The sequence below is a fragment of the Pristis pectinata genome, chromosome 8, assembly GCF_009764475.1.
Source record: "Pristis pectinata isolate sPriPec2 chromosome 8, sPriPec2.1.pri, whole genome shotgun sequence".
NCBI classification, from domain to species: domain Eukaryota; kingdom Metazoa; phylum Chordata; class Chondrichthyes; order Rhinopristiformes; family Pristidae; genus Pristis; species Pristis pectinata.
Window position 1 is genome coordinate 51,628,085 of NC_067412.1, and position 286,860 is coordinate 51,914,944.

Genomic DNA, 286,860 nt, shown 5'->3' on the forward strand with positions numbered 1-286,860 from the left:
TTTTCTGTAACCATATCAGACTATCTCATCTTGGGTGCATCCCTAGATATTAATGAGGAGAAGCTTGCTGGAATTTTTTTTTAAATGTTCTATATTCTAATAGACCATTCATAAAATTATATACAGGAAATACAGTATAAAAGGAACATTTGCCTTCTTTACATTTATTGTAACATCAAACCAATATTTTCTGTGTACAAAGCCCCAATCCCACTCGTGGCCTCTTTAAACAGTTCACCCTTCTGGTGCTTATGGGGCTGTTACACAGAATCCAGTCCCTCAGTGCCCAGTGGCAACAGGACCTTAGACTGCAGTCCTATCCCACAAAGCCTTTGTGTTGACTGTACCAAGCTTCAGTGAATCCCTCAGCATGTACTCCTGCAGCACAGCCCGGAATGTGCTGGTTGGCAGCATTCATTTATGGACATCTTGTTGTACTGGAAGACCAACAAGTTTTGGGCAGACTAATGAGCATCTTTCACTGAGTAGATGATCTTCCAGCAGTATTTGTTTGTCGTTTCTTGCTGGATGGTGCAGGAGGTTTCATTTCAATTGTACGTTGCCATACCTATTTAGTACAATTGGGGCATTAATGAGTCACATTGAGGTCAGACTGGATGAAGGTGATAGGTTTCTTTCTCTGAAATAAAATTAGTAAAGCAGGTGAGGTTTTATGACAGTCCTGCACTTCACGGTCACCATGGAGGAACACAGCGGGTCAGGCAGCATCTGCAGAGGGAGATAGACAGTCAATGTTTTGAGTCGAGACCCTTCATTATGTACAGATGCTGCCAGACCTGCTGAGTTCCTCCAGCTTCTTGTTCGTTGCTCCAGATTCCAGTATCTGCAGTCTCTTTTGTCTGGATTGATCCCCTGGTTTGATAATAATGACTGAGCAAGGAATGTCTCCAAATCGTTCATCCAGGCTTCTGAAATACCAGCCTAGTGGCAGAGCCGCTACGCTGAGTCTGTTACCTTAAGGATGGAAAAGATAGGCACAGCACGAGGAGGTGATGATATATTCATAAATGTTAACCTGATAGGTGGTGTAACAGAAGAGGCTGGGCAAATTAGTAATGAACTTCCAGAGAATATTCAGAGAAAGGAAAAAGAAGTGAAAGAGAAGTTGAAGAAGCAAAAAATAAAACTAGGAAAAATGAATAAGAAAAACAGTGGAGTGATGGTAGTGTGGAATGGGCTTGAATAGAAAAGCCAACAGAATGGATATAAAAAGAGGTGCACCATTCACATTCCTTCACTGTCCCAAGACCAATTTTACCAGTTAGTTGCCACTGAATCACATGAGCCGTGTGTTTTTCCTTCAAACTGTGAAAATTAGTTTGAAATCTAGTTACCATTGAATCAAAAACCTCCCATTTCCCTCAGTGCACGTTATGAACTCTTATTCTGCACTACCTATAATATCCACTGTGTGTCAGAAGAGACTGTTCTATTTTACGCAGGGTGCTAAAGACTCTGGAACCTTTACATGCAAACTTCAGGGAAGATACAAACATGGATATTAGTGTGGCTGTACCTGAAAACTGTAGTACTTTGCTGACTAAAGGCTAACTCAGTGGAGACTCAGGGTCAAGTTTGGAGTGTTCCCAATTGGAGTTGAGTCTGGACAGTGACAATGGTTCAGATATGCAGTCAGTGGGTATTACCAATATAAATGGGCACTGTGGTGGGGCATTGGTTAAATCACCACTAACATTCAAGAGAAATGAATTCAAATCCCACTGTGGTAGTTGTGTAATTTAAATTCAGATTAATTGTCAGGAACTAAAAGCGTAACAAATTAGTGATTAGTAAAATCACCAGATTGTCTCAGGAGATAGAGTAGCCACTAGCATCTTTTACAAACTCAGACTCCCACATCTGCTTTGACTATATATCCTCTACCTGCCTCCTGTAAGAACACCATGCCTTTTTACCCTAGGTTCTTCATTTCCATCACATTCGTTCCAATGATGAGCCCTTCTGCCCTCGTGCCTCTAAAATGACCTCCCACTTCCCGAAACGTGGCTTCCCCTCTGCCTCTATTGCCCTCACGTCTGCTCTCACGCCCTCTCCCCCAGGACAGAACAAGGATAGAGTTCCCTTGGTTCTTGCCTTCCACCCCACCAGCCTTTGCATTCAACTTATTATCCTTTGCAATTTCCACCAGCTCCAACATGATCCCACCAACCGACACATCTTCCCCTTTCTGCATTTCACAGGGGCCACTCATTTTTTCCTCACCAACCTCTCCCTGTCCCTTATTCATTCCCTCCACTACCGGTGCACAGTGGTTACAGTGTATGCCATTTACAAAATGCGCTGCAGGTTATTGTTGTGGGAAGAGGTTCTTTTGGGTCTCAAAGGCAGAGGAATCCAGACACAGTCTTTGGATTTTAAAAAGAATTTATTTACAAAGACAAACGCGGGAACAGAATGAACAGGAGTGGATGCACACTCACACACACGCACTCGGGTAATCGCGGAACGTGAGGGGAGTCGCAATGGGGGTGAAGCATACACACACACACACACACACACACACACACACACACACACACACACACAAAGTGAATTGGTTACAAATGATCAGGGAAAAACACAATATGGTGCCTGAACCCCCTGCCTCTGGACAAGCAACGGCTCTATGCTACTGGGAATCTACTTAGAAACGCCCCTAAACTCCTGTGGACGCGCACACTCTTACCAGTGGCCCCTCAACGTGGTTTCGACCCTGGAAGCAATCAAAAGAGGAAGAGCCACGCACATGTGGCATGCCTTATAGTGCTGGAGAGCTGGGGGAGCTAGCTCAGGTAATTCAACAAGTCCAATGGGTCATGGCCAGGTATGAGAGGTGCGCAGAGGTACCAATGGCCAGGAGTGTGCTGCTAATGGCTGGGTGGAGCTAGGCCCTGATTGACAGTGGTCTCACTTTCGACCAGTACTCGCTGGTGTCATGTAACAGCCATGACCTTTCACATTACAGTTATTCACCTACATTACTCCAACAGGACCTCCAGCACCAAGAAGGACAAGGGCAGTAGGTTCATGGGGACATCAGCATCTGCATGTTCCCCCAAGTATCACTGCTCCTTCAATGTTACCGGGCCTAACTCCTGGAAATCTCCACCCAATTGTACTGTGGGAGCACCTTCACCAGAAAGACTGCAAGTGATTCAAGAAGGCAGCTCATCACCACCTTCTTCAGGGCAACTGGAGAAAGCCTGGCCTGCAATGTCCAGATTCTGAAAAATGATTACCAAAAACCTAATGACTTCTATTTCCTTATGACGTAGAAGGAGGCCATTCTGTCCATCAATCTATGCCAGCTCTCAGAGCATTTGCATCAAACCTGTTTGTCCAGTTATTCCCTGTAAACTAGGATGTCATTAAACTGGAAAGAGTGCAGAAAAGATTCATGAGGATGTTGCCAGGACTGGAGGGCTGGAGTTATGAGGAGAGACTGGATAGGTTGGGGCTGTTTACCCTAGAGCAAAGGAAGCTGAGGGGTGACCTTATAGAATCATGAGGCATATAGATAAGGTAGATGCTCACAGTCTTTTTCCTAGGGTAGGGGAGTTTAAAATCAAAGGGCTTCAGGTGAGAGGGGAAAGATTTAAAGGGGAAATGAAGGGCAAGTTTTTCAAAGGCGGTGGGTATATAGAACGAGCTGCCAGGAGAAGACGCAGAGGCAGGTACAATTACGTTTAGAAGACGTTTGGACAGATACATGGATAGGAAATGTTTAAAGGGATATGGGGCAAATGCAGGCAAATGGGAATAGCTTAGATGGGCAACTTGGTCGGTATGGACGAGTTGGGCCGAGGGACCTGTTTCCATGCTGTGCACCTCTATGACTCTATGACCCTATTCTCTCACGCATTCTCTCTCCACTCACTGACACTAGGGGTAATTTATAGTTGCCAACAACCTGCTCACCTTTTGCAATATAGAAGGAAAACCTGACAGAAGTATAAAAATTATGAGGGGCATAGATAGAGTAGATAGAGTGCCAGAGGAGGTGGTGGAATCAGATGCAATCATTACATTTAAGAGGCATTTAGACAGGCAAGGCATAGAATGATACGGTCCTACTGAGGACAAATGGGATTGGTGTAGCTGAGCACTAAAAGGTCAGCACGGATGTGATGGGGCCGAAGGGCCTGTTTCTGTGCCATACCACTCGATGATTCTATAACTCCTGCAATGCTTCCCGCGTGTTGTCCAGCTGAGTGAGTACATCCTTCCTTGATTCTGTCCTACTGCCCAGGCTTAACCAGAGAATCCCTTTAAATGGTTTTCATTGCTGTGACCCATACCATTGTCTATAAGCCTCTGAGCATCAAACATTGCCTACTACCTTCTTCTAACAGGTGCCCATCAGGAATATCATATCAAGCACACTGACCAAGCAATCTCACCATAATTACATAGGATCCCTTCTGGCTCTATCTGCAAGTGTTATGAAGTAGGCATTATTGGACTCCGCAAGGAGGCACGCAGGGTGTGAGGTTGAAAGGAATTCTTGTAGAAAATAAAGTTATAATAAAAAAAGGTGTAGAAAGATAATGTTAGTAGATTTTAATGATGCCACATGTGCATAATGAAACTCCACATAAATTTAAAGCCATTGTTGTCCCTAATGGTGATACAATAGTGTGTGGAGACACAAGAGACTGCAGGTACTTCAATCTGGAGCAAAAAGCGAGCTGCTGGAAGAACTCAGCAGGTCAGACAGCGTCTGTGGAGGGAAATGGACAGTTGACGCTTCAGGTCAAGACCCTGCATCTGGTCTGAAGGGTCTCGACCTGATAGGTCGGCTGTCCATTTCCCTCCACAGATGCTGTCTGACCCGCTGAGTTCCTCCAGCGTCTCGTTTTCTTGCTGTACAATAGTGTGTGATTCATAATCAAACAGGCCATGGGAACAAGTGAACAAACACTTGGTCAAAGAGTTCAAGGAACTTGCTTATGGAAGAGAAAGAAGCAGAAAGGTTGAGGGAGGGAATTGCAGAGCTCTGGAGCCAGAGGGCTGCAGGGAAAACAACCAATGGTGGGGCAAAGGACATACAGGATGCATCAGAGGCTGGAACTGAGAGAATACAGAGGTTTTGGAGAGTGTCACAGCTGAATGAAGTAACAGGAAAAACAGAGTCAAAATTATGGTGGCATTTAACCATCAAGGTGAGAATTTTTAAATCCAGGTGTCTGAGGACTTGGGAAACCAAGCTCATTGAGCACAGGAGTGCGTGGTGAGTGGGACTTGGGGTAAGGGCAGCAATGTACTGTGTGGTGGACTTGATGTACTCCATTTTGTTTCTTAGTTTTTATCCTTGCAGCATGTGTTCTCAGAAGGTTGGTAATGAGAGCGACAGTGGGTTACAAGGTCTACTGAGTCAGCTCTCTGTCAATTATGAGACCCTTCCTTTGTGACTCACAGTTCTTGCCTCCAAAGATTGGAAACCCTGGAACTTCAGGGTCATCCAAGCAATTTGAAGGTTACAACTCCAAACCTGAATGTATGCTTTACCTATTATCAGACTTCAAAACATATTCATCACAAGGAAAGGGCCAGTCATGACTGTGGTAGATATCTCTCTTGGCCAAATGCATGACCTTTGATCAGGATGTCAAATGAATGAGACTGTGCTGCTGGCCTTTCTGTCAGCCTCCATGAGACTGTGAGTTTGTTATCACTGTATGATTGCGGTGCATTATCTTAATGCTTTTGTGCTCTGTGTACTCAGTTTAATAGGTTTCTCTACTTCCATTGTGACTTTGAAGTCATCAATGGAAGGAATGTGACATTGGCATTCTGTTTGTGGCAACGTATTTTCCGTTACATTTCCTTGAAGCCACTTGACGTGCTGAAATAGTTTGCTCTTGTTTGCTGCAAGCTGTTGCTCATGGTAACTGCTGTGAAGGTGGTGCAAGAAAGATTTGCATTTACTCAACACCTTTCACTACCTTGACATCCCAAAGTGAGTTGCAGAGAATACGCTTTTTGAACTGCAGTTATTGCTATGACAATAGAAGTGTAGCAACCAATTTGTGGATAACAGGCTTCCAATAAAATAAGTGTCAAGATAGTAGTCTTAGTAATGTTGGTTAAGGTTTCAATATTGGCCAGGGCAGGAGGAAAATATTGGTCCTGCAACCTGGACTAGCAGTCCAGATGAAGGGTCTCAACCTGAAACATCGACTGCCCATTTCCCTCCATAGATGCTGCCTGACGTGCTGAATTCCTCCAGCAGTTTGTGCTTTAAGACCAAGTATTGCTTCACACAAAAATCTGCAGATGCTGGGATCTGAAACAAAATGGAGCAAAATGATTCTTAACTGATGTAGGGCAGGGCTGTCTAACTTGACCAGCTCCTGAATGAATCACAAATCTTCACTGATTGGGAAATTCCACAGACTTTCCCAGAAGTGATTCTGCAAACACACCAAGACAATGCAAATGGTCACTGAGTCATAGAGAGATACTATACAGAAACAAGCCCTGGAGTCTGAGATCTGGAGTCCTGATGCAGGGTCTCAACCCAAAAATTCCACTATTCCTCGGCCTTCACAGATGCTGCCTGACCTGCTGAATTCCTTCCTAAGTTTGTTTTTTGCTCCAGAGATTGGTTTTCTGATCAGATCTACTGGCTGAGAGAGGAGAACAATAACATTCTGTTCTGATTGCTATCTATCTGACATGTTTGAAGGTTTAATTTTGAGCAGGTACTTGCGGAAAAGGGATGCCATAATATGGCGAGGAAGAAACTTCAGAGATTGCAACAACTTTATCTTTGGCATGATTTTATTTTTGAATGTTTAAGAGGTGATTTTGTGCCTCAAAATGCTCCATGGTCAATAAATTGCTTTTCAAGTCCAGTTTGTAGGCACACATGACAACAGAGTCCCAAAAGCACTGTGACATAAATGCGAAGATAATTATTTTGGTTGTATGACTTGAAGGAAGCGCACCAGGTACAACAACCTTGCCCTTCCATCAGTGGTACTTGGGATCTTTTAGAGAACAGAAAGGCTGCCATCTGATGTACCCAATGAATAGGCCTCTGACAATGCAGTACCTCTGCTGTACATTACCACTCTAGGTTCGGTGCACAAGTCTCCAGAATGGGGATTAAACCAATAGCCTTCAAACTCAGACACATAAGCAAACACAGGGCCACAGCTAGCCAGGGGCTCTTATCTTTGCTAAGTAGGAAAGTATTTGTAGTTGATTAGGTTTAATGGATTTTAATATCTTAACAACTCATGATCTGTTAACTGCCGACTGGGTGATAGTTAAACAATAATCCGGTATGCTTGGGGTTTTGGTGCCAGATTAGCAGATTTTCCAGACTATTGGATATTATTCCCCATTAAGAGCCAATGCATTATTAAATCACTTTCATTAGATGTTAAACGTTACAGGCAACCCCCAGGTTAGGAGAGAGGGGTTCTGTCAACCAGCCAATTTGTCTCACTCCTGTACACCTCCTCATTGCCATCTGAGATCCTACCAACAACAGTGGTGTCATCGGTGACGACAGGCTCATTTAGTATGATTATTCTCTTCCCTAAGAGACATAACCAAAGTCAAGGAATTTTTATACGATTGTGTGGTTTCATGATCATTGTCACTGATGCTGGATTTTGACTTGCAGAATGTAAGTTTTCCATTTTCCAGGTAAGTTTTCCAGGGGGATTCGTATTCAGATCCCTAGATCAATAGGCCTGGGCTCTGTGTATTAGTCCAGTAACATAACCACAGTGTTACCACACCCCTAGAGGACCCCAGAGTTTCCACGGATACAGGATAAACTTCCCCTGGTTTTGCATTTTCAGTGTAGCTCTTGAGAACTGAGTTGGTTATCACACTGATACTTTTGATTCAGGAGATGGAAGTAATGTGCTGAGGTCACTTGAGATCATTCAGTGTTCTGCTAACCCAACTCATGTTGAGCTCCAAGATGAAAGTTTGAGTCCAGATGAGGGGTCTCAACCCAAACATCAGCTGTTCATTTCCCTCCGTAGATGCTGCCTGACCTGCTGAGTTCCTGCAGCTTTTAGTGTGTTGCTCCTGTTGAGCTCTGTCCACCCATCACTGGGCTGGATACTACTAGCCCAGTAACATAACCACAATGCTACAATCATAGCTCTCACTGAGCCACAATAATCAGGGTTGAGCTGAGCAGAGCTGGGAGCGCTGGGCATCTTCTGCCAGGTGGGAAAGAGACGCTTCTGCATGCTTTCTCTCCCTTCCTCCCCCAACACCTCCCTCCCTCCCCCCCTTACCCCGAGCCAAACAAAGCTGGGAGTGCTGAGCAGACTCTGTTAATTCCTGGATAAGCAACGACTTGACTTTGAAGCAAAAAACTGCAGATGTGAGAAATTGAAATTCATTCCTAATAAAGGATTATTAACCTGAAATGCTGATGGGTTTCTCTCTCCACAGATGCTACCTGGCTTGCTGAGTTTCCAGGAATTTCTGTTTTTGTTTTAATTTTAACATTTTTACCCTTGCTTTCAAATCCTGCCATGAATTTTCTCCTCATTTCTGTAATCTCCTTTGTTTTCCCCTCAGGTCTTGAGTGGAATCTTCTTGATTTCTCTGGAGCAGTGATCTCTGGGACGAACATAGATTTCTCTGATTGTTTTCTCTGGAATGACAGAGGCTGAGGGGAAATCTGATAGATTATGAGAGGCATAGATAGAGAAGACAGCTGATATCTTTCTCTCAGGGTTGAAATGTCAAATACCACAGGGCATTCACTTAAGGTGAGGGGGGAAAGTACAAAGGAGATGTGTGGGGCAAGTTTTTTACACAAAGAGTGGTGGGTGCCTGGAATGCACTGCCTGGGGTGGTGGTGGAGGCAAGTATGATAGAGGTGTTCAAGAGAGTCTTAGGTAAGCACATGAATGTGCGGGGAATGGAGGGATATGGACATTATGTAGGCAGAAGGGATTAGTTTAGTTGGGCATTTGATTACTGATGTAATTAGTTCAGCACAACATCGTGGGCCGAAGGGCCTGTTCCTGTGCTGTACTGTTCTATGTTCCGAGAATCATAATGTGATTTTCCATAATGTGAATCTGCGTCATCTGCGCATGCATCAAGAAAAACAAAATTTTGGACCATAAGACATAGGAGCAGAATTAGGCTATTCGGCCCATCGATTCTGGAGAGCCACCCTGGCTCTGGTCAGTCCTTCTGCTCTTTTTGAGATGTTCTGTTATTGCAGCCTTCATTACAGACTCTGGCATTTTCCCCATTACTGATCAAGAACCAGGAGGTGTAGGTTTCAGGTGAGAGGAGGGAGTTTTAAAGGTGATCTGAGGGGTAAGTTTTTCACACAGAGTGTGGTTGATATCTGGAACTTACTGCCAGAGGAGGTAGTGGAATCAGATACAATCACTGTGTTTAAGAGTCATGTAGACAGACACTTAGACTCTTAAAGCCCCCTCTGTCAACACTCTGGGGTTTAGGTCATCAGGGCTTTGGATTTATTCAGAGTCAGTGCCATCAGTCCGTCCAAGAATGCCCCTAGTCCTTCCACTGCAAGCAGGACATCAGCTGCATGTTTTACACCTGAAGTTCACCCCCACTGTCCCCACTCCCCCTCTGTCCTCTCTCCCCCTCCGTTCCCACCCCCCTCTCCCTCTGATGCTCTCCGATCCCCTTCTCCCTCTCCCTCCATCCCCCAACCCCCACTGGCTCCCCCACCCACCGCCCCTCCTCCCCCTTGTTCCTCATCCCCTGCCTTCCCCCCCATCCCCACCGTCCCACTCCTCCATCCCTGTCCCCTACCACCTACTCCCAATCCTCCCCCTCCCCCTCCATTGCTCCTCCTCCCCTATTGTTCCCCCTCCCTGGTCCCTCCCACTCCCTCACTCCTCCCTTCCCCCCCCCCACTGTTCCTCTACTCTCACCATGGCCTAAATCTAATCCTGAGTGGCCAGTAGCTTGGAGCCTTTCTTTCAAACATGCGTAAAAACATGTGTTGCACGTGGGTCTCTAGTTACTGCTGGCAGCACGTCAGTTTGTTCATCTCCACGTGACCGCAGAACCAGCAGAGGTTCCTGGTGTGGCTGGGATACCAATTGTGTCAGGACGGTTGTTGTTATGGGCAAATCTTTGGTGCCCGCATATTTATATTGCAGATTTATTGTAGTAAAACATCCCATGGTTCTTCACGGGTGGATGTAATCAGAGCAAAATCGGACACTAAAACACAAAGTGAATAGCAGAACGTTTGGTCAAAATGATAGGTTTTAAGAAGTGACTGGAAGGAAGAAGGAGGGGTTGTTGGGGGGAGATTTCTTGGAAACTGAATGCACAGCTACAGCTGAACCTGGGAATGCTCAAGGGGCAAGAAACTCGAGGAGCCTGGATATCTCACAGGGGCCCTGGGGCTGGAGGAGCTGATAGAGGGAGGGGTGAGTCATTTGAAAACAAGGATTGGATTGTTACCTGGGAGCTAGCTTAGACCAGCAAATACAGTTATACCAGGGATGTTATATGCACTAGGGTACAGGAAGCAGTGTTTTCAACAAGCTTAATTTATAGACACTGCAAAATGAATGCAAGTGGGAGTGCATTTCCTTTTTAAATAGATTCCGCATCAACGTGTACAAGGGCTACCTTAAATAAAACAGGAATTTGATGTTCTCTTTTGGTATTTTGCATACTCCTCCTCACTGAGAGTGGTGTCTATTCAAGCGAGAATGTGCGAGTCAGCTCTTGCTGAGTATATCAATGACATTGTGCCGTGGCATTTTATCAGTGAGCACACAATATCTGCAGTCACCTTGCTGGGAGGATCAACTGCTGCAAAGTTAAAGCATAAGCACCTGGAGACAGACAGCCTCCCCTTCCATACTCCACATACCTGTGAGAGGTTCACAAACATACATTTGGTGGAGATATATCTTTAATATTTACAGAGATCATGCAGAAACAGGCGTTATATATATTCATTCAAAGGAAATGGGTTTCACAGGCTGAGCCAGCATTTAATTGTCCATCCCTAATTGCCCTTGAGAAGATGGTAGTGAGCTACCTTCTTGAACCGTTGCAGTCCTTGAGGTGTGGGTATACCCACAATGCTGTTAGGGAGGGAGTTCCAGGATTTTGAGCCAATTATTACAATAGAGGTAATCTTTAAATTGATTTTAATGAAAAAAATGGATACTGATCATCAGAAACTAGAACTGAAGCTACTAAAAAAAGTTACAACTTGTATTTTTAATGGTGTTTAATCATTTTTAAATTATGAAGAAGTTGAGCAAATGCTTATATTTGCAGAGGTGTAAGAACAGAAGATAATAGATCAAAAGACAGTTAAGTTGATGCACCAACCATTACAGAATGACTTATATTTGTAGAGTGCCCAAAATAATGAAATACTTCAAGGTGTTTCACTGGGCGTCAGCAGAATGAAGACACAAGAGACTTCAGATGCTGGAATCTGGAGTAACAAACAATCTGCTGGAAGAACTCAGTGGGTCAAACAGCATCTGTGGGAGGAAAGAATTTGTCAAAGTACCCAGGTTATTCTCTCTTCTCCCTTCTCACATCAGGCAGAAGATACAGGAGCCTGAGGGCACATACCACCAGGCTCAAGGACAGCTTCTATTCCAGTGTGATAGGACTATTGAACACTTCCCTTATACAATGAGTTGGACTCTTGACCTCACAATCTACCTTGTTATGACCTTGCACCTTATTGTCTACCAGCAATGCACTTTCCTGCAGCTGTGACACTTTACTCTGTAGTCTGTTGTTGTTTTTACCCTGTACTACCTCAATGCACTGTGTAATGAATTGAGCTGTATGAACAGTGTGCAAGACAAGTTTTTACTGTACTTCAGTACAAGTGACAATAATAAACCAATACCAATACCAATACTAAATCCATCTGCAGATGCTGCTCGACCCACTGAGTTCATCCAGCAGATTGTTTGTTGCTCATCAGGATGGACACTGGAACAGTGATGGTAATATTAGGAAGAATGACCAAAGGCTTGGCAAAAGAGGTTGCTTTCAAGAAAGGTCTTCAAAGAGAAGATGAAAAACTTATAGTAACTTCCAGAGTGTGAGGACAAAGGAGGGAATTGTCACAGAAGGCCCGGGTCAGGGTAATGCAGGCCATGGAGGACTGTGGGCAGAAGCAGGGGTTGTGAGGTCAAGGTCCTCAAGGTGTTTAACAACCAATGAGGTTTTAAAGTGTTGGTTGTCAGAAAGGCTGGATTGACTATGAATATGTGTTGAAGGCACCTTGAGTGGGGCAGGATATGGGAGGCAGTGGCTGGTTTACAGGTGGTGTAATGTGGCTGCTCAGAGCCATTGCTGAACCTCTTTGCAGCTAATACCCTCAACTTTGGCATGGAGCCATCCTCTACAATGAACATGGGTGAGCTTGGGTGCTCAGTCTGCAGGAGTGAACCTGAGCTTACAGTTTCTTGTCCCTTTAATTCCCCATCTTACTCCCACTGATGGCTCTGTCTGTGACCTTCTGCACTGTTACAGAAAGGCTCAACGCGAGCTCGAGGAAGAACACCTCATCTTCCATGTTGCAGCCTTCTGGACTCGATATCACATTCTCCAACTTTAGGTAACATGCTCTTTCTTCCTGTGTAAATTAGAACCATTTCTGCTGGCCACCTTTGTCTCTGCTGGTCATGTTCCCATACGTCAGAGCCACATCTACAACAAATTACGAGTCATTGCAGCTTAATCAGACCCCACCTACCACACATCTTTGCTCTATCAAAGACATTCTCTTTGTTCCAACCATCACTCTGTCCACCTTCACTGTTACCTGAGCTAACTTTGCTCTCTCTCTCTCTCTCTCCCTCTCTCCCTCTCTCATCTGAAATATTAACTGTCTCTTTTTCCACTGATGCTGCCTGACCTGCTGAGTGTTTCTAACATTTTCTATTTTCATTTTTTATATCATGTTGGCTCCCACAGTCTTACCACTAACAACATATTGCACACACCGAGAAGTGCTGGTAAATGCTGCCAGTGAGACATTTTGACTCATCCTATCACAAACATTCCCATTGTTCTACAGATCCTTCCCCCAGCTTCTCTCCCACTGAAAACTAACTTGCATCTCTCTTTCCCAATTCTGGTGAAGAGTTGCAGACCTGAACTATTGACTGTTTCTCTTTCCACAGATGCTGCCTGACCTTCTGGGCTTTTCCAGCATTTTCTGTTTTTGTCTGAGTTCAACTGGGCTTTTGATGAGACTTCCGAATGTTCCCCCTTGGCTTCAGTGTGGCAAATATCAAAGGTAGAGGTCACGATTGATTAGTTTGCACTTAACATCTTAATGATGCTGCAGAATGTTAATTCTGATTTCAAGCAATCTTTATATCTTTCACCTCTTGACCTTTCACAAGTTCCTGGATGTCAGACTTTCTGACAATGATGTAGTCCTTGAGGTGTCAGTGTAAGCTGAGAATCATTTTGTTGGTAGCAAGATCCCAATCTGTACAGTTTCTCATTAGAAATGGACTGCTGATATTATATTGACAAACACCAGATACCTGGCAAGGTCGGCTGATCTGCCCTGAAGGAAATTACTCAGGAGGGCTAGTTTGTCTTCCATTTGTACACAAGAACACAAGTAAATAGGAGCAGGAGTAGGCCACTCAGCCCATTAAGCCTGTCCCACCATTCAATATGGTCATGACAGATCTGCCCCAGGCCTCATCTCCTCTTCTGCGCCAGTTCCCCACAGCCCTCAAATAGCAACATAGAAAACCTACAGCACAATTCAGGTCCTTCGGCGCACAAAGCTGTGCTGAACATGTCCCTACCTTAGAGACCCATAGCCCTCTATTTTTCTCAGCTCCATGTACCTATTCAAAAGTCTCTTAAAAGACCCTATCGTATCCGCCTCCACCACCATTGCCAGCAGCCCACTCCACACACTCACCACTCTCTGAGTAAAAAACTTACAGCTGACATCTCCCCTATACCTACTCCTCAGCATCTTAAACCTACGTCCTCTTGTGGCAACCATGTCAGCCCTAGGAAAAAGCCTCTGACTATCTACCCGATCAAAGCCTTTCATCATCTTATATACCTTTATCAGGTCCCCCCTCATCCTCTGTCGCTCCAAGGAGAAAAGGCCGAGTTCCCTCAACCTGCTTTCATAAGGCATGCTCTGCAATCCAGGCAGCATCCTTGTAAATCTCCTCTGCACCCTTTCTATGGCTTCCACATCCTTCCTGTAGTGAGGTGACCCCACGGTATTCCAAGTGGGGTCTGACCAGGGTCCTATATAGCTGCAGCATTACCTCTTGGCTCCTAAATTCAATTCCATGGTTGATGAAGGACAATACAGCATATGCCTTCTTAACCACAGAGTCAACCTGTGCTGCTGCTTTGAGTATCCCATGGACTCGGACCCCAAGATCTCTCTGATCCTCCTAGAGTCCTACCATTAATACTATACTCTGCCATCATATTTGACCTACCGAGATGAACCACTTCACACTTATCTGGGTTGAACTGCATCTGGTACTTCTCAGCCCAGCTTTGCATCCTATCTATGTCCCGCTGTAACCTCTGACAGATGTTCTTCGATATTTCGAACATTTGGAGCCATAGATTAATTGAGAATCAGAGAGCAATACAGCACAGATACAGGCTCTTTGGCCCAACCAGTCCATGCCAACCATGTTGTCCACCCAGCTAGTCTTAATTTCCTGTGTTCAGCCCATATCCCTCTAAGCCCCACCCCTCCATGTACCTATCCAAGTGCTTCTTTAGTGATACTATTGTACCTGCCTCAACCACTTCCTCTGGCAGCTCATTCCATATACTCACCACCCTCTGCGTGAAAAAGTTGCCCCTCAAGTCACCTTTAAATCTTTCACCTCTCACCTTAAATCTACGACCCCTAGTTCTGGACTCCCCTACCCTGGGGAAAAGCCTGTTACCATCCACCTTATCCATACCTCTCATAAGTTTAAACTTTTCTATAAAGTCACTCCTCATTCTCCTACGTTCTAAGGAATAAAGACCCAGCCTGGCCAACCTCTCCCTATAACACAGGGTCTCTAGTCCTGACAGCATCCTCATAAATCTTTTCTGCACACGTTCTGGTTTAACCACACCTTTTCTATAACAGGGTGACTAGAACTATACACAGTACTCTAAGTTTAGCCTCACCAACGACTTATACAACTGCAACATAATGTCCCAACTCCTATACTCATTGCCCTGACTGATGAAGGTCAGCATGCGAAACGCATTTTTCACCATCCTGTCTACCTGTGACACCGCTTTCAATGAACTATGCACTTGTACTCCTCGGTCCCTCTGTTCCATTACGCTCCCTAGTGCCCTACTATTCATAGTATAAGTCCTACGCTTGTTTGATGTTCCAAAATGCATCACCTCACACTGTATCATCTGTATTGAAATCCATCTGCCACTCCTCGGCCAACTTCCCTTACTGATCAAGATCCCGTCTGTAATCTATGATAACCTTCTTCACTATCAATAACTCCTCCTAATTTGGTGTCATCCACAAACTTGCTGATCAAGCCTGTGCATTCGCATCCAAATCATTTATATAAATAATGAATAACAAGGGTCCCAACACCGAGCCCTGTGGCACACCACTAGTCACCAGCCTCCATTCCGAGAAACAACCTTCAATCACCACCATCTGCTTCCCACCTCTCCAAGCCAATTTTGAGTCCACATAACTAGCTCTCCCTGGATTCCATTCGACCTAACCTTCCAGACCAGCCTACCATGCAGGATGTTGTCAAAGACCTTGCTAAAGTCCAAATAAACAACATCTACTACCCTACCCTCAGCTACCTTTTTGGTTACCTCTTCAAAAAACTCTGATAGGTTTGATAAGCATGACTTTCCAAACACATAGCATGCTGACTCCTCCTAATCAGACTCTGTCTATCCAAATGCTGGTAGATCCTGATCCTCAGAATTCCCTCCAGTAACTTCCCAACTACTGATGTCAGGCTGACTGGCCTTTAGTTCTCTGGCTTGTCCTTGCTACCCTTCTTAAACAACAGAACGACATTAGCCACCTTCCGGTCCACTTCTTATACTGGCCCCCACCCTCTACCCCCTTTGATCTTGCCTCCACAACTCTCCTCTGCACCCTCTCCACTATCCCTACATCCTTTTTATGGATTGGAGAATAGCCTTTCCATTTGTTTAAGAAGGACAAAAGGGATAATCCAGCAAAGCATAGGCAAGTGAACCTTACATCAGCAGTAGGGAAGTTACTGGAGAAGATTCTTAAGGATTGGAATTACTGACATCTGGTAAAAGATGGACTTATTATGGATAGTCAGCATGCCTTTGTGCACAAGAAGTCATGTCTTACAAACTTGGATGGTATTCTCTGGAGTGTTGGAGGCTGAGGGGCAACCTGATAGAATTATGTAAAATTATGAGAGGCATAGAAAGGGTAGAGAGTCAGAGTCCTTTCTCCCAAGGCGGAAATGTCAAATACTAGAGAACATAACTTTAAGGTGAAAAGTTTCGAGGAGATTTGCGTGGCAAGTTTTTTGTGCAGGGAGTGGTAGGTGCCTGGAACATGCTGTCAGGAGAGGTGTTGGAAGCAGATACAATGGCAATGTTTAAGAGGCATTTAGGTGGGCACATGAACAGGCAGGGAATGGAGGAATATAGACCATGTGCAGGCAGATGGGATTAGTTTAAATTGGTATCTTCGCTGGCACACACATGGTGAGCTGAAAAGCTGTACTGTTCCATATTGTATAAAATCTAAGTGTGATCTAACCAAGGCTCCACACAGGCATAACTTTCTGAGTTTTCAATTCTCTCTTGAGAAATAAACCCTTGTGCTTGTTTTCCTTTTCTCCCCCACCTTGAAAACCTGCAGTTCAACTTGTAACGATTAGTGTGGCTGTAATCTGAGAGCCTCTACCCCAGCAAGGGCTAGACCCTCTTCCAAATAATGTGATCTGCCTGCACCCCCACCCCCCAATTCTTCCTCTTAAAATGTACTGTCTCACATTTAATTTTGTTGAAATTCATTTGCTAATTCCACAAATTTATTCATGTCCTCCCCTCATGTGTTCCTGTGCTCCCCCGTATTGACCACACCTCACCTATCCTCTAATTTGGTACCATTTGCAAGTGTAGAAATTGCTTTCTTGATCCCAGACATTAACAGTGAACAGTAGTGGCCTCGGCACCAAGCCCTGTGGAACACACTGACCCACCTTCTTCCACTGCCAGCACCTACACTTCAGATCCACTCTCTGCTTCCCTTCTTAAAGTGTCTAGTTTGCAGCCAGTTCAGAGGGCAGTAAAGAGCCAACCACCTTTCAGTGTGCCTCAGCTAAGCATAGTAGAGGACATTAGTGAACCAGTTAAATTTAGGAATTTCATGATACTATCCTTTTACCTTTCCAGGGATTTGGCACAGAAAGAGGACTCGAGTCACTCACACCAGGCGCTCCTATCCCTATTGCCCCTGCAGTGGCTTCCACTCATACAGTAGCTCCCTGCAATGCTCTCACTTGATGTAATCTCATCTCAGAGCAGCCAAAATTACGGCCACAGCTAATTGTCATAGTTCCTCCTTGTGCTTTGTGTTGTCAAAGACACCATTAAAGGTCGCAAATACTGTCTTGTTGCCTCGTGCCTGTCTGCTCCGTCGCGGAATGCCCAGAGGATTGTTTCCTCTGGTTGCTTCTCCTACAAAAGGAATTCTTTTGGTTTTGCTTTCAGTTTCCCAACAGATCTTTTGTTCCTTTTCAAAGGTGACTTTGCACAAATAACATTGGCTGCACAGATTTATATGAACACGCACACACACACACATTGCATATATAAAAACCAGAATAAATAAATAAACAGAACAGGTCTGTGTTCAGGAAAGCCTGTGCTGGGAGGAGAGAGACAGAACATGACAGAAAGCTGGCACACCAATAGCCAAGCCCCACATCTGATTTGCTTGTGTCTGGTCAAGTGACTAGCTGACTGGCAGTAACAACAGGCATGGGAGCATTCGGTAATGTGTGTATGTATAGATAATATAAATTTCATGTAATTATACCAGTTTTAAAATTACATTACCAGTTGATACTATTTTGAGAGCAATGCATCAGCTCTTTAATATGAATGAACATTCTGAACTAATGTAACGGGGGGGGGGGGGGGGGGGAGAAAATGGATCACATCAAGCGAGACTTACTGATTTAATGCCAAGTTTTTCCATGCATCATGTTGTCACAGATATCTATATAATGAGAGCAAAGTCCTTCACTATGTGTAGTATATATGTTGAAAGGCCAGTTACGATTACAGTTTGTTTTTTTAGGTTGTATCTGACTGAATACAGCCTCTGGTGTTAGCTGTATATAGCTTGCTCTGTTGACTGAACACAAGAGGGTGAGAGTGTGCCATCTTTGCCGATCGTCTCTGGATCATTGCCTGCAGATTGCATCTTTCTGCTCAGCAGCATTGTTGAAAGATTTTTTTTTAATTCCTTGTGACTGCAGGAAACTTACCACAGGTAAGACTTAACAAATTGCAGTTCTTGATGGCTGTTCCTGAGATAATGCAAATGGTATTCTTGGTGTGATCTGGAGGCGAATGAAATAACGAGCATGGCTCTGATATCCATGAATCTGAGTGCATTACATCCAGGGTTATCTCAGCAGCAGCTGTGTCTGATTTGATGCAAGAGACACTCTCCAATTATAAGTAATCACTTACCTGAGGTAAAACATTCTAATGAAGTTACCACTGTCACCCTGCTGAAGGGGCAGGAAAACATATTGCACTAAAAATACTGTGATCTGATGTATCTGTGGGAGAATTATACACTCGCTGAATAAATAATGATACCTCTGACTCTGTGTGCAATATGTATGAATATGGGCAAGAAATGCAAGGAATAAAGTTATTATATAGAGACACAAGAGATTGCAGATGCTGGAATATGGAGCAAGAAACAAACTGCTGGAAGAACTGAACGGGTCAGGCAGCATCTCTGCAGGGAAATGGACAGTTGATGTTTCGGGTCAAGACCCTTCATCTGGACTGAAAGATAGAGGGGAGATGGCCAGTTTAAAGAGGTGAGGGGGAGGGGGTGGAGCAAGAGCTGGCAGGTGGTAGGTGGATCCAGGTGAGGAGGGGTGATAGGCAGATGGAGGAGGGAAGGGTGGAAATAGCGACAGAGGCTGGGAGGTGACAGGTGGAGGTGACACAGGGCTGCAGACGATGGAACCTGATCGGGGAGGAAGGTGGAGCCTCGAACCAAAGGAAGATGGGGTGGGTAGATGGGAACAGTAGGGGGACGGGACTCAGTGATGGAGTGTGTGGGTGATGGGCAGACGGAGTGGGTGGAGGAGGGGAAAGAAACAGGGTGACGGGGCGGTGGGGTGGGTGTAGGAGGAACTGGGTGGATCAGGAGGAGAGAGAAAGTTATTATATAATATTGGCAGCTAGTCTTGTGATTTCAGATGCCTGTTTTTAACTCTTGATGCTATTTCCAGCGTGCATTTACTTAAATAGTTATAGAGTCACTGTGCCCATAGGCCAGACCAGTTAGCAATGACACATTAGTGAACCAGTGGGACGTTTGCAACAGTCCGGTTATAAAATGCTGATTGTGACCTCAAGGTGTCCCACCGTGCTGCACAGGGAACAATGGAGAGTAGGCGATTAAGGGATTATATAAATTACTCCAGTAATATTCACATTAAAAGCCAGGGTTTCTCAGCATTTGATTATCTAGCACAGAAGGCTTTGTTCTTAAAATTAGAACTTAGTCATTCAAAAGTGATGTCAGGAGGCATATTCAGACACATCGGCTGATTGAAAACTGGGAGCCCCTCGTTAGAAGTTTGAGTCTGAGCATCACTTCAGCACTGAGCTGGATAGAATTTGATAAGCAAGGGTGTTACAGGGTGTGATGGACGGATAGAGGTGAGATGCAGATCAACAGTAACACCTGGACAGTAGCAACAACCAGGGCAGTGGAGTGGGTGTCAAGGGAAGGGTCATGCTGTTATCCTGCACAAAGACAGCAGGCGCCTCTCCTGAAGAACTAATGCCACTAATGCAACTAATGCCAATGCACTGAGTTCAAGGGTCAGGAAGTTACGCTGCAGATTTATAAAACTCTGGTAAGGCCACATCTAGAATATTGCATTCAGTTCTGGTCGCCCTATTATAGGAAGGATGTGGAAGCTTGGAGAGGGTGCAGAAGAGGTTTACCAGCCTGGATTAGAGAGCATGTGCTATGAGGAGAGACTGGACAAACTTGGGTTGTTTTCCCTGGAGCGGTGGAGGCTGAGGGGAGACCCAGCAGAAGTTTATAAGGTTATGAGGGGCATAGATAGAGTACACAGCTGGTAACTTTTTCCCAGGGGCAAAATGTCTAATACTAGAGGGCATGCATTTAAGGTGAGAGGGGGAAAGTTCAAAGGAGATGTGCATGAAAAGTTTTTTACACAGAGAATGGTGGGTGCCTGGAATGCACTGCTAGTGGTGGTGGTGGAGGCAAATACGATAGAGGTGTTTAAGAGGTCCTTAGATAGGCACATGAGTATGCAGAGAATGGATGAATATGGACTTGTGTAGGCAGGAGGAATTAGTTTAGTTAGGATTTCAATTACTAGTTTAATTAGTTCGGCATAACATTGTGGGCTGAAGGGTCTGTTCCTGTGCTGCGCTCTTCTATGTTCTATGCCACGTTCTTGGTACAGTGCCATCTCTTCTTCTTCATTTTATACTTGTACTGTTGTGCCCTTCCTACCTCTTCTCCTCCTTAGAACACAGAATTGTACAGCACAGCAACAGGCCCTTTGACCTCCGACTCACCATCTTCAGCTAATATGCGACCTGCCCCTCTCCCCACATCTTCCCCACCCAGGTGCGAGCTCTTCCACAGTCTTGTTGACATTTAAAGCTGGTGGGAACCACCTTAACAACACGATTACTCTGAATCGGCTGAAAGTCTGCAACCCTGACACTCGTACTTGAGTCCTCTGGGACTCTTGAATGCCTTTGAGCTGTGGCTTTCCCACAGGCCTGTGCTGACGTGTGATTCTCAGGTTGGTTGATCTCCATCCACAGTATTTATATCACAAAATAATTATTGCCCGTGGGACTTGCTTTTTTATCATTAGACATTGGATCGGGGCACCTGGAGAACACCTGATCCAGGAGGTAGCGAAGAGGCTTGATCATCCGTGAGAGGTTCTCACATCCTGCAGTGCTTGAAGTTGCATCCAATTTAAGGAGCTGACTTTTACTCCATCTTCTTCTACAGTGGTGATAAAGAGAGAGAAAACAAATTAAATTTAAATTGCACCTTTAAAACCTCATCATGTTCCAGATCGCTTCATACAATGAAGTATTGTTGAGGCACAGTCACTATTTGAATGAAATCTGTTGATTGACTCTGTATTGGAATAATAAACCAAGTAAGGTCATCCACCCAATCTACCAGCCTATGACGAGAGCATTGCTGAAGTTGTCATGAAATGAATCAAGCGAGCAAGGCAGAATTTATTCCATCTGATATGATGTTGTATATCACAAGAAGGTTTTGGCCCTTTAAATAGTCAAAATCTTTTTCCCATAGTAGGGATGTCAAAAACAAGTGGGCATGGGTTTAAGGTGGGAGGAAGGAGTTTTAAAGAGGATCGGAGGGGTAAGTTTTTTCACACAGAGAAGTGGTTGATATCACTGAACGCACTGCCAGAGGAGCCGGTAGAATCAGACACAATCACTACATTTGAGAGAAATTTAGACAGATGCTTAAATAGGTAAGGAATAGAAGGATATGGTCCTAATGTGGGCAATTGGGATTAGTGAAGATGGAAAAAAGGTCGGCATGAACATGGTGGGCCAAAGGGCCTGTTTCATGTGCTGTGTGACTCTGTGACTCTTGCATCCAACAACATCAGTCTGAAGTGTCTTCACTCAAAAGCAAGGGAGAGAAGTCCAAAGTTAAAGTCACAGTCAAGTTGATTGTCATATGCACAAGTACGTGCATGCAAACACTTTGCAGCAGCATCACAGGCACATAGCATCAGATACACATTATTCACAAGCATAAATTACACAAACTTATACAAGAAAGAACATAATTAGAACAAAAAAGGTCCACTGTTTTGCAAAATGGTCATACTATTGTTATACTGAGTAGTGATTAGGGTTGCTGCAGGTTTGTTCAAGAACTGAATAGTTGAAGGGAAGTAGCTGTTCTGGAACCTGCTGGTGTGGGACTTCAGGCTTCTGTACCTCTTGCCCAATGGTAGCTGCGGAAAGATGGCATGGCCCAGATGGTGGGGATCTTTGATGATAGATGTTTCCTATTTGAGGCAGTGGCTCATGTAGGTACTGCCGATGATGGGGAGAGATAAGCCTGTGATATATTGGGCTGAGTCCACTGCTATCTGCATCTTCTAGCAAGGTTGGACATTAAATGGTTGCGCTCCTAAAGTGCGAAGAATTCCATGTATGGGGAGGGAAGCAGCTTTGACCCTGCTGACATTCTCTAGCCATTAACAAAGGATGAAGCTGCCACAAATAACTCTCAAGCAACTGAAAAGCTCACATGGAACATTTTCATTGGCCTTATTCCCTGATAATGCATCGTTATCCTGTGGAGTGCTTTGGGATAATTTGCTGCATTGAACTCTGTTTGCATGCAAATTATTAGAATCACTGATTAACTGACTGCAAAGCTTCATGTTACATTACAGTCGTAAACATGTCATAATTCTATAAATTGTCCGCTTGCAGTTACTGGTCTGGATCAAGAGCCTGCTCATCTGCTAATGAGCTAAAGGTGAGAAGACACAATGAAGTAATTAAAATGACCAGTAATAAATATCCCATGCATGGCCAGGCTTTCCTTCCCACAAGTCATGCTACCTATTGTCTCAATCATTGCTGAATTTTCTCAGTATAAATTGACCTTTTGGCCTTTGCCATTATGATTTGATGATATCTGCAGTTATCTCTGAATTTGGACTACATGGTGCGTCTGTGGTGCAAATTCCAGGAGGTTGTAGAGTTTTTCTCCCAACTCTACCTGAGCAGCTCAATGCTCTTGTCACTGTGACACTGCTGTCTACTTCACTGTGCTCTCATTGATCAGCCACTGATCTGCCAGTTTGGTGTCCACACTCTTTCACTCCTACAAGAAAACTCATTTCTCCTTTGCCCACTTGGTAATTAGTTTATTGTTGTCACATGTACCGAGATGCAGCGAAAAACTTTGTTTTGCATGCCATCCATACAGATAGTTTCAAAATGTCAGTACATTGAGTTAGTGCAAGGGAAAAACAATAACATGATGCAGAATACAGTGTTACAGTTATAGCTACAAAGAAAGTGCAGTGCAAGCAGACAACAAGGTGCAAGGGCCATGATGAAGTAGACTGTGAGGTCATTGGTTCATCTTTATCATACAAGAGGTCATTTCCATAGGCTTATAACAGTAGGATAGAAGCTTGTCTTTGAGCCTGGTAGTGTGTGTTTTCAAGCTTTTGTATCTTCTGCCCTATGGAAGGGGGGAGAACAGACAACCTTGAGGGTAGTATGGGTCTTTGATTATGCTGGCTGCTTTCCCGAGGCAGCAAGAAGTGTAGACAGAGTCCATGGAGGGAGTGGGGGGGGGAGCTGGTTTTCGTGATGGACTGGGCTGTGTCCACAACTCTCTGTAGTTTCTTGCAGTCTTAGGCAGAGCAGTTGCCGTACCAAGCTGTGATCCTGGGGTGGAAGTCGGTACATGACTGTCCATTTCAGGTGCAAAGTTGGCATCAATGTGTTCAGTTTTCCTGCACACTCAATCCCCTGCAAAATTCATTGGGCTTATTTTTCAGGTATCCTGAAGTAACAGCCTGAAGTAAGAGAAAGCCCCATTACTTATGCAAACACCCACAGTTATTCCCCCTGGTTGAGTCTGGTTGGCTAGGGTCAGGAGCTGAGCCACTCCAGTCAGGGTTTTCTCATTGACAAAAGGGAACTTGATTGAAAAATATTTAGTACTTATTGTATTCAGACTGGAGCAGAAGGTAGCTGTCACCTAGGCTACTGTAGTCAAATGAGGAGCAATGTCAGCAAAAGAAAATCCTCAGTAAAACAAGTTTTACCAGTGTGCTAGTTTCTGACCATTGTGATTAATTTTTGTCAAAAGATGGCTTTGTTACCTGTTGGGCAACCATTATTTGGAGGGACAGCTTTCCTGTGGACTAATTGTAACGTTCCTACCAACAAGACTGCAGGTTGGCTATTCTCCAATGATACTGAGTGGAAGCAAAATTGCATGTCGTACAGTCATACAGCACAGAAGCAGGCCCTTCGGCCCAACTCATCCATGCTAATTGTGTTGCCCAGCGGGATTGTCCCATCTGCCCACATTTGGTCTTCTAAACCTCTCCTATCCATGTACTTATCTAGATGGCTTTTAAATATTGCTAATGTGCTATTTTGGGAGCTCCTTCCAAATATGCACCACCTTTGCGTAGAAGAAGCTACCCTGATGCTCCTTTTAAATCTCTTGCCTCTGATTTTAAACCTATGCCCTCTTGTTTTTAGCACCCGCTCCCTGGGAAAAAGACTATGTGCTTTCACTGTCTATGTCCCTCATGACCTTGTATACCTCTATCAGGTCTCCCCTCAATCTCCTACTTTCCAGGGAATGGAGTCCTAATCAACGCAACCTCTCCATGTAACTCAGATCCCCAAGACCAGGCAACATCCTGGTAACTCTTTTCTGCACTCTTTCTAGTTTCCTATATCAGTGTGACCAAAACTGTACACAATACTCCAAGTGTGGCTTCACTGACGTCTTATATAACTGCAACATAACTTCCCAACTCCTATACTCAATGCCCTGACTGATGAAGGGCACCATGCCAAACGCCTTCTTCACCCCCACCACCCCATCTATCTGTGATGCCACTTTCAGTGAACTATGCACTTGCACTCCCAGGTCCCCCTGTTCCATAACACTCCCCAGGATCCTACCATTCACTGTATAAGTCTTACCCTGGTTTGATCTCCCAAAATGCAATACCTCACATTTATCTTGATTGAAAGCCATTTGCCAATCCTCAGCTCACATACTTAGTTGATCAAGATCCCCCTGTAATTTTTCACACCTTCTACGCTATCTACAACACCACCTATTTTAGTATCATTGGCAAACTTACTAATTATGCCTTTTACATTCACATCCAAATCATTTATATAAATTACAAGCAACAAAGGTCCCAGATTTATCCACTTCAATGCACTTTAAGGCCTATAATACATCCTCCCTGCTAATTTATTTGTGGTCCAGGACAACACCACTCATTTACCCCATTTCCATTGTTTTCTACATAGTAAAAACTGGGAGTTCATTAAAAATCTCACCCAGTTTCTTTGGTTCCACACACAGACAGCGGTGCTGATCTTTAAGGGGATCTATTCTCACCCTAGCCACCCTTTTACTCTTAATATACCTGTTGAATCTCTTGGGATTTTGCCTGCCAGATCCCTCCTATATCTTCTTTATGCCCTCCCAACCTCTCTTAAGTGCACTCCTGGGCTTCTTATAGTAATTAAGAGATTCACTAGTTCCCAGTTGCTTATGAGAAGTGTATGTCTCTGTCTTTTTCTTAACCGGAGCTTCAATACCTCTCATCAACCAGGGTTCCCTAAACTTGCCAGCCTTGCCCTTCACCCTAACATGAACATGCAGACCCTGAACTCTTGACACCACACCTTTAAAGGCCTCCCACTTGGCAGACGCTCCTTTCCCTGCAAACAATCTCACCTAATCAACCTCTACAAGATCCCGCCTAATGGTTCCAAAATTTTCTCTGCCTAAGTTCAGGATTGTAACCTGTGAACTGGTCGTATCCTTCTCCATAACAATTTTAAAACTAAGAGAATAATGGTCACTGGATCCAAAGTGCTCACTGCCAGACACTTCTGCCACTTGCCCTACCTCATTTCCCAGGAGAAGGTCCTGTGTTGCACCCTCTCTAATAGTTCCCTCTATATATTGATTCCCTCGATATATTGGCCTCCAAACTCCAGAGTTCATTCAAGACGTTAAGCACAACTCTAAATGGGTTCAATATATCCCAAAGCTCATGAAGAACAAGGCTTCTGAGCATTGGGTTCTGTGAATTCTGACATTGGACTCCTTTGAGTGCATAGCTGCCAATATTTACTCTCTCACTTTGGAATTATTAATGTCAACTGAAGGTCATTGCTGTAACTTGAACAACCACTAGTCTACTAATTATAGTCTGGTCAATATTTATTTTATTACATGCTTCAGTTAAACATTTTTAGAACAGAGCATGTCATTGCTTCAGTGTAAGAAGTTTTGTGCTTGTGGTTTGAGAAGATGCCTGTTCTGAATTGGTGAGCATTGAAAGTGCAAGGAAGGGAGCTTCATGCAGATGTCAGTTGACACATTAAGAATTTTTTTTAAATTTTATTTACAGCGTGGTAACAAGCCCTACCAGCCCAATGAGTCTACGCCGCCCATTTTAAACCCATATTAACCTACCTGTACATCGTTGGAATGTGAGAGGAAACCGGAGCACCCGGAGGAAACCCACGCAGACACGGGAGAACATACAAGCTCCTTACAGACAGCAACGGGAATCGAAACCCGATTGCTGGTGCTGTAATAGCATCGCACTAACAGCTACCATGCCTCCCAAAAGAAAGGCTTGCCTGAAGTCTGTACATCTGGTACATTTATTGACAGGCAACATTTCTACTTCCCAAATCTTGTTAGACTCTACAGATGAATGCATGTTGAAGTAAAGTAGGACATTCAACTCCATGAGAAAATAAGTTCTGTTTTGGCTGATTTTTACCTCACACCTTATCTTTATCTGCCTCCATCCCATAATAGTCTTATCCAACAAAAAAATGTAGTTGTCTTAGTCATGGATTCAGGTAGCACAAAAACAGTCCACTAAGTCCACAGCAACATCAAACACCCATTTACTCTAAGTTGACACTAATCCCATTTTATTCTTCCCACATTCTCTTCAACTCTGCCTAGATTCTACCACTGACCTACAGACCAGAGGCAATTTATTAACCAGTTAACTTACCAACCTACATGTTTTTGGGTTGTGGGAAGAAACTGGAGCACCCAGGAGAAGCCTAAGCAAATTGCAATGGGTCCAGGTCTTCGCTCAGGCAGGAGTTAATTCTAGCCACGACCAACCTCTCAACGCACTTCATCACAGTAGATGTGAGTGATACTGGGCAATAGTTATTGAGGCAGCTCACCCTACTCTTCCGGTATGATTGATGCCCTTTTGAAGCAGGTGGGAACCTCTGACTGCAGCAGTGAGAGATTTTTTCACGCCCAATAATTGGAAGGATTATATCATTCCTTATTACTTTTCCTTATTACTATATATAGGGAGAACAACACTAGACCTGTGCGAATCCCCGCAGCATCTGGCGACTCTGTGATCTCTGTCTTGGAGGCAGTTGGTCGGCACAGATTTTCAGTACCCTGCCAGGTACACCATTGGGACATGACGCCTTGCGAGGGTTCACCCTCTTGAAGAATTTTCTGATGTCAGCCTCCAAGACAGAGATCACAGGGTCACCGGATGCTGTGGGGTCCAGCATTATTCTCCCTATATATAATGATGAGGGGATAATAAGGAATAATAATAAGGAATGATACAATCCTTCCAATTATTGGGAGTGAAAAAATAAGTAATGCAGTAGTTTCAATATGCTTAATTAAGACTAATTTGATTCAGCCCACTGTCTAAGTTATGTACAAAGTCCTGCACTGCTTGGTTAACATTTGTGGAGAATCACTTGTTTTGCTCCAGAATATTGTTACGAAGCAATTTTAGATTAAAGTAAGAGATATTTCATTTGTATTCAGCAACTCGCTGGTGGCCAATATCTGCACCCTCATATTATGGCTTTCTATTATTGGAAGTTGCTGGGGATAACATTGGATGTTCCCTAAAAACAGACAGTTTTTGCTGATGTCTTTGGGATTCCCTGAGTAGTGTGAATGGGTGAACACTAAGAATGCCCTGTCACTAAGGGAAAAAAATCTCTATTAGGCATCTTAAACAAACCCACAGCAGATCAATTAAAACACAAACCTCCTGCATGGATTAACAAAAAACTTGAAAATTAAAATGCATTTAAACTTTTGAGATTATTTTATTTAGATCATTCATAAAGACCTATAGAAAAGCTGATATTTATACACTGGTAAAACATATCTCAATAGGGTTTATACACAGAAGACATAGTTTTGTATCTTCTGCTCCTGAATTAATGTTATTGAGTCATTGAGTTATACAGCACGGAAGCAGGCCCTTCGGTCCAACTCATCCATGCTGACCAAATAGTCTGCTTGAGCTAGTACCACTCCCTGTGTTTGGCCCATATCTCTCTAAACCTTTCCTATCCATGCACCTAAGTGTCTTTTAAATATTGTAATTCTACCCACCTCCACCACCTTCTCTGGTAGCTCGTTCCACATACCCACCACCCTCTGTGTGAAAAAGCTGTGCGTCAGATCCCTCTTAAATCTTTCCCCTCTCGGAGAGTCACAGCACAGAGAAAGGATCTTTGGCTTATACATGTCCATGCCAACCAAAATGTATATTTTCACCTTAAATCTATGCCCTCTTGTTTACGACTCACCTACCCTGGGAAAAAGACTGCAAACAGTCAACTTATCTATGCCCCTCATGATTTTATTTACCTCTAGATTGTCACACCTCATCCTCCTACACTCCAAGGAAAACAGTCCCAGTTCTATCCAGTCTCTCTTTGTAGCTCAAGTCTTCCAGTCCTGGTAACATCCTCGTGAATCATTTCTGCACCCTTTCTAACATGTTATCCAGGGACATTTCCTGGTTGATTTTCTGGTTTTTTTTCCATTAATTTGTAAATGTTATAGGCTAGGTTTTCAGACCGGTGTCATTTTATCATCTGGGCTCCACAGTCCTACTTTCACTCTGGGTCAGGTGATTGTGTGTTTGAGCCCCATTGGTGGGATTTGAGCACAAAGTCCAGACTTGGAGTATTGTCTTCAGTTTTGGTCACCTTGCTATAGGAAAGATGTTATTGAACTGGAAAGAGTGCAGAAAAGATTTACAAGGATGTTGCTAGGACTTAATGGACTGAGTTATAGGGAGAGGTTGAACAGGCTAGGACTATTTTCCTTAGAGCATAGGAGACTGAGAGGTGGTCTTATAGAGGTGTATAAAATCATGAGGGTGAAGATAAGGTGAATGCACTCAAGTCTTTTTCACAGGTTTGGTGAATCAAGAACTAGAGGGCATAGCTTTAAGGTGAGAGGGGAAAAATTTGACAGATACTTGAAGGGTAACTTTCTTACACAAAGGGTGGTACGTATGTGGAATAAGCTTCCAGAGAAAGTGGTTGAAGCAGGTACAACAACAACTTTTAAAAGACAGTTGACAGGTACATGGATTGGAAAAGTTTAGAAGGTTATTGGCCCAATGTGGGCAAATGGGACTAGCTTGGTTGGGGCATCTTGGTCGGCATGGACCAGTTGGGCTGAAGGGCCTGTTTCCATGCTATATGACCCTATGACCCTCTCACTGTCTCTTCCTATGGATAAGACCTTACACTGAGACCTACACGCCTCACTCATGTGCATGTACCTAAACCTTTGTGATCACTTTACAACTAAGAGCAGGGAGCATTTCCAAGGTCCCGCTGATGTTATTTTGTCTTCCTTTGACACAGAGAGAGACTGGTTAGCCTATGGAGTGCATACTGGCTTCCAACGAAGCAATCCCATCCATCTCGTTCCGGCTCTCCTTATTTCCCTGTACTCCATCTGCCTAGTCTCTCTCACATGTGCCCATCAACTGCCCTTTAAATCTTTTGCCAATCATCTATGCTAAGAGTTAATTCACAACAGTCAATTAACCAACCCTGCACGTCTTTGGGGTGTGGGAGGAAACTAAAACACCTGAGATCACAGAGAGAACAAGCAAACTCCACACAGTGCCCAAGGTCAGAGATGCAGATGGGAAACTAGACAGGGAAGTGAACTGGAAAGAGCAACTTGAAGGTAAAAACCAATTAGAAGGCATTTAATCAGGAGATTCAAGGGGGTTCAGGGTAAACATGGTCAGAATGCTTGGTGCTGTCTGATCTGCTGAGTTCCTCCAGCTTTTTGTGTGTTGCTCTAGATTCCAGCAGCTGCAGTCTCTCTTGTGTCTCCATGGTCCAACAAAAAATGGCCACACATAGAGAGTAGAGACCCTGAATAACGTGGGGCAGGGTAAGGCATACAAAAGTTTAGATCAGTTACCCAGCCCTAATACAATAGAAACAGGAAAACTTATGAAGTACTGGAGTAGCATTTAAAGGGAATTAGGAAAGTAAAGAGAAGGTATGAAAATATATTGGCAAAGAAATTGCAAAGGTGTTTTTAAAGTGAATAACAAGTAAGAGGATAGCGAAGTACCTGTTTAAGGAACTGAGAGGAGAACCTGTGCGGAGGATGTGAGTAAGGTTCTTATACAAGAACAGGATGATGACAATTTTGCCATTGACTGAGCAAAATGTGACATAGTAAATTTGAGTAAACATGGCGAAAGAGAAAGTATTAATAGGTTCAGCATCTTTTAAAATACATAAAGTGCCAAGCCTGCAGGAGATATATCCCAGTCCACAAAAATAAGCGGAAATTATGAAGGCTCTAAGAACAATTCTTCCCGGTTACAGCAGTGTTGCCTGAGGATTGGAGGATTGCTGACATTGTACCAGTGTTTGAAAAGGGAGGAAGAGATAGAACGATACAGGCCAGTTCATTTCACTTCACTGGTGGGCAAATTACTGGAATCCTTGGTAAAGGACAGTGTAAACCATTTAGAAAGGCACAGACTAATCAAGGAGGTTGACGTGGATTTGTTAAAGGAAGGTCATGTCTGACCAATGATTGCATTTGTTGAGGGAGGGTTGATGAGAGAGATGCATTTGATGTCATCAACATAGATTTTAGAAAGGTATTTGACAAGGTCCCACTTGACAGGCTGATCAAACAAGTAAATGCCTGTGGGATCCAAGGGAGAATGTTGGATGGGATCTAAACTGGCTTAGTGGCAGGTAGCAAACGATAATAGTTGGCAGATGTGTTTGTGACTGGAGGGAGCAGCGGTGTTGCAGAACAAGTGGTTTACAGTCTATAAATTAATGGGACTATGGGGCTGTGCAACAAGAGTGAACAGTTCTAGAAACTGATCAAAAGTATAACATCCCAATGTGCTTTGGGAGAGCCAAGGTACTGTGAATGTACAAACTGTGTGTGTGTGTGTGTGTGTGTGTGTGTGTGTGTGTGTGTGTGTGTGTGTGTGTGTGTGTGTGTGTGTGTGTGTGTGTGTGTGTGAGAGAGAGAGAGAGAGAGAGAGAGAGAGAGAGAGAGAGAGAGAGAGAGAGAGAGAGAGAGACAGAAAAGAGAACAGGGTGAATGAGTCTAATCCCCTGAGTATTTGTAGAGCTGTAATATTCACAAGCTGTCATAAAATAAAGGCCCATTATATCTGAGTTTTGTCCAAAGAAGCTTTTAGAAATGCCACCACATGGTGTGAGTTGAGCTTGTTGCAACAGCAGAAAGCAAGTGCTGGGAAGCTAAAATATATCCTGTTGTGAGTGTGTAATTCCCCTGACCTGTCATCACATTAAAAACTTTATTGAAATAAAATTGGCGCTGTTGTAACTACTGAAATAATATATGATCACCTGGAACGTAATTGAAAATTACATCTTTCCTATCTTTAAAAATTGTATGAAACAGCTCATGCAGATATCAGATGGGAGAGGGGAAGAGGGAATTTAAGTCCTGTTGACTCAGGTCTGTCTGCAGACAAGGGAAAGTGCAAAACAATGTTAAATCAAAGCAGAAGCTGCAGTTTCTATTGTTGATGGCAGTGAAGTTTTTCCTTGACAGTCGGTCCTCTTGGTCACAACCGGCTCTAGTCCTGGATCAGGGACTTGGTCAGTCATGGAAGTCGTGCTGCATTTGGATCTTCAGTGGAGTGGACCCCAGAACTGTCGTGAATATCCACAGGGCTCAACTTGTAGCAGTGAGGGTACAGAGAAGGGAAGGGTATCTGGGTGTCGGCTGTTACATTCTCACAATAATCTCACAAATATTTCTCCACAGGTTAAGGATTTCTGATTTGTTATTTATTTAAAATTCCCTGTCAGGAATTCTGGACAGCCAGCAATAATTCAATTACTGGCCCATTATAGATGTGGAGAGTAGGGGGAGAAACCACAAAAGGGGTTCTATATGGCTCCATGCTCAGTCCATTGCTTAATGCTTTGGACCTAAATATAGTGGCACGATCAAAATGTTTATGGATGGTACAAGAAATGGCCATATGGTTAACATAAAGGAAGAAAGTTTCACACTGCAGGAGGATATATGTGGCCTGGTTAATTGAGCAAAGAAGGAATATAATGCAAAGCAGTGTGTGGTCATGGATTTGGGGAGGTGCAGCAAAGCAAGGGAATATACAATGAATGGGATGTATTGAGAAACATATGGACCTTGCAGTGTATGTCCGCAGATAGAGTCATGGAGTCATACAGCATGGGTATGGGTGCTCTGCTCCACAGAGTCCACACCAACTCTTAAACACCCATTGACACTAATCCAGTTTTATTCACCCCACATTCTCATCAACTACCCCCAGATTATGCATAATTTATGTTAATTTAAGTTTATGTGAATTTATGTTTATCTCGTCTCGCAACGTACTATGCTGCTGCTGCAAAAAGGTTAATTTCCATGGTATTTATACCCTGTGTATGTGTGCCGACGACAACAATAAACTTGAATTTAACATGTTCCACCACTTACTGACTCACAGAGGGCAATTTACAGAGGTGGTTTAACGTTCTAACCTGCGTGTCTTTGGGATGTGGGAGGAAACCAGAGAACCCAGGGGAAACTCACGCAGTCATTGGGAGAATGTGCAAACACTATGCAGACGACACCCCAGGTCAGGATCGAACCCAGGTCACTGGAACTGTGAGACAGCGGCTCTACTAGCTGCACCATAGTGCCGTCCTTTCTTTAGAGGAAGTAGACAGGTCAATAAGGTGGTTGATAAGGCATGTGTGTGCTTTCCTTTATTAGCTGAGGCATAAAATATAAAACAAGGAGATTATACTGGAACTATATACAATGTTAGATAGGCAACAGTGTGATTGTTTTGTTCAGTTATAGAATCATAGAGTCATACAGCACGGAAACAGGCCCTTCAGCCCAACTTGGCCATGCTGACTAGGATGCCCATCTAAGCTAGTCCTGTTTGCCTAGTTTTGACCCATATCTCTCTAAACCTTTCCTATCCATGTACACGTCCAAATGTCTTTTAAATGTTGTGATTGTACCTACTTCAACTACTTCCTCTGACAGCTTGTTCAATATATGTACCACCCTCTATGTGGAAAAAGTTGCCCCTCAGGTTCCTATAAATCTTTCCCCTCTCACAGTTGTCCTAACCCCTCTAGTTCTTGATTCCCCATCCCTGGGTAAGGACTGTGTGTATTCACAGTATCTATGCCCCTCATGATTTTATACACCTTGATGAGATCATCCCTCAGTCACCTATGCTCCAAGGAAAAAAATTCTAGCCTGGCCAACCTCTCCCTATAACCCAGTCCCTTGAGTCCTGGCAACATCCTTTTAAATCTTTTCTGCACTCCTTCTAGCTTAATGGCATATTTCCTATAGCAGTTCTGGTCACCAGATCCTCAGAAAGATGTGATTGCTCTGGAGAGGATGCAGTGGAGATTCACCAGGACTGGAAAATTTTGCTGAAGAGACTGGATAAGCTTAGGCTTGTTCTCTTTGAGACAGAGAAAGATGCAGGAAGACAATTGAGGTACATAAAATTATTAGGGGCCATGATGGAGTAACTGGAAAGGAACTGTTTCTCTTAGCAAAGGGATCAAAATAGAGGATGCATAGACTGGAGAGGAGATGAAGCCAAATGTTTTCACCTAGAGGGGTGGTGGGGGTCTGGTGGGGGTCTGGTGGGGGCAGAAACTCCCCCCCCCCCACTTCAATAGCACAGGATGGGAACTTGAAGAGCTATGATTTGTAGATCAATGGATGGTGCTGGAAGATAGCTCTTTCAACCAGCACACATAGGACAGGCCAAATGACCTCCTCTTGCATCATAAGTGTTCAGTGATTCCCTCCAATGGTAGGCAAGAGAGCACAAATTAAATACAGGCACAAAACAAATTAAAGGGCACAAGTTAAAGGACAATGAACATTAAATATGTGATCCTTCTTCACAGTTCTGTGTGTCAGTTGGCCGTAAGCTTGTGTGGAATCCTTTGCTGGAAACCTTCTAGAAACCAGCTTGGGCCAGGTGTTCAATCATTGGGCCTCTGGATGCTTCTCTGCAGAAAGAAGATATAAACTTATCAAATAAAAATGCCTAATACCAGAGGGGAGGGAGTTGGTTATCATGACCCATGCCCGTAATATTAAGGAAAAGCAGCATAAGAAAAAATAAATTATTTTGCATGAGACTTCGAAAACAAGATGATACTTGTTAGATTGATTGAATGTTATCTTCCTTTGCAGACTGTCTAGGGTGCATTAGTGTAGCATGCACAAAGTGGATTATTACTTTATATAAATCACATTGGTCTTTTTCTGAATTAAATTCCCTGTTGTGTTGTCAAAAACAAGGCTGCAAATTTGTGCTAGGTTCCACAAAGAGCATTGAAATAAATGCCCTGGTAATTGTTTTAGTGATGCTGTACTTAGAATAAAGGATTGCAAGGATATTTTCCTATTCAGTGCTCTGACTTTGCTTACATTACATGAGGGGCAAGGAGGGGCCCTAATTTAATTAACATGTTGGTTTATTCAAGAAAGTAGATTAGAATGTATAGATAAACTTCTAATTTAGAGATGCGATTGCAACCACTGAGCAAAGAATTTATGACCCACTGACATTGTATTACGTCATATCAATGTCGTAGGCAAAAGCGGGGTGAAACCCATGCAGTCTTCCATGAGATGCCTTGTTCCAAACTGTGAAGGGAACGTAGACAGCACAAGAATCTTCCATTGTTATTGTTAGTCACAAGTAAAGGAGTGGTTAAAGCTTATTTGTTTAATGTGTAATTAGAGATAAGTAACTTGTATTCAGCAAACAGCTACACATGCTCTAGACCTTATTTAAAAGGAAGGAAAGAAAGGAAACATAAGAGACTGCAGATGCTGGGATCTGCAGCAAAATAACAAGCAGCTGGAGGAACTCAGTGGGTCAGGCAGCATCTGTGGCGGCAAAGGAACAGTCGATGTTTTGCATCGAGACCCTGCATCAGGATTGAGTGTAGAGGGTAGAGAGCCAGTATAGAGAAGTGAGAGGGAGGGGTGAGGCAGGGGCTGGCAGGTGACAGGTGGATCCAGGTGAGGAGGGGTTGATGGGCAGACGGAACCGGGTGGGGGAAGGAAGGGGAGAAATAGCAACTGGGAGGTGATAGGAGAAGGCAAGAAAGGGCTGCAGATGATGGAATCTGATGAGAAAAGAAAGTGGTGAGTGGAACCAAATAAGGGAGGGATGGTGAGCTGATGGGAACAAGGGGGAGGGGGTTGGATAGGGGACTGAGTGGGTAGAATGTGTGGGTGATAGGCAGATGGAACCAGGTGGTGGAGGTATAATAAACTGAGGAACAGGGGGATGGGTGGGGGTTGGCAAGAAGTGTGTGTGTGTGTGTGTGTGTGTGTGTGTGTGTGTGTGTGTGTGTGTGTGTGTGTGTGTGTGTGTGTGTGTGTTTGTGAGAGAGAGAGGGAGGGAGAGAGAGAGAGGGGGGACCTCAGTGGATCAGGAGGACAGAGGAAGGAACAGAGGGGTGTGGATTAATGGAAATTGGAGAATTCAATCATTTCATGCTGACCTAAAAGCAGAATTTTTATAATCAAAACAAAGTATTCTAACCAACAGCTATTACAAGTGGGTAGTGGCAAACAGGAAGAGACCCTGTGGTCTGTTCATCTGGTCCCACAGAACTGCCATGTCATGGATAGACTCCACAGTTTGACTGCAAACCATACAGAGTGATTGAGTTATACAGCACGGAAACAGGAGTACTTCACCTGATGTTCCACTCATTGTAAAACAGCAGGACACTGCTCATCACTCTGAGCCATGCCACAGGTGATGATCGAGGCTTTTTTTAGTATCAATAGTCCCAGACCACACTTGTGAGGCAGTTGTGAGTTTCTCTGGTGGGTTGCGTGCTTTCCATATTAAACTATCAGTGTAAAACTTGTGTACAACCTCATTGGAAAATGTTGTGTGCATTCCCCAGCTGTGGACCAAGCAGCCAGCTTAGCATTCAGAGGTCACTGCTTAAACTTCCCACATCATCTACTAAAGGTTTCCTCAATATTTTATTGGGAATGGACCGGGATGTACAGAAATGAACCATGATGATAATTTGCATTCTTCTGTCATATGTCTGCCGGTTCCTACAGCATTGCTTCTGGCATGAGACTGTGAAAACAAATAATATTACATAACCCCATTGCATGGAAAATCCAGCAATTCTTAGATTTGCATTTGAAAGGATGGGTGTGGGAGGGTAGCTATCAGTTATCCTGTTCTATTTTAACTGCTCACAGTTTTGCAAGATAGGAGAAATTAACGTTTCTCCCTATCCCCACATATTTGAATGCAATGAAAACACAGCGACACTACCATGATTTGATTGCACTGATGTACTGTGGTTAGGTTAAATTCCATTTAATTATATTGGATTTCTCTTGATGTTTACCGGATCGAACTGCACCATTTACTGGCAGTGTCTGGGTCCTATTTTGTTACACAAAATTAAAAGGTAATTCTAGGGGCTTTGCTGACATTTTGGGTTGTGCTTTTTCCAAAGGGTTTGTTGACAGAGAGATCTGATAGTGGCCGAACAGTTTGCAATGACTGTTACAGCACCTGCAGCCTTTGGTTTTATAAACCTATTGTGGCATGCAAAAGGTTCTAGTGTCTTGTAGATTTCTGGATGTTACTTCATTTTCCTATTAATAGCTCATAACTACAGGTCTCACTGTGCTCCAGTCCATAACACCAATTAATAAATAGCATCACTGATATTACCTGGACCCCACTCCCCCAATATTATATTACTGGGCGTGTGGGGTCCAGGCTAGGTTGATGTTTGATTGGAATTTGTGAGTGTGTGTGTTGGAGAGAGAGAAGAGAGAGAGAGAGAGACAGAGTGAGAGAGAGCGAGAGAGAGAGAGAGACTGGAGGTTTAGTTGTCCCTGAAACCTGCCTCCTGTTTTGCAGATGTTCCTTATGTTACGGGCCCAGCTCACATCCCGCCCTGCAGTGCCGGACTGTTTATTTGTGAGGTTGTACAGCTGGGCACCATGTCAACCCGATATATTTCATGGTCAAAGAGCTGAAACTGATCAGAGAACACTTTCATGCTTTATCTATTCATTACTTTACAATGTCTCTGGCAATTGCCCCTTGAGAAGGTGGTGGTGAGCTGTCACCTGGAACCGCTGCAGCCTTTCAAGTCAGGATGCTCCCATAGTGCTGTTGGGGAGGAAGTTCCAAGATCTAGACTCAGCAATGAGGAAGAAGCTGCGATATATTTCCCAGTCAGGATGGCGTGAGACATGGGGGAGATTCTGCAGTTGATGATGCACTCATGATGATGCGGTCCTTGTGCTTCTTGATGGTACAGGTTTGGGAAGTGCTGTTAGTGTATTCTGTGGATGGTGCACATTGCAACCACAGTGGTGGGAGGAATTAACACTCAGGGAGATGGATGTGGTGCCAACCAAGCCAGCAAATTTGTCCAGGGTAGTGCCAGGCTTCTTGAATGGTGTCGTGGCTGCATTCATCCAGGCAAATGAAGATTATTCCATCCCAGCCCTTGTAGAAAGGCCTTGGGGTGTCAGGACATGAGTTACTCACCACAGAATACCCAACCTCTGATTTACTCTTCAGGCTGCAGTACCAACAGGGTTCCGTTCCTGAGAACTTTTCGTAACCTGAACAGTTTGTAAGTCAGAAATGAACAACAGCGTGTGGGAGAGGGTCACAGAAACAGCAGTGACGGGAGAGCGATCAGGTGGCTGCCAGTTGGCCTCACTGACTTGGAGAGTGAGCGAGTGAGTCTGCTCAGTGCTCCCAGCTCTGCTCGGCTCAACCCAGTCCCCGATTGTTGCAGCTCAGGGCGGGTGGGAGAGAAGGCATGTGGAAATGTCCCGTTACAATATAGAAGATGCCCATTGTCTATGCCGACTCATACAGCAATCCTATCAATGCCATTCGCACAGAAGTGTTAGGAGCACCTGGGGAGGTGGTGGAGGCAGAGACTCTCAACACTTACGAAGCATCCAGACAAGCATTTGAATTACCAAGGCATAGAAGGCTTCGGACCAAGTGCCACTAAATGGGTTGAGTAAAGATACGTAAAATAGTTGGTATGGACATGGTGGGCTGAAGGGCTGTTTTTACACTGCATTATGACTCTATAAAAATGATTTTAGGAAAATGATTTTAACCGTCAGAGACTGGCATCCCATTTTCCTTTTCCTTTTTTACTTCAATGGAAAATTTTGGAGGGGCTATAAAACAGGCAGATGATCATTCAGAACTGAAAGTCAAAGTCAAGTTTATTGTCATGTACACAAGTACATGTATGCACAGAAGCAATGGAAAACTTACTTGCAGCAGCATCACAGGCACATAGCATCAGAGACACAACATTCACAAGAAAAACAAATTATATTTTTACAAGAAAGAACAAAATTAGAACAGAAGTCCATTGAAGTGCAAAGTGGTCAAAGTGGTCATAGCCTGAGGTAGTGATTAGAGTTGTGCAGGTTGGTTCAAGAACCAAATGGTTAAAGGTAAGTAGTTGTTCTTGAACCTGGTGGTGTGGGACTTCAGGCTTCTGTACCTACTGCCTGTACATAGCTGCGAGAAGATGACATGGCCCAGATGGTGGGGGGTCTTCAATGATAGATGCTGCCTTCTTGAAGCAGTGCCTCAAGATTAAATGTTAAAGTGATGCCATAAATGAGAATTCTCAAGAATGTTAACGTTCCATGGCTGGTATTGTATGATATAGCAATCATAGAATAGAATTCTGTACTAGAATAGTTACGTAATCTGTAATAACTTGTTTCTGTTCAATCCTTTTGCAAAATATTGAGCAGCTAGAATCCACTATCAGGCTTCAGATCCTTGCTGTGCCTTGACATTTATATTTGAGAATTAGTACTCGGCAGGTTGCTCTTGCAATAATCTGCAGCTAATTACTGGGCATGCTTGGTGGCTGAGTAAGGATTCTGTACTGCTTGTTCTTCATGCAGTATTTATTGATAAAAGCTCAGAGACATATAAACGAGAAACTGGGAAAACTTTACATGTGGTAGGTTGTAAAAGTAGGAAATTATTTGGGTGGGTCTCAACAGTAGCTTCTGTTTGAACCTTCTTTATGTCAGACTGCACATATATTCCTTTGACCTAATTATATCTGACAAGATGCGGACAGTGTCTTGCTGTGACCTCAGTAAGATCCTTGAAGCTGCGAGATGCATGGCATAGATTCTGCTGATACCAGGAGATCGCTGTGAGGTTATTGCAAAACTTTCTGATCCAGTGCTTTTAAATAATTTAAAAACTATAAACACACTCGTAATTAATGTAGGTAACGTTCCTTGATTCAGGTATTTTGCTTTGCTATTTTGAGGAGATTTCAGGATGTTTTGATGCAGTGTTGGCAACAGGAAGGATTTTTAGTTTACCTCGTCAGAGTTATATGTGAATACAAATGCCAACATAATCCTATTGTCTGTGTCAGGAAGGTGCGGATGTAGACTGTGCCCCCGGACTAGTGTGATACGGAGGATATGGCTTGAAAATGAGAGTTCTATATCCTTTAATGGGATCAGAATATAAGCAGGAAAAAATATAACAATTGCTGTACACTCAGTCGGAAATGAAAACAGAAGATGCTGGAAGATCATAGTGGATAAAGAAGGAAAATGGGAATAAAAGGAGTGAGGTGGGGGTTCACAGAGTCCTGTGACTGTTTGTCATGGTCTGCTGGAGAGTGGTTTTCCCGCTGCACTGTGTAAAAGCTTATGCAGTATTACTGTGCATTAAGCATTTGTTATTTAGCAGATACCGTGCACCTGTGAAATTGAACTGGAGTTCATTGACATCAGGGCACCAGCTCCAAAAGGCCAGTTGATGACTGAAGCTCACTGCTGCTGGACGTTACTCTGAAGCTTTGCCACTGCTTGGCTGCAGCTGATCTTCAGCTGGGCAGGGGATGGAGCCCACAATGCCGTAGCAGCCTGAATATACCATTTCTGAGGTCAAGGACATACAGAGTGGTTTAGAAAGCTTAGAAAGTTTAGAAAGCGACCAGAACAAGAAGTTGGGAGTGAGTTCCTTGGACCAGGCACATCGTTGGGGAAAAATCCATCAGATAACTTATCAGGCCATGATTGGCACCATGAATCTCATCAGAAGACAACACTAGCACTAACACTCACCACTGCTGCAACATTCATATATCTAACCATGGTTACACACACTCTCCCACACTCACACACATGGATGGAAACACACACACACACACACACACACATACACACACACACACACACACACACACACACACACACACACACACACACACACACACACACACACACACACACACACACACTTATGTTGCTTGCAAGCATTCCATGGTGGAATGAATCATCAAAGAATCAGCACCTGATAACAACCAAGCTTCCTTTTGCTTACAAAGTCTGAGGAGGCTGGAGGAATGAGTGCTGTCAATGATGGGTTCTGTTTCCATGGAGACAGTAACCCATAGAGGGTTTATTGCACTGCCTCTTTCCCCTTTGCAATGAACATTCTGCCTCTCTCTATTTGTTTACCTCATGTATGTCCCTCTTATTTGTAAAATTCCCTCGGTATCACCATGTCTTCTTGCATTCACCATTTTAAAATTGCAGGAATCCCACCCTCTTCTCCATACTTCTACCGAGGAAGGCTGTGGCAAGGAAGGGGTGGAGGACATGGTGCTTGACACATGTATGGCCTTGCTCAGGTAGTGCAAAAATGATGCATTCCATGGGGTGAGTCAGCTTACTCCAGCAGGTTGGGACCAGCACAAGGTGTTAGATTATCTTCTGTGGCTTCTCCAACAGTTCTACTCCAGAGGACTAGGATGACCGAGGACAATAATGGAGATATATTTAGCTATGCTTAGTGCCTGCACTATTTCTTCGGTGTGAGACTGCTGATCCATCCCCATCTGCACTTGCAGAAGGAAAGGGCGCATCAGCTGACAGTCATACAGCACAGAAACAGGCCCTTCGGCCCACCACATCCCTGTGAACCTTTTTGCCCAGCTACACTAATCCCATTTGCCTAGATTAGGATCATACCCTTCTATACTTTGCCTATTTGTCTGTCTAACTGCCTCTTAAATGTGTTTATTGTATCTGATTCCACCATCTCCTCTGACAGTACATTCTAGATATCAACCCCTTTCAGCATGAAAAAGCTTTCCCCTCAGATCCCCTTTAAAACTCCTTTCTCTCATCCTCTTGTTTTTGATACCCCTACCACAGGAAAAAGATGTTATTTTCTATCCTTCGATCAGCTTTGCAGGCTTCATCCAGGATGGGATGAATTATGATTGCCATGTGAATTGGAGCCCATGCTGCTGATAATCCAATGCCCAGGCAGTGTGTTGCACCTGCTTTAAATCTGCAACTTATTGAGGTATTCCTTTGTAATAATAGTGGGGATCTGCGGCATTGACACTCTGAAGCACAATGGCACTTGATGCAGTTGTGGAGTTAATCACAAGACAGATAACCTCATGGAACAGTTCATGAGCACATTTTCATGTTTTGAACAGCACTCATTCAGCCTGTGTATTGATGTCTGTCATATTCAGAGAGAGGTCAGTTCTCAGGCATTCCAATGTTTCTCTTACAATTCTTCTTTCTACTTGGGGTCTCCTTCATGAGATTAAATGCTCTTCCAACATTCTCTCATCAGCAGCATCAGTCTGTGAGTGTGATTTTTGCATGGGCTGTGTCTCTTTGAAGGAGAGACAGATTGGAACTCGGCATGTGAAGCCATCAGCGTTACACTAGTGATATTCCACATGCAGCTTCAGAAATCTTGAGTATGAGGCTGGTTGGTATTATTCCCTGTTGGTAACTCCCACACAGAATGCAAGCAAAAGTGGATCCTGGAACTGTTTTTTTAAGCATTTTCTACTTTTATGTGTAAATTAAAATCCTTTGTTTAAGTGACAAGGATCTGATGGCATAAGGAAGAAACCTCCTGAGAAAGGAAAATGAATACATTGTACATTGTTATCCCTCATTGTAACTTTATTCCTTCAACCTGTTGTTCAGTGTCAAGAAAGTCGTCGTCTTCTTTGGGAGTCCCTCAGGGTGAGGAAGACTTGCTTCCTCTCCAGTTCTGTAGGTTCTGGGGAGGGTGATGAGGCCAATGTGGGACTTGAAGGTGGGGCAGGTGCTCCTGCCGCTGTTTATGCTGGGATCTTCTGTGCTCCCGCTGCCTGGACTCGTGGACCTCAAACTCATCCCAAATGTTTCTTCTCTACTTGGAGTGATCAGGGGCCAGGGATTCCCGGAGGTCAGTGCGAAAACTGCATGTCTTCAATGGTAGACATCCTGGAGAGACTCAGAAATCATATTGAGACATGACTGCTCCTATTCCCTCTCATGATGGAGAAACCAGTGTCCCAGTTGGGAAGGAAGTAGTGGGGTTGTTATATCCTGAGTGTTCATTGACAAGAAGATGCAAAATGGCCTCACAGCTTTTGGTCATGTTAGCTTTCTATTACTCTGCATGTTGGTGGCATTCACCCTTACCATACAGGACATAGCAGCCCACTTGATAGGCACCCCATCCATAACCATTCACTCACTCCCCCACCGACACATAGTAGCAGCAGTTTTGTACCATCTACGGGATGCACTGCAGCAACTCACCAAGACTCCTTAGACAGCACCTTCCAAATCCACCGCCTCCACCAGCTAGAAGGACAAAGGCAGCAAAAGTATCGGGACACCACCAAATGGAAGTTGCCCTCCAAGCCACACACCATCCTGATCTGGAAATATATTGCCGTTCCTTCACCGTCGCTGGGTCAAGATCCTGGAACTCTCTCCTTAACACCATTGTGGGTATGCTCACACCTCAAGAACTGCAGTGATTCAAGAAGGTTGCTCACCACCATCTTCTTAAAGGCAACTAGGGGTGGGCAATTAAATGCTGGCTCCGCCTGCGAAGCCCTCATCCCTTGCATGAAAAAGAAATTGTTGCTGCATAATGAGCTAAAGTCAGAGGTGGCCAGTTACTGTTTGGATGTACTAGAGAAACAAAGGATTTCATATGCTGGAATCTAGATGAAAAACATGATGATGCTGGAGGAACTCAGCAGGCCAGGCAGCATCCGTGGAGAAAAGCAGGTGGTCAACGTTTCAGGTCAGGACCCTTCTTCAGGACTGAAGATAGGAAAAGAGAAAGCCTAACATATAGGAGGGAAAAGCAGAGCAGTGATAGGTGGACAAAAGAGGGGAGGTGGGGTGGGCACAAGGAGGTGATAGGTAGATGCAGGTAAGAGATAGTGATAGGCAAGTGTGGGGGAGGAGGGGAGAGCAGATCCACCGGGGGATGGGTAAAGGTAAGAAGAAAGAGGGAAAAGACAGGGGCTAGCTTTTCTCCACAGATGCTGCTTGGCTTGCCGAGTTCCTCCAGCATCATAGTGTTTTTCATATTGTTTGGATGTCTGCATTGCAGGTACATTGATCAAATTCAAGAGATTACTAGGTAAGCATATGGAGGAATTTAAAATAGAGGGATATGTGGGAGGAAGGGATTAGATAGTCTTAGGCGAGGTTTAAAGGTCAGCACAACATTGTGGGCCGAAGGGCCTGTGTTGTGCTGGAGTGTTCTATGTTCTAAGTACAGTTACAGCTGCTGCTGCACCCAATGCAGCCCAGAGCTTGGTCTGTAAGCGGTTCATCTTCTGGAAGTTAAGGCACTGTCACTCACCTTCCCTGGCCATCTGCAGAACCAATTCATTAGGTGGAAGTTCATAATGCTTAAGTCCTCTGGTTTTCCTTCCAGTGCTCTGTCTTCCTCCAGCTGCCTGTGATGTGCTGAGAGATTTCAATGCCAGTAACGTATCTGTGTTCCTTAGGCTGCCTGCAGAGTTGGATACGTTTTCCGCAGAGCTGTAATGAACATGTGGTATAGTCTGATGTGGAAACATGTGGCAGACTGAAAAGAGATACAAAAATACAGAAGTCACTTTACAAAAGCTGCTGAATGCTTCATCCTGTGGTTGTAAAAAATGGCAATCCTACTTTTGGGGCTGGTTTTGGATTGGAGGCACAGCAATACTGCGTCCATGAGTGGAAGCTCCTGCTGTTCATGTCCACCTTTGTGTGTTTTTCCTGAACACTCGGCTTTCAGTATCTTCTGCACGCAACCTCCATACTGCCCTCTCACTGCATCCCTTGCCAAATGATTAAGAAATGGTTATTGTTTTGTGTGCACCCCCCTAGTGCCACAATGGTGCGAGACTGTGCAGGGAACCCATGGAGCAAAGTGCTGGGGAAAACTAGTGGGCAATTAGGTTGTCCCTGATCGCACATCAGGATGGAGGTCCTTCCCATTCTGATGATCTACATTCTCTAGCACAGTGCTTAGTGTTGCTCTTCTTCCTCCTCTGGTCCAGCTCATCTTCTCTTGTTGTAGGTCCTATTGTCTAAGCTGTGTAGGATACAGTAGATGAGAACAAAATATAAAACCCAGTTCGGTGGGTACTGGAGGCAACCAAACTGGTGCAGACAGTGGAATGCAACTTGCAGAGGTCAGTGGAAATGTCCACTGGATACCTGGTGGGTCCATGGTATTCAGTGCAATGGCCCTCAGCTGTTAGTCCCTGAAATATGGGAAGGAGTGGTAAGTCAAGGAGGGAAGGGTCCTGACATATGGAATAGATCAACCACTGCCATCTGGAATGACCCTGAGGTTAGGAAGTTGAGGGTATAAAGCTTGTGGAGTAGTTCAGGCTTGGTGCATGGCTGGAAGAGGTTTCAGACCTCTTTCGTGACTCACTTGGAAAGCCTTAGCTTCCAGTCATTGCTTCTGAGAGAAGTCAAGGTGGGAAAGAGAATCCCTGTGTGTGAGGGTGGATGGAGTCTCTGGATGTGAGGTCTTCCAATCTCTTCCACTGGGGTTGTCAACCATGTCTACACTGCCTCCGACAGTCGGCCTGCAGTTCCAGCTCGCACAGAGCACCCAGTGGAATCACTGCGTCATCGTGGTGGTCAGTGCGGACTTGGTGGGCTGAAGGGCCTCTTTCTGTGATGTATCCTTAAATTCCGTGATAAGGAAGTTTCAAGTGTGCATCTGACAATGGAGCTACCCCTGGTCTCTGCAGTCAGTGGAGGAGGTTTCAAATCAGCTGTCCACCTACACAGCTTTCTGCAGTGACTGTCCTAATCTGAATCAATGTGACTTAATTTTTACTGGCAGTGCTCCAAGTAAACTTTCCACAGGATCGATTCCATTTCTTGTCCATCCTATGTGGAAAAATAGTTATGTCTGCAAAGGCAATTGCAACTAGGAGATGTTGGTCTGGTTTCCAGAGGGATGGGATTCAGACTGCAAGAATGCATGATTGCATTCCATGCAATTTACTGCAAGGTAGTGCTCTGTAGAAGCCAGCACAATACAAAGGAGTTTCTTGACAAGTGTATTTTTAACCTAGTCATTTCGATGAAACTGACTGGCTTATTAGCCCATATTAGAGGGCAGTTAAGAGACCGATTAGAGCCAGACTGAGCAGAATGTTAGGAGTCTTTTAACTTGAAGCTCAGATGGGAGTTTTAAACAATTCAGCACCTCATGTTAAATTCCCCAGGTGGCATTTGAACTCTTGATTCATGTTAGACTGTAGGTACAGAAATTTGACTGCTCCCATGTGCCTGGCAACTCACTGCAAGATGAAATGCTCCTTGAAGAGCTGGACGTGGAAGCTGGACTGATGGGGACGGGGTCCAGTGGCTTCCAGTAAACTTTTGGAGACAGGGACTGGGGTTCCTTGTAGACTGTTGGGCATAGGGACCAGAGGTTTCCCATAGACTTGGGGATGGGATCCAGTGGCTCCCCATAGACCTGAGGGATGAGATCCAAGTGGCTTCCCATAGACCTGGGGAATGGGATCCAGTGGCTTCCCATGGACCTGAGGATGGGATCCGGTGGCTTCCCATAGAACTAGGGGATGAGATCCAGTGGCTTCCTGTGGACTGGGGGGGGTGGGATCCAGTAGCCTCCCATAGACCTAGGGGGTGGGATCCAGTGGCTTCCAGCAGACCAGGGGAGAGGTTCCAGTGGTTTCCAGTAGACTATTGAGGATAGGGCCTCGTCCTCACTTGTGTCCTCTCTCTAGCTTCTTTTGACTTTGTGCTCTCTCCGTTTGCTCCTGGCTGCATAACAAATGTCATGGAGCCACAGCCGGATCATTGCAAAGAAATGCGAGGTGTTGAAAGTTGCTGTGTGCACCAGAATTCTGGACTTACCAGTCCTGTTCTAATCCTGTGCATCCTACAAACCTCCAAGATCTGCACCTGATTCTCCAGCATTCATTCCCCCTTTAGATAGTGGGAGCAAAATTGTTTCCAGATCAGTCCATGGTGAAACATTTTTTTATCAAACTGGTGTGCTGCAACACAATTTAAAGTGTTACTTACATGCTAGTGGCAGAGTCAAAATGACTGTACAATGTCTGATCCATCTGTTCGCTGTGTGTTGTGTGTTGTAACCCAGTATGTGTATGGAGATGGTAGTAAATTTTTTGAATGGTGATTTGCTAGGATTGTGTTATTGTATATTAACAGGAGTTTTGAAGAGCAAGCATTGTACAATAACTCTGCTTGGATGGGTTGTTTCTTTGTATTAGTAGTTTAATTGCGACTTCCAAGTGTAATACATTCCATCGGAATATTCTTGATCACACCTTGGTTCAATGGTGGTTCTGCATCAGAAGGTTGTTTTGACCTCTTCTGTCGGAAACCTGTTGAACCTGCAGTATATTATCAGCAGTTGCCAATTTTGGAATGGAAAAGTTTGTTAAAAGATCTTCATTGATAAGGCTTCAAAAGAATTGCGTGCAAATGGTGATAATATTTATAATGTATGGGTTTAATAGAAAGACGAAAGTCCAGTATTAGAGTTTGTTCAGCTAGAGCAAGATTAAAGTCATAAAGATGGCCCAGTGGTATTTATTGTTAGCTCATTTTTATAGCATATTTCAGTCAAAACGTGGGGAAATGTTAATGAACGTCAAGCGTTGCTGCATAGATTAGCTGACTATTTATCTAATTACTCTTCACGGTCTGAAAATTGGCTATTATGTTCTCAACAGTACAGCAGTGAGTACACTTCACAAGTACTTTGCAAAACATTTTGAGACTTCTGAAGTCATAAGATAAGATATCTTTATTAGTCACATGTACATTGAAACACACAGTGAAATGCATCTTTTTGCGTAGAGTGTTCTGGGGCAGCCCGCAAGTGTTGCCATGCTTCCGGCGCCAACATAGCATGCCCACAACTTCCTAACCTGTACGTCTTTGGAATGTGGGAGGAAACCGGAGCACCCAGAGGAAATGCACGCCGACACAGGGAGAACGTACAAACTCCTTACAGACAACGGTCGGAATTGAACCTGGGTCGCTGGTGCTGTAATAGCGTTGCGTTAACTGCTACACTACCGTGCCTGCCTATATTATCCAATGATCCAATGTTGTGTTTGACATTTATTTGCATTTTTTATAAATATGTTAGCAGAGATGGATTTTCATATCATTGTTTTGGTTATTAGCCATTCAGCCTTGCAGCATAATGTGTTAGATATTTAGTTTTACTTTGTAAAGATTAATATTACATCAATGTATAAAAAGCTTAATAATATACCAATGTACGTATTAAAAGTTCACCATAAATGCTATTCATTTAGAAGTGTAATTTCTGTAGCCAGAGAAGAAAATAAAAGCCTCAACAGAATATCTCTTATTTCTAAGCAGTAAGATTGACAGCTTAGGCTCAAGAACCTCGTCAAAAAATACCTAGGAACCCAGCCAGAAAGTAAATGCTGACAGTTTGTAGAAGGGCTAAAATTAACTCACAGTTTTATGTTGTTTGGCTGAGGGATAATTTGAGTTTTCCTTGATGATCACCAGTCTCGCTGACAGATGGGTCCAAATCATAGACCACTGGAAGTGTTTCGTGCAGACTCAGTATTAGCTTGGGAGTCTTGATTGGGACAGGATTTTTGCCTTTGATATTTTCAGAAAAAACAGTGGTCATTTTCAGAACTTTTGGAACAAGTTTAAAGGAAATTGGACTGTATTACACAAAGGGTAGGACAAAACTGTTGATAAAATATAAAAATATAGATTGAACATGTTAAAAAATGTGGTGACAGCTTTGGTAATATTCTATAATATTCTGTTTGTTAATATTCTAATAAATGTTTGACATGTATCAATAATACTAAGAATTGTAGATCTGGATACAAATGAGGGAAAGGCCTTAAACCTTTTGATCTCTAAAATATTTCATTAAAAGATCTTTGTCCGGGATCCCATTTTCCTCTGACATCCATTACAAAGGCTGAAGACATTGAAACCCTGGAGTTAAATTGTGGCACAAGAATAGATTCTGGCTGATAATATTTATTCATAAATAGGGTCATACAGCACAGAAACAGGCCCTTTGGCCCATCTTGTCCATGCTGCCCATTGCACATTGATACTAATCTAATTTACCCCACATTGGGCCCAGAGCCTTTTACGTGTTGGTGATTCAAGTACTTATCCAGATGCTTCTTAAATATTTTGAGAGTCTCTGCCTCCACTATCTCCTCTAACAGCAAGTTCCACACTTCAACCACCTTCCTTGTAAAAAAAACTTCCCCCTCAGATCCCCTTTAAACCTCCTACATCTTGTCTTGAACCATACCCCAAAGTCCTAGACAACCCACCATGGGATAAAGATTTTAACTGTCTATCCTATCTAACCCCCTCATAATTTTATATGTCTCTATCAGGTCATCTCTCAGCCTCCTTTCCAGGGACAACAAACCCAGCTTATCCTGTCTCTCCTTATAGTGGAAAATCTCTCTCTCTCTCTCTCTCTCTCTCTCTCTCTCTCTCTCTCTCCCCCTCTCCCTCTCCCTCTCCCTCTCCCTCTCCCTCTCTCTCTCTCTCTCTCTCTCTCTCTCTCTCTCTCTCTCTCTCTCTCTCTCTCTCTCTCTTCAAGTTGCCCAAAAGGACCCATTATTGTGTTCAATTCTAATCGTCAATCCTCTATTGCATCTTTACCATTCCACTTATCTATAATGCCAGGAATCTATCTCTTACCCTGCACATCTATGATCCCTGGTGCCCTGAGCACCCTCTACCCTCTAGCCATGCAACTTCAGCTGTCACACAGAAAATCCACAATAGGGTCGAGATACTTGATCTAGTGATTTAACAACTTCCAACTGCACGATTGATCCAGCCAGATTGCCCCATCAATGTGCTGTTCTTGTGGGGATATCTGTCCCATTGTTCGGAAATCCCAATGGTTTGGGACATCTAAGCCCTGTTCCAACGTTGACTTTAATCTCACTCAGGACCCAGTTCCCACACTCACTGTAAACACACTGGGACCCAGTTCCTACCCTCACTGTTAACACGCTGGGCCCTATTCCCATGTGACAACGAAGGGAGTGTGGAAAAAGATAGGAAATAGTAGGCTGGTTAGCCTGACCTCAGTGGTTGGTAAAACTTAAGAGTCCATTATTAAGGATGAAATTTCAGAATACTTGGAAGTACATGATAAAATATGGTGAAGTCAAGATGGTTTCATTAAGGGGAGATCTTGCCTGGCAAATCTGTTAGAATTCTTTGAGGAGGTAACAAGCAAGTTAGACAAAGCAGAGTCAGTGGACGTTATTTACTTGGACTTTCAGAAGCCCTTTGACAAGGTGCCACATGCGAGGTTGCTAAGCAAGAACCCACTGTGTTGGAGGCAAGGTACTAGCATGGACAGAAGATTGCCTGATTGACAGAAGTCAGAGAGTGGGGATAAAGAGGTCCTTTTCAGGATAGCTGGCAATGACCAGTGGAGCTCCACAACGATTAGTGTTGGGACCACAAGTTTTCACATAATATGTTAATGATGTGGAGGAAGGAACTGATGGCATTGTGGCCAAGTTTGCAGAAGATACAAAGACAGATGGAGGGACAGGAAGTGTTGCGGAGGAAGGGAGTCTGCAGAAGGACTTGGACAGGTTGGGAGAGTGGGCAAAGAAGTGGCAGATGGAACACAGTGTAAGGAAGTGTGGGGTTATGCACTTTGGTAGGAAAAATAAAGGTGTAGACTATTTTCTAAATGGGAGAGAAAGGGCAAAGGGATGTGCAAAGGGACTTGAGACTCTCAATTCAGGATTCCTTTAAGGTTAACTTTCAGGACAGGTTGAGTCAGTAGTAAAGGACACAAATGAAATGTTAGCATTCATTTCGAGAGCACTAGAATATAAAAGCAAGGATATACTGCTGAGACTTCATAAGGCTTTGGTCAGACAGCATTTGGAATGTTGAGAGCAATTTTGGGAAGGATGTGCTGGCCCTGGAGAGGGTTCAGAGGAGGTTCATAAGAATGATCACAGGAATTAAAAGCTTAACGTATGAGGACCTTTAGATGTCTCTGGGCCTGTACTTGATGGAGTTCAGAAGGATGAGGGGGGGATCTCATTGAAACCTACTGAATACTGAAAGACCTGGAACGAGTGGACATGGAGAGGATGTTTCCATTAGTAGGAAGGCACAGGCTCAGAATAAAGGGATGTTCCCTTAAAACTGAGATGAGGAGGAATTTCTTTAGCTAGAGGTTGGTGAATCTGTGGAATTCGTTGCCACAGTGGGCTGTGGAGGTCATGTCATTGGGTGTATTTAAGGCAGAAATTGATAGTTTCATGATTGGTAAAGGGATTAAGGGTTACGGGGAGAAGGCGGGAGAATGGAGTTGGAAAAATAACATCTATGATTGAATGACAGTCAAGACTTGATGGGCTAAATGGCCTAATTCTTCTCCTATATCTTATGGTCTTACGGCTTGCTTTAAACACAGAGTGAACCCATTCCCACACCCACTTTAAACTCATCAGGGCCCCTTTCTAAACTCACCTTGTTCACTGGAAAATTTATTATACTACTGTGTAGCATCTACAAAAAAGTTGAATTAAAAATATGTAGGTCTGTTAACGGGAATAACATTCAATAGTCCAGGAAATCCACCTGTCCGGCACCACCAAACTCCTGAGGGCGCTGGATCATCAGAATTTTACTGAATTAGTCCCCGATACCACTGAGGTGATGAATATCAACTGTTTGATGGATTAGTTCAATTTTGTCAAGTTATTGAAATGTCTATCATCTCTAAAACGTTCAATGTCCACATTCTGCAGGGAGACTTCAGACCAGTTATCGAACTCCTTTCACTGTCGTCAGTATTGGGCTTTACAGACCTGGCTATCTTCTGCTCTTGACTCAATGCTCCTACAAAGTTCATCTCTTTTAACATCATACAAGCAGTCCAAGTTCCTAAATTTAGATATCTGAACTCCACCAAACACAAAGGACCCCAAAACCAAAGAGTCACCTTACTTGAGCAAAACCAATTCTGATTAAACCAGATATTTAAATTTCAAATTTCAGCAACTCCAGTCCACTGTCATTTAAAATACCACTTGATATCCATTCTGGCAAGTAAAAAAAATTCTTGACTAAATGAATCAAAATGTTTTGTGAGACCCTCATTCAGAAAAGGGAGTAATTAAACCTCGGTATCATGTAAGCTTTATGAAGTTCCAGATTTTGTCTTGACTTTACTATATTGTTCTGAACATTCCAAATCCCCCATTTAATTGATTTTTCCAATTACCAAATGTGGATCCATCCAATGAACCAATGCATGGCCCCAGCCAGTTTTTCACAATTCTCATTCTCAGTAAAATCTAGCTTCTGCCTGCTGTTCAGCCAGTTCTCAACTATTTTTGGAGGGTATATAAACCCCCTACTCTGGACTTCATTTAGCTCCAAGCTTGTTGTGTTTAAAAAATATTTCTAAAATCTTTAAATTATCCACTATTCCTACCTATGAATCACTTATATGAGCCATGTAATTAATAAAAGCTGGCAATGTGCATTTAAAAGGCTTGTCCTTGGAACTAAGGCCTTTACCATCATTACAAAAGGTGCACAAGATTTTGTCCATTGCAATGTTAAATGAAACCAGTGATCACCCAGTTTAAGACCTTTTCTAATAGAGATTTGATTCATATATTCTCCATCCCCTTTAAGCATATTGTGTAAGAACTTAATACATTTCACCAACTAAGTCTACTAAATGTTTGAAAATTGTATTACAATGCAATGATTTTGCAATTAATTAGTGACTGACAGTTTTGGAGGTCTTAACCAATTCAATTAAACCACAGCTAGGTTGATCTAATACTTTTTAGTGCCCTTCATAATATTGTGGACGACAGCAATATTCTTCTGCCAACCACAGGCTGCTGCACTGAAACTTTGTTGCCTAGGTTTAGAGAAGTTGCCATGGATGATTGTTTACCCAATATTTTCAGGTATGTATGTAATAATATTGAACGTTGTGATGGGCATTCCAGTTGTAATGTCACTGAACCAACAGGAACTAGGGATCAAGACGGTGATTTTTATCAAGAATTATCCCCATTTGTTGCTATATTGGTAAAAGTATGACCAGAGCTTGAATGTCATAGATTCATAGAGCGGTACAGCACAGAAACAGGCCCTTCAGCCCACCATGTCCATGCTGATCTTTTTACCCATTTGCACAAATTCCATTTGCTTGCATTCAGACCATATCCTTCTCTGCTTTGTCTGCTTAAATGTCTAAATGCCTCTTAACCATAGTAATTGTATCTGATTCCACCACCTCCTCTGGCAACATGTTCCAGATATCGACCACGCTCTCTGGGGGTCATTTCATTGTGATTTATTTGTGTGATGCAAATAACTTTCTTTAATTGAATGGTGGTAGTTTTAAAGCTGAGTGTTGTAGTTTTGTTGGATTAGCGATTTAACAGTGCACTTCTCTCTCTGTATGAGCACAATAAATAGTAGTTTTCCCATAGTATGATTTTAGAGCTGTGGTCACAATCAGAACAATTGGCAATTGCTGCAGTTGAAAACATGAAGTAAAATCGCAACATGTTAATGGATTAATATTGGATCTAATCTCATTGAAATCAAGTCATGGGTAATATAGTTTCTCTGAGAGGTAAGGTCAAATGGTGGTACAATTTTGTCACAGCAGCAAAAATGGGAATGTAAACTTGGAAATAGATTGCAAATTGTAGTATACTTGAGTGTAAGTACTTCTAAGAATTACAGATAACCACATGTTTGTGACGTTTGATACATTATTATTTCAGCTACTGCAATTAGTTGAGTATTGACTTCTTTTGATAAATGTAGTTTGTTGGCATCTCTACTCCTTGTAACTTGTCAATAGTAAACAGCAAAGTTATCTCCCTGCGACGTGGGGGTTTCCCTTGGATGCTCAGGTTTCCTGTCACATCCCAAAGACATTACCTGTAAGTTACTCCTTCCTAGTGTAGGTAAGGGGCAAAATAAAAAAAAAGTCAAAGGGAGAGAGATTAAGTTCCAGGACTACGGTGGAATTAAGAAGAGGGGAAATAGAGTGGTGTGGATTGCTCTGCTTGGAGCTGGCATGAAACCAATGGACTGAATGGCCTTCTGTGTTGCAGTAAGTATATAATGCAAAGAGCTGAGTGACAATACACATAGACCAATCCAAAATTGGACAAGGGTGTGCATTACTGAATGGTAAATGTAGACAATTGTTTAAATGTGGCCACTGTCCAGAATAAGTTAAGAAACAATTGAATGCTGACTGGGGCTATTCCAAGGTGGTTCTGGATGGATGAAATAAGATGGAAATCCTGGAGCCACGAGAAGACTGCAAATGCTGCAATCTGGAGTCATAAACAAACTGCTGGAGGAACTCAGCGGGTTGAATGGTATTTGTGGGGGGGAATCAGAAACAGAATCAAGTTTATTATCATTGACATATGTCATGAAATTTGTTGTTTTGCGCAGCAGTACAGTGCAAGACATAAAAATTTACTACGTTACCAAAAATAAATAAATAAAATAATGCAAAAGAGGAATAACGAGGTAGTGTTCATGGATTTCTTGGACCATTCAGAAAACTGATGGCGAGGGGAAGAAGCTGTTCCTGAAACATTGAGTGTGGGTCTTCAGGCTCATGTACCTCCTCCCCAATGGGAGTAACAAGAAGAGGGCATGTCCCAGGTGGTGAGGGTCCTTAATGATGGATGTCTTCTTGAGGAACCGCCTCTTGTAAATGTCCTCGATGGTGAGAAGAGTTGTGCCCATGATGGAGCTGGCTGAGTCTACAACCCTCTGCAGCCCCTATCAATCCTGCACATTGGAGCCTCCATACCAGGCAGTGATGCAACCAGTCAGAATGCTCTACACCGTACATCCATAGAAATTTGCAACAGTCTTGGTGACATACCAAATCTCCTCAAACTCCTAATGAACTAGAGCCGCTGGTGTGGCTTCTTCGTGATTGCATCAACGTGTTGGGTCCAGGATAGATCCTCTGAGATGATTCGGAGAGGAATTGTCAACATTTTGGATTGAGATCTTAACATCAAAGTCGAAATCCAAACTTGTGCTCTATTAATCTTGATCTGAGTACCGACTCTGAAGTGAAACTTAAGATACCGTAGTTTGTTTTATTTTTGCATGCACCAATATTTCCATGTTACCTGTGGTAGGATTAGTGGGGAAAAAGATTGGAAACTCTTGACTTGAACCAAGCCCATAACCTTCTGTGGTGCATCATCTTTCTGGTGTTCAAGAAGTGGTGAAATGTAGGAGATTCAGCCACACTGCACCCACCTCGCTGTATACACCAGCTGCTCATTTACAATCTCCCACTAAGATGTAGTCTTTTCAAAGCTGTGTGCCTTCTGTGATAAATAGCCCAGATGTTTGCAGCATTTGGTAATCAAGTCAAGTATTATTTATTACAATCTTCAATCCTACAAAATGAATCCATCATGCACTGAGTCTCTTCAGAGCCTGCCTGTTATGAACACTATCTGATTTTTGTGCTGCTCATTGTTGTATTGATTTTTTTGTCCCCCACTTGATTGACAAAAATGAAACTGAGTCATTCATCTGGAAGGTTAGGTGTTGTGTAAGTAAGAAGTGAACTAGACTTGCTCTTACAGAGACCAGTGTGTGGGAAATTGTTGGGGTAATTTGGAACATTTAAAGACATACATAAAATACCAGGCTGTGAATTACAGATCTGATTAACATCAGAAACTAGTGTCATAGAGTTATACAGCAAGGAAACAGGCCCTTGGACCGACTCGTCCATGCCAACCAAGATGTCTATCTGAGCTAGTCCCATTTGGCTGTGTTTGGCCATATGCCTCTAAACCTCTTCTATCCAAATGTACCTGTCCAAATGTCTTTTAAACATTGTAATTGTACCCACCACCCTCTGTGTAAAAAAAAGTTTCACCTCAGATTCCTTTTAAATCTTTCCCCTCTCACCTTTTAGACTCCCCTACCCTGGGAAAAAGATTGTGACCATCCACCTTATTATGCCCCTCATGATTTTATAAACCTCAATAAGGTTCACCCCTCCACCTCCCATGCTCTCGGGAAAAAGTCCTAGCCTATCCAGACTCTCCTTATAACTCAAGCCCTCCAGTCCCGTAAAATCCTCATGAATGTTTACTGCACCCTTTCCAGCTTAATGACATTCTTTCTATAGCTGGGCAACTAGATCTACACACAATCCACCAAGTGTGGTCTCACCAACATCTTGTACAGCTGTAACGTAACGTCCCGACTCTTGTATTCAGTGCCGTGGCCGATGAAGGCAAGTGTGCCAACATCTTCTTCACCACCTTGTCTAACTGAGGCCACATTCAGAGAACCACGTACCTGTACTTCTCTTTTCTACAACACTCTCCAGGGCCCTACTGTGGAAGTCCTGCCCGGTTTAACTGCAACAAGTCGCACAATCCCTCCAAGAAAACCCCTGAACTCAACTGGGTGCCTCAGACTGAGGCAAGTGGGAGCTGAAATATCACTCCAAGGGCCATAGAGAGATACAGCACAGAAATGGGCCCTTTGGCCCATGTCCATGCCAACCATCAACCATCCATTTACACTAATCCTACAATAATCCTATTTTATTCTCCCCACATTCTCATCAACTCTCCCTAGATTCAACCACTCCATGGACAATTTACACTGACCAACTAATCCACAAAACCGCACATCTTTGGAATGTGGGAAGAAACTGGAGCACCCAGGGGAAATAGACGCAGTCACAAGGAGAACGTGAAAACTCCGCACGAACAACGCCAGAGATCAGGATCAAACATGGGTCTTAGACGTTTTGAGGCAGCGGCTCTCGCTGTGCAGAATAATTAATAACAGGTTATTATTAATAATCATTTGAGGTCGATAATCAGCCTTAAATGTATTGAAGGATGGAGCAAGTTGAATGGAGCAAATGGCTAGCCTAGCTCCTATTTAGTATGATTCTGTGTTACAATAAGATAACTGGAACTCATAACATCGAGGGCATTTTCATCAGTCAAAGGAAACTAATACTTTTCTGCTCAGTGCTCTTCTGAAGAATTTTGACCGTCTTTACACAGTGCACAAGGTGAAGCATCTTCTGAACATTCAGGCCTTTTAGTAAAGCATTCACTCTCTCAGTAAAGCACCTTATGATGACAGCTGCCACCTATTTTCTTTTCATCCTGCTGCTTGGCTTCTGCATCACCACAAGCAAGTTGTTTGTGCCTGAGGTAGGAAAGAAAGAAAAGGATAAGAGAGATTTGTATTTCTATAGTGAGCTCCATGACTTTCAGATGTTCCAAAATGCTTTACAGCCAATGAATTTCCTTTCAACTGCTATCATGATACCATATACACAAGTCCCATAGACAAATAATCTGACACAGTTATGTTGATTGTGGAATAGACTGAGACATGACCTATATTTAAAAGCAGCTGAGGTAGGGTGGTGAACTTTGGCACAGATAGAGAGGATATTAGTAAATTTTTTTCTTGTAATGGAGATGTCTAAAACCAGACAGCATAGTTTTATAGTGAGGAATGAGAGGGTTAGAGGGGACCTGTGGAAAAATGCTTTCACCCAGGGCGTTGGAATGTGGAACACACTGCCTGAGAAGATGATGGAGGCAGACACTCTCACAACATTTAAGAATGTATCTGGACAAGCAATTGAATCGCCAAGGGATAGAAGGCTATGGACCAAGTGCAGGAAAATGGGATTAATATAAGTAGGTATGATGGTCAGCATGGACATGGTGGGCTGAAGGGCCTGTTTTCGTGCTGTCTGAGGTGGACAGGGAGCTAAGAGAAAGGCAAAGGGATGGCTGGTGTTTTGAGTCAAGACGCTGCATCAGATGCTGCCTGATCTGCTGAGCTCCTCCAGCAGTTTGTTTTTTTTTGCTCTAGATTCCAGCATCTGCAGTCTCTTCTATCTCCATAAAAAGCTACTGATAATGTTTTACCCCTCTAATGCCACATGGCAAATAGTGGTTTTGTATCTGCTTCTAGATGTGCTAATGTGCAACATTTAAAATATCATATCAATTGACAATGGATTTCTTAAATCCAACAGCCCCTTGTGCCCACAAAATTACTCTATCCATCGCATTGATTTGTAGTGTATGCCTCCAGCTCTATGGTGGATCAAGAGGCTGTGGGGCCCACATTGGTCAGAACTGGAGGGAAAGGAGGTGACCCTCGAACCTGAAAGATAATTTTGGAAGAAGGGTTAGTTACAGTTCCAGCAGAGTTATAATGAGGACACCTCTCTCCTGATAATCTCTGTGGCCCTTGAGGAAAAGAGGTTAAAGTGTAGCAAGGGGTCAAGTTGTGCAATGTTAAGAAAATAAAATGTAGATGCTGGAAATCTGAAATAAAACAGAAAATGGTGGAAACACTTGGCAGGTCAGGCAGCATATGTGGAGAGAGAAACAGAGTTAAAGTTTCAGGTGAAAGAATCTTTGTCAGCCTCTTGAGGTAATTCTCCAACCACCATGACAGTAACCAGGTCCAATATCTGAAGCCTTCTCTGGCAATCTTCACTTAGATGGCCCAGATGATTGCCGGTATACCAAGCATGATCTTGCCCTTTTTTGTTCATTCACAAATAATGTGGCAGCAGCTGGTCTGATCTGCCTTTATTACATGGTTGTGGTTTTGAACTGGTTGTTTGACCTGCTCAGAGTATACAATCCTATGGGCTGCTGCAAAATTTCCAAAACTGACCAAGGAGGGCAAATCTCCTGCCCTACATGACATCAGCGAACTAGATGGATTGTTACAATCTGATACTTGCCTGGTCACTATCACTATTGCTTTTATTCCCGATTTACGTGATTAACTGGATATAAATTCCCTGGTCGTCATGGCCTTATGTTTGTGCATCATTATTCCAGGCCAATGGATTCCAAACATAACTATTATGACCACCACAATTTACTCCTGTAGCAGGAGCATGTAATTATACTCACTTGGGTGTGTGTCACAGAATGGTGATATCTAATTATCATGTATGTGATGCAAGTGGTAAATTAACTTGACCGGCATTGAACATGTAGCCATGAGACAGCAGAAACTGGAACCTCTTCCTTCTCCAACCACCCCCTTCTCTGGATGGCCACCTTACAGATACAGTACATCTGCCTCTCCTGAACAATCAGTATTCCTGTTCTTAATACTTTTATTGATAGAAACTATGGGTAGTCCCAGTCTCTGAATGTTAGGCCATTCAAGCAGGAACATGCATGCCATGGAAGTGGAGTGGTGACCGCTGGCCACTCACGCTGCCCTTCTTTCCACCAACACCTTCAGCCCAAACCAACTAACCATATCTATTTGACAGGCTCAAGGAGGTCGATACCATTCAGGACCCATTCTGGTGAAGGACCTTCGACCTGGAACATTAACTCTGTTTCTCTTTCCACAGATGCTGCCTGACCTGCTGAGTGTTTCCACCATTGTCTGTTTTTGTTTCACAATCCAGGACAGAGCAGCCCTCTTCTCTGGCACCCCAACCACCACCTGAACACATTTATTCCCTCCACCACCAACACACAATGTCTGCAGGGTATTCCATTTGCAGAATACACTGCAGTTACTAACCCAGGATCTCCCAAACCCACAACCACGACCACCAAGAAGATGAGGGCAGCAGGGATCTGGGAACACCACCCTCCAGTGGCTTTACTTCATAAGGAGTTTGAAGAGATTTGGTATGTCACCAAAGACTCTTGCAAATGTTTACAGGTGTACGGTGGAGAGCATTCTGACTGGTTGCATCACTGCCTGGTATGGAGGCTCCAATGTGCGGGATCGAAAGAGGCTGCAGAGGGTTGTAGACTCAGCCAGCTCCATCAGGGGCACAACCCTCCCCGCCATTGAGGACATCTTCAAGAGGTGGTGCCTCAAGAAGGTGGCATCCATCATTAAGGACCCTCACCACCCAGGACCTACCCTCTTCATGTTACTACCATTGGGGAGGGGGTACAGGAGCTTGAAGACCCACACTCAACATTTCAGAATAACTTCTTCCCCTCCACCATCAGAATTCTGAATGCTCCATGAATCCATGAACACTACCTCATTATTTCTCTTTGTACTATTTATTTTTGTAACTATAGTAATTTTTATGTCTTTATGTCTTGCACTGCACTGCTGTCACAAAACAACAAATTTCATGACATATGTCAGTGTTAATAAACCTGATTCTGATTCAGCAAGTTCCTCTCCAAGTGGTACACCATATTGCCAGTCTAAACCCTGGAATAACCCATCCTCCAACAGAACTGTGGGAGTATCTTCACTAGAGGTACAAGGAGTCTCACCACTCTCTCTCACTAAGGGCATTTAGGGATAGGCAATAAATGCTGGGCTTGCCAGCGATTGCAAAAAAAATGCTCGGAATAAAAGGCTCACCTTTGATTAAAGGGTGTTTGTTAATGAAAATGACCCAGCACACAATCTGCTGGATGCAAAGCAATGGGTGTGCTGTTGAGCAAGGAAGAGAAGATGATGTGGGTCAAATATTGAGTGGCTTATGCTGCATTTCAGGTATTGATCTTATGTCATGCACATATACACACTGTGAGGCCACTACTGAGTGAATTTAACTATTCACTTGTTATCTTATTGGCAGCTTTTACTACACCACTAAATTGGGATTGCTGTGAATATTAATGCAGATTTTTTATTTTGGTTTGGTTTTAAGAATAACTCTTCAGAGAAAAGAAAAGGGCAAGATAAAACTTCAGATTAGCTTTAAAAGCACTCCTGCCATGTTTTGGAGAGCTTAATTGCTGGCAGGTTGAACTGAGGTGTTGGTTACATCTGGAGGTAGTCTGTTGAGACCTGTTTGTGTTTAACTGGTCATGCCAGCAATAAAATCTACAGTTGTTCACATGAATGAGAGGACTCTGTCAGTGGAGTGTGGTTCCAGTTTGTGTCTGGGACAGCTCAAAGTGCAAAGATGGAACAGATCTAAACTAGAATGGTTTGCCCTTTGTTAACATCGTTCAGAACTTCAGAAGGCCCTGAAGTGTTTAACAGCTGGTGAAATACTTTTGAAATGCAGATATTTTAATGTGGGGAACACTGTTGCCAATTTGCATGCAGCATGCTCCCACAGATAGCAGGTGGTGATGACAGCATCATCTGTTTTGGAGAAAAACATTTGGAAGAAGAGCCAGGAGGACTCTGTTCTATTCTGAAACTGTGCTGTGGAACCTTTTATACCCAATAGATGGGGCCTTGGTTAAATTTCCCATCGGAAAGACAGCACTTCCAACGGTACAGCACTCTTTCAGTACTGCAGTGGAGTGTCAGCCTGGATAACCTGCTCTAGTCTCAGCAGTAGGATTTGGGCTTGTCTGGTCTGAGTTGTGTCTGGCCATCCCAGGAAGGCAGAGCAAACTTTGTTACCTGGATGGACAATAAGTCAAACCGGCTTTTACAACATCTACTAATTTTAGTTGCCTCACATTGCTATTTATTAACTGAATTTAAATTCCTCAGCTGCCTGAGCCCCTGGATTACTAGTCCAGTAACATTACCACCATGATTATTTACCATTAAGCCTGATTATACTTGAACTTGGTCTTCAAACCCAGGTCATGTGTTCTGCTCCTTCTCTTTCATCTTTACAGAGTGATAAGGTTTTCATTATGTGTTTCCTTTATAATCCTGCAAGGTGCAGACATATCAACTCCCAACTTTGCCTTCCGGTGAGAACTTGATCATTTAAAATACTTAAAGTGTATATCAGTTTCACGATTTGGTAGATTTTTTAACTTGACATAAAACTGACTTTGGCTTTGTCCATTTGAGTAGAGGGCACTGCTGCAATGATTTAACTATCTAATCTTGATGCGTTGCACTGAAGATAAGGAACATGAAAGTTTTCATGATCTGTGGAAGGTTTCTGTGTACTAAACTAAATGTTGCTCTGTCACAACCTCTGGCATGCACAGAACTAGCAGAAGTTGGGAACTGCAGACCCGCTACTTCAGACAATATTTGTGGGGGATTTGCGAGTTCAACTTACCCGTCATCATGGGGATCCAGCACAGATCAGCCATGTGAATGATTGCGATCACTTGAGGAACTGACCGGTCTACTCTAATCCAGGAAAACTCCAATAATCCAGCAGTCTCAGGACTTTGGTGGTGCCAAATTAGCAGATTTTCCAGACTATTGGATGTTAGTCACACCAGCACATTTGAAATTCACTCTATTTTTATATATTACACAGTATTATAATAAATTTCCCAGTGAATCCTGCTCAGTTTAAAGAGAACATTGGGAACCATGACCCAACCAAATTGGAAGGGATTGAGAGAACTGGGGCCCCAGTGAGTGGGAAGGGGTCAAGAGAACTGGGGGCCTAGTGAGTGGGAAGGGAGTGTGGGAACTGGGGTTCTGGTGACTGGGAGGGAGTGTGGGAACCTGATTCTGGTGAGCTGGAAGGAAGCATGGGAACTGGAACCCCTGTGAGTGGATGGAGAGGACAGGAACAGGGTTCTGGTGAGCTGGAAGAGAATGTGGCAAACATCACCTGGTGAATCTGGGATTTCAGAAACATGATGGCAGATAATCAGATACAGGATAAATCTCTTCCTCATTTTTCCAAATGACAGGTATCCTAGTTGATCAGTGACTGCATATGAGCAAACTGTGAACTTTGAGTAATTAGACAGAGACACAGTTAAGGAGATCCCTGGTGATTTCTACTTGTCACATTCTAATCCAGAACTTCAGTTATTCACAGATCTGGTGTCAGCCAAAGTTCCAAAACCCATCCTGCAGGGAAAGGAAAGACAAACTGATATTTTTGAAGTCTCTTTTGCAACCTCTGGATGTTCAAAGCACTGCACAAGCAATTAAAAGTTTTAGAAGTTCAGATGCTACTTGAGACGTGTGGCGAGATAATACATGGGATCCCACTAGTGAGAGTGTAGTAATGGGCAGAAATTAGCTTTAGTCAAAAACCTGTCCGTGCACCCCTTCTTTGAATATCACTGTGGGATCTGGAGAGGGCAGATGAGGCTCCAGTCTGATATGCAACATGAATGACAGCTCCTCCAGCATTACAGCACTCCCTTAGCACTGTGTTGTGTATCTGTGCTTCAGTATACAGGCTATGACTTGAGCTACGATTGCTGAAAGGTGAAATTGATAGCTACCACTGAGACATGGAAGACACTCTAGATTTATAATTGAATTGAATATCATCCTGTTCAATATTAACTTGATCTGCTTTTAAAAAGACTGAAAGTGTGCACTTGTGTAAGACAAGGAAATGCGGATTAGTTTGATTGGTAACCTGCTTCAGACTGTGACAGCTATGGCTATGTGGTAGTACAGAGACAGCTCATAAGAGGCGGGTACACACCCAGTCTTGCTGTCAGCAGGATGCTCAAGAGGCCAGAGGGAGTCAGCTTTCATAAGAAGCAGGTGACCAGCTCACTTAAGGGAGTTGCTGACATCAGTAAACTTGTGAGGTACCTGGGGCACTTGTAACAGCTGCAAAACAAGAAAGACCAGAGTCCTCCAAAGCCTGTCATTGCTTAATCTGAAGATCAATGCTTGCTGTAAATCAGGCTTTGATTTATTTATGATTTGCAACTGTCCTATTGCTTAGGGAGTGTTTCTGTCAAATTTAGCTGGTGAATGTAGCCTGGAAATATCATTCCTTTATCAGAACATTTTATCAGACCTCATTATTTTTCCAATGCATTCAATATTTTTACCCCAAATATTTACTCATTTCTGGTTCCTGCCAACTAAGAAATCAGAATATGTTCCCCTCAAGTGATTAACAGTCGCCTTTCTGGTTTAGGTGAAGATTATTCCTTCTGGACTCAGAAACAAACCCCATGGGAAAAGTGTTCCATATGCTGCTGCTCAAAGAGGTTGATATTATCAGGTGAATAAAACAGGCTGTTCAAGAAAGGAGGGTTGGTCAGCGAACAGTGAGATTTGGAAAGACATTAGAAATAGGCATAAATATCCAGAATCAAACAGAAAAGTGAGAAAATTGAATATAAGGGCAAACTAATAAGAAATAAGAAAAGGTTGTAATGTCTTGAAAGAAAGGAGAGCAAGTTAATGTGGGTGTCTTAGGAGAAATTATAATGGGGATTAAGGAAGTGGTTGAGACATTTAAGAAATATTTTATTCTTTGCAGTTGACTACAGAACAGACAGATTGTGGGAAACCAAGATTCCAATGAGCATGAAGAGAATAAAGTAATTAATATCATTAAAGGAAAAGTATTAGTGCTAAAACCTTTGGACGTCATGGTCCCCGTCCTGAAGTTCCAAATGAGGGAGATTATGCATTAGGTGTGATCATCCAGAATCTCCTAGATTAAGGGAAAGGTTCCAGTAGATAGGAAGCTGGAAAAAGTAACGTTGCTGTTCAGGAAAGAGGGGGAGGGAGAAAGTAGGAACAAACCAGGCTTTAGCCTGGTACCAATTCTCAGGAAAATGCTGGAATCTGTTATTAAGGAAGTGGTAACAAGAGACTTAGTAAGGCTTAGTGTAATTGAGCAGAGTTGACAAAGTGGTTTGAAGGAGAAACTGTGTTTGACAAATGTAAGGGTTTTTGAAGAAGTAACCAGGAGAGCAGGTTAGGAAGGACCAGTATATCTAGATTGACAAAAGGCATTCGATAAGGTACCAACACAAAATTAAGGCTCACAAGGTGGGTGAGTAGCCATTTGAGTTTAGAAGAAAGAGAAGTGATATCAGTGAAAGATTCTTTGGGGGAACTGGTTTGTTAGGCTTGTAGGCTGTTTTGTTAAGCTCCAAGAGTAAAGAGTATACATGGTAATAATAAATACAACAATAAATACAGTGACAAGCGCAAAGCAACAGAATGATGCAAAGTATAGTAGTGCAAACTAAGGTAGTGCAAACAGAAATGCTAAAGTGACAATAACAGAACAGGTAGAATTAATGATTTGAGAACCTGGCAGCACCACCGGGAAGGGGATGTGAAAAAGTGAATGGTTCAGGAGTCAGATAGCAGTGGGGAAGAAGCTGTTCTTGAATCTGGTTGTCTGGGCTTTCAAGTTCCTGTATCTTCTTCAGAAGGTAGAAGGGAGAAAAGGGAATGGCCAGGGTGGCAAGCGTCCTTGACTATATTGTTAATCCTCCTGGAGCAATGGACTGTGAAGGTGGACTGGATGGAAGGAAGTGACGAGCCCGTGATGGACTGGGCTGTGTTTACTGCTCTCTGCAGGTTCCAACGGTCAAGCGCAGAGCAATTGTCATACCAGACTGAGATGGCACCCATCAGGATACTTACACCAACACATCTGTAGAAGTTTGAGAGAATCCTCATGGACAAGCCGAATCTTCTCAGATGCCTAAGTAAGTACATGTGTGCTGATGTGCCTTCTTGATCACCGCATCAGTATGGAGGGACCAGGAAAGGTTGCTGGTGATATGGATGCCTAGGAACCTGAAGCTGTTGACCATCTCTACAACACCTCCATTGATGAGGTCAGTGTTGTGTTCACACCCCCGCTTCCATAAGTCAACAACCAGCTCTTTGGTCTTGCTGACATTATGGGTTTGGTTGTTGTTCTGACACCATGACACAGGGTTCACAATCTCTTTCCTGTGCTCCATCTCATCATTGTTGTTGATCTGGCCAATAACTGTGGTGTCATTGGTGAACTTGAAGATTGAGTCAGGGGTTTGCTGGACATGAGGAGGCATTTCTTCATAGAGGATTATGTACTTTTGGAATTTACTTTCTCAGGGAGCCTTGGGCTTCCAGTAGTTTGAATTAAAGGCTGAGATCAGTAGTTTTTTTGGGCTTAAAGTGGATTAAAAGGTTTGGGGGATCAGCTGTGAGGGTGACTGGAAGATCAGTAATGATCGTATGGAGCAAACTGGAAGGGCTCTTCCAATCCCCACTTCCTGCAATTGCATAAATTTTTATGTTACCCCATTTCCTAAGTTCTGTGACATTTTGTTTTGCAACCCTAAAAGAATATGCACCTGACCCCGCCTGACCTGACACTAACACCTTAGCTTGGCTCCCCGCCACCTTGGATCAGGTAGCCTGGCTCTACGCTGTGCTACCTGTTGCCTGTGGAATGCGCATTTAACGCCACTGTTATGTGTGACACTTTAGATTATGTTGGGCCCTGAAAGACCAATTGGTAGCTTGAACAATGGTTAAGTGATAAATATTACAAATAATAATTCAAATATAATCAAAGTTCATGGTGAAAAATGAAGTCAAAATGCATTCCTTGTGTTGATGCTTTTTATTTAGTCTAAGCATGAAATAAAAGGGGCAGCCCATTCATGCCTTCCCTTGACATTCAGTAAGATTGTGAGTGATCTTTAACATCAGCACCACTTTCCTGCACTAATCCCATGTCCCTCAATACCCTTAATATCCAAAAATTTGTTCACCTCTTCTTTAAATACATTCAGTGACTGAACCTCTGCAGCCCTCTTGGGCAGAAAATTCCATAGATCCACTGCCCTCTGGGTGAAGAAATTTCTTCCTATCTCTTCTTTAAATACATTCAGTGACTGAACCTCTGCAGCCCTCTTGGGCAGAAAATTCCATAGATCCACTGCCCTCTGGGTGAAGAAATTTCTTCCTATCTCAGTTGTAAGTGGTCATTATTTTGAGACTTTAATTCCTGCTTCTACACATACCAGCCAGGGGAGACGTCATCCCTGCCTCTACTCATCTGGCCACACAATAGTAGATCAATGAGATCACCTCTCGATCAATTTGAAGATTACAGGCCTAATCTATGTAATCTCTCTTCACATGACAAATCTTCCATCCCAATAAACTATCTGGTGAACATTTGCTGCATTCCTTCTGTTGTAAGGGAAAATTCAACTTCAAATCTACCCGATCGAGCCCCTTAAGGACATTATAATTCTCAGTGGGATCTCCTCTCATTCTTCTAACCTCGAAGGATTTTAGACCCAGACTCCACAACCTATCATCACATGACAAACCTGTCATTCCAGAAGCAATCCGATGAACCTTTGCTGCACCCCATCCATCACCAGTATGCCTTTGTGTAGGTAGGGAGACCAAAACTGTACTCAATATTCCAGATGTGGTCTCACCAGGGTGATTTATAATTGGAGCTAGACGTCTCTACTCTTGTACTCAATTTCATCTGAAATAATGGCTCCTGTATAATTTGCCTTCCTAAATGCATGCTACCTATTTAGAAAACTAATTGTAACCCTTATATGAAGAGAATGGTGGTGAGTCATCAAGCTGGCCTGTGGGCAGTTTTGACATCTATCTCCCTACAAAGTTCCTTTGGCTTGATTATCGGAGATTTAATTTGCATTGGAAAGTAAAAGTAAGGAAGACCTTGCATTTTTGTTCCAAATCCCTTTTCATTCACTACAGCACCTTTGGAAGGATTGCAGTAGGAAATTTGTGTCCAGTGAGTTCTGACAAAGAGCGCTCTGCCCAGATAATCTGTTTTGGTGATGTTGGTTGAGGGATAACTGTGGAAAAAGCAGAGGGAGAAACAAACACTCCTTTGAGTGTATACACTCAAAGGGGTGTTTGTTTCTCCCTCTGCTTGAATGACTTGGATGAAAAGGTAGATGGGTGGGTTAGTAAGTTTGCAGAGGACACAATGATTTGTGAAGTTGTGGACAGTGTAGAGGGCTGTCAAAGGATAAGGCAAAATATAGATCAGTTACAGATATGGACTGAGAAGTGGCAGATGCAGTTTAGTCCGAGCAAGTGTGAGGTGTTACACTTTGGGAGGTCTAATGCAAGAGGAAAGTACACAGTTAATGGCAGGACCCTTAACAGCATTGATATACAGAAGGATCTTGAGTTCCAAATCCATAGCTCATTGAAAATGGCCAAGCAAGTAGACAGAGTGGGAACGAAGGTGTATGGCATGCTTGCTTTCATTCATTGGTCTGGGCATTGAGTATAAGAGTCAGGAAGTCATGTTGCAGCTCTAAAGTGGAAGTATTGTGTGCATTTTTGGTGGCCCCATTACAGAAAGGATATGGAGGCTTTGGAAAGGATGCAGAAGAGGTTTACCAGGATGCTGCCTGGATTAGAGGGTATGAACTACAAGGAGAGGTTGGACAAACTCGGGTTGTTTTTCTGGAGTGTTGGAGGCTGAGGGAAGACCTGATAGAAGTTAATAAAATTATGAGAGGTATAGATAGGGTAGACAGTCTGAATCTTTTTCCCAAGGTAGAAATGTCAAGCACGAGAGGACATGCATTTAAGGTGAGAGGGGGAAAGTTTCAAGGAGATGTTCGGGGCAAGTGTTTTACACAGAGAATGGCAGGTGCCTGGAACGGGCTGCTAGAGGTAGTGGTGGAAGCAGATATGATAGTGACATTTAAGACGCTGTTAGATAGACACTTGAATATGCAGAGAATGGAGGGAAATGGATCATGTACAGGTAGAAGAGAATTAGTTTAATTTGGCATCATGTTCGGCACAGATATTGTGGGCCATAGGGCCTGTTCCTGTGCTGTTTTATGTTCCATGAGTAGTGCCCTGAGGTGTTTTGTGCCCACTTCAGGGGCTCAGCTGTAAAATGGCACACCTTCATGGCTGCTCTGATGTGTGTCTCTCACGTGTGTGCAGTCCAGTGTCTGAAACACAAGCAAGAGTGCAATCGCTGAAACAAAGCTGACATCCATTCATCTCCCAAAGAATAAATCTGAATCCTTTGTAGAGCATCTTCAACCCCCAATCATCATTTCTGGATTGAACATTTCTTTTTCTGTATCTTCACATTAGTTTGTGGCCTATTCAGCTAGGTGCAGTGTGTGAGACTGTACTTAAATTTTGCCTGGGTGCCTTTCTTAAAGGGAATGTGGAAAGTGGATTGTGCTGTTTTCAGTGTTGAGGATTCTTTTGCAAGTGAGGTACAAATGTGATTAAGTCACTGCCTGGTATTTTACAGATCGGCGGGTGTTTCCTTCAGTGTGTGCAATCGGCCACGTTTAAGCAAGAGTTAAATGAGCTCTCAGCTGCTGTTGCTATGACAGCAGTCAGGCTGCACCATTGCAGGAAAAGCAGTAGACCTGAAGGCCATTAAAGCACTGGCTGTCTGGAGTGTACCATCTGAGGCTTGCATAGAAGGGAAACGACAACAAGCTAATGCTGAATTATCAACCAGCAGGGAAGATTAGGTGCTCAAAATAAAGCCCGGGTGGGGCTGATAAATGGTGATATGACTTAATTACAGAATAAATGCAGTCAAAGGCTGGCAGAATTAAGCTTCTCCATTTTTGTCAGCTCACAGAAATACTTGACTACGATCGACTTCTTATATCCCAGAGCTGCTAAGTCCGAGCCCGGTTGCATGGCTCAGCTATGAAGTTATGAACATGAGACGTACGTTAATTTAGTTACATCTAATGATGTCAGATGTCTGCATTTAAAATGGCGGGGGTCATTATACACCCATACTGAATCCCCAACCCTTACCAGGGGTGTTTTCGCTGAGTGCAATCAGTGTCCTCCTTCTCCTCCTCCAGTTTCACTTTGAATGTCTGCTCGCAGCCGGCTCTGGCTTCTGGTAAGACTTGTTAACATTGTGTGGTGTACAGTGACTGGAACTCACGGCGCGTGGTTATTTATAGGACTGCTGGGAGCATCGAGGGGCTGGGAATTTGTAGTGAACGTATATGTGGCGTTTTATTGGCAGGATCTGCAGTGTGAATGGGTTTATTTTCAATGTAGTTTGAAGCCGGTCCTTATATGTGTACAAAAACGTGGAATATAAAGGGAAAGTTGAACCTATTCCTATGCTGTAAGGTTTAATAAGTCTCTCCTCACAATTCTTTGCACATCACTTTATTATATCTGAGCTGTGCATCAATATTTTGTACCTGAATCATGATCTATAGAACTGCATACACTATACTTAACCTGACAAAGAACCAAACATGGAAAAATACAATTTGTCAGTCTCCCGCGTTGAAGCAGTGCAGTGACTTGCAGTTAACCAGCTATAGCTAGTGACTCATGGTTAACGCAGCTCTATCTAGTGGTGACTCACGATTCAGAACAGTTAATGTGGCTCCATCTCCAGATTACAGGAGCTAAAGCAGATCTTTGTTCACTGCTGATTCGAGTGTTAAATTGGTTAATGCTTATCTTCTGTCTGCTGTCCAATGGGTGAGTCAAATTTGTATTAACTAACGCAGTTCTCTGTCTGCTAGTGAGTTACGTGTCAAGATAATTGGCACAACTATCCAGTGGCACGGTTAAGAAATTTTGTAGATGGCTTTTTATTCCTCTGGTTGCTAATTACAATAGGTGAAGTTTATTCAGATGTTAAATTACAAACATCATGACCTCATTCAATATGCAAAAGTATTGTATATATCTAAATATTCATTTCCGTGGGCAATTGGAATGAGTATTGCACATTTTTTGAACATTCTTATAAAAATAAAACAATGAGGGGATTATATATCATTGACCATGGAGCCCTTGGCAGAAGGCAGGCTGGTTACTTTGGCAAGCTGTCTGAAATGAAATGGTGGTCAGTTCAAAGTCTGCCCTGGTTGAGGATTGTTGGAGGGAGTTGGCAGCCCTTGGCAAGGTGCAGTAGCGACAGGTGCTTGAAGCTACCAAACAGAGTGTGCATGGGATGGAAACTCCCTAGCACAGCTGTGCTTAGCCCTCATTCAGCAACAACAAGGCAATCACTAAATTATTTAGATTGGGAAGGGAAGAAAATAAATTTATAACCAGAGCATTAACACGCTGCTAGAAAGGTGGGGGAGGGGAGAAATCTGCTTGATGCAGTGTTATCTGATTTTTTGAGCTGTGTTTGGAGTTGAAAATGCAGGATATAACTAACCGTGGTCGAGTGGCGGTAGGGTTAAAATACTTCAAGGTGAGCAGCATGAAGTGGGAGAGAGTAATGATCGAAGAAAGACTGACATCTCACTTCATGAGGCACAGTGGCGCAGGTAGTGGAGCCGCTGCCTCACAGCTACAGAGACCCAGGTTCGATCCTGACCTCTGGCACTGTCTGTGTGGAGTTTGCTCATTCTCCTTCCCTCTGGATGCTCAGGTTTCCTCCCACATCCCATAGACATGCAGATTGAGAGCTTAATTGGCCATTGTAGATTGCCCTTAGTGTAGGTGGGTGGTAGAATTGATGGGAATATGGGGAGACAGGTTACAGGGAAACATAGTTAGGAATGAGATAGCTCTGTGTGTCCTTCTCCAATGTCATAAGTGGAAAGGAAAATTACCTTCAACTGGTAAAAGAGTGTTGGTGTTGATGGGACTGTCACCTGGCTTTAGCCTCAAGGTAAATTACATTCCCATTCAATCAGATGATAAAATATAAAACATATTTACAGCTAAGCTTAATTATCTAAGTCAATAGTAAAAAGAAACTGAATTAACACAGTGGCTTTCAGTGCATCCAAAATGTTGCACTGGCAATGAGGTGCTCTTGAAGTGTTGCCTGTGCTCTATGTTGGAATGCAGCTGATTATTCCATCAAAGAGCACTGCAGTCAGCAGTGTGATATATGACCAAAGTACTGCAATATTGTTAATTGAGGGATAAATATTGGCCAGCAAATTGGGAGGAATACCTCCTTTTCTTCTTTAAGTAGTGCCACTGGATATCTACCAGATTTTAGATCTACCAGAGAAGGCAGACAAGGCTGTGGTTTATTAAACATCACCAATGCTGGAAGTCTGAAATAAAAACAGAAAACACTGGAAACACTCAGCAGGTCAGGCAGCATCTGTGGAGAAAGAAACAGAGTTAATGCTTCAGGTTGTACACCCTTCATCAGGTGCTCACCAACCTGCTGAGTGTTCCAAGCATTTTCTGCTGTGGTATAAAACCTCATCCATAAAATGGTACAGCATGCCCTTAGTATTGTCCTGAAGCATCAGACTGGATATTGTGTTGAAGACTGTGGAATGAGATCTAAACCTATGACTCTCGGACTGAGGTGCTAGACTTACCACCCAAGCCGTAGTGTATGCGCATTAAATAGGGATTTAAATTAAAGTGAAATTAAACTCAAAATGCAATGGCTTACTTTTAAGTGAGTTATGATCCTTGATTTGTATTTCTCATGGGAAATAATGCATCTTTAGCTGGATGAATAAGAAACTTTGGAGCAGCAGGCATAGTTCAGGAGTGATTACAATATAAGCTGAGATCTGATCCTGCAATTAGAGGAAGGCAGTGACCTAAGCTGTGTACCACTATTAAATATCACAGCCCAGATAGCGCTATATTGTGCTCCATCATCTCCTCCTTCTGAAGGTTCCACCTGTCATTGGCTATTTGTTACAGTAATCACTCTACAAATAGACAGTAAGCGGCAGTGTGCAGATGCAGTTGGGAAGCTCGTTAGGTTGATATTTGACTCCCAGGCCTCTCACTTGTTTTGAAAGGCGATCATTAATTACTCCAGCTATTCTTTTATTTTCTGTTTACCTCCTATAGTGGCCAGGTGAGATTACTCCAATGCCCTGTTAAGAATTAGTCCCAGGGATCTCTTATAATGGAACAATGGTTGTTCAGATATAGCCTGTATATAAAAATAAGACATTTACTCAGAAAACCTGTTGCTTTAGAATAGCCTAATATTGTGCCATGTGATTACAATGTGATGCCATCATTATACTGTAACTGTGCTTCTGTTAAACACACTGGGCATCTTGAGACATCCAGAGATTTAAGAGCATGAATACAAAATCTTGCTTTTCCATTGGCAACTGGTTACAGACTTGTAAATCGTTCTACATGGGGTATTCAAAGTACGTATATTTTGTAATTCTGTGGATTATGTTCATTTTGCGTTAGATCTTTCCTTTCTATGCACAAAGATTTAAATCTGTTGACCTGTGCTTGCCATCATAGTGTTCAAGCCTCAGCAATATTCCTGATTAAACAACATTTATTTTTCCCCAGTGTTTACAAGACCACAGGCAGTCAGGAAATTTTACCACAATGCAAAGAATGATAGGTGTTTTTTTGTTTCTGTCATCTACTGATAATGCTGATTGGAGCAGGGGATTATGGCTGGGTAACTCTGCGTTTACCTCCTGACCAGGTCATAGAGTCATAGACAGAGTCATAGAGTTATACAGTATGGAAGCAGGCCCTTTGGCCCAACTTGTCCATGCCAACCTGAGCTAGTCCTATTTGCCTGCATTTGGCCTGTATCCTTCTAAACCTTTTCTATCCATGAACCTATTTAAGTGTCCTTTAAACATTTGTACCCACCTCTACCAACTGTTCTAGCAGCTCATTCCATATACCCACCACACTTTGTGTGAAAAAGTTGGCCCTCAGGTGTCCTTTAAATTTTTCCCCTTTCAACTTAAATCTGTGCCTTCTAGTTTTAGACTCCTCTACTCTGGGAAGAAAGACTATGACCATCCACCCTATCTATGCCCCTCATGACTTTGTATACCTCTATAAGGTGACCCTTCAGCCTCCTACACTATAAGGAAAAAAGTCCCAGCCTATCCACTCCCTCCTTGTAACTCAAGCCATCCAGTCCTGGTAACATCCTGGTGAATCTTTTCTGCAACCTTTCCAGATTAGTGACATCACAAGACATTGCACAGGACTTGTTAGCAGCTGTACAATTTGAAACAATCTATAAAGCTGTCATGGTCCAAATTTGCCTGAAAGCAAAAGAAAAATCAGCACTCTTAAAAAATAAGATTAAAGAAGTCACTTAGAGTCATAGAGCTATATAGCATGGAAAACAGGCCCTTCAGCCCAACTCATCCGTGCTGGCCAAGTTGCCTAATTGATCTAGACCCATTTGCCTGTGTAGGGCATATCCCTCTAAATCCTTCCTTTCTCCGTACCTGTCCAAATGTCTTTTAAAAGACTTGAGAATTTAATATGCTTGCTATTACAAATAAAATTCTGATACTGTTAAGCATCAGCTAGTTAAAATACATCCATTTAAAATTCTAAAGAGTTCAATAATATTCAAGAAGCTACAGTCCTGTCTGATATAAGAAAGGGTCTGGGCAGTAATTCAGAAATATTTCACAGTTCAATAAATTGCTGCAACTAGTTTTCTGATTTTTGTGGCCCTATACACACAACAGCCAAGAAAACTTTGACACTTTTTTGAATTAAGTGAATTTAGCTCAATGTTTTCAAGTGTTCTTATATTTTAGTTTGCTTTTTTTAAAGGTTAATAATTTATTTTAAACTCTCATCAACTCATTGACTTTCAAAGTTTTTGAAAATTTCTGGAAATTTATTTAGAAACATTCAAAACTTCTGACAGCTGGCTATCGGAGATGTTGAGAACACTGAATGTTTCTGAAAGTCTCTGACATTCAGGAATATTCCAAAACTATTAAGTACTGATTAAATGATTAAACTTTTTAAAAAATTGTTCATTAAAAATCAAGCTTAGAAACTTAAGAACTCTTCAAAATATTGACCTAAATTCAATTATTAAAAAAAATATAAATTAACAAATACTTGCTTTGTCATCTCCAACCCTCTGCTTAAATGAATGGAGACATTGTTCCTATGCTAGGTCTAACCTGGTGCAGGTTTTAAGGTGAATTCCTTGCTTTAGGAATTGTTTGTTAAACTTCAGCTCTCGACCTGAGTTATTCATTGCGTCACTGAAGGTGGCTGTTCTATCAGCTTCAATCAAGCGAATCGTTAAACATAATGAATGTAAAAGTTATTTATTTGCTTTATGGGAATATGTGTTTACTATATGATTTCCACTTCCTGGGATCTTTTTCTTGACATACATTTCAAACACCTCCTGACCATATTATGTCACCATAGTTACAGGAGGAGAGTACGAGGCCCTGAAGCCTGTTCTACTGTTCCCTTAGATGATGGGTATCTCACACCACTTATCTGCCTTTGCTCTACATCCCTTGATATTCTTATCCAATAAAAACAAGTTATTAATTTCAAACAACAAATTAGAGAAGGATAAATATTAGCTTATGTCCTGAATCAACGGTTTAGTTCAATGTTTTAAGAGTTCTTGTTTTTTCAAAAAAAACTAAATTGTGTTACTTTTATTGTTTAAATTTTATTAATTTTTAAACTATTTAACTGATCTTGACATTCAGAAACATTCAAAAACCTTTAAAGGTCAATGAAGTGATTAAAAACTTTGAAAAGTCATTAATTTAAAAGAAACAGTCTAAGACACTTCAGAACTCTTGAAAATATTTGACTAAATTCAATTAATTCAATATATATAAATTACTAAATACTTGCCTTGGCAACTCTTCCTTTTTCAATGAATGGAGACATTGTTTTTTTGTCAGATCTAACCTGTGCAGGTTTTTAAAGTGGATTCCTCATTGTAAGTCTTGGGGAATTGGCACGATTTGCTTCTTACCACTGGACGCCGTGAAATGTCCAAAATCAGCACACAGCTAGGGAAAGGCTGGTGAACAATTGCCAGCACGTTTTGTCCTTGGATGCTCACACAGCCAAGTGCAAGATTTCTTGCTTGATGGCACTGACACTGGGAAATGCTAAAACTACCAGCATTTCTCTGTAAAGTCTGGGCCATATTCGAATGGGCATAAGAAAATAAGAAAGCGTATCAGCAGTAGGCTATTCATTGCCTTTTGCCTGCACCACAGTTCAAGAAGACAATAGCTGATCTTTTACCTTGGTCCCACTAACGCCAAACCTATGATTTTCTTAATATCACTAATTCCATCGATCTCTGTCTTGAGCCCCTACAGCCCTCTTGTGCAGAGAATTTCCAAAGATTCACTGCTCACTGGATGAAGAAGTTTCTTGCCATTGCATTCGTGAATGGCTGACCTTTTATTCTAAGCTCATGACCCCCTGGTTTTCGACACCCCAGTCAGGGTAACATCAACTGCACATCAAACAGAAAAGTCCTGTAAGAATTTTCTGTTTCAATGAGATCACCTCTCTTCCTAACTCGAGAGAGCGTCGTCCTAGCCTGTTCAATCTTTACTCATGGAACAAACCAAGAACCAGGAACTTTCCCTTCACTCCCCCCTTTGCTTGTACGTGCTTCCTCAGATCAGGAGCAATATTTTGGGTGCAGTCTCCCCAGGGGCTTATGTAATTGTAGTAAGAGTTGTTCTTGCAATAAAGGCCAACATACTATTTGCATTCTGAATTGCTTGCTTTAGCACATACTGTAGCAATTTTGAATGGTGAATCTTCAGAGAAGCACATGACCAAATTAATGGCCATGGGGACCAAGGTTGGTGCACATGTTGTTCATGGCTGGTCTGGGATTTTTTAATATGTAGGTGGCGAGTGTACATGTGGAACTTCGATTCTGGGGGGAGGTTAAAAATCTTGTGACTTGTCTGTGAAGATAAGGAAGGGCTCTTGCTTTTGCAAGGCTTATGGAGATACCTTGTGCAGAGATAATGTCTCAAGGCTGGCAGAGAGGGTAGATAAGTGGGAGGAGAGAGGAAAGCATGACCATCTGTGTATGTGTGAGTGGGAGAGAGAAGGGGAGGATGTGGAATTTACCAGGAGATAGTCTGGGGAGACAGGACTCTAGGTCAGGACACCATGAGAGGGGCTCACACTAAAACCTATGCCAAGCCTATGGGAAAGAGGGAGAGGTCAGGGCATGTTGCCAACAGGTAGTCCATGGACCTTGGCTAAAGGTGGAAATAAGGCATTTTTTTTATTTTCACTAACATTAAGATAAAGCTGATATCTGTAGGTCAGACTGATGACTGCTCTCTACCCTGTCCATTACTGTGCAGACTAATAAGGATTTACAACCAAGCATGTGGAAGAGAATACTGCTGACTCACCAGGAGAGATGACTTGTGCCTTCTGTGTAATGCCTTCCATTGAATGCAACACAGCAGCGGTTCTTTCTCCCAAAAGACCCATTGATTTTGTAGTATTAGAGCAGAACAAGTTTAATTTGGAACTTACCAAATTACCTTTCTATCTGAACTCAGCCCAATGAGTAAATAAGAAGTAGCTGGAATAAAGTGACAGGAATCCCACAGGTTACTTGGGATATTGAAAGCTGAAGTTGGTGCATTAAAGGAAAAAAGTAGAGGAAAGGGAACAACTTTTATGTGAAACTTCTTTGACCTCAGGACATCCCCGAGTTCTTTGTGACCACTTATGTAACTATCATATTTCCTTATTACATAGAATGAGGCTGTTCAGCCCATCAAGTCTACACCACCTCTCGGAGGATTGCCATCAATCCCATTTCCCCACTTACTTCCCTGCAAACTGTTCTCTCTCGTATGTGCATCAACTCTACATTGATTCTCCTGACATCCATCTACACACTAGGGCAATTCAAAGTGACCAGTTAATCTATCAGCACAGCTTTGCATAAACTGCTGCACCACTGTGTGGCCCTTATTATTGGAGTCACAGATTCATGCAGCATGGAAACAAGCCCTTTGGCCTCCCAAGTCCATGCTGACCATTAAAAACTCACTTACACATATCTTACCTCTCTGAAAGTGGCTTCACAGGTAGACAGGGTGGTGAAGAAGGCTTTTGGCACACCGGCCTTCATCAGTCAGGGCAATGAGTATAGAAGCTGGGATGTTATGCTGCAATTGTACAAGACATTAATGAGGTGGCATTTGGAATATTGTGTTCAGTTTTGGTCACCTTGCTATAGGAAAGATGCCATTAAGTTGGAAAGAGTGCAGAACAGATTTACAAGGATGTTGCCAGGATTTGAGGACCTTGAGTTATAGGGAGAGGCTGAGCAGGTTGGGAACTTTATTCATTGGAGAGTAGGAGAAGTGTATAAGATCATGTGGGGCATAGATATATTGAATGCAAACAGTCTTGGGGAATCAAGAATTAGAGGGCATTGGTTTATGGTGAGGGGGAGAGATTTAATAGGAGCTATAGGTATGCCTCTATGCCTCTACCATTTTGCAATTTTATTCTCCCCACATTCCCATTAACTCCTCCCAGAGTTTACCAGTCACCAACACACCCCGGCACAGAGTGACACTGGAGCGTAGTGATTCAGGGCATACAGTGAACTGTTTGTGCACAGCAAACTCCTCCAAGTAAAATGACATAATGGCCAGATGTCAGTGATGTTAGGTGAGGGATAAGTATCACCGAGGGCAGTGGAGACACCTCCCTACTCTTCTTAGAAGTAATGACAAGAATACCTAGATATTTACCCTGTGCACAGTATAGCAGCAGCTGCTCATTGTATTCTGCTTCTGAAACTCTGTTCCATTAACTTAAAAGGCATTTGGACAGGTACCTGGATAGGAAAGATTCAAAGGGATATAGGTCAAATGAGGACAAGTAGGACCAGCTTAATGGGCATCTTGGTCAGCATGGACAAGTAAGGCCGAAGGGCCTGTTTCCGTGTTCTATGATTCTGTAACTTAAGTGATCCATATATTGCATTCATTGCTACTGAGAAGGGATGGATCTGGGAAACACACAGTCTAATCTAAGCTTTGTGGAAAGAGATTACCAAGTGAAGAGAGGAAACGATACGAGGATGTTCTCAAAGCCTCCTTGAAAATAATGCAGTATCCTCACTGAGTCCTGGGAATCCCTGACCTAAGGCTGCTCACAGTAGAGAAGACACATTCTGAATGGCACTGAGAGCCTTAAGCCTAGCAGAAGGAGCTCCCAAACTGCCCACCCAACAGTACTGACAGGCATCTTGTTTCCCACTTGTGGCAGAGTCTGCGGGTCTGACATCAGCCTCAGCAGTCACTTCAGAATCCACAGAACTGGAGTAGAAACAAGTCGTCCTTGATCCCAAGGGACCGCCTAAGAAAGAAAAGTTGGGATACTTTAAAAATCTCATCCACTGATAGAGCAGCATTCCCACAGTATTGCACAGGAATGTTAGCCCAGCATACATGCTTCATTCTTTGGAATGGGACTTAAAGCTATGACCATCTGACTCAGAACCAATATGAACACATTGCATGTCTCTGCCTATTTGCACTGTCATCAGCATGTAGATCTCCATGGTCCTATTTTGGTCAACAGCAGTGTGCAGATGATGTTGCTTGTTTTAATAGACCTTGTCTCTGCACTGCACACTGTCCAACTTAGCAGCTGCCCTATTTACGATTGAGGTTGTTCTGTATGGGTTGCAAAAGCTATTAGTCCAATGCACATCATACTTGAGCTCTCAACCCCCATTATTCATTGTACCTTAGAAGTGGCAGCTCCTAAAAGAGTTCTCAAACAAAATGAAAGGAAGTTTATGTTTATGGCAACTATATAATTTCTGCATTTTTCCTTGATGTTTCACACACTTCCTAACCTTAGCATGTCACCATAGTAACAGGAGGAGAGTGCAGAGACCTGTGCCACTGTTCAATTAGATCATGGGTGTTCTTGATCCTATTTCCCCTTGTGTGCTTTCACTCAACCACTCTTGACATTCTTATCCAACAAAAACAAGCTATTGATTGCAACAACAGCTTGGATTAAAAAAAAAGCCCCTTTCATGCAGAGTTATCCCAAGGCATTTCATAGGAGTATATTCAGATAAAATTGGACATGGAGACACATTGAGCGAAGGGGCCCTTGCTAGGTAATTCTTTTTACATTTTTCTTACAACATTGAAGCAAGCTATGTCAGCTCATTGAAACTATGCTGGCTCACAGAGCAATCCCATTCCCCACTAATTTTTCCTGTAAGCTTTTCTTCCCACATTCCCATCAACTCGCCCCAGATAGAGTCAGGAAGTTATACAGCATGGAATCAAGCCCTTCGGCCCAACTTGCCCAAGTTGCCGAACTAAGCGTCCCAGTTGCCTACGTTTGGCCCATATCCCTCTGAACCTTTCTTATCCATGTACCTGTCCAAGTGTCCTTTAAACATTGTAATTGTGCCCCGCCTATACAGTTCCCTCCGGTAGCTCGTTGCATGTACTCACCACCCTCTGTGTGAAAAAATTGTCCCTTTTAAGTCTTTCTCCTCTCACTTTAAACCTATAGTTTTGTACTCCCCTACCCTGGGGAAAAGACTTTGTCTATTCACCTAATCTATGCCCCTCATCTATATAAAGTCACCCCTCAGCCTCCTACGCTCCAGGGAAAAAGGTCCGAGCCTATTCAACCTCTCATTATAACCCAAGCTGTTCAATCCTGGTAACATCCTTGTGTAAGTTTCTCTAAGTTGAGGAATCCCAAAAATTGGGAAACTTTCCTGCAGTTTGGCCTATCTATACCACCCAAAATTTTATATACCTCAATCATGTACCCTTTTAACCTCTTCTGTTCCATGGAGAACAAACCCAGCCTCTCCAGTCTCTCCTCATAACTAAAATGCTCCACCCCAGGAAACATTCTGGTGAATCTCCTCCACACCCTCAGCAGTGTTATCACGTCCTTCCTATAGTGAGGTGACCAGAACTGCACGCAATACTCCAGCTGAGGTCTGAGTTGGAGCATAACCTCCCTGCTCTTGTATTCAATGGCCTGATTAATGAAGGCCAGCATCCCATATATATTCTATGCTTCTTATTTCTGAATCTCAAGGACATACAGAAGTCTTCCAAGTCCTTGGCAGCTTTGACTGTTGTCCATTTCGTGGGTAAACATGGTCCTGCCCTGCCCATGTGGCTGCATTATACTTGCCACCATTGCCACACAGCTTTGGATAACACCAATATCAAGGGATTTGTACAGACTTTGGAGATGAGCATTGATCATGGGAGCTAACCAGTATCAGAACATCTTGGCCTATTCTATTAGGGTGAAGTTGTGGTTTTTAAGGAACAAGTTAAAATCTCAAATAGAGTTGCATTCAAATGGAGGATAAGTGAAGCCAGGATTGCCACTGGTTTGTTTCAGTCTTGAAGCTCTCAGGTGGCCCACAGCCCTTTGAGCTCCAGTTTTATACTGCCTTCTGTGCATTTTCTGATTTACCCAGATTGATTTGGTTTGAAGGGATTGTCTTAAGAGTCACAGAGTCATACAGCATGGAAACAGGTCCACCAAGTCTGTGCTGACCATCAACCACCATTTATACTCATCTGAGCGTTAATCCCATTATATTCTCCCCACATTCCCAACAGTTTGTCCCAGAGTCTACCACTCACCTACACACTAGGGGCAGTTTACACCGATCACTTGATGAGCTCTGACTTTAAGATCATGGCCCCTTTGTTCTGGCCTTCTACACACGGGGAAAGGGCTTATTTGTTGTTAATGATGGTTAAGAATAATTTTGAGAATAGTTTCATTCCCCCAAATTCAGAATTATAGCTCTGGAGGTGCCTGATGGCATTTTTTTCCCCATTGGCACAGTGTAGCTGAATTACTGAGGGAATGAACAGTGCCACACAGCACAGTGGATTGGTTAAATATAAACTGCAGTTTCCATGACAATTCAAGGCATGATGAATCTCTTGGGCAGGGAGATTTACAAGCTGTTTTATTGCCTTGGGACCTGTAACTTGCTTTGCACAAAGCACAGCAGTATAAACCAGAGTTACAGTGGCATTGTTATCACTGCCCTCTGCAATGTCTTCTGGCATGATGTGGGTCAGTCTCCATTAATACTGCAGACTGATCTGTACATTCTACTTGTCTGTGTGGACCACGTAATCTCTTTAGCACCGGGGACAAACACTGGCAAATTGCAACCATTATGCAATCTAATTCACGGTCAAGCTGCTACTTGAAATTTGAACCCATCCAGATTGTTCTGCTGAAGCTTGTAAAAGGAGGTTTTTAGTAGGGAGCATCTCTCTGCCTTTAGACCATTCAGACCATCAGATCCATGCTGGCTCCTAGCAGAGTCATAGAAATATACAGCACAAAAACAGGCCATTTGGCCTATTGAGTTTTCAATGATCCTCACCTCCTATTTATACTAATCCTATACTGATCCTACTTTTTTATTCTCCCTGCATTCCCATAAGCTCCATCAAGCTGCTACCACACAAAGGGTAATTTACAGCAGACAAGTAACCTACCACCCTGCACGTCTTTGGGTTGTGGGGGGAAACCAGAGCACCTGGGGCAAACCCACACAGCCACGGGAAGAATGTGCAAACTCCACACAGACACTACCAGAGGTCAGGATCGAACCAGGCGGACAATTAACCTTCCAACATGTCTTTGGGATGTGGGAGGAAACACATACTGTGTTGTTGTCCCCATGACTGTGTGGGTTTCCCCCATGTGCTTTGGTTTCCTCCCACATCCCAGTTATGTGCTGGTAGGTTAATTCACTACTGTAAATTGCCCCTTAATGTAAGTGGCAAACAAATCAAAAAGAGTTAGTGGGCATGAGTAAGAGAAAGTAAGTGGAAATAAGAAGGGCTTTCCCAGGGGAGTTGATCAGGGAGTTATTGCAATGTTTTTGCTCCCAGGTATGATCCTCCAGGGCAGCAGTGCATTCAGAAGAGAACTGATTGCAATTACACAATCTCTGCCTCTACGCGCAGATCCTAAAGTCACTTGCAGTTACCTCTGGAAAAATCCAGAGTTATAGGAATAAACATCAGCAATTTCCTGTCAAATCTGGTTTAAAGCTTTTGCTTTGGGCAATGAGAACGAAACAGGATGGAATAGAAGATAATAGAAACAGGAGTATGCTATTCAGCTCCTCGTACCTGCTCTGCTCTTTGGTACTTTGTGATTGATCTTCTACCTCAACTGCACTTGTCTGCACTGTCCTGGGTCTCTCAATTCCCTTCATATCCAACAATCCATCAGTCTGGGTCTTGAATATACTCAGTGACTGAGCCCCTAGACCCCACTGGTAATGAATTCCAAATATTCACTAGTTTCTCAGTGAAAAGGTTTCTTCTCATCTCTGCACTGAATGGCTGACCCTTTACTTTGAGACACTGACCCCTAGACACCCTTGTCAGGAGGAAAATCAGCTCGCCAGCTCCCATCTACACTGTCAAAGCCCTATATTCCAGATTTATTTAGTTACTTGAATTTAAACTTCTCAGCTACTGTGTTGGAATTCAAACGCATTCTCCAATTAATACCAGTAGACACAAAAAGTGGTGATGTTTTTGATAATGAGGACACTGGTCTAACGATAGAAAGTGATTTTAATGAGTTGGTAAGGAGCCAGAGTAATGGCAGATGAAATTTAATCCTGATGAAAGGCACATAGAACACTGTCAGCTCCAACATCTTCCCCCAAGTTGTACACAAAACTGGGGAATATATCACCTACTGCTCATAGCCATTTGGCCCTAATACTGATAGCCCTCCCAGGCATGCTATCCACGAAGTTCTCAGCCTTGCTGTTGGATTGCAGTGATGTCAGCTGTTGCTCAAACTCCAAAATGCAGAGTAGGGCCAATGGCATTAGTTCAGGTTTGATGTATCTCAGTGGAGTTTGTTTCAAAATGATGCACAGCACTGGGATTAATTTAGGAAGCAATGCTAGAGTGGGACTGACATTGGAATGACACAAGACAGTGGGATGAGTTTAGAAATGATTCGCCGGGATTAATTCAGGAATGATGCAGTGGGATTGATGTTAGAATGATAAATAGTAACAGCACTGGTTTAGAAAGGATACAGGGCAGTGAGATTAGTTCAGGAATGATGCAGGCTGTAGGATTAGTTTAGGATTGATGCTGGGCATTAGTTGGTAATTGGTAATTGGTTTATTATTGTCACATGCACCGAGGTACAGAGAAGAACTTTGTTTTGCATGCCATCCTTACAGATCATTTCACAACATCAATACATCGAGGTGGTGCAAGGGAAAAGTAATAACAGAATGCAGAATATAATTTTTGATTGCTCCAGCAAAAATTGAGACAAACACCTGATTTGTATGGTCTCCTTTAGCTCCAAGGAACGCCAGGTGCAGTGTTTCTATGATTTAGGTGTCATTCAAAGTGACGCAGGGCATCAAAGTCTAAGCTATTCAAAGGAAGATTATTATATCCTTCTGATTATACTTTCCAGGTTACCTTAAAAACTCCATAGCAGCTATTAGATTGGTTCATCCCTTATTGCAGTCCACTGAAGCTTCTCAAAGTGATCCAGAGACTGAAATTTGTGGTGAAATAATTCTTTCTTGGTAACTGCAGCAGTCATTTTGCATACAGCAGGATGCTGCAGCCAGTGTGATGAAGGATGAGTTAATACTTTTTCAGTGTTATTGGCTATGGGTGATAAGTTGGCTGTCTGCTTTTGTACAACTGGTATCGCATTATGGCCAACCGTCTGAACCACTGCAGCAAGAGGATGAGGATGGGAATTCACCCTTATCACAAAATTATCAAATTGTACAGTATGGAAACAGGCCATTCGGCCCAAGTTGTGCATCCCAACCGGTGGGCACCCTTCCGTATTAATCCCATCTCCCAGTACTTGGTCCATATCCTTCTATGCCTAAATGATTAAGTGCCAATCTTGATACTTCTTAAAGGCTGTCAGCGACCGAACTGTCACCATTCAGGCAGTACATTCCAAGTACTCGCCACTCTCTGGATGAAGAAGGTCCCCCTAAGATCCCCTCTAAATCTCCTACCCCTTACCCTAAACTTTTGTCCTTTAGTTTTATCTACCCATGATAAGAGGAAAAGTTTCCTACAGTCTACCCTATCTATGTCCCTCATTATTTTATATAATCATGTCCCCTCTTAACCTCCTCTGCTCTAGGGAGAACAGATATAGCTTCTCCAGTCTCTCTTATAACTGAACTGCTCCATCGCAGGCAACATCCTGGTGGATCTCCTCCGCACCCTCTCCAGCGCTATTACACAGAACATAGAACAGTACAGCACTAGACAGGCCATTCGGCCCACGATATTGAACTGATCTTGATGCAGATTTCTACTAAATGTCCTTCTCCTATTTATCATCCATATCCCTCCATTCCTTTCATCCTTAATATTCCTTTCATACCCATCTAAAGGCCTCTTAAACTCCACCAAACTGCCTGATTCCACCACCACCCCTGGTAACCCATTCCAGGGGCCTACCACTCTCTGTGTAAAAAAAGCTTGCCCCTCACATCAGCTTTAAACTTTCCCCTTCTCACCTTAAGAGCATGTCCTCTGGTGTTTGACATTTCTACCCTGGGGAGCAGATTCTGACTGTCTACCCTATCTATGCCTCTCATAATTTAAAAAACCTCTATCAGGTCTCCCATCAGCCTCCAATGCTCTAAGAACAACTCAAGTGTGTCCAACCTGTCCTTATAGCTCATACCCTCTAATTCAGGCAACATCCTGGTAAATCTCTTCTGCACCCTTTCCACAGTCTCCACATGCTTCCTATAATGAGGCGACCAGAACTGCATGCAATACTCCAAGTGGGGTCTGACTAAAGTTTTATATAGCTGCAGCATGACTTTCTTACTCTTATACTCAACACCCCTACCAATTACATCCTTCCTCTACCCTGGTGACCAGAACTGCATGCAATGCTCCAGCTGAGGTCTGATCAATCTTTTATAAATTTGGAGCATAATCTCCCTACTCCTGTATTCAATGTCCCAATTAATGACAGCCGGTATCCCTATGTCTTCCAAATCACGTTATCTACCTGGATTGCCACCTTCAAGGAACTATGGATTTGTACTCCACGGTTCCTCTGTTCCTCAGTACTTCCTAAGACCTAACCATTCATGGTGATTATCCTATCTCATTGGTGATCCCAAAATACATCCCCTGAGATTTGTCTGGATTAAACTCCTTCAGCCCTTTTTCAGCTCATTTCACTGACACATCAACATCACCCTGTAGTCTAAGACTACCTTCCACGCTATCAACAACTCCACCAATCTTTGTGTTATCAGTGAACTTACTCATCTTGCCTTCCACATCCACATCCAAGTCATTCATATATATTACAAACAGCAAGGTTGTCAGCACCAGTCCTTGTGGGACACCAGTAGTCACAGGCATCCAGTCACAAAAGCAACCCTACCATCACTCTCTGTTTCCAATTGCCAAACCAATTTTGGATCTAGTTTGCCAACTTGCCCTGGATCCCAAAGGGCCGAACCTTTTGAATCAGTCTCCCATGTGGGACCTTCTCAAAGGCTTTTCTAAACTCCATGTAAATAATATCTACTGTCCAGTCCTCATTAATACACTTCGTTACCACTTGAAAAAATTCAATCAAATTGGTCAGACAGGATCTGTCCTTGACAAAGCTATGTTGGCTGTCTGATTCGTTCCTACCTTTCCAATCCTCTCCCTCAGAATTTTTTTCCAGTACCTTCACTACCTCTGATGTTAGCTTCACAGGTCCATCACAACCAGGCTTTTCCCTGCTGCCTTTCTTGAAAAGGGGGACCAGGTCTGCTGCCCTCCAATCATCTGGTACCATTGTGGCACTCCTGACAATGCAGTGGTCCCTCAGTAAGCCAAGTAATGTTGGTGATGTGAACTGGGGTATATCATTTTCTGTGCTTGCCATCCTCAGACAAATACTCCTGTCTTTGAAACATTCCTTTATCTGGAATATTTTTAGCAGTTTCCCTACTCCCTCTGAAAATCTGGTCTACTTCACTGCACAGCTTCTTGAGGGATGGTGCGTCTCATCTCTCTGGGCTCGGTCAAGCCAACATTCTACTTGTTTAGGGAGATCTTCCCTCAATCCCTGGAATTATCTTGCTATTGGCGAACAGTCTCTGCTGATGATGATGAGGAGCCAGGAAGTTAGGTCGAGCCTTGATATACCTGCCAGTTCCACCAGACCTTTGGAAGGAATCAGCCAGATCAAATGAGGGAATTCAACAGTGATTGTATTTGACATTCTCAAATGTTGCAGAGTAGATGGAAGGAATGTGACAGAACACAATGTCATTAAGTCAGAAGTAAAGAACCTGGATATCATGATCTCAATCTCATGAATCTTTACAGCAAATTAAATCCTCTCACCTCCTAATGACAAATGGAGGTACCAAAACTTGTTTCTAAAGACTCGCTTATACACTGATGCTTGACTAGAGAGATGACCACTGATTGCTTCTGCCAGAATGTAATGCTTCAAAATGTTTCTACCTTATGCTCTTATCCTCCTGCTGCAGAAATGTGTTCAAGGTGGAGGGGAGGTCAGTTTCTTTCCCGATGCACTGCGCAGTCTGCACCAGGCCCAACACATGAAAATGAAAAACTGTAGATCCTGAAAATCTAAAATAAAACTGGAAACGCTCAGCAGGTCAGGCAGCATATGTGAAGAGAGAAACGGAGGGGAGGGCAACTAGGGAAGGGAGGGAGATTGGACAGGGGAGGAAAAACATAGGGGAGGGAAGCTGGGGAGGGAATGAAGGCTGTCAAGGGGAGGAAGGAAGGTGGGAGCACAGTGAGGGGAGGCTGACAGCAAGGAGGGGGATTCATCTCAGGTCAAAGTCAGTGTTAACATTTTAGGTTGAAGTCTTTGACCTGAAACATTAACTCTATTTCTCTCTGCAGGTGTGTCCTGACCTGCTCCAGTATTCTATTTTCTCTCTGCTTGTCAGATGAGACCATTTGTGAATTTGTTACTGTGTTGAAGAGTCTGTCTCAATGCTGTAATTTTGGAGCCTTTCTGAACTGGGCTCTGTGGGACAGGTTTACTAAATGTGGTTCAACAGGGAAGCACATCCAATCTAAATATTGAATATACTAGATTTAATGTTTGAACATGCATGAAAAGTTGCCACATCAGTGGAGATGGCTTCCAAAGATATTAAAGATATTACATCAGTGCTCCTACAAAGGAAAGCTAAATGGCTGTAGGAGACACGTGAGCAAGATTGGGTGGGGAAGAAAATGTTGCCATTATTTAATGGAAAATGCAGTGATTCTAAAGTGAATGTGAATTTAATGACCAATGTAGCAGTGAACATTGATTATTGACAGAGATATCTATATCAAGAAGTTCTTAAACATCTTAGAGGTGACTTGTCTGAACAAAGGCTTGCTTGTATTATCTCCAACTACAGAGTTGACATCCATATTTCATTTCTCTTTATGGCATAGAAGGAGGCCATTCAGCCCACTGAGCCTATGCTGACTCAATCCCATTCTCCCTGTAACCTATCCTCCTCATATTCCCATCAACTCCCCACAGATTACAACAATTCCCAAAGCCAAATTTTCCAAACACTCTCTGTTTCTGTGTGGTGGTAGGCACACAGTAGACAACTGCACCTTAGCATCCTCCAGCACCTTAGAGGGTGAATGAGAGAGAGTCACTGAGAAAACAACAGATTTCAGCCCACCTACTTTTCAGTGTTGGGGTCCAGTGAGAGGTACATAGCGAAATACAGCAGTGGGAACAGACCCTTCTGCCCATCAACTCTGTGCTGACCATCAACCAGCCATTTACACTAATCCTATAATGATCCCATTTTATGTTCTCCACACATTCTTGTCAACTTTCCCCAGGTTTTGCCCCTCATCTACACACCAGGGGCAATTTACAGCAGCCAATTACAACCAGCATGTCTGTGGGATGTGGGAGAAAACCAGAGAATCAGAAGGAAGCCCGCTCAGTCACAGGGACAATGTGCAAACTCTCGGGGCTCGGGATTGAACCAGGGTCATCGGAGCTGTGAGGTAGTGGCTCTACTAGAAATTATTATGAGCTATATTAAGGGCAATGGGCAGGAAAGGCACATAACCTTTGCTTTGGGCACTTCCTTTGAGGAACCAGACAAAATATAAATGGGAGGCATTGGTGGTCATATTTGGGATCACGAGGTTCCTCCATTTTCTTTGAGGTAGATGACTCACAAAGGTCACTGACAACATACCCTAGTTGGCCATTCTTTCACCCAAGTCTACAGTTCCCTCAGTGGTGGGTTGAAAATTGTGGCATTAGACCATCCCCCTCTCCCAATTTGAATATGACTTTGAACATGGAGCATCTGAACACAAAGATCCAGCAGACACTTCATCAATGTTACTGTACAAAGATGCACATAGAAAGGTAGAGAATGCAATATACACTGCAAGTACTGGCATAATATCTTTAGTATCTTTTCCTGCAAGATTGGTGGAGTTAATGATGATGGCACAGAAGGATCCAACAAATGTATGAGAAAACTTTGAGTGGATGGACTGATCCGGATACATTTGGGTATAAGTATAAGTCCTCTCCATCCCAGATGTCATGATCTATCCACAAATCAGGGCTGCATCAAACAGGAGAAGCAGAATATTGGAGGAACTTCATTCTGAACGCTGGGGCATTGTTAGTGTGCAAGTAGTAGCTTGCAGCTTTGTCTGTAAGCTAAGGATAGACAAGGATCTGAAAGAGTGAGCCAGAAAGTGCAGCATTTGCCAAGGTTACAGATTACAGATGGTGAGAGCATTAGGCCAAGTGTGAAATGGTCATAAAATCATCCTAGGGTGTATTTAAGGCAGAGATTGATAGGTTCTTGATTGTTAAAAGGGTTAAGGATTATGGGGAGAAGGCCGAAGACTGGTTAAAAAAATTCAACCATGATTGAAGGTGGAGCAGACACGATGGGCCAAATGGCCTAATTCTGTTCCTATATCTTATGGTGTTCCATAATCTGAGCAGTCTGTGAAATGAATGAGATCATGCATTAGTCATCCAATTTCAAACAGATGTACAATGACTAAAAGTCATCCATGGTGGATCAGGCCTTGTTACCAATGGTCAACTTACAGATTTTCTTCTGAGCTGCAGTTTGACACCTCAGTTTATGAGAAGGTACATTCCTGCAGAAATGCTGATGTGGTGAAGACTCAGGATGTGTCTGAGCTTGAATATAAAAGGGCAGGTGAAACAGAACAAATATTGCAACACAGGATGTAAAGGAAGGAGGTTCAGTTTACAGAAGGTTCATGTGCTGAGACCTCTATACAGGTCAGAAATGAGAAAGTGGGTCATTGAAAAAGTTGTGGAGATATATGGTTTGAAGAATTACCTCATAAGAGTTGGTGAGTGATTGAAAAAGGTTCACTGAGACTACTTAATCTCAGCACAAGCCCCCCACTGGAATGGTGAGGAAGGTGGTGAGTTTGAATACATCCAATTCATGTCAGCCATGCAATTGTTGAAGAAGATTTGACACTGAACATGACGAATGAGGGTCAGGAAGTAATAACTTCCACGAGGCTGGAGATGGAGCTATATTAACAACCTCTGTCGATCTTCCAGGTTCAACACAAGATTGAACAGAGTTTGAAACCCAATTAATCAGTTAAATATGTAAATGTTCTTACATTAGTGTCATCCTTTCCTTGCTTTTAAAGGGGATTACAGTGTCATATAATTATGATGTCACTGTAACATATTTGGTCAAGCACATATTGTGCACATGTGTGCAGTCTGAGTGACCAGAAACGTTTGTTTAAAGTTTATCACATTTCCCATGCATTGCCGTTCACACTCTGCATGTTACTGCACTCAAGACTAGAAACCCCCAGGGACAGAGACATTATAATAACCATCAGAGAGCATTTTCGAATACTATATGGCTAGTGAGCAGGAGAAAGGTATTGAACGTTCTTGGTCCTGTAGAAAATAATAAACTTAAAGGGCTGAATGGCCTATTTCTGAATTTTCAAATATGACTAATTTATAGGGCCAAGCATTCAGCTGGTAAAGATTCAGAAAGTCTGACTGAGGTAGAGGAACGAGCAGTCACAGTTATAGAGTCACAGCACGGAAAGAGGCTTTTGTGCCAACTGAGTCCAGCTGACATCAACCAACTTTTACATTAATCACATGCAATATAAATCATTTGATTTTTAGTTTTGCAATTTATGACTTTCACAGTTACGTTATAGCCTTGCAATTTCTTTTTTGTTGCCAGTTATTATTCTACATTGGTTTGCCACTGTTGAAATATTATTTGTAGTAAAGCCACAAAAATAATATCATGGGCCTTAAGTCATACAGCTGTGCTCAGAATGATTCCCTGATAATTTGCATTCCACCTTCCAACATCTATCACCAATGTCTGCTTTGATTTGTCCTTACTTATGGATTTAAAGAGAATTTCCAGATTTCTAGAAGAAAGTGCAAGTATTTTTACACTGGATTTATAATTAAACCTAATTTTTCCAAGTACCTTCTGACACCAGGAAAGTTATCCATGGCCATTGAATGAAAAACTTGCATTTCTTTGTCACTCTCGTTATTCGTGGAAATTAAAGGAGTATTTTTAAGTGCATCCATTACTATATGTAGATGTTTTAGCCATGCTTTATACAGCAAGCTCCCACAAACAACAGTAAGATAATTAATGAACAGTTCTAGTTGGGAACTGTTCGACAACAATATTTTTCATTTATATATAACCTCTTTCAGAACGAAATATCCTAGAGCACTTAATGTGAGGGTTGAACAAAATCTGGCCAGAATTTGACACTCGTCACAGAAAGTGATATCTGGTGTAGGTGATCAAAGATTTCACCAAAGAAGTAGGATTTCATTCCCAGGGTGTGTTCAGGATTATGTTGCATTATGTTCCACAGGATTGTGTACTGGTTTCTGGTGGGATCTATTCCACTAGTTCATGCATTGGATTATTTTATGTTCTGCAGGCCCTCGTATATGATCATATTGGGCTCTGTTTCACTGGCATATGTTAAGGATATTTTCCATAGAATCCTGCATTGGATTACATCGGGCTCTCTATCACAGGCTTGTGTGTTGGATTTTGTTCTGGTCTATTCTCAAATTGTATATTGAATTATGTCAGTGGTATTTTCAACAGGGTTGGACTTGGATTATGTTGGTCTATTCCACAACCTTATGCATTCTATTATGCTGAACTCTGCACCAGAGTGACAAGTTGGGGGCATATCCTGGATGGTGAGGGTCCTTATAACCCTAGTGTTATGGTCTGTTGCACTTCAGAATCAGAATCAGATTTATTATCACGACTTATATGATGTGAAATTTGTTGTTTTGTGACAGCAGTACAGTGCAAAGACATAAAATTACTATAAATTACAAAAATAAATAAATAGTGCCAAAAATAGGAATAACAAGTAACATGGAATCATGGACTGTTAAGAAAGTTGATGGTGGAGGGGAAGAAGCTGTTTCTGAATCATTGAGTGTGGGTCTTCAGGCCCCTGTACCTCCTCCTTGATGATGGTAACAAGAAGAGGTCAGGTCCTGGATAGTGAGGGTACTTAGTGATGGATGCCACCTTCTTGAGGCACTGTCTCTTGAAGATGCCCTTGACAGTTGGAAAGGTTGTGCCTGTGATGGAGCACTTGGTCATACGTTCAATCATATTGCAGTTTGTTGCATGTCTATCCTCCTTTGGATATGGTCTTGTGCATAGCATTCTGTTGGGGTCTGTTCTATAGGTTTATGGATTAGATTAGTGTCAAATCCTTTCTGTGCGCTTTTGTATTGATTTTTTCTGTGATCTGTCCATTGGGCTCCTCTTTGCATTATTCTGGGATTTCTTTCAAAGTTTCTGGTGTACAATGGTTTATAGTGATAGAATGTTCTACAGACACCGAATTATACTGGGGTACAGTTTCACAGACACTGCTGCATATTAGGTTTATACTCATTATAGATCCACAGACATTGCCCTGAACTTTGGGTTATATTTGGAAACAGCTTGATGGTTTGTCTGATATGTTACCTTATAGTGGGCTCCATCACACAAACACTATTTATTTTGCTTAGATTGCCAATCCTTTATTGAAAATCAAAATAAAAACTGCAGATGCTGGTAATCTGAAACAACAACAAGAAGTGCTGGAAAAACTCAGCAGTTCAAGCAGTGTCTGTGAACACAGAAAAACAGTCAGTGTTTCTGGTCTGCAACCCTTCATCAGGACTGGGAAGGAGAGAGGTGTAAGTTAGTTTACAGTTGGAGGGAAACTTGCAGAGGGATGTGTAGAACAAAGGAATATCGATGATAGGATGAGTCAAAATGTTATAATGGGGACAGTTATCAGCACAGTAAACTACAAGATATATAATAAGTCATACAGTTATACAGCATGGAAACAGGTCCTTCAACCCAATTCAAACATGCCGATCAATATGTCTTCCTGAGCTAGTCACATATCCCTCCAAACCTTTTCCATCCATGTCCAAATGCCTAAACATTGTAAATGTAACTGCCTCTACCATTTCCCCTGCAGCTCGTTCCATATACCCACCACCCTCTGTGTGAAAACCTTGCCCCTCAGGTCCCCTTTAAATCTTTCCTCTCTCACCTTAAACCTATGCCCTCTAGTTTTAGACTCCCCTATCCTGCGAAAAAGACTGTGAACATACCCCTTATCTTTGCCCCTCATGATTTTATAAACCTCTATAAGATCACCCCTCAGCCTCCTTTGGTCCAAAGAAAACATGCCCAGCCTATCCAGTCTCTCCTCATAACTCAAGCCTTGCAGTCCCAGCAACATCTTTATGAATCTTTTCTGCACCCCGTCGAGCTTAATTAATCTTTCCTATAGTATGGCAACCAGAGCTGCACACAATACTCCAGGTGTGGTCTCAGCATCATCTTGTACATCTGTAACATGACGTCCAATTCTTGTACTCAGTGCCCTGACTGGTGAAGGCAAGCATGCCATGTGCATTCTTCACTACTTTGTCAACCTGTGTCACCACTTTCAGGGAACTATGTAGTTGTAACCCGAGATTGCTGTATTCTGTAACACTCCCCAGGGCCCTGTCACTTACTGTGTAAGTCCTGCCCTGGTTTAACTTCCCAAAATGCATAACTTCACACTTGTCTGAGTTAAATCTCACCTGCTGTTCTTTGTCCACTTTCCTAGTTGATCTAGGTCCTGTTGTAATGTTAGACAACCTTCTTCACTGTCCACCACACTGCCAATTTTGATATCATCCACAAACTTATTAATCACACCACCTACATTCTCATCCAAATTGTTGATATGTATGACAAACAGCAGGGGATCCAACACCAAACCCTATGGCACATGACTGGTCACAGGCCTCCAGTCTGAAAAACATCCCTCCAGTCCGAAAAACAGCCCAGCTCTAATATGTGTTAATGGTAAGGTGGTAGGAGTTGCCACTCGCACACTTGAGTGGGTGTAGGATGAGAAGGAAAACAGAGAATGGAAAATGCTGGAATAGCTAAGTAGGTCAGGCAACATCTGTGGAAAGAGAAGCAGTTAATGTTCCAGACCCTTCATCGCACCTGACAAAGAGAAATAAGTTAAAACAGTAAATTCTGGAAATTCTCAACAGGTCAGGCTGCATTTGTGGGAAAAGAAACAGAGATAATGTTTCAGGTTGAAGATTTTATGATGTGAGGGGAAAGATTTAAAAGGGATCTGAAGGGCAACTTGTTCACCCAGAGAGTGGTACATATATGGAACAAGCTGCCAGAGGAAGCGGTTGAGGCAGGTACAAAAAGAACATTTAAAAGATATTGGACAGGTACATGGATAGGAAAGGCATATGGGCTAAATACAGACAAGTGGGACTAGCTTAGAGGCACACGGTTGGCATGGATGAGTTGGGCCAAAGGGCCTGTTTCCGTGCTGTATTACTCTATGACTCTGTCTTTAGTCAGAACTTTGTAAGAAATGTTAGTTTGGGTAGCAGTGAAACCAAGGAAATCTCTCTGATAGTATGAAGGCATGGAAGGTGGGATAAGGTACCGAGGTTGTGCAATATGTGGTTGATGTAGTTCTGACTGCAGGCCAGGCAAGAAGCAGAGACAAAACGATAAAAAGGATGGAGGTGGAAATGGTTCAATCCTTCATTGTTGCAGGAACTCCCTCTCCAACAGCACTGAGGGAGAACCTTCACCAGACTGGCTGCAGTGGTTCAAGAAGGCAGCTCACCATCTTGACACAGATATTGAGGGAGATGTGGTGCAGGCAATCTAAGAGCCACAGAACTTGGTGCTAAGCTCTGGACAACTAGGGCAGCGCCCACATAGGAGAGGATTGGTCTGATTTGCACTCAGCTCACTGTCGACTTAGCTTTCAGTCTGAACAGATTGAAAAGTTTTCTGTCTAATTGTGTGTGAAGACATGGTTCACCCATGCCCACAATGAAAGTATAAGTCAAGGTAACAGAAGAAAATGATGCTGGAGCAGGGATCCAAAAATCAGCCCTGCCTCAACCCATTCTTCATATTAAAGCCAACAGAAATAAAGTCGTCAAACCCTGAGCTGGTGCGCGTGGTGTCACAAAAGGTCTCCGCCAGATATTGGAGAAAATTGGCCACCTCCCAAAGCTTCTCAGTCTCGTTTGTTCCCCTTGCATTGAAGGTCAACATATCATTTGCCCGGCTAATTGCACATTACCTTTCTTTGTTTTGTGTACAAGGACACCAAGATCTCTCTGAACATTTACAGATTTCTCACCATTTAAAAAAAATTAATGTCATGGAATCATACAGCATGGAGACAGACCATTCAGCCCACCATGTCCACACCGACCAGTGGGCACCATCTGCATTAATCCCATCTTCCAGCACTTGGCCTTCTATGCCAAGGCGATTCAAGTACTCATCTAGACACTTCTTAAATGCTGTCAGCAGCTCAGCTTCCACCACTGCCTTCCACCACTGTGTTCCTGGTACTCACCACTCTCTGAGTGAAAAAGGTCTCCCTCAGATCCCCTTTTACTCCTTACCCTAAATCTATGTCCTCTACTTATACCTCCCCCTGCCACTTCTCACACATTCACTTACCCTGTCCTTAACCCTTTTGCCCCAGTCTTTCTGCCCTCTTCACAGATTTGCTTTCCACCCAGTTTTGCCTCATCAGCAAACTTGGATACATAACACTCATTCCTTCCATCTAAGTCATTGGTATAAAATGTAAATAGCTGAGGTCCCAGCACTGATCCTTATGGCAACCTATTAGAGGCAGCCTGCCAATTTGTAAGTAACCCATTTATTCTCTCCAGATTTTACCATATGCTGGGTTATACCAGGAGATTGTTCCTGAGACAGTGGCTAGTACTTTGGCTATCTTGAGAAATTGTTTTGCAGATGCTCCCTTGTACATTGGTTTATCCTCAGTTCTGTTCCACAGACTGGCTCCTGCATGTAGATTTATGCAGGAGAACTGTTCTATAAGCTGTGTTCTGTACTTTGGTTTCTACTGGGACCGTTCTGACTCCGTGCTTGTTCCAGTGACACTTCCAGAGTCTGCGCCGAGTACACCATTTTATTCTGGGGGACTGTTTCATAAAGGGTGTTGCATTTGGGCACATACTGGGAGACCAGTGCAATGTCCTGTTCGCTGCTGACCAAACAGTGCCACATGTTATCTACTGAAGCAGACTGTGCTATACTTTGGTTTACACTGGAGGGTGTTCCAATGATACTTTATTTCATATTAGAGGCTGTCTGGAATTTTAGTCAGTTGCTTTCCAGGATGCAGGTATTGCTGCAAGGCCAGTATTTATTGCACACCCCTTAGTGCAGATTGGGGTAATGAGCTGTTGATCCACTGCAGTCTATTTAGAGAAGGTGAACTCTCACAGGCTTCATTGGAATTTTCTGGGATTTTGCACTTGTGGTGATGATTGACACATTTCCCAGTTGGGATGTTGTGTGATTTGGAAGGGGAATGGTGGATTGAGTTAGCTGCCTTCATCTTTCTGGGCAGAGGAAGCCACAGTTTTGGGAGGTGCTTTTTGGAGAGTGGCTGCAGTGCATCTTGTAACCTGCACATATCACAGCCACGGCATGCCAGTGTTACAGGAAGGGAGCATTTAAAATGGTGCCAGTCACATGGGCTGCTTTGTTCTGCATAGTGCCGATCTATAGAGCACCCTCAAACCAGACAAGTGAGGGTATTCTATTGCAGTCTTGACTTGGCCCAGAAAGTCCTCACCAACCATCAACCACCCATTTACACTCATTTTACGTTAATCCCATTTTTTATTCTCCCCACATTCTCACCAACTTCCCCCAGATTCTACCACTCACCTACACACCAGGGGCAATTTACAAATGCCAACTAACCTACTGACCCACACGTCACTAGTACAATCAAAGTACTGGGCACAGAGGCAGAACAGCCCCAGGAGAAACCAAAGTATAGAACCAAAGTGTGGAACAGTTCTCCTGCATAAGTGTATGTGCAGGAACCCATCTGTGGAACAGGACTGAGGATAAAACAATGTATGGGATAACAGCTGTTAAACAATTTGCCAGGATAGCCGAAGTACTAGCCACTGTCTGAGGAATAGTCTTCTGGTGTAACCCAACATACAACACAGTCTTGGAAGAATAAATGGGTTATTTACAAATTGAGATGTGGAGGAAGCCTGCGAGGTCACATGATAACGTACAAACTCCATACAGACAGCATCAGAGGTCAGGATGGAACCCAGGTCTCTGGCGCTGTGAGGCAGCCGCTCTCCTAGCAGCACTTCTGTGCTACTTGTAGGAAGGGCAAGGCACTAAGTAGGTTCAGGGGGAGCTGCTCACTGCAGGATACCTGCATTATTTATGTGTCAATATTGTTTCTGATCAGAGTTTACACCTTCCCCTCCCCATAAGCTCCCTTCTCCCAGGGTGATGATGGGAATTTCACTCAATGTCAAGAGGAGATGGCCAGTCTGTGGAGTTGGAGGAGATCATACTCTGGCACTGGTGTGCTGAGAATGGTTCTTGCCATTTATCAGCCCTAGGCTTGCTGTAAGAGGGCATGAACTGCTTCATTTTCTGAAGTGGCATATGAGTGGGCAATCATCAGCAATCACCTCATCCATTAAGTCATATAGCAGGGAAACAGGCCCTTTGGTCCACTGAGTCAATACTGACCATCAACCACCCATTTACGCTAATCCCACCTTATTCTCTTCACATCCCATGAAAAAGAGTTGAGTACTCTGAAGCAGCAACCATGTTACACATGTTACCACTGAGTGAACCATCGGTTGATGCAAGACTGATCTCCCTGATCTGGATCACTCCAGTTTGCTGCAGTAAAGACCTCTTGAGTCGTTGCAGCCTGCTGCAATCTTGCTTTGTTGCAGACTTTTCTCTAGCCCCCCAGCTGCGTCGTGGGGGGTGGATGAGGAAGGAGGGGGAGGAAGAGGAGAGAGAGGGCTGGAAACAACAATGCAAAGCCTTTCCTGGTTGTGCTGTGGTGCAGAGAGTCTATATCTCGTGTCTCAATGAGGAGTCTTGGCTGAATCCCAGCGTTCAGTTCACAAGGCACTCCCTTTCCATGTGTTGTCTGACCTGGACAATCCACTATCACAGTCTGGGAAATAACAGGCAACATTCCCAGCCCAAAATAATCGCCTTCAACAAGAAAGGGTCCATCCATCTCCTCTTCATGTTCAGCCATATCATCAACACCCTAGGGGTGGTAGGATAACATGAGAATGAAACTTGACTGGACCAACCACATTGATACTGTGGGCACAGAGGCAGGTCAGAGCCTGGGTATTCTGCAATGACTGACCCACATCAAATCCGCAAAATCTTTCCACCACTATAACACACCAGGCAGGAGTGTAGTAGAACTTACCCACTTGCCTGGAACAGTGCAACACCAACAACACTGAAGGAGCTTGGCACCATCCAGGAGAAAGCAGGCTGTCTGATTGGCAGCCCAACACACCATTCTAAACATTCAATCCTTGCACCATCTGCACACTCTGGCTCCGGTATGTGCCATCTACAAAATGCACCACAGTCACTTGCCAAGACTTCTTCAACAGCACCTTTCAAGCTCGTGATCTTTACTACCCAGAAGGACAAGAGCAGCAGGTTCACACCACCACTATCAAAACGGTGAGAGGCTGCAGAAGCTGGAGGTGCGGAGAGATGAGGGTGTCCTGGTGCACGATTTGTGAAAAGCTGGTATGAAGCTACAGCATATAATGAAGAAACAACACTGTCATTTACTTCAGGGAGAAATGAATGTAAAAGTAGCCAGGTAATGCTTCAGTTATATAGGGCATTGGTGAGAACATGTTGACAGTATTGTGCACAGTGTTGGTCTCCTTATGTAAGGAAGGATGTAAATGCATTGGAAGCTGTTCAAATAATGTTTACTCAACCAATGCCTGGAATGGCTGGCTTGCCTTCTAAGGTAAAAGGGGACAGGCTAGGCCTGGATGCATTGGAAGAGTGAAAGAGGACTTGAGTGAAAGAAGTAAGATCTTGACAGGATAGGCTGGATGAGGTACAGAGAGAGCTGGATACAAAGAGTGTTTCCTTTTGCGGGAGAACTTGGGTCACCATTTAAAATAAAGGGCTGTCCACTTAAGACATAAGGTGATGCTTTTTTCTCTCAGAAGGTCATGAGCCTTTGGATCTCTCTTCCTTAGAGGACAGTGGAAGCAGCCTGAATATTTTCAAGGCAGAGGAAGATAGATAAGTAAGCGGGTGGAAAGTTAAGCGGGTAGGCATGAACGTCAAATTGAGATTACAATCAGATCAGCATGGTCCAATTGACTGGCAGATCAGGCTTGAAGAGTTACATGGCCTACTATTACCTCTCATTTGTATGTCCACACAGAACACCACCACCTGCAGGTCTCCTTTCAAGTTACACACCAACGTGACCACCTATGCTGTTCCATTGTCACTCAGGTAAATGCTTGGAACTCCCTTCCTTGTTCTCTTGACATGGGACTATCTTCACTACAAACCTCAGGACCATGGATATGTACCAAGGCACACATGAAGATGAGAGGAACATGAATCTTTTATGAATCCTGCACTGCATCAAGTGGGCACTGGTTAGTTCTGCATAGAGTAAAAGAGCCATACAACACAGAAACCTTTCGGCCCACCAGGTCCATGCCAGACATCAAATACTCATCTATGCTAACTCCAATTATCAGCACCTGGTCTGTGGTCTTCTGTGACTTAAAGGTTCAAGTGCTCACTCCATTGTGAACCCACATGTTACTAGTGTGATCTTTCTTCACCTCCTGAGCATCATATATTGATTTCTGCAGATGATTGTTGCACTAACAATGCTGTACTTGGTTTGTACTGGGGATTGTTCCCAGAGTATGTCCAGTACGTTGCTTTATACCACAGAATAGATTCACCAACAACTCCACTGGGGAATCCTCCATAGGGCAGCACAGCTGATAGAGCCGCTGCCTCAGAGCTCCAGTGACCCAGGTTCAATCCTGACTGTGTGTGTGGAGTTTACACATTCTCACTGTGACCCCATGGGTTTCCTTCGGGTGCTCTGGTTTCCTCCCACATCCCAAAGACGTATGAGTTGGTAGGTTAATTGGCCGCCATAAGTTGCCCTTAGTGTGTGGGTAAGTGGTAGAATCTGGGGGAAGTTGATGGGAGTGTGGGGGGAATAGAGTGGGATTAGTGTTGGATTTGTGCAAATGAGCGCCTGATGGTCAGCGTGGACTCAGTGGGCCGAAGGGCCTCTTTCTGTGGTGCATGGCCCTATGACCATCTTTGAGAGAAGTTGATAGATTGGTTGAGAGAGTGGTTTCTATAGAGGCATATTGCACACACAACCATATGTTAGTTTACCAAGATGCACTTTACCTCTCCATTACTCTGTGAAGTGGTTGATGTTAGGAGACAGCTCCACAGGATGGGCTCTGTGGATGCTTCCACAGACTATCCTGTATGTTGCCTAACACTGGAGTACTGACCTGTAGATGCCTTGTAGGACCTTGGTTTAATTTAAGCAGCTGCTCCATGGACCGCGTCCTGTACACTGGTTAATATTAGCAGACTGCCCCAGGGACTGTGTCTGGTAGCTTGTTTTTACGGTGCAAAACTCTCCCACATCCTATTCTGAAGGGCGATTTATCCCATTTGTACAGTTACTGACCCACACATTTAGAGGACCATTTCCACAGACCCATCTCTCATTGGCTTGCATTGAGGCAGTAGTCCATTGCCTTGGCCCCATGTTATCTTTCGCTGAAACAGCGCCTGAAACTTGACAGCTAGTGACACTTGTTGGACAGCAGTGAGGGCAGTCTTATCTTTTCCCAACATCCACACTCGTGAACTTCCTTGCTGCAATAATGGGTTAAGGATTGACAGGAGGAATTCTAGAATGTCTTTCGTTCTGCGCCGAGCCTAACTCTGGTAGAAATAATTGCATGTAGTTCTAGTCACTGCACTATGGGAAAGATGTGACTAAGCTAGAGAAGGTGCAGGAAAGATTCACAGGAATGTTGCTTGGACTGGAAGGCTTGACTTAGAAGGAGAGGCTGGATAGGCTGGGACTGTTTTCCCTGGAGCAAAGGAGGCCGAGGGGTGACCTTATAGAGGTTTATAAGATTATGAGGGGCATAGATAAGGTGGATGCTCACAGTCTTTTTCCCAGGGTAGGGGAGTCTAAAACTAGAGGGCATAGGTTTAAAGTGAGAGGGGAAAGATTTAAGGGGGACCTGAGCAGCGAGTTTTTCACAGAGAGGATGGTGAGCACATGGGATGGGCTTCCAGTGGAAGTGGTTGAGGCGAGTACAATTACAACATTTAAAAGATATTTGAACCTGTACATGGACAAGAAAGGTTTAGAGGGATATGGGCAAATGAAAACAAATAGGTCTAGCTCAGGAAGGCATCTTAGTTGACATAGATGAGTTGGGCTGAAGGGCCTGTTTCCATGCTATATAACAGTATAAACCAATGACCCTAAGATCCTCTTTGGAGTCCCCAAGCTGCTGCAGTTAAATCTACCTCACCAAATTTGGCATCAAGTCCTTTTATTGTTCAGATAGACACGTTGCACTACTGAAAAATATCTTTCGAGATTAGCAAGCTATCTGTGGAGTGCCACAAATGTCCTCCATTATCATCTACTCCCTGATCGAGGTTCCATTTTAGTTGATTTTAGTTGATTTGCTTTCATTACCCAGAGGAAGGAATCAATGTCGGCATTGCGTTTGCCCCCACTTTTGCCCTGTTCTTTCCCCACGGTCAGCCTCCACTGGCTGCTCGCCAAAACATTTCTCATTCTGTTTAAAGCATTGCCCCCTTCACTTGGAGTAATCCCTCTCGTATCCCAGCAGCTTGCATCACGGTTTATAAAGCTGAGGTTCTGCAGTGGGTTCCCCTTATCTCACTGGCCTGGTTGTTACTGGCTGAGTATTATATAGGTCTGTACAATCTGCATTGTCACAGAGGTACCGACATGTAACCCTGTGAACGTAACACCCCTTTTTTTCATTTATAAACAAAATGAAAGTGAAGATAGCTTGGTTTCCCCCCCTCTCTCTCTCTTTCTCCTTTTCGAAGGGACTTCATTGTTTGCTTACCACACCCTGCTGAATTTTTTTTTTCTCTCTCTTTTGCATCTCAAGACTGTGTCTGGCTGCAGCCTAATGTGGCACACAGCCATAAACCATTACAGGCATTTCACAGAGCTGTGCCGAATTGACTCTCTCAGTGCTGCAGCTGGTATGACGTTCTATTTTATCGAGACCCAACAATTTCATTAGGATATAAGCCCTGTAAGCAGGAGGTTCAAAGCAGCCAGTGCCAACCAACTGAATATATAAACACACAAAGCATGAAGCCAGGGAGCGTTCCTTTTAATGCTTCCTACTGTATGTAATGCTAGTGTAGCAGAAGCAAACACGTCAGGCTGAGGGATTTTTTCTGTGCATTGGGCATAGCAATGAATGTCTGGCAGAACGGATCAATATGAGACGGCCATTCTCATTGGCCTGCCGCCCAAGCTCTCACTGCAAAGCCGGTCCCAATTGGCTCGCCTGCTTACCATGTGCAGCTTTATGAAGGGAAATGGCCCTTTTTTTTAATCTCCAATGGCTGACAGCAAAATGCTGCACAGTTAGTGTCTGAACATTTTATAGCATGTCGGTACAACTGTCGTTTGAATATCAAGGTTATGAAGGAGAGCTTGTATGTTTTCACGTTTTCCCTGATATCTTCTTTCTTTGTCCACAGGTTGTTGAAAAGTGCCTTTACTGAAGAATCTGCTGCTTGGATTTCTATCTCGGGCTGTTTTCCCCCTCTTTTGGCTTTACTTAAAGCAGCTTTGGAGACGACAATTCACCCATCCTTTATGTTTTGCTGAGCGCCCATTTTTTTTTCCCTTCCCTGCCTTTTCCAGGTTCAACAGCTAGTGTTTCCTCCCATCTTTTTTTTTCTCTCTCTGCTTCGCTCCATCTTCATCTTTGGCTGTTTTACGATCAGTTAATGCGCGATCTTGGGAACAGAAGCGAGAAATCTTCACCTCCCTCTCCCCAAGAGAAGCAAAGCTTAACTGTAACCAGAAGCACGGACAGCAACATATGCTACGAGAGAATTAATCAGAACCAGTTACTGGAGAGAACGGAATTTCACTGACAGGCTGCTGTCATCTTTGAGCAAGTTCTTCCCTTGGCACAAAAGGCGATACATTTGTCTGCCAACGCACATCGAAAGGGGCTAACCCGTTAATCAATGCCCGCCAGTTTGTGTGATGAATTCTTTTTAATTTAAGATTGGCTCTTTGACCAATGTCATGTATCTGCACAGTGATCTGACTAACTGAAAACCTAAGTGCTGAGAAGAAAAAAAAGGAATATATTTTTTAACCAAAGGAACAAGTTTATTTGTTGAGTTATAATTTTAACTTACTTTTATACACTTTTTTCTAAAACTGGTACTGTTCTTGGGGGGGGTGGGGAGAAAAAAAAAGATAAAGTGGGGGGATTTTGTTACCCACATATCCTTTCAGTTTCCTAATATGGCTGTAAATGTTTCAATGATCCGTGACACAAAATGGCTGACTTTGGAAGTGTGTCGAGAATATCAGAGAGGAACATGTTCTCGTTCCGATGCAGAGTGCAAGTTTGCCCATCCTTCACGCAGTTGCCACGTTGAAAATGGCCGTGTCATTGCCTGCTTTGATTCACTGAAGGTAAGAATTTAATTAAGTCCAGTAATTCATCCATTGTGTTTACGTTAAGGCCACTGGATCGTAGATACCGAAACCACCTTCATTATTTTCCTTCTTAAAACAAAAGTGTTGCTAATTCTGCTCTTGGTTTTGATGGGTGACACTACGTAGCTCTCACCTTCAGTGCTGGCTACTGTGAGGCAGACTTTTCTGTAGCATGCATTTAAAGGAACAACTGGGGCAATTTCCAAAATACTAGGACCTTGTGTTTACAGATTTGCAGTTTGTGCATTAATTGAGTTCATAAGCTACGCTAAACATAGATGAAAAATAATCAGCCTTAAAAGGGGCTCAGCTTTTCCAAGCTCACTGAACAAGATCAAAAGCAGAACAATTTCATCCTTCCCAAACATCCCCTCTCCTCATTGGAATCTGCAGGTATTCCTGACCTGAACTCATTTTCCAGCACTGCAGTATGTATCATAATCGCCCTCTGTACAAATACACCGGCACTGAACCTGTGAGCTTCTTTCTGTTGCTGCTTTAGTGGTCTGGATTTGCACTGCAATGTTGGCCTTTATTTGGAAGGGTCTGGAATACAGAAATAAGGAGGTGATGCTTCAGTTGTATGCTGGAATACATCATATAATCAAAGAAACTTACATCAGAGAAGGAGAACAATCTGCCTAATGTATCTAAACCAGCCAAAAATGGAGCAATTTAGGTTCCTCCCCCTTGGTTCTTGGTCCTTGGCCTTGTAGGTTACAGTTTTTCAAGTGCTCACCAAGGTACCTTTTAAATGTGATGAGAGAGTCTGATTCCTCCATTACAGGTGGTGACTTCCAGATCTCCACCACTCTTTGGATGAAAAATATTTCCACAATTCCCATCTCATCTTTCTGCTGATTAGCTTATAGCTGTGTCCTTTTGTTTATCATCCCCTCAGCCAAGGGAAATAGGTCCTTCCTGTTCACTCTGTTGGTCCTTTCATAATTTAATACACTTCAAATAAGCCCTGTCTCAGTCTAATTTATCCTAAAGAAAACAACCCCCAGCAATGGACATTCAAACCCATACTTCTCCAGGAATGGAGGCAGCCTTGCAAATCTCCCTTGTGTCTTCTCAGTGTCATTAGTCTCCAGCATCCTACTATTTATTTTTCATTCCCATGCTCTTTTTTGCTCTCCCATGCATTACCTCATGTTTCTGGGGATTAAGTTTCATTTGCCACTTTTGTGTTCACTGGGTGACCTGTTGATACCTTAATGCATTCTCTAATTTTCCTTCTCACTAAAAAAATCTGCCAATTTTAGTATCATTGGCAACCTTCTTAATAATGGCCCCTGCAATTAAGTCCAAGTCACTTAGGTGCATCGCAGAAGTTCCAAGCACTGTGGAATTCTCCTGCATCCAGCCTCCTAGTCATTGAAACACACTTTACATTCTGCCACTGTATCAGTCTTCAATCCAACTTCCCTCTTTTCCTCGGATCCCATGGGTAGTTTTGCCTTCTGATCAAACTGCCTGTAGACCTTGCTAAATTAACTGTGGGCCACCTCAAATACCCTGCTCTCATCGATTCTACTTGTTATCTCCTCATCAGTCCTGACCTCCCCATCTCTGATACTCATGTCCAATGATACTGTCTTGAGATTGCTTTTCCAGTAAGTTGCCCTCCACCAATATCAGGCCTGTATTAACTTTGCCCCTTAAACAATGGTAGCACCTTGGCTTTCTCCAGCCCTTCAGCACCATACTTGTAGTGGAAAATGACAGTCAAAGCCTGTTCCATTTCTTCCTTTGCAGAGTGCAAGTGTACTCATCCTTCACTGAGTTGTCACATTGAAAATGGCCATCTCATTGGCTGCCATTAATGAGCGTTTCACCTGGGCCTATTGAGTTATTCAGTTTGAAAGATGCTGGGTCCTGTAATGTGTCCTCTCTCTCCCTCTATGTCTACCTTTTCCAATACTTCACATTCTTCTTCCTTAATAACAATGTTATTAGCCAGACTCCATCTGGAGATCTGCATTAAGGTTTCCACCCCAATAGAGAAATGTTGACCTTGGAGGTCAGCAGAGTGACACTAGGAAATGAAGATTTAACTTATGTGGAAAGGTTAACATACTTGGTATGCAAATGGTTGACGGAATTGAGGAGGTTCAAATTATTGTGGTGTACAATAGGGTTGTTGGAGAGAAATTTTCTCCTTTGATGGATAAATTTGCCTTTTCACACAAACAGTGATGGAATCTGAGGCTGTTGACTCAACTGGAGTTTTGAAGTGAGAGAAGTGTATTAAGAAGGGAAAGAAATATCTTACAATTAAATCGCTTGTTTCATAATTTCAAGATGCCCTAAAGCACTTCAAAGCAATTAAAGTACTTTTTTTGTAAAGTCTGGTCACTCTATTGGAAATGCAGCTGGTAATTAGTAAACAGCAAAATCCCACAAACAGCAATGAGAAAACAACTAATATTGGTGTTTGTATTAAATCATATTTGTTGAGCAATAATTATTTAGGATTGAAGTGGGGTAAATGGGGAAGTATTGCAAATCAACTTAATGTAATTGAATTAAAGAGCTGTTCAGTCTATCACTGTTCTTACTGTTGTGGGTTTGCATTCTCTACCCCTTTATGTATCTTGAATGTCTCCAGAAAATCTTTTCATCCATTTTTTTGGAAAATAGGCATTCCTGACCAGGCCAGCATTTATTGTCCATTCCTAATTGTCCTTGAATAGATTGACTTGTTAGGCTGTTTCAGAATCAATGGCAGTGTTGTGAATCTGGAGTAACCTAAACTGTGTAAGGATGTGAACCAGGTGTGATTTTGTTACAACAATGACTATTTTTAAAACATATTTTTTAAAAAAATATTCATTAACTTTAAATTTCACAGCCATGATGGGGTTTGATCTTTGGTCTGTGGATTGTTAGTCTTGGACTCTGAGTTACTAGTCCAGTAATTTAACTGTACCACCCCTGTGTTTGAAATCCCCACTTGCCCTCATGCAGCTTTCCTTCAACAACAGAGATAGGTGTATGTCTTTTGTCAACTGGGCACAATGTTGGGTCAATTGTATCCCAGCGACTAGGATACTTTCATATAAGAGTGTTTGCCGATCTTTGTAGAGGAGAATCCAGTTCCATGCATTGGGGAGCTGAACACCAGGTCCTGTAGTCTAAAAATTGTTTATCAATAGTACCAAAGCAAGGATGTTTTTGGAATTAGGTCACAGATCAGCCAGGATTTCATAAGAAGTAGGGACAGGTAGGTCATTTGGGCCTTCAGAGCTGTCAAAGCATTCAGTGAGATCCTGGCTAAAGCTCCTCTTCCCACTGTACACATTCTTCTCACTTCCTTCTCTATTTAGGAAGTTGTTACTTTCCTGAATTATATTCCTCAACAGAGCATTTGTGGTTCTCTGGGTAAAGAATTCCAAAGTGATAAGCTTCCACCTTTGTCCCTTTACTGAAACGGGGCATTGAGTTTTAATTTTCCCAACCACAGGAAATATCTGACCAGCATCCACCTTGCCAAAACCTTCAAGAATGTTATTAGTTTCAACCAGATGATTTCTCATTCTTTTAAACGAATGGATATAAAACATCCACAAAAATTAAACTCAAAGAACCATTCTTGCCCTCATAGGAATCAATTCAAAGAAACTTCATTGGATATTTTCAAAGGCAAACATATTCTTCGTCAGGTTAAGAGATGTAGACTGCACACAACACACCAGGTACAATCTCACCTGAACCCTAAATGATTCCAGTCTAATACCTTTGCCCTTCAACTCCAAACATCTTACAATAAAGGTTTAAATTCCATTTGTTTTCTAAATTGCTTGCTCTACCTGCATGCTAACTTCCTGTGATTTGTGTTCAAGGTCAGCTACTTCATTCTGCTTAACCAATATTCATTTTTTTACTATTTTTCCAACCAAATTGAACAACTTCACTTTTCTCCACATGACATTTCATCTGCTATCATTTTGCACACCTAAAAGTTGAGGGAACCATCAATCCTTCTATATTTCTGCAAATTCTGCTCCTTTCCTCTGGCAACTATCAAAGCCAAAATGACCCATCACAACTTCAGATCCCTATTTGGCAATGAGCTAAATTTGAGATCCCATATCCCCTTCATTAGCAAGATGCTCCTCCATAACACTGACCTTCTCTAATCCTACCTCAGGCCACCTATAGCTTAACCAATCATCCATGCATTCACTATCTCCATAGTCAACGATTCCAATGCACCCTCCCCCCTCTAGGATGGTTTTCCATCTGCCCCCTACCAAAATTTGAGATCATTCAAAATTTAGCTTCCTGCACCTACTTTGCATCAGTCCTTCTTCACCCATCACCCCTGTGCTTGCTGACCTCTTGATCTGGTGTCACCTCTAAATTGATCTTCCCATTTTGTTTCACTCACCCTGTTTCTGCAATCTCCTCCAGCCTCCTGGGATTTCTTGTTCCTCCAGTCATGGGCTCTGGTGAACTCGGCTTCCTTCACCCTTAATAATTGGTGGCCTTGCCTTCATCTGTTTTGCTTTTTATTTGAAAATGCTACTGTGAAGTGCCTTAGAAAGCTTTACAATAATTAAAGCTGCTATATAAATGGAAGTATCATTGCTTACTGGAATATGGCCTGATTTAAGTCAATAAAATGTAACAATGAGGAGGTATTTTAATGGGACATGTGTTCAAATGGGTGTGCAGCATTCCAGTGCTTGGATACTGGATCCAATGGTAACTTGAGTTTTATATATTGACGTGAGTGGTTTTAAAGGATCTGAGTACCAGTAGCTTGGTGATTGTTCAAGTCTAAGTGCATCAAAGTGACTCACAGCAGTTCACTCTCCTGCTTTTTGTTGAGGAGGGGCTGTTTCATTTTAGAAGGACATTACAGTTCAAGCCCAGCTCTAACACCGGAAATGGTGCTACCACTTGTGACAAATATTAAAGAGACCCAGAAGGAAGTGGGCCATTTATTTTGATGATCAATGCCAATGGCTTCATTGGGTTGTTATCTTGGATATACCTTAACATAATGGATAAAGAACAAAGGTCTCATATCATGGCACATTTTTAAAAAAATCATAGACTCATAGAATTGTTCAGCACAGAAATAGGCCCTTTCAACCCACCTTGTCCACTTGCCTGTATTAGGCCCACATCCCTTTACATCTTTCCTATCATATTCCTATCTAAGTATCTGTCCAAATGCCCTTTAAATGTTGTAATTGTATCTGCTGCTACTACTTTCTCTGCCAGCTCATTCTAGATAACTACCATCTTCTGCCTGAAAACTTTATCCCTCAGATTTCCTTTAAATTTCTCCCCTTTCACCTTAAACCTGTGCCCTCTAGTTCTAGACTCCCCTGCCCTGGGAAAAAGACTGACTGTCTATCCTATCTATGCCCCTCACAATTTTATGAACCTCTATAAAGTCACCCCTAGGCTTACTACATTCCAGTGAGAATAAACTCAGTCTATCCAATCTTTCCTTATAGTTACAGCCCTTCAGTCCAGGCAACATCCTGGTGTCTCTCTTCTGCACCCTCCCTATTGCTGCCACATCCTTCCTGTAGTGTGGCAACCAAAATTGTACACGATACTCCAAGTGTGGTCTAACTACTGTTTGGTAGCAGCTGAAACACGATGTCCCAACTCTTGTCATTCTACATGAATAAATGGGGGGGGGGGGTTTATACTTGATTGCCCATCCCTAGCTGCCATTTGAAAGGTGGTATGAAGCTATTAACTGCTGTAGTTCATTTGATGATCAGTGCTGTTGTATCATAAGATCCAAGACTTTTTCCTCGTGAACATGAAGGAACAGTGATGTACTTACATCAAGTTGATGCACAAGTTAGAGAGGAACCTGGAGGAGATGATGGGCTCAGTCTCTTTCCTTTCTTTGGGGGGGGAGGTGGACTGCAGGTTTATCAGATGTTTCTGAAGAAGCCATGGGAAGTTGCTGCAAGTCTGTCTGTAGATGGTACTCAATGCAAACAGTGGGGCTCCCATGGTGATTGAAGGTGTTAATCAAGTGGACTGCATTGTCTTGGAAGGGTCAGCTGTCTTGGAGGTCATATTGAATGCAAATGTTTTCAAAAAATTGAACCTCATATTTTATCTATCTTTCCTCTGAACATTTAAGTAAACAAAGCATTGAATCTACATAAATTTCCAGTAAATATACTTAAAAAGGCAGTATCACCAATTTATCAAGAACAACGTAATTTTAAATCTAAACCAGGCAATAAATAGAATGGAAAGCAAATTATTTACATTGCCTTGATAGTTTCATGTCTGCACACACAGTTGCTACACTCTCTGTTTAAAATTAAGTGGGAATATGCAAACAGTCAGGAGTTCCAGGTTGCTTGCCTCCTCTCTGCTAATCAATCAAGTGCAATGCTCACATGTTCACTGTGTCAGAGGAGCAGAAGGTTCCAACTGAACACTGCAATGCGGTGTCGCCTGATTCATTTTTTAACATGGCCCATTCCTTCAGAGATCAGCTTTTGTCTTCAGAATGCTTTAATAAAATAAAAAGGCAGTTGATAGATTTGTTCAAGCTTGTCAATGACACAGGCTGAGGTAGAGGGGTCAGCTGTTGTCAGTCAGTTGGGTAGGAGCATATCCTTGCCCCACCTGTGCTCTCACAATGTGTTTAGGACAATGTAAGGTACACATTTGGGAATGTTGAGTGGCAGTGGTTAATGAGCTAAAGCAATGCTTAGGGAGACCTGACAAAAAGTCTAAAGGCATTTCCTAAAGGATGGAAGTTTGTTTAACTTACTTGTAACTTTTGCCAAGGCTGCGGAGGGGGAGGAGGGGAGGCGAGAAGGAGGGGAAGGGTGGAGGAGGAGGAGAAGGGAGGGAGGAAGGGGTAGGGGAAGGAGGAGGAGAGAGGAGGAGGAGGAGGAGATCAAGGTGAATCTGGGAAAAATTGAGAAGAATCCCAGGTTCTCTAATGAACATAGAAATCGTTGATAAGCAGAAGGCCAAGGCTCATGTAATTTGGCTTCTCCAATCCTGGTAGTCAAATAATATGAGAATAAAGGAGCTGTTGATGCGTCCAAACGATCTGTCTCTCTGAAGACCCAGGTGTGAGCTAGGGGAATCCCCCCTGCTGGATAGTTTGGGAAACTATGACTTAGAAAGGTGATCATGTAAACATGATTTTCTTTTGTGTTATGTGACTGAAGATTGCCATGACTGTAGGAAACCATGGGAACCACTATTCCTGCTTGTCACTCTGGAAACAAGTCTGGAAATCTGACTAAGCATTTCCTGAAGAATTGCACCCTGTGCACCCGATGCAGTGTCGGGATCATCCACTGGGTGACTTTGTTCCCTGTGCAGAGCACCTTTGGGAGCACTGTGGTATAACCTGAACAATGTTGTCTCAGGAGCAGCCTTTGTCTGGGACTTGTGGAAGAATCTGATCTTCACCCTATGGTTCCTGACTGGTGTCCCATGTCCGGGAATTCGAGCAGTCATATGAAGTAGGAACGGTAGGCCACTCAGCCCCTCAACCCTGTTCCGCCATTTCATCAGACAATGACTGATCTGATTGTGTCCTCAATCCCACATTCCCATCTCCCTGGTGTAACCTTCCACCCACTTGCTCATTGAGAATCTATCTCCCTGTGCCTTAAAAATCCACCACCCATTAAGGAAAGAATTCCAAGGAGTCACAACCATCTGAAGGAAAATATTTTGCCATGTCTCTGTCTTAAGAGTGGCCACTTATTTTTAAACATTGACCCCTAGTTCTAGAGGAAACATCCTCTCCACATCAATTTTGTCAGGAATCCTCAGAATTTTATATGTTTCAGTCAAATCCCTTCTCCTAAACTGCAGCCCAGTCCAGCCTGCCCAACTTATTGTCATAATATAACCTGCCCATTCCAGGTAGTGGTCCAGTCAGTCTTCTCTGAGCTGCTTCCAAAGTATTAATATTCTTTCTTCAGTAAGGAGGCAAATTCTCCAGATGTGGTCTCACCAATTCCTTGTGTAGCTGAAACACAACCTCCCTACACTTATATTCAATTCCCCTTGCAATAGACAATAACATTCTGTTAGCTTTCCTAATTGCTTGCTGTATCTGCCTACTGGCCTTTTGGGAATGATGCACAGGGACACACAGATCCCTCTGCAGTCTCTCACCACTGAGATAATGTACTTTTTTTATTTTATTCTGTCAATATGGACAACTTCACTTCTCCTCACATCATGCTCCATTTGCCAGATCTTTGGCCATTCACAATCTATCTCTCTCCCTTTGTAGCCTCCACATGCCCCTTTCATAGCATGCCAATTGGATACTTCAAAGGCTCACTTCCCCAATCTTTCTATTCCCGCTGCCCATCCCCCACCAACATTCAATGTTCCTGATCCCTCCCCCTCTGATTCCACTGATCTATTCAGCCATGCTCTCAACCTCATGCTTGATCTCTCAATCCCAGACTCCGATCGGGACTCACAGAGCCTGTATTGTCTTCCACTTCCTTTTCCTCACCCCTGTTCTGGTTTTAGGTGACTCATTTTCAGCTATAAACATGTGCCAATGTCCTGTCAGGACTGTGATTTACAACAGCCGTTAAGTGCACTCATGCCAGTATACTGGAAATGCAGGTTTCATTGGTCAAAAGTCACCTGTTCCTCCCAAGAAGGTGACACTGCCACATCATCTGTGTTCTGAAAGTATAATTTTCTGGAATGCCTTCATGTGGTGAGTATGTCACGATGCATGCATCCCCTGAGCTCTGTGCACTTGCTCCTGAAGGTAAATTGGTAAATTGGTTTATTATTGTCACATGTATCAAGGTACAGTGAAAACCTTTGTTTTCCATGTCATCCATACAGATCATTTCATCACATCAGTGCATTGAGGTAGTACAAGGGAAAAACAATAACAGAATGCAGAATAAGATGTTACAGTTACAGAGAAAGTGCAGTGCAGGCAGACAATAAGGTCAAGGCTATAACAAGGTAGATTCTGAGGTCAAGAGTCCATCTTATTGTACAAGGGGACCATTCAATAGTCTTATCGTACTTTCAAGCTTTTGTATCTTCTGCTTGATGGGAGGGGAGAGAAGAGAGGATGTCCGGAGGTGATGGGGTCTTTGATTATGTTGGCTGCTTTACCGAGGCAACAAGAAGTGTAGACAGAGTCCATGGAGGGAAGCTGGTTTTCTTGATATGCTGAGCTGTGTTCACAACTCTCTGCAGTTTCTTGCGGTCTTGGGCAGAGCAGTTGCCATACCAAGCCATGATGCGTCCAAATAGAATGCTTTCTATGGGGCATTGATAAAAATTGGCAATGGTCAACAGGGACATGCCAAATTTCTTTAGCCTCTGGAGGAAGTAGAAGCTCTGGTCTGCTTTCTTGGCCATGGTGTCTACATGGTTAGACCAGGACAGGCTATTGGTGATGTTCACCCCTCGGAACTTGAAGTTCTCAACCCTCTCGACCTCAGCACTGTTGATGTAAACGGGGGCATGTGCTCTGCCCTCCTTTCTGAAATCAATGACCAGCTCTCTTGTTTTCCTGACATTGAGGGAAAGCTTGTTGTCATGGCACCTTGCCGCGATACTATCTGGTGGATAAGATGGTTGTGAGCAAGGTGGTTCCCTGTGCCAAGCCCGATATTTCCATACATCAACTCCGCAAGAAAGTAAAGCAGTCTCTGGGACACTGCTGGCCAATACCGGTGCTCTCACTATGAGCCCTCTGCTTGCAGATATTCTTGCAGCCAATGAAATAGCTCTCTGCAGCTGTGTCTCCACAGGCCTGTTTGTGAACCCCATTTTCAGGTGCAGGGTCTGTGTAACATGCTTGGTGAGTGCTCCTGCCCCACTCCATCTGCCCATCACCCACACACTCCTCCCACTGGTTCCACTCCCCCACTGTTCCCCTCTGCCCTCCCCACCTCCCCCACTCGATTCCATGCTCCACCTTCCTCTCCTATCAGATTCCATCATCTGCAGCCCTTTGTCACCTCCACCCATCACCTTCCAGCCTCTGTCAGTATTTACACCCTTCCCTCCTCCATCTGCTTATCGCCTGGATCCACCTATCACCTGCCATTTTCTGTTGCTATTCCCACTTTCCACTCCTCCATTTGTCTATCACCCCTCCTCACATGAATCCACCTATCACCTGCCAGCTCTTGTTACACCCCTTCCCTCCACCTTTTTATATCGGCTGTTTCTCCCCTATCTCTCAGTCCAGATGAAGGGTCTTGAGCCGAAACGTTGACTGTCTATTTCCCAACATAGATGCTGCCCATCCCGCTGAGTTCCTTCAGCATCTTTTATTTATGCTGCAGATTCCAGTCTCTTGTGTCTCCTGACAGGCCATGTTTGAGGAAGCTTATTGATTACTCACATGGATTGGTCCCTTTGACCCTGTTGGGCATGACTTAAGGCTAGCCTTTGTCACTGCTTCCATGATGAAGAAGCTGTAATCATCTGCCCAATGGACACACAGCCTATTTCTACCCTGCTATTCACGATGTAGCTCAGTACTTCCCGCTCTGTTAGCTCCCTTGCATCCCTCTTTATTCAGCAGATTTCCACTGTTGGAATTGGAATTGGAATTGGAATGGGTTTATTATTGTCACATGTACAGAGGTACAGTGAAAAGCTTGCCATACATACTGTTCATACAGATCAATTCATAACACAGTGCATTGAGGTAGTACAAGGTAAAACAATAGCAGAATGCATAATATAGTGTACAGTTACGGAAGAAGTGCAGTGCAGGTAGACAATAATGTGCAAGGTCATAATGAGGTAGATTGTGAGGTCAAGCATCCATTTTATCGTACTAGGGAACTATTCAATAGTCTTATAACAGCAGGACAGAAGCTGTCCTTGAGCCTGGTGGTATGTGCTTTAAGGCTTTTGTATCTTCTGCCCAAAGGGAGGGGGGAGAAGAGAGAATGGCTGGGGTGGATGGGGTCTATGTTTATGCTGGCTGCTTTACCGAGACAGCGAGAAGTATAGACAGAGTCCATGGAGAGGAAGCTGGTTTCCATGATGTGCTGAGCTCTGTCCACAACTCTCTGCAGCTTCTTGCAGTCACGGACAGACCATACCATACCAAGCTGTGATGCATCCAGATACGATGCTTTCTAGCACCGAATGTTAACTTGGATGGCTTGGGCCTAATTGTTACCTTCATGAGAAAAATGACCACATCATCTTATGTGGGTGCCAGAACGAAGTAAACTTCTCAATTTTTGAGGGAACTCCAGCTCCCAAGCTCTCACTGGTGAAGCCATGTATGTTGTCAGACCCTTCTTAGAATATTGTGTCACCTTTGAGCAGGATAAATTGGTGCTGGGGAGGATGCAGCGTGGATTCACCATAATGTTACAGGGACCAGTATGAATGAAGCATAAGAACTGGTTTCATAAACTTACTTGTATTCCTTGGAGTACAGTTGATGAAGGGGTGATCTGATTCAAGTGTTTAATGTGATAAAGAGATTCAGTAGCAGAGGTATAGACAAACAGCTTCTTCAGGCAGTTAAGTCAAGAGCAGAGTGCACAATCTTAAAATTATTTCTCTGCACTTATAGTGAGTAAAGTAGACGTTATTCCTGATTCTTGTTAGCACTTCATTATTTTAGAAGTTTATAAAATTATGAGAGACATAGATAGACAGCCGATATCTTTTTCCCAGGGTTGAAATGTCAAATATTAGAGGGCATGCATTTGAGGAGAGAGGGGGAAAAAGTTCAAAGAAGATGTGTGGGGCAAGTTTTTTGCACAGAGAGTGGTGGGTGCCTGGAATGCTCTGCTAGGGGTGTTGGTGGAGGCAGATACGATAAGAGGCATTTAAGAGGCTCTTAGGTAGACAGATGAATATGAAGAGAATGGACAGGATATGAACCATGTGCAGGCAGAAGAGATTAATTAGGTATCATTAACTTAATTAGTTAGGCACAACATCGTGGGCTGACGGGCCTGTTCCTGTGCTGTACTGTTCTATGTTCTATGTTCTAAATTCATCAACTCATATATTGCAGAACATTTATCAAGTCAGGGGGGAGCTGGGCGACAATGGAATGGTAGTAAGTTGCAAACCATCTCTTGGTCTCTATGCTGATGGGCTCTTTTGCTTGATTGGAAAGTCTTGAACTATGATTTAGAGTCTAAGGATAAAATTTGGGGAATTTCAAATTGAGATTAAAAATTCTTTAGCTCAATGTACTCTGAATCATTGGAATTCTCTGTAGATGGTCAGTTGTTGACTATATTCAAGGCTTGGACTGATTGATTTTTCAAGTACTAAAGGGGTCAAGCAGGAAAGAGGAGTTGAGGCCATCATGATCTCATTACATAGTAGACTAGACCTCTTTCTGAGTCATTTGTCCTCATATCACCAGGAAGGCATGAAGAATCAGTCACATGTTGTGAAGCCGGAGTCAGGTGGACCAAGAACCAAGGTGCTGGGTTCCTTTTCTTGAAAGATGGTAATTGAACTTATTAAGATTGATGCAAGAATTCAAAGCTTTCAATGCCAAATTTTCAACTGCCAATCTATAGTGGTGTTTCAGGGCACCTATTACTCTTTTCCTTTTTTGGTAATAGATTGGGAGATGTGCCCTGATAAAGGGAGTGGATTGGTGTTCATGTACCTTCTTATCTCACAGTTACCAGCAAGAGTTCCTCCTTTTCAAACCTTCTCTTGAATTTGCTGATATAATTAGGCCCGTGTGGTCCCACGTCCATACACAAGTTACACCTGGTCTTTCTGGCTACACTCCTAGTTTGAGTTTAGCACTATGCCCACGTCATAGAATCCACAGTGTAGAACCAAATTTCCATTTATTTGTCCTTTCTTACCATTTTCACAAATTCAGGTTGTCCTAAAGCACTTTGGAGTCAACGTGGTACCTTTGAAGTGTCATCCCTCTTTGTAGAAAATGCGGCAGACAATGTGTGCACAGGAAGCTCCCATGAACAGTCATTCAGTTAGGTAACTAGATAATCTGTTTCCGTGATGTTAGCTGAAGAGTTAAAAGTGAAGTCATAGAGGATGGTGAATCTCTGGAATTCTCCACCCCAGGGAGATGTGGAGACTGGATCATTAGAAGTATTTAAGGCAGAGGTAGATAAATATTTGAAAGACTGGGGGCATTGAGGACTTGGGGAACTGGCACAAAAGAGGAGATGAGGCTTGGGGTAGATCTGCCATGATCATGTTGAATGGTGGGGCAAGCGTGAAGGGCCTGGTGGCCTACTCCTGCTCTAGTTTTCCTGTGTTCTTGTGGACAGGGTATTGGGGAGAACTTTCCTGTTTCTCTGCAGAATACTACCATGCGATCTTTTACATTCACTCAAGGGAACACTTGGAGACTCAGTGTAACACAAAGCTAGAACTACTGTCTGTATGTTGTGCCTTTGTAAACTCCATAAAAAGAGATGGTTAGACCACTTCAGATACATAGATACATAAGAGTAAGCCTGAGGCATCTCACAAGACACTGTTTAGGTCTTGTGACTCACTATAGTCATACCAGGAATGTGATACTATAATCAAGATGAGAAACTTGACTGTATTCAGCAGAACATAGAATGTTAAACAATATTTCAGAGTTTTTCAACATAAAGAAGACTCTTCAGTGGTGAAAGTTAATGAAAATGTTATTGTACTGGGGCACAGACAAAGTGGCCTAGTGTTGGATTTATGATGTAAAAATAAAAGAGTAATAGAATCATACAGCACAGAAACAGGCCTTTCGGCTCACCATGTCCATGCCGACCATTGCACTGAGCTGCACTAGTCCCATGTAACCCAAATAGGCAATTTGAAGCTTTTTGCCGTACATACGGCAATTAGCATTTTGTATGTGTTAATGCAAGTAGTCAAGACAACTACTTATTTTAAAATCAGGTTAGTTAAATAGTTGAAAAGGAATAGTGTAGAAAAGAGGAGGGAAATGGTAATCAGATGTTATTCAGAAAACAACATCAGCACATGTGTAGAGATTGGTATGGTGTCTTTCCCTTCTGTATGATTTGTATTCATAACTTTAATCTAAAGCGTCTGCCCTATAGCTTGCAAGATTGAAAGGGGCACCTATCTATTGCAACTATCTATCCCAGTCCAGATGAAGGGTCTCGACTCGAAATGCCGACTGTCCATTTCCCTCCATAGGCGCTACCTGATCCGCTGAGTTCCTGCAGTGCCTTTTGAGTTGACCTAGCTATCGCATTGTGTTTGGTCAGTCATGCCATTGAAACTGGATGGCAGATCTGATTGCACCAATTCCTCTCTGGGAGTGTTGATTAAAATTAAGACCACTCCTCTCACTCTAACCCCAACACCACATGATTTAATGTTGTCATAGATTCATACAGCACGGAAACAGGGCCTTCAGCTCACTGTGCTGAGCATCAATCACCCACTTACACAAATTCTACACTCACCCCATTCTATTCTTCCCATATTCCCATCAACTCCCCCCTAGATATTGCCACTCACCTACACTAGGGGCAATTTGCAGTGATCAATCAACCTGCCACCCGATACATCTTCAGGAGAGGTGCAGAAACCGGACCTCCTGGAGGAAAGCCACGCAGCCACAGGGAGAATGTGCAAAATCCACACAGACAGTGCCCGAGGTCAGGATCAGATCTGGGTTGTTGGAGCTGTGAAACAACTGTGAAACAGCTTTACCAGCTGAGCCACTTTCCCAGTGTGATAAATTAATAGTCATCATTTATAACTTGAACTAAGGAATACTTAGTTATGCCTTGGGATGGTTTTTTTATTTGCCTCACCTGAAACTAAACAATGTTCCTGTGGTTCAACAATGCTGCTTCCAGGTTCTCAGTCATGTTCGGCATTGTTAGCCCAATGCCAAGCAACCAGCCAAATAAGAACCCTGGCCTCCCAAAGAAGCTCTTGACTCCTGGTTGCTCCTCTCACCTGAGATCTGTGCAGAACTGCCTGCAACTTCCAAAAATCACTTACACTTCATCCAACACTGACACAATTAATTCCTTGATGTGACCATAAACTGATAGCTCAGTCAACAAACATTGTATTTCTCCAAAAATAGGAACATGCAAGGCAAGATTCATTTTATGTTATTTGACCTAAAGATACACCTTGTGCAATTTGTGTCTTGATTAGATTTTCAGAAAACTGCTTCCTTAAGCATGAGATGCATAGTTTTGCTGTGGATAAAGTTGTCAAATTGTACATTTGAAATTGTGCGAGTTACCGCAAGCACAAAAATCATGAATGTTTTCGTACAATTGAATAATCTAATTGAGTGGAGGTGCTTCTTTTTTTTTCCTTGATATATTTAAGAATGTATTAATATTAATAAATCTGACAATAGGTGTTTCAGAAAAAAATAGGAATTTTTTATGAGTCCTGTCCTCCACGTAGGAGGAGCCTGATTTAAAACCATCAAAAGTTACTTGAAGATGCTGTACCTGATTCATAAAACTGTAAATGAAACAGGGTAAGACAATTGAGTCCTTCATACTTTTCTGGTGTTCAGTAAGATAATGGAGGATCTTCGATCTCGACTAAACTTTCCCAACTGATCCCCAATTCTGCATCTTCTTTTAGGGCCCAAAGATTTATCAGTATCGGTGTTGAACATGTTCAGCACCTGAATATCTCAAGGGTGGAGAATTCCGGAGATTTACAAGGACTTGAATGAAAAATTTTCCCTTTGGTTCATCACTGACCTAAACATTCAATCTTTTCAGATTGCCAATCAAAGATAGTGTCATCTCTGACATTTGATCTGTCAAACCCTGTATAAACGTATGTGTTGCATGTTTCACTGAAGTTGCGTCTTATTTTCCAAATTTCTAGGAAACACAGGCCCTATCTATTCCATTTCTCCTCATAGAACAATCTTGTTCTGCCAGGAATTCATTCAGTAGCCTTCCCTGCCTTTACTGAGGGAGGAGTATCCTCCTGTCGGGAAGAAGATCAAAACTACATGCATATTCCAGTCTCTATTTAGCCGCAGTTAAACATTATTTATTCTTATAATCCAAATTCTACCTCATCATCTCCTTGTTGTAACCATACTAAATCCTTGGAATTTTTTGACAAGGGCAAAACAACAGTGCAGCTCGTAGGCATTAGACCTAAAAGGTACACTAAAAGACTCTCTTATTTCAAAAATGAACTTTATTCATAAAGAAATGCAAGGTCGTGCATGACTATCTTTGCATTCAAAGTAGCTTCAGGTCAATACGTTCTACATATAAAGCACCAATGCCACTTATGGGACCTCTTTGGACACTTCACCCTTCAAACGTTTGCGAGGAAGTTACACAAGACCCAGTCTCATAGCAGCAGAACCTTAGACTGCAGCCTTTCCCTTCAGAGCCTTCGTATTGGCTGCACCAAGATTCAGTGCATCCCTCAGCACATACTCCTGCGGCCTAGTATGTTCCTGTCAGCAGTGGTCCCACACAAATAGATTATTGTAATGTGAGGTAGTGCAGTCACTGTTCTCCAGTCAACTGGCACCTCTTATGTGGTCAAGGAAGGTTTACCTTCTCCGTCTCACAGTGCTGATGGTGTGGGTTCGATCCCGACCTTTGGAGTTTGCATATTCTCCCCATGGCCATGTGGGTTTCCCCAGGTGATCTGGTTCCCTCTCACATGCCCAAAACATGGAGGGTGACAGCTTGTGTCAACACTGAAATTTCTCCATATTATATTCTTCCTGCTTCATTTTTCTCACTCATTTAAACTGTGCTTTTTGTTTGGAAGATTTTCTGCACTCTCCTCACAACAGATTTTTCTACATAGTATTGTACTGTCAACAAACTTGGATGGAATACACTCGATCCCGTCATCTAAGTCATTAATAATGGCTGGGCATTTTTCAGAAAATTGTCAGCAACCTTGGGTGCACCATCAGACAGCTCGTGCGCACTCCCTGGTACTAGCACTCCAATGGTGTGCTGTAAGTCAGCTAGTTGGAGTCGCTCAGTTCAGAAGGGAGCAAGTGAGCAATAGCAGATGTGGATGATAAGCACTGCAGCCGGAGAGCTTGGCCCTATTCCAGCTCTGCACAGCCGGGTACCAGTGACATCCCTCCAGGGGCCAGAATGGAAGAGGGTAATTAATCATTGAAAGTCAGCAGTAAGTCCACAAGGCTTGCAGAACGGACGAGTCTACCTCAAATTTTGGTCACCTGATGCGTGGAAGGAGTGTCCATTGGACACAAAGACAGGAATCGGAGAAGTTCTTGTTGGCCCTGGCCATGGCAGATTTAAGGGGTCAATTCACCTGTCGCCTCATCCTTAGCCGGGGACCTATCTGCTCCAAACTGTTCAAGTGCTGTGAGTGCAGGTGGACCAAGAGAGCAGTGGGGCTGAAAGGAGATATGGAGGTGGGATCTCCCATCTATTGGCCTCTCACCCACCACCCAACACAAATCCCCAGCACATCCACCTCTTTAGTACGGGTACTTATGCTGCTACATTCAGAGATCTATGGACGTACCACAAGGTCATCAATACTCCATAGGGCTCTACCATTTACAGTGTGTGTCCTCTATTTATCTGACCTTCCAAAACGCATCAACTCACACTTGTCGGGATTAAATTCTATCCGCCCAATTTTCCAGCAGATCTATGTCCTGCTATAGCCTAAGGTGTTCCTCTTCACTATCTACAACATCACAAATTTTCATGTCATCTGCAAGGTTACTAATCATACCTCCTACATTCACAACCAGGTATTTAATGTATATCACAAACATCAAAGGCCCCAGCACCCATTCCTGTGATTGACCACTGGTCACATGCTTCCAATCAGTGAAGCCAGCCTCAGCCACCACCTTCTGCCTCCCCTCACCAAGTCAATTTTGGATCCAATTGCGAGTCCCAGTGGATGAAGTTAGCCCCACAGGTCCAAGGACTTTCACTTTGGAAGTCAAACTAGGGCAGTTCTTTTACTGTAAATAGTAGGGCTCTGGGAAGCATTGTAAAACAGAGGGAGCTAGGTGTACAAGTACATAGTTCCCTGAAAGTGACATCACAGGTAGACAGGGTGGTGAAGAAGGCTTTTAGCATGCTGGCCTTTGTTGGTTTGGGCATTCAGTATAAAAGTTGGGATGTTGTAGTTGTACAAGGCATTGGTGAGGCCACACTTGGAGTATTGTGTTCTGTTTTGGCCATCCTGGAAAGATGTCATTGAGCTAGAAAGAGTGCAGGAAAGATTTATGATGAAGTTGCCAAAACTTGAGGGGACTGGGTTATAGGGACAGGATTGACCAGGCTAGGACTTGATTCCTTGGAGCATAGGAGACTGAAGGATGATCTTATGGAGACATATAAAATCATGAGGGGCATTGGTAGGATTAATGCACATCGTCTTTTTTCTTGGGGTTGGGGAATCAAGAACTGGAGGGCATAGGTTCAAGGTGAGAGGGGGGAGATTTAATAGAAACCTGAGGAGCAACATTTTCACACAGAGGGTTGTATATATATATATATGTGTGTGTGTGTGTGTGTGTGTGTGTGTGTGTGTGTGTGTGTGTGTGTGTGTGTGTGTGTGTGTGTGGAATGAGCTGCCAGAGGAAGTGATTGAGGCATGTATATTAACAACATTTAGAATAAATTTGGACAGGTACATGGATAGGAAAGGTTCAGAGGGATATGGGTCAAATGCAGGCAAATGGGACTAGTTTAGATAGGCATTTTGGTCAGCATGGATGAGTTGGGTGGAAGGGCCTGTTTCCGTGATGTATGACTCTATAGCTCTAAGTGGAGCTGGAACATTCTTAGATGGGGCCCTGATGGTGCCCGGGACACAGAAGTCAACAGCTGATGCCACCTCAGTCCCAGCAGGGTTGGGAACAGCCTAGCCACTGAAATGGAAGGGCTACTTTATACGTGTGCAAGAAAATACAATGACCATCAAATTCCAGTGTACTTCAGCACTGTGCTTCCCGAAAACTGATTCTTCAGAGGTACATGATAACATCCTGACAAATTTGAGGTTGAATCTGGGGAGGTGACCCTACTACACTTGTTTAATGGAGGTACCACTGTTCTCCAGTCAACTAGCACCTCTTCTATGGTCAAAGACTTCTCTCCTCTCCCTCTCCCTCTCCCTCTCCCTCTCCCTCTCCCTCTCCCTCTCCCCTCTCCCCTCTCCCCTCTCCCCTCTCCTCCCCTCCCCTCCTTCTCCTCCTCTTCTCCTCCCCTCCCCTCCTCATACTCCTCTCCTCCTCCTCTCCTCTTCCTCTTCCTCTTCTTCTCCTTTCATCTCCAACCTCCAGTACTCTCCTCCAGGCCACCAACCACCAAGATGTCTGCACCCTTCTGTATCCCCTGCCCCACTAACCAACGTCTCGATTGGCCCAAACCCTCACCTCTCCCGTTGGCCCAACCTTGACTCTCAATTGGTCTGATTTCCCCAACTTCCCAGTTCCTCAGTCTGGGCTCCGATCTACCCTCATCATTCCCACAATTCTCCATCCTGGCCAGCCAGCACCTCAACCACTCCCTACTGCCCCACCATCTGCTCCAGATCTGGCTCCCACCTCCCAGATGAAGCCTTGTCCTCTAATGCCATCTTTTCCTTCACTCACCCTGTGAAGGTAACACTCAATGGCTGCTGAGCAAGTTCCCACACAATAGTCTTTTTGTGCACTGTTTAGGGATAACACCAGATTCCAGGGAACAGTTGTGTAGCAGAACAAATAAAAGCAGACTTCTTTTCACCGCCTTCTCACATTGCACAGCCTTGTTATTGGTCAGCATCATCCTTATGGAATGGGAAGATTAGACTGATACCCAGCGAGGAGTGATTAATAGTTTGTTGGAGTGCAAAAAACAGTTCATATCTTAATTTTTTATTTGTCTGGTCCAGTCCAGAAACTCGGAATATATTTTTCAATAAGTATACAGATAATTAAATAATATTACCATGTTGCCTTTCCCAGGGTGATGGTGGAACATGTTGCTTCTTTCCAATATTGGCTATCTCATCTCCTTGTTAAAAATACTTTGGTTCTGATGAAACTGTTTTGACGTTGAACAAGTGTTATTGTTAACAATATCCCCAAAAAGGATGGGCCTTTCAAAACAACAGATGCCAGCTGTTTTTCAACTTACATTGCCATTGCTCTGTGAAACCAAAGCAAGAGATACGAGTTTATATCTTCCCCGACTTACAGCAAACAATGAAATTGTAGTGAGAGAAAATCAAAATACCGCAAATGCTAGAAATCTGAAATAAAAACAAATTGTTGGAAACACTCAGCAGGTCAGGCAGCATCTGTGGAGAGAGAAGCAGAATTAACATTTCTGGTTGAAGACCATCATCAGAGTTCATGATAAAAAAAGGCTTCTGAAAAAGAATCTTCAACATGAAATGCTGATGCTGTTTTTCTCTCATCAGATGCTGCCTGATCTGTTGGATATTTGGGAATGAACGACTTTTACCCCTTTTATTAAAAAGTGCAACAGACCTGGTTCAATCCTGACCTTAGGTGCTGACTGTGTGGAGTTTGGACGCTCTCCCGTGTGGGTTTCTTTTGGGTGCTCCGGTTTCCTCCCACAATCCAAAAATGTGCAGTTTGTTAGGTTAATTGGCCACTATAAATTGCCCCTGGTGTTTAGGTGAGTGGTAGAATCTGGGCGGAATAGATGGGAATGTGGGGAGAATAAAAACAAAATGGGATTAATGTAAGATTGGTGTAAATGAGTGGTTGATGGTCAGCATGGACTTAATGGGCTGAAGGGCCTGTTCCCCTCCTGTTATACTCTATAACACTGAAAAGAAACCAGAAACTTAAATAACATTAAATCCTACTCCTACACATAGATGTATACTCAGCTAGGTTACCTTATCGTTGGGCTGTGTAATGCTAGTGGGGTTGTCCTTATACTGTATGTGTTTGGAGTTTAGAAGAATGAGGGGTGACATTATTCAAACAGATAAGTTCCTAAGGGGAGCTTAACAGGGTAGATGTTGAGATGTTTCTGCTAGCGGGAGAGTCACGGGCAAGGGCACATAGATACAAGATAAGGGGCTGGTCAATTAAAACTGGGGTGTGTAGAAATGTCTTCTCTCAGAGGGCAGTGAATCTCTGGAATTCTCTGCCCTCCAGGGTGTTGGAGGCTGGATCAGTGGATGCTATAAGGTTACCTAGTGAGTATACATGTACGTGTCGGGCAGAATTTCATGTTACTTGATCTAAGTTTCTCGTTTCTTTTTGGAGTCATAGGTACAGAAGGTGGTGGGCAAAAGGGCCGGTTTCTGTGCTGTACAACTCTATGATCCAACGATTCTATAGTTAAGGTGGAGATAAATAAATATTTGAAAGATTGAGGAATTGAGAGTTACTTGGAACTGGCACAGAAGAGGAGTTGAAGACAGTATAGATCAGCCATGATCATATTGAATGGTGGAGCAGGCTTGAGGGGCCGAGTGAACTACACCTGCTCATATTTCCTTGTATCACTGCTCCACAGTGGAGCTAGCTAGGTAAACATTAACACCTCTGGATCTGCGGACCGAGACGTCAATGGCTGGTACTCTATCTTGCCACCTTCTTCCCCCTCTTCCCCCAGTAATTGCTGCTGCGCTATGCTGAACTTAAGGCACCCATGTTATATGTCGACCCTGACAGGTTAGGACTGAAGGTTGTCTTCAGGTTTGCCCTGGCACTTCAGGTGCCCCTACACCTGGCAGAGCTTTCTCAGTGGCATAGCTGGGTGGCATATGGCTTCTAATTTACCGTTCTTGGGCTTTGCTGATTGGGTTCTGTTAGCCAAGTTTGAAGGGTTCCCTGTGTCTCCAAGCAGCTGCACCATAATCCATCAGCGGCTGCAAAGAGACAAGGGGTTACTACAGTGTGGCAACCTCCCTCCCAGAACCTGGAATCTGGCTGACACTTGCAGGACCTTCCCCTGTGGTTGCACACCAACTGCACTTTGATGGAATGTGGTGTCGGTGACACACTGAACCCATGGGAGGGCAGGACATCTGCCTGTCTGCCCCTCGCTACCTGCAGGGTGAAGCTGACATAATTGCTGGCTTCAACAGGCAATGCACGGGTCGTTTGCCTTGCACGTTTAGTTACAGCTGACTGGGAGATCCTGGAAAAGTCTCCAGCTGTGCCTTGGAAGTTAAAGAGTTTGAGGGAAGTATTACTTGTAAAATGTGGCTACTGGATCTGGCAGGGAATGGGTCATTTTCCAGGAAGTTTGCTCAGGAGATTTCCGTCAGCTGGGCTGCTTTTTAAAGAAATGGCTGTCGTTAAGCTTTCACCAAATCAGACAGATTTATGCTCTTTAAAAAGATACATGGAGAATATTTTTATAGTCCCAGAGTGATGGAAGAGCTGCACAATGGGAATCAGTGTGTTGTGTGAAGCCCGTTTATACCTGTGTAGGAAGAGTTAACAAAGGGTCACTCATCCATTGCTGTGCTTGATTCAGTGAAGCGGCAAAAAAGTAGCACAGATCTATCTGAGTTAACGGATCAGAATGAGTCATTTACCTGACTAATCTCATAATGGCAAAGCTGCCTTTGACCTTACAATAACGACTCTCTACAACAGACAGTTGTAGAGAGCCGTTATTGGATAAATGTGCATGAAGCACCTTCAGCTTCACTGCAGATTCTTCCAGTTGCAAGGCAGCTGTTTGCTTTTCTCTGTTTACTTTGTTGGAAAGACCTTCAGGCGATCTTTGTGGCCTTGGCATGCGGAATCATCTGCATCAATCAGCAAGGTTATTGCGGAAGCTTCACTGAACAGTGTCTGAACCTGTGAGAGTTACCTGCTGTCCATGGGGCTGTGGCACCTTTTGGAATCACATTCATTGCACTTTAATGGTCATCCTTCTCATTTGGCTGTGAATATACTGATCATATATTTCAGCACAATGTAAGGGTAAAATTTGCTCCTTTTGCACTACCAGTTCATCTGGTAGGGGAAACCAGGGCCACCTTAAAATTAGAGTCAGGCTTTAGAGTGGTACCAGAATCCACTCCTTCACACAAAGCATTGTGGAAAATGCTAAAAGTAAGAGTGTTACATGTTGGGCAGTGTTATGGAAGCAAAGTAAATGGAATAACTATATCTAAGTGGCAATGCAGCCTCGAAGGTCAGTCTACTCTCATTCTTTACTCCAGCACCAAATTCTTCTTCATACCATCTCATGCATGCAGATTTAACCTACTGAAATGATAAGATAACATTGCAACAAAATAGTAAAGAGCAGAATTCGATGCAATGACAACAGTGGTAGTTTCCACGAAAGGCGAAGGTTGATTTTCACTCAACAGGTTGGGAGACTGTGGTGTGCTCCAGGCTCCAGCTAATTCACTTCAAATTAGATTCAAAATAATTTAACTTTGTGCAAAGGAGTTGTACCTGGCATCGCTCTGAAGCCTGACTCTAATTTTAAGCTGGACCTGGATTCCCCTAACAGAACAAATTGTACAAAAGGAGGAAATTCTACACTTGCATTGTGTTAAAATATAAGACTAGTGCATTCATAGGTAAATAGGAAAGATAACTACTAAGATGTCACAGAAGCAGGAAGTCTGCAGAAGGACTTGGACAGGTTGGGAGAGTGGGCAAAGAAGTGGCAGATGGAATACAAGTGGAGTTATGCACTTTGGTTGGAAGAATAAAGGTGTAGACGTATTCTCTAAATGGGGAAAAACATTCAGAAATCAGAGGTGCAAAGGGACTTGGGAGTCCCAGTTCAGGATTCCCTTAAGGTTAACTTGCAGGTTGAGTCATGAGGTCGTGCCTCACGAGCCTGACTGAATTCTTTGGGGATGTGACAAAGCACATTGATGGAGGTAGAGCAGTGGATGTGGTGTACACGGATTTTAGTAAGGTGTTTGATAAGGTTCCTCATGGAAGGCTTATTCAGAAAGTTAGAAGGCATGGGATCCAGGGAAACTTGGCTGTGTGGATTCAGAATTGGCTTGCCCATGGAAGACAGAGGGTGGTGGCAGATGGAGCGTATTCTGCCTGGAGGTCGGTGACCAGTGGTGTTCCGCAGGGATCTGTTCTGGGACCCCTGCTCTTTGTGATTTTTATAAATGACTAGGATGATGATGTGGAAGGGTGGGTTAGTAAGTTTGCTGATGCTACAAAGTTTGGTGGTGTAGTGGATTGTGTTGAAGGTTGCTGTAGATTACAACAGGATACTGATAGAATGCAGAGCTGGGCTGAGAAGTGGCAGATGGAGTTCAACCCGGATAAGTGTGAAGTGATACACTTCAGGAGATTGAATTTTAAGGCAGAATACAAGGTTAATGGCAGGACTCTTAGTAGTGCGGAGGAACAGAGGGATCTTGGGGTCCACGTCCATAGATCCCTCAAGGTTGCCACGCAGGTCGATAGGGTTGTTAAGAAGGCATATGGTGTGTTGGCCTTCATTAGTTGCTGTATTGAGTTCAAGAGCCGTGAGGTGATGTTGCAGCTCTGTAGAACTCTGGTTAGACCACAGTTGGAGTATTGTGTTCAGTTCTAGTCACCTCATCGTAGGAAGGATGCGGAAACTTTAGAGAGGGTGCAGAGGAGATTTACCAGGATGCTGCCTGGATTGGAGAGAATGTCTTATGAGGATAGGTTGAGTGAGCTAGTGCTTTTCTCTTTGGAGAGAAGGAGGATGAGAGGTGACTTGATAGAGGTGTACAAGATGATAAGATGCATAGATCGAGTGGACAGTCAGATACTTTTTTCCAGGGCGACAATGGCTAATACAAGGGGGCATAATTTTAAGGTAATTGGAGGAAGGTATAAGGGGTAAGTTTTTTACACAGAGAGTGGTGGGTGTGTGGAATGCACTGCCTGCAGAGGTTGTGGGGGCAGATATATTAGGGACAGTTAAGAGGCTCTTAGATAGACACATGAATGATAGAGAAATCGGGAGCTATGTGGGAGGGGAGGGTTAGATAGATCTGAGAGCAGGATAAAATGTCGGCACAACATTGTGGGCCGAAGGGTCTGTACTGTGTCTGTAGTGTTCTATGTTCTATGTTTTAAAGAAGGCAAATGCAGTGTTAGCATTCATTTCGAGAGGACTAGAATATAAAAGCAAGGGTGTACTGCTGAAGGCATTGGTCAGACTGCATTTGGAATATTGTCAGCAATTTTGGGCCCCATATCTAAGGAAAGATGCGCTGGCCCCGGAGAGGTTCCAGAGGAGGTTCACAAGAATAATCCCAGGTATGAAAGTCTTAACCTATGAGGAGCATTTGATGCTCTGGGCCTGTACTCTCTGGAGTTCAGAAGGATGAGGGGAGATCTCATCGAAACCTCGTTGAACACACAGTCACATCAGCAAGGGAAAGTTTCCTTCTGTTATGGGATTTGGTGCCAAATAAAGACAAAGTGGTGAGGTTCAGGTTGGATGAATTAAATTGTCTTAGTTGCACATATGCAAGGGTGCTATTGCACAGTGTGATTGCAGATATGTTTTTTCAAATGATGTGGTTACTAAGAATGGAACCGCAGATATCATTCCACATTTGTAAAGATTGGAAGTCTGTCTTCATTATAGTGCAACCAAACCTGATAAGCTTAGTGGGAATTAATAGACTGCTCTGTCCACATGAGTTTTTAGAGCAGATTATTGGCACTGAAAGGAGCCTGATGTTAGAGAAGGTCACAACAACCTGACCCAGGACTCAGCAGTTCCCTGCGCATGGTGCGGATAGTTAAGTTTCCAGATGACTAAAACAGAGGCCTGGACTAACAATCCAGAAACATGAGTTCCCTCCAGTTATGGGGTTTAGTTCAGTTAATAATCTGGAGCTAGTGTTGGTAATGATAACTGCAAAACTACTGGATTACTGTCAAACCCTTCACTAATAACCTTCAGTGCAGGAAGTCTGCTGTTCTGCTTGTCTGGTTTACAGGTGACTCCTGACTTTCAGCAACGTGCTTGACCCCAAATGCCCTCTAAAATGGCTGAGTGAGCCCTCTGTTGTAACATGACCATTAGGTTGAAGTAAAAATGAATAAAATCAGGTGGACCCACTGGCACTGGCCCAGGCATTGAATTCTGACACAGCAAAACAGATCCCAGACTTGTTATCTTGCAAGGACCTCCTCCTCTGGAGACTCGTGTCCAGATTGGGAGAGCTGTCCCACGGACTAGTCAAGAAAAGCCTGACACAGCTGCACTCCGTGAATCTTATCTTGCTAGACTGCCCCAACACAATCCCTGGGTACATCCTTTCCCACGCCAGGAATGATCCACCGGAGATGGTGACACAGTAGCATATGGGCAGGAGGGAGTAGCTCTTGGAGTCTTGTTGACTTCAAATCTTGGGCAAGGAAACTTCTCCTGATTATGACCTCCTGTCCTCCTTCAGGTGATGAATCAGTGCTTCACCATGTTGAACAATACTTGGAAGAAGTACTGAAGGTAGCAACGGCACAGAATGTCCTCTGTAAGGGAGACTTCAGTGTCCAAGAGTGGCTTAATAGAACTACCGCTGACTTAACTGGAGGGCATAGCAAGCAGAATGGGTCTACATTGTGCTGTGAGTGAAGCAACACAAGTGATGAACCTCTCTGACCTTGTCCCCACCGATCCACCTGTTGCAGATTGCATAGGTAGAAGTGATTACTGCACAGTCCTTGTGGAGATGAAGTCCTGTCCTCCCACCTCTATATTATGGACCATCAACAGCAGCAGAAACATATCCCACCACAATCTGTAACCTGGAGACACAAGAATGCAGATGCTGGAATCTGGAGCAACAATCTGCTGGAAGAACTCAAAAAGTCGAGCAACATCTCCTCAACAACCTGTAACCTTGTGGCTTAGGATATCTTACACTCTACTCTTACTATCAAGTTAGTTGGTAAGGAGTGCAAATGATTATGCTGGGAGCAGCACCAGACAACCCTAAAAATACAATGGATAGAGCTAAGTGACCTCATAACCAATGTGATGGAGCGTTTGATGTTGCTGGGCCTGTACTCGATGGAGTTCAGAAGAATGAGGGGATGAGGGGGAATCTCATTGAAACCTACCAGATACTGAAAAGCCTGGATAGAGTGGATGTGGAGAGGGTTTCCATTAGTTGGAGAGTCCAGGATCTGAGGGCACAGCTTCAGAATAAAGGGATGTCCCTTTAAAACTGAGATGAGCAGGAACATCTCCAGCCAGAGGGTGGTGAATCTGTGGAATGTGTTGCTACGGAGCAGTGGAGGCCAAGTCATTCTGTAGATTTAAGACAGAGATTATAGGTTCTTGATTGGGCATTAAAACAAATCAGCCATGATTGAATGGCAGAGCAGTCTTGATGGGTTGAATGGCCTAATTCTGCACTTATATGTTATGGTCCTATGGGTTAGATCAAACCTCTGCAGTCGTACCACATCTAATAGTGAATGGTGGTGGATAATAAACTAGCCAATGGGAAAAGAGGTTCCAACTACATCCCCATTCTCAGCAATGACATGGCCCAAAAAGTGAGTGCTGAAGGCCAGGCTGAAGAATTTGCAGCCATATTTGGCCAGAAGAGTTGAGTGGGTGATCCATCTTGACTTCCTGCTGAAAGTCCCACTAGGTGCGGCGATGTGAAATAAAAGCAGACAATGCTGGAAACACTCAGCCGGTGGGCGGCATCTGCAGAGAGAGATCAACAGAGTTAATGCTTCAGGTGGATCAGAAATGGTGTGTGGTAGCATTGTTGTTAAGTTACTGAACCAGCAGCCAACTTTGACTCAAAGACATGAACTTTGATGCCATTGCTGGTGGAAGTTGTTGGTGCTGTCGGAGTAGCCTGGACAAGTTACTGCAGTGCATTTTGTAAACGGTGCACTCTGCAGCCACAGTGTGCCGGTGGTGGAGGGAGTGAGTGATGATGAAGGGGGCCAGTGAAGTGGGTTGCCTCGGCCTGGGTGGTGTTGAACCTCATTAACGTTGGTGCTACACTCATCTCGGCAGGTGGGGAATAACCATCACCTCCATGACTTGTGCCTTATAGAATGTAGAACATGGAACAGTACAGCACAGGAACAGGCCCTTCAGCCCACGATATCGGTACTGACCATAATGCCAAACTAAACTGCACACCTGGCTGCACAAGGTCCATAACCCTCTATTCCCTGCCTGCACATGGTTTATATCCTTTCATTCCCTCCGTGTACATATGCCTGTCTAAATGCCTCTTAAACGTTGCTATTGTATCTGCTTCCACCGCCTCCTCTGGCAGCGTGTTCCAAGCACCTTCCACTCTCTGTGTAAAAAACTTGCTTTGTAAGTCTCCTTTCAACTTTACCCCTCTCACCTTATATATATGATCTCCAGTATTTGACATTTCCACCCTTGATAAAGACTCTGTCTATGTACTCTGTCTATGCCTATCATAATTTCATGTACTTTGATCAGGTTGTCCTTCAGCCTCTGATGCTCCAGAGGAAACAATCCAAGTTTGTTCAACCTTTCCTTATGGGTAATACTCTCCAAACCAGGCACCATCCTGGTGAACCTCTTCTGCACCCTCTCCAAAGCCTTGAAATCTTTCCTGTAATGGGGCACCCAGAACTACACACAATACTCCACATGTGGCCCGACCAAAGTTTTACACAACTGCAACATGACTTCTCAACTTATAGAAGTGGAAAGGCTTCTGGGTATCAGGAGGTGAGTTACTCACCACAGGACACCTTGCCTCTGAACTGTTTTTCTGGTCTAACCCGGCACAATGTTCTCCAGCATATATCCCAGGCTGACTACTGGCAAATCCATGGAAGCTGGTGCTGTCACAGAGTCCACGAGAGCACTGCCAGTGTCAAGCTGTGCTTGAAAACAGCCCAGTTATGGGATAACTGGCAGGTAAACCCAAGCAGATCTTGACAGACGGTGACACTCAGCAGGTCAGGCAGCATCTGTGGAGAGAGAAACAGCATTAACATTTCAGGTCCAGGATCCTTTCTGATCAAAGTTCACCCTCTCCAGCATTTTCTGTTTTTAATTCTTGATTTCCAGCATCTGCAGTTTGTTAAAGTTTAGTCACAGTGTTTAATGATGTTGGCAATGGGTTACGTATTGGCCACGGCATCAGAAAAATTGTTTTGCTCTACAAAGAAGTCCCATAGGAACTGTTGAGGATGCTGATGGGCTCAGAACAGTTCACTCCAACTGACAACAGTTCTTTGTCCCTGCCTGGGGTCAGCATGGACTTGGAGGTCCAAAGGGCCTGTTTCTGTGCAGTATTTAGATCTTATACTCAAGTCTCTGTTGGACTTGAATCAATGGCTTTCGGACACAACAGAGCCAAAGTGTCTTTTTGTTATTAGACTGTAATCAGGGTACAAATCATGGCCAGATACCAAGGTTCTCTCCGTCATGGTAGTTTCCCACATGGCACTCATTTACTGAAAATTGAATAAGTCAAATTCCACTCAGATTAAATGGCACTGCAGTTTACAGTGTTCTCCATATGCTTGTATCTTCGTTAGTTAGAGTCATAGAGTTGCAGAGTTATACAGCACGGTAACAGGTCCCTTGGCACAACTCATCCATGCCAACAAAGTTGCCTATCTATGCTAATCCCATTTGCCTGCATTTGGCCCCTATCCCTCTAAACATTTCCTGTCCATGTACTTGTCCAAGTGTCTTTTAAACATTGTAATCGTACCTGCCTCTATCACTTCCTCTGGCAGCTTGTTCCACACCCAACATCTTTGTGAGAAAGCTGCCCCTCAGGTCCCCTTTAAATATTTCCCTTCTCACCTTAAACCTATGTCCTCTAGTTTTAAACTACCCAACCTTGGGAAAAAGACTATCTACGCTATCCTATGCCCCTCCTAATTTTATAAACCTCTACAAGGTTATCCCTCAGCCTCTTTTGCTCCAGGGAAAACAGTCCAATTCTATCCAGCCTCTCCTTATCACTCAAGCCCTGCAGTCCAAGCAACATCATTGTGAATCTTGACTGAACCTTCTTTCTGGTGGGTTAATTGGCCACTTTAAATTACCTCAAGTGTGTAGGTAAGTGGTAGAAACTGGGGGGAGTTGAGGGGAATGTGGGGAGAATGTACTAACTCAATGTAACTGCACTGTGTAATGAATTGACCTATACGATCGGTATGCAAGACAAGTTTTTCACTGTACCTCGGTACAAGTGACAATAATAAACCAATACCAATACCAATAAAATGGGATTAGTGTGTATAGGTAGTTGATGGTTAGACCATAAGATATAGGTACAGAATTAAGCTATTCGGCCCATTAAGTCTGCTCCTCCATTCAATCATGGCTGAATTTTTCAACCCCATTCTCCCACCTTCTCCTGTATTCCTTAACCCCCTTACCAATCAAGAACCTATCAATCTCTGCTTTAAATGCACCCAATGATTTGGCCTCCACAGCCCACTGATCACCACCTTCTAGCTGAAGAAATTCCTCCTGATCTCAGTTTTAAAGGGATGTCCCTTTACTACTGAGGTTGTGCCCTCGGATCCTAGACTCTCCTACTAATGGAAACATCCTCTCCACGTCCACTCTATCCAGGCCTTTGGTGTGGTGTGTTGCTGTGGACTTAGTAGGCTAAAGGGCCAGTTCCTGGGCTTTATGAACCTATGCTTCTAGATATATGACCCCACTAAATATTACTTTGAACAGTGATTATGTGAAATGCATCGCACGTCTTCACCAGATAGTAGCTCTTGTTACTGGGGCCTCTCTCACCAAGCCGCACTATTTGTTGGAGGTAAAAATAAATGATAAAATTGGAAGTCTTGTTCTGATGCAGAAAATCATTGTCTCTCTGGTTTTTCTTCCCATTTGAGTCAATGCTGAAAGCAAGAATTCATTCAAAAGAACAAAGTAGATTGCTGAAGTCAGGCAGTGGTTATTTTCCAAATAAAAGCATCCATGATGTGAATACCAGGAATTTTATGGAATTTCCAGCTGGCATCATCACTGGCCATTAGTGAGCACAGGACAAAGACTACAACATCGCAACTGTGATATTCAGACAAAAAGGAAACAGGAGGGACATGTTGCATTGCATCCTGATTTTCAAAGGAGTTGGAGTTTAGAAGTAGGGAGGTTTTATTTCTGTTGTACAGGGTGTTGGTGAGGTCACAGCTGGAATACTGTGTTCTTTTACCTAAAAAAGGATACAGTTGCATTGGAAGCAGTCCAAAGGAGGTTCACCAGGCTAGTTGCTGGCATGAGAGGGTTGTCCTATTAAGATAGGTTAGACAGGTTGGGTCTGTATACCTTGGAGTTTTGAAGAATTAAGGGGGATTTTATTTAGACATAGAAGGTCCCAAGGGGGCTTGACAGAGTAGATGCTCAGATGTTTTCACAAGTAGGATAGTCTCAAAGGAGGGATATAGCCATAAGATCAGGGTTGGTCATTTAAAACCGAGGTGTATAGGAAGTTTTGTTACAGAGGGTGGAGAATCTCTGGAATTATCTGCCCCCCAAGAGTTCTAGAGGCCAGATAGAGTCATAGCACAGAAACGGGCCCTTTGGCCCAACTGGTCCATACCGACCAAGATTCCCATCTAAGCTTGCCCCATTTGCCCATGTTTGGCCCATATTATTCGAAGTATTAAGGTGGAGGTAGATACATTTTTGAAAATTCATGTAATTGAGGGTTATGGGGAACTGGCACAGATGAGGAGTTAAGGCCAGGGGCAGATCAGCCATGATCATATGAAATGAGGGGCAGGCTTGACGGGCTAAGTGGCCTACTGCTGCTCCTTTTTTCTTGTGTTCACGATCTTGGAAAGCTTCCACTTTGCAGACATTAAACATGATGAAGGAAATACAGCAGACAGCTTGCCCACGGCAAGTCCCACTAACAATAAGGTAGTGACCAGATAATCATCCTGCTCTTTATTGATCATCAACATCCACTCAAGAGGTAGTAGTCCCATCTGGGAGATGTCACTGGGCTCTCCCATTGGGACTGGAAGTTCTGCTCATCATATTATGTCTATCTCTCACCACCAAATGGGTACTGTGTGATCTATTTTCCAGCCTGTGCCTTTAATAATTCCACAGCCATTCCTTGAGTTACAAAAGGGATGCACTCCTGGAAAATGATTTGTTAAAACAACATTTGATAAGTCAAAAAGGCTGGATGAAATACATTATTGGAATTTTGATACAGTGTATTACTACATGCAGAGAGAAGCATGTCATTCATGATAGTGAACAATAGCTTTGTACATCAGACACTCGTACCCAAGCGAACTAATGGCATTATAGTGAAAATTTGTATAGTGGATGTTCATAAGTTTTGGGATACCTATATATTATTGTCTTTAATATTTCAGATATCTGTATTAATATTCCAAATTGTGTTTTTAATATTTACAGGGATAGAATTTGTAAGGGTAATATTCACTGGGAATGGTAAGATAATTTAATCTACCATCTTCAGGATGCACTGCAGCAACTCACCATGACTCTTTAGAAAGCACCTTCCAAACCCAGCACCTTTACCAGCTCAAAGGATAAAGGCAGCAAAAATAATTTTGAGGAGTAGGTGGTGGTAGTGACCAGAAAGGTAGGGGCCAGGTCAACTCACTAATGGCAAGTTCAAATCCTCCAGAAGCCAGCAAATTTAGATTTAGTCTAATTGAAGTTAAAATCAAATCAAGCTCACTCAGGTGCTGTCTTTACATCTGCATTAGCACCCCATACCTTTGTAAGTGGGTCTTGTATCCGCCAGAATTTAGAAGAAAGAGAGGCTTTTTTTTATTTATTCGAAGGGTGTGGGCTGAGCCAGCATTTAATTGCCCATCCCTAGTTGCCCTTGAAAAAGTGATGGTGAGCTGCCTTCTTGAATCACTGCAGTGCTTGAGGTGTGGATATACCCACATTGTTATTAGGGAGGGAGTTCTAGGATTTTGACCCAGCAATGAAGGAACAGCGATATATTTCCAAGTCAGGATGGTGTGTGGCTTGGAGGGCAACTTTCAGGTGGTGGTTTCCCCTGCTTTAGCAGCCCTTGTCCTTCTAGCTGGTAAAGGTGCTGAGTTTGGAAGGTGCTGTCTAAAGAGTCATGGTGAGTTGCTGCAATGCATCCTGTAGATGGTACAAACTGCTGCTACTATATATCAGTGGTGGAGTGAGTGAGTGGTTGTGGATGGGGTGCCATCATTTTCATAGTGGGAGAACTTCAGCAAGTTTCATTCATAGTTTTAAGAGAAAAGATTATACCACTTACCTCTTTTCTTTCTGTAACTCGTCCTCTTCCCTTGGAAATAACAAGGGATTCACGGGTTGATTTATGGTCTGAAAGGCCAAGGAATGAACATCCCAAACCATCCTTATTTCAGACCATCTGCCAGATATCATCCCAAAATTCAAAGCCGGGCCTCTTCTCTTCATTTGTCAGCACTGTCCAGGACAGATGCCAGGGACACCTTCCCTGATCTGGGGTTTTGATATTGTATTCATCAAGACTCAGGCTATGACCCTGAATAACTCTGGTAAATTGCTACTTTGCTCTCTTTGCAGTTTTCCCAATTTGCACAGTTCCCACCTCTCTGAGCTTCACTGGTGAGATAAAAGTTCTACTTCATCTCCACATTTTCAATGACCGCAGCAGAAATCTGCTTTTAATCCTGTGTAAGGTCAACAGCCTGAAACCTGCCTACTAATCTCCTTCGCCAGTGCGCTGACTGGACAACATTAGCTCCCAGGCCACCAAAACCTTAAATCTGCAATTATCGGTTCTCTTTCAGCTTCACCCTTTCCAATCTCTGCAACTTTCTTCAGCTCTACTCCTTCCTGACATACCTCTGCTGCTGCACTCTCAGCCTCTTACATGTTCCATCATCGGGGCGTGCCTTCAGCCCTAAACTCTTTCCACCTCTCTCTCCCCCTTTTAAGGTGACCTTTACAATCTATGTTTCTCTCCAAACTTTTGATCATGTATCTGAGGACAGTAAAACTCTGATAATCCGGCACCCTTGGGACTATGGTGACATTGGACTAGCTGACTTTCAGGACTATTGGATGTTACTCCTATTAATAGCCAAACACACTTTTAATTCACTTTTTTTTAAGATGATACACAGTATAATAATAAACTTTCCAGCAAGCCAACTCAGTTTAAAGGAATAGCGAGAAGCAAGCTCCTGAATGCCTAAAGGGAGTATGGGAACCAGGGCCCCAATATCTTTAAAGGGAGCATGGGAAATAGAATGTGAGCCAGATACCAAACTATCAGAATCTCCAAACAATCAGATAGTGGATTATCGGAGTTTTCCTAATCTCTTTGTGGAGCTCGGCAACCCATTTTGCTTGATAATGCTTCGATGAAGCACCTCAGGGTATTATACAACATCAGAGATATGGTGCAACTGAAAGTTGTGGTGCATATATGTAATCTTAATGAGACGGTGAATATATTGTTTAACTTGTTCACGGTAAAAATTTTGATCCCCTGGTTAAATTGAGTTAGACTGAGTGCAACAACACTAAAGTAGACTATTTTTGAGAAGTGTTGGGCTTATGTTAGACTACTGGTTTGTTAAGGCATGCACTGATTTGTATGGTATGTTAATACTTCCTTGCTTTACTATATATTTTCCAGTTCCCCATTTTTTCAGCTGTCCCAGGCATGAGTTCAGCAAAGGCCCGAAGCTGTCTTTTGTTTATCTCTCTCTGATTATCTCTGATGCATAAAGGCAGCTTCCAAATGACTGCCACACCTCAACAGATAAACTCTGCCCTCTTTCCAGTGATCAACAATCTGTTTCATAATTCTGTGGACATTGCATTCCAGAAATGCTGACATACTCTCTGATTTAATCTCCAGTCATGAGTCAATGGAAACAGCTTTCATGCATTTTTTATTGGTGAAGTTGCTGCATTAAATACACTAATTTGTTATAGATGGCCATTATTCAGGTTTCAACAGTTTTGTTGTACAGTAAGTTTATACAGGCTGTCCCCAGGTTACGACAGGTTTCCATTCATGAGAACTTTTGGAATCCAAAGTTTTTGTATGTTGGAAATGAACTAACACAGTGTGTGGGAGACGATCACAGAAACGGCTGTGATGGGAGAACAAGAAGGCATGGGAAGAGGGGCTGCCAGCCTGAGTCTGATTCAGTGAGTGAGCAAGTCTGCTCAGCACTCCCAGTTCTGCTCAGCTCAACCCAGCCCCAGATTGTTGTGACTCAGGGGTGGGGTCGGGTGGGGTGGTTGGGGAGAGAGAAGCACCCAAAAATGTCCCATTGTCACCGGGCAGAAGATGCCTGCGGTCCTGCAAGAGCCAGCAAATCCATCCCCATCCATCCCGCTGGTCTCTCAAATGTACGGGGTGTTCATAAATTGGGCATAAATAGGAAGGACCTCTATGTATCCACATAGACTACATAATGACATTGTCATCAAACCAGCCGACAAGGATGGTGCCGTGGTAGTCTGGCGTAATGACCTCTACCTTGCAGAGGCCAGATGCCAACTCTCAGACACTTCTTGCTACCTACCCCTGAACCATGACCCCACCAAGGACCACCAGGACATTATCTTCCGCACCATCACTGACCTCATCACCTCGGGAGATCTTCCCCCCACAGACATGAACATCGAATTCTCCCACTTTAATTAATCCCCACCCCCCTTCCCCACAACCCCCTTCCTCCACCAGGCTTCTTCTCTTCTTCCCTTTCCTAGCTTTTTTTTTCTACTTTTTGTTTTCCTTTCTCTCCTTACCTTTGACCCATCCCCCTGTGGATCTGCTCTCCCCTCCTCCCCCACACCTGTCTGTCACTATCTCTTACCTGCATCTACCTATCACCACCTTGTGCCCACGCCGCCTCCCCTCTTTTGTCCACCTATCACAGCTCTGCTTTTCCCTCCTATACATTAGGCTACCCCTTTCCCTATCTTCAGTCCTGAAGAAGGGTCCTGACCCGAAACGTCGACCCCCCTGCTTTTCTCCAAGGATACTGCCGGGCCTGCTGAGTTCCTCCAGCATCATCATGTTTTTCATCTAGATTCTTACATCTGCAGTTTCTCTATTCCGTAAATGCCAGATTAAACAAGATGGAGCTGCTGCTTCTTTCATGAGGGCGCAGGTAAAAGGAGAGAGAGTTACTTCCTGCTTTACTTCAAGGACTGAGGAAGACTGATCCCACCTCTGAGCTTGAAGGGTCTAGGATTACTTCCTCGGATTGGATATGTTCCTGGAGAATACAGCATGCACCCCCTGCCAATCAACTAACCTTTCTCCATTGTTTATACTTCTATACTAATGAGCTGTTCAAAAAAAACTAAGGAAAAAAAATCATTTCAATGCTTTTCTCTTTGGGTTTCTGAGGGCAACATCACAGGATCATAGAATGTTTTCAATGCAGAAAGAGGTACAGTACAGTCCATCATCCATCAAGACAAAGCCAGCTCTCTGCCCCCAGTCCCGATCTTTTCTCACAGTCTGGTCATGGATGGGAAACAGTAGCCACAGGATTATTCCAACTTCTAATTCCTGGAGACTATTGGGCAATGAACAGGCTGGAGGGTTGGGGAGACTAGATCTTTGAGGAATTGAAAGAAGTAGGAGATAACGTTGAAATATCTGTGGGCTGTGGGGAACTGGCGCAGAAGAGGAGATGAAGAGCAGATCAGCCATGATCATACTTAATGGCGGGGCAGGCTTAAGGGACCAAGTGGCCTACTCCTGCTCCTTTTTTCTTATGTTCTTTTGTTATAATTCTTGGAATAATGGAAAGCACATTCTTGGTTTAATTAAAGCAGCATTTCAGTGAAATATTGCAGGAATCAGAGCTGCTGTTGCCTTGAAATTCATTCCCATTTGATGCACCATATTCTGCACCAATAATTCATGAAGTGGTCCTGAAATTTCATGATTTTTATTAATGACTTGGCTGAGTGGGTAGAAGAGTGAGTTGGGAAGTTTGCAGACGACACAAAGATTGGTGGTGTTGTGGATAGTGTGGAGGATTGTCGAAGATTGCAGAGGGACATTGATAGGATGCAGAGCTGGGCTGAGAAGTGGCAGATGGAGTTCAATCCGGAGAAGTGTGAGGTGGTACCCTTTGGAAGAACAAACTCCAATGCAGAGTACAAAGTTAATGGCAGTATCCTGGGTAGTGTGGAGGAGCAGAGGGACCTGGGGTCCTTATCCACAGATCCTTGAAAGTTGCCACACAGGTGGATAGGGTAGTTAAGAAAGCTTATGGGATGTTAGCATTCATAGGACGTGGGATCGAGTTTAAGAGCCGTGAGGTAATTATGCAGCTCTACAAAACTCTGGTTAGACCACACTTAGAATACTGTGTCCAGTTCTGGATGCCTCATTATAGGAAGGATGTGGAAGCGTTGGAAAGGGTGCAGAGGAAATTTACCAGGATGTTGCCTGGGTTAGAGAATATGCATTATGAGGAGAAACTAAGGGAGCTAGGGCTTTACTCTTTGGAGAGAAGGAGGATGAGAGGAGACATGACCGAAGTGTATAAAATATTAAGAGGAATAGATAGAGTGGACAGCCAGCACCTCTTTCCCAGGGCACCAATGCTCAATACAAGTGGGCATGGCTTTAAAGTAATGGGTGGGAAGTTCAAGGGAGCTATCAGAGGAAGGTTTTTTACCCAGAGAGTGGCTGGGGCATGGAATGCACTGCCTGGGACGGTGGTGGAGGCAGGTACATTGGTCAAATTCAGGAGATTGCTAGATAAGCATATGGAGGAATTTAGAATAGAGGGATATGTGGGAGGAAGGGGTTAGATAGTCTTAGGCAAGGTTTAAAGGTTGACACAACATTCTGGGCCAAAGGGCCTGTATTGTGCTGTACTGTTCTATGATTCTATTTAGATCTCCAATACCTTCCCAATGTACATAACGAGTGCAGTGTTTCTCAAGATACAACAGTGACCACGGTGCCTTTTTAGCCTTTGTTAGTGAGGGGCTCTCTAGCTTGAGTCAAACAGGTTATGCTGGCCTGTTGGAGCTGCCAGTTCAGATAAGACCTTACACTGAGGCTTAGCTGTCCTCTCAAATGGAGTAAACAAAATCCATAACATTTATTTGTAGTTCACCTCAATATTTATCATTCAACCAGCATCACTAAAATAGATGTCTGCCTCTTTTGCCTGCTTTATGCACTTCAGAAGCAACACAGCAATTGTAAAATGATTTGGGAGCATGAAAAAACCCTGTATAAATACAAGTCCTTTCTTTTTTCCTTCCAAAGACTTCATGTTGTTGAACTCATTGTTGCGCATGCTTCACAAGAGCAAGACGTTACATCTCATAAAAGCTCTGATGAACTTAACTTTGCCTCCCTGTGCCCCCCTCACTTGACCTTTGGGGTTGGGCCCTGAATATGTGAATAGAGAGTTTGTTTTAGCTTCGTTGTTACTATCCATATACCGGGTAATGGGAATCCACGGCATCTAGTGTTCAAACTGGGTTAATGAAACAATCTAGGGTGAGATTACCTTTTGATCAGTTGAGAGATTGATAAACTGCCAAATGTAATGGGTGGTATTTGTAATGCAAATGAAGTAAATAGTTAATAGTCAGGCAGTATGGCACAGTGGCACAGCAAGTAGAGCCACTGCTCAAAGCTCCAGTGACCCAGGTTCGATCTTGACCTCAGGTCCCGACTGTGTGGAGTTTGCACGTTCTCCCACTTGGCTTCTGATGGATCCCCCTCAAGTAGGTGGGTGGGAGGAGAATTGTGGCTGTAATTGATGGAGATGTGAGAGGAAAAAGAGGATTAATGTGAATGGGTGCTCGATGGTTAACATGGACTTGATGGGCCAAAGGGCCTGTTTCCATGCTGTACCACTTGACAGGTTCTTTTTTAAAAGTAGGACATTAATCCAAGGGATTGAATGTGCTCTGAACATGTTGGGAAACTTGAAAGCAGGACAGATGGAAGATTGCATTTTGTTTTGTTTAGGACAATTAAAATTGGTAAATTGGTTTATTATCGTCATATGCACCAAGGTACAGTGAAAAACTTTGTTTTGCATGCCATCCATACATTTCAACACATCAGTGGATTGAGGATGTACAAGAGAAAAACAGTAACAGAATGCAGAATAAAGTGTTACATTTACAGAGGAAGTGCAGTGCAGGCAGATGATAAGGTGCAAGGCTATAATGAGATAGATTGTGAGGTCAAGATTCCATCTCATACAAGGAGATCATTCAATAGTCTTATAACAGAGGGATAGAATCTGTCCTTGAGCCTGGTGGTACGTGCTTTCAGGCTTTTGTATCTTTTGCCCAATGGGAGGGGGAAGAAGAGAGAATGTCCAGGGTGGGTGGGGTCTTTGATTATGCCGGCTACTTTACCGAGGCAATAAGAAGTGTAGACGGAGTCCACGGAGGGGAGACTGGTTTCCATGCTGGGCCAAGGTGTGTCCACAACTCCACAGTCCCTCACGGTCTCGGGAAGAGCAGTTGCCATACCAAGCCGTGATGCATCCGGATAGAATGCTTTCTATGGTGCATCTAAAAAAATCAGCGAGGGTCATTGTGGACGTGCCGAATTTCTTTAGCCTCCTGAGGAAGTAGAGGCTCTGGTGTGCTTCCTTGGCCATATCAAGTTGCAAGTAAACAACTGCCAATGTAAAACAACGATGCAATAAACCGTTCACCACAGAAAAGCATATAGATATCGTGAAAAGAAATGCAATTTCTGTCATTTCCCAGCAGCAGTTTCTGCTCCATCAAAACCAGAGCAAGAGAATTGGGATTTACAGTAGAGAGGGTTAAAGACAAAACCTAGTGGAGGTCTTCAGGACCCTGATGGGATTGAGAGATCAGGCACTGAAAGATCATTTCTGTTGCACAGCAACTGAGAGAGAAGTGAGCAGAGACTGGAAATCATCACCTTCAGAATGAGGAGAGGTGTTGGAAGGGAAGTTTTCACACTGTGTTTAGAGGATAGAATTCTTCACTGTAAGGTAAGGTTGAGATGGAGAGTGAACAGGAGAGGCAGATAGGGAAAGGATATGAGAGATAGGCAGGATAGCACAGTGGCACAGCAAGTAGAACCACTGCCTCACAGTCCCAGAGACCCAGCTTTAATCCTGGCCTCGGGTCCTGTCTGTGTGGCTGTTGCGGGTTATCCCACTGATTGTGTGGGCTTCCCCAGGTGCTCTGGTTCCCTCTCACATCCCAAAGATGTGGATTTGTGCGTTAAATGGCTGCTGTAAATTGCCCCTAGTGTGTAGGGGAATGGTAGAATCTAAGGCGTATTATGTCATAGAAGAATCATAGAATGGTACAGCATGGAAACAGGCCATTCGGCCCAACAATTCCTCACTGACCAGCGGGCACCTTTCTGGGTTAATCCCATCTACCAGCACTTGACCCACTATTCCTCTGAGGTGCTGATGGGAATGTGGGATGAACAGGTTACAGGGAAAATTAGTGAGGGAACGGGATTGCTCTGTGAGTTGATGCCGATATGCCATAAGAAAATGTGGAAATGGATCTTTTCTTGAAGATGTGGCATGGATTGAACGTCCCTTGTCCTTCTTGTCAATCCTCTGATTCTGGGATATTAGTTGGTGATGAATGAAGATCTTGGTCAATCCTGGTTCTATTCCTGAAAGATCAGTTGCCAAGTTTCAAAGCTATATTGCTGGCTCAGTAGTGATTGATCTCCCTGTGCTAGGAGTTTTCTGTTTTTGTTTGTCAGGCAAGCACTTTGGACTGAGGTAGCAGAAAAGAATTACGATTCCCAAGAATGACAGGACAGGTTTGTGGAACTGAAACAACAAACAATCTGCTGGAGGAACTCAGTGGGTCGAGCAGCATCTGTGGGAGGAAAGGAATTGACGACTTTTCAGGTCGAAATCCTAAAAAGGGTCCTTCCCTCCTACAGATGCTGCTCGACCCATTGAATTCCTCCAGCAGATTGTTTGTTGTGGAATCGAAAGGGTCCCTTGAGAAAATTTTTTAAACCATGGGTTTAAATGCAAAGGCAAATTCAGGCAACTTATAAATACTTTTAAGGTTCATTTAAATTGGTTTGTTTCTGAAACTGGCCCCTAAAGTTGCGCAAGACCCAAGTGATTTAGGTGTCCTTTGCTGAATCTCTGAACTGCAGTGTTACTCTTGCTTGCTGCCCTTCATGGATTAATTCAGGCTTTGCTACTCCCAGCAGTTTGCCGATCAATGGAACTGTTCCACATTCAGTGTTGAGCAGCTGGCTGTGAGCAGTCGAGTGATTGAAGGAATTCCCCCTCATTCTTCTTCCTGTGGGATGGAATCACTGAGTGATGGTCAGTCCCTCTCAATTCAGTGCCTCCCCACACGTTACTTCCACATCATAACACAGTCCTGCTGTGCATTGCGTTGGGACTGAAGCCAAGTGGATTAATTACCTGCTTGAAACCTCATCCTTCCCTGCCCCCTTGTGATATTAACAAGTAGGCAACTGAGAGCTGGACCTCCTGGAAGTACACTAAATGGGCCTTTGTACGTTAATAGGACCTCAGTGCAGAATAAGCTCTGGTAGCTTTCCATAGAGAGTCACAGAGAGATGGATCTCAGAAACAGGCCCTTAGGAGCACTAAGTCCGTGCCAACCATCAACCACCCATTTACACTAATCCTGTATTAATTCCACAGTCCCATCAACTCCCCCCAGATTCTACCACTCATCAACACGCTGGGGCAATTTACGGTGGTTGATTAACCTAACAACCTGCACGAATTTGGGATGTGGGAGGAAGCTGATGCACACAGGGGAAACCCACATGGTCACAGGGAGAACATGCAAATTCCATACAGAAAGCACTCGATGTCAGGACAGAGCCCGTATCCCTGGAGCTGTGAAGCAGCAGCACTAACTGCTGCCCTCAACATGATTGGGCTAGGGGTCCACCACCTTATCAGCCACCTACCTAATTATATATATTATCCTTGTTCAATCCTTGGATGAAGATCAAGATAATGGTTTGCAAGAACCCAAGGAAGCAGTGAAATGATATCTTCACTGTCCCACACTTTCACAGTGAAGACACTTGTCCTCCATATCTTTGACGCATCAAGACTTCTTATGCCATTAAGCATCTATCAGCTAGCCTATCAAAATTATATCCAATCTCGGCAATGCAAGGACATCTGAAACTGAGACCACTGTCCAGGGATCAATATATCATACTTCCAATCACCTTCATTCTGTGTCCTCTAGACAATGCAAATAGTGTGGAAACAGGCCCTTCAGCCTACCATATCTACACTGACCACATGTTCCTATCTCATCTTCTAACACTTGTCTCATAGCTGTTGATGCCATATTATTTCAGGTGCTCATTTAGATAATCTTGTGCAGGTACCTGCCTGCACCACATCCTCAGCTATTGCATTCCAGATTTCAACAATCTTCTGGATGAAAACATTCTTCCTTAGATCCCCTCTAAACTCTTACCTCTTATCCTAAACCTACACCCTCTAGTTTTAGACACAACTCATGCCCTCTGGTTTTCAACACATCTTATGCCTTCTAGTATTATCCATATCCTACACCCTCTAGTTTTATACACACCCTACCCCTCTAGATTTAGAAACATCCTGTACCCTCTAGACTTAGACACATTCTATGCCCTCTAGTTTAGACACTAAACTAGCCATAGAGTCATACAGCACGGCAACAAGCCCTTCAGCCCAACTGGTCCATGTCAACCAAGATGCCCATCCAAGATAGTCCTATTTGCCAGCATTTGGCCCCTAACTTTCTAAACCATTCATATCCATGTACAGTATCTGTCCAACTGTCTTTTAAAAGTTGTTATTGTACCTGCATCAACCACTTCCTCTGGCAGCTCATTCCACATACATACCAACCTTTGTGTAAAAAAGTTGTCCCTCAAGTTCCTATTAAATCTTTCCCCTTTCACCTTAAACCTATGCCCTCCAGTTCTTGATTCCTTAACCCTAGGAAAGAAGATTGTGTACATTCATCCTATCTATGCCCCTCATGATTTTATACACCTCTATAAAATCACCTCTCAGTCTTCTACACTCCAAGGAGTCCTGGTCCGACCAACCTCTCCCTGTAACTCAGTCCCTCAAGTCCTGGCAACATCCTTGTAAATCCTTTCTGCAACCTTTCCACTTTAATAACATCTTTCCTTTGGCAAGGTGACCAAAACCGAACACATTTTTTTGTAGTCTACTCCTGTGGAAGGTCAGAGTGGCAGATATATCCAAGTCAATGCACCTGTGCCTGCTGCCTTTGTGCCAGTTGAGAAAGATATTTGGAGAGGCTGAAGTCTGACTGTGACTTGGAGCAGCCAGGCACGCTGAAATAAATGACTAGGATGGATGTGAGAAGGGAGATGTATTAATACAGAATTCCATGAGTACCACACATCTGGCTGAATGAACATTTCCACAACCATTATCATCTGATTCTCTGTGATCCATCTAACCCCCACTGTAGGCCAACCTTACGGTCATCACACACCTGCCCACCCACCTGCCCTTCCCAAACAATTCATTAAAATCTCCATCTCCCCGCACCACTTTATTGCCAAAGTCATGACAATTTTCCACCAGCACGTTTCTGCATGTTAAAGTTAGGGCCTTAGTTGTCGAAATGCAGAAGCCATGCAAGTGCAGTGATAGGGCAGCAGTTAAATGGTTGGATTAGTCATCCAGAAATATAGGTTCAATCCCACCAGGGGAATGTAAATTTGATTAACAATCTAGGATTATAAAAAACAAACTGGTCACTAAAAAGAAAAGGCTGTACGTATTTAATAAAAGATGGGGAATGCAGGTAATACACAACAGGTAGGGCAGCATCTGTGGGGACATAAACAGTTACTTTTCAGGTTTGACAGTTCTGATGAGTGGTCATTGACCAGATAGTTGAGTGTTTCTCTCTCACCACCAATGTCAACAAGCATCTCCAGCATTTTCTGCTTTTATATTGGTCATTAGTAACAGTAAAAACTCATCTGGTTCATTAATGTTGTTCACAGGAGGAAAGCTATTAACTTAGCTGGTCTACGTGACTCCAGAACCACCGATGTTTTTGACAAAGGCCTCTAAAATGATCCAGTAAACTAGTCAGTTTAAGGGGCAATTAAGGATAGCACAATGACACAGATTGTGGAGCAGCTGCCTCACAGCGCCAGAGACCCGGTTTCAATCCTGACCTCAGGTTCTGTCTGTGTGTGGAGTTTGCACACTTTCCCTGTGACTGTGTGAGTTTCCTCTGGGTTCTCTGGCTTCCTCCCACATCCCAATTTGTAAATAACCCATTTATTCTTTCCAGACTGTGCTGTATGTTGGGTTACACCCGGAGACATCTCCTCAGGTGGTGGCTAGTACCTTGGCTATCCTAAGGAGACTGTTCCTCAGATAGTGGCTAGTAGTTTGGCTATCCTGGCAAATTGTTTTATGGATGCTCTCCTGTACATTGGTTTATCCTCAGTCCTGTTCCACAGACTGGCTGCTGCACATAGATTTATGCTGGAAAACTGTTCCACAAGCCACGTTGTGTACTTTGGTTTCTACTGGGGCTGTTCCAACACGGTGTCTGGTGGAACCCTGGCGGGGGGGAGGGGGAGAAGATGTTGATGGCAATGTAGGGCAAGTAAATAAAGGGGTTAGTGTAAGATTATTGTAAATAGGTTGTTGATGGTCGGCATGGATTTGGTGGGCTGAAGGGTCCATTTCCATGTTGTATGACTCTCTGATAAATGCTGGCCCTGCCAGCATACCTAGATACCAAAAAATGATTCTAAAAGTCATAATCACTTCTTTTTGCACCAGAAATTACAACTAACCTGGAGTCTGAAATGATGAAGTAACTGGAATAAATTTAATGCACAAAATTTGCCATGTATGCTATCCTCCTCTGACTGCATTTTGAAGTAAAAGCAATCTTGCTCTATGCAAGAGCTTGTTTTAACTCTAACATGAATTTAGAATCTCACAGAAATCACAACCAGGAGTCCTATTCAGTCCCACTCCATCTCATTAACCGACAAAGCTGATGGCAACATTAACTTATGGAGTTCAATCCTCTGATGTAGGCATCACTGGCTTGGTCAGTGTGCTGGGGAACAGTGAGACTTCAGTGCTTGGTCCAAGATACCACGGTGTTATCTCTCAGTGCTGTTCGGAACATCTCTCTCAATTAACACTACTACTGAAAACAAATGATCATTTTACATTTGTAGGATCTTGCTGTGCTAAAATTACCTCCTATTTTGTCTAGATGATGCCAGTGGCTACATTTCAAACAGGCTGCAGAGTGGCGCAATTAGTAGAGCCCCTGCCTCACAGCTTGTCACGGTGGAGGTTTTCCCCCTGCATGTTCCAGTTTCCTCCCACATCCCAAATGGTAGGTTAATTGGTCACAGTACAGTTGTCCCTAGTGTAAAGTAATGGTAGGACCATGAGCGTTGGGGGGGGGGGTGGGGGGGGGTGAGTGTTGGTGGGAGTGTGGGGAGAATAAAAAGGGGTGAGTGTAGGATTGGTATGCATAGGTGCTTGATGGTCAGTATGGGCCGAAAGGCCCCTTTCCCTCCTGTGTGACTCTACGAGCTCTCATTGTGTGGCTCTGTCATGCTCTGGGTGTGCTGAGGGTACTGTAAGCACAGTATAAGTGCAAGATCTTTCCTTGTCACGTGGTAACAGGAATCTTTGCTCTTATGCTGAGTACGAAGGTGCTGATATACCTGCAGAGAGAGGAGAGAGGGAGAAGAACATTTGTATCCGTCAGTATCTGTTTTGGCCCTGCCAGTCCCAATGTGTGTGACCTGCAGTGCACAGAATAGCTCCATTCACGTCCAGCAATGAACACAATTAAAAAGAGTGTCACCTTGTGTCTTGCATTATATAAAGATCGAGTGTGTCTGTTAGAACAATTGTTTGGCACCTCTTTCTCTTTCTTTCTTGGATCCATAGACTAGGCTTTGTCAATGTAAATTTTTCCATTGCTGTGGAATGCCTTCTGTCATATATGGGCAGTAGTTATCATGAAATGCAAGTCCAGCTTAGCACAGGCTAGTGAATGCACTCCCATAAAGGAAGGAAGAAGTAGGTTCACCAGTAATTCACAAAAGGAAATGAATAATTAACTGAAAAGGAAAGATTTACAGGGAGACTTATGATCGACTGAGTAGCCTCTGTTGTACAATTCTATGTTGGTTGCATTAACTGGGTAAATCGCTGCCTAATTTAACAGATTATAGAATGAACCCACAAATCCATGTATTGTCCTTAGATCAGTGGTTTACAAACTCCCCACTATGGTGGAATGCTTCTCCCTGCATCAGAGATCCTCTCCTGCACACCCTCAGACTTCGATTCCTAAATGTAATCCCAGGTACCCACCTCAACTGCACTTCATCGGCTGTAAGACACTTTACTTTGCTGCAGCTGTGGATGACGCCCATGTAAATGCAAGTTCTTTCCAAATTACAAGGAAATACAGTAAACCCTCTGATAATCTGGCACAACCAGGGCTACGGTGGTGCTGAACAAGCTGATTTTCTAGACGATTGGATGTTATTAATACCCGATCACGCTCTTGTTTCACTTGTTTAAACACTACACAGCAGTACAATCTATCTTCCAGTGAACTCAGTGAGTTTGAATGGAGCAAGAAATATTTAAGCACTCCAGTCGCAATCCTACCCACATTCCACAATCCAGGGATTCCCTTGGTAATGTCCTACATTTGGTGTTACTCCTCAATCATTGCTCTTAGTCTCTTCTAACAGAGTGTGATAAAGCTCTGGCATTCTCTACCCTAGAGGGTTGTAGAGGCCGGATCATTTGACCTACTTAAAGAGGAGGTAGATAAATTCTTGAAAGATCGAAGAATTGACGGTGGTGGTGAACTGGCACAGACGAAGAGATGAGACACAAGAGAGACTGCAGATGCTGGAACCGGGATCAAAAAACAAATGGCTAGAAGAACTCAGCAGGTCAGGCAACATCTGCGGAGGCAAAGGGATAGTTGACGTTTTGGTTTCAGACCCTGCATCAGGACTGAGAGTGTAGAGGGGAGAGAGCCAGTATAAAGAGGTGAGAGGGAGGTGTGAGGCAAGAGCCGGCAGGTGATACATGGAACCAGGTGAGGAGGTGGATGATGGGCATAGAGTCATAGAGTCGTACAACACAGAAACAGGGCCTTCAGCCCAATTGGTCCATGCTGACCAAGATTCCCATCTAAGCTAGTACCTTTTAAAGGTTGTTAATGTACCGGCCTCAACCAGATGGGACCAGGTGGAAGGAGGGAAGAGTGGAGTCAAGAGACAGTGGGAGGTGGGTGATAGGTGGAGGTAGATAAAGAGAGAGAAAAAAGGGGGCAGATGGAACCAGGTGGGGGGGGGAAGGGAGGGTGGAGGTAAAGAGAAAGGTTGGGAGCTGATAAGTGGAAGCAGATAAGGGAGGGATGATGCGCAGATGGAGCAAGTTACAGGAGGGAATAGGAGAACCAGAAGGTGTAGTGTGTGGGTGATGTGGATGCTCCGGTTCAAAGATGTGTGAGATGGAAGGTTAATTGGCTGCTGAAAATTGCCTCTAGTGTGTAGGTGAGTGGGAAAATCTGGGGGGAGATGATGGGAATGGGGGGAAAATAAAAAAATGTATTAATGTAGGATTAGTCTAAATGAGTGGTTGATGGTCTGTGCAGATTTGATGAGCTGAAGGACCCTGTTTCTGTGCTGTATCTCTCTCTATGACTACGATTCTGTTTGTTGCAGGAGAAAATACAGGAGAGTTGGGAGTGGTGCAGTGCAATTAATATCGATTGCAAAAAATAGTCTAATGGGTCAGTAGCTCTTTTCTAACATTCCTGTCATAAAATAGGGTGTAACTGATATTAAAACTAAGAAAAATCCTTATTAATAAATTTCCTTAATAGTTGCAAAATTCCAGGGGAATTCAATTAGTCTGTCTGCTTTCATCTGTGAAGATTTTCATTCAGTGTCTTAGACATTATTTTTCCTGTAAGAGCGGCACAATAGCGTAGCCGTTAGAGTAACATTATTGCAGTGCCAGCGATTGGGGTTCCATTCCCGCCGGTGTCTGTAAGTTTGTTCGTTCTCCCTGTGACTGCGTGGGCTTCCTCTGGGTGATCCAGTTTCCTCCCACATTACAAAGACATAGGATAACATGGGCGTAATTGGGTTGCTTGTGCTCATTGGGCTGGAAGGACCTGTTACCATGCTGTGTAAGTAAAGTCTTCTTTTACATATCTTCTCCAATTGTGTAAGCTGCCTGACTTTTGTTGAATGTAGCAATCATTGTTACATCATATGCCTTGAATACACTTTTTCTCAGAGTTGTGAAGTGTATTTATGCAACTAATCCCTGGAATCCGTAAAGCTGGTGTATCTCCCACTCACCCACATTTACAATGGGTCATGACTGAAGCATCGTTATCTGCGTAAGAGTTCAAACCAGGAGCTTAATAAATGACACCAGATCAGAATCCCTTATTTTGTGGTGATATACCTTTGCATAAGGTTGAGAAAGAACCTTAATATAACATCTGATACTGCAACAGTCTTTTTCTCCTTCCCTCTGTGCTACAATGGGTGTCCCATCTACTCATGACCATCATTGTTGATAGGATGAAGCACAACTTCTGGTGAATGGGAGTGTCTTACTTTTATGGCAACATCCTATGAGCTGTTATCTGCCTCCCATTATATCTTTGTGTGCTTCTGTAAATTTTGTACTCCTCCCTCTTATGACCGGTCCAGTCCAGAAATGGGATCTTGACCTGAAACATTGAGTGCCCATTTCTCTCTAGAAATACTGCCAGCCCGCTGAGTTCGTCCGGCAGTTTTTTGATTCAGTCAAAACTATCATCTGTAGGTTTGTCTGGCATCTGGTATTAGTTCTTTGATACAACTTCAATATGTTACAACTTCAAGTGGAAAAACACAGTTTTGTTCCATTGCATATTTATAATGGGGTTACATTTTAAGTGGGAAAATACAACTTTAAGCCTGTGTTCAGTTACAATGGGGTTAAATTTCAGGTGGGAAATTACCAATTCAGAGACTTCGTCTTCCCACCTCCCTCTATTTAAGTTCAAGTTTATTTTCATACAGAGTATAAATACCATGAAAATTAGCTTTTTGCAGCAGCAGCAGCACATTACATTACAAACATGACAAACGTAAGTTATCATAAACCTAAATGAATATAAATTATACGTAACTGACATAATAAAATAAACATAATGACAGTCGTGCAAATTGAGAGAGAGAAAAAGAAATATAGTCCGAGGTAGTGTTAGGGTTTTTCAGGTCGGTTCAAGAACCTGATGGCAGTGGGGAAGAAGTGGTTGTTGAACCTTGAGGTGTGGGTCTTCAGGCTCCTGTACCTCTTGCCTGATGGTGGCATCGAGAAGAGGGCATGGCCTGGATGGTGGCAGTACCTGATGATGGATGCTGCCTTCCTGAGACATCACCTCTTGTAGATGTCCTCGATGGTGGGCATAGCTCTAGCCGTGATGGAACTGACTAAGTCCACCACTCTCTGTAGCCCCTTGCATTCCTGTGCATTGGTTTGTTTGTTGCAATAGCCTGTGTTAACTGCATCATTATTTCCGCCGAAATGTCTTTCTGTAAAGAAGCTGGTCCTTGAGACACAGCAGGGTTTCAGTTGAAGTATCTCTGTATTTGTTGGCACTTTGCGGTGTTGTTTAATGGGTTTCATTTCAACAACAATCAGATCTTTGAACGCTTCCAAAGATTTTTGTGATGAATCCAGACTTCTGGATGCCTGGTCGTAGCTGCCTTGTGAATTTCTGAATCCCAGAGATAGCCGTAAACCACAGAGGGTCAATTTTTAAAAAACAATGCTTAATTTCAGACACTACATGTCAGCTGTGTCTTATCTCTTTCCTCTCACTGCTTGCTTATTATAGAATGCTCTTGGTTCTCATAACATGGTTGATATTAAGTTTTGGTCAATTTCTGGGTTTGTGACCAAAACCTACATTTATCATGCAGCCATCTGGCCCAGCTAATGTAGGCAGAGTTAGCCCATTCTCTCTTTGCAGATACGGCCATAAACTAGCCGTAGATCCTGCTGATTCGGGTATGGTTAGCAGACCTGATCCCTCCTTCATTGTGAGTATCACAAGCTGTTATTGCACTTATCTAGTTGTGAGTGCTTCCCTTTCCCACTCTCCATTATCATCTCACCAGATCACAGGCAGATGAATCTTGGGATCACCCTTTTACCTAATGACCTTGCCTAGAATGAGACATGAGAGTGAGAGGGATCAGAAAATATAAAGCGATCTGCTGCTGGTGGTTCCTTTGTAGTCCTTAGTTAGAACAGTTACCTAAACTCCAGAATTCGAGGACAGGCCTCCAGAATGTGCAGAGTAGCGCTTCATTCAACAAGCTGAAACCCTTCAGGGAGATTGCCTCAAACCCTCCCATTCATTCATGCATTGGCTCCCTGGAGCTAAGAGGGAAGCCTCCCAAGTCCAAGTGATGACAATGTTATCTACTTCTGAGCCTACATCTGCAGAAACTTAGAGTCATTGAGTCTCAGAGTCGTGTAGCACAGAAATGGGCCCTTCAGCCCACCACGTCAATGATGACCTTCTTGCCCATCTACACCAATCCTATTTCCTATCACTTGGTCTGCATCCTTCTATCCCTCACCTATTTAAGAACCTTTCTAAATGTCTCTTAAATGTAGTGATTGTATCTGATTCCACTACCTCCTCTGGCTGCACGTTCCAGATTTCAACCATTCTCCGTGTCAAAACACTTACTTAAAATTCCTTCCTCTTTCCTTAAACCTTTGCCCTCTTGTTTTTGATACTCCTAGCATGGGGCAAAAGAAAACCTTGATGCTCAATTGTCAGATTACTAACCCTTGCATGGAATGTTAAATTGGTTGCAACCTAAGCCACAGGGTGTTTTATCATCAATCAATATCCACACCCTCTTTGATTCCCTTCCCTACCAAGGGTATATTATTTGCTTGTTGGTCATTGGACGGCTGACAAGAGTGTCTTTGAGGCTTTGCCAGGTGGGAAAGGTCATTGACTTAGGGAAGGGTGAGGTTGTTGGTCATCTTAACTTATGGCATCAAGGTCAAGTGTAATGAGTGAGAAGGACGTGGTGTGGGATAGGATGAGTTTTGAAGGATGTGAAGTTTAGGCTGGATGGGGAGCAAACAGAAGAACATTAGAGTGATTTGGTCTGGATGTGATGAAGGCACGATGGAGGGTTTCAGTAAAGTGAGAAGCAAAGCAGGAGTGGAGGGGAGCAGGATTTTATGGCTCCTGCCACTGTGATGGGGAGGACACAGAGTTGGAAGCTCTGTTGGAGAGGTAAGAAGCATTCCTCTGCAGTCTGGTTTGACCAGAGGCAGTGACAAGGATAAACCTTGGAGTCACAAATGAGAGTATGGAGCTCTGTCTTGAATATTGTCGGCCAAACCTCAGTGCTTCTCATCAGTAACACAGTCCATTGGAATGATGCCATATGATGGCTTGAACGTGATACCTTTTCCACACATGAGCACACCAACCTGGTCTTAGCTGACATTCATAAAACTCTTAGAATAAGGTGATAGAGGAAAAGGATGACACTCAGTTCCTCGCGATGGTGGACCTTAGAACATAGAACTGTACAGCACAGGAATAGGCCCTTCGGCTCACGATGCTGTGCCGAACTAATTAAACTAGCAATTAAATACCTAACTAAACTGATCCCTACAACCTACACAATGTCCATATACCTCCATTCTCTGCATACTCATGTGCCTATCTAAGAGCCTCTAAAATGCCTCTATCATATTTGCTTCCACCACCACCCCTAGCAGCACATTTCAGGCACCCACCGCTCTCTGTGTCAAAAAACTTGTTGCACATGTCCTTTGAAGTTACCCCCTCTCACCTTAAATTCATGCCCTCTAGTATTAGACATTTTAACTCAGGGAGAAAGATACTGGCTGTCTATCTATGCCTCTCATAATTTTATAAACTTCTATCAGGTCTCCCCTCAGCCTCTGCTGCTCCAAAGAAAACAACCTAAGTTTGTCCAACCTCTCCTTATAGCACATGCCCTCTAATCCAGGCAACATCCTGGTGAACCTTTTCTGTACCCTCTCCAAAGCCTCCACATCCTTCCTATAATGGGGCGACCAGAATTGAATGCAATACTCCCAATGCAACTTTCTTCCTTTTGCTGCCAATCCAATTTATGTGTTGGTCCAGTGACGTGCCCGGTGAGGTGGGATGGGCCAATGGGATGGGCCAATGAGGTAGGAAGGCGGTCTGCGTTAACGGGCCATGTTTACCACACTACAGTTGGTTTTGCGTTCTTGTCCTCACAGGGGCGTTGCACTCGGGAAAACTGCAAGTACCTGCACCCGCCCCCGCACTTGAAAACACAGCTGGAGATCAATGGGCGGAACAACCTGATCCAGCAGAAGACTGCAGCAGCCATGCTGGCACAGCAGATGCAGTTCATGCTGCCTGGCACGCAACTGCAGCCCATGGTGAGTAACAGCATCCCCATTCATCCTTGCCATCACCACCCACTCCCACTGCCATGACATCACCCTTCCACAGCCCTGCCTCAGTTGGAACCCTCACCCATGCTGTTATTATCTCTGGTCTAGACATTCCCAGGCTCTCTTCCCTCCCACCTTCCATTCTCCATGATCCAGAGCTCATTTCAAAGTCTGTGGCTTGGCTCGTAACAGATTGGACACCAACCTATGTTGCTGTATTTGTGGACATCCATCGTTGTAAAATTCTTCATGTTTTTATATCTCTTCACCAGCCCCATGTCTATAACCTCCTAAAACCTTCATACAACTCTGTGCTCCTCCTGTGCTCAGCTCTTCAACACTCCATGTTCCCCTCACTCTGAGGTTTTAGCTACCAAGTTTCAGGCTCTAAAATTCCCTAACAACAACTCTAAAATACCTTCCTTTAACCACTCTGACTTTCTCTCTCTCTTACTTACTCCTTAATATGTAATTCCTCGATATAGTCCACATTGGTGGATCAGCAGTGGAGAGGGTCAGTAGCTTTAAGTTGCTGGATGTTAACATATCAGATGACCTGTCATAGGCCCAGCACATAGATGCAATCACAAAGAAGGTGCACCAGCATCTTTACTTTCTGAGAAGGTTAAGGAGGTTCGGCATGTCACTGAACACTCTAACAATCTTCTACAGATTTACTGTTGAAAGTATCCTGACTGGTTGCGTCATGGTCTAGTACGACAATTCAAATGCACAGGAACATAAGCAGCTGCAGAGAGCAGTAGACTCAGCCCAATACATCACGGGCACATCTCTCCCAACCATCAGTAGTATCTACAGGAGGCACTGCCTCAAATAGGAAACATCTATCATCAAAGATCCCCACCGTCTGGGCCATGCTGTCTTCTCTCAGCTACCATTGGGCAGGAGGTACAAAAGCCTGAAATTCCACACCACCAGGTTCAAGAACAGCTACTTCCCTTCAACCATTCTGTTCTTGAACCAACCCACACAACCCTAATCACTACCTCAGTATAGCAACACTATGACCACTTTGACCACCTTACACTACAGTGGACTTTGTTTTCTGTCTTTTTGTTCTAATGTGTTCTTTCTTCAATAATTTTGTATAATTTATGTTGTAATTTATGTTTTTCTTGTGAATGTTGTGTCTCTGATGCTATGTGCCTGTGATGCTGCTGCAAGTAAGTTTTTCATTGCATCTGTGCATGCATGTACTTGTGCACATGACAATAGACTTGACCTTGAGTTTGACTTTGACATGAACATTTGATTTACCAGTTATCACCATATTGCATTGACTCTTTGGGGTTTGTATCTTCAATTTATAATCAATTTCTCCCCAAAACAAACAGTGTCCCACTCTCCACACTTACCCCTCTGATCTACTTTAAATCTATATCCTCTTATGTTAAACCTATGACCTCTTTTAGACTCCCATAGGCTGGCATAAAGATGGTGCCTATCTTACCCTATCTATGCCCCTCATAGCTTTATAAACCTCTGTAAGGTCACCCTTCAGCATCCTTCACTCCAGGGAAATCAGTCTCAACCTATCCAATCTCTCCTCATACCTCAAGGACTCCAGTCTAAGCAACATTCCTGTGAATCTTTTCTGCACCCTCTCTATCTTAATCACATCCTTCCTATAGTGTGGTGACCAGAACTGCACACAGTACCTCAAGTGCGGCCTAAACAACACTTTGTACAACCATAACATAGTGTCCCATTCCACATGCCTTCTTCACTAGTTTGTCTATCTGTGTTGCCACTTTCATGATAATGTGTGACTCTATGATGATACAACTGTTGAACCAGTCAACCTTTCATTGATTTCATGCCTTATTCATTTGTAAAATAAGAATTAAGTTCTGCTGTGCTATAAATGTGTCTTCTTTTTGCTTTTATCCACAGACCACATTTCCTGTAACTCCGTCTTTAGCTACAAATCATACAATGGGTCTTAATCCCTACCTGAGTCACATGAGCCATGGGATGGGATTGGTTCCAACAGAACTTCTACCAAACACACCAGTCCTGGTGTCTGGAAATCCCACTGTTACAGTCCAAGGGAGCACAGCTTCACAAAAGCTAATAAGAACAGACAAATTAGAGGTACCTGTGTTTTTTTATGTGTCTGCATGCTTTAAATGCATATGCATTAGAGGAATAGCTTCCTTGAATAAAATTAGTAGTTAGATGAGTACAAAATAATGATAATCTCATGGCTCATCAGTTTGCCAGTTTTTTCCATTATGAGTTCCTATGTCAACATTTATAACTTGTCACACTGTAATTACTCAGGCAATGTAATGCTGCCACTGGCAGGAAGGTACGGTATAATTACAGGCTGGGAACTTTTCCTAAGCTGCTCCTGTTCCAGCACCCATCTTTGCTGTAAGTATGGAGAAACCCCTTATATTCTGGTGTTTCACCCCTCTTCTAGAACAAGTGGATCTTGAAGAAAATTGTTGGTCTTGGTGTACTGTGTTTACATTCCTGGTTTCCATTATAAGTGTTGACATTGGAATCTATTACAGAAAATAATATATTAAAATAAGGACAGTATGTACAGCTCTGTAATAGGGACTGAATTGTTGCACAGTGCTCTGTACCAATTATCCTGTGACCAACTCACAGGACAATGTGATAATTGCTCCCTCGGCATGTATTTGTGAAAGTGTCCAACTTCTTCAAGAGAAATGAGCTGGGCATAGCATATTTGGAACTGAACAGTGTTGTGAGGAGCTGTCTCCTGCTCATCACGTTGGGGGAGGATGGTGCTGGAGACATTTAAAGGGAGAGAAAGAATCATCATCTGCCTGATAACAGATTCAGTGGATCTCTGCAGCCCCATCTCCTCTGAAGAGATGCTTCCCTACACTGATGGAACCAAAGGCTGCACAATATGGCTATGACGTGATGGACCCTAGCCTTGATTGCATCCAGAAGACAAAATTGCTTGGAATATGAATTAGTGAAGTAAGCTGAGCAATGACCACAGGTTGTAGAGGAAATGGGCACATAGATACAGGCAAGAAAATAGGAGCAGGAGTAGGCCACTCAGCCCCTCAAGCCTGACCTACCATTCAACATGATCATGGCTGATCTACCCCAGGACTTAACTCCTCTTCTGCGCCAGTTCCCCATGGACCTCAGTTCCTCAATCTTTCAAAAATGTATCTATGTCCTCTTTAGATACCTCCTATCGCAGCATACCCTCCCATTTATTGACAAATGGCAAACTTGGAAACTTGACATTTTGTTCCCTCCCCCAGATTATTAGTACAGATAACTGAGGACCAAGAACTGATTGTTGATGCATTTCACTAGTTACAATCTTCCAGTCTGAAAAAGACCCATTCATTCTGACTCTCTATTTTCTAAATGACAACAAAGTCTTAAATCCTTGTTAACACACTTCCCCCAATACCATGAACTTGTGCACTAACACTTTATGTGGCATCTTATCAAATGCCTTCTGCAAATCAAAATATGCTACATCTACAGTTCCTCTCTATCAGCTCTGCTTGTTACATCCCCAAAGAACCCTAGCAAATTTGTCACCCATGATTTCCCTATCATAAAACCATGTTGACATGGTTTGATTACATCAAACTTCTCTAAATCATTTGCTATTTCTTCCTTGAATACAGATTCTAGCATCTTCCCAACAGCAGATGTTAAGCTAATTGGCCTAGTTTCCCACTTCTTTTCTCCCTCATGCCTTGAACAAGGGAGTCACATTTGTGGTTTTCCAATTCACTAATCCTTTCTGGAAATGAATGAGTTTTGTAAGTCTTCAACCAATGGCTCCACTATCTCTGCGGCCACTTCCTTTAAAACCCTTGTGTGCAGGCCATCTGGACCTGCCAACTTATCTACCTTTAGGCCCATTAGTTTTTCCAAATTTTTGCTTTGTGATAATAATGTTTCAATTTCTTGCCTCTTATTTGAAACTAGCCCGCCGTGAAGACTAATTCAAAGTATTACTTTAAATTATCTTCCATGTCCCTATTTCCTATTATTAATTCCCCAGTCTCACTCTCCGGGATCCCACACTAACCTCAGCTACCCTCTTCCTTTTTTCATAACCATTGAAGGTTTTGCTGTTTGTTCAGGTATTACTTGCCAGTTTCCTCTCATAATCAATTTTCTCCCTCATTCGATTTTTCAACCTCTGCTGCTGGATCCTGAAAAATTCCCAGTCCTCTGGTCTACCATGAGCTTTTGCCACTTTATTTGTTTTTGTTTATGATTGAACATTTTCCTTGACCTCCTTTGTTAACCACGGATGATTCATCTTTCTCACTGAGTCCTTCTGTGTGAATGGGATATATTTCTGCTCTTCCTTACAAAATACCTGCTTAGAAATCTGCCACTGTCCATCTACTGACCTCTCCTTCAGCTTATTTTCCCTGTCTACTTTTATACCTTTGTAATTTCCCTTATTTAAGTTAAGGACACTGGTTTTGAACCAAAGGTGTTCCCCCTCAAACTGTATCTGGAACTCTACCATGTTGGGATCACTACTCCATGGAGGATTCTTAACTACAAGATCAATTATTAATCCTACCTCATTACACATGACCAGATCTAAAATAGCATGTCCTAGGTAGGCTCTGTGACATATTGCTCTCAGAAACCATCCCCAATGCACTCCACAGTTTCCTCTTCCACAGTACCCTTGCCAGTTTGATTAGTCTAATCAATATGCAGATTAAAATCACCCATGATAATTACAGTTCCCTTCTCACACCCCTTTGATATTTCCAATTGATGTCTTGTCTGACTGTGAGGCAACATGTAGGAGAATTTAGATTTCTCCCACATGTCTGGTGTCCCAAGCTATTCCTTCTATCCACCCAAACTGATTCCACATCGCAATCCACTGCACCTACCTAACTACTCACCACCACACTGATACTTTCCTTGATCAGCACGGCTAACGCAGCTCCTTTTCCTTTTTGTCTGTTCGCTTAGAACATTGAATAAGCTGGAATATTGAGTTCCCAGTCGCGGTCACCATCCGTCCGTGCCTCATTTATTTCTATTTGTGCTGTTTACTCATCTATCTTGTTATAGTGCTGCAAGCATTCTAATGAAGAGCCTTAATCTATGACTTCTTATAGATGTTACTTACTCTGGGTCCAATTACCACCGCACACCTTGCTTTTAGTTTCTGTTCCTTCCTTTGATTTTCATTCACCCCTTCACTGCCCTGGGCCACAGCTCTCTCATTTTTGATTTATTACACTTCCTGTCCCTTGAACCCTCCCCCCTCTCATTAGTTGAAAGTCCTGATTACTCCTTCACTGACGGGGCATGGGCTTTGCTGTCAAGGCCAACATATAATGGCCATCCCCAGCAACTGCCACAGCATGGGGTTGGGCTGCCTTCATCTGTGATTGAATCAGATGTTCCCACTGAGTGTCCTGCTGTGCATTGGTTGAGACAGAAATCAAGCAGGTCAATCATCTGCTTGAAACTTCATCATTCCCTGCTCCCTTGTGATATGAATGAGCTCTTGTACATCAATAGGACCTCAGTGCAGAAGAAGCTATAGTAGCTTTCCATAGAGAGTCACTGAGAGATACTTAGAAACAGGTCCTTTGGTCCACTTGAGTCCGTGCCAACCATCAACCACCCTTTTACACTAATCTTACATTAATCCCATAGTCCCATTAATCCCCCCCATTTTCTACCACTCACCTATACATTAGGAGCAATTGATAGCGGTCAATTAACCTCCTGACCCCGCATGTCATTGGGACATTGGAGGAAACCTGACCATCCAGAGGAAATCCATGCAGTCACAGGGAGAACATGCAAACTCCACACGGACAGCACCTGAGATCAGAATTGAGCCTCGGAGCTGTAGGGCAGTGGCTCAACCTGCTACGCCACTGTGCCGTTGAGTCAAGATGAATTTATTGGATACAAACTCTTAGCTTGAGACATTCCTTTGTGAGGATGGAGGCTGCTTCTCCAGAGCTCCCTTATACTGGACTGTCCCTTCCAGACTCAGAGAACCCCTCCTCACCCCGTATCTGTCAGTTGACAGAGAGCCTGCTCTTCAACACCTATAAAGGTCTGTGCCAAGCCAAAGCTGATGGGAACCAAAGTGCCAGGGAGCTGGGGCTGTAGAGTGGCACAAATAGCAGAGCCTCTGCCTCAAAGCCAGAGACTCCAGTTCAATCCTGACCTCCGGCACAGTTTGCGTGAAATTTGCATGTTCTCCCTGTGACCGCATAGGTTTTCCCCGGTGCTCTGGTTTCCTCCCACATCTGAAAGACATGCAGATCAATGAGTTAATTGGATGCAGTAAATTGTCCCTAGTGTGGAGTATTCCCTGATCATTGAAAATCTGGGATATTAAGGGATCCCTTATGGCGGATGAATCACATGATTCTCTTCCAATAAATCTACCTTTGAATTGTTTAATGCTTAAAAAAAAATCATGCCATGTGTTCCAATTATTAGTTAGGGATGTTGGGTGTAACAATTTAACAGATTCATGCTCACATTTACTGCAGCTAACATTTACAGAATTTTCAAAAGTAATTTAAGTTTTAATAATAATTATTTACTCTGAGTTAAGGTCCTCCTCCAGTGTTTCTGACAGTGACCTGCCCAATTTGAGCTGAGCAGAATTCAATGCTACCCACAGGCTGTCAATTCACAGATCAGGTGCTGGGAGCTGTAGTACAAGTGCAGTAACTTCACGGAATACAGGTGGAATTGTGAAAAATGCCCTTTTCACTCTTGTGGAGTGGAAGTAGATGTGTGCCTGTATCTTCCTGAAATATTGGAGTTTTGGAAATGAGTGTTGACTGGCGCTTTGTCTTCCAACCTACAAGCTTCGGGCAGACCAAAGAGCATCTTTCACCGAGTTGATGATCTTCCAGCAGCACTTGTTGTTTGTCTCCGCTATCCTTTGTATCGAAACATGATTGGTCGGGCTCTAGTTTTAAGACTGTGCCTTTTATTCAGTTTCCCAGGAAGGAAATCTTTACTTGTATCTACCTTTCCTTTTAAAATTGTAAACATAATATCATATTGTGAAAATGTATTTGTTAAAAAGAAAGAAAGGAAGTATGTTTAAAGTGGGGTGAATTATGGGCTGTTTACTGTTGGGAAAGGAAGTCTGGAAATGGATCTGCTTGCTGAAATTTCTGCAGAATTCCCTCTGCAACAACAATTAGCATCTCTTCACTGTCACCATTCAAACTGCTGCTTAATTGGGCTGGACCAGCTGGACCAGTGTGAGGCACAGCCCCAGCTCCGCAACAGAACTGTACATCAAATCAATGCAGAGTCTCTCAATGAAGCATCCAGGCTCCCAGGCTAATGTGGTACTGCGCTCTACCTCGATCCACAGTGCTGTGGCTAGTAGAGCTGCTGCCTCACAGCTCCAATGACCCAAGTTTAATCCTGATCTCTGTCTGTGTGGAGTTTGCATGTTTTCCTTGTCACCACGTGGCCCCTCCTGGGGTGCTCCAGTTTCCTCCCACATCTATATGACATGCTGGTTGGTCGGGTAACTGGCTGCTGTAAATTGCCCCAAATCTGTGCTCCTTTTAAACTCACTGAGACCCCATGGCCTGCACTCCCTTTGAACTCACCAGGCCCCAATTCCTGTTGCCTCACTTGCAAACCTCCCTTTAAACCCACTAGGCCCCAGTTTCTGCACTCCTTTTATACTCACCAGGCCCCAGTTCCTGAGCACCATTTAAATTCACTGGGACCCATTATCCCAAGCTCCTTTTAAACTGTGTAACATCTAAAAAACAGTGAATTAGAAGTGTGTTGCAGTACTAATAGGAGTAACATGAAGTGGTCAAACCTGGCACCACCAATGGTCCTGAGGGTCTCGGATTATCAGAGTTTTACAGTTTTGTTTGGCTTCTGTTCGAAGGTCAGGAGAGGCCGAAGCAGTTGTCTGGTCTGGGACATCCAGGTGAAGGCAGACTGTTTGATCCCTGGGCATATGTTGAATGGTTGCTGATGACTGGTCTCGTTAGGTTTGCAGGGAATTTCAGCGTGGAAATTGCACTCGGGGCGAGAACGACTGCCGCTACGCACACCCAATGGATATGGGAATGATCGACTCAAATGAAAACACAGTAACAGTTTGCATGGATTACATCAAGGGCCGCTGCTCAAGGGAGAAGTGCAAGTACTTTCACCCGCCTGCACATCTGCAAGCCAAAATTAAGGCTGCCCAGCACCAGGTGAACCAGACTGCAGCCGCTGCCATGGTAGGTAAACTGGAGATGTAGGGGAAACCTCCTGCCACTCTCAGCTGATGCCTCTGTCTAAAATGCCTAGGTTAATTTGAGACCGATTGAACTGACAGTCCAGTCCTTGGTTGTATGTAAAATGTGTGTGAGAGGGGATTCTTTTCCCTTTTCTTTATTGGGCTACTCTGTTGGAAGCAGAGAGGTAGCAATTGCACTTGTGTTGATCAGACAGGAGAGGCACAAGAGACTGCAGATGCCGGAATCTGGAGCAACAATCTGCTGGAAGAACTCAGCTGGTTGAGCAGCATGTGTGGGGGGAAGTGGACACTCGATGTTTTGGGTCGAGACCCTTCATTGGTCTAGATGTTGCTCGGCCCACTTAGTTCCTCCAGCAGATTGCTTGTTGATTGTTTGTTGAATGGTGCACTCACAGTCTTTGATCCTGCTCAGTATTGGGCTTGCTTTGAGCACAGAATGAATCAGAGAATCATAGAGAAATAGAACATGGAAACAGGCCCTTCAGTGCACCAAGTCTGTGCCAACTATCAAGCACCCATTTTTTTTTACCCTAATCCTAGCCTTACTCTTTCCACATTCCCAACAACATCCCAGCAGATGCTACCGCTCATCTACGCACTGGGACCAATTTGCAATTGCCAATTAACCTACCCACCAGCACATTTTTAGAATGTGGGAAGGAAAAGGAGCACCCAGGGGAGACTCACACGGACACAGGGAGAACATGCGAACTCCACAGGCCGACAGCGCCAGAGGTCAGGATCGAACCTGGGTCTCTGGAGCTGTGAGGCGGTGGTTCTACTAGCTGCACCACAGTGCTGCCCTGAGGTCCCCATGTCTTATGGCCGGCCAGTGAAGGAGTCCCTTGTGTTGAATAGGTGAGATCTGTAACCACTAAAATACGCTGTCAACATTAGATGTTTGTGTGGATTTGGAAAACCCAATCCCACTCATAGATTTGCCCTGATCACAATCCCAAATCCTGGGATTAGAGCAACATTAAGCCTCGGGAAGGACACCTGTTCATTTGCTTTTGGCGATGTTGGGTCACCCATCTCTGCAAGTAGGCAGGGCAACAGTGTGGCAGCCCTTGATCATTGATTGCCTCAGAGATAAGGGGGCTTTTCTGCATGCCTTCTGTGAGTGGGCATCTCCAGAGCCAGGGGAAAGTGAGAGGAGCCATTTGCAGTTTCGACCACATCGCCAGTCCCCACGAGGGAGTTTGGCAGAACTGCACCATCTCCACATGAAGTGACTCACCCCAACCCTGGGTAACATGCTCTACCCATTCACAAAGCTATGTACGAGCAGACGGGTTAGGAGCAGGGGAAGGCCACTCAGCCCCTTGAGCCCGCACCGCCATTCAATGTAAATTCAACTCTTGTGTTCTCTGCATTACCTCACCACCATCCAGGGCCATAAACGTTCCTTCCAAGTGAGGCAAAGATTCACATGCACTTCCTCCAACCTTGTCTACTGCATTCAGTGCTCCCGATGTGGCCTCCTCTACATCGGCAAGACCAAGCGCAGACTTGGCGATCATCACACTGAGTGCCGGTGCTCTGTCCATAACAGCCATCCCGAGCTCCCAGTTGCATGCCATTTCAACTCCCATTCCCACACCGATCTGTCTGTCCTCAGCCTTCTCCACTGCCAGGGTGAGTCCCAACACGAACTAGAGGAACAACATCTCATATTCTGCCTGAGTAGTCTAGAACCCAATGGAATGAGTATTGAATTGTCCAATTTCAGGCAAACCTTGCCTCCTGTGTTTCCCTCCTCCCTCTTTCTGATCTGCCTCTGGTCCTCCCATTTATGTCCCCTTTCCCATGCCCCAGCCTTCAGCCCCCCCATCACACATTTTCATCACCGTCCCCCTCCTGCTTCTATCCACCTATGACCCACACATTTCACTCAATGGATCCCTCTTCCACCATTTGTTTCCATCTGGCCTTCACCTGTCCACTAATGGTTCCCATTATCACCTTCTTATCAGATTCCACCACTGGTAGCCTTTATGTTCTTGCTCATCACTGTCCAATCCTCCTTCAACTTCATCATCCCCTCCTCCACCTGGTTCCATCAGCCCATCATCCCTCACCCCTCCTCAGTACACCTATCACTCACTGGCCACTGTTTTACCACTCCCCCTCTCCTCTGTATACTGGCTATCTTCCCTCTCCACTCTCAGTCCTGATGCAGGGTCTCAGCCCGAAGCATCAACAGTTCCTTTCCCCCCACAGTTGCTGCTCGACCCACTGAGTTCCGATTGTTTGTGGCTCCGCATCCCTGATAAACCTTGACCTCCTTGTTTACCAAGAACCTATCTCCACTGGCTCAAAAATATTTAAAGCTACTGCTTCCACCATCATTTGAGGAAGAGAGTTCCAAAGGTACACGGCTCTCCGAGAGAAAATTTCTTGCTTCATCTCCATCTTAAAGGGGCAACCCATTGTTTCTAAACAGTGATCACCTACTTTTAGATTCTCCCACAGGAGGAAATATGCTCTCCATATCAACCCTGCAGAGTCTTATATATTTCAATCAAGTTCCGTCTTACACTTCTAAACTCCAAGCCTAGCCTGTCCAACCTTTCAACATAGAACATAGAACATTACAGCACAGTACAGGCCCTTCAGCCCACAATGTTGTGCCAATGTTTTATCCTGCTCTAAGATCTATCTAACCCTTCCCTCCCACATAGCCCCCCACTTCTCTATCATTCATGTGTCTATCTAAGAGTCTCTTAAATATCCCTAAATGTATCTCCCCCACAACCTCTGCCAGCAGTGCATTCCATGCACCCACCACTCTCTGTGTAAAAAACTTACCTCTGATATCCCCCTTATACCTTCCTCCAGTCACCTTAAAATTATGCCCCCTCATGTTCGTCATTTTCGCCCTGGGAAAAAGTCTCTGACAGTCCACTCGATCTATCCCACTTATCATCTTGTACACCTCTATCAAGTCACCTCTCATTCTCCTCTTCTCCAAAGAGAAGAGCCCTACCTCACTCAACTTATCCTCATAACACATGCTCTCTAATCCAGGCAGTATCCTGGTAAATCTCCTCTGCACTCTTTCCAATACTTCCACATCCTTCCTATAATGAGGTGACCAGAACTGAACACAATACTCCAAGTGTGGTCTACCCAGAGTTCTATAAAGCTGCAACATTACCTCGCAGCTCCTGAACTCAATACTCTGACTAATCGAAGCCAACACAACATAAGCTTCCTTAACAACCCTATCGACCTGTGTGGCAACCTTGAAGGATCTATGGGTGTGGGCCCCAGGATCCCTCTGTTCCCCCACACTGCTAAGAGTCCTGCCATTTACCTTGTATTCTGCCTTCAAATTCGATCTCCCAAAGTGTATCACTTCACACTTTTCTGGGTTGAACTCCATCTGCCACTTCTCAGCCCAACTCTGCATCCTATCAATGTCCTGTTGTAATCTACAGCAACCTACACTATCCACAACACCACCAACCTTCGTATCATCATCAAATTTACTAACCCACCCTTCGACATCCTCATCCAAGTCATTTATAAAAATCATAAAGAGCAGGGATCCCAGAACAGATCCCTGCGGAACACCACTGGTCACCAATCTCCAAGCAGAATACGCTCAATCTACCACCACCCTCTGTCTCCTATGGGTGAGCCAATTCTGAATCCACATAGCTAAGTTTTCCTGGATCCCATGCCTCCTGACTTTCTGAATGAGCCTTCCATGAGGAACCTTATCAAACGCCTTACTAAAATCCATGTACACCACATCCACTGCTCTACCTTCATCAATGTGCTTTGTCACATCCTCAAAGAATTCAATCAGGCTCATGAGGTATGACCTGCCCCTCACAAAGCCATGCTGACTGTCCCTAATCAGCCTATGCTTCTCCAAATGCCCATAAATCCTGTCTCTAAGAACCTTCTCCAGTAATTTGCCCACCATTGAAGTAAGACTTACTGGTCTGTAATTCCCAGGGTTATCCCTACTCCCTTTGTTAAACAAGGGAACAACATTTGCCACCCTCCAATCATCTGGCACTACTCCTGTGGCCAGTGAGGATGCAAAGATCATCACCAAAGGTGCAGCAATCTCTTTCTTCGCTTCACGTAATAACCTTGGATATATCTTGTCCAGCCCCGGTGACTTATCTATCCTAATACTTTTCAAAAGTTCCAGCACATCCTCTTTCCTCACATCGATATGCCCTAGCGTATCAGCTTGTTGTATGCCATCCTCACAAACAGCAAGGTCTCTCTCACTGGTGAATACTGAAGCAAAGTATTCATTAAGGACCTCCCCTACCTCTTCTAACTCCAGGCACAAATTTCTTTCCTCATAGGACAATCCGCCACATCCTTCCTTAAATAAGAAGACCAAAACTGTAAAAAGTACTCCAGAAGTGGTCTCACCGAAGTCATCTATAACTGAACATGACTTCCATGCTTTTGTACTCAATTCCTCTAGAAATAAACAATAACATTCTGTTAGATTTCTTAATTACTTGCTCGACCTGCATACCTGCCTCAAGCGGAGAGCTGCACAAGCACATGGTGCCCTCCCCCATACAAAGATGAGGAGAGTTAGGATGTTGGTATTGAAGAAAAAAAGAGTATTTTGGTCACTGACACTGTGAGGAATGTTTCTCCTTGAGTGAAGGGGTAGTATGTTGACATTTGAGGTGGGTGGGGGTAGAAGATTGATCTGTGAGGGGAGCATTAATGTTCTTCAATGGAAGAATGGTTAGAGATTCTAGAGCATGCAAATGAGTTGGGGAGTTATTGGGATCAGAGAGTCAGGGGCTTGGAGCACTGGAGGGTCGGGGAACATCATAGGATCGGAATTATTCAGGGATTGGGAACAAAAAGGGATGGGGGTGGGGTCAAGACTCGGGCCTTATGGGGTCAGGAGTGAATTCGGGACTTGGAGGCACAGTGGAGGGCTCTGAAGGCTCCAAGGTAGTGAGGGGACTGCCAGGATAATGATCCCTCTGGATCTGTTTGAGGGAGAAGGAGTGTTGGTCTCTATGGAAGAGCGGAGGTGATGGAGTTTGAGGAAAGAGTCAATGTTGCTTTTGGGAGGGAGGGAGGGGTGGTGACTGATGTCCTTTGCAGCAGGGGGCAGTGTGTTGTTCCTTGAACGAAGGGCAGAATCACTTGTTCAATCCCATTGCCATCTTTGAGACCTTCTCATGCTAACCGTAATTCCTTTTGTGTTTGCCTCCTGATGAGGCTCCCTACCAAATAAAATTTCAACATCTCTAGCACCTAGCTCCTGAGCTACCATTCATTGTGATGTATTATTGTCATTACCGATCTGCTCAACCAAACCTTTGCCTCCAACTTTAATACAGTGGGTCCCCATTAAAACAATTTCTCTCAAGTTTCCTTCTTGTCTCTGCCCTCTTAAGTCTAAAGGTCACAGATGAACAAATATAGTAGGTAGATCGTTCTACCCTTTAACATTCAGATCTGACTGTGGCATTTATTACACTATCAAGCCTTTTACTTCCTGAGCAACACACAAAATACTGAAGATACTGAAAGGGTAAGGCAGCACCTATGGAGGGAAATGGACCCTTTATCAGGTCTGCAAACTTGCTGCAGATTTCCAGTATCTGCAGTCTCTCTTGTGACGCCCTTTTACTTCCTGAGATTGCTCCTAAGGGGTTGACATCTGAAGACAGATTGACCAGGCTGGATCTTTATTCACTGGAAGTTCAGAAGAATGAGAGGTGATATCATTGGGAGGAGTGGGGGTAGATGCTGAGAGAATGTTTGACTCAGTGGGATATCTAGAATTAGTTTCAGAATCAGGTGCCAGCCATTTTGGATGGGAATAAGGAGGAATTTATTTGCTCAGAGGATTATGGATCTTTGGAATTCTCAACCCCAGAGCAGTGTGGTGGTTGGGTCATTGAATACATCCAAGGTGGAGATTGGAAGTAGTCAAAGGATATGGGGAGTGAGAGAGGGGAAGTTGAGGCCAAGATTGGATCATTCATTGAGTGAGGGAGCAGGCCTGAGGGGCTGATTGGCCAACTCCCAAATCCTGTTACTTATGTTCCTACATTCTAATTCCACAAACATCCATGAGCAGAAATATATCTTAGCTATTCCTGTTAACTGCTTCCTCTGTCTCCTGCACTCTCACCTCCGTGAGCAAGTGTGAGGACCTAATTGATTACTTTATCACTGCATTTGAGACTATCTAATCTTTTATTAAAAATTTTTTTTTTAATTTTTATTTACAGCGTGGTAACAGGCCCTTCCAGCCCAATGAGTCTGTGCCGCCCATTTTAAACCCAAATTAACCTACTTACCTCATCCCTCCCATCACCCCTATCCACTGGACCAAACCTGTAATGTTTCCTTATCCCACACATCTTTCTCTGGTTTCCTCTCTGACTCGACCATGAAACCTGCCTGCTGTACCCTCAACCTTCCTGACCCACCCACATTCCGTTCCTGGTCCTCACGTTCCTTGAAGTTGTTGACCTGCAGTCCTCCAGGTTACTTGATAATTACCTGTCTCCTCAAAAGATCAGCACTTGGCGTCAGTGCTTTTGTAAGCACCTGCCCAATGTCCAGCCCCGCTCCTTTCCCCAATTTCATGCTGTCCAATGCAAGGCTCCTTGTCAGAAAACTTTCAATTGGGGTTCCTGCTCTAATCAAAGCCAGTATTGACATTCTCTGTAACAGTGGCACAGATGATCTATCTCTCTATCCTGATGCTTGTGACCTTTGACACACTGAAGATACCATACTGCTCCAGTACCCCTTCACAGTCTTGCAGCTAGGTGAGACTACACTTACCTGGTCCCATTCTTAACCAGCTAATCACAGCCAGAGAATCACCAGCTACATCTACTCCTCCTGCTCTCACACCTTTGCTTCTGGGTGTTCTCCAGAGATTCATTTTGACTCCCTTCTATTTCTCATCCACACAATCGCCCTGGGCCATGTCATCTGAAAATGTCATCACTTTCCAAAAGTGTGCTGATAATACTCAGTTTTATCTCCCCACAATCTCTCCTGACCCTCCATGGTCTCTCCTTCAGATTTGTCTGAGATACTGTAAGGAGAGAGCAGGGATTTGTTCTGATGAAGTATTAGGAAGTGAAAAGCATCTTCTTTGGTCTTCCAGCCACTGTCTGTAAGGAGTCTGTATGTTCTCCCCATGTCTGTGTGAGTTTCCTCCGGGTGCTCCAGTTTCCTCCCACACTCCAAAGACGTACAGGTTAGGAAGTTGTGGACATGCTATGTTGGCACCGGAAGCGTGGCAACACTTGCGGGCTGCCCCCAGAACACTCTACGCAAAAAGATGCATTTCATTGCGTGTTTCAATGTACATGTGACTAATAAAGATATCTTATCTCATCTTATCTTACAAATTCCAGATCCTGGCCACTTACCCCATCCCTCTCTCTGAAACTGAATCAGTCTCTTTGTAAACTTGGGGTCATTACAGGATGGATGTGGAGGCTTTGGAGAGGGGCTGATTGTCCCCTTGGCCTCCCACCTTCTAACTTTAGGCATAGATTGCCCCTGTAGTCCCTAATGGACCCCACTCTTTCCCTGGTTATTCTTTTGCCTTAATATGCTTATAAAGTACCTTCAGGTTTACTTTAATCCTGTCTACCAGAGATATTTTGTCACCCCTCTTTGGCTTCCTACTTTCCTGCCACCCAACTCCACTAATAGTAATCTACAGTAGCGAGTAAACCACCAGCACATCACTGAGAGGAAACCACCAGCACAGCACCCAGAGGAAACCCATGCAGTCACAGGCAGAACATTCAAACTCCACACAGGCAGCACCTGAGGTCAAGACTGAACCCGGGTCACTGGAGCTATGAGGCAGCAGCACTACCCACTGTACCACTGTGCTTTCCCTCCCTCTCACCTCTCCCAATCTCTGTAACCTCCCCCAGCCCCACAGACCTCAGTGACACCAGTGCTCCCCTAATTTCTGAATTGAATTCCTCCACCATTGTTTAGTATCCAAGGCCTTAGACCTCAAAATCTCCCCACCCCTATTCTTTTACTTGCTTTAAGAGGCTCGTTAAAACCCACTTCTTTGACTAGAATTTCGTTTATCTGTGCTAATATCAATTTTCGATTGATTACACTCATGTGAAGAAGCTCTGAAAGTTGCCATGCTAGATAAATGGAAGTTGTTTTTGTTACTGTTGAGAGAGCAACAGAGAATGATTCTTCTTTGAGAGGTGAGGTGGGATACCGAACTAATACCTACCAGACAAAGTGGAAGAAATCCTGATGATGTCCCAGTACATCACTGCAGGAGTTCTTCAGGTTACTGTCCTGGTCCCAGCCATCCTCGGCATCTTCACCTGCTTCATCAATGGCCTCCCCTCCACCATAAGATCAGGAGTGGGAATGTTTACTTCCATTGGTAGCTCCTTAGAAGACTTACCAGTGTGCATTTGTTTGCAAACTACATTGCAAGCATCCAGTGGTGTTTGTGCCACATGTGCCAGGAAATGATCATCTCCAACAAGAGTTGGTCTAGCCATATCATCATGACATTCAATGCCATTTCCAAACCCCCAATACCAAAATACTGGCTGTTACACTGACCAGAAACTTAACTGGACAAGGGGCATAAATATTGTGGCTAACAGAGAGAGTAAGAGATTGGATATCATAGTGTCAAAGAGTGATCCAGTATTGGAACAGGCCCTTCAGCCCTCCATGTCCATACTGACCATCAAGTACCTATCTATACTAACTCCATTTACCAGCACTTGATCCATAGATTCTCATCCAAATACTTCTTAAATGTTGTGAGAGTCTCTGCCTCCACCACCCCCTCAGGCAGGATGTTCCAGATTCCAACCACCCTCTGGGTGAAAAACATCTTCCTCAGATCCCTCTAAACTTCTTATGCCTCACCTTAAACCTATATACCTCCGGACTTAGATACTTCTGCTTGGGGAAAAGTTTACCACTATCTTCCCCTCATTTTATATTCCTCCATCAGATTCCCCTCACCCTCCTCCACTCCCGGGAAAATAAACCCAGCCTCTCCAGTCACTCCTCATGACTGAAACTTTTCATTCAATACAATATCCAGGTGAATCTCCTCTTTATCTTTTTCAATGGAATCACATCTATCCTATAGTGTGGTGATCTAAGCAGCACTAAATACTTTACAGCAAATGACACCTCCTGACTTCACAAAACCCTTTATACTCTTTGCAAGACAAAAGTCAGGAGAGTGATGGAATATTTCTCCTTCCCTGGATTGGTACTGCTCCCATAATACTCATGAAGCTTGACACCATCCAGACAAAGCAGAATATGAGGCTTCCACCCTCCACCTGACACATCGATCTCTTCTGCCATTAGTGGACTCTGGCTGCAGTGAGTGCCATCCAGAAAAAGCACTGCAGAAACTTGCCAAGCTGCCTTAAGTAACTTACCCTGGGTCCACTTCATCAACCACCTGAAAGGACAAGGGCAGCAGGCATTAGAGAAGAACCCCATCTGTAGATTTCCCTGCAACAACCTTTCTCACTTGTTCCATCATCCTTACTGGATCAACATATGGAACCACCACCCAACGCACACCCTCTCCCCTGCCTAACAAAACTATAGGACCCTTTCACCATGAGGAGTGTAACATTTTAAAGTTCTTTGGGCCTTGAACATTCACCTGCACAATGCCCAAAAGAGTGTTGCCAAACATAAACCGTGTCAATGCAGTGTTAACTAATCTTCTATGATATCTAATCTTTTAGATAAGTTAACATCAATTTTAATGAAAAAACAACAAAATGCTGGAGGAACTCAGCAGGCCAGGCAGCATCTGTGGACAAAAGCAGGCAATCAATGTTTCAGGTCAGGACCCTTCTTCAGGACTGAAGATAGGAAAAGGGGAAGCCCAATATATAGGGGGGAGAAACAGAGCAGTGATAGGTGGACAAAAGAGGGGAGGTGGGCTGGGCACAAGGTGGTGATAGGTAGATGCAGGCAAGAGATAGTGATAGGCAGGTGCGGGGGAGGAGGGGAGACCAGATCCACCAGGGAATGGGTCAAAGGTAAGGAGGCAGGTGCCCCATGGGGGGAGGGGGGAGGGGAGAAAAAAATAGATGAGGAGAGAAAAGAGAGATAGGCTAGGAAAGGGAAGAAAAGAAGGGGCATGGTGAGGGAGATGGGGTTACTTAAAGTGGGAGAATTTTTTCGGGTCAGGACCCTTCTTCAAGACTGAAGATAAGGAAAAGGAGAAGCCCAATATATAGCGGGGAAAAACAGAGCAGTGATAGGTGGGCAAAATCTCCAACATCTGCAGTCCTCTGTTTCACCAGTTTTAATGAACTTTTTGGTGCAAAATTTTTGTTCCTAACGACCATGTAACATTTCATTCCACCTTCCCAAAGGTAGTTAATGAGGGGTTTGTGATACCAACCAAAACCCAATTTTTTGTATATTCACAAGGTATATTCTTTGAGGGTGAGATAGAATGTTTGCTCAGGTACTGTTGAAACCAGAGCCCACATCATACCGATAAAACTTATCTCAGCTCTTGATTCTATATTCTGCCTTGATGTAGAAATGCTTTGGCCATAAAGCTCTTCCTCATCCAATGCTTTGAAGTTTATGTATTGCATTTTAACTTCATTTTAAAGATAGTTTTCCTTTAGTGATTCCAACTTTTTATGTGACAACGGTCTGTGTAGATAGCAAGGTGTCTGTTGTAATTATAACCTCTGATCTACAACAGTAGTAAACACCATTAGTTATGCATGGTTGTTATTTTCAAGATGTCGTATAATACACTCAGATTCTTTTCTTTCTCTCCACCTACCACACTCATTGTTGTCCCTATGACACACCTCTGCTTGCTGTTTATGTTAATGTGCTTGAATCCCATTCGTCCATTGCCATCCATGTGCTCGCTGCCTGCTAATTAAGACTCAGCCAGCTGTCAGATCACTGAAGCGACCCCTCGAGGCAACCTTTGACCTGGTACTTGCACCTTTCACCTTCTTGCTTTGCATGTGGCCTTTTTTTTAGTAAGCATGATGCTAGAATGCATGAGAAATTTTCATTTGCCTGGCGGCATAATTAACCCTTAGGACACTGCAGTTGGAAATTGCTCTGCTCAGAAGGTTCAACATAGGTGCAAAGTGGCACAATGGTATATCCTAAGGGTTCAACATAAAGAGGTGTAGCCACAGTGAAACCTGTTTCTGCAGAGTAGGAATTTGGTTACTGCAGCTTTGTAACTGTTACCTTTGTGGGTCTGATTACCATGTGATCCACTTAATGCACTTAGTAAAACGTGTCAGTGAACATGTACAGGAATTGGAGAGTGCCCAGGTATGATAGTTAGTCTTTTCTAACATGGGTTGGAGTAGCACAGAGCAAAAACCTTCCAACAAACTGGAATAGACTCCTGGTAAATTGAGCAGCAGAGAGAATGAAGGCAACTCTGATCAGAGTTAGTGCTTTGTCCAAAACAGGTTTGACTGTCTTGATGTGATGTTGGCAATAAAAAGTGGAATCCTGTTACTTCCATTAACTCCAAACAATGACATCCTAACCTTCTGGTTGAAATCACAGTGTATTGTATTAACATAATGCCTGAAAGGATAGTGGAAGCAGATTCATAGTAACTTCCAGAATGGAATTAGATAAATCTTTGAAAAGGGATGTGGGAGAAGATCAGGAGAAGGAGAGCAATTGGATACTCTTGGACATCAAAGAGTTGGCGCAGATCGCTGTGCCACGTGGCTCTAGTGAGCAGCCTTCCGAAATACACAATCAACCCCAAAAAGTTACCAAATTCTCATGAAAGGGTGAACTATTCATTGCAGAATTCCATAATTCTTCAACACTCAAATTATCAGCCATCCGGTTGCAAGAGCGACTTCATGAATCTGAGTTTCACAATTCTAACAGGACAAGTTAATTAAAGGTGTTTGTCCGTAAGTTCCTCAATTATCTCACTTGCCATAATCACGTGTCCTATAAGCAAAATTGGCGGCAGTTCCCTGGGCCGAGAAATTCATCTGCGCAGTGATAATAAAAGCAGTATTACACAGACATATCAATACAAATTTAACCAATTTTGTACATGAGTTAACTCCGGTTTAAATGGCCTTTTTGATGCATTGTTTTTCATGCCTCCGGTGGCTGTTTTTTTTCTCCCTGTCACCTCCCCCAAAATAACATCAGCAATGAAGCACCACCCAAACTTTGTCTCCAGCGAGATTTCCAGCATGTTGTTCTGAGTCACTCTCAGGAGAACCAGCTCTTAATGGTGCGGAAGGCTCAAAATGGACATTATGGGAAGAATAATACTAGTCAAAGGTAGAATTCTCTGTGAAGTAGGCTGACCCGGAGTGGGATCACAGTTATCACAAATCCAGATTATTTCAGCATGCTGCCCCTCAAAATTAAGTAGCCATTAATGTTATGAGAAATCCTGCAAAAAGATATGTGGCTCTTTGTGCTTCGGATGAGAAATGGGTGAAAACATCTGACGCACGAGGTGGCTGTAATAAAAGCTTGCACTCTGAGACCCCTACACTGGAACCACGTGCCCCTTCCTGGTGTGAATACAGAAGTCCTGTTCACCAAGGATGGGAGGTTTCACTGCTTTGTTTGTGGAGCTGTTTGTGACCTGTGCAATGCATAGGTGAGCAACTAAGTGTTAGATGCAGCACATTACTCAGCAGAGGTGGTCTGCAAGGATCCTGAGGGTGACCTTGCAAGAGCAGTGCAGGCACTGTCGTTTGTTTGCTAGACAAACCCCAGTAGCAACGAAACATAAGTGCCTTTGCTGCTCTGAAAGTCAGAATCAGGGTCAGTATTGCACTTCAAAACCTTGCCTCAGGATCTGACAGACTGCTGCTCCCTGCTGCATGGCAGAAGTTAAGAATAGCTCAGTGGGGAGAGAGGGGAACCTTCCATTTTTGGTCAATGCAACTTGGCATTCAGAGCTGGAAGGGGCCTTTAGCTGCATTGAAGGCTCCCTAAAATGCAGGCCTACAAGGCGGGAACCCATGCCCTTACAGACACCCTATCCCTGGGCAACTTCTTGGCACAAGGGTCTTTTGTACAAGGAAGTTTGCTTCCAACTGCACTGTTCTCCAGAAGCTTGTGCTGCTGGCTGCCCATCCCTCAAGAGGACATTGCTGTCACTCTGACCCTACTCCCCACTCATTCTTTCTCAGCATGAGTGCTGGTTGCATAACAGTGTGACCCTTTAAGGTCTTCTTCCTGAGGTCAAAGCTATGCCAAAAGATGTGACTAACAAGGGAAATTTGCCCCCCACAAAGCATGCAGTTCCCTGAAACAGTGTGGTGTTACATGAAGGAGCTCATTCACATTGCTTTGGAATTGGCACTAATATACAGGTACCTTGTAATTTTTATTAGAACATTTTCACAAGGCTGGTAATACTGTTTTAACACTGGAAAAATGCTGCAGACAAATTTCTGGTCCTTGGCTTCTGGGCACTGCAGTTTTATAATAGACATTTATATCTTTGCTTCACTTGCTTCCTACCACTTGTAGCTGCTTGTTGGGTTCCCGTTAATATAAAGCTCGATTTTCACTTAACTTTATTCAACTTTGGAAGGTTGTTAATGTTTACAGAGCTGTTGATCATGTTTTACAGTAATTAGACAATCTGTGTGTGTGTGTGTGTGGTGCAGGGAAATAAATTTACTTAACCAAGCAATATTCTGAAAGCTACTTGTATTAAATTGAATGGAAAATACAAGTACTCAATCCATGTGGATTTTTAATTCAGTGTTGAGACGTTCAAGAAAAAATTCTTTTTGTGAAATAAGCCCTGAGACTTTAAATCTCTAGGACTTTCTAATCCCCTTAGCAAGAACCCTGGCTACATTTATTATTTTGCTTGGAGTTGTAAAGCTTTCACAACATCCAATCACTAAGCCTGAATTGGGCTGACATTTTTCTTTCTCATTTCATCACTGTGGAACCGCAGCCTGTCCAACCTCTCGCATCTTAAGCTTGGTGAACCTTGTCCCCCGCTTTAAAGTTAACGTTGTGAAGTGAGTGTATGGTTCCACTCTTGATTCTCAGAAGGCTTCTCGCTTCTCTCGCACATTGTCCACAGTGTCTTTAGTCTGCTTCAGCTGCTGCCTTGCTTTAGCTTTTGCAAGTCACAGGAGAACGGGAGGCCAGTCCTTGGTGTGTGTGTGTGCGTGCGTGTGCGTGTGCGTGCGTGTGTGTGTGTGTGCGCACAGTTTAGTGCATGCATCATTTATTTTCTACTTGTCTTAATCAATCCCTCATCCATAGGCTCTCCAGCCTGGTGCTCTCCAACCTTTACCAAAGAGGCCAGCACTTGAAAAAACCAATGGTGCCACCACAGTGTTTAACCCCAGTGTTTTCCACTACCAACAGGCTCTAGCTAATATGCAGCTGCAACAACCAACATTCATCCCAACAGGTTAGTCCATTATCACTCGCGCTCTTCATACATTCTTTCATTTGGCTTTTGGAAATTATGAGACCTCACTGTTGGGGCTTACTCCAGAAACATGTATTGGAATGGTTTTTTAACTTTTAACATAGCTGCCCTCTTTTTTAGGATTTCATGGTGAAACTATTCTTTTTATTTCAAAGTATATATATTTATTCAGGGGAGAAGAAACATCCAATTCAATGTTTTTTAAAAATTTTATTGAAATAAGTTGCACTGTTGTTTTGGCATGTTTTATCTCAGATAATGCCGTAGGATACAGGGAGAGCTTGGAGATCAGTGCTTGCTGCTGGATGGAATGGGTTGGGCTCTTGGCGGGACAATGTACGCTGTCGGACATTAGTCAAGCTTCATTTCCACCATTCTTAGAGGAAGCAAGTTAATGTTCAGTTTCTTAGGATCTTCCTGGGTCGGGCATGCCCCCTCACTTCTTGTGGATGAGCACCAGTGTATTAGGACTGGATTCCTTGGGTGCAGGTCGAGTCTGCCAACACTCACTGCTTGACCTTCCCCACTTACGTGGCTGAGGTTACCAAAAGGTGCCCCTCCGTTCCTCAAACTGCAGACCACCCAAAGAAGGGTCAGAAATGTTCAGGGGGTTCCATACTTCAAACTTCTCGATGTTCCTGTTTGGACACTTCTGTATGATTTTCAGTAAGCGAGTTGGATTGAAGAAAATAATGCTTCCATATTTTGGATATATTGTACAGTTTGTTTTTCAAGTGCAATTTTTTGCTGGTTTTGATCATTTTCAGGGGATATAAATTGGACTTGGCCTGGGATTCAGATGACTGGCAATTGCATCAGGAGTGTTCTACACCCTGCCATGCGTTAACAGGGTAAACAGTGGGCAACAAAATTGATTCCAATTCTAAATTCCCAACCAGGTCCAATTTCACGCCCTAAGTATCCTTAGTGAAGCTGCATGAATTAAGATGCAGTTTGTAAACACAGGAAGGTACCTAGACCTTGCATCCTTTGGGCAGGAGCCAGTATCATTCTATTGCTACACTTACTAACGTATCAACAGCTGATTCTTGCTTCCCATCAATTTCCCAATAAATAGCTGAGGTTGGATAGATCCAGATTCTCCTAAAAACTAAACTCTAACCTTGCATGTGCTGAGGTAATCAATGAAGCTGACTCTACTGGCCATAATGTGTTCAGAGTGTGTGTGTGTGTGTGTGTGTGTGTGTGTGTGTGTGCGTGCGTGCGTGCGCGCGCGCGCGTGTGTGTGTGTGTGCGCGTGTGTGCGCGCGTGTGTGCGTGTGTGCGCGTGTGTGCGCGCGTGTGTGCGTGTGTGCGCGCGTGTGTGCGTGCATGTGTGAACACTAACTGTTTCTAACCAATGTTTTCTTTTGTTTATCCTCTCCATGCTTCACTGCATGATCTGCAGGCTCAGTGTTGTGCATGACTCCCACTGCAAGTGTTGGTAAGGTTGCAGCTGTTACTCTATCAAACATTTTGATCTTTCTTTACTCCTTCACGTTTGCAAATGTCGCTGTGTGTCTGTGTTTAGAAGTGTTGGCTTCTTTCAGTATTTCAGTTCAGTTTTCTCACACAATAACATAAGGGATTAAAGAAGGAGTCCCCTTTACCCTCTCCGTCAGTCAGTAAGATCATGGCTGATCTTTTACCTCCGCGTCATTTTCCTTCACTAACCCAATACCTCTTCATATCTAAAAACCTATCAATTTCTAACATGGTTAACATAGCCAATAGAGCTGCTGCCTCACAGCTCCAGTGGTCCAGGTTCAATCCTGACTTCTGGCACTTGTCTGTGTGGAGTTTGCACGTTCTCCCTGTGACCGTGTCGGTTTCCCTGGGTGCTCCAGTTTCCTCCCACATCCTAAAGACGTGTAGGTTGGTAGGTTAATTAGCTGTTGTAAATTGTCTCTGGTGTGTAGGTGAGTGGGAGAATTGGGGGTGGGGGGTGGGGGGTAAGGGGGTGGAAATTGATGAGAAGAGGACATAAAACATAGAACAGTACAGCACAGTAACAGGCCCTTCGGCCCATGATGTGTATGCTGAATGTGATGCCAAATTAAACAAAATCTCTTCTGCCTACACATGATCTATATCCCTCCATTCCCTGCATATTCATGTGTCTACCTAAAGCCTCTTAAATGCCACTGTCATATCTGCTTCCGCCACTACCCCTGGCAGCCTGTTCCAGGCACCCATCCCTCTCTGTGTAAAAACTTGCCCTGCACATCTCTTTTCTGGGGGAATAAAATGTGATTAATGTAGGATTAGTGTAAATGGGTGGCTGATGATCGGCACAGACTCAATGGGCTGAAAGGCCTGTTTCCACGCTGCATCTCTCTATGACTCTAATTACTGTGAGCTGTCAGGAGATCAGTCAAACTCCGTAGAACCTACTTCAGTGAATGCACAAAAGGGAGAGTCAAGCTTGAAGTGGGGGCATCACTTATTGGGAGCCCTGGTTAAAGAACTGAAGCTGTGCTTTAATGATTGGCCTGTCTCCAATGTGCTCCCAAAAAGTGGAATCTAATCAATGGATTCAGTGACCATAGCTCGATGATAGTTCCAGCCAGCTGTAGATGAATATTGGAATCCCGGGCTTCTGATTTTTGGAATTGCTGCATCCAAGCAGATCACTGCATGGGTTAAGTTATTAAGAATGTAGGAGACTGACATGTTTTCCCTTGATTTCGTTATCTAATTGAGGTATTGCAGCTGACTAAAATGTTAGATAGTAGGATGCGTAGAAGGAAGCCACTTCTTTTGGTAATAGAATTAAATTTCTTCAGGGGATTGTTAGGAAGCAGTTCCTCAGTTTAAGTGTCATGCCTTGGTGTGGGGTCAATCAAGAGAACCCACAACAAGACCACTGTACCCCTCCCATAGTGGAGTCCCCATTCAGTTCTCTAAGTGAAGCATATCCTGCATAATTAAAGCATTTAGCAAGTATGAAAAGCCTTCACAGGCATGGCAAAAGAACACTTCATTGAATTCTGTTTTATCGATCTTCAGTATAACAACTCTCTTGGATAATTCAGCTCATGCTCTTCACCTCCATTCATCGCCTGCTTGTGGACATTTAGATGCAAAGGTGCCTGTGATTCAGTCAGACTAGAGCTGCCTCAGTCTCCAGTCGCCACTGATGGGCGAGGTACCTCACGCATCATGGTTTGGCTCAGTTTCTCTGTTGTGGTTTACGCCCCTAAGACCAGGCCTAGAATCTCACAAGTGGAATTCTTGTGCCGTTGCTTATCAAGGGAGTTTGAAGTGTTTCCCTGTTATGCTCCACATTTTTAAAACTAAGGGCCCCACCCTTCAATGACAATGGGAAAGAAACCACTTGCAAATCTCCCCTGGTGTTACTCAAATCTTTCACCTTCTCATACGTTCAGATTTCCGTAACACATTGTAGGAGGCTAATCGGCCCAAGTCTATGCCAGCTCTCAGAACAACTCTATCAATCCTATTCCCTCACTTATTTTGCTGCAGAGTATTCCTGTTACTCCCCACCTATTTCACCCACCACTCATGTACATCAGGGGATAATATACAGCGGCCAATTTACCTACCTACCCACAGGTCTTTGGGGTGTGGGAGCACCCACAGGAAACCCATGCACTCACAAGGCCAACATGCGAGCTACACACAGACAAGACCCGAGGTCAGGATAGAACCTGGGTCTCTGGACCTGTGAGGCAACAGCTCTACCTGCTACGCCACTGTGTCGCCCTAGCCTCAGAAGCTGGGACATAACAATCAAATCAAAGGCTCACTCTGCTGACTTTGGCTATACATTGCTATATGGTTATATCCAACTCTTTCCTTACGGATTTGCTTCAGTACCTTAATTACCGGCTATAGTTTGAGCATTAACTGCATATATTCTCAGTACTTCCACCACCTTTGCTAATCAGCCATCAGATGTAATTACAGTAATTAAACCAGCATATTTAGTACATGGGGGAGATGCAAGTACATGTGTTTTGGCCTTGTGTGCCAGAGAAACTGATCCTTCTCAATAGCTCAGGGCAACTCAAAAGCTATATTAGATAGAGAAACAGCAGGGAAACTGGCCCTTCGGCCCTCTGAGTCCATACTGAGCATCAACCACCTCTTTACACTAATCTCCTATTAACCTCATTTTTAATTCTCCTCACAGTCTCATTAACTGCCCCCAGATTCTACCACTCACCTACACACAAGGGATGATTCACAACGGCCAAATTACCCTCCAACCCATGCATGTTTGGTATGAGGGGGGAAACTAGAGCAGTAATGGAGAGAATGTGCAAACTCCACACAGACAGCAGCCAAGGTCAGGATTGAACCCAGGTCTCTGGCGCTGTGAGGCAGCAGCTCTACCAGCTGCACCACTGCTCCACTCTACCTGGTCTTGCGCCAGCAGTTTGTGTCTGAAGGTTCAACAAAGACAAAGTATGGAGATCCTGCTACACAAAAGATCTACTGGGTAACTAGAGGGGTTCAAAGTACAGGGCCACGCTCTGTTCTCCCTGTGAGTCCAGCTAATGGGTTTCTTTTGTTCATTCATGACACAGTAACAAGGCCATCGCAGAATAGTGGTATATTTCCAAGTCAGGGTGGCATGTGACTTGTTGAGGGATGGTGGGTGATTGGTAGGTGGTAGCAGTCTAATACATCTGTTGTACCTGCCCTTCTAGGAACTGAGGCCATGTGTACCCAAATTCACAGCTGATTTCTGGGCCCCAATCCTTCCTACAAAATGGACCTATCTTATTTCATTTTGTAGTCAAATATACAGAAAAATGCCACGATGGAGTTCAGCTTGCTTTGCTCGGTACAGTCAGACCAAGGAAGAGGGAAATGTGAGAGGGAGTGGAAAGGACCTCAGAAAGCCCTATCATGGAATATAAGAGCAAGGTCATAATGCTACAACATTATAAAACATTGGTTAGGCCACACCTGGAGTATTGTGTGCAGTTCTGGTTGTACACGACAGGAAATGATGTAATTGCACTGGAGAAGGTGCAGTGGAGATTCACCAGGATGTTTCCTGGGTTGGAGAGTTTCAGTTACAAGGAGAGATTGGTTAGGCTGGGTTTGTTTACCCTGGAGCAGAGGAAGCTGAGGGATGACCAGAGGGAGGTATACATGCAACTTTGTGAGGGGTATAGATAGTAAGAATGTTTTTCCCTTGGTGTGGGTGTCCAAAACAAGAGGTATAAGGTGATAGGTAAGAGGTTTAGCGGAGATCTGAGGGGGGATGTGAGGCAGGGTTGGAATCTGGAACATGCTGCCTGAAAGAATGGTGGAGGCAGAGACTTTCACTACATTTAAGAAGCATCCAAACAAGCACTTGACTTGCCAAGGTATAGAAGGCAACAGACCAAGTGCTGGTAAATGGGACTAGTACTGATGAACATCTGATTGTTGGCATGGACATGGTGGGCCGAAGGGCCTGTCTCTGTGTTGCATGACTCTGTGCCTCTATAAATGGACAGTGACAGTATGAAAATGGAAACTGATAGGAGACAAAATATCAAGTAGAGCTTGAAATGGAGGCTAATAGTTTTTGGACCCACTCTGTCTGCAGAGTGAGTTATGGGGGGACAGAAGAAGGAATCCAAATGCACATCTCTTTTGGAAACTAGATATAAGGCTGAGCACATTTGATTTAGGCTAGAACACTATTTCTCTGATTTCACCATTACTGGATAAATCCTAGCTCTCACCCTGTAACCAGTAGCTGAAGGGCCTGTCTCAATGAAGACACAAGAGACTGCAGATGCTGGAATCTGGAGCAATAAACATCTGCTGGAGGAACTCAGTGGGTCGAGCAGCATCTGTAGGAAAAAAGGAATTTTGCAGGGTTTTGACCTGGATCGTCGACAGTTCCTGTCCCCCTGTAGGTGCTGTTCTACCTGCTGAGTTCCTCCAGCGGATTGTTTGTCGCAGTCTGTCTCAATGTTTGTTTATTGATGATATAACCTCCACTTAAGTGCACATACTGTGCCAGTAACACTTGTGAATTGTCCTGTTCAATTCCAGCTGGGTGAGGAGCAGTTTTAACATAACCTGTACACCAGGAAACTGACCTAGTTAGTTGCGACACTGCTCAACAGTTGCAAAGGCACCCAGTTTTAGTGTCCTGTGACGATATGCTATGCAACAGGCAATGCTCCAGCCCAAGCAGTGAGTGACTCAAACTACCTCCTCGAATAGTTGATTGTGGAGCTCTGTCATGGAATGAGAGTTGTTTATTTGATGTAATCGTAGAGCCATTCAACAGAGGAACTCCCTTCAGCCACCGACCATCAACCACCCATTTTCACTAATCCTACTCTGATGCCATTTTATTCTCCCCACATTCCCATCAATTCCAAACCCCATCCCCACCCCAGATCCTAGCACCCTTCACTAGGGGCAATTTACACCAGCCAATTAATCCACCATCTTGTCATCTTTGTGATGTGGGAGGAAACCAGAGCACCCAGGAGAAACCCACACAGTCACAGGAAGAACATGCAAACTCCACACGATTAGCACCGGAGGTCAGGATTGAACCCAGGTCTCTTGATGTGGAAGTTCACCAATTTGCTTGGATATCTAGCAGAGCGGAGATGATGCAGCTGTGCTATAGGATGGCGGTATGTTTTCAAGTCAGGGTGGCATCTGACTGAGTGGGAGGAATCTTGCAAGGGGTGGGGTCCGGAGGCCATGATTTGATAGCAACTCTTCCTCTGATCCTGATCTGTGTGGGATTTGAACGGAGCATTCTTAGAGACCAGACATGATAAATGGACAGAGAACAGTGACGTGCAGGAAAGGTAGAGAGCTCTTTGCCCAACTGGTGGGCGCCTCTAGGGCTCAAGTGTTTTCTGGATAGAGATGGCCAGGTTATAATTTGAAACTGTAAATAGTGTGAATTATGAAGTACTGTAATATTGCAGTAATGTGATTCTGTAATCACTGAATAAACCACCTTTAGAAAAGGATAAAAAAAGGCAGTGAGCTCTCTAGATGCAGAAGCTCCCCCAGTCTGCTTGGATATAAACCACATGAAACCTTATATGGGTAGAGGGTGGAAATGGAATCTCAGGAGATCCAAAATAATTCTGAAAGCAAAATAACTACAGGTGCTAGAAATTCAAAATGAAAAACAGAAAATGTTGGAAATACTCAGTGGGTCAGGCAGCATCTGTGGAAGAGAGAGATAACAAGTATTTCAAGTGAATGACTTTTCATCATCTTCACCTGAAACATTAACTCTGCTGTTCTCTCTCCTCCAGTTATGATTTTATTCCAAAATAATTCTGCTTAGCTTGAGTATTAGAGCAAAATAAAATGACACGGTAAAATGTCTCTGGCAATATTGCCAGGTACAATCTCGACACTGAGTCTCTAAAGGAGAGAATAGGACAGGTACCCATGTTTGGTTAGAGGTGGCAGGGCTGGGGCTTGCAAAGGGAGAGGTTTAGAGAGAGAAAGCCAGAGCCTTGGGTCTAACAGTAGATGGTGCAGCTACCAATAATAAGGCATGGATCAGTTTGTGGACCTTGCATTGAACAAGTCCTGAGCGTTTGTGCAAATGTGTATGTTTTTGTGTATATGAGTGTGTGTATATATGTATGTGTGTGTTTGTGTATAAGCATGTATGTGTATGTTTGTGCAAATGTGTATGTGTTTGTGTATATGTGTATGTGTGTGTTTGTGTGTTTGCATGTGTGTTTGTGTATATGCGTATTTGTCTGTGTACTTGTCTGTGTATGTATGTAGATGTGTTTGTGCTAATGTGTATGTGTTTGTGTATATGTGTGTTTGTCCATATGTGTATGTTTGTATATGTGTGTTTGTGTATGTGTGTGTATTTGTGTGTATGTTTCTGTGTGTGTTTGTGTATGTGTTTGTGATCTTTCTGTGTGTGTGTGTGTGTGTGTGTGTGTGTGTGTGTGTGTGTGTGTGTGTGTATAAGAGATAAAGAGAGGCAAGGTTACAAAGTCATTCTCTGACCTTCGATTGTTCTCATTTTGGATCCAGCAAAAATGGAACTAAATAGTCTCCTTTGATAAACAAACCCATTTTCCTCCTAGCTCATCCTGTAATTAGTTCTGGTGCATTTCCAATGAATTAATTTTAATAAGGAACTGCAAAATTGGATTTTTAATTGTATTTAGATAATTTCAGACAGAATTTTTCTCAATGTACCTGTTAAATACATTGCTTCAAAGTCTGTGTTTTATTTTATATAATTGCACAAATACATCATTATGTGCCTGATAATGTACAAAGTCTTTTAGAGTGTTTTAAGTTCTCCTTAATTATGATTGTAATAAGCTTTCTCTTTTTTTTTCTCTTTTGTTTTTTTTATTTCTTTCAATGCTGTCTTGCTTTTTGCACTGTGATTGCATGTTGGTATCACCCTTCATGATGATGTCACATGGCTTGTTGCTGTGATACCTGCCACGCCTGCAATCCACACCACATGTTGCCATGGTCACCATAACGCTACACCCTTCCCGTTTGTTGCTTCCATGGTGTCCCCTACTGAAAGTACCCATGATGCACGGCGCTACGCCTACCACTGTGTCTGCAACAACAACACCTGCCACCAACGTTCCCTTCGCAGCAACAGCCAATCAGGTTTGGCTCTTTAAATAGCTTTTATTTGACATTTCTTGCTCCAAGTGAGTTGTTGCTTTAAAATCAGCACAGATTTCAAAGTCTTTCTGTTTTGCTAAGTTTAAATCGAGGAAAGTTGTTTTAAGTCGAGTATTCTTCAGTCGCAACTTCAGTGTGTGTTACAATCTGGATGTAGCTATGCATAATTTTAGTGACATTACTTTTCCCTTACTTTAAAACTGTCAGTTAATTCATTCACTGCATACAGCTGTTTATGTAATGTCAGTGCGAGCATGTGAATGTTAATATATTCAGGATAAGTTGTTTATAAAAGATCAAATTTTAATCTGAAATCTCTTCCACCTTAGATGCCCATTTTATCAATAGATGAACTCAGTAGCAGCATGTTTGTTACACAGATGTAGACCTTACGAATAGAACAGTAAGTTTCTTTCAATTACTAATACAAACTAATTAGAACTTCTGTCAGTACCTAAAAATTATCGTTTCATTCTTTCTGACAAAACCAAGTCATTTAGCTGAAGTGATGTTGATGATGAGAATTCATGTCACAATGGTTCATTCTAGAACTCACTTTTTAATCATATCAATATGGTTTTAAACATGGAATCTGGCATGTTAACCAGTTGCATGCAGTTTGTATTTTTAATTGGCTGATATTGTATCATTGCTAAGCATGGATTATATTGATGTGAACTGTACTGTTCTGAAGTAATTGTGTATTCTGTGCTTGGAACACACCTGTTGTTGCTCAGGGGTAGCATTACTCTCTGCAAGAACCTGGATGGAAGTGTTCGGAAGTTAAAAAAAAGTTAAAAAAAATACACTTTAGCTAACTTCACCCAAAAGTTCCTCCCATGTGCTGTTTAAACATCTGCATTAAAACAGCACAGGAAATTAAAAAAAACAACTGCAGAAGCTGGAAATCCAAAACAAAAACAGAAAATGCTTGAAACACTCAGCGGTCAGGCGGCATCTATGTAGAGAGAAACAGAGCCAACGTTTCATCAGAACATGAAGAAGGGTCTTCAACCTGAAACATTAACTCTGTTTCTCTTTCCACGGATGCTGCCTCACCCACTGAGCATTTTCTGTTTTTGTCTAAAGCAGTACAGGGTGTGGTTCAATGCATTATGAAAACATCACTGGCACTGTCACTACTCTCTGATCTGTAGATGTGTTTCTGTAGTTGTTAAGACAAAGGAACAAAAGGCTGGAATGTTAATTTCTCTTGTCATTCAAAATTAAATAACCATGAATTAAAGAGAAACAAAAATAATCAGTGGAAGTAAATATCAGATGATTCCTTCCATCTGCTCCACAACTTTGAAAATTTACCCTATTTTGTTCTTGAGCAATGAAATTGAATTCATGTTTGCAACACCTCTTCCTGCTTCCAGAGTATCACCCCTCTTGTTTCAAAGCTTAAACTGGCATTGTGATTTCCTGTATTATGTAATAATTAATTTACCCAATAAGGGTGCTTTATTGAAAATCAAAAAAAAAGATGAAATTCATTTTCTGGAAATCTGAAATAAAACTCTCTGGAAACACTCAGCAGATCAGGCACTTCCAATGAAGGGCCTTCAACCAGAACATTAACTTTGCCTATCTTTCTGTATTGGCTACTTCATTGTTCAAAGCCAGAAGGACTCAATTATTCAGTTGTGTAATTATCTCACACTTCAATAATATTTTTCTATCCTTAGCTAAAGATAAAAAAATGTTTACATCAATATACCACCTTTTGCAACTTTCAGGATGCCCATAAGTGCTTTATATGCAATTAAGTGCTTCGAAAGGTAGCCTCTGTTAACACAAGAGATGCAGCTGCCAAAGTGTGTATAGAAAGATCCCACATCTAATGAAGTAAATTATTTTCAGTGATATTATTTGAGATTTAAATATTGGCCAAGCCAACAAAGGGAACTTGCTCAACCTGGTATCAGTGATGATGATCTCAGAGCTACTGAAATTTTGCAACTAGAAAACATCTTGGTTCAGGGCCAAATTGAGATGAGCAGTAAATACCACTGTAGCCAGTAAACAAATAAAGAAAAAGACAGGGGTTCAGTTTAACATATAATCTAAATGGCGGAACCTCTGATGTTGCTGCACTCCCTCAGTACTACACTGAGAGCGCCAGATTAAGTTGTGAGCTTGCAGGAAGTTTGAATCGGCAAACTTATGACCAAGGGCCAAATTGCCAGCAATGAGCCAAGGTTGATCCCTTGCTTAAGCACATTATTTGTGATTCATTCTGGTGCAGGCAAATATAAAGTGAGTTAATCAAATCAATGGCCAGGAGAAAAAAAATATAAAGTGTTTCAATAGCAAAGTGATCCCAAACCCTGGACATCTTGGACTTCACACTTGTGGCGCTGTGTTCCAGCAGGTAGCGCAGCTGCCTCACAGCTCCAGTGATCCTGGTTCAATCCTGACCCCAGGTTTTGTCTGCATGTTCCTTCTGATGGTTCAATTTGCTCCCACATCGCAAAGATGTGTTGGTAGGTTCACTGGCCAGTATAAATGCTCCCTGGTGCTGTTGGTGTGTGGAAGAATTAGGGGGCAGTTAATGGAGGTGTGAAAGAGAAGATGTTGCTCAGAAAGAAGTAAGGTGAATGGGATGGATAGGATGGACGATGATTCCATTAAACTTCAGCCCCTTAACTTCCCCTGTCAAATTTTAAACAAACTTTCATCTAATGTTGTTCTATGTGGCCCAGTGGCAGTTTTTCTTTGATAATTATTTTGAAAGGTATTTTGGATATATGAGATATGTGGGATGTTTTAATGTTAAAGTTACTGAAAAAAACAATGGAATATATTACGTGCCATTTTTTTCCCCTGTTGTCCACTGATTCCGATTAACGCATTTGCAGATATAAATATGCATTTGAGGAGCAAGTCTTTCACACAGAGGGAGGTGGGTATATGGAACGAGCTGCCAGAGGAAGCAGTAGAAGCTGTAACAATTAAAATGTTTAAAAAACATTTGGACAGCTACATGGATAGGAAAGGTTTAGAGCGACATGGTTCAAATGCAGGTAGATGCTTAGACTTAGATTTAGATAGCATAGATAGGCATCTTGCTCGGCATGGACGAGTTGGGTTGAAGGGCCTGTTTTCATGCTGTATAACTCTATGAATCTATAATCATGTGATTATCTTCTGCACAGGGTATATAGGTAGAATATTGCAGATGCCCTGTGTTTAATCAGGTTACCTAACTTCAAGGCAGGCAATAGATTAGCAGCTGAGCGAAATTCCAATCAGCTTTTCAATAATCATCCTCCAAACATTTGGGCATGTACCAAAATGAAGAAAGCCATCCCACTTCTAAGCACAGGGAGAACCATACATGTTAACCAACACCCCAGCCTACTCCACCATTATCCCTGACATGACCTTTTGCAACACAGGACAGACTCATGGTGGTTTACAGTTGGGAGGAGAATGGCCCTGGCAATGTTAAACGTTGACCCCTTTAAGTGTTCAAGGAAATAATCATTGCTTGATGTTTGTGTGCAGAAACTTATCAGCGGTTGCCTGAATGTTATCTCAGTCTCGCTGCACATTGCAACACTTACTTACAATGCAGGGAGTGTCCTTGAAGGAGCAGCTGAAGTAGTTGAACTCTATCCTGAGGAACTCCTGAAGCAATATCCTAGGACTGAATCCAGAATAATCACAACCATCTTCCTTTGTACAATAAGGAGTGAGTCATAGAAAGATACACGTAGACACAGGACCTTCAGCCCACTGAGTTCAGGCCAACAATCAAGCACCCAATGCTACCCTAGTCCTACCCGAACACATTTTATTCTCCCTTCAACTTCCCCCAGCTTTTCTTACTTCCTTGCACACTACAGGCAATCTACAGCAACCAATTAACCTAACAACCTGCACATGTTTGGGATAGAACATAGAACAGCACAGGAACAAACCCTTCAGCCCACCATGTCTGTGCTGAATATGATGCCGAATTAAACTAAATCCCTTCTGCCTGCACACGATCCATATCCCTCCATTGCCTGCATATTCATGTGTCTATCTAAAAGCCTCCTAAACACCACTATTGTATCTTCTACCCCTGGCTGCCTGTACCAGGTACTTACCAGTCTCTGTGTAAAAAAGCTTGCCCCACACATCTCCTTTAAACTTTCCTTCTCTCATTTTAAAAGCATGTCCTCTAGTATTTGACATTTCTACCCTGGGAAAAAGGTTCTGACTGTCTACCCTATCTATGCCTCTCATAATTTTATAAACTTCTATCAGGTCTTTCCTCAGCCTCTGACGCTCCAGAGAAAACAACCCACGTTTGTCCAATGTCTCCTTTTAGCCCATACCCTCTAATCAGGGCAGCATCCTGGTAAACCTCTTCAGTACCCCCTCCAAAGCCTTCACGTCCTTCCTGTAATGAGCCAACCAGAATTGCACAATACTTCAAGTTTTATATAGCTGCGACATGACTTCCTTACTCCTGTACTGAAGGGTTTGTCTTAACCTTCCAATCCTTCCTACATGCAGGGGACATGCCAATGGATTGGAAATGGCAAATGTAATGCCCTTGTTCAAAAATGGGTGGAAGTATATGCCAAGCAGCTCATCAGTTTATTCTCAGTTGTGCATTGTACTTAATTATGGTTGTCCAATTTAAAGAATGTGAAGGTCCAAAAAAGCTTGCAGAAGATATTTACTGTGATGGTCCCAGGGTAATGGAGTTCAGCTATAATGTTAGATTGGAGAAGCTGGATTGGTTCTGGTACAGTAGACGCTTGAATGGTGGTTGGATAGAGGTGGAAAAGTCATGACTGACTGATAGAGAGTAAATAGGGAGAAGCTGTTCCCAATAGCAGAAGGTTTATGGAACTAGCATAAGGACTACATTTTAAATTTTGGGCAAAAAATTTAATGCAGAAGTGAAGGGAAACTTTTTTTACACTGGGAACTGTTATGATCTGGACCTTTTAGCCTGAAGGGGAGATGGAAAAGAGAATCAGTCAAGGTTTTCAGAAGACAATTGGACAGGTATGGGAGTATAGTTTACGTAACACAGGAACATAAAAACAGGAGCAGGAGTAGGTCCATTGGCCCCCCCCCCCTCACCCATGCCTGATCCAAGATTGGCCTCAACATCACTCCTGCGCACTCCCCATACTCCTAGACTATCTTGTAGTTCAAATGTCTGTCAACCTCCCCCTTGAATATATTCAGTGACTCAGTGACTCCCCCACCCCACTCCCCCCCCCCCCACAAACCTTGACAACACTCCGAGGCAGAGAATTCCAAAGATTCACAGCCCTTTTGAGAGAAGAAATTCCTCCTCACCTCCATCCAAAATGGGAGACACCTGATTTTGAGAATCTGCCCCCTGGTTCTAGATACCCCCACTGAGGAAACATCCTCTCAGCACCCACCATCTCAATCCCCCTAAGAATCATATATATTTCAATAACATCATCTCTCATTCTTCTAAACTCCTGCCCAACCTCTCTTCATACATCAACCCCTTTATTTCAGGAATCAACCCAGTGAACCTTCTCTGCACTGCCTCCAATGCAAGCACATTGCTCCTTCAATATGAAAGCCAAAACTGTACAGAGCACCCCAGGTGTGGATGCTTTGGTCAGCATCGACAAGTTGGGCTGAAGGGCCTGTTTCCGTGCTGTATAATTCTATGACTTTATGAGTGTCCAGTAAAGTTGCATCTAAACTTCCCTACTTTTATATTCTATACCTCTTGTATTCAAGACCCATTAGTTTTCTTAGCTACTTGTTGCACCTGCAATCTAACTTTGTTTTTCATATACTATGAGCCCTAGGTCCCTTTATTGTGCAATAATGTGTAAACTTGCTCTATTTGAAGAATAATTTGCTTTTTCATTCTTCTAAAGAGGACAACCTCGTATTTTCCTTCATTATACTCCATCTGCCAAAAGTTGTCCACTCACTTAATCAGTCAATATCCCCATGCAAGCTCTTTACGTCTTCCTCATAGCTTGATAACCCACTTATCTTTGTACCTTCAACAAATTTAGTCACAGTCCAGTCAATCTTTTCATTCAACGGCATATCCTTCTCTCCACCTAAATTGCTTCTACATCTTTACTTTCTGATCCAGCATCATTTTTCACCACTGCAGCAACCTCAGCCTTCATTAACACAACTACCCAGCCTCCTTTTCCTTTCTGCATCTCTTTCCAAAATGTCAAATACCCTGAATATTCAGTTCCCAGCTTTGGTCGCCTTGCAACCATGTCACGATAGTGACCGTCAGCTCATATCCATTTATTTCTTCTTGTGTTATCAACTCATCTATCTTGTTGGGTGCATTCATTCAGATAAAGAACCTTCAGTTTTATCTTATAATTTTTCCTAGGTCTGAATCTATTTGCTGGTGCACCCATGTACTTGTACACTCTGCCAATTCCCAATGCATTCTGGCTATTGTTACCCATGTCAATGCTTGCACTATTTCCTTTTTCCTTTCACTTTGTCTTCCTAAATATCCCCTCATCTTTGACTTGAAAATATATTGTCATTCCATCATTTATGTTGGATCAAATTCCTGGAACTCCCTGCTTAACTGCAGTTCACAACTACCTTCACCACACCTCCTACCTCCTTCTTAAGGGTGGTTAAACATGAGCAATGAATGCTGGCTTTGCCTGTGATACCTGTATCTCCTGAACTAATAAATAAGAGATGGGTTCATGTAGTTATCCCATGCACAAACAATACTGAGGTGGCATTGTGTGCTTGTTTCATATACAAACTCTGTTGTATAGTTCAACCCATATGAATACATCAACATGCCTCTAAGCTGTACACAGGTGGGAGTGTGTAGCTGCCCTTTATGTGTGATAACATGTCATTATTCTGTGGGCAGGATTTATATTGCAGTTCAAATATGTACAGGTATTATGAAGCCACCTATTCTACATACTGCACCATGTAGTTACCCAACATACAGACAGTAAATGGTCACTCCGCATGTAGGTAGTATCATATAATTAATCTATATGCAGTCATTATGTAGTTCCACCAAATGATATTGGCATGTAGTTTCCTACACAGGCTGTATCATGTATCTAGAGTCATTGAGTCATAGAATTATCCCAATTTATCCATGCTGACCAAGGTGTCTTCCTGAGCTAGTCCCATTTGCCTGCATTTGGCCCATATCCCTCTAAACCTTTCCTAACCATGTACCTGTCCAAATGTCTTTTAAAAGTAATTGTACCCACCTCTACCACTACCTCTGGCAGCTTGTTCCATATACCCACCTTTTGTCATGTAATGAGCAGATTAACTGTAGTTACTCCACTTCAGGGCACATTAACTGCCATCTACATAATGGATTGAAGTTATATAGGCCAAGTTGTTTAGAGATTACATGCCCTTTTACTTGAAGGACATTGGTGAATGAGTTGGTTTTTGACTACAATCTAACAAGCTTTCACATTTGTTTGTTTTGCAATACAGAAACTATCAGATTTATACCAAATTTATTAATTTGCCATTGTGGACCTTGATATCCAAAACTCTGATTAGTCCAGCAACATAGCCGCTCTACTAGTCATAATGTCATACAGCACAGAAACCATATCCATACCAACCTTTTTGCCTATCTACATTAATCTCATTTGCCTGCATTATGTCCATATCCTTCTATGCCTTGCCTATTCAAGTGCCTGTCTAAATAGACGTTAGGCACTATTCCGTAAAATGATGGAAGGTGTACCAAGTGACACTTTTCCACTGATATTCTACTCACTAAGGCTCGGTTTGGGTTTTACCAGAACAACTTGGCAACAGACCCAAGTAGAATTTGGTCCCAATCATGGACAATTAGGCTGAATTCCAGTGATGAGGTAAGAGTGGCTGCTCTTGACCAGGTGTGACTTAAAGAAGCACTGGTCAAATTGTTGTCAGTGGGAATGAAGGGAGGAACTCTCTGCTAGCTGGAATTATATCTAGCACCAAGGAGGGTGTTGCGGTTATTGATCAACAATCACCTCAGCTTCAGGAGGAGTTAATTATGTCAGTGTCTTGGACCAGACTTCTTCATCAGTGATCTTTCTCCAGACGATATTTTCTGATGATCACAGCTTCTGAGATAATATCTGCAGGCAACAATACTCACACGACACTCAGGCTTTTTATGATACATGGCAAATAACATCCGCATGAAAATAAGTAGATGCATAGAGTTATACTGCATGGAAACTGGCTCTTCAGCCCAACTTGTCCATGCTGAACAAGATGCCTATTTACGCAAATCCCATTTGCCTGCATTTGGCCCATATCCCTCTTAACCTTTCATATCCATGTACCTGTCCAAAGGTCTTTTAAACATTGCAATTGTACCAGCCTCTACCACTTCCCCTGGCAACTTGATCCATATACCTACCAACCTCTGTGTGAAAAACTTGCCCCTCATTTCCCGTTTAAATCTTTCCCCTCTCACCTTAAACCTAAACCTTCTCATTTTACACTCCACTATGCTGGGAAAAAGATTGTGGCCATCCACCTTCTCAAGGCCCCTCATGACTTTATACACCTCTATAAGGTGACCCCTCAACTCCCTATGCTTCAGGGAAAAAAGACCCAGCTTATCCAGTCTCTCCTTATAACTCAAGCCCTCCAGTCCCAGCAACATCCTAGTGAATCTTTTCTGCACCATCTCTAGCTTAATCACATCCTTCTTGTGGTATAGCGACCAGAACTGCACACAATATTCCAGCTGTGGTCTTGCCAACATCTTGTACAGCTGTACCAATGTCTTCCAACACTGACTTTAGATGGATTAAAAGGCAGCAGGTGATGGGAGCAGAATACCCATATCGTAAAGGTTTAATATTTCCACTGTAATCCTCTACATCTGCCTTCATGATAAAAAAATACTCACACACTGTCATCATGTCCCTTCACTAAAAGTGACACAGAGATATCTTCACTACATAGGTGAAATCACAATATAAATGTAATGGAAAAAGTTTACTGTTAGTGTTGATGGATATAAAAAAGATTTATGGGATATTGCCAGAAGAGGCTGGATGGGCTAAGACTTTTTCCTTGGAGTGAACGAGGCTGAGGTGGGACTCTATAGAGGTTATAAAATCATGAGAGGCATTGATAAGGTGAATATCCATGGTCTTTTTCTCAGGGTAGGGGAGTCCAAATCTAGAGGGAATAGATTTAAAGTGAGAGGGGAAAGATTTAAAAGGGAGCTGAGGGGCAACTTTTTCACACAAAAGGTGGAAGGTATATAGAACAAGCTGCCAGAGGAAGTGGTAGAGATGGGTACAATTACAACATTTAGAGGACATTTGAACAGATACATGGATAGGAAAAGTTTAGAGGGATATGGCCAGATACAGACAAATGGAACTAGCTCAGATAGACAACTTGGTTTGGCCGAAGGGCCTGTTTTCTGTGCTGTATAGATCTATAAGGGCCATATCATTTGGATCTGCTGTAGATGTTGTTTGGATGTCAGTTTGTCTCCAACTTGGAATGCGATGCACGATGGTAGCATGAGCCATGCTTGCCACAATAGTTGGGAAGGGGGCTCATGCATGTGATGTTCTCACCTACCCAGAGCACACAGTGGAGACTCAGAATAATGTGAAACAGCATCCAGGTTATTGCCAGCATGTTAAATCTGAGCTCAGTGATGCAGTGAATGTTGTGTTGAACACACATTGAATTGGATTGGTTTATTATTGTCATATTTACCAAGATACAGTAAAAAGCTTTTGTTTGCATGCCACCTAGACAGATCATTCCATACATAAGTATATTGAGGTTGTAAAAGGAAATCAGAATGTAGAACGTAGTGCTGCAGAGAAAGTGCAGTGCAGGTAGACAAATAAGGTGCAAGGGTCACGATGAGATAGATTGGGAGATCAAGAGTTCTTATGTTAGTGTACAAGAGGTCAGTTCAAGAGTCTTATAACAGCGGGATAGAAGCTGTCATTGTGACTGGTGGTACACGTTCTCAAGCTTTTGTATTTTCTGCCCAATGGGACGGGGGAGGAGAGACAATGACAAGGATGGGAGAGGTCCTTGATTATGTTGGCTGCTCTCCCAAGGCAGGGAAAAATGTAGAGAAAGTCGGTGGAGAGGAGGCTAATTTTTGTAATGGACTGGGCTACGTTCACAACTCTCTGCAACTTCCAGTGGTCTGGGCAGAGCAGATGCCATACCAAGCTGTGATGCACCTGGGTAGGTTGTTTTCAATGGTACATCTGTAAAAATTGGTGAGGGTCATTGGGGACATACCAAATTTCTTTAGCCTTCTGAGGAACTAGAAGCATTGGTGTGCTTTCTGGGCCAGAGCATCCACATGACTGGTCCAGGACAAATTGTTGGTGGCCCATCAAATGTTTTGCAGGAGTGAGATCCTGCACTGTTTAAAGGGCACATCAACAGCTACTGTGTTTGTTCCTGATTGATTTGGGAAGTTCTGGTTCCAATGAAGTATCACTTGTTCTCGTGACATTGAACTCATGGAGCTGATAGGGAGTGATGTACAAGGAGCTAGGATTTTGTCTCCAACCCTAGTATCCACTTGTTTCCAGATGTGGGTGTCAGGTAAACCCAGTGATTTCTCCCCTCATTCTCATCAACTCTTCTCAGATTCTACCACTCACCTACACTTTAGGGGCAATTTACAATGGACGATTAACCTATGGATCCGCACATCTTTGGGATGTGGGGGTAAATCGGAGCACTCAGAGAAGACCTATGGGGTCACAGGGAGAACATACAAACTCCACAAATGGACAACACCAGGGATCAGGATTGAACCAGGGTCACTGGAACTGTGAGGTGGTGGCTCCACCAGCTCCCTAAAGTGGGAGTGCTCCAGCAATAAACTACTGGAATACAGACTGGCCTTCTTGAACTATGATTTGCCCAAAACCATATGTCAACAGGGTGAGCACCCCCCTACACCACTCATGTTCTCTGCTGATGTTCCTATGGAAGTTGAGCTATCAGCCACCACCCAATGTGTATGGATGGCTCCCTGTTTTTTGCCTACCACTTCAGCCTTGAGCAGAATGGACTCCATGCAGCCCAAACCTGGTGCCACACTGCACTCAACGTGAAGCAATGCTCCAGGCCACTCCTGCCTGTTGATGCACCACTTGATGATCCCACCTCTGCGATCATTGGTGAACCCCTGACTGGTGGCTGGAAGGGATGGATTGTACCATGGAGTGTGTTTGGGCCCTCTGATTGATCTTGCTGATTGCCCGGGCCAACTCACAGTTCTGGACCATCTAAAAGAAGAGAAGGCACAGTCAGGGTTATGGTGAGATGAAAGGGTCAAAGTTTGAAGGTATCACCTTTCAACTCCATAAGATACTATAGAATCAGAGGAAAGTGGGATGCGAGAAGCAGGATCGGATGTGCGGACTTGAGTAGGATCAGTCCCACCACTGGGTGTGCTCTTTGCCAAGGCTGGAATGTGCCTTCCCAGTGAGTTAAGTGATGTGTAGTCCCCTTCACCCCACCCCTTGCCGGTTAGCAGTTGTTGGTGGTGATCAGGCACCACCTCACCCAGTGAGACTGAGTGTGTCAGTGAGTGCCTTGCAATGACTTTGAGTGCAGAGTATGCAAGCTTTGGAGGGTATAATGAGTGCTGTGGATTGAGGGGAACAGGTGGCTGTTGTATACTTGGATTTCCAGAAGGCATTCGATAAGGTGCAGCATAAAAGACATCCATAAGATAAGGATGCATGGAGTTAGGGGTAATGTATTAGCATGGACAGAGGATTGGTTAACCAACAGAAGGCAGAGAGTTGGGATAAATGGGTGTTTCTCTGGTTGGCAACCAGCGGTGAGCAGAGTTCCGCAGGGGTCAGTGCTGGGCCCACAACTGTTCACGATGTACATTAACGATTTGGAAGAAGGGACAGAATGTAGCGTATCTAAGTTTGCTGATGACACTAAATTGAGTGGAAAAGCAAATTGTGCAAAAGATGCAGAGAGTCTGCAGAGAGACATAGATAGTTTAAGTGAGTGGGCAAGGGTCTGGCAGATGGAGTACAATGTTGGTAAATGCAAGGTCATCCACTTTGGAAGGAAAGGTAGAAGATCAGATTATTATATAAATGGTGAAAGACTGCAGCATGTTGTTGTGCAGAGGGACATGGGAGTGCTGGTGCATGAATCACAAAAGATTGGTTTGCAGGTGTAACAGATTATCAAGAAGGCAAATGGAGTGTTGGCCTTCATTGCTAGGGGGATTGAACTTAAGAACAGAGAGGTTATGCTGCAACTGTACAAGGTACTGGTGAGGCCACATCTGGAGTACTGCGTGCAGTCCTGCTTTCCTTATTTGAGGAAAGATATACTGGCTTTGGAGGCAGTGCAGAGAAGGTTCACCAGGTTGATTCCAGAGATGAGCCTATTAGGAGAGATCGAGTCACCTGGGACTAAACTCGCTGGAGTTCAGAAGAAGGAGAGGGGATCATATAGAAACATATAAAATTATGAAAAGGATAGATAAGATAGAGGCAGGAAGGTTGTTTCCACTGGTAGGTGAGACGAGAACTAGGGGACATAGTCTCAAGATTCGGGGGAGTAGATTTAAGAGGGAGATGAAGAGAAATTGCTTTTCCCAGAGAGTAGTGAATCAGTGGATTCACTACTCTCTGCCCAGGGAAGCAGTGGAGGCTACCTCATTAATTATATTTAAGACAAAGTTTGATAGATTTTTGCATAGTAGGGAAATTAAGGGTTATGGGGAAAAGGCAGGTGGATGGATCTGAGTCCACGACCAGATCAGCCATGATCTTATTGAATGACGGAGTAGGCTCGACGGACCAGGTGGCCTACTCCTGCTCCTATCGCTTATGTTCTTATTATGTTCTTAAAAGTAAGTGTGAGGCGGGTGGGCCAATAGTGCCAGGGATGCAGTAGAACTCATGGATGTCAGGCATGGACCCAGACTGTTGGCTGGTGAGCGTAGGGACTGTGGGACACTAGTGTGTAAGTGAGCTCTGCAGGTAGTGGCATATCCCCATGAAGATTCATTCACCAACCTTGACCTTGGTCAAGGTCATCGAACTCTTTACATGGACTCTGCACCCAGGTCCCTGGCACTTGGCCCTGGATAAACACCTCCTGAGTTTTTCCCTTCCATTGCCTCTGCTTGTCAAACATGCTGACCACCCCACCCCATCCCAGCTGAAGAGGTTATATCTCTCCTCCCTGCTCCCTTCTCCATCCAGTGCCACATGGAGTCAAGTGTGCATGGTCTAATCCCACATGATGATCCCTGTCCCGGTATTCTGATGCTAACTGCTATATACCTAGTATACACAAACTAAACTAAACCTTGTTGTTATTATTAATTAAAAACAATGCTCCCCAAACCTACTAAAATCAGATGACTCAGGTATTACCCACATCGGTAGGTTTTAACTGTGAATGGCTGAGTTGAGAAGATGGTAAGTTATTTGTGATTTATTGATAAATTTGCCTGTGAAACATTATGCAATTTACAGTGTGAAGTATCAGGCTTGAGTCTAATGTTACATTGAACAACATGTTAAGGCAGCAGTATGGACGTCTGCTCTGTGCTCTCTAACCCTGCTTCTTCCTTTCACTTGTATTGTAGGACGTCAGGCTGAAATAATGAACAGCAATCTGGTGGAGTACCAGAACATCTCCTCTGGGAGCTGCACATGGCCTTTCTGTACATACTCCCATCACTTCCCTCCTACCACCTCCACAGTAAGCCTACCACAGCCTACATGCTAACCAAAACCAAAATGATGGGAATGTCAAGAAGAAAAACAAAAGCACTATAAAAATGTCAAGTATATTTACTTACTCCTGTTAGACACTACGTATGTGTAGTAATTAAATGAGGTATACTACTTCTTATATCTCATTGCTGTAACACATTTATAATCAATTCATGTTAATAGTGAAAAGCATTTTCAACGTATGAAGACTGTTGGTTTAATGTATATTATCAATGGAAATTGTTTATCCGTCTCAATTTTTATGTAAGAGTGTTATCTTAACTGAATGTTAAGTTTACATCAGAATAAAAAAAATAGTTTTGTTTTTAAGGAAATGTCTTTCGTGGAACATATTCCTCAATAGCCTCCTATTTGATCATGTTCCCTTTTAAGTCCTTATTACAAAGAAAAAAATGAATGTCATTGAGAAACAGGACAAAAATAATTGAACTAGAGAGTGAGCCTGCCTTTATCTGTGTATCCCCTTTCCAATTATGCCTTGTCTACGTAACATCAAATTTTATAAACTTATAGTACAGCCAGATTTAATGGACATGTTTTGTATAGCAATATTTTCAGTGTAAATATTGATGCATGCTTCACTACTACACATTAGCTAGTTATGATCAGGGACATTGTGCAGTACTCAACCATATAAATACTTTGTTCAAAATCTTACAACAACTTATATTAGTACTATCTGTGTGGACATATTAAAAAACAATTCAACTGATATTTGAGTGGCAGATATGCGCTGGTCAATCTGTAATGTTGACGAGTCATTGTAACAGCCAACATCAGAGAAAAGACTGGCATTTCTGCTAATGGCATGCTTTCTATTGCAAACATTTTCGTCCTGTTTTTCCTCCTGAACTGTTGTGATGAAATAGGCCTGGCTATTGTGGAATAGCCTTGCATGTGTTTGTGTATAAACTCATTATATAGCTGGTCAGAACTACTTCCTTTTCATTGTGTTCCAGTGCCTCAGAGAGAGCCAGGTGAGTGTCACTAGCCTGAATGAATGTCGTGTACTGACATGATTAAAAAGGGCCCTGGTTCTTTGAAGCTAAAACAAAATAACTTGGCCCAATCATTTCCGTGATTTGCCATCGAGGTATGGGGAGTTGTTTTTCACTGTGATAGACCCTAGAGGAGAGTTTTCACCTGGCTGCCTTGGGCCCTACACATGCTTTGACGGCATTGGCTAGGAGTGCAGGAATAATAAACAGTGCGCAGTAATGGGATTTCAATTATAATGGATGCTCCACATTCTTCTGCTTTATTGGGTGAGTTGGAGAGCTGTTGGGAAAGACCTAGGTTAACACGTGTAAAGATCTGGAAGCCAGTGAGGCAGTGGACCCATCCGGAGTCAGATAAAACTGACACTGGCTGAGGCAATTCACGTGCTCTCCATTTTGGTCCTTCCTTGTGATCCATGTATCTGGGTTAACTAGGCCAAGTCCTGTTACATTGTGTAATGTCCAAGGCAACGCCATTAAAAGTCGGGTATGTGCAAAACCTATTTTGGATCACTACTGCAAATGTAAACCAGTGGTTTTACTAGTGTATTAATACAGGGAGGAGGAAGGTGCTGTCTGAATGTTAAGAAGTAGGTAACTGGAACAAGTTCATTAATTCCAATGGAAAATTCAGGCTTGGGTTGATAACCAGCAAGTAACATTCAAACCACACAAGTGCCAGGCATGTCCAACATCTAACCACCTCCCCTACACATTCAACGCTCATTACCAAATCTGACCCATAAATGTCCTGGAGGGGAGGGGGTCACCTTTACTAGGGCTACCCCAAATAAAAACAATGGCTACAAAAATAGAGCAGTGTTCACTGAGCAACTTCTCATCTGACTCTCCAAAGCCTTTCCACCAACTACCAATCATAAGTTGAGAGGCTAATGGGAAAGACTTTCCCTGGGTGAGTTTGCTCCCACACTTAAAAAGCTCAACACTATCCACTATTGGCTCCCCATCCACCACCCGAAACATTAACTCTCTCCAACGACGCACGGTGGCTGCAGAGTGCACCATCAAACTCAGAAGGACAAGGGCAGCAGGAGCAATGGGAACACCATCAACTGCATGTTCCCCTCCCAATCACACCCTATCCTGTTTTGAACATTGTCATTGGGACAAATCCCGAAACTCCCCACCAGATTAATCACACACACTTTAAATGTGTGGATCAACATCACTTCCTCAAGGGCATATAGCATTTGGTAATAAATGCTGGTCTTGCCAGCGACAACCACATCTCTTAATTGAATATTATATAAAGAACAATCCTTTGAACTGGCTTGTACATAAAACTATCAAACCTTCATTCACACTGCCAATTCCCCAGCCCAAATGCAGGAGGATGTAAATTTGGAAATTTAAATAACTTATCGTCTCAAAAAAAGGAAGGCCAGAGGTTCTCGTTAATAAGGACTATGGAGATACTTAGAGTAGTTTCGTGAGATGCCACAGATGTTTTAATATCGCTGGCAGATTACAAAAAGAGAGATTTAAAAGGAACATAAGTTCAAGTCACTAGTGTCGCCAAATAAAAAGGAAAATGTGCAAAAAAATGCCACTTTTAAAGCCGCACTACTAAGAAAAACAATATTAAATGTGCAATCAGTTATTCCAGTGATTTAAATAAAAAAAAGGAAGTCGCTAGACTATAAAAGTCATTAGCTCATGTACATTCTTCATTATAGTCACATTGTCTGAAAGTGACTCTAAATAAAAAGTTCCTGCTTCAAGGAATCATTTCTTTGTATCACATAAATGGATGGGCTGTTCTCTGGTGCGAGTTACCATTAGTTTCAGTCCCCATTGACTTTCAAGTCACCTATCACTGAAACATCTCTTTCACATTATCCAGAGTTTTGTTTTTCTTTTGTTTAGTTCTCTCAGCCTTATGCAAATGATATGCAAGAAATCCTGAGTCTTGGATAAAACGGGTCACACAAGGAAAAATGGGAAGAAGAGGGTCGAGGACAGAAACAGGGAATTTTCTAGATAGACTGGATAAAGATATTAACCTTCACCACAAGCGCACCACAAAGCTAGGTTAATGACAGTAATTAGAATAGTGCTTTGAAGCCACTGAAATGGTTATATTAATTGGGAAAGTCATTGTTACCAGCCATATGTTCCATTAACTACTTGGGAATTTTAGTTCATGTAGTTTGCTGCGACTGTTGGTGAATCTGACAGGACTGTATAGTACTAAATTACTTCACTCTTGTGTGTTTCACAGTAATGTATGCTGAGAATGAAACATCTATGGAGAAAAGTTCCATTCCTCTCAGAAGGATCAGCAAGATAATGACATAATTAAACTGTGTGCCTGTTATAGGCCTTAGATGCTATAATGGTTTAAAATGATATAATCTTTAGAAGTTTGAGCCAATAATCTCAATGTAAGTACATAACAGCACACAATATAGTATCAGTGATAAGACTCAAATCTAAATTTTTCACTTTCTAACCCTGATTGCTGTAGTTTCTTGACTTTTTACGTTGATTGCTTAGTTTTAATTGCAGTCAGTTAGGAACTAACAATTTAAATCTGAGGGACTGTTAAAAGAAGTTTGGTTTTAACATTTCTATTTGAAAACATTTATTAATTCATTAAAAGTCATTTATTTTAATGCTAACCTTCACTGGGATATGGTAAAAATTTAATACAATACATACCTAGTTTATGTAGTTTACATTTTAGAACAAAATTAACTTTGTATGTAACTCTTACAATGATAGATTCATTGTTAACTAATTATGATATTGAGTTGTTGCTATGGCAACAAAACTACAACATGGCTACCTTTGTATAAATTATTTGTGAATTTTCACTTGTAATTTTAAAAAAATGTACATCGGCATGAACTTAAAAAAGGTACAGTTAGACACACTCAGGCGAAGATAAATGATATCCTTTGACTATCTTGAATACCCAAAGTTCCACTCAAAACGTACATGACCTGAATCTGTGTCTGTACATTTTATTTCTCAGTCAAGGAGGTTTACAACACATTGAGGTAGAACCGGGTTTTATAACTAGAAAGTGTGGTATGGTGTTGTAAAAAAAATCTGAAAAATCTGAGATTGCTGCAGTTTAACTGATTTGACCTGTTAGTGTGTGATTGTGTGTGACACATCTTTTTTTTGCACTTATGTACATAGTTATTGAAAGAAAAAATTCAGATCTTATTTTGAATAAAAAAAGGATTGTGTTAAATACGGGAAAGTTTGTTACGGTAAATAAGTTTGGCATTGCTAAAGGTTTGGGGGAAAATAAAGGAAAGGAGGAATGGTTTTTGCTATAAACACTTATCCGCAAGCATGACGGCGCTGTGCTGTTAAGAAAAGCTTTGTAGTTCTGCCATAGCTTTACTGTGTAATGAACGGTTCGAGAGGCTGAAACCAAGCCCTCAGCAGCCTGATATTATCCTACTGTTGAAATACTCTAAACTGTAAAACAAAGAGAAATTAGCCATCATCACACAAAATAAACAGAAAACAAAACAAGTCATGTTACACTGATCTGAAAGGTCCAAGTTCTACAATACTGTACACAGACGCACTCTGACGGTGGAAGCCTGATTTTGTTGCCATGGCTGCTTTTTGGTAGCAGCTGAGGGATGAGAGACTCTGTTCCAGGGTCACCGTGAGCATCTGTAAAGGGGAACCTGTGCGGTTGTTCATTTAAGGCGCATTTGTCACTTTTATCCTGCGCCAGAGGGACTTTTTTGTTTTGCATCTGAAACTCCAATTTATTTGAAATTTCTGATATATGTGTGTGTGCGTGTGTGTGTGTGTGTGTGTGTGTGTGTGTGTGTGTGTGAGAGAGAGAGAGAGAGAGAGAGAGAGAGAGAGAGAGAGAAAGAAAGGTTGTTTCTGTGACGGGTCGGAATGTGACTACAACCTCGCACTTTATTTAATACCACTCCTCCCCACGTTTCACAGCCCAGATCACATGAACTGACTCACACCTTGCTGTGAATGTAATATTTCCCCTTCAAAGCAAAGGTCCCCAAATCGCACAGAAGTTGAAGCTGTTCATTCCCTCAACTGCTACAAGCAAGACAGTAGCTTTGAATTTCTTTTCTCTTTAGATTGCTGCCAGATTAGCTCGCTATAGTGCTTGTATGTGCTTTAGATAAAATGTGCTGTATGCTACATATTTCAGTATTTTACCTTTTGCCATTGATTAATTTCTGACCTTTTAAAAAAATAAAGTGCTTAAAATGGTTAGCTGTCTGTAAATTAATTTTACTCTCACTGACATCAGAGTGAACCAAATGGCAAGTCTATGCATCGTCTTGTACCCACACTAGTCTGCAGACACTAACGACAACCACTGTAAAGTCAAATTTCACCACACCGATCTCAGTGTGAAGGAGATACATCTTCCTACCGAGGCTGACCTTCCAACATGGTGCCAGACTCACCATTTAGTTGCTCAAAGACATTTAGCACTCCTCCATGGTTATTGGAAGTGTCTAGCATTAAATATTCATCTCATGCTGAACATTAAACAGCTGAGAAACTGATCAGAGCAGCTTTAAAAAATGCATTGATCTTTATTGTCTTTGCAAGCCTTTCCTTCCTCGTTATTGGCAATATTGTGGGCAATCCCCAGTCCTCATGTGCTGTCCTCTCCCCGATAAATCTGACATCACCATCAGTCTCTTTATCACCCTACCCTCATCCTCCCTTCCCAAATCCGTGAATGCTGTCTCTCTCATTCCTGCCCATTTTTCCACAACTTTATATTTAGGTCCTTCCCTTCAGGTTTCTTCCCCTCTGACAATGGCTGTACCAGATAATAGTACCCTCTGTGACAGCGAGCTGCGTAACCTATCACTTTTCAACCTCATTGATCTGTCTGTAATCTAGACCACAATGTCCCATTCTAGTGGCTTCCCACTTATCCTGCTGGAGTTATTATTAAACAACCATAGCCCAGTGAAATCAGCTGCTTCTCTTCCCACTGCCACCAGGTTACATACCAAGATCTAGCCTTGGTCCCCTCCCATCTTCCTGCTACATTTATTAACGTTCATAATGTCATAGAGCACAGAAACAGGCTATTCAGCCCAACTGATTCATGCCTACCAAGATTCCTAACTAACCAAGTCCCATTTGCCCGCGTTTGGCCCATACCCCTCTCAACCTTTCCTATCTATGTACCTGTCCAAGTACCTTTTAAATGTTAATGCACCTGCCTCAACCACTTCCTCTGGCTGGTCATTCCATATACTGACCACCCTCTGAGTGAAGAAGTTGCCCCTCAGTTTCCTGCTAAATCTCTCCCCTCTCACCTTAAACCTATGTGCTCTAGTTCTTGATTCCCCAACCCTGGGAAAAAGACTGTGCGCATTCACCCTATCTAAGTCCCTCATGATTTTATATGCCTCTATAAGATCACCCCTCATTCTCCTACACTCCAGTGAATAAAGTCCTAGCCTGCTCAACCTCTCTCCATAACTCAGTCCCTCAAGTCCCAACAACATCCTTGTAAATCTCCTCTGCACTTTTTCCAGCTTAATGGCATCTCTCCAATAGCAGGGTGACCAAAATTGAACTCTATATCCCAATTGCAGCCTCACCAACATGTTGTACAAGTGCAAAATAAAATCTCAACTTCTATGCTCAGTGCCTTGACTGATAAAGGCCAGCATGCCAGAAGCCTTCTTCACCATCCTGTCTACCTGTGATGCCACTTTCAGGGAACCATGTCTGAAATCACAACCTCAGGTTCCATGTAAATGCTAGTGACCAGCAGTTCTATTCACCATGCTGTCCTGTGTTTCAGAGATGTGTGGGTAGGCCATTTGGTCTCTTGTGCCTTGGTCCATCAATCAGTAAGGTCGCAGCTAATTCTTTACCTCATCACTGGTTTCCTGCACTATGTCCCTTGATATCCGTAATGTTCAAAAACCTATCGATCTCTGTCTTGAAGATACTCTGGGACTGAGCCTCAGCCCTGCTGGGTAGGTAATTCCAGAGCTTTGCTACCGTCTTGGTGAAGACACTTCTGAGTGGTTGGTCCCCTTATTTTGAGACTGTGCCCCTGGTTCCAGACACATCAGTCAGAGGAGGTATTAATCCTGCATTTACCATAGCAAATCCTGTAAGAATTTTGTACTTTTCAATGAGATCTTTCATTTTTGCAAATTTTGAAGAGTACAAGCCTAGTCTGCTCAATCCCTCATATAACAACCCCACATCCCAGGAATCGGTCTGATGAAACTTCACTGCATTCCCTCTGTGGTAAGTATATCCTTCTTTACATAGAGAGACTGGACCTGTACACAATATTCCAGGTGTGGTCTGACCAGGGTCCCATATAATTAAAGTAAGGTGTCTCTGCTCTTGAATCCAAATCCTCTTACAAGAATGTCCAATGTACTATTTGCCTTCCTAGTTGCTTGTTGAGTTGGCTTCTTAAATCTCAGTGATACACACATCGTCAGAAGCTTGGTCAACATCCAATACTGGGTGAACAGGAATTTTTTATTGAAGTACTGGATTGGTGCCCACCAGTAACCATATTCCCCAGACACCAATTCCAACAATCTCCCTGGCAACTGTCTGACATTGGACCAGACAGTCACTGTCTCTGTCTTGTACTTGACACCAAGAAGAGATTCACACCTAGCACATCTCTAAGATCTAAGCTGTGCTGAGTTTCTCATCCATGTATATTTATTTCCCTTGTACTCATCTATTCCAACACACTCCTTACTGGGCTCTCACATTCTGCTCACTACACAATTATATTGCACCACTTCTCCTACCCTTGCATCTCAAACTAAAGCCCAGCCTCCCCACAGTCCTGTGTCCACTTGCAAAGGCTCCTGACAGGACAACTCCTCCCATCTAATGTTCTTGTACTGATTTTCTAACCCCTCCATATCTCTGAAACCTTCTCCAGCCCCTATAACTCTATCAGACTTCCAATCTTCCTTATGATAGTGCTGGAAGCCATTCAACCCACTGAGTTTGCTAGCATTCAAAATAATCTCACTCTCCTGCTAATTTCCCCTGTAACTTATTCTCCACACATTCCCATGAATTCCCCCAGATTCTACTCCTCACTGACCTGCATGTTGGCAATGTACAGCAGCCAATTAACCCACCAACCTGCATGTCTTTGGGGTGTGGGAGGAAATCGGAGCACCCAAGCATAACCCACTTGATCAGAGGGAAAGTGTGCAAACACACAGACAGCACCTGAGGTCAGGATTAAACCCAGGTCTCCAGAGCTCTTACTATCTATACAAAAATGCCGCCCGATCTCGATATCCTCTGCCCCCACCCCCGAGGTCCATTTAAATCTTCTTTCAGATTTTCTGCATCAAGTAGCCTAGCCAATCCTGAGGGCAGATTGGTAAATCATGAAGGACGGGTCACATTTGAATGGTTAGTGCACACAGCCAGTCCACTTTCAGTGACCGTGGAGTCATCAGGATACCTGCTCCATTCCAATTCAGAGGTCTTCAACTTTCCTAATGTTCATCACAGCACCATCGCTGACACTACAGCAGTTCAAAAATTTTAATTTAATCTAAAACATAGGAAATAAAATAAAGCTGCTAAAATTATCATAAAGATGGAGCTCATAGAGTCATACTACACTGAAACAGGGCCTACGTCTCACTGAGTCCATTTTGGCAATCAGGTACCCACTTGCACTTAGCGCATTTTTTCCCCTACGTTCCCCTCAACCCCAGATTCTACCACTCACCCAAGGAGCAATTTACAGCAGCCAATGAATCTACCAACCCACTCACCTTTGAGATACGGGAGGAAATCTGGAACACTGGGGGAAACCTTAAGCAGTCACAAGGAGATTGTGCAAATTCCACACAGAGAATGCCCAATGTCAGGATTGAACCTGGGCCTCTGGAGCTGAGTGACAGCAGCTCTACTTGCTCTGCCAATTGGCTATCAGATTTTTGGACAATTCTAACTGCTTTGCAAATGTCCTTTGGAGAAGGAGTCTGCAGATTACCCCTGCCCCATCTCTCCTGGTCCCAAACCTTCAACAACCCTCTGAAGTGGCCTGACCAACACTGTATTCAACAATCTCAGCTCCATAGTTCAGAATTATATTGTCCTGTTGCAGTTTGACACAATTAAAGAATTACCCTGATTTCAGAAAGGTATTGGCTCATCTGCTGTCAAAAACTTTCCCTTTATGATCCAACTCTTGGTTTTTATCATACTTTTTCCACAATACATTAGCAACACTTTACAGATCATCCCCAGGTTACAAACTGGTTCCATTTTTACAGGTGTCCGCAAGTCAATTTTGTCCATAAGTCAGAAGATACACAAAATCACTCAATATGGTAACCATACCTCCACAGTATTGTAATAAATGATGTTGATGAGGGCCAATTAACATGAACATTTATTTATTGTCTTCCCCTGCCCAGATACATTGGTATAGAATCAGTAGCTCCCACAATCAATGGCTAGTTTCGATGGCTTTGCATTATCAGTGGATGTTACATTGTTTAGTAGAGTATCATTGCACAGATATCAATAGAAGTAATTCCTTGTCAATTTCCAAAGCAACTCTCTTCAGTGGCCTCCCACAGTGAAACTGGCAGCCTGTGTTCCAAAGAGACACTGGTGTCTGATGACTGTAGGGAGGTTACATGTAAACAGGTTTTTTTTGTCAAGACTGGTTCTTGTTTGAATTTAATAATATTTATGGGAACTTGTGTGTATCCATAAGTCAGGCAGTTGTAACTGGGGAGGGCGTGAATTGGCAGTGAGGCATTTTGCTACATTGTTAAGAAAAATGCTAAATAAATGCAAGTTGCTCTTTTCCTAAAGGAAGGAAGATTTTGCACATCAGTAGAGTCCTTGGGTCATTGAGAGATACAGCATGAAAACAGGCCCTTCGGCCTACTGAGTGTGCACTGACCATCGACCACATAGTTACACTAATCTTATTTTTTTATTCTCTCCACATTCTCACCAGCTCCCCACAGATTCTACAAGCATTTCTCAAATCGTCATGAAGTCTCAAAGTGATGCATTAGAGAGGGAAATGCAACAGATACATTACATCCAACAAGGTCCAGCGGACAATAATAGTACTCTGTCTAGTTTGATGTTGTTATCAGAGAGATGAATAACGGTTCACCTGGATTATAAAACAGAAGTCCTGGAGAGAGGTTTGAACCTACAAACTTCAAGAGAAAAAGAATTGTAGAGAGATAGACAGACTATAACATCAAGCCACCTATTTTTTTCCAATTTTAGGTAAACGGCTCCCAATTTGTCCTTTTAATCTCTCCTCCTGATCTACCCAGTTCTTCCTACACTCACCCCAGCCTCCATTACCCAGTTTCTTTACCCTCCTCCACCCACTCCATCTGTCCATCACCCACAGACACCTCCCACTGGGTCCTCTCCCCCACTGTCCCCACCTGCCCTCCCCAACTCCTTCACTCAATTCCATGCCCCACCTTCATCTCCTATGACACTCCATCATCTGCAGCCCTTTGTTGCCTCCACCTATCACCTCCCAGCCTCGTCATTATTTTCACTCTTCGTCCATCTGCCTATCATCCCTCCTTACCTGGATCCACCTATCACCTGCCAGTTCTTGCTCTACTCCTTCCCCTCACCAGTTTATACTGGACATCTCCCCTCTATCTTGCAGTCCTGATGAAGGGTCTTGACCTGAAATATCGACGGTCCATTTCCCTCTAAAGATGCTGCCTGACCCGCTGAGTTCCTCCAGCATCTTGTTTTTTGCTCCAGATCCCAACATCTGCAATTTCTTGTGTCTCTATTTTTTTCTTTGCTTTGTTCGTGGACTCCTGCACACAAGATTCTGAGTGTTGCTGTTAGCAATGTCACAGCACATCACACTGTGTGACATAGAACCAAGTTGGCTGTCCAATTGTGGAGCCCAACCTGATGCAAAAGCGGGTCAGCTAGAGCTCATCTTCTCAAAGTCTCAGCATCCTCTGCATAGCCCATGACAGGAGTGAGATTGAATTAATCAACTAAATTGAGTGAGCTCGGGCTTTTCTCTTTGGAGGGAAGGAGGATGAGAGGTGACTTGATAGAGGTGTACAAGATGATAAGAGGCATAGATCGAGTGGATAGTCAGAGACTTCTACCCAGGGTGACAATGGCCAATATGAGGGGACATAATTTTAAGGTGATTGGAGGAAGGTATAAGGGGATGTCAGGGGTAAGTTTTTTACACAGAGAGTGTTAGGTGCATGGAACGCACTGCTGGCAGAGGTTGTGGGGTAGATACATTAGGGACATTTAAGAGACTCTTAGATAGACACATGAATGATAGAGAAATGGGGAGCTATGTGGGAAGGAAGGGTTAGATACGTCTTAGAGCAAGATAAAATGTTGGCACAACATTGTGGGCCAAAGGGCCTGTACTGTGCTGTACTGTTCTATGTTCTGTGGGACCAGCAGATAGAGCCACTGCCTCACTGCGCCAATGATCTGGGTTTGATCCTGAGTGCTGGTGCAGTCTGGACCCAATGGGTTGAATGACAAAGTCAAAAGTTATATGCACAAGTACATCTATGCACGGGTGAAATATAAACTTACTTCCAGTAGCATCACAGGCACATACATTAGAGACACAACATTCATAAGAAAAACATAAATTGAACATAAATTATACACAATTATACAAGAAAGAACACAATTAAAACAAAAAAAGGCCACTATCACTGACCTCATCGCCTCCAGAGACCTCACAGTTCCCCGGCCCTGACCACCTTATTTTCACCATGGACTTCGAATCCTCCTTTTTCAGTGACCAGGGTTTCCCTTCCATCACCATCAATGCTGCCCTTACCCGTATCTCCTCCATTTCCCGCACATCTGCCCTCACCCCTCGCCCCCCCGACATAACTGTGACAGGGTTTCCCTTGTCTTCACCTACCACCCCACAAGCCTCTGCATCCAACACATTATTCTCTGCAACTTCCGCCATCTCCAATGGGATCCTACCACCAGGATCATCTTCAGCTCACCCTCTCTCTCCACTTTCCGAAGGGACCACTCTCTCTGCGACTCCCTTGTCCACTCATCCCTCCCCACTGATAACCCCCCCCCAGCAATATTGCCTGCAACCGCACCAAGTGCTACCCCTGTCCCTACACCTCCTCCCTCACCACTATTCAGGGTCCCAGAAAATCCTTCCAGGTGAGGCAACGCTTCACCTGTGAGTCCAGGGGTGTCATTTATTGCATCTGGTGCTCCCAGTGCGGCCTCCTGTACATCGGTGAGACCTGATGCAGATTGGATGACCGCTTCATCGAGCACCTTTGCTCCATCCGCCACAACAGCTGGGACCTCCCGATAGCCACCCACTTCAATTCCACATCTCACTCCCATACTGACATGTTTATTTCCCTCCATAGATGCTGCCTGACCTGCTGAGTTCCTCCAGCACTTTTCGTATATTGCTCCAAATTCCAGCATCTGCAGAATTTCTTGTGTCTCCTGGAACAAAAAAAATGAAGTTCATTGTAGCAAAAAGTGGTCTAAGTTGTCATAGTCTTGTTATGCTGAGGTAGCGATGAGGGTTGTGCAGGTTGGTTCAAGAACCAAATGGTTGAAGGAAAGTAACTGCTCTTGAACCTGGTGGTGTGGGATTTCAGGCTTCTGTACCCCCTACCTGATGGTAGCTGAGAGAAAATGGCATGGCCGGATCTTTGATGATCAATGTTGCCTTCTTGAGGGAGTGCCTCATGTAGATACTTTTGATGGTGGGGATGGATGTGCCTGTGATGTACTGGTCCATTACTCTCTGCAGATTCTGACATTCTATACATTCGGATTGCTGTATCAAACCATGTCAGTGTACTTTCAACAGAATGGCCTCATTCTGGGGTGTAATAAGTAACCAAGGAAAATACATTCATTGGAATCTGAATATGTGTGCAAATAATGAAATACAAGTCCATTCCATCAAAGGAGAAACGTTGTTGGTTGTATCTGCTCTGTAATCCAATGCAGAGACAAAAATTTGGATAAATTGCTGTTGTCCTTCAAATTAAAAAGGAAGTGAACAAATGTTTCTTCTGGAAACCCAAAAACCTATTGCTGAGCACACTGTGATAATTCTTTATTGGTGTTCAGTAGCGTGACTTCCTCATAAATATTGATTCAATCTAATATTCTTCAGCAAAACATTTCATACAATTTCATAGCACTGTACTTTACAGTTAAGTTTTTTGGGAGAAGATCTGCAGAAGATATTCATGACATCGATGCACTTTCATATGGTTCAACGATTACTTGCAAACCAAGTGTTTTATTAGCTAAACTATTTACTAGTTCTGCCTCCAGTTTTAATTGACCAACATCAGGCTACATCTGGGGGAAGAGAAACAGAGTAACTGTTTCAGGTTGATGACCCTTTGTCAGATCAGTTCTGCAGCCAGACCTGCTGAGTATTTCCAGCATTTTCTGTTTTTATTTTAGATTTCCAGCATCTGCAGTTTTGTTTTTGTTCTCACCAACTTCCCCTAAATTCTAACACTCACCACCACACTTGGGGCAAATTACAAGCAGCCAATTAACCTACCAACCCACATGTCTTTGGGATATGGGGGAAACCCACGCAGTCACAGGGAGGGTGTGCAAAATTCACACAGACAGAACCTGAGGTCAGCATCAAACCTTGGTCTCTGAAGCTGTGAGACAGCAGCACCACTTGCAGTACTATTGGGATGTCATGTTACAGCTGTGCATGATGTTGTTGAGGTTGTACCAGGAATATTGTGTGCAGTTCCAGTCACCATGCTATAGGAAGAATGTGATTAAGCTAGAGAGGGTTCAGAAAAGATTCTCAAGGATGTTGCCAGGACTGGAGGGCTTGAATTATGAGGAGACACTGGATAGGCTGGGAATAATAGAGAACCAAAGGACTGCAGATGCTGGAATCTAGATGAAAAACACAATGATGCTGGAGGATCTGTGGAGAAAAGCAGGCGGTGAACATTTCTGGTCAGGACCCTTCTTCAGGACCTGGAGATAGGCTAAGAATGTTTTCCTTGGAATGTAGGAGACTGAGGGGTGACCTGATAGTGGTTTATAAAATCATGACAGACATAGATAAGGTGGTCACAGACTTTTTCTCAAGATAGGGGAATCTAAAAGTAGAGGGCATAGGTTTAAGGTGAGATGGAAGGGTTTAAAGGGGACATGAGGGGCAAGTTTTTCACACAGAGGGTGGTGAGTAAATAGAACAAGCTGCCAGAGGAAGTGGTAGATGTGAGTACAATTGCAACATTGAAGAGACATTCAGACAGGTACATGGATAGGAAAAGTATAGAGTGATATGGGCCAAGTGCAGGTAAATGGGACTAGGTTGGGAAGGCACCTTGGTCAACATGGATCAGTTGAGCCAAAGGGCCTATTTCTGTGCTGTATTACTTTGTGGCTCTATTGTCTATTCCATCTTGAAGTTCCCATTTTTTCCTCCTCCAATCTTACTTACTTCTTTCAGATTTTCTCCACCACCACCGGTCACAAATCCTGAAGAGCAGAAGTGAGTCATAAAGAACTGGTCGCAGATTAATGGTTAGTGCATACAGCCAGGCTACTAAACACTGCCCAGTGTCAGTGATGCCGTCATCGAATGGTGCAGAACCACAGCACAGAAAAAGACTGTCATATGAAGACCGATCCATTGGTCCCCACGTCCCTGAATTTTTTTTCTCCAAGGATTTATCCAATGTATAACGAAATCTGAATCCATAATCCAAGGTAGTGCATGCCAAAACCGACTAATTGGTACACTAGTTTCCTATACCTGCACTGGTTATTTTGCCACCTCTGTGTTCTATGCTTTTCCACCTCTCAGTCCATGGAAACAATTTCCCTTCGGTTAAGTTCATCATAGCTGTGAATAGTTATATCCCACATGCTCTTAACCTTCCCTGCCCAGAGAGTAATCCCCACTTCTGCAATCTATTTCATATCCAGTCCTGATGCAAGGTCTCGACTCGAAGCACCGACCATCCCTTTGTCTCCACAGTTATTGTTTGGCCTGCTGAATTCCTCCAGCAGTTTTTTACGCTCTAGATTCCAGCATCTGCAGTTTCTCTGTTGTCTCTATTTGCACATCCTACCTGGAAACGTGTGAATAAATCCTTTCTATATTCTCCAAATGTGTCACATGCTTCCTGTTGAATACTTCCTAGAAATGGGCACACAGGACGGAACTAGTGTCCCTTACAGGTCTAGTCCATTGTGCCTCTGTTATAAAGCCCAGCATCTCATATAAAGATAAGAGAATAATGAGCAGGAGGAGGTCATTTGACCCCTTGAACCTGATCTGTCACTTAGGAAACTCTGGAATTTCCATTGGAAGTCATGTCGCAGTGGAGTTAGGTGTGCAAGATTTCTGGACACACAAGACTAGAAAATGGAACAATGCCAAGAGATGGGAATAGGGGCCAGGATTTTTGGTACCCTCTCTGGTACTGCTTCCCCATCTCAAGTAGCCAACCTTACCTATTGACCCACATCCCTGCCTGTCTCCACTGATTGGCTTCACTTCTTTCCCACTGGACCACAGTGAGGGTCTACCAGCCCCCTCAATTAACCTAACCAAAGAGCCTAGGGAATGAGCCATTGAGCTGCAAGAGGCTTTGCCACCAAGTGCAATCATGTAACCCTCAATGCCTATCTGTGCACTTCCTCAGCAGAGATTAATCGCATGCCAGGCACCCAGGAGTGCCTAATGTTGCACAGAAGAAGATCCATCAGCCCATCCTGGATTTGCATGGACTTTGGATCATCCAGTTACGCACATCTTCATACTCCTTTCCCATTGTCCCGGAAGAAATTCCCCTTCAGATGTTCGCCAACTTCCTTTTGAAAAGTGGCAATGAACCGGCTGCTGTCAATGTTTTCAGGCAGTGCACATCAGCTTGTGATGTCGATGTCGATTTCTTAAGAAGTCAAGTGCAGGGCTGGCAGCGTTGCAGCTGGTTCTGAGATCTGCATTATTCATCTGCAAACTGCACATGAGGTAAAAAGAGCTGTGTCTCTTTGTCCAGTTGTGGGATTTATCTGCATGTGGGCGACTGGAGATGTGTTGAAGCACATGATGACAGAACAGTGCTTTTATATTTGATGTAACATAAATGAAAACCTGCATAAACAACCAGATTTAAATAATTCAGTTTTATTTGCCTTAAGAACTGCAGTTTAATTATAACCCAGCAACCTGATGCTTGTGGGTGGTAAGGAAATACAAAATACAGCAGATCTTGGGTATCTAAAATAAAACAGCAAATGCTGGAAACATTCAGCAGGTCAGAACACGTGCGGACAACTAACAGAGATTAATGCTTCACCTGTTTCATCAAAACCGGTCCTGTCACTGGAAATGCACCCTCTGTTTCCCTCATCTACAGTTGCCGCCAGACCTTCTGAGTATTTCCCACTTTCTTCCTTTCAAGGGCTTTGCACTTCATGGCCTCTGTGGCGGCACAGTGGCGCAGCTGGTAGAGCAGCTGCCTCATAGTGCTAAAGATCCGGGTTCAATCCTGACCTCAGGTGCTGTCCCTGTGACCATCTGTGTTTCCCCCGGGTGCTCCAGTTTTCTCCCACATCCCAAGGTTAATTGGTTGCTGTAAATTGCCCCACGTGTACAGATAAGAGGTAGAATATGAGGAGACTGTGAGGAGAATAAAAAAGAGGGATTAACATGGGATTAGTGTAAGTGAGTTCTTCATGTTTGATGCAGACTTGGTGGGCTGAAGGGCCTGTTTCTGTGCTGAATCTCTCTGTGAGTCTATGAATAGACAGCAAGCTGGATTTTAACCTGTCTGGAACTTTGCTCCATGATCTTCTGAAGAGGCTGAGTGTGACAGGTTACCAGCAATAATTGCTGCCATTTTACCCAGGTTTAACAATCAACTGGCCTCAAAGAGAGATGTAATAGGTGTGGCTTAGGTAATATTGGGTATGTATCCCTATAAAGATGGTACCACGTGACTAACCACTCTGCATGTACAGTGCCTTTCACTGGGAATATTAACTGGCTTGAATGGATGGTCTGAGTGGGAGATGGCGCACAGATGTTCACTGCCTGAAAACATTGTCAGCACCCAGTTCAATGGCAACTTTCAAAAGGGAATTGGTAAACATTCAAAGGGGAATTTCTTCTGGGGCAATGGGGAAGGAGTAAGGAGATGTGACTAATCGGATGCCCCAAAGTACCTGCAAAACCATGATGGGTTGATTGATCTTCTTCTGTACTACATTAGGCACCCCTGGGTGCCTGGCATGGGATTAAGTGCTGGAAATACTCAGCGGGTCAGACAGCATCTTCAGAGAGAGAAACAGAGTTAACATTTCAGGTCAATGGCCCTTCAGAAGCAGAATCAGGTTAGTTATCACCGACTTATATGATGTGAAATTTGTTGTTTTGTAGCAAGAGTGCAGTGCAAAAACATAAAATTACTATAAACTACAAAAATTAATAAACAGTGCAAGAAAAAGGAATAATGAGGTAGTGTTCATGGGTTCAAGGACTATTCAGAAATCTAATGGTGGAGGGGAAGAAGCTGTTTCTGAATTATTGAGTGTGGGTCTTCAGGCTCCTGTACATCCTCCCCAATGGTAGTAATGAGAAGAGGTCATGTCCTGGGTGGTGAGGGTCCTTAGAGATGGATGCCTCCTTCTTGAGGCACCGCCTCTTGAAGATGTTCTTGATGATGGGGAGGGTTGTGCCCATGATGGATGGAAGGTCATTGGCCTGTAACCTTAGTTCTGTTGCTCTCTGCACAGATGCTGCCTGACCTGTTGAGTGTTGCAGAACACTGATCATTCATTGCGTTTTCCCAGGTCATATTGTTCTCATGGATATATTCTGCTTGGAACAGTAAATATTATCCTTCTCCCTTCTCCCAGACACTGGTATAAATTCCTGGTTTCCTTCAACAAGTGACCAGAGTTGGTGCGGCGTCACTCTCACTGGGAGGGTGGGCACAGCAGGATAAAGGCCTGTGACAGACCTACTCAAGTCTGAGTAGGCTGTCCTCTGTTGTCCTCTGCTGCCCTCTGCTGGCCTTGGCCCCTCTGACCGGCCTCTCAGGACTGTAGACCATGAAGTGGTTTTGGAGTATGGTCAAAGCTTTAACTTGGCAAACATGTCAGCCAATCCTCAGAGGGAAACACAAATAAAACACTTCAACCAATTGTAACAAGGAGTTTATTTTCCACAACTAGCATTGCCCTCATTTCCTTTTCGACTTCTAGTCCAACAGGTAACTGATTTAAAAACCACTCGGGGAATTGTCTATGCTACAAACAAAAAAAAATGAAGTAGGAGCAGGAATAGTCCACTCAGCCCATCAAACCTGCTCATCCATTCAATATGTTCATGGCTGATCTGATTGTAACCTCAGCTCTGCATCCTTGTCAACACCCCTGGTAACCTTTCACCCCTTGCTTAGCAAGAACCTAGCTACCTCTGCCTTAAAAGTATTCAAAGACTCGGCTTCCACCACCCTTTGAGGAAGGAGTTCCAAAGACTCATGATCCTCTGAGATTAAAAAAATTGCCTTATCTCTGACTTAAATGGGCGACCCTTTATTTTTAAGTTCTAAATTCTCCCACATCCTCCACACATCCAGCCAGTCAAGACCCCTCATGATGTTAGAGGTTTCCTGCTGCTCTTCTAAACTCCAGAAGATACAAGCCTACCTGTCCAACCTTAGCACAACCTGCCCACTCCAGGTACCAGTCCAGTAAACTTTCTCTAAACTGCTTCCAATGCTTTAACATCCTTCCTTAAATACCAAGGGCAATTCTGTCCACTGTACTCCAGATGTAGTTTCACCAATGCACCATATAACTGAAGCATGATCTTTCAACTTTTATTTTGCACTTGTGTGGAACTCTTCAATTTTATCACCTTTGCCACCAACATCCACCCTACTCTTATATCCGCCTGGACTGTCTCTGACACTTCCCTTCCATTTCTGGATCCCTCTGGCTCCATCTCAGGAGACAGACTTGCGACTGAAATCTTCTGGCTCCCACAGTTACCGCAACTACATCCCTTCATCCTGCCCCCTGTAAGGATAACATTCCTTTTTTTCAATTCCTCCATCTTCACCGGATCTGTTCTCAAGATGAGGCCTTTTGCTCTAGAACCTCTGAAGTGTCTCCTTCTTTCAGAAATGTGGCTTCCTCCTCTGCCACAGTTGATGGAGCACTCATTTCCCTCCATTTCCCACACACCTGCTCTTACCATACCTCTCCCCAGACAGAAATACAGTTCCCTTGGACCTCACCTTTCACCCCACCAGCCTCCATATCCATCACATTATCCTCCACCAGCTATGACGTGATCCCACCACCAGTCATATTGTCTCCTCTCTTCCCCTTTCTGCTTTCTGCAGGGACTGCTTTCTTCATGACACCCTGGTCCGCTCATTCCTCCCCACCCACCCCTCCCTGTCCCCGGACACTTTCCCCTGTTACCACAGGAGCTGTAACACCTGCACCTATACCTTCTCCCTCACCACCATCCAGGGACTGGAATAACCCTTCCAAGTGAGGCAGAGGTTCACCTGCACCTCTTCCAACCTGGTTTACTGACTTGGTGTTTGTGATGTAGTCTCCTCTACATTGCAGAAACCAAGTGTAGACAAAGACATCTGCTTTGCGGAGCACCTGCGCTCTGTCCACAACGGCCATCTTGAGCTTCCAGATCCATATCATTCTAACTTCTCTTCCCACTCCCACACCAACTTGTCTGTCTTCAGCTTTCTCTACTGCCACAGAGAGGCTAAAAGCAAACTAGAAGAACAACGTCCTATATTTCGCTTAGGTAACCTACAACCCACTGGTATGAACATTGAATTTTCCAGTTTCAGTTAACCCACCCGCCGTGCTCTCCTACCACACACACTGTCCACCTAGTTTTCTTTTCCCTTTGTTCACCTTTCTCATCTCCTCCTCCCACCGGGTCCCATCTGCCCATCATCCCCTCCCCACCTAGTTCCACTTATCACCCACCAGCCTCTGTCCCACATCCTTCATACTGCTATATACTGGCAATCTTTCCTGCTCCCTCTCAGTCCTGATGCAGGGTTTTGAACTGGAATGTTGACTTACACCTTTTGTCCTCACAGATGCTGCTTGACCCTCTGAGTACTTCCATCATTCTGTTTATTGTTCTTTCTACTTTTATATTCATTTCTCCTACCAATAAGCGATAACATTTGGTTACCTTCCCTAATCACTTGATGTACTGTTTGTTAGCTTTAAGTGAATTGTGTACCTGACACACCCAGATCCATCCGTATCACGGAAGTCTGAAAACTCACCATTTTGGAAACGCGCTTTTTTTTTGCTACAATGGACAATTTCACATTTTCCCAAATTACACTCCATTTGCCAGATTTGCCCACTCACTTAACCCATCTATATCCCTTTATACCTTCCTCGTGCCCTCATCACAACTTAGTTCCCTACCTATCTTTGCAAAGTTGGCAACTATTCCTTCAATACCTTCGTCCAAGTCATTTATACAAGTTGAGGTCCCAGCAGCATTCCCTGTGGATACTCTGCTCATTACATCTTGCCAATAGAAGGCTGGTTTATGTCGATGCTCTGTTTCCCAACCTTTTATCCATGTTACCTTCCACACCACGAGCTTTTATTTGCGCCAATAATCATTGATGCAGCATCCACCAGTTCCTTTATCCATGACATGTGTCACTTCTTCAAGAACTCCAATAAATTGGTTGAACATGACTTCCCTTTCACAAAGCCATCTTAATTCAGCCGATCTTGAATTCTTCCTGCTGCAGTGACTTTAATGACAACTTCTAACAAATACTAAGCCAAGTTCCCTCCACTGGTTTATTTCTTCAAGAGAGGCAGGGAAGAAGTGCATCAGAAAATGACAGCAACAGTCATGGAGAAAGAGGATATTAATTCATGCCTTTAAAACAGTTACAGCATCAAACACAGATATGTGCATAAAAACAAGATGAATTCATTAGGAGACAGAATAGTGATGTTCAGTCTGCTGTGTAGCTGTTGAAAGATCTCTGTGCTCTGAATCAACTCTGGCAAAAGGGAGCAAACCACTCCAGACTAGACTGCAGAACTTGTGGCTCACATATCATATTGTATTAAGGGTCATTCACAGTGATAATCATCGGATCCAAATACAGGTTAAAATGCTCTTGGAACCTGACTAGTGCCAGACCACAGAAGTTGCCCCCGATCATCTTTCTCTGAACAGGAGAACTGCTCTTTTCAAGCATAGACACTTCCCTGGGTCAAAATTTCCCTAAGATGGAAATGTTGTTGACTTAGCTTGCTGTTGGCTGAGATCACAAAAGTTATACAGGTAAGTTAACTAGTTAGAGGTTAGTAAAAATCTTAGATCTTAGCTCAAATTAGTAAATTAATATAGATCTGAACTACAGATTCAAAATAGGCTGGACCACGGGAGTTGTCAGACCACAGAAGGCAGGACTAGAGGGTTTCACCTGTATCACCATCTGGTTTGCAAAGATGCTCATAGGAATTCTGCTTGGGACCAGTGAGAGGGACTTCTGCCCTTGTGGTGGGAAGAGTATGGGAGATTGTTGGGGAGAAGGCTTCAGATTTTCATGTCTACAATTCCCTGTCCAACAGATAACCTTGTAAAACTGGGCAGAAAACTTGGAATTTGAAAATTGTACAGAGCAGCAGTCCATTATACCATCCATCCATGGCCATTGGTATCTCTACAGCTTTTTCATCTAGTGAAACATCAAGGAGAATAGATACCAAGCCACAGAAGCTTGATCAGAGCTTCAGCAAGGGATCTTGGAGTTCAAGACCTTGATATGTGGAGGTACCATGACCAGTGGTAGAGGCAAGAAGGCAAGAGAGTAACAGTGGGCTGCAGGGTGGAACTGTAGAATGGGAGGGGTTCATAAGAAGTCAGGAGGTGTGATCAGCGATGGTTTCCTTTCATTCTTGTTCCTCCATTCTTTCTCCTACAGCCACTCAGGATTCTGTTGTCAGCTCTCTCTCCCCCCTTCCGTTGGATGGTCCACATCTCCTCATTATTCAGGGAAATGAACATTGGTTTCAACAATTACACATTGCAATTTTATAATTTAAAAAAAGCGCAGGGGCGGGAAAGCTGAAATAAAACAGAAGATGCTGGAAACACTCAGCAGGTCAGGCAGTGTCTATGGAGAAAGAAACAGAATGAACATTTCAGATCGAAAACCTTTGGTTGAAATTCTGTTCTTAGTGTTATTTAATACTGAGGCAAAATAAACCAGTACATTTTTCATGTGAATAATCTAGTCTGATTCATCTCTCACCAAATTTCAACAACTGCAGTGAGAAATCATTCTTGATTTCCACTCACCAGTCAGTGGGCTATGGTGGCTATATCATTGGGGGTATTTAAAGAGGAGGTAGATAACTGCAGTGTATGTGAGGTATGGGTCCCACTGCTCAGAAGCCAAGGGGCTATTCAAGACGTCGCAGGTGTGTTGCTTTGACTGTTATAGCAAGTCTCAGCAATGTGGTGTGAAAAGTCTCTGAGGGCCTGCACTTTCTGTCGGCTTGTATGTTTAATTACATTGTCTTAATGTGATGTCTTTATGCCGATGTGTTCCAACAAGATCAGCTTATCCGCCTTTCACTGTGTTCATGCAATAACATCTGCTTCTCTTGCATTGCGCACTCACTGCTGACCTGATTTCAAACAGCAGAGCAACAGGGTTCAACATTGAGGTCATGTTGTAAGTTCTACCAAGGGTGACTGAGTGTGGACATGCAGAGACTCTTTTAAAGGAAGCCAGGGGTGGGTGGAGAGAAGAGCCAGAGACTCCCCATTAATGATACAGTCCCAGCCAGCTGCAGGATAGGTACCTCAGTAAGTCTTGGACAAATTCCCACCATCCACTGTAGGTCTGATGGGTCCAGACTGCCATGGTGGTGACAGTGGGGGTACTGCAGGTTATATCTGAGCAGGTTTACCGCTGACTACTCAATTCACAACTACTGGTCACTTTTTGAATCTGGAGAACTGGATTTGGGCATCTCCAGAGAGTCTCTGTCACTGTGGTGACATTATTTGGAGCAGAATTAAAGGGAAAGTTCAGTTTCGTAGAGTCATAGAGAGATACAGCACAGAAACAGGCCCTTCAGCCCATCAAGTCCATGCTGACCATCAACCACCCTTTTACACCAATCCTGCATTAATCCCATTTTTTATTCTCCCAATATTCTCATCAACTCCCCTCAGATTCTACAACACATGACTTTCCTCTTGCATTGACTTCTCCTTCAATAGACCCTTTTGGCATGGTAATAATTTCCAGAATCTTCTGCATGTTCACCAACACACAATAATAGTGTACATCACCTATTTGTTCTCTCCCCTCAGGATTCCTGTAATGTTCTAATAACAGTCCCATGCATGTCTCTTGTAGGTCACCTTCAACCAGATAACTATCATAATCATCTCAACAAATCAAAGAAATAAAAAAACTAATGATGAGGACTATTTGGGGAAGAAGTGTAGTTAAACAGGTAGGAAACTGGAGGGGTTTGTTTCCAGGAGACTGTCCAGGAAAATAGAGCAAAGGCACAAAAATGGTTGGTGTGGCCAGCCCAGTCCTGTGTCCCATCTGCCTGTGTGAGCGTGTCACAGTTAAAGTCTCCCACCTTAAATACGACTCTCCCTTTGGTGTTCACGGGTCTACTTTACTGTCAGCTTGGATTAATTAAAAACACTGGCAGGTTTAACTTGGACTTGAGTTATAAGGAGGGACTGGATAGGCTGGGATTGTTACCCTTGGTGTGAAGGAGTTGAAGTTCATAAAACCATGAGGGGCATAGATAAGGTGGATGGTCACTGTCTTTTTCCCAGGGTAGGGGAGTCTAAAACTGGACGGTATAGGTTTAAAGTAAGAGAGGAAAGATTTAAAGGGGACCTGAGGGGTGTGTTTTCCACACAGAAGTGGTGGGTGTGTGGAATGAGCTACCAGAAGAAGTGATAGAGGTGGGTACAATTACAATGTTCAAAAGACATTTAGACAGGTACATGGATAGGAAAGGTTTAAAGTGATATAGGCCAAATGTGGGCAAATGGGATTAGTGTAGATAGGCACCTACTGTAAGTAATTGATTTACTCCTTATCTAGATTCATAGCGTTGCACAGCACATCCATATCCATGCCAACATTTTCACCAATCTACACTAATTCCAATGGCCCACATTAGGACTGTATCCTTCTATACCTTGCAAACCTAGAGTAGAGGTGGGTACATTAAAATGTTTAAAAGACATTTGAACAGGAAAGGTTTAGAGGGATATTGGCCTAATACAAGCAAATAGGACTAGCTCAGGCAGTCAACTTGGTCGACATGGATGAATTGGGCCAAAGGGCCTGTTTCTCTGCTGTATAACTTTATGACAACTGTAAACAGGTTAGTTTGTCAAAAACAGCTGATTTGTAATTTAAGTAAATGTTCGAGGGCATGAGAGCTGGAAGATAAGGTGGAAAATTGTGAGATCCACAACTATTGGTGAAAAAGTGAAAAGCTGGAGTGTTTTTTAAACAGTGGAGGACTGAAAGGTGTTGATGTTCAGAGGAATGTGGTATCCTTGCAGACAAGTCACTGAACGTTCATGTCCATGTGATTAGAAAGACAAATGATAAGCTGGCCTTTATTGCAAGAAGATTTGAGTAAAAGCATAGAGGCGTCTTACCCCAAGTATATAGGGGCCTTGTGTAATCACAACTGGCATATTGAGTACAGGCCTGTTCTCTCTACCTAAGGAAATATACACAAGTCTCTAGTCTGGCACCCGTTGGACTAGTCTCTGCCAGACTGCAGAAGATCCAGACCACAGAAATTACCCCCAATAATCTTTCTCTGAGCAGGAGAGCTGGGTCACGTAAAGGTTCCAAGAACTGTCCATAACCCGAAGTTTCCACAAGTCTGAAATGCTGTCGGCTGAGATTGCAAAAGTTGCTATGGTAGGTCAATTAGTTATAGGTTAGTACAGATCTTAGTTAATTGTAGATCTTAGTTTGAATTAGTTAATTTGTATAAATGTGAACTGCAGGTTCAAAACAAGCTGGACCACGGGATTTGCCATACCACAGAATGTTGGACTAAAGAGTTTCAACCTGTAATTACAATAGAAGGTATACAGCAAAGGGTCACAAGACTGATTGCTGGGAAAGTGGGTTTGTTATATGAAGAGAGATTAGGCAGACTAGACCTGTACTCTCCTGAGTTTAGATGAATGAGAGGTGATTTTATTGCAATATATAAAATTCTTCTGGAGCTTGACAAGTGCAGGGATGATGTTTCCCCTGGCTGTGTGTCCAGAACCAAGGGTCACTGTTTCAAAATACTGAGATGAGAAAGAATTTTTCACTGAGAAGATAGCGAATCTATGAAAATTCTCTACAGGGAGGGTTGTGGGAGCTCAGTCACTGAGTATGTTCATGCCTGAGGATAGGTAGGTTATTCGATATTAAGGAATCAGGGTATATGGGTTTAGTGCATGAAAGGGTAAAAGATCCGCCAAGACCTTATTGAGAAGTAGATCAGGCACGGTGGGCTGAATGGCCTACTCTTGATTCTGTTTCTTACATTCTCATATTCCAGCTTTGTATATGTTTTCCAAATAAGGCAAGGGAATACATAGTAAGTGGCAGGACAGTGGAAAGTGTAGAGGAACAGAGAGCTCTTGTAGAGCTTGTCAACAGATCCCTAAAGAGAGAAGGACAGGTAACTAAGGTGCTTAAGAAAGCCAGTAAGGTACTAATCTTCTTTGGCCAAGGTACAGGACATGAGAACAAGGAGATTAAGTGTGAATTGGGTACAATACACCAAGACGTTGTTTGCTTTCTTGACTTAAAGTTAGTTCTAGAGATCTATGCAGAAATTTACTTGCAGAAATGAAGCAAGTTTGGTTAATCCTACTTTTCAGATCTTAGTGGTTTGTGGTTTTTTTAAGTGCAAATCCAGATATGTGGTGAGGGTCTCTGTCTCTCCCACCCTTTCAGGCAATGAGTTCCACCCGCTGGTTGAAAACATTCTCTCCAACTCCCCTCTAATACTTCTATCAATTAACATAAATCGATTTCTCCTATTTACCAACCTCCCTTCAAATGGAAATGAGTAATTATATCAGATATACAGCACAGAATCAGGCAACTTGGCTCATCCTGTCTATGCCAGCATTTAAACAATCCTATCTTTCCTTATCTAGATCTATCAATGTCTCCTCTATTCCCTTGCCCCTCATCTGCTTGTCCAGCCTCCCCATAAAAGTATCAATATGTTAACCTCAACCACTCTATGTAGGAGCGAGTTCCCTATTCCCACCACTCTCTATATAAAGTTGTTCCTTCAAGATTTCCCATTGGATTTTATTGGTCACAGCCTCATAGAGATCTGCTCTAGTTATGCCCTGCCCCATTTGTAGAGACTTTCTCCCTGTACTCACTCTATCAAAGCCTTTCATAATGTTAAAGATTATTAGATCACCCATCAACCTTCTTCTCCAAGGCAACTGAGATGCAATCTTTTCTTGTAACATTAACCCTTGTATTTCTAATATCATTCTCATCCAAGTCCTTCCGGTTACTCTGCCCTGGGCCTTCCATCACTTTATTTATTTCAATTTAATCTTCTCTCAGTCTCATTTGCATGAGCCTAGCAAATCTCTTCCATAACTTTAATCTCCAGCCCTGGAAACACCTCCTCTGCTTCTCTCCAGGTCAATCCCACCCTGCCTGTTGTGTGGTGATTGGTACCTTGCTCACTTCCACAGCTGTGGCCTAATGGTACTGTATACAATTCAGGCATGATCTCCCTGTTCTTGTGTCCTTTGCCTGGGCCAAGAAAAGCAAGTACCTTATCAGCTTGCTCAACTGTCTAAGCTACCTGTCCTGCTACCTTTAGGGATCTGTGGACATGCGCTACAAGATCTCTCTGTTCCTCTACACTTCCCAGTATCCTCCCATTTACTATGTATTCCCTTGTCCCACAAATTCTTTTTATTCATTTCCAGGATCTGGTCATCAACTGACAAGGGCAACATTTATTGTTCACCCTTAATTGAAAGGTGGGGGTGAGGTTCTTTGAACTGCAGTCGTTTGTGTAGTGAAGGTACACCCACTGTCCCTTTTGGGGATGAAGATCTGGGTCTTAGACTCAGGGATAATGAAGGAACAGTGTTATATTTCCCAGTCAGGATGGTGTGCGACTCAGAGGGGAACCTGCAGGTAGATAGTGTGGATAATGGAGAGGACTGCCAGCGGATACAGTGGGATATAGATCAGTTGCAGATATAGGCAGAAAAATGGCAGATGGATTTTAATCTGGCCAATTGTGAGGTGTTGTACTTTGGGAGAACAAATGTAAAGGGAATGTACACTATTAATGGCAGGACCCTTAACATACTTGATGTACAGAGGGATCTTGGAGTTCAAATCCATAGCTCTCTGAAAGTGGCAGCACAGACTGATAGGGTGGTAAAGAAGGCACGTGGCATGCTTGCCTTTATTAATTGAGGTACTGAGTTCAAGAGTCAGGAAGTTACGTTGCAGTTTATAAAACTCTGGTTAGGCCGCACCTGGAGAATTGCATTCAATTCTGGGCGCTTCATTATAGGAAGGATGTGAAGGTCTTGGACAGGGTGCAGAAGAGGTTTACCAGGATGCTGCCTAGATTAGAGGGCATGTGCTAAAAGGAGAGGTTGGACAAACTTGGATTTTTTTTTGGAGCAGCGGAATCTGAGAGGAGAACTGATAGAGGTTTATAAGATTATGAAAGGCATAGATAGTCAGCCAGTAACTTTTTCCCACGGTTAAAATGTTCAGTACTAGAGGGCATGTTTTTAAGGTGAGTGGAGGAAAGTTCAAAGGAGATGTGTGGGGCAAGATTCTTACATTGAGAGTTGTAGGTGCCTGGAATGTGCTGCCAAGGGTGGTAGTGGAAGTAGATACGATAGAGGCATTTAAGAGGCTCTTAGGTAGGCACATGAATTTGGAGAGAATGGACCAACATGGACCTTGTGTAGGCAGAAGGGATTACTTTAGTTAGGCGTTTAATTAGTTTGGCACAACATTGTGGGCCAAAGTGCCTGTTCCTGTGCTGTACTGTTCTATGTTCTTTGTTCTGTGGTGGTGTTTCCGTTCACCACCTGCCTTGTCCTTTCTGGCGGTAGAGACTGCAGATTCAGAAGTTGCTGTCGGAGTAGGTTGGCGAGTCACTGTGGTGCATTTTGTAGATGAACTCCATTGAATTACGTATGCCATTTTTATACCCACTGAAACAGTTCATCAGTATCTTCCTACAGTCTAGAACTTTCTTTGTCAATGTCAACCACACTATCAGTTTTGGTATCATTGGCAAACTTCTGAATTGGGGTTCTTATATCTAAGTCCAGATCATTGGTAAGTATCAACCATAACCTCTAAGTAATAGATTCATGCTAAGCATGATTCATTAACCTGTGCCTCTCTAAACTCCGATATGTTGTCATGTTGAATTATCTTCAGCAACTTTTCCACATTGATGTAAAGCTATTAGGCTGACAGGACTGTAGTTTGTCAGTCTCTCTGTCTCTCTCTGTCTCTCACTCTCTCTGTCTCTCTTTCTCTGTCTCATTCTGTCTCTCTGTCTCTCTCTCTTTCTCTCTCTCTCTCTCTCTCTCTTTCTTGCCTATATTTCACATTCTTCCTCCATCACCTCAAACTCTGTACCTTTCCCTCTCCCATGAGGACAAGTGTAATGAAGTCAGAAATATATGCATCTTCTCTCTGTGCATAAATGCTATGGTTTGGTTCCTAATAACTTCTATCTTTTCCATTGTCCTTCTTCTTCTTTTAATATTATTAGAAAATAAATTAGGATATTCTGTGATTTTATCTGCCAATATTGTCATTGTGTATTCCATACCTTCATAATTTCCTTTTTAATTTCACCCTTGCACCTTCTAATCTCCTGCTTTATCTACATTATCCACACTTCTTTGTGTTCTTGTGAAATACCTTCAAGCTGACAAACCTGGTACGAATTAAATGCGGGTTGCTGTCAAATCCAAATGAAGGTTAATTTCTAAGTTTAAGAGCTAGCAGGGGCGGAGCTGGCTGTCATACCACCAGTTGGATTTTTAAACACAGCTGCAGGTTTGTATGCTAATGATGGGAAATGACTTGCTGAAATGGCTTGGGATTGCAATAATGGAATGTGTTTGACAACTATAGCAACACCCCCACTTATCATCACCTGACTGATTGTACCCTCGCAGGTAGCAAGACCCAGAAATTCCTTGGGTCACACACTGGTACAGCTGGTAGCACCACTGTCTCACAGCTCCAGTGACCCAGGTTCGATCCTGACCTCCGGTGCTGTCTGTGTGGAGTTTGCATGTCCTCCCTGTGACCACATGGGTTTCGCCTGGGTGCTCCAGTTTCCTCTCACATCCCAAGGTTTGTAGGTTAATTGACCGCTGTAAGTTGCCCCTAGTGTGTACGTGAGTAGATGGGAGCTGGGTTGGTTTCCTGAGCCAGTCAGTGGGTCGGGGGCGATGGAAACAATAGGCCGGTAGATTGGTATTTGTATTAGTATTGGTTTATTGTTGTCATTTGTATCGAGGTACAGTGAAAAACTTGTCTTGCATACCGATCGTGCAGGTCAATTCATTACACAGTGCAGTTACATTGGGTTAGTACAGAGTGCATTGATGCAGTACAGGTAAAAACAATAACAGTACAGAGTAAAGTGTCACAGCTACAGAGAAAGTGCAGTGCAATAAGGTGCAAGGTCACAACAAGGTAGATTGTGAGGTCATAGTCCATCACATCGTATAAGGGAACCGTTCAATAGTCTTATCACAGTGAGGTAGCAGCTGTCCTTAAGTCTGGTGGTAAGTGCCCTCAGGCTCCTGTATCTTCTACCTGATTGTCCATTGGTGTGGTGAATGAGAGTCAGGGCCTGGATTGATTAGTGATAGGGACCAACAGGAATCAGGGTCTTGAGTGAGCCAGGGGTGGAAGGTTGAAGTTGGGATCATCTGGGGGGATCAGGAAATAAGAAGACATGGGGAATTAAAGGGTCGGTGGGTGATTAGTGAGCTGAGAACATTCAGTACCATGGAGGGAAGTGGTGGTGACCAAGGGATAAAAGGCAGTGTGGGACTTAGCTTAGTGGGCTTCAGATCCTGCATTGCTCTCCTAATGCTGGTCCAGGAGTGCACAACATTGATCTACTTGCCCCTGCAATGTTTCAGCTTTCCATGGGGAACGATGTAACTTGCGAATCAGATGTGCAACTGCAACACATGAAGGGAGATGCTTGACACAATTTCTGAAATGATGCAAATCAGAAATTAGGTGGCACAGTGGTGCTGCTGGTAGAGCCACTGTCTCACAGCGCCAGTGACCCAGGTTCGATCCTGACCTCCGATGCTATCTGTATGGAGTTTGCACGTTCTCCTTGTCACTGCGTGGGTTTCCCCCGGGTGCTCTGGTTTCCTTCCACACCCCAAAGATGGCAGGTCGATTAGCCACTGTAAATTGCCCCTTGTGTGCAGGTAAGTGGTAGAACCTGGGGAGAGTTGATGGGAATGTGGGGAGAATAAAATGGGATTACTATGAGTGGGTGTTTGATGGTCGGTGCAGACTCAGTGGATGAAAGGGCCTGTTTCCATGCTGGGTCATTCCAAGATAGATAGAAACGGACATTATTTCATTTCACTCCATGGTAAACACAGCCATGTGCCGATCTTCCGGCCCCACACACTGACCATATTGAACAAGGAACATCCAAACAGAAAACCACAGTGGATTTACATTACAGAAGAAACCCACTCGATGATACACAGCCGCTGAGGAGCTGAATAACAAACACGTGCTGAGCTACAGTGAACAATAATATCATCCGCATAAAGCAGGGTTTTACCTGGCTTATTATGACGGTGCTACTAAAGACCCAACTGCCTGTGTTTAGTTTACTATATTTTGTTAGAGAGAACGAGTGCTGAAATTGCAAATTATGTCATCGTCCCTAAATCAAAAAGTGAAATCCCATTGCTATAGCAATTGGGAGATCAAAGAAAGTCTCTGAGCTGCGTGTGTTGAAGCTGATACCCAGGGGATAAGGTGAGTTGCAGGAAGCCTGTTCTGATTGTGCTGTGTTCAGTGATGAAGAGCTGTGACCTGGTGCTTGAACAAGCTGTACTGAGCTCCCTATCCCTGCATTTATATTGCAGAGCTGCAGATCAGGACTGGATCGGTCGGAAGGCAAGGCTCCGTAGGGAGCACCACTGGAATATCCCCCTCTCGCACTGAATGAAATCAGGAAGTTTTGCAGGAATTGTTCCTGGCATTCACAGCAGGTAGTCTTCCTTTATTTTTAAGATGTGGTTGCTTGCGTTAACTATATGAATTAATGAAGGTGCTGGATGTGCTCAACAAATAATTATTGAAGAGGATATTTATTTTGGCACAGTAAAATTGGAGAAGGGAATGAATATAAATCTATTTAACAGACAAGATATTTGCACAAGTTGTATCTTCAAGGATTGATTCACATCATAATAAGTTGTCAAGAAGGCTGAAAGATTATCTGCATTTTAAAATGGCTGTATTTTTTTTAACAGCAATTTTTTTCTGTATGAAGTATTTTTCTTAAGGTCTGCAGCTATTAGCTTGCTGTTATCAATTGCAATCATTGCAGTGACACAAAATAAGCACTGTGTTTTGTGGCCTGGTGTGTTAATTTCAGTAAGGGACTATTGCGTTTAGTCTCCCAAATCTTTTGTGGGATTTGGGGTTTTAACCTTTATGTAGTTGCTTTAGAGCTTGAGGATTCTAAAATAGGGGGACAAAAGGGGTTAAAAAAATACCTTGCATTTATTAGTTACTTACGACGATACAGAAGGAGACCATTCAGCCTATTAACTCCATACTGGCAGCCAAGAGGCCAATCCCATCAGCCCTGTTCTCCCTTAATCCTTGTATCCCTGCAATTGTCCATCAACAGCCCTTTCATTCCCCCACCACCCATTTACACTGGGGTTAACTTACAGAGGCCAATTAACCAACCCGCCCATCTTTGGGATATGAGAGGAAATCAGAGCAGCCGGGGAAATCCAAAGGTCTTGGGGACAACATGCAAACTCCACACAGACGGCACCGGAGGTCAGGATCAGACCTGGGTTTCTGGAGCCATGAGGCGCTATACTGCATCTTTCATATGCCCAGAATGTCCCAAAGCGTTTTGGATAATGAAATACTTTTAAGTATCATAATTGTGTAGAGAAATACAATTGGCAATTTGTGCATAGCAGGCTCCCACAAATAGCAATGCAATAAATGACCCATTCAGTTGTTTGGATGTTATCTCAGGGATGAATGGTGGACAGGAAGCTGGGGGAGAGTCTCACCTGAGGGGAGGCACTTCTTACCTCTACTTGGTACTGTACTCAGTGCACCAGCTGGATAATGGGATCAGATTGTTGGATGTGGGACTTGAACCCACAACCTTCTGACTCAATGGTAAAAATGCTACCACTGAGCCATGGAGGAAAGAAGAAGCTTGTCTGTGCTAAGATATGGCTGAGGAAATTGGGGCTGGGGTAACAAGACCACCTTTAGCTTTCTGGTGCAGGAGTGAGATGGGAGCTTTTGAGAATTGTGCCTTGGAATAAACCTTGGTAACTCATTGGGCACTTAATTCTCTCCAGATGTTGGGATATTCAGGAATATTCTCACTCACAGTAGTAACAAGTAATCGCCCATTATGTGCCGTTGTTTCTTCTTTCATGCCTTGGACACCTTCTTGACTGAAGTCATAGAATCATGGATAGATTCATAGAGGTCTTTCAGCCCATCAAGTCCATGCTGACCATCAGTCACCCACTTTCACCAATCCTACATTAATCCCATTTTTTTATTCTCCCCACATTCTCATCAACTCCCCTCAGGTTCTACCCCTCACCTATATACTAGGGGCAATTTACAGTGTCTCATTAACCCATCAACCCGCACGTTTTTGAGATGTTGGAGGAAACTAGAGCACCCGGGGGAAACCCATGCAGTCCCATGGAAGCTCCACACACAGACAGCACCTGAGGTCAGGATCGAACCCGGGTCGCTGGAGCTGTGAGGCAGTGGCTTGACCCGCTGTGCCACTGTGTCGCCCATGTCTGATTGGCTCTGCTCTTTTTAACACGTCCTGGTTATTTGAAGAATCTCATCTGTAATTTTGAAAATGATTGGGAAGAACTGAAGTACATGGGAAGGAAGGTGATTCCATAGGGAAGATGGAGAGATTACCTCTAACTGTGGGGATTCTGGAACAGAGAGGAGAAAATCCTTGGAATCTGAGACCGGCTATTTTACAGTGGATTCAGGGAAGATTTTATTACTCAAAGGGTTGTATATATCTCACTCAATTGAAGTTTACACAAAGGAGGTTGATGGACTTGATTGGGTAAAGTTGAAGCTGGTGGAGATGGAGCCTGGGTTAAAGAACCAATCGAAATAGATGGAGGAACATTTCTGAAAAGCCATGAGTGGCTCCTATTTCTCCTAATGGAAACAACAGTCTTATTCTCTGTGTATTTACAGCTGAATACCATGTCTGTCTGGGGGCTGTCTGCAAGTGTCCAGTGTCATAGTTTATCATTACCATGTTGGTTTGGCAGGGCTTCACCAGATGGTCTGGCAATGATGTGTGAGAGTGAAAGGAAGCCCAAGCACAGAAAGGAGCCTGAGACTGCTCAGCAATGTCCCGGTACAACAGGAGCAACACAACATGTTGGGAAGGTGATGCAACTCAGAGTCCTGCTCTTGGATGACACGTATGAAGTGTTTGAAGTGGAGGTAAGGCTGCCGACATCAACAGATGGCCAACAGGGATGCAAACAATCGAAAATGCAAAAGCAAAAAAAAATCTGCAGACACTGGAAATCTGAAATAAATGCTGGAAACACTCGCCAGGTCAGGCAGTATCTGTGGATGGAGGAACAGAGTCATTGTTTAAGTCAAACTCAGTGCTGCTTCTTTCAGATTTCCAGCATCTGCATTTTTTTTTGATTTTCATCAACAAATAAAATGTGTTCTGACGGAAGGTCATTGACTTGGGAAAAACAACTCAAGAGTTTCTCACTTTGCAGCTGCTGCCTTACCTTCACAGTATGCCAGCATTTTCTACTTTTATTTCATATTTCTGGTATCTGTGGTCATTTACATTGTGTAGATTTGATCTGGGGTCAGTAAGTCGGTTCACAACCAAATCACTGCAACTGACCTTAATGTTACAGGCCCAGGAAAGGTGGAAACATGAGTTATTAATTTTCTTGCTGACTCTGTGTGTGTGTGCGTGTGTGTGTGTGTGTGTGCGCACGTGTGTGTGCGCACGTGTGCGTGCACACGTATGTGTGCGCATGTGTATGCGTGTGCATGTGTGTGTACGCATGTGTGCATCTGTGTGTGTCTGTGTTGTGTGTGTGCATGTGTGCAGCATGTGTCTGTACTCGTGTGTATTTGTGTGTGCATGCACATGTGTGTCTGAGTGTGCATGTGCATGTCTGTGTGTGCATCTGTGTGTGTCTGTGTGTGTGCATCTGTGTGTGCGTGTGTACCTGTGTGTGTGTGTGTGTACCTGTGTGCGTCTGTGCGTGTGTGCATCTGTGCGTGTGTGTGCATGTGAGTGCATGTGTGTGTGTGCTTATTGCGTGTGTTTGCGTGTGCATATGCATGTGTGTGTGTGTATGTGCATGTGTCTGTGTGTGCATGTGTGTGTGTGTGCGTGTGTGTGTGTGCGCGCGCACTCCATCCTCCAATCACTTCAGAAGATTCTATCCCAATTTTCCCTCCATTGGCTCCCAGCCTAGTTGCATCTTTACCTTAAAATTCTCACCTTTAACTTCCTTGTTGGCTTCTTTCCTCTCTCTAATCTTCGTCAAGACATAAAAATACTCTTCAATGACCTGATCCTCCAGTTATGGCCACTTGTACATCCTCCCCTCCCCATGCCATCACTGGTAAACCAATCTATGTTCCGTGGCATTGGCAAACATGCCAACAGCTGCTTGTTTTTATCTGGATGATGTGTGAAAACAGGGACCCTCTTCTCTTTCCCATGTGGATGTAGAAGATCACATTCCTCTGTTCCAAGGAAGAGCGTGCAGTTATTCCTGGTTTTCTGGCCAATACTTATCTCTCAATAAATAATCTGGTTATAAGAGCTTTGCTGTCTGTGGGTCTTTGCTGCCAAGTTTCTCATGTTGAAATAACAACCACACTTCACATGGTGCTGTGTGAACGTCTATTTTTCATTCTTTTACCCTCACACTCAGAATTATTGGCAACAGTCTCATCCCAAAAAACACTTGATCCATTTGGATGATACTTGGTTATCCCATTTCTTACGTTACAATTTTATAAAACATTGGTTAGGCTGCATCTAGAGTACTGTATACAGTTCTGGTCGCCACACTATAGGAAGGATGGGATTGCATTGGAGAGGTTTGCAGAAGAGATTCACGAGCAGGTTGCTTGGGATAGTGTGTTTCAGCTAGAGGAGTGACTGCATGGGCTGGATTTGTTTTCCTTGGAGTGGAAGAGGCTGAGGGATGTATAAATTTACAGAAAGAGTATAATAGTGAGAAACTTTACCCCATAGTAAAGGTGTCTGAATCCAGAGGGCCCAGGATTAAGGTAAGGGATGGAAGGTTTAGAAGGGATCTGAGAAAGAATGTTTTTACCCAGAGTGTGGTTGGAATCAGGAACACACTGCCTGAGGGGGTGGTGGAGGCAGAGATTCTCACAACATTTTAAAAGTACCTGGATGAACACTTGAATCGCCAAGGCATAGAAGGCTACAGCCCAAGTGCTGGCAAATGGGATTAGTGTGGATGGGTACCTGACGGTTGCCATGGACATGGTGGGCCGAAGGGCCTGTTGCTGTGCTGTATGGCTCTCTGACTCCACAGCTCTTAACCCTGTTGAAACAATTAAGTTAATCCCAATTTAAACTACAGAGAAATGTCACACAAAGCTTTAATATTTTCTATTATTAGTGGGAATTGACAAACTCATTGGATGTTTTTATCCCCTGAATTGTTGTTTGTGAAGTTTTTGATGAAACTAATAATCAAAACAGCACAAGGTTTCCACTTCAGTGGTGTGTTACACAAGAGAGCTCTCTGGATGAAGAAATAAGACATGCCTCTCGGTCAGGGGATCTCTTTGAAGAATTGGCAGTGGAGACTAGCTGGAGCTGCTAAGTGTGTTCTGTCAGTAAATGGAGCACAACTAATGATAGCAGCATGTCTCTGTCAGTAATGGACAGACTTTCCTGAAGGCTACTGTCTTGCACAACAAGAATGGATGTATTAATGGATTAAGTCACTTTTGGTGATGCTTTTCCTTGCTAACATTGCTGTTAAGTTTAAAATTCACATTTGTGGCTTCAAGCTATGGACATACTCCTGCCTGCCTCTTTAACCATCTCCAGCCTTATGTGTGTCTGGGAAACTGTGTTGTTCCAATTCCGGCTTCTCCAGAAGAATTCCTTTGTCCAGCATTCTTGGCTGCTTAACCTCTGGAATTTAACTTGAACATGTACAAGGTGATGCATTTTGGGAAGTCAAACCAGGGCAGGACTTACTCAGTAAATAACAGGACCATGGAGTGCATTGTAAAACAGAGAGACCTAGGAGTACAAAGACATAGTTCCCTGAAAGTGGCGACACAGGTAGAGTGTGGTAAAGAAGGCATTTGGCATGCTTGCCTTCATTGGTCAAAGTATTGAGTACAAGAGTTTGGGACATCATGTTACAGCTGTACAAGATGTTGGTGAGACTGCACTTGGAGTATTGTGTACAGTTCTGGCCACTTAGCTAGAGGAAGGATATCATTAAACTGGAAAGGGTGCAGAAAAGATTCACAGGGATGTTTCCAGGACTAGACGGCTTGAGTTATAAGGAAAGACTGAATAGGTTAAAACTCTTTTCCCTGGAGCATGGGAGGCTGAGGAGTGACCATATAAAGGTTTATAAAATCACGAGGGGCACAGATAAGGTGAATCGCCACAGTCTTTTTCGCAAGGTAGGGCAGTCTAAGTAAAACTAGAGGACATGGGTTTAAGGTGAGAGGGGCAAGTTTATGATGCAGAGGGTGGTGGGTGTGTGGAACAAGCTGCCAGAGGAAGTAGGAGAGGTGGATAGAATTACAATATTTAATAGACATTTGGACAGATACAAGGATAAAAAAGATTTATAAGGACATGGACCAAACGCAGGCAAATGGGACTAGCACAGTTAGGCACCTTAGTTGACATGGACAAGTTGGGCCGAAGGGCATGTTTCCATGCTGTATAACTCTATGACTCTCATTCTACATTAATGCCTCTTTCCTCCCCTCTGTTAAGTTGTTCTATGAAGCCCACCTCCTTAAATAGGTCATAGTAGGTCCTTGCATGCTTCAATGTCCAATTTTCTTTTCTTACATTATGTTGGAGGCATTACATGAATGAAAGCTATTGTCTAAGTAATCCCCAGCCATAAAGTTTCAATATAACTGGGCTGATGAACCAACTATGTATTAAATCAGGAACCAAGTTATGGCTACCAGGTTTTGAATTGTGGCACAGGGCTAGTAGAGCCGCTGCCTCATCATGCCAAAGACCTGGGTTCGATCCTGACCTCCGGCGCTGTTTGTGTGGAGTTGGCACATTCTCCCTGCTTTCTCCGGGTGCACTGGTTTACCCCCACATCCGAAAGACGTGCAGGTTGCTAGGTAAATTGGCTGCTGTTACTTGTCCCTAGTGCATGGGTGAGTAGCAGAATGTAGGGGGAGTTAATGAGAATGAAAAAACAACTGTTGATGCTGGAAATCTAAAATAAAAACAGCAAATGCTGGAAATAGCAGGTCAGACCACAGAAATAATCTGATGAAGGGTCTTCAACATGAAATGTTGACTGTTCCTCTTCCCATGGATGTGGCCTGACCTGATCAGTATTTCCAGCATTTTCTGTGTTTATTTTAGAGTTGATGAGAATATGGGGAGAATTAAAAGAAATGGGATCAACGTAGGATTAGTGTAAATAGGTGGTTGATGTGTGGATTTGGTGGGCTGAAGAACCTATTTCTGTGCTGAATCTCTCTGTAACTCTACATTTAAACTTTGTACAGTAGACAGATAGATGTCTTACTCAACTAGTCACTCTTTCAGGTTATCCCAACTTTTCTTGAGAAAGGTTTGGAAATCTAAGTGATCTTTGGGGATTTATTTGGGAAAAGTCACCAGGGCTTCTGGGGGTCCCTGATTTGTTAGGGACCTGATTCTGCTGGAGTTGGGGAGGGGGAGGTAGTGGGTGGAGGAATTGATCCTTCTGGGGCCAGTCAGGTTATGCTGGGATGTGATTCAAAGCTATGGTGGGGAGGGGTGAGACAGGGGCCAGTGGGTGGTAGGTGGACTGAGGAGGGGTGAAGGATGACGGACAGGTGGAATAAAGTGGATGGTACAGTCTCTTCTCCAGTGTAGGGGAGTCAAAAACTAAGGGGCATAGATTTAGGGTGAGAGGGGAAAGATTTAAAAGAGACCTGAAGGGAAATGTTTTCATACAGAGGATGGTGAGTATGTGGAACGAGCTGCCAGAGGAAGTGGTTGAGGCAGGTACAATAGTATCATTTAAGAGGGGTGGGGCAGAATGCAGGAAGGGTGAACATGGAGAGAGCTAGGAAAGAGATAAGTAGGAACAGGCTCCCAGTGCTGGAATCTGATAAGGGATGAAGGTGATAATGGGAGCCATTAGGGGAGAGCTGAAGGGCAGATGGAACCTGATGGGGAGGGGATCAAACCAGCAGAATATCTTTCTGTTTCCACTGCACCATCTTTAAATAGCTGCTGAAGAATGTAGGCTACTCCAACTGGCCCTGCTGACACAAGCAAGTTTGATTTTCTCTCCTCTCCACCACGTAGATTTTCTTTGTCATTCATTCATTTTTCAGGATTTGGCCATCCCCGACAAGGCCAGCATTCATTGCCCATCCCTAACTGCCCTGGAACTCAGTGGCTTGTGAGGCCATTTCAGAGTCAGCGTCATTGATCTGGGCATGGAGTCGCATGCGGGCTCGATTGTGCAAGGACAGATTTTCTCTTCTGGGGTACATTAGTGAAGCTGATGGGTTTTTGTTAACAATCCGGTCACCATCATTGAGACTAGATGCTCTTTTCTTTCTCATCTGAAATTCCAGATCATTAACTGACTTTAAATTCCACAACTGCCATGGTATGATTTAAATGTAGGTCCCTGGATTATTAATTTGGTAATCTGGGTTATTAGCCCAGGCCTCCAGAGTAGTGCTCATGTAATTTAACCACTACGTGCATCTGCCAGTGGGAACAAGACCCCAATTTTATGCTTTGTCTAAGAGATAGTTGCTCTGAGAGGGAACTACGCTCTAAGTGTGGTTTCTTAGCCTGTAAAATGGGACCTGAGTCTCTTGGAGACACTAAAGGACCACAGCATATTTACTTATGTCAATATTGAAGAACAAGGATTGTCTATTGTAGAGTTAGAGAGATCTAGCACAGACACAGGCCCTTCGGACCACCGTGTCCATGCTGACCACCCATTCACACTTATCCTATATTATCATCAGCTCCTCCCAGATTCTACACTCAGGCCAATTTACAGTGACCAATTAACCTACCAACCTGCATGACTTTGGGATGTGGGAGGAAACCGGAGCACCCGGGAGAAACCAATGCCGTCACTGTGAGAACGTGCAAACTCCACACAGACAGAGGTTGGGATCGAACCTGGTTCTCTGGTGCTGTGAGGTAGCGGCTCCACCAGCTGTGCCATAATGTCACCCAAGTCGAAATAGGAAGCAAAGGGACTCTGTACCCCTGTGTGAGGTAACCTCCATGCTGCTCTAGCGGTTGCATTTCTAGTTTTCAGATTGCATCCCTTGTAATAGATTCCTTTACAAGAAGGAAAAGCTGATTCTCCATATCCTCCCTTCTTAGTCTATTAATTATTTTGCCTCTCCTCAGTCTTCTAACAGCAAAAGCACACCAACTAAACTTAGATAACTAGCCCTTACAATTTCACTATTCCTGTTCGAGTATCAGAAAATAAACAAAAGACTTCAGATGCTGGAAATCTGAAATAAAAACAGAAAATGCAGGAAGAACTTAGTAGGTTAGGCAGCATCTGTCGAGCGAGGGAATAGGGTTAACTCTTCCAGTTAAACCTGAAGTATTAACTCTTTTTCTCCTCCCACAGATGCTACCTGAGAGTCTCCATCATTTTCCGATGTTAGTTTAACCCAGTATAAGTCTAGTAAACCTTTAACATAGATCCCCACAAGGCCAACTAATCCTGTGATGCCTAGAATGGGCAACCCAGATGGGATCTCCCCATTAATCTGTGCAACAGGGACATCACCTCCTCTCTTTGAGATACAAGAACCTTTGGAAGGAAGAGAAAGAAGAATTTAAACATACTTGTAATTGCAAAAGGGATCAAAACAAGGCATTCTGATGTACACCAAAAATAGTCGCTTTCAACTGCCGTAAAATAATTCTCTGGAAATAAAAACTATCTATATTAAAATTAAGATCAGCTTGGGCATATTGCAGTATTTAAGCATTCATTTTATAATGGGGAGTGAACTTACCCTGGGAAGGTAGGTTGCTGCTTTCAGAGGCAGTGGCACCTAGCGTAGGTTGGTTACTGATAAACGGCTCTGGTGGGTCATTAGCTTGCTAAACCGTCCTGCCTTGACTTGTGGGGAATTATAGTTATTATTCATTTAGACATGTTAATGGTTAGTTGGATTAGCAACTGATGCAGGTGGGCTCACTAAACATGGCCATTGTGATTTTAAGCAAAGCCAGTCATTAGTTGAATTAAATACAGTCTTTTACAAAATAAAGCAAGAACCGTAAGGATAGATTTGAATTATGTTCACTGCACCCCACCCCAAGTTTGCTTTATCTGACAAGGACACGGTCCATGGACATCCCTTATAAGGCAGTGTAAGTCTGTAGCCATGTTTAATTGTACGTGATCGGACTCCAGCAGAGTCTATTCAGGCTGCAGTTATTATTCTGCTTGTCAAATGCCATAGCCTCCAGAGATGATGGAAAAGAACTTGCATAAAAGTGGAAAGTGCTTTACAGAGAATCAGAGCAGGGATGACTGCACATAGCAGCATGGAAAATAGGAGCAAGAGTAGACCATTTGTCCCCATCGAGCCCACTTTAATATTCAATACAATCGTGGCTAATCTAAAATAAAAGCAAAAAATACTGGAAGTACTCAGCGGGGTCAGTTCACATCTGTGGGAAAGGAAACAGGGTCAAGGTTTCAGGTTGAAGACCCTTCATCAGAAATGGGAAAGAGGTAAAAGAACCTTGTTAATCTAAAGAGAAGGCGGGGAAAACCAGGTGACCATGGGGATAAACTATAACCAAGATTATCTGGTCAGTGAGTGAATGGGAGCAGTTAGAGGGTGAGAACACTGACAAAAGGATGTAGGAATTATGAAATGCAGAGCACATCAGATCATGGCTGATCATCTAAGTCGACATCACATTCCTGCTCCCTCCTCACTCCCACCAATGTTTTTTGCATCTGGAAAGTTACCTGTCTATGTCTTAAGTATATTTAATAACCTGGCCTCCACATCCCCCTGTAGCAGAGAATTCTGCAGCTTCACCACCTCCTCAGTCCTGTGTCTCTAACCCTATAACCTGAGATGGTGACCCCTCATTCTAGACCACCCCAGCCAGAGGAAACATCCTCCCCACATCCAGTCTACCGAGCTCTGCCAGAATTGTACAAGTTTCTGTTAGATCCCCTTTCCTTCTTCTAAACTCCAGTGAATACTAACCTCTTCGACCCAATCTGTCCATGTACAGCAGTCACACGATGCCATGCCACATACTGGGTGAATTGTTGCAAGTTTACCAGAGTGGTCTTTTGTTAATTAATTTCAGAGAACTCCCTAGTTTGGATGAATATTTTGGACAGGGAAGGACATTGGATTGACAGCAGCAGTCATAACTTTGCAATTTGCATTATTACATAAATGATTAGACAATAATACTGAGTCATAGAGCTGTAGAGTCATTGAGTCATACACCACAGAAACAGGCCCTTCAGCCCAAATCGTACATGCTAACCAAGATGCTTATCTAATCCCATTTTGCTACACTTGCCCCATATCCCTCTAAACCTTTCCTATCTATGTACCTGTCCAAATGTTTTTTAAAAAGCTGTGATTGTACCTGCATCTACCACTTCCTCTGGCATCTGTTTCCACGTATCCACCACCCTCTGTGTGAAAAACTTGCCCCTCAGGTCTCTTTTAAATCTTTCCCTTCTCACCTTAAACCTAGGCCCCCTATCCTGGGAAAATGAAATGTGACTATCTACCTTATAGAACCATAGAACCATAGAACCATAGAACAATACAGCACAATACAGGCCCTTCGGCCCACAATGTTGTGCCGACCTTCAAACCACACCTAAGATTATCTCACTTATCCCTCTATTTTAAATTCCTCCATATGCTTATCTAACAATCTCTTAAACTTGACAAATGTATCAGCCTCCACCACCACCTCAGGCAATGCATTCCATGCACCAACCACTCTCTGGGTGAAAAACATCCCTCTGACATCTCCCTTGAACTTCCCACCCATTACCTTAAAGCCATGTCCTCCTGTTTTGAGCATTGGTGCCCTGGGAAAGAGGTGCTGGCTGTCCACTCTATCTATTCCTCTTAATATCTTGTATACCTCTATCATGTCTCCCCTCATCCTCCTCTCCAATGAATAAAACCCTAACTCCTTTATTCTCTCCTCATAATCCATACTCTCTAATTCAGGCAGCATCCTGGTAAATCTCCTCTGCACCCTTCCCAACACCTCCACATCCTTCCTATGAGGTGACCAGAACTGGACACAGTACTCTAAGTGTGGTCTAACCAGAGTTTTGTAAAGCTGCGTCATTACCTCGTGGCTCTTAAACTCTATCCCATGACTTATGAAAGCTAACATCCCATAAGCTTTCTTAACTACCCTATCCACCTGTGAGGCAGCTTTCAGTGATCTGTGGATATGAACCCCCAGATCCCTCTGCTCCTCCACACTGCCCAGAATCCTGCCATTTACCTTATACTCCACCTTGGAGTTTCACGCCGCCTTGAAGTTTGTCTATGCCCTTCATGATTTTATAAACCTCTACAAGGTCACTTCAGCCTCCTGGTTTCCAATGAGAACAATCCCAGTCTATCCAATCTCTCCCTGTAACTAATGGATTGAGAAGGGGAGTGGCAAGAGCAGATGAACAATGCCAAGGTCCTTTCCAGGAACACCCTGTTTTGCTCCCTGGGCTCCTCTGGTTGCTAATGTTGTATACTTTTTGCTCTTCCCTTGGAGAGCAGTGGTTTACTGGGAATGATTTGAATGTTGTTTCCAAGGCCAAAGCCATCGTCATCTCATGCCCAGATGAAGGGCCTCAACCCAAAACGTCGACTGTCCATTTCCCTCCATTGATGCTGCCTGACCCGTTGAGTTCCTCCAGCTTTTTGTGGGTTGCTCCAGATTCCAGCATCTGCAGTCTCTCTTACCATCATCTGATCTTATAGGACGATGTTCCCACAAGCCTTGTGATGAGACGGGGTCAGGATGGACATTCACAACCTGGAGCTGCGACTGCATTCTCTGGCTCGGTAGTGGGACAGCTGCTGCTTGGCTGATCCTGGGGATCTCCAGCCCTTTTCTAACGATCTGGTCAGCTGGAAGCAAACCAGCGGGAAGTTGTACTGTGATCTCCACATTCCTATCTACTTGCATCTGGGCAAAAAATTGTGCTTGTTTTCCAGGTGTGAATGGGAGCAAAGGAGGTTTGTAGTGATGGGTTGGCCTATGGACCAATGCGTGCTGACACTGGCAGACATGCTGAGCCAATGAGTGGCTGAGGGTTATTATTATCCATCAGCACAGGAGCATTACATGTGCCTGAGATCTCCTATAAAACTGTATGTGAAATGGTCTTTCCCATTGACAGAAAGAGCAGAGAGACTGTTTCCCTTGGCTGGGGAGTCTATGACTAGATGGGCTTGGATAAGAGGCTGGCCATTAAACCAGTCAAAATCCATCAAAAATCCTTTGTGTAGAGGGATGGATTTCTTATATTTTCCTTAGGACTTAGAAGGAAGCCATTCAGCCCATTGAGTCTATGCCTGCACCTAGATCCATCCCATCAATTCCATTCCCCTTCTTCCTTCCTTGTAACCTGTTCTTTCCCAAATGCCCATCAACTTCACCCAGGGTTTCCTGCCACCCTGCACACAAGGGACAATTTATAGAGGCCAATTAACCCACCAACCTGCACGTCTTTGGGATATGGGAGGAAACTAGAGCATATGAGGGAACAGGGAGAGCGTGCAAATTCCACACAGACAGCATCTGAGGTCAGGATCGAACCTGGGTTGCTGGAGCTATGAGGCAGCCACACCACCTGCTCCACCATTTAACAGGGAAGTGGACACTCAGTTGCTAAGTATATCCAAGGGTGACACCAACAGTTATTTGAATACTGAAATCTAATATTGGAATTAGGCCTCAAAAATGAACAAGGCCAAGGATCAACTGTAAACAGGTTTGAGGGGCCAAATGGTCTCCTTTGCCTCCTATTTCTGATGTTGTTCTTTTGGTAAATTCACTGTTTTTTCTGTATTGGACACTGCCACTGAATCAGCACTGAACCTTTACTAATCTTGCTTCTCCTCAGCAAAAAGCGACTGGGAAGGTCCTCTTTAGTTGCATCTGCCAACACCTGAGGCTGGTTGAGGAGGATTACTTTGGTGTGGAGTTTAGCAATCGCCACGGGAACATGGTAAGCAATGTCCTTTGTCAATGAAATGGTAGCAAACTTCATAGCACCGTGTAATCCAGAGAACTGACATTCAGACCCAATGAATCACACACAAGAAGAAAGATTTTGAAAGGTGCTAAAGGACTAGTTTTCTGTGTGTTAATTTTACTAGAATGATAGTTACCAACTTCATCTATAAAAGTCTCAAAGCTTCTCACATAAAATTAATAGTAAGAGCCCAAAGTTCTTCAGCGCATTGCTTATCTGGTACTGAGAGGTGAGGGCAGGCACTGTCAGTTTTATGGGAGATCTTGGGTTATCCAGGATGTGGGCCATTGAGGGCTGGGTTACTGAGAGTTTAACCAATGAGAATTCCAGATTGAGTGATGCTGAGAGGGTTCTGAGAAGTGGCCAGAGAGGGGTTGGAGACACATCATGAGGAGGGCCTGTATGCCAAATGATATGGCAGTGGTTGAAGGTTTGGGACTGACGGGAGTGACCACTTAGGGCATTTTATAAAACCAGACCCACATGAAAGAAGATCATTATCTTAAACTTCCTAGTCACAGATAGGTCAGGCTGGTTCCTCTTACTCAGCAGAGAAGCAGGTCTCAACTCCATCACTTCATTGTAAGCGTCAGATGTGCAGAAGAAGGTGAAGCAAGCAATGTCAAGACATATGTTATCTATGTCACTACCTGTTTCTGCTTAATTCGGTATTGGTATTGGTTTATTATTGTCACTTGTACCGAGGTACAGTGAAAAACTTGTCTTACAAACTGATCTTACAGGTCAATTCATTACACAGTGCAGTTACATTGAGTTAGTACAGAGTGCATTAATGTAGTACAGGTAAAAACAATAACAGTACAGAGTAAAGTGTCACAGCTACAGAGAAAGTGCAGTGCAATAAGGTGAAAGGTAACAACAAGGTAGATCATGAGGTCATGAGGTCATAGGTCATAGTCCATCTCATTGTATAAGGGAACTGTTCAATAGTCTTATCACTGTGCGGTAGAAGCTGTCCTTAAGTCTGGTGGTACATGCCCTCAGGCTCCTGTATCTTCTACCCGATGGAAGAGGAGAGAAGAGAGAATGTCCTGGGTGGGTGGGGTCTTTGATTATGCTGGCTGCTTCACCAAGACAACGAGAGGTAAAGACAGAGTCCAAGGAGGGGAGACTGGTGTCCGTGATGCGCTGGACTGTGTCCACAACTCTCTGCAGCTTCTTGCGATCTTGGGCAGAGCAGTTGCCATACCAAGCCATGATGCATCCAGATAGGATGCTTTCTATGGTGCATCAGTAAAAGTTGGTGAGAGTCAAAGGGGACAAACTAAATTTCTTTAGCCTCCTGAGGAAGTAGAGGCACTGGTGAGCTTTCTTGGCCATGGCATCCACGTGGTTTGTCCAGGACAGGTTGTTGGTGATGTTCACTCCCAGGAACTTGAGGCTGTCAACCCTGTCAACCTCAGCACCATTGATGTAGACAGGTGTATGTACACCACCCTCTTTCCTGAAGTCAATGACCAGCTCTTTAGTTTTGTTGACATTGAGGGAAAGGTTGTTGTCATGACACCATTCCACTAAGCTCTCTATCTCCTTCCTGTACTTTGATTCATCACTGTTTGAGATACGGCCTACAACGGTAGTATCATCTGCAAACTTGTAGATGGAGTTAGAGCAGAATCTGGCCGCACAGTCATGAGTGTATAGGGAGTAGAGTAGAGGGCTGAGGACACAGCCTTGAGGTGCACCAGTGTTGAGAATAATTGTGCCGGAGGAATTGCTGCCTATCCTCACTGATTGCGGTCTGTTTGTTAGAAAGTCAAGGATCCAGTTACAGAGGGAGGTGTTGAGTCCTAGGTCTCGGAGTTTGGTGACAAGCTTGCTTGGTATTGTATTGAAGGCAGAGTTGTAGTCAATAAACAATAGTCTAATGTAAGTGTCCTTACTGTCCAGATGCTCCAGAGCTGAGTGAAGGGTCAGGGAGATGGCATCCCCTGTAGACCTGTTTTGGCGATAGGCGAATTGCAATGGGTCCACATTGTCTATTAGGCTGGAGTTAATGCTTGCTATGACCGACCTCGCAAAGCACTTCATGATGGTGGATGTCAGAGCCACTGGTCGGTAGTCATTGAGGCATGTTACCTTGCTTTTCTTTGACAACCGGGATGATAGTGGTCTTCTTAAAACAGGAGGGAACCCGAGATTGAAGCAGGGAGAGGTTGAATATGTCCGCAAATACTTCTGCCAGCTGATCAGCACAAGATCTGAGCATGCGGCCCGGGACACCATCTGGGCCAGGTGCTTTCCTCGTGTTCACTCTTCGGAAGACTGATCTTACATCCTCCACTGTGATCACAGGTTCAGCTGCATTGGTGGCTGTTAGAATGGATGGTGACAATCCACTTCCTTTTTGTTCAAAATGTGCATAGAATGCTTTAAGTTCATCAGGAAGGGATGCGCTGTTGTTAGCTATGCAGCCTGACTTCGTCTTGTAGCCTGTTATGACATGTAAGCCCTGCCATAACTGGCGGCCAGTCAGGGACTCTATTTTGAGTTTGTATAGCCCCTTGGCATCCCTTATAGCTTTACGAAGGTCATACCTCGCTTTCTTGTACAGATCAGGATTACCAGATTTGTGTGCAGCAGTCCTCGCCTTCAGTAGGGAGTGGATCTCCTGGTTCATCCATGGCTTCCTGTTTGGGAACACCTGTATTGTCCTCTTTGGTACACAGTCCACCACAGACTTGCTGATAAAGTCTGTGATGGTGCTGGCATACTCATCAAAGCTGGCAGCTGTCTTTGAACATGGTCCAGTCCACTGTCTCAAAGCAGTCATGTAGAAGCTCATCTGCTTCCTCAGACCAGCATTGCACGACTCTCCGTACCGGATCATCCTGTTTCAATTTCTGTTTGTATGCAGGGAGAAGGAGCACAGCCTGGTGGTCTGATTTCCCAAAGTGAGGATGAGGGGTGGCTCGGAAGGCATCTTTGATGGTTGTATAGCAGTGGTCAAGGTTGTTGGCGCCCCTGGTGGAGCAGGAGATGTGCTGATAGTATTTTGGTAACACATTCCTGACGTTGGCCTGATTGAAGTCCCCTGCGATGATGAAGTGGGCCTCAGGGCCCTCATAATTTATGCACAGAGGGATCAGAAAGGGCTTTGGGCATTGCATGATCACATGGATTTTGGGTTTGGTTTAACATCTTTTGCAGGAACTTTGTGATATAATCTCTTGATCAACAAATGTCGTTGAGTGACTTTTTTTGGGAGTCTGGTATTGGGCATTGGAATAATATGGCCTGTCGAGCAAGCCTACTGAGTGTAAACGCAGCCCCTGTGCCAGGGATGGTGACCTGGAATAGTTCACTGACATTGATTCACTTGTCCTTCCAGTGAATTTGGAGGATTTTGTGTAGACAATGTTGGTGGTATTTTACCAGTGCTTCACGGTGCCTGCTGTAGTAGTCCAGGTCTCAGAAGCATATAGGAGGCATGGATTACTGCTGTCTGGTAGACCATGAGTGTTGTGCCAGGTTTGAGGTCCTGAGCTTCAAATGCTTTTTACGTCAATTGACCAAAGGATGTGCTGGCACATTGAAGGTGGTGGTGAATTTCATCACCCATGTCTACCCTTCCTATGAAGTGGCTCCTGAACTAATAGGAAGTGGTCAACATTCTCCAAGTTCTTGCTGTGAGCCTTTATTGTCCAGCGGGAGTGTCATGCAGTGGGGGCAGTTTGGGAGAAGACCTTGGTTCTCCAGATCTTGAGTGTAAGACTCATCCTCTCATACATTTCAGTGAGAACGCCAACAAGGCTTGGATCTCAGCAAATGCAAGAATTGCCTGCATACTGCAGCTCAACTACTATTAGTCTTTGACTCCATCAATGCGGAGGGACTGTGGAATAACGACGTCAAATTTGGCTTCCCGCAGAGATTTGTCTCCATCTTATGCTTGCTCCACAGTGGTATGCAGGCCATGACAATAACCCAATCTGAGTGAAGACCAGTGTCAAACAAGGCTGCATTATTGGCCTGACACCTTTCTCAATCATTCACCCTGCAGTGCTGCAACTCACCTCCAGAGAAACTTCCCAGGGGAATGGTACTAATTCTCGGAATTAATAAGAAAATATTTGGTTTATGGCCACAATGCTCCAGAACTGAGGTTAACACAAGCCATTGCAGATGTGGTTCTATCCCATGCAGAGAATGGTTCCCACTCCCACTCAGCTTGGAAACGAGGCCATTAATTTGTAGCAGGGACCTCCCCCAGTAGCCACACTTTCCTCCTGTTCCTCTCACTCCTGCAGCTCACCAGGATCTGCCTCATGTTTCTTGGGTTGTGAGCCTCCTGAGCTACTCCTCTGACACAACTGTGTCTACAGACTACAAGCTTGAGTAGCCTGCAGCTCACAGTGATAAAGTCTCCACATTTGCAGGGCATGAAACTCTGAGACGACCAGTGGTATTTCCCATGAGTTTCCTGTTCCTTGTGCGGCAGTTGTATCTGTGCTCAGTGGTTGAGGTTGGAGAGCACACTGGTGTGAGGAAGTAGAGGGTGTCCCTGTCCACTGGGATTCATTCCTCCGCTGAAGACATCTGGCAGAAGGAAGAAGGAGTTACGTGTGCTTCCCTGAACCACAGTGTTCCCAGTGAGGAAATTCTTCTCAAGATGCACGAGGGAATGGAAAACCTTTTGGTAAATAAAGAGACACACTTTAGTTCAGCATCATGTTCGGCACAGACATCATGGGCCAAAGGGCTTGTTCCTGTGTTGTACTGTTCTATGTTCCATGTTCTAATGTAGGAGATTGAGGAATGACCTTATGGTGCATAAAATCATGAGAGGCATAGATAGGGTGAACACATATTGTCTTTTTCCCAGGGAAGCAGAACTAAAAGCAAGAGGGCATGAGTTTAAGGTGAGACGTGAACCATACCATAGAACGATAGAACGGTAGAACAATACAGCACAATACAAGCCCTTTGGCCCACCATGTTGTGCCGATCTTTAAACCACACCTAAGACTATTTAACCCCTTCCTCCCACATATCCCCCTATTTTAAACTCCTCCGTATGCTTATCTAACAATCTCTTGAACTTGACCAACGTACCTGCCTCCACCACTTCCCCAGGCAATGCATTCCATGCACCAACCACTCTCTGGGTGAAAAACCTCCCTCCGATATCTCCCTTGAACTTCCCACCCATTATTTTAAAGCCATGCCCTCTTGTATTGGGCATTGGTGTCCTGGGAAAAAGGTGCTGGCTGTCTACTCTGTCTATTCCTCTTCATATTTTGTTTACCTCTATCATGTCTCCCCTCATCCTCCTTTGCTCCAAAGAGTAAAGCCCTAGCTCCCTTAGTCTCTCCTCATAATCCATACTCTGCAAACCTGGCAGCATCCTGGTAAATCTCCTCTGCACCCTTTCCAACGCCTCCACATCCTTCCTATAACGAAGCGACCAGAACTGGACACAGTACTCCAAGTGTGGTCTAACCAGAGTTTTGTAGAGCTGCATCATTACCTCGTGGCTCTTAAACTCGATGCCATGACTTATGAAAGCTAACATCCCATAAGCTTTCTTAACTACCCTATCCACCTGTGAGGCAACTTTCAATGATCTGTGGATATGAACCCCCAGATCCCTCTGTTCCTCCACAGTACCCAGAATCCTGCCATTAAACTTGTACTCTGCCTTGGAGTTGCTCTTCCAAAGTGTACCACCTCATGCTTCTCCGGATTGAACTTCATCTGCCACTTGTCAGCCCAGCTCTGCATTCTATCAATGTCCCTCTGCAATCTTCGACAGTCCTCCACACTATCCACAACACCACCGACCTTTGTGTCATCTGCAAACTTGCTAATCCACCCTTCTACCCCCTCATCCAAGTCATTAATAAATATCACGAAAAGTTGAGGTCCCAGAACTGATCCTTGTGGGACACCACTAGTCACAGCCCTCCAGTCTGAATGCACTCCTTCCACCACAACCCTCTGCTTTCTACAGGCAAGCCAACTCTGAATCCACATGGCCAAGCTTCCCTGGATCCTATGTCCTCTGACTTTCTGAAGAAGCCTACCATGTGGAACCTTGACAAACACCTTACTAAAAAGAAAGGGAACAGGCAGATAGTGCAGAGGACCCCGGAGGCTGTTCCCCTCAGTAACGGGTTTTCCACTTTGGATGCTGTTGAGGGAGATGACCTGCAGGGATCAAGCAACAGTAGCCAGGTCTCTGGCACTGGGACTGGTCCTGCTGCTCAGAAGGGAAGGGAGGAGAAGAGGAGGGCAATAGTGATAGGGGACTCGATAGTCAGGGAAACAGACAGGGGGTTCTGTGGAAGTGGGCATGAATCACGAATTGTATGTTGCCTCCCAGGTGCCAGGGTCCAGGATGTCTCTGATCGGGTCCACAGCATTCTTGAGCGGGAGGGAGAACGGCCAGAAGTCGTGGTACATGTTGGTAACAACAGCATAGGTAAGAAGAGGGATGAGGTCCTGAAAAGTGAGTTTAGGGAGCTAGGCAGAAGGCTGAAGAACAGGACCTCAAGGGAAGCAATCAGAGGATTGCTGCCAGTGCCACGTGATAGTGAAGGTAAGAATAGGAGGAGATGGCAGATGAATGCGTGGCTGAGGAGTTGGTGCAGGAGGGAAGGTTTTAGATTTTTGGATCATTGGGATCTCTTCTGGGGAAGGTGGGACCTGTACAAAGAGGACGGGTTACACCTGAACCCGAGGGGGACCAATATCGTTGCAGGCAGATTTGCTAGGGTGGTTCGGGAGGGTTTAAATTAGTTTGTGAGGGGGATGAGAACCAGAGGGGTAGGTCAGAGGAAGAAGTGGATGTGGAAAAGTCAGATCTAACATGTAGAGGGGGTTTGAGGAAGGATAGGCTAAAGTGCATTTACTTAAACGCAAGAAGTATCAGGAATAAGGGTGATGAACTGAGAGCTTGGATAAGTACATGGGACTATGATATTGTGGCTCTTGCAGAGACTTGGCTGTCACCAGGACAGGAATGGATATTGAATATTCCTGGATTTCAGTGTTTTAAAAGGGCTGGGGGGCGGGCGGAGAAGAGGAGGAGGGGTGGCGTTACTGGTCAGGGATACTATTACAGCTGCAGAAAGGGTGGATAATGAAGAAGGATCGTCTCTAGAGTCAGTATGGGTGGAAGTTAGGAACAAGAAAGAAGCAGTTATTCTACTGGGAGTATTCCATAGGCCCCCAGATAGAAGCAGGGATACTGAGAAGCCGATTGGGAGGCAGATTTTGGAAAGGTGCAAGAATAAGAGGGTTGTTATCATGGGAGACTTCAACTTCCCAAATATTGATTGGCACCTGCTTCGTACCAAAGGTTTAGACGGGGCAGTGTTTGTTAAGTGTGTCCAGGACGGATTCCTGTCACAGTATGTTGACAGGCCAACTAGAGGGAATGCCATATTAGATCTAGTATTAGGTAATGAACAGGGTCAGGTGACAGATATCTTGGTGAGTGAGCATTTGGGGGATAGTGATCACCGCTCCCTAATCTTTAACATTGTCAAGGACAAGGGTAGGAGCAGAGAGGATAGGAAGATATTTAATTGGGGAAGGGCAAATTATGAAGCTATAAGGCTAGAACTTGCAAGAGTAAATTGGGATGACATTTTTGAAGGGAAATGTATTATGGGGACGTGGTCATTGTTCAGGGATCTCTTGCAGGATGTTAGGGATAAATTTGTCCCGGTGAGGCAGGGAAGGAATGGCAGGGTGAAGGAACCATGGGTGACAAGAGAGATGGAACAACTAGTTAGGAGGAAGACCGCAGCATATATAAGATGTAGGCAGCAAGAATCAGATAAGGCTCATGAAGAATATAGGGTAGCAAGGAAGGAACTTAAGAAGGGGCTGAGGAGAGCAAGAAGGGGACATGAAGAGGCCTTGGTGAGTAGGGTTAAGGAAAATCCCAAAGCTTTTTTCACTTATGTGAAGAGCAGAAGGATGACGAGAGTAAAGGTAGGACCGGTTAGAGACAAAGGTGGGAAGATGTGTCTGGAAGCTGTGGAAGTGGGTGAGGTTCTCAATGAATATTTCTCTTCAGTATTCACCAAGGAGAGGGGCCTCGATGATGCTGAGGACAGTGTTGGTAAGGTTAATGTTCTAGAGCATGTAGATATCAAGAGGGAGGATGTGTTGGAGCTGTTAGAAAATATTAGGACAGATAAGTCCCCGGGGCCTGATGGAATATTCCCCAGGCTGCTCCGCGAGGCAAGGGAGGAGATTGCTGAACCATTGGCTAGGATCTTTGAGTCCTCGTTGTCCATGGGAATGGTACTAGAAGATTGGAGGGTGGCAAATGTTGTCTCCTTATTCAAAAAAGGTAGTAGGGATAGTCCAGGGATTTACAGACCAGTGAGCCTTACGTCTGTGGTGGGCAAGCTGTTGGAAAGGATTCTTAGAGATAGGATCTATGAGCATTTAGAGAATCATGGTCTGATCAGGGACAGCCAGCATGGCTTTGTGAAGGGAAGATCATGTCTCACAAGCCTGATAGGATTCTTTGTGGAGGTGACCAGGCAGATTGATGAGGGTAGTGCAGTAGATGTGGTCTACATGGATTTTAGTAAGGCATTTGACAAGGTGAAAGATTTAAATGGACCTGAGGGGCAACCTCTTTACACAAAAGGTGGTGCATATATGGAACGAGCTGCCAGTGGAAGTGGTTGAGGCAAGTACAGTAACAACATTCAAAAACCCTTTGGTAAAGGACATGGATAGGAGGGGTTTCGAGGGATGTGGGCCAAACATGGGCAAATGGGACTAGCTTTGTGGGCCCCATGGTTGGCTTAGACAAGTTAGGCTGAAGGGCCTGTTTCCATGCTGTGTTACTCTATGACTGTATAAAATCAAAGTCAGTGAGTTCGTTCCTCTACTAACGCAGCTCTGATGCTCAGGCATGTCAGAGATCTGCTGTGGCTGCTTGGGAAGAACCTGTGGCTGGGAAATTTAGAGTCATCGCGTCCTTCACCTCCGTGGAGAGATCTGTTCAGGCACGAAAACGTGAGGGACAAACTTACCACACAATGCCATATCTCATTGATAACAGCCTTGGAAAACCTGAGCCTGTGACTGCATTGTCGATCAGAGAGGTCCTGGACTCCTTAGGAGTAGGCCCCTCTTTAATGTGGCCTACTCTTGCCTCCTGCCCCAAGATCCTCGACCCACCCTGAATGGCCAGCCATGGCTGTACCATTGGGAAAAGCTGCCAGTCGTGTCACTACTGCAGCACCCATTGAAGGAGTCTCTCAGCAGCTAAATGCTGGAGGAAGCATTTTCTGTTTGTTATAGCTCACTCTGGGAAATTTGGGAGGTGTTGATCAACAAGCAGTGAGCTTTCAAGCAGCCTGCTCAACATCAGCAGTTAAAACAAGCAACAAACCAGTGAGGTGCAGAGACTCTCCCATCAGGGTGATCAATTTTCTGCTCCAGGTCATCTCACTACAGGCAGAAGTGGCAGTACATGAATAATAACATCACTTGGTGTGCATGTGACTCTGGGAGAAGGTCAAGGCTGCTAACGTGAATGACACTTGGATCTGCCCAGTCCACTCTTTATGAGGGGCAGGATTTCACCTGGAAATGTTTGCCAATGCAATCTCTTCTGGCTAACATGGAATTTTGCCAAATTAGCACCGAGCCAGTGGGTTCTAGGCAATCCATTTTCTAGATTATTGTTGAGACACAATAAACTGAAGGTGCTGAAAACTGGAGCAAAAAAGAAACTGCTGGAGGAACTTAATGGGTCAGGCAGTATTTGTAGAGGGAAATGGACCGTCAACGTTTCGGATTGAGAAGGTTCGCGACCCAAAGCATCGACTGTCCATTTCCCTCCACAGATGCTACCTGACCCACTGAATTCCTCCAGCAGATTATTATTTTGTTCTAGATTAATGTCTCCTGCCCCTCACATAGCAAGGCCATTACACAAACTAAAGATGTCGTTATGCACTTCAAGGTATATAGGTGAACTTCATGGTTCCAGGTAGGATAACAAACGTCATTCTTTCAGCTCCGGATTTAACTTAATAAAAGGAAGGAATTTTCTCTCTGTGATATTCCAATTGCTGTTGGAGCAATCCAACCAACTCATTAACCTTAACCAACACCAACCTTCTGTTTCCATGTTGAAAATTTCTGGGCCCTGGTAAATTCATAGAGAAGGCCAGCTTTTGTGCTGTAGTAAAGTTATTGTCTATTTTATCCCAATGGTTAATCTTTGTTCACTTTCCAGCAATGATGCTGGTCATTAAAAGGAGCCCACGCTGATCTTCCCAGCCAGCCCGGCTGTTCCCTGATCTGGTTACTCCCGGACCATTTCAATTCTGCAAACACGAAGCCAGTTAACTCAACCCAGATAAGGAAGCTAATATCGGGCCTTTTATGGTCTACGTGAATGTGTGAAGACTACCCTGTCACATAACTCTGATCTGAACCTCTGTCTAATTTCAGGTTTGGTTGGATCCTCTAAAACCTATTTGCAAACAAATCAGAGGTAAGTGTTTTGAAATGATCTCTGACTAAGCACTAAAAGATGTCCTATTTTGAGTTCTAAGTTTGTGGACCACGATCTCAGGCATGCAGCTGACTTTCACCGAGGTACAGGGGATGATTTGGAAATCAAATTCAAGAGCAAGTGTGACGGGAGTTATCCTTGAGAGAGAAGGATTTTCATGCTTATTTTACCTTTACATACGGGTAACTCAATACATGACCTTCCAAGCCAGAACACTCAAGAATGAGAGAGTGCTCCAAAAGTGGTGTGTAAGTTGAACTTTCATTTTAGATCCCAACAAAAGTGGTGTTACAAGATATATTGTGTGTATTTCTACAGTGTCATGAGATATATAGGGGTAGGGGAGGCTGGCTCTGAGACAGAGATTGGATTTTGCCTTCAGTATTACCCTCCTTGTACCTTCTTGCTTTGCTCCAGTTCCCCTGGCTTTGCACTTGCTCTGGAGTTGTTTGAATCTAACCTTTTATACTTCTGCTGCAAAGACCTTAACCTGAAATGCTATTCTGGTTTCTTTCTTCAACAGATGCTGCCTGACCTGCTGAGTCTTTCCAGCATTTTCTGTTTTTGTTTCAGACTGAACACTTGCTTGCTCCAGTATAACTGCCTAACCCATGAAATGTGAAATACTAGGGGCCATAGCTTTAACGCAAGAGGGGGAAAGCTTAAAGGAGATTTTACGCAGAGTAGTAGGTGCCTGGAACACGCCGTCAGGGGAGGTGGTGGAAACAGATGTAATAGCAACAGTTAAGAGGCATTTAGACAGACATAAACAGACAGGGAATGGAGAGATATAGACCATGTGCAAGCAGATGGGATTACCTAGATTCGCATCATGGTCAGGCAGGCATTGAGGGTGAAAGGGCCTGTCTGTCCTATGCTGTACAGAATCAGAATCAGATTTATTATCACTGACATATGACGTGAAACTTGTTGTTTTGTGGCAGCAGTACAGCGCAAAGACATAAAAATCAATAAGTTACAAAAATAAATAGTGCAAATGAAAAGTAATAATGAGGTAGTGTTCATAGTTTCAGAGGTTGTTCAGAAATCTGATACCAGGCTGTAATGCAACCAGTCAGCATGCTCTGCCCGTACATCTATAGAAATCTGTAAGAGACTTTGGTGACATACCAAATCTCCTCAAACTCCTATTGAAGTAGAGCCGCTGGCATGCCTTCTTCGTGGTTGCATCAATGTGTTGGGCCCAAGATAGATCCTCTGAGATGTTGACACCCAGGAGTGTTCAATGTACATCAAAGAAAAGACCTGACTGATGTGAGCCCTGTATGATTTGTTCTGCTGCTTGACTGTTCTTGCTACTGTTTGAAATCATATTCTTGATAAATTAAATTGGTTTATTATTGTCACATGTTTTGCATGCCATCCATACAGATCGTTTCATCATGTCAGTACATCGAGGTGGTACAAGGGAAAAGAATGCAGAATATCAAGAAGCTTTAAGAGGCATTGGCCTGAACTGAAGGATCATGGTTTCCCGATAGCTTTCACGACCGCTTTAGTTTGCTGAGTGCCCCAGATTACCAGACTAACCTGAGTTTGGTTTTACAGCAGGAGATTGTGGCACTGAAACTGATTTGCTTATCCAAAGTAGTCACTGCAGCACAGCTGAGCCAACACTGGTACTGTGGCTAGGGCACTGTAACCAGTGCAGTGTCTTTATCAACACCAGTACGTCTTTAATTCCAGCACCATCACTGCTGTCCCGACAGCCTATGTCCGTGCCAGATTTATGGCAGAGCCAGAAGTTCAGTGAGCTTCCTCCACCTCTGTTCAGCCTTCGTTCTCCAGGGTCAAATTAAAGGGGTTTACTCCCTGGCCTGTCATATGCAATTGCTGTTTTAGTTGGGTGGAGCCACACCAGGCTTCTGTTCTAATCAGGAAAACACTAGAATGAATTTAATGCACCTTCAATTAATTAAAGACCTGTTCTTAATGCAAATTGAGCAGGGTTGGAAATTCCATGAATATAAAGCAGGTTCAGTATTATTTAATGATGTTTGTTCCTGCTTTCAGTGCACCTGGTCCTTTCAACATAAAAGCAGAGGAGTAGTTGAAACACAAAACCCAGAACTTTACAATTGACTCTAATGTAAACAACCGTTGTTTTGGTCATCACAGGTGATAAATGAATGCTGCACTTGAATTGGTGGGGATCACGTGCTTTTGCCAATGTACTGCATAAACAAGTACCTGGAGGTGGCTCAAGCAAGTTTCCGTACAGCTAATGGAAAGCATTCACTCTATTTCCCTGCCCACAGATTCTGCCTGATCTTCAGGGTGTTTCCAGCATTTCCTTTATTATTGATAAAAGGAGCTAACTCTCTTTTCTGATTTGAGTCCAGAACCTAAATTAGGAAGGCCAATATTTAGCTCTGTATTCAGTGCTACAGGTGCCATTTAATAGCTAAAGACCAAGAATTAAGTCTGCCCCAAACCACATTTAACTGCAGAAAACTGTATACAAAGTTTTCCTCTTAATGCAAATGTTGGGAGGTTGGGCTTTAGTAACATAGTGTATTGGTGAGACTACATCTGGAGTATCATGTGCAATATTGATCTCCTTACTTGATGTGTTAATGTGTTGGGAGCATTTCAGCTCATTAGGTAGATCAGAAGAACAAGGACAAAAGAGATAGAGAGAAAAGGGACGGAGGGGGAGCTGGTTACCTGAATTTGGAAAATTCATTGTTCATACCGTCGGTTTATAGATCCAGCAGTTTGTTTTTGTTCCAGATTCCAGCATCAGCAGTCTCTTGTGTCTCTCTTTTCTTCTGAACAGGTGAGAAGAATGTTCTGTTCCAGTTTGTAGTGAAGTTCTTCCCACCAGATCCTGGCCAGCTGAAGGAGGAACTGACAAGGTGGGAACAGACCATCGCCTGGTCTCAGCAACCCAATCCGTTAAAGAACTCCCAAGACTATGGTTTTGCAAAATTTTGGGTGACCTGATCGACCGCCATCTTGGATGTTTACAGCATCCAGCATTGGTCAAAGGTGGTCAAATTCTGAGACCTTTTGGGCCTTCCGGGAGGGTCTCACAGTGGCTCAGGGAAAGCAGGGACAATGGGACAAAGGAACACAAGAAAATAGGAGCACTCAGCCTCTCAAGCCTGCCCCACCATTCAATATGATCATGGCTACCTGCCCCAGGCCTCAACTCCTCCCTTGTACCACTTCCCCATCGCCTTCGGTTCTCCAATCTTACAAAAATGTATCTACCTCCACCTTAAATACATCTAATGATCCAACCTCCAGACCCTCGGGGGTAAGGAATTCCAGAGATTCACCGCCCCCGTGAGAAGAAATTTTGATCCACCTCTGTTTTACATGACCAGCCCCTTATTTTGTAACTATGTCGCCTCGTTCAATACCTTCTCCTAGGTGATATTATCTGCAGAACAATTCTTCAATGCCTCCTTTTGCTTTTAAGATTCAGATGCTATGACATTGTTCCCTTGTAAAGGCTCGAAGCAACGGATGATACAACAATGTGCTCTGGGGCGATGGTTATATGAGTACTTTGTGCCAACTTACATTGCACTCTGATTAAGTAAGGCAATGTGCAGGTGAAGAACATGCAGTCTACACTTCCCATATGCTCATCAGCATAGCCAATATCCTAGAAAGGATTCAGCCATTATATTCCAATGACTCAAACCATTTTTATGGCCTTCTTATCTTTTATTAAGAACCTTCAGGTTGCTAGTTATCTATAATTATTATAGAAGGACACAGAAACATCGGTGAAGTCTCTCTCAGCGCCCAAATATGAGCTGTTGGTGTACTGACCACAGACTGATAGCAATGCTGATTCACCAACTGATTCACTAGATGGCAGAACTGTCCTCTGAGGAGAAATTGAGCCGACTAGGTTTGTATTCACCGGAGTGCTGAAGAATAGAGGAGGATCTCATTGATACAGGTATGTACAAAATTCAGATGGAACCGACAATCTGGATATGTGGCAGATATTACGTCTGGCTGTGGGAACAGAGAACCAGCAGTCACCATATCAGGATATTTGGGATTGAAAGGAAGAGAGATTGGTCATGCAGAGGATGGTGAATCTGTTGAATCCTCCATCACAAGTGGCTGAATGTACTTAAGGAGGAGATGGATGGACTTCCAGACACAAAACGCATCGAGGGTTGTGGGGAGAGAGTAGGAATATGGTAAAGTGATAGAGGATCAGCCATGAACATATTGAATGGCAAAACAGGCTCAAAATGCTGAACTCCTATTTCCTATGTTTCTAGATTGACATCATTGTTAATGATGCTATTATGATGAATTAAATTAGGATGAATTAAAACCTCAAATGCATTTCAGAATTTGGCTTCAAAGATGGAAAGTGACAGAATGCAGAAAGCCACCTATAGAAGTGAAGAAGTTAATTAATCCTGCCTTCCACATAGCAACACACACATTGTCTTCTCATTTTCCTTCTTGTGTCTCATCTTCCATTGGTTGAAGTGTAACTTCACATGGGCTTTTGGGCTTCAGATCTCATTTAACCTTCACGTGTTCATACATCATCACATTCTCTTCCCCTGGTGTGAGCTATGGGTCTGCTGGAATATTCTTACCTTGAACCAAGAGCCTTGAGCACATCATCAAGGGGAAGGCTCCAATGCAATGGTTAGGGAGAGACCATTTTCCAGGAGGCCAACATAACAAAACAAATTAACTGATTATTTATCTCAGTGCTGTTGACCAGACCTTGCTGTGCATAAATTGGTTGCTATATACCCAACATTATAACTCGACTTCGATTTCAAATGTGCTTTAGCATTCTTAAAGATGCCTTATGAATGCAAGCTCCCACTTTTTTACCACATAATGTTAATTAAGCAAAACATGTGGGGAAATGTTTAGGTAGTCCTGCATCATATAACTTCGGGGGTTACAAATTAATGTTCTGTGATTGTAACTACTTCCTAAGAATGAAAATTTACTGCAGTGCTTTTGCAAACAAATGAGGTGCAACTCGAAAGTTCTGCAACCAAAGCTCGAGCAATTTGACTTTACGTTTTGTGACAGAGGATTTTGGAAGCGCTTTGTGTAGTTGTTTCATTGATCAATAAGAACACTTGCATCTATTGGTGTCAGTAGGAAGAACACATATCTCTACTAGAATCAGTTACTGCAGACACAGATCAACAGGAGTTGCTTCAACTCAGTGTCAGATATTTGGGGCTTCTTGCACAGCTCCCCTTGATTACATCAACGTGGTTCTTCATCAAAGTCCATTACTCGATTGGCAGAGACTTCCACCAATTAGATATTAGGAGGAACAAAGCCATTGTCTTCAATCCCTTGTGTGGACATTGTGATTCCTTTCTCCTCACTCATCCCTCCCTGAGGCTGACTCTGTTTGAGTGGTTCATGCATTGTTGAAGCTGAGCTAAGCATCCATCCCTTCATCACAACTCTTGCCACTGCCTCAGTTCGAAGCCTTCACCCATTCCAATTTTCTTCTCACATTTTCAATCCTCTCTAAATGGCTCTTCCAAAACAGGCACTAGTTGTACATCTCACCCTCACTCTGACTTCTCTGAATTCCTTCTCCAACAAAGCTCAATGTCAGCTTAAGGAACAACAAACATAAATTCCCGTAGGATTCAGCAATGAGTTCAGTTTTTGCAAATAATCAACAGCCCATGTTTTTCTCCCAGTTTCCCAGCATTCCTTCGCAATTCCTTTAGTAATTCCAGACAATCATCCTGCACTTGTACCTACCCTTGGCAGTTGTCACCTGGCACCATTTAACACCTCATACTTTTCATAGCAGGCGGCTATTAGGCCCATCAACTCTATGCTGGTTCTCTGAGCAATCCCATTAGTCTCATTCCCCGACTTCCTTCCCTCTGTCACATGCCCATTAACATCCCACCCATTCTCCTGCCACCAACCTACACTGTGGGTAACTTACAGCAGCCAATTAACCCACCAGCATGCCTTTCGGATGTGGGAGAAAACTGGAGCACCTGGGGGAAACCTATATGTTCACAGGGAGAACATTCAAACTCCACAGGGACAGGACCTGAGGTTGGGATTGATCTGAGGTCACTGGAACTGTGAGACAGCAGCAGCACTCTAACTCCCTCTCTACCACAGACCTTCCCTTTAACTCCCTCTACCTCTCTGCTCCTTTCCCTGCTTCTTAAATCCAGGATTCTTCTTTCTTTTCCCAAATCTGATGAAGGTTCTTTGACCTAAAGCATTAATTCTATCTCTCCCTCCATTCTTACAGCCTGGTTTGCTTCTGTCTCTTCCAAAAGTCTTACTTCTATCGCAACTCCCACCCTCTGCTACTGTACTCAGGGAATTCTGCACAGTCATTGCTTCTGTTGTCCTAGTGGGACGTTAAGAGGAAGCTCTCTCAGCTGTCTTAGGTGAAGACAGATGATGCCTTGACATTATTTTGCATAGGAACAGAGGATATTCCCAAGCATTCCTGAGAACCACTCTATTACCCCCAAGCTCAGTGTATAATGTGGTTCGCGAGCTTCTTCCTGGCAAGTCATCTGCAGCTGAGTTTTCCTTTCACCGAGACTCAGTGTCAATTATCCTTCAAGGACAATTTGTATAGCAGTATGTAAAACACAAGGCATGGACCTCCTCTCCAATCACCAGGTCACTGTGATTAACAATGTAGAGGGCTTCCTTTCAGGGAGATCTCTTTGAAGAGGTATAAGCAGATGCTCTGAAGATGCTTAAAGCTTTGGAAAGTGTAGCGGCATTTCTCGTTCATGCCAAGGATGTTGACGTGCTTCTTATTGTAACTCAGCCCAGATTTTGAGAATGGGCAGCACAGTGGTACAGGTCATAGAATTGTTGCCACACAACTCCAGTGACCCTAATCGCTGGTACTGTGTGGAGTGTGCACATTCTCCCTGCAATTGCATGTGTTTCCCCCCAGGTGCTTCAGTTTCCTACCACATCCCAAAGACAAACAGGTTAGTAGGTTAATTGGCCGCTGTCAATTGCCTCCAGTTTGTGGGTGAGTGGGAGAATCTAGGGGGAGTTGATGGGAATACAGGAAGAATAAAATGGATTAGGATAGGATTAGTGTAATGGGTGCTTGATGATTGCACAGGCCTGATGGGCTGAACGGCCTATTTTCCTGCTGGATGACTCTATGACTGTAACTCAAGGCACTGAGCAAAGCTGGAAGCAGGGCCCCATGTACTGAGTGTATGCAAGAGGCAGCTGCTGCTTCAATAGTTGTGTAACACCCACTGGCTCTAGAGATGAAAGTTTGGCCGTGTCAATCCAGCTATCCATGGGAAATCCAGGGCTTCCCAGCAGGAAAACAAGGGCATCTCATAACCTTTGGCAGCACTGTGCCTCAGCGGGAAAAGCTGCTGCCTCACAGTGCCACGGACCTGGGTTTGATCCTGACCTCTGGTGCTGCCTGTGTGGAGTTTGCATGTTCTCCCTGTGACTGCGTGCAATTTCCCTGGGTGCTCTGGTTTCCTCCCACATCCCAAATACGTGCAGCTTGGTAGGTTAATTGGCCACTGTAAATTAGTCCCAGTGTGTAGGTGATGGGGAGAATCTGGGGGTAGTTCATGGGAATGTGGAGAGAATAAAATAGGATTAGTGTAGGATTAGTGTAAATGGGAGGTTGGTGATCAGTGCGGACTTGGTGAGATGAAGGGCCTGTTTCTGTGCTGTATCTATCTGTGACTTCATGACTCTCTGACCTCTTCCCCAGCCACCTGCTCAGTTTAATGATTATTGAATCATTACACCATATGCCACCACATCTGGTTAAAATACGATTAATGACAAAATCCCCAGTCTATCTTTGGGAAAAGGAGCTAATCAGAGAAAGCCATAGCGATGGTTAAATGCCACATAGCTTGTGCTGTCTTTTTAATCTTTTTAGGGATCTTGCAAGGATTAATCACTAACAAGGCCAATGTTTATTGCCCATCCCTAAATGCCCCTTGAGAAACTGGTGGGCATAATTGAGTGGTTTGCCAGGTCTTGTTAAAGGGTATTTTTTTGAAGAGTTGACCACATGGAGTGGGCCTGTAGTCATGTATGGGCTAGACGGGGTAACAATAGCAAACCTCTTCCCCAAAAGGCATTACTGAACCAGAATGGGTTTTTACAAAATTCCAGTAGTTCATTATTACAAAAACTATCTGTTTTTTTCCAAATTATTAACTGAATTTAAATCTCACAGTTGCAGTGGTGGGATTTGAACTCAGATCCCTGGATTACATCCAGTAACTTAACCAAGCCAACAGAGTCTCCTCGAGAACTTTGTTGGATCTGAGGTGGGCAGACATCACTGCAGTCAAGTGTGCCATCTCACTTCTGTTGGCCATTGGATCACTTGGTGTCCAAGCCTGGCAAGATTCAGGAAAGAGAGGGCCAGGTGAAAGGTAGAGACAGTTGGGACAGATGGATGGGTGGATATCCAAAGGGTAAAGGTCTTTCTTCCAAAGAATCACTCTGAATCAGTGTTCCTGTTCCTGAGGCAGGTCCTCTTTAGATCACAGAGAAACTTCTGTATGAGAACCACAAGTGACTGAAAATTATGGGAGGGTTTGAGAAGCCTTTGGAAGAGCTGGAAGAGGAGGAGGAGAATGGGAGGGGACAGCAAAAGGCCAACTCTATTCATGGGTCTGAATAAGAGCCCTTTGATTCAGCAAGGAGTGTGACTAACTCAGGCAATGAGAGACACCATGCTGTCTTGTAGCAAGGTCTGGACATTGGTGAGGTGGAGCTTATGAATTTCCATGAGTCAAGTTTATTCAGAAAGAGGATTCCCATTTACTTTATTGGTGAGGAACAGTTGCAAGGGACTTAGGTAAATATTCATTTACTTACATTTTGTCTTTTATTTAAATTCTATTAAAATGTATCATTTTAATTCTTTTTTGTAATTTTAACATCCAAAACAGTTAAGGTTTGGGATAACTTTAACAGCTGGCTGAGCCAAGGGTGTGAGTTTTTTTTATAAGTATGGAGAAAAGATTTGACTGGCCAGTTTTGTTTTACTTCTTCTTGAACAGTAATTGCGATGGATAAGAAATGAAGAATTTGGTAACTTGGTTTGCTATTGATTGTTTTTTATTTTTCAGCATGTTTAGATACTTGTAAAATGTGATGAAGGGTAGTCATTATTTTCTCAGGGGTAATGAGGAATTGACAATAAACACTGGCTTTTCCAGAAATACTCTTATCTTGCAAAACTTAAAATAAAACTAATTATATGCATGGCAAAATATTGCAGGTGTTTGAACTCTATAAAACAGAGAGAATGCTGGAAATACTCAGCAGGTCAGACAGCATCTGTAGTGGGAGAAACAGGGTTAACATCAATACACTTTCATTGCTTAAATAAGATATTTAGATAGTGGTCAAAAAGTCAGACCTTGGGAACTACTGTAAGTCAATTGTTTGCCCTTTAAACCATTGATGTGCCAATGTTTGGTTATGATTTCACAGTCAGATGGGATGTTCCTGTCTACATGTGACACTGGAGCAAAGGAAGGCCTTTCACTGTGTTATACAATAAACCCTTAATTTCATGCCTTTAGCTTTTGTGGTTTCGTGAATCCATGCTTGACCAATAATTTCCGGCCATTTACTGCACTTCATCTAACCGATATTGGTTATCCTTTTCCATCCAGACTACATAAACAAGTCATTTAAAATGGGGGAAAAACCCTCTGAGTTCCTGTGCTCTTCCATCAGGCAATAATGGCGGTTCAATGGTTGACTTGTAAATTTCAGCTCGTCAAAATCAGCGCAGTTTGCTTTGACTTACTGCCTCCTTACTGGGAGGAGATTAATTTATCTCACCATTCACGGTAGCTGGTAGCCAATGGCTAGCACGGAAACAACAAACATTGGAGTTACTGGCACAATACACAATTGTAGCATCTATGAAGTGTAACATTGTTATTTCTTACACTTTACATACATACTGTACTTAACTTATAATTACTTCCTTACTTGTACAAATGGTATTTGCAGTTTTCCAGATTTGCAGCTCTTTCTGGAACGTTCTCCAAGAAGGTTGTGGGTTTATTGCACCATGCTGAACTTTGGAATGGCGTTTTTGACTCCTTTTCTTGCCAAACTACCCAATGAGGCCTCACTGGAACACCGGTCAACAAGAGGTTGCAAAGGCCATGTGCAAACTGTAAAGCAACAGGGTCTCAGGAGCAGACAGTACCCCATCTGAAGTTCTAAACTCGGCAGAGACCAAAATTCAGTCAGAAATTGACAACCTTGTCTCCTGTGTCTGGAAGAGGAGAATGTGCCAGGCAGCCTCAAGGTGCATAATCGTGACCATCTTCAAAAAAAGGGGACGCTTGACTGTGTTCATGACAGACGGGTCTCCCCTCCTCAACCACTTCCTCCCTCCCCACAAACTGAAGTGTAGATTCCAACCATGAAGACACACAATGGACATGATCTTCTCTGCAAGTCAACCCCAATAGAAAATTCGGGGAGCAACATCAACATCTATACTTTCTGACCTCACAAAAGCCTTTGATTCACCATTTGAAGGTGACTGTAGAACATCATCATCAAATATGTCATCCCCAAAAACTGTCTCTATCTAACATCTGCTTATGACAACATGCAATCTGTGTTCTTAACCCAGGGTCCACAATCAGTCCACATTCTGCTGAAGGGTTCATTAACTTGTACAGTGATTCTGCCTCCGCAGATGCTGCTTGACCTGCTGGGTGTTTCCAGAAATGTTCTGCTTTTATTTCCGATTTCCAGCATCTGCGGGTTTTTTTTGATTTCTGATCTCAGTGCGGACTCGGCACTAAGTTGTTGCAGCAGCGTTGTTCTCAATCATTCTCACTACACTGCTGCACCTCACTTCCAACAAGCTTCCCGCAGGAGAGGAGAGTGAATGGGAAACTGTTCCACCCCCAGACCATGGTCACCCCAACTTCAGTCATTGAGCTGCAGTACTCAAACAACACTTGCCTATCTGCCTGCTTGGAGGATGAGTTCCAAGCCATTGCCGACATGTACTGAAGGATAAGCCTCACTCTTAACACCTACAAAATAAGGGTCATCGGCCAACCCGCACCCTCTGTATAACATTACCTCCCAACAATAAAGGGGTGTGTTTGATAATGTGGACCAATTCCCACAACTCAGGAGCCACCTCTCGATGAAGGCAGACATCAGCGATGAAATTCAGCATCACCTTCTGTGTCTGTCTTGCAAATTCCTCCAAATCACTGGAAGGATAAACGAATCAACGTCAGTGTCCACCCCAGGCAGACACCCCCGCACTGAAGCCCTAATTACAGTCGATCAATTGGGCAGGCTACATCATTTGCATGCCTGACTCCTGTCAAAGGCATTCCACTCTGGGCTGAGTCATGGCATGTACTTCAGTGGAAATGATTCAAAGATGTTCCCAAAATCTCTCTGAGTAATGTCCCCACCGAGCCAGGAAAATCCTGGCCCCAGCTCCACAAATTGGAACATGCAGAAATATACAGGCTGCTGCTGAGAACCTTGATTCTCTTTGCTTAGCATGCAGAAGCCCAGACAGAGGAAGTGCACTGCCTTCTAAAATACCTCCCTGCCCCTCCCCGCAAGCATCTCCTTCCCCGTCCCCTTCCACACTTGAGGCAGAGTCTGTGGGTCCCACATCAGCCTCATCAACCACGTCAGAAGCCACAGAACTGGAGTGGAAGCAAGTCAGCCTGAGAGAGAAAAGAAGATGCTGAGCTAAAACAACCCATGTGATTTCAGAATGAGCTAAAGATGCAAAATAAATGATCGATGTAAACAAATTTAAGGTTGTCATTTCAGGAAAAAAAAAATGGAGATGACAAGGACCTTCTGACATTTAGAATGTTGACAGTGAATTTGTAGAATGCATTGTTAGATGATAATTGAAATGTCAAGTTCAACTCTGAATACTTCAATCCAGGAAGAATCCAAGCTGGTAAAGTTGCAGCCTCACAGCTCCAGAGATGCGGGTTTGATCCTGACCTCGGGTGCTGACCTCAGAATGTGGAGTTTGCACGTTCTCCTGCTTACATTTCCCCCAGGTGCTCCGGTTTCCTCCCACATCCCAAAGACATGCAGGATTGGTAGGTTAATTGGCTGATGTAAATTGTGCCTAGTGTGTGGGTGAGTGGTGGAATCTGGGGTGTTGATGGGAATATGGGAAGAATAAAATGGGATTAGTGCTTACTGGTTGGCATGGACTTGTTGGCCCGAAGGGCCTGTTGCTGTGCTGTATGACTCTATGATTTGATAATATTCCAGACACAGAAATGGTCAGTGAAGACAAGCAGAATAATGGCCCTCTCCTGCTCCTATTTCTGATATTCCTATGTTCTAATGTTTTATTATTCGAAACACAATGCCCAATTAAGGCTTGAACAGCAATGAGATCATGACCAGGTAGTTGGTGTTGACGATTCTTGGCTGAGGTTTAAACTTGGCCAGGACTCTCAGGAAGGCTCCCAGACTCTGACGAAGAGTGTCTTTGAATTTTTCACATCCACCTGAGGTAGTCTTGGTTTAGTAACCCATCAGAGTGACAGCAGTTGCAACAATGCAGCACTCCCTCAGTCCCATACCTGGGACTTGCCAGGTTTACAATGGTCAGGTCTCCAGGGTGTTTCCCAAACATCCAAATGACAGGTCCCAACTGCTTCCTCTAACGTGGGAACCAGTCGTCAGAGGCAACGCAAAAGCCAAGGGCATCACCTGAAAGATCTTGGGAAGGGGGCACTTGGTAAATTCACTCTTAGGAGTTTCAGTCTTAGTATTGTACTCAAGTGGAACTTAAACCCATAAAACTTTGAATCAAACTGGCAGGCAATGAACAGGCTGAACAGTTTTTTTTCCCTTCTGCCACTCACTACAAGATGCCCTGACCCTGCTTTTGCTTGCATTGAGTATCCACTCTCATACACACACATTGCTCAGATTCTAACCAATCCCATTACTTCCACAGGTATCTGTTTGCTCAGCAAATCAAGAGGGACCTGGTTGCCAGGAGACTTCACTGCAATGACAACAGTACTGCTCTGTTACTATCCCATATCATCCAGGGTGAGTTATGACCAAAATTATCCACTCCCATGGAGTTTAACAGAGGGTTGTAAAAGCAGTCTGGGCTCCTCGCCACCATTTCAGCAAAGTTATTTTTATTTTTAAACTCCTCAAAGTCCACGTTCCAGATTCCTGTCAATGCCAAATGCTAGGGTTTTCACATTGATGTACATGCAGTTCACATTCCATCCAGAGCAACTCTTGTTTGCTGTACTCGGATGAAGCTATCGTTGTGTAAATGCAAGAAAGTCGGGGCCTTAGCCTGGGTTCCAGACTTGCTGATTGGCCCAATGCTAAGTTTGTGAGCTCAGCTGGAGGGAAGCCTGTAGGCAGCACAGTGGTGCAGTGGGTCGACCGCTACCCCACAGCTCCAGAGACCCGGGTTCAATCCCGACCTCCGGCGCTGTCTTATGTGGAGTCTGCATGTTCTCCCTGTGACCGCTTGAGTTTCCTCCCATTTCCTCACTATCCCAAAGACATGCAGGTTGTTAAGTTAATTGGCCACTGTAAAATGCCCCTGGTGTGTAGGTGAGGGGTAGAATCTGGTGGGGGGAGAGTTGATGAGAATGTGGGGAGAATATAAAATGGGAATTAATGTAGGATTAGTGTAAATGGGTGGTTGATGGTCAGCATGGACTTGATGGGCTGAAGGGCCTGTTTCTGTGTTGTATCTCTCCATGACTTTATCACGGGACCACAGCACTGAGAAGAAGGCAAGCTGAAAGCTATTGTCTCAGTAACTCTCTCATATTCACCCTCTAAGGTGCTGGAGGATACAGGAGCAAACAAAAGATATAAAAAGAACTTACATTGGGCACAGGCTCATTTGTCTACTTTGTGCCTCCCACCACACACAGAGACAACGTCTCCCAGAGGGAGACAGAGAGTGTCTGGAACATTTGGCTTCGAGCATCGTTGTATACACTGAGAACAATCAGTCACATGGGGTAATTCTTAAAGTGATACCAACCCAATATTATATAACCTTCCTCTGCATCCCTCTTTTAACAATGAAAAAGAAAATATAAAGAAAAAACATCCAGAATAACTCCCCAAATTGTCACCTTGTCACTTGTTCTACGAACTCACACTGACCTGATACCCTGTCTGACCCCAGACCTCTCTCCTTCACTCTTTCTATCTCTCTCTTTCTCTATCTATCTATCTATCTATCTATCTATCTATCTATCTATCTATCTATCTATCTATCTATCTATCTATCTATCTATCTATCTATCTATCTATCTATCTATCTATCTATCTATCTGTTTCTGCCTTCCTCAGTCTCTCCATCTAGGCTTTGAGTTTCTTTTTCAGATCCATAGAAACCTCCTTTTGTGTGTATACAGCAGCCTGCTTCCCTCCCATTTAGAACTAGTGGTGGTTTGCCTCCTCATTTCCCTGTTTTTTTTTGGAGGTTGCACTTGCTTCTGGTTTGTGATAGCCTTCATAATGAAGTCCCACCCACGGAACTGTATCATCTCCAAGTTTGGATGTGACATCTTTCTGCTCAACTGAACTGATCTTGACATCTCACTCTCCTGATTCTTTTTGGGTTCAGAACTTTCAGGGAACATCTCCAAATTAGCTTCAGTGTAGTCTTGTACACTGACAGCACATGATTCACTGGTGCCCCATGTTGAGATGGATGACTTGAATTGGGAGGACGTTACACTTTGCTCCTGAGCCAGGTCAAAATGTCACTGGTTGTCCTAGCAGCAATACCTGGGTGGAGATAGATCTACTAGGTGGTCCTTCCACAAAATTGCGGTTATTTGGCATCAGGTACATTGTGCTCATCGGGTGCCCTGAATCTGACTCCGTCTCTCAGAGAGTCATAGAGCAATACAGCACGGATACAGGCCCTTCGGCCCAACAAGTCCATGCCAACCATGGTGCCCACCCAGCTAGTCCCAATCTCCTGCGTTTCAGCCCACATCCCTCTAAGCCCCGCCCCTTCTTGTACCTCCAAGTGCTTCTTAAATGATACTATTAGAGGTTGAACGTGAGAGAGTTACTGAGACAACAGCTTTCAGCTTGCCTTCTTTTCAGTGTTGTGGTCCCATGATAAAGTCATGGAGAGATACAGTACAGAGACAGGCCCTTCAGCCCACCAAGTCCATGCTGACCATCAACCACCCATATACACTAATCTTACATTAATTCCCATTTTATATTCTTTCCACATTCTCATCAACACTCCCCCACCAGATTCTACCCCTCACCTATACACCAGGTCATTCCATAAAGTCCCAACCTGTCCAACCTCTCTTCACAACTCAGTCCCGGCAACATCCCCGCAGATCTCCTCTGTATTCCCTCCAGCCTAATGGCGACCAAATCTGAACACAATATTCCAAGTGCGGCCTCACCAATGCCTTGAGCAACTGATGACCGTCCAACACCTCCAGTGGGCTCTGGACAGCTACATGGCTTTGCACATCTGAACACACTTTGCTAGCATTAGCATTGTTTCATGTGGTAGACATTCCCTCAGGCTGTATCCCCAGATTCCACAATTAATATGATCTCTGATGAGCAAGTCCTTCAAATCTGCAAAGCTGCAATTACCCACTGGCTAAGAAAGAGTCAAGTGATTCTCCTTGCTCCTGGTTGTAAAGCCTAGAAATGATCAACTGTTCCATTGCTAGGAAGATGTCATGTGCTTGTTTGAGGGCTTTATGGTATGTTACAACTCTCTCACCTTGTGGCCAATGTCATACAACACACTGTGACAGAGCTGGAGAGGGTGCAGAGGAGATTCACCAGGATGTTGCCTGGGATGGAACAGTGAAACAAAACCCTCTGATACATAAGAACGGAATTCCTTCCTCACCTCATCCAACTTTTCAGCCTTTATCTCTGGCAAGGACTGATCTTTAACAACATCCCCTAAACCCTTTTGATTTTCGGGTTTAACTACTTGAAAACAAGCACTTGGCACAGCCTCCCTTTCTTCCCTTTTCTTCAAAAGGGAACAATTAGCTATCATATGACCAAGTTTCTTACAGTAATAACAAGTACGCTCAACAGGTTTCTCCAGCACTGGCTTCTTTTCATCCTTCTCTTTTTGATTACTTCCCAATTTAGCCTCCGGTTTACCTGCATTGTCCTTATAACTCTTTAGGAAGGTTTTAGTTTGTCCCTATTTGGATTTATGGGTTAAAGCGTAATCATCTGCCAACCTAGCAGTTTCTTGCAAAGTTGCCACTTCCTTTTTATTTAGATATGTTGTTATTTCAGCTGGGACACACCTTTTAAAGTCTTCCACTAAAATCAATTCTTTCAATTTATCAAAATCTCCATCTACATTTTTAGCCATGCACCATCATTCAAAACATATTTTCTTTCCATTGGCAAATTCCATGTACGCCTGATCTGCAGACTTCTTCAGGTCTCTAAATTTTTGCCTGTAAGTTTCAGGTATTAATTCGTAAGCTTTCAGAACAGCTTGTTTTACCTTTGTATAATCAGCTGCATCCTCAACAGACAAAGCAGAATAAGCTTGTTGAGCTTTACCTTTAGTTACACTCTGTAACATAACTCACAGCAACCTTTTCAAAATGTTGGAAATACTGATCAACCTGATCTTCCTCAAAAGGAGGGACCAATTGAACCTCCCTACTGGCTAAAAACCCATCATCAGAATCAGATTCCAAATACCTTCGCTTCACTTCTAACTCCATCCTTTTCTGTTCCATCTCCATCTTCTTCATTGCTAGATCAGCCTCTATCTGCATCCTCTTCATTTCCATCTCAGCATTTATCTTCCTGTGCTCTGCCTCAGCCTCAAACTTCCTTTGTTCCCGTTCAGCCTCTATCTTTGCTAGCTGAACCTGGGCCTCAGAAATCGCTGGTTCACTGCCAGGAAACTGTTTTAACACCTCCTCCTCAAACACCTTCTTCTCCACATAATGGCCAGCTATCAGTCTCTGAACATCTGCCTTTCTCATAAATCGTGTTACTGCCTCAAGATGTAGCTCTACTGCAATTTTCACCAAATCAGGCTTCCTCATCCCCTGCAATCATCCACCACGTCACACTAACCTTTTTGCCCATCTACACTAATCACATTAGGACTGTATCCTTCCATGTTTTGCCTTTTTAAATCTAAATGCCTGTTAAACGAAGTAATTGTATCTGATTCTACCACCTCCTCTGGTAGCATGTTCCAGATATCAACCACTCCCTGTGTAAAAACCTTACCCCTCAGCTCCCTTTTTAAATTCCTTCCTCTCACCTTAAACCTCTGCCCTCTTGTTTTTGACAGCCCTATCATAGAATATAGAAAAGTACAGCACAGGAACAGGCCCTTCGGCCCATGATGTCTGCGCCGACCATGAACCCCATCCAAACTAGTCCCATCTGCCTGCACATGGTCTACATCTCTCCATGCCTTGCCTGTTCATATCCCTGTCTCAATGCCCCTTGATCATTGCTAGTGTGCCTGCTTCCACCACCTCTCCTGGCAGCATGTTCCAGGCACCTACCACTCTCTGTAAAAAAAACTTGCCTTGTAAATCTCCTTTAAACTTTCTCTCTGTCACCTTAAAGCTTTGCTCTCTGGTATTTGACATTTGCAATCTGGGAAAAAAAATTTGACTATCTACCCTACATTTGTCTCTCATAATCTTTCATAGTTCTATCAGGTCACCCCTCAGCATCCTTCACTCAAGAGAAAACAAGCCCAGCCTCTCCAATCTCTCCCCATGACTAAAGTCCTCCAATCCAGGCAACATCCTGGTGAATCTCCTTTGCACCCTCTCTAGTGCAATCACATCCTTCCCATAGTGTGGTAACCAGAACTGCACACAACCAGAACTGCACACAATACCCCAAGTGCAGCCTAACCAGTGTTTGGTTAGGTAATGTACATTACTTATCAATAAAAGGAGAGGCAAGTGGTCCTAACTCATTGAAACAGAGATCCTTCACCTCCAATGGAACACTGTCAGTACCAGAACATACCACACCCAACATCACTTCCAAGTCTCACACCGTCCTGATTTGCAGTTATCGCCCTTCCTTCCCCATACTGAATCTAAATACCTACCAGACAGTGCTGAGAGTATATTCAGCAGTCCAGTGGACATCTCTCCACAAACCTCTCAAGAGCATTGAGGTAGGTAGTAAATGGTAGCCTTGCCATTAATCGCAATATACAGAGAATGAATATGAAAAGGTCCAGAGTGTATGGCTCAGATTCACTGAGAGGTAACTTTACCTTAGGATGACGATATGTGACAGTTGATATGGACCTCTGTGGCAGATTGACCAGCAGGACTCACTGGACTGAGGAGATAAGAGTTGTTTATTCTGCATTTTACTCAAAATCAAAAGAAGTCCCTCCAGTTAACCTGTTGATCTGGTTCCATTTCTCTGATTGTTTCTGTTTCCATTCACTTTTTTTGTTGAATACTTGTCTTCCTCTGTCCAAGCTGAGGTTGGTAACTTTGATGAAGAATTGGACCAAGCACATTTGCGATCCAAGCTATACCTGCCAACTCAGGAACTCCTGATTCATAAAATCATGAAGTTTCACCGGAAGCTTGTGTAAGTATAAAAAAGGGGTAATCAACAAGGTGGTAACAGATCTCATCATTGGGTGCTTTCCCTTGGTTTTTTGGCAGCACACTTGCTTTTGAGAGCTTGAGCATGTTGGAGACACTGCCAGTAGAGTTCTGAGGGAGCACTGCACAGGTGAAGGTGCTGGCTTTGGAATTTTTCTCTGATTCGAGTATCGATGGATACCAAAGATCCCATAAAAACTATTGTAAAAGTGCAGAAGAGATCTTGTTGAAGTCCTGGCCAATACTGATCCCTCAATAACATCCCTGGAACATTGGACCAACAACTGCTCCTCTCATTGCTTGTGGGATGCTGTTATGTGGAAACTGAGTATCGTGCATGTCACTTCAAGGCTACTTCACTGTGTGGGGAATATCTAGGATGCTTCTGATTGTAGGAGTATGTCACAGCCACCTACGTAATCCCTACATGGCTGACAGCAACTTTTGGATCACCTCACAAGGACAGTCAGTAGCATGGAACGAGGCTATTCAGGCTCTCAGATCCATACTAGTGCTATGCAAGAGCAATCCAGCTAGCCCAACTCTCCAAACCCCTGTATGATCTTTCTTTTCTGATACTTAGCAGAATATTCTAATTTTCTAATAGTTGAATATTTGAATATCTAATATTTGAATATTTGAATATTCTAATGAAATCTCCCTCCATTACTGCCTCACCAGTACTTTCCAGCACCTGTGTAAAGCATCTTTCCTCTTGTCCTGGGACTACCTGTTGCCTTGCCTGATATTCAGTTCCTTATGGAGTCTAGAGAAAGAGCATGGTTGCAAAGATTCACCACCTACTTTGGTGGGGAATCCACTTGACACAGTGGTGCAGTGGGTAGTACTGCTGTCTCACAGCTCCAGTGACTCAGGTTCGATCCTGACCTCCAGTGCTGTCTGTGTGGAATTTGCTCATTCTCTCTCTGATTGTGTGTGTCTCCCCTGGGTGCTCTAGTTTATTCCCACATCCCAAAGACATGCAGATTGGTAGATTAATTGTCCACTGTAAACTGCTCCTAGTATGTAGGTGAGTGGGAGAATCTGGAAGCAGTTGATGGGAATGTGGGGAGAATTAGTGTAAATGACTGATTGATGGATGGCATGACTTGGTGAACCGAAGGGCCTGTTTTTATACTGTATGTCTCAACTTGCATTATGTTAGAGCTGACCAGCTTCCCCATTCATTGCAATGGAGGACACCAGATTTAGATTCTTTATTTGAGTTTATTTAAATGTTTTAGGAGATTTAACTTTCTTATCTTTGTTTATTTGTTATTGATAATTTTTAAACTGTTGTAACAGAGCAATTTTCACACTTATAGCCTGTTTCTGGATGTTGGAAACATTCAAAATATTTTAGAGCTTCAAGAACCAGTTAAGCTGGAGGCATGACTTAGTTATCTGTCAAAGATTTATGGGCAAGATTTGCTCTGGTCTCTCCAGGTGATGCCATTCCCTCTTGGCTGTTGAAGATTGAGCCTTTTCTTACACATCCCTAGGAAGGGAATTGCATGTGAGAATACAAAGTTTTTTGCAGGTCAGCGGATGGCTTGTTGCTGATCTAAATGCAATATATTTGTTGTGAACTTGTGCTTGAAACATTCACTCATCATTAGAAGGTCACTGCAAACTTGGGAAAAAGTAAAATCCCTTTATATTTGGTTAAGGAAGGTGAAAAGGTTTGGTGTCTGCTTTGCAGAGAATTGGTTCTGTGAGCTTTACAGATGTGGAGACGTGGGTGTCAAAGGCTCCAACCAATGTCACTCATTGATTAGCTGGGACAGCGTGAGAGAGCCTTCTCAGTCATTGGAAACTAAAATTTTTGCCAAAATCCGAATCCAAGGGGAAAAATACTTTATTCATAGATTCATAATCAACATGGAAACAGGACCTTCGGCCTAACTCGTTCATGCCGATCAAGTTGGCTACCTGAGCTGGTCCTATTTGCCTGCATTGATCCATATCCCTCTTAACCTTTCTTATCCGTGTACCTGTCCAAATATCTTTGAAACTTTGTAATTGTACCCAGCTCTACCATTTCCTCTGGCAACTCATTCCATATATCCACCACCCTCTCTGTGAAAAACTTGCCCCTCAGGTCCCCTTTAAATCTTTCCCCTCTCACCTTAAACCTCTGCCCTTTGGTTTTAGACTTCCCTTCCTTGGGAAAAAGACTGGGACTATCTATCCTATCTATGCCCTTCATGATTTTATAAACCTCTTCACTCCATGGAAAACAGTCCCAGCCCATCCAGTCTCTCCTTATAACTCAAGCCCTCCAGTCCCGGCAACATCCTTGTGAATCTTTTCTGCACTCTCTAGCTTAATCACATCCTTCCTCTAGCGTGGTAACCAAGGCTGCACACAATATTTCAAGTGTGGCCTTACCAACTATTTGTACAACTGTAACATGACACCCAACTCCTATACTCAGTGCCTCAGCTGATGAAGGCAAGCATACTGTACACCTTCCTCATAGATCTGTCCACCTGTGTGGCCACATTCAGGGAACTAGGTCTCTCGGTTAAATGGTTCAGGAAGATTTGCCACCAAATTTTGCAGGACAGTTAGTGATGAAATGCTCCCTTTACAAAAATTATTCTCTAAAACTCCTTGCACTCACCCCAAACTAGTCTAGTGGTGATCAAAAGTAGTCTGACACCAAATGTTGAATGGCTGAGTCTTTTAACCCAAATTACATTTGGTTTAATAACCCATTTGTGACAAGACCTGAGAGCCTCTAGACTTCTGGAAGATCTTCATTATGGTCAGTGAGTAATAATTCTGTCTTTATACAGTGGACTGACTTCAGCTGAATGTGATACTCGTCTGCTGGACACGGCGCGGAAGCTGGAGATGTACGGCATCAGACTGCATCCGGCCAATGATGGGGAAGGAACACAAATCAACTTGGCCGTCTCTCATATGGGCATCTTGGTCTTCCAGGTTTGTCAGAGCCAAGTAACTGTTGTAAAGTGCTTACAGAGGACAAGTAACTTACCAGCACATCTTTGGGATATCGGAAGAAACTGGAACACCTGGGAAAACCCGCTGGTCACAGTGAATGTGCAAACCGTTGGATGCAGTAGGTGGCACTGCTGCCTCAGAGTTGTGGAGACTCTGGTTTGATCCCAATCTCCGGTGCTGTCTGGGTGGAGTTTGCACATTCTCCCTGTGACTGGATGCGCTCCAGTTTCCTCCCACATCCCAAAGGTGTTAATTGGCCACTGTAAATAATCCCTTTTTGTAGTTTAATGACAAAAGAATCAAAGGGGAGTTGATGGGCATGTGTGAGAGAGAATAAGTTGCAGGGGTACAGGGAAGTTAGGAGAGGGGGAATGGCATTGACGGGATGCTCTGCTGGGAACCAGCATGGACTTAGTTGTCCCAATGGCCTCTTTCTTTGTAATGGTGAATAAGTAATGAGTTGATGGAGAAGCACATCTACAACTGCAATGAGTACAGCAAAACATAGAGGTATTAAAATATTCTATATAGGAAATATAGCTATTGGGAGCTAGACTTAAACAGGAATGTACTGAGCTAATACTAACTAAACAGAAGACACAAGAGACTGCAGATGAAACAGGAGCTGACCCACTGAAATAAAAACAGGAAATGCAGGAAACACTCAGTAGGTCATGCAGCATCTGTGGAGAGAGACTAACAAGCCTTTACCACCCTTTCTCAGCTACCGTCAACAGGATTTGTGTCATGCGAATCCTCCTGCTCTCCACTCTATCACATCCTTCTCCCCACCTTATCTGCAACTTAAGGTGCATTTGCTTTCTTACATCTCCCTGTTCCAATGTAAGGTCGCTAACCTGAACCATTATCTCAGCTTCTCCCCCAGCACATGCTGCCTCATGAGCTGATTATCCCCAGCATTCTTTATTTTCATTGGAGGAGCAGGTGGGATTAGGTTGGGTAGTTCAATGTTACCAGGGTCCAAAGGTCCTCCGTCTGAGCTGTGCCAATTCTTCTTGAGATCTCCCTCTTTGACCAAGTCTTCTTTTCCTTATATTTTTGTGTCAGTCCTTACCTGTTTCATGACTGCATACATGCTGCCAGCATGCATCATTACATTAATGAAGCCTCCTGCTGAGGTGGCTGGATAAACATTAAACTTCAGTTCTCATTCCAGGGTAAAATTAAGATTAATACGTTCAACTGGGCCAAGATACGCAAGCTGAGCTTTAAGAAGAAGTATTTCCTTATCAAGCTCCATTCCAACATTTTTGTAAGTTTTTTTTAAACCTTCCCCTATAGATGAAGATTAATGTTCAGGTAAGTCATTATCCAATAATAAACCCTGTCTTTGAAACTCACAGACTTCCTCCCGTAAGGACTCCTTGGAATTCCTGATGGAAAGCCGTGATACATGCAAACACTTCTGGAAGACATGTGTTGAATATCATGCATTCTTCAGACTCCCCGAGGAACCCAGATCGAAGACCAGGCCCTTACTTTACAGCAAAGGTTCCTGCTTTCGGTACAGGTGCAGTAGACAATCCTCCCTTGGGAGACTTTTCCTCACTGTGTTAGTTAACGGGATGGGAGTCAGATAACTGGATACAAGTGTAACTTTGTATTCCCACTCTGTGGCTCATAGAAGATTGTTTGGTCCTTTGAACATAAACGGGGTTGACAGCTGATGTCAATTTATAAGGTTGACTGCCTTGGGTTCAAGATAGCTCTGAACATAAGCATATAATTAATCTAAGCCTACATCAACACCACCCACATCACATTGTTGAGGGAGTGATGCACACTGTGGACCTCTTCTTTCAAGCGAGACCCAAGGCTGAAGCCCTCTCAGGTGGACCCAACTGATTCCACAGTAACACTTGGAGATAAACATGGAAGTCTTTCCTGTGTTGCTAGCCAATATCTTACCTTGGACCATTATCAGTGAAAGAAATCATCTGGTCAATGCCACGCTGGCGTTTGTGGGACCTTGCTGTGCACAGCTTTGCTTTGGGACAGGCTGAGGCCGCGAAACGCGCCACATAAATGCAACTTCTAAACGTTTAACTCTTGTTTCAGTGGAAGGACTCAGAAGCAACTTGTGGAATACATGAGAAAAGGAGATTTCAAGAAGGCAGCCTTCGAAAGGTAGTATTCAGCTAACTTTCTGCCCCATCACCCAAGCCCATTTAAACTTACCCATTATTCTCTTGGATAGAATCAGAGAAAGAAGTCCAAGTGCCAACATTTAATCACACAGTTATACAGAACAGGAAAAGGCCCTTTGGCCCATCTATGCTAATCCCATTTGCCTGCATTAATTCTATTTCCCTCTATGTCTAGCTCAGTCAAGTAAATGTCACGATGCCTTGTAAGTGTTGTTACTGTTCCTGCCTCCACCACGTACTCTGGCAGCTCATTCCAGATAGCAACTACTCTGTGTGAAAAACTTACCCCTCAGGTCCCCTTTAAACCTCCTCCCTCTCACCTTAAACATATGCCCCCTAGTTTTAGACAGCCCTACCATGGGAAACTGACACAAGCTATCTACCCTATCCATGCCTCTCAGAGGCAAAAGATGTGGGCAGCTTAGTGGCACAGCTAATAGAGCTGTTGCCTCATAGTGCCAGAGCCCCGGTTCAATCCTGGCCTTCAGTGCTGTCTGTGTGGAGTTTGCATGTTCTCCCTGTGACCGTGTGGGTTTCCCCAGGTGCATCGGTTTCCTTCCACATCCCAAAAACGTGCAGGTTGGTAGGTTAATTGCCCACTGTAAATTTCCCCTTGTATTTGGGTGAGGGGTAGAATCTAGGGTGGGGAGGGGGGAGTTAAAGGGAATGTGGAGAGAATAAAACAAATGTAGGGTTAGTGGTTGATTGTCAGTACAGACTTGTTGGGCTGAAGGGCCTGTTTCTGTGCTGTATCTCTCTATGAATCTATAATATTAGATCTTGTCCGGTGTGGCTCTGTGATAGCATCGACAAGTCAAAGGGTTATGTTGAAGGGTTTTCCAAGCAACTTCAGCACGTTGGTGAGGCTTGCCCTCAGGACAGTTCTGAGAAGATGCCACACCCTGCAAGGTCAGTCCTTCGGATGAGCTGTTCAACTCAACATCCCCCAGCACAAACTTGATGTAGTATAGGACTGATATTTGAACAAGTGGCATGCCTTAATGATAATGAACTGTTCTTCTGTTGAAACGGTACTGTTTTTTTCTGTAGGAGGTCGTGCAACATACAATCTGAGGAAGGTTCAGTTCCAGCACAGCAGAGACAGGTTAGTGAAAGGAATATTCTTTCTCAGTTGTAGGAATTGGTCCGAAGTTTCAATATCCATGAGCCTGGTGTTGGATGGGTGTTACCAGGCCAGATATCATATTGTAGATGGAGCCTCAGTTATGGTCCGGAGTGTTCTCAAGCATGACCTGTTAGGACCTGGAAGCACACTCAGTCGTCATAATATCCCCAGGTAACTCCCCAATCTCGAACATGCCTGAACTTAATGGGGGAGTAAACCAGCCTATAGCAGATATCCCCTCTTTGAACACCTACAGTATGCAACCCAGGACTCTTGTTGACAAAATGACTCACACTGGTGGGAGAAGTGTGGAATACAGATCACATTTCCATGAGGATCAATCACTTTTCCAAAAGATTGTCACCGATAGACCAAAGTTGACCTTGCTTGCTGCAATGGTGGCAATGTTGAGAGCCTCAGGGTCACGTTGAGTTGGTTTGTTTGTTTGCATGGATGGTTCCCACATCTATCAAGCCTTGTAATTGCAGGGCACAATTGCAAAGGAAGCTCCCATTCTGTTTAATGTTTTACAAACCTTGTAAGTCAGACCTAATTCTTCTGCATGATTGTGGTGGTTATTGCTATCTGTGAATTGGTGATAGAGAATCAACACTATGACCCATTTTTATTTCCTTCTGGTGGGCTGCCAACTTGCAGGAATCTGTCCAAGTTATTGCCCTGGCATTGATAGGTGGTGTTTTCTGCTGGCTTGTTCTTTTTTGAAAATCTCTGAGCAACTGGATCTTATCTTCCACTCAGCTCAAGGAACAGACGCATAACCTTGGTGAGACCAGCCAGTTAGAAGACCCAAAGGTTAGAGGACAGCAGAAGGCAGTGAGAAGGGAGAGGAAGGAGCCAGCAGTGGAGATAGTGTTCACCACCGAGCTTGAGAGGTCTAAACCTGAGGCCGACCCCTCATCAGATGCTCTCTCTGGCGCAGATGCCTCCACTATCTACATTGGTGCCAGTGACACAGAGGTCAAGGAGGATCCAGTCCTATTGCAAAGGCACCCACAACCTTTCCAGACTGACAGGATCCAGAGGGATACTGACACAGGAGATCCGACTCATGGGAATTTCTCCGGGCTTGCGATAACTGGCCAGCGCCTCAGCGATAATTTCCTGAATTCGCCCACTTGTTTGCCCAGGTCTCTCAGGGCACTGAAACATCCTTCATTGATGGAGAGAATAGTTCGGCCTTCCAGTGTGGCTCGCCCGGTTAGCCTGCCTGCATGCAGCTGCTTAGCCAATCATGAGCTTTACCAACAGTCCATGATGAGGAGTAGCTATGGCAATAGCCTCAACGTAGTGAAGGAGGAGGAAAGCCACTTGGATGACAGCCTGCGGCCTCCCAGACGATCACACAGCCAATCGGACATGAAGGCTCTTGGCCTAGATTGTGCACCAGAGTTACGGCCATTGGCTCATTATCTACCATTGAGCTGGAGACAGAATCCGAATAAACTGAGGCCTGCACATCCTGCTCATGTTGCCCTGCAGCGGAGGGAGGCCATCAGGACAACAGAGAGGTACATCAGCAGCGGCACAGAGTCCAGTGACTCGGACTCGGAGATCATTAGTCCCTACTTCCACCCCTGTCTCTTTGGCAAAGCTCTCCGGTCTTCAGTGCTGAGGGGAGGTTGCTTTCCCTCAGTCAACCTCCAGCCAAGGGAAAATGCCTCATTTGATCTGAGCTGCAGTGAGGGTACGAGACACTTGACCATCTACACCGAATTCATTTAGTCTCGGGACTCAGAGAACCCCTGCTCTTGGCCAGTGTTGGGAGCTCCAGAACTGGCCACCCACTCCACAAGGTAGGGACCTGAACACTTGAGTGTTGGATGATCCATGCTCTCACTTCCCTCGATATATTCTGGCTCACTCTTACACCATTGGCTGATTCAAAGATTGGTCGAGATTCAGCCACAATGCGCCCCATTTCCCATTCTCCACCACACCCACCACCCAAAGTCACTGGCGCATTCTGAAGGTGACGGTGCTGATTACCCTGACGTTGATCAGCCTTGGGTAGGGTCGCAGGCTGTTGTCCAGGTTTGGCATTCAAATTTACGCCACATACAATGACTCCACTCTGCTGCCACAAACTACGATATAGGAGAAGGGCGGAGAGGTACAGTTACAGTGCAGCTGGGGGCTTAGGTAAATACACCACAGGTATAATCCAGGGCATTTCAGGCCAGGTTGTCATGACCTTGTTGTGTATCCAGGTGGAACGATTTGCACATGAACCACTCGAGGTACCCAATGGGCACTAATGCAGAGACAAGATTCCTTGTCAGACAGACAGTAGGATGAGTTCCAAACCAAAATCTCACTGTCTCTTTAAACGCCAGTGTTGATGTGACTTTAAATAATCAGTTAAGAAGCACATGAGATTGAACACTACACTTCACATTATCTCTTGCAATATCTGGTTCATTAATGGTTTGATGCGGAGTAGCTGGTTCGAATACTTAGAACTGCCTGTAGGCTGTGGTGGAAGGAAAGGCGTGTGTTTCTCTCTGGGACAACGTGCTCCACCTATTAATGGGCTGAAGTAAACATTTTAATAAATGTGTCTGCCCCACACGTTGGAGTAACACTGGCTGATTTATTCACATTAATAAAATCTGGTTTGCTATGGGCTGCACTTTGACATGCGCAAGAGACCTCAAGTGGGATGGGATCTGGTCAGTAGTGCCAACATAATGCAGCAAACAGCTGCAAAATTATGCATAGCAAGATCCCATAAGTGTAATGACCTCCAGATAGCCCCATTTTTTCTGGTGCTGTTTGAGAAATAAATACTATGCAGGATAACAAGGAGATGTAACAGACTCCTCCTGTTATCGTTGAACATTAGATCACGGGATCACTTGGGTCCACCTGAGGGGCTAGACAGGGTCTTGTTTATCTAAATGATGGCCACTCTAACAATGCAACCCTCCAATGCTGCACTGAAGTGTCAATGGAGTTCATGTGCATCAGGGTCTGGAGTTGATCAACCCACATCATTTGGATGCAGAGGTGAAAGAACTACCACCCTGTTACAACTGGACAAGATGGTGGTGAGACTGCACTTGGAGTTTTGTGTGCAGTTCTGGTTGTTTAGCTGTAGGAAGGATGTCATTGAGCTGGAAAGAGTGCAGAAAAGGGTACACTTTTTCTCAGGGTGAAAATGGCTAACACAAGGGGGCATAATTTTAAGGTGATTGGAGGAAGGTAGAAGAGGGATGTCAGAGGTAAGTTTTCTTTTACACAGAGTGGTGGGTGTGTGGAATGCACTGCCGGCAGAGGTTGTGGGGGCAGATACATTAGGGACATTTAAGAGACTCTTAGATAGCCACATGAATGATAGAAAAATGGAGGGCTATGTGGGAGGGAAGGGTTAGATCGATATTAGAGCAGGATAAAATGTCGGCACAACATTGTGGGCCAAAGGGCCTGTATGTGCTGTAATGTTCTAAAAGATTCATGAGGACATTACTGGATTTGGAGGGCTTGAGTTATAAGGAGAGACTGGATATGCTGGGACTTTTTTTCCCTGGAGCACAGGAGGCTGAGAGGTCACATTATAGAGGTTTATAAAATCATGAGGGGCATAGATAAGGTGGATGGTCATAGTCTTTTTCCCAGGGTAGGGAAGTCTAAAACTAGAAGGCAGAGGTGAGAGCGGAAAAATTTAAAGGGGACCTGAGGGGCAAGTTTTTCACATGGAGGGCGGTGGGTATATGGAACAATCTGCCAGAGGAAGTGGTTCAGGTGGGTACAATTAGAATATTTAAAAGACATTTCGACAGGTACGTAGATAGGAAAGATTTAGAGGGATATGGGCCAAATGCAGGCAAATGGGACTAGCTCAGGTAGGCAATGTGGTCGGCATGGATGAATTGGTCCAAGGGGCCCTTTTCCGTGTTGTATAACGCTGAGGCAGGAAGATCCAATACAAAAGGAAACACAGGTCCTCCCCCGCTTATGACTGCCTGGCTTATGGACAGCCCGTACATACGAACGAGCCTATGGGAGACTGGTGGGATGGATGGAGATGGATTTGCTGGCTGCTCAGAGGCTCCAGGTATCTTCTGCCGACTGGAAACAGGGCATTTCCACGAGCCTTCTCTCCCCCCACCACCCTGAGCCACAACAACTGGAAGCTTGGTCAAGCTGAGCAGAGCTGGGAGCGCGGAGCAGACTCACTCACTGAGTCAGAGAGGCCGGCTGGCGGCCGCTCTTCCCGCGCCTGCTCGCTCTCCCATCACAGCCGTTTCTGTGACCCTCTCCCACACACTGTGTCTGTTCATTTCTGACTTACCAACAGTTTTCAGGAATAGAACCCTGTTGTAACCCGGGGACTCTCTGTACGGTTGAAACTCATCTTGAAGTCAACAGTGAGCATAGAATGAGCTCAATAGTCAAGTGCAAAAGATGAAGAAACCACCCAATTAAGGTGCTGCAGATGATTTAAGAAATTTGGAAAACCTTTAAAGGAGATAGATTTTTTTTCCTTGTGGAAAAGTCCAGGATAATTGGATTGACTGGTGATAACAGAACAGAAATTTGAAACACTGTCCCCCACCTCAAGGAGCGATTGGGGCTCAAAGTCCACTGGAAATTTCAAAACTGAGATAGGACGAAGTTCAGTAGGCAAGGTTATTGAAAATTATGGAACCAAGGTGAATAAAGTGGAGGTAAGGTAATGATCATTCACTATCTCATTAATTGTTAGACCAGGCTCAACATGGACTATTACGGTGGTGCGTATATGGAACGAGCTGCCAAAGAAGGTAGTTGAGGCAGGTACAATAACAACATTTAAAAGACATTTGGATAGGAAAGGTGCAGAGGGATACAGGCCAAACACAGGCAAATGGGTCAGCTTAGGTGGTTGGCATGGATGAGTTGGGCCGAAGGGCCTGTTTCTGTGCTGTATTACTCTAGGACTTAAACTGTCCCTCTTGCACATCCAATTAATGATGCACTCAAAACAAGTCTCCATGATCTACAACAAACATGCAAAACCACAGATGAGGATGACTTAAATATTTATTCATAAAACCATTCAAACCCCAGAACTATGAATAACAAAACATTATCTACAAAACAGATTTATATATTCCTAATGGCCACAGAACTAGCTAACACAGCTTGCTCTCTACTAGATTCTAACATATTTACA

At 43.6% G+C, this 286,860-nt stretch overlaps 2 protein-coding genes across 19 annotated transcripts; both read left to right on the top strand.

Annotated features, from left to right (window-relative positions):
• The first annotated feature begins 18,356 nt into the window (after nucleotides 1-18,356).
• Nucleotides 18,357-206,494, top strand: LOC127573072 (muscleblind-like protein 3). 18 transcript variants are annotated; one of them, XM_052020891.1, is made up of 11 exons: nucleotides 68,961-69,443; nucleotides 99,268-99,341; nucleotides 102,657-103,614; nucleotides 155,927-156,091; nucleotides 158,021-158,221; nucleotides 164,131-164,367; nucleotides 178,683-178,833; nucleotides 180,263-180,298; nucleotides 187,382-187,470; nucleotides 187,818-187,891; nucleotides 201,110-206,494. In XM_052020891.1, exons 3-10 carry the CDS (start codon nucleotides 103,441-103,443, stop codon nucleotides 187,872-187,874), a joined length of 1,110 nt encoding a protein of 369 aa, XP_051876851.1. In that variant the 5' UTR covers nucleotides 68,961-69,443; nucleotides 99,268-99,341; nucleotides 102,657-103,440; the 3' UTR covers nucleotides 187,875-187,891; nucleotides 201,110-206,494. The 18 variants fall into 18 exon arrangements, 17 of the variants coding, with proteins under 17 accessions (XP_051876856.1, XP_051876851.1, XP_051876852.1 ...); XM_052020892.1 differs by having other exon boundaries at nucleotides 68,961-69,259; XM_052020893.1 differs by lacking the exon at nucleotides 68,961-69,443 and adding an exon at nucleotides 69,993-70,045.
• Nucleotides 206,495-235,011: 28,517 nt separating this feature from the next.
• On the top strand, nucleotides 235,012-283,427 carry LOC127573784 (FERM domain-containing protein 7-like). The gene is made up of 12 exons (XM_052022288.1): nucleotides 235,012-235,164; nucleotides 246,105-246,209; nucleotides 256,695-256,737; nucleotides 259,559-259,637; nucleotides 269,753-269,850; nucleotides 275,289-275,403; nucleotides 278,222-278,369; nucleotides 279,568-279,670; nucleotides 279,765-279,921; nucleotides 280,470-280,538; nucleotides 281,609-281,663; nucleotides 282,444-283,427. The coding sequence occupies exons 1-12, from the start codon at nucleotides 235,012-235,014 to the stop codon at nucleotides 283,425-283,427; spliced, it is 2,109 nt and encodes a 702-aa protein (XP_051878248.1).
• The last annotated feature ends 3,433 nt before the right edge of the window (nucleotides 283,428-286,860 follow it).

Excerpts from the sequence above, each read along its gene's own strand:
- LOC127573072 (XM_052020896.1), top strand. The coding sequence starts at position 103,441 with ATGGCTGTAAATGTTTCAATGATCCGTGACACAAAATGGCTGACTTTG. Across the intron at positions 164,368-178,682 it reads AGACTGCAGCCGCTGCCATG|GCTCTCCAGCCTGGTGCTCT; the intron begins GTAGGTAAACTG and ends CCTCATCCATAG. Across the intron at positions 187,471-187,817 it reads TCGCAGCAACAGCCAATCAG|ATGCCCATTTTATCAATAGA; the intron begins GTTTGGCTCTTT and ends CTTCCACCTTAG.
- LOC127573784 (XM_052022288.1), top strand. The coding sequence starts at position 235,012 with ATGTGTGAGAGTGAAAGGAAGCCCAAGCACAGAAAGGAGCCTGAGACT. Across the intron at positions 275,404-278,221 it reads AAGTTTCACCGGAAGCTTGT|TGGACTGACTTCAGCTGAAT; the intron begins GTAAGTATAAAA and ends GTCTTTATACAG. Across the intron at positions 279,922-280,469 it reads GGTTCCTGCTTTCGGTACAG|TGGAAGGACTCAGAAGCAAC; the intron begins GTGCAGTAGACA and ends CTCTTGTTTCAG.